The sequence below is a fragment of the Salmo salar genome, chromosome ssa01 (genome assembly GCF_905237065.1).
Source record: "Salmo salar chromosome ssa01, Ssal_v3.1, whole genome shotgun sequence".
NCBI classification, from domain to species: domain Eukaryota; kingdom Metazoa; phylum Chordata; class Actinopteri; order Salmoniformes; family Salmonidae; genus Salmo; species Salmo salar.
The window spans coordinates 94,280,985-94,569,342 of record NC_059442.1 but is presented as its reverse complement, the minus strand read 5'-3'; the positions used below and the strand labels follow the sequence as shown (position 1 = coordinate 94,569,342).

Here is a 288,358-nt window from a genome sequence, read left to right as displayed (position 1 = left end):
GGAAAAAAATGCATTTTCTCGAAATGGCTGTCCCGCGGCCGACGGAGCATTTGGATAACCCTTCAGACGCGCTAACAAGAACAAGCTCTTGGAACATAAAGGAGTAATTTTTTCGAACGAAAATACATTTGTTGTGGACCTGGGATTCCTGGAAGTGCTTTCTGATGAAGACAACCAAAGGTAAGGGATTATTGACAATAGTATACAAGACTAGATGTGATATGCGATTGTTCCAAGATGGCGCTGACCTGTAACGGTAGCCTATTTTTCAGAGTATCGCATCCCCTTTCATCGCAAAGTATGATTACCCAGTAAAGTTAATTTTAAATCTGGCATTACAGGTGCTTTCAAGAGATATTCATCTATAAATCTTAGAATGACAATATTACATTTTAAAAATGTTTTCGAATAGTTATTTAGTAAATTGTAGCTCTGTTTCATCGGATGCATTTGAGGGAAAATAGTTAGTCAACGTTACGCACCGATGTAAAATGCTGTTTTTATATATAAATATGAACTTTATCGAACAAAAGAATGCATGTATTGTGTAACATGATGTCCTAGGTGTGTCATCTGATGAAGATTGTCAAAGGTTAGTGCTGCATTTAGCTGTTTTTTGGTTATTTGTGATGCATGTGGTTGGTCGGAAAATGGCTATGTGGCTACTTTTACGATATACTCCTCTAACATAATCTAATGTTTTGCTTTTGCTGTAAAGCCTTTTTGAAATCGGACAACGTGGTTCGATTCAGGAGAGGTGTATCTATAAAACGATATAATTTGAAGAAAAAAAATGAAAAAAAATTCTAACATTTTGTTATGCTAATGGCGATAGGATTTTTCGCTGGATGTCCGTCCGGCCGCACAGGGGTTAACATCATCCTCAGCTCTGGCATCTTCCCTAATATTTGGAACCAAGGACTGATCACCCCAATCCACAAAAGTGGAGACAAATTTGACCCCAATAACTAACGGGGGATATGCATCAACAACAACCTTTGGAAAATCCTCTGCATTATCATTAACAGCAGACTCGTACATTTCCTCAGCGAAAACAATGTACTGAGCGAATGTGAAATTGGCCTTTTACCAAATTACCGCACAACACACCACGTTTTCACCCTGCATACCCTGAGTGACAAACAAACACACCAAAACAAAGGTAAGTTCTTCTCATGCTTTGTTGATTTCAAAAAAGCTTTAGATTCAATTTGGTATGAGGATCTGCTATACAAATTGATGGAAAGTGGTGTTGAGGGAAAAACATACAACATTATAATATCCATGTACAAAAAAATATCAAAAAACAAACAGATTTCTTTCCACAGGGCGGGGGGTGAGACAGGGATGCAGCTTAAGCTCCACCCCCTCCAACATATATATCAACGAACTGGCGAGGGCATTAGAACAGTCTGCAGCACCCAGCCTCAGCCAACTAGAATCTAAATTAAAATGTCTACTGTTTGCTCATGATCTGCTGCATCTGTCCCCAACCAAGGAGTGCCTACAGCAGCACCTAGATATGTTGAACAGATTCTGTCATACCTGGGCCCTAACAGTAAATACCAGTATGAGAAAAAATAATGGTGTTCCAAAAATTGTCAAAATCAAATGTATTTATAAATCCCATCAGCCGATGTCACAAAGTGCTATACAGAAACCCAGCCTAAAACCCCAAACAGCAAGCAATGCAGATATAGAAGCACGGTGGCTTGGAAAAACTCTCTAGAAAGAAACCTAGAGAGGAACCAGTTTCAGAGGGGTAGCCAGTCCTCTTCTGGCTGTGCCAGGTCGAGATTATAACAGTACATGGCCAAGATGTTCAAACATTCATAGATGACCAGCAGGGTCAAATAATAATAATACCAGTGGTTGTAGAGGGTGCAACAGGTCAGCCCCTCTGGAGTAAATGTCAGTTGGCTTTTCATAGCTGACCAGTTGCCAGGACCACGAAAACAAATTCCATCTAGACACCGTTGCCCTAGAGCACACAAAAAACGATACATACCTTGGCCTAAACATCAGCGCCACATGTAACTACCATAAAGCTGCGAACGATCTGAGAGACAAGGCCAGAAGGGCCTTCTATGCCATCAAAAGGAACATAAAATTCGACATACCAATTAGGATCTGGCTAAAAATACTTGAATCAGTTATAGAACCCACTGCCCTTTATGGTTGTGAGGTCTGGGGTCCGCTCACCTCTCTGAAATGTTTTGCAGTCTAAATTTCCCTTCACAACCCCCCCAACACCCCCTGAGCTTGACTAGACCCCAAAACCAGAAGTTACAGTCATCCATTTTCCACACCCTGACATCTCTCAGTAGCTGCATACCCCTTGTTAATTTAAGTGATTTTTACTATTTGATTATGAATGCATGACGAGAGGTAGGTCTGGTAAGAATAATGGCATAAATCTAGAGCCTCACTGATTTTACGAGACAGGCTGTAAATTTGTTATGAATTATGTCCACTGCTTTTATCCTCTGGCACTCTCTCTTGGCCAGACAACCACACCCTCCCTGAGAGGAAACGTTTTGTGACGAAGCCTTGAACAAACTCCACTAAGTTTCTTAGGACTAGTTTTTATTTCTAAAAAGTAATCAGAGGTTAATAATGCATGCCACACACACACACACACACACACACACACACACACACACACACACACACACACACACACACACACACACACACACACACACACACACACACACACACACACACACACTATGGCCAAACGGAGCATGAAGCCAAATCAGAGGAATCTGAGAGAATCAATACTTTCATAATTTGTGAACAAGTTCCCCTTTCAGCAAGGAGGAAATAGTAGAATAACATGAATTGTGTCTCATTGGCTTGGTCCACCCAAAGTCAACAGGATTAGGGACTGAGAAAGCAGAGAGATTCATAATCTAATTGTTCAGAATAACTGGTGACTGCACAGGGAGAGCATAAATGTATTTTAATCACACTGCTTCCATTGGAGACACGTAAAAGAGAGTATATAGTAGATGTTTTCATGGATCCACATGTACCCGAAAACCTGAAACCCGATCTGGGACCCGAGGGGTTCCGCATCCAGAATTCTAAATAATGTCACGGGTCTGGGTCGGATCTGATTGTCACAGGTCTCGGGTATGTGTAATTTGAACTTTGTCCAGAATATCTGTACAGATCTTAACAGACTACTGCAGTAGAGAGAGAGATGTTAAAATATATGCTGCTGCTCTTGCTTTTCGTGACAGTGGAACATGGCGCGTGTAGCTTGTTGTTGTTGTTGGCCAATCAGAAGACATCAACGAGGCAATAGGTTACAGTCATAGAGCCTCCATGTGGCAAAAGTTAGGGGGTATCTAATCAATGGAAGATGGAATTATAATGACAGAATTAAAAGTTAATTTCTACGGTATTGGTGACCCTAAACTGGACATTTGTTGCTAACATGCGCCAATGTAACTAGAATGACATTGTAACAGCCAACCTTCCAGGACATAGACATGTCTTATATGGGCAGAAAGATTAAATTCTTGAATTCTAAATGCACTGTCCAATTTACAGTAGCTATTACAGTGGAAAAAATTCTATGCTATTGATTGAGGAGAGAGCACAACAACAAAAATGCTTTTATCACTGCAACTGGTTTGATACATTCACCTCTGAAGGTAAATAATGTACTTATGTTCAGTAATCTTGCTCTGATTTGTCATCCTGAGGGTCCCAGAGATAGAAGGTAGCATTGTTTTGTTTGATAAAATCAATTTTTATCTTCAAATGTAGGAACTGGGTTCTACACTTTGAACCCCTGCTGTCTCTCTCTAGGCTACAACGACCAAGACCAGACATTAACACAGGCATGATGACAAACATTAGTGAAAAACCAAAATGTTCAACAAAAAAATCTTGCCTAGAGAAGTACTGAGATTACTGTGTGTTGGTCGTTCGAAGTAAACAACGCCATCATCCAAGTTTGTGGGCACGCTCCATCTACATAGCGGGAGGTATCTGCATTCACTATGAATGCCGGAGTTTGTGGTTCACTATGAGCAGATGAATACACAGGAAGTTGAAACTTCCCGATTGTACCCGTGAAATGACAATGTCTTAATTATAGCTTGTGGTTTGGAAAATGTTGATGTTTATGTTTAAAACGTCAATTTAATATTCTGAAAGGAGTTGTTGTTATTTGTAAATGTAGGATGAGAAAGAGCATGATACACTGCAGCCTCAATTAGCCTAGCTAGCTTAACTAGCTTATCCTGGTTTGATGCAGTCAAGACAGGTAGTACAGAATCATATTTGATTATAAATAACCTAGATATGGCAGCTAGTTATTTGCGGTCTCTCCTCTCTCCCTCCCTCCTCCCTGCTCCCTCTGTCACTCCATCACTATACGGCACCTCCGCTGCCTTCTAGAGCAGCACCTCTCTCCCTCCTCTCACGATTTATCAGCTCTGGTTAATAATGTTTCTTAAAAGATTGGATCCGATCGGGTCTGGATCCGACCAGGTCTATAAGGAACGGGTCTCGTTGTCCTTGGGTCCTTTCAGGAACAGGTGTCTAAATTAAAAAATATATATATGCATATTCGGTCCGGGTGGGAAAGTTCGAGGTCCATTTCGCAATGTGTCCAACTTTTGGACCCATGAAGATCTGTAGTAGGTAGCAATGTCATGGTTATCTTTCTGATCTTAACTTCTTATCCGGTGAAATTGCAGAGTGCGAAATTCAAATTACAGTATTATAAATATTTAACTTTCATAAAATCACAAGTGTAATACATCAAAATAAAGCTGAACTTCTTGTTAATCCAGCCGCTGTGTCAGATTTCAAAAAGGCTTTACGACGAAAGCAAACCATGCGATTATCTGAGGACAGCGCCCTGCATACAAACACATGAAAAACATATTTCAACCAGGCAGGTGCGACACGAAAGTCAGAAATAGCGATATATAAAATGCCTTACCTTTGATGATCTTCTTCTGTTGGCACTCCAAAAGGTCTCAGTTACATCACAAATTGTCCTTTTGTTTGATAATGTCCTTCTTTATATCCATAAAAACTCAGTTTAGCTGGCGCGCTTCAGTCAATAATCCACCTATCAAAATGCATACAAAATGAATCCCAAACATTACAAATAAACTTTTCCAAACATGTCAAACAACGTTTATAATCAAACCTTAGGTACCCTAATATGTAAATAAATAAACGAGACAGAGAATAGTTATTGTCTTTACCGGAGAAAAATACCAAAGAACGCGCACTCTTCCACGTGCTTGGAAACACTATAGCAAAAATGGGAGACACCTAGAAAAACTACAATTTCTGGCTCATTTTTCCAAAAACCAGCCTGAAACTCTTTCTAAAGACTGTTGACGTCTAGTGGAAACCCTAGGAACTGCAATCTGGGAGGACTTGGCCTTATTATAAAAGTGAAAGCCATTGAAAATAGTTGTAGGCTGAATTATTTTTTGGGGGGAGTGGGGGATGGTTTGTCATAGGGGTTTCGCCTGCCATATCAGTTCTGTTATACTCACAGACATATTTTTTAACAGTTTTAGAAACTTTAGACTGTTTTCTATCCAAATATACCAATTATATGCATATCCTAGCTTCTGGGCCTGAGTAACAGGCAGTTTACTTTGGGCACGCTTTTCATCCAGACGTCAAAATACTGCCCCCTACCCAAGAGAGGTTATGCTAGTCTCTTTCAACAGGTGTACAAGCCTGGCATACGAGGCTAGGAACATGCAAATAGCAAAAGTGTTTTCTTATGAGACAGCTATTTTTTTCTCTAACCATGAGATAATCTTCTGAGTTACGCCAAATGCCAGCAGACTTGGTAGACTTCTCCCTTATATTGTAGGTTATCCCATGTTCAGTTGCCCCAACAATGGATGACTGATGATAGGCTACTGTACCAGAGGTGGTGGGGATAGCATTTGTGTTGGCCATCACTGCGGCCTCAGAATCCCTAACGTTGTGCCTGCATGGGATATTTAAGACCACTGTCTACATGTCTAGGTGGGACACCAGGCCGTCTGTGGTTAACCAGGGATGGGATCTCTAATGGTACTTAAATGGACCTAGGGGTCAGGACAGTCCAAGCACAATAATCAGTGTGGTTTGGCCTCATTGGACATGTCTGTCAGTCACACTATGATTCTTGGGGTTGGGTTTGAGGTGATGGGGTATAAATGTCTTGGAGGAGGAAAATGACAATATACAGACAGACATCCCAAAATAATTCCTCTTTAATTCCGCCACTCGTCATGTTCTTCCACTCGACATCTTCCTCCATTTATCTCCTGTTCTTCAGAAAAGTAAAAAGGTATATTAATCATATTCATTCAGAAAGGAATGTTTTTCACAGAGAAATGGAGCTGCATACTGTATGTAATGCCAAACTATGTTGGAGTTGTTGGCCTAGCTGAGATGGAGGTAGAATGTTGCTCTTGATGCACTTGAATTGACTTCTGCCAATACGCTTGAAGTATTGGCAGAAAACAGAGCTGACAGCCATGGTGCTGTGCTCTGGGCGAGAAGTGTTGTTAATGAACGGCTTAACGTTCTCCCTCCATAAAATTGTCCATTCAAAATAATTCCACTTAGTCTCCACAGACAGACAGTCTCTTACCAACACCAAAGACTTCTTCTGAATTGTGCAAATTACAAATTGCACTGTCTGCATCACAGAAGAACCAAAGAATGCGGGCAAAACAACTCCGATTGTAAAATGAAATGTACAGTACCACAGTGTCACGTCCTGGCCAGTATATAAGGTTAATTGTTTTGTAGTTTGGTCAGGGCGTGGCAGGGGGTATTTGTTTTATGTGGTTCGGGGTGGTGTGTTTGTGTAAAGGGTGTTTGATTTAGTAATTCCGGGTTTTGGTTTATGTTTAGTTAATTCTATGGTTAGTCTAGGTTGTGTGTTTCTATGTTTGGTTGATTGGGGTTGGGACTCTCAGTTGAAGGCAGGTGTTGTCAATCTGCCTTTGATTGAGAGTCCCATATATTAGGGTGTGTTTGTATGTGTGATTTGTGGGTGATTATTCTGTGTATAGCCTTGTGCCTTACCAGACTGTTTATTTGTCGAGTGTTCGTTTTTTGTGTTTTGTTATTTTGTATGTTCATTTTTTAGATTAATTAAAAATCAAGATGAGCATTCACGTACCTGCTGCGTTTTGGTCCACATTTTCTGATGACGATTTCGCATTATCGTCAGAAGACGAAGACAATTGTGACAGAATCACCCACCACCAAAGGACCAAGCAGCAGAGGAAGGAGCAGACGGAGTTCGAGTTGGACTGGCGGGAGAAGTGGACTTGGGAGGAAGTTCTGGACGGGGCCGGACCTTGGCACCAGGCTGGGGATTATCGACGCCCGCAGTGGGAAATTGAGGCAGCCAAGGCAGAGAGGCGGTGGTACGAGGCCAAGTACGCGCTGAAGGAGAAGCACGAGAGGCACCCCCAAGAAATTTTTTTGGGGGGGCACACGGGTAGTTTGGCTAGGCGTAAGAAGAGCCGGAAGCCAGCTACTCGTGGTTATATGGAGGAGCGTATGGGGTGGAGAGCGCTATGTTTCGCTGAGGAGCGCACTATCTCACCCATACGCACGCACAGTCCGGTGCGCGTTATTCCAGCCCCTCGCAGGTGCCGTGCTAGAGCGGGCATCCAGCCTGTTAGGAGGATGCCTGCGCAGCGCATCTGGTCGCCGGTACGCCTCCGAGGACCAGGCTACCCAACTCCCGCTCTACGCACGGCTACCATCAGGCCCCTGCACAGCCCAGTCTGCCCTGTACGAGCACCCCGCTCGTACAGGGCTACTAGTTCCATCCAGCCAAGGCGGGTTGTGCAGGAGGAAAGATTTAGACTGGCTGTGCGCCTCCATAGCCCTGGGTTTCCAGCTCCTGTCTCTCGTGCGGACCCGGAAGTGCGTCAACCCAGTCCGACTCGTCCTGTTCCCGCTCCCCGCACTAGCCTGGAGGTGCGTGTACATAATCTGGTAAGCCCAGTACCAGCACCACGCACCAGGCTACAAGTGCGTCAACCCAGCCTCGCCAGTCAACAGTCTTCATCAGAGCTGCCCGCCAGTCAACAGTCTTCATCAGAGCTGCCCGCCAGTCAACAGTCATCATCAGAGCTGCCCGCCAGTCAACAGTCATCGTCAGAGCTGCCCGCCAGTCAACAGTCATCGTCAGAGCTGCCCGCCAGTCAACAGTCATCGTCAGAGCTGCCCGCCAGTCAACAGTCATCGTCAGAGCTGCCCGCCAGTCAACAGTCATCGTCAGAGCTGCCCGCCAGTCAACAGTCGTCAGAGCTGCCCGCCAGTCAACAGTCGTCAGAGCTGCCCGCCAGTCAACAGTCGCCAGAGAGGTCAGACTGCGCTGAACTGCCGGAGTGGTCAGACTGCGCTGAACTGCCGGAGTGGCCAGACTGCGCTGAACTGCCGGAGTGGCCAGACTGCGCTGAACTGCCGGAGTGGCCAGACTGCGCTGAACTGCCGGAGTGGCCAGACTGCGCTGAACTGCCGGAGTGGCCAGACTGCCCTGAACTGCCGGAGTGGCCAGACTGCCCTGAACTGCCGGAGTGGCCAGACTGCCCTGAACTGCCGGAGTGGCCAGACTGCCCTGAACTGCCGGAGTGGCCAGACTGCCCTGAACTGCCGGAGTGGCCAGACTGCCCTGAACTGCCGGAGTGGCCAGACTGCCCTGAACTGCCGGAGTGGCCCGAGTGGCCAGACTGCCCAGACTGTCCCGAAGTGGCCAGACTGCCCAGACTGTCCCGAATTGCCAGACTGCCCAGACTGTCCCGAATTGCCAGACTGCCCAGACTGTCCCGAATTGCCAGACTGCCCAGACTGTCCCGAATTGCCAGACTGCCCAGACTCTCCCGAATTGCCAGACTGCCCAGACTCTCCCGAATTGCCAGACTGCCCCGACTGCCCCCCGGGATGCCAGACTGGTCCGACTGCCCCTCGGCGATGCCAGAGTGGCCCGACAGCCTGGAACGGCCGGAGCCAGAGCCACCTCCAGAAATAGGTGGGTTGGGGAGGGGGGGTGTAGCACAGTGCCGTCGTTGACGGCAGCCACCCTCCCTTCCCTCCCTTTAGAAAAGGGGATTTTTTTTTGGTGTTGCTTGGGGTTATTTGTTAAGGTGCTTCTGGGGTAGCACCTTTAAGGGGGGGGTACTGTCACGTCCTGGCCAGTATATAAGGTTAATTGTTTTGTAGTTTGGTCAGGGCGTGGCAGGGGGTATTTGTTTTATGTGGTTCGGGGTGGTGTGTTTGTGTAAAGGGTGTTTGATTTAGTAATTCCGGGTTTTGGTTTATGTTTAGTTAATTCTATGGTTAGTCTAGGTTGTGTGTTTCTATGTTTGGTTGATTGGGGTTGGGACTCTCAGTTGAAGGCAGGTGTTGTCTATCTGCCTTTGATTGAGAGTCCCATATATTAGGGTGTGTTTGTATGTGTGATTTGTGGGTGATTATTCTGTGTATAGCCTTGTGCCTTACCAGACTGTTTATTTGTCGAGTGTTCGTTTTTTGTGTTTTGTTATTTTGTATGTTCATTTTTGAGATTAATTAAAAATCAAGATGAGCATTCACGTACCTGCTGCGTTTTGGTCCACATTTTCTGATGACGATTTCGCATTATTGTCAGAAGACGAAGACAATTGTGACACACAGGTTCAATTCTGCATGGTAAAATAATTTGCCCTCATCAGAAACATATGTGGCAGATCCCCCCCCCCTTCCCTCCCATGTAATTTTTATTCAGACATTTGGAACAACACAAATAAATAATCACAACATTTAGAACTATATAATTACAAAAATATATACAAAAATAAGACTCTTAAATATCAAAGTCAAATATGAAACAAATTGTAGTATATAAATACAAATAAAAAAGATAATTGAATTATTACACTATTACCCTATTGTTAACCTGTTGGGGCTAGGGGGCAGTATTTTCACGGCCGGATAAAAAACGTACCCGATTTAAACTGGTTACTACTCTTGCCCAGAAATGAGAATATGCATATAATTAGTAGATTTGGATAGAAAACACTCTAAAGTTTCTAAAACTGTTTGAATGGTGTCTGTGAGTATAACAGAACTCATATGGCAGTCAAAAACCTGAGAAGACTCCATGCAGGAAGTGGCCTGTCTGACAATTTGTAGTCCTTCTGTTGCATCTCTATCAAAATTACGACATCTGTGCTGTTACGTGACACTTTCTAAGGCTTCCATTGGCTCTCTAAAGCGTTCAGAAAGGAAAATGACGCGTCTCCTGTCTCTGGGCAAAGTACAGCAGCAGAGTTTGTAAGTGGTCTGCCTGGGGGCAGTGAGAGTGGAGATGCGCGTTCACGAAACCCCACCATTTTTTTCTTTCACTCTTTGAATGAACACAACATTGTCCGGTTGGAATATTATTGTTATTTTACGAGAAAAAATAGCCGAAAAATTGATTTTAAACAGCGTTTGACATGCTTCTAATTACGATAAAGGAATATTTAGAATTTTTTTGTCACGAAATGCGCTCGCGCGTTACCCTTCGGATAGTGACCTGAACGCACGAACAAAACGGAGGTATTTGGATATAACTATGGATTATTTGGAACCAAAACATTTGTTGTTGAAGTAGAAGTCCTGGGAGTGCATTCTGACGAAGAACAGTGTCGTGTCTTTGGCTATGCCGGATTAAGTGATATGACATGCTAACCTATAAAATCCTTTCTCTGTAATTAATATTACCTGATTAAGCTAATCATGTAAATGTAATTAACTAGAAAGTCGGGGCACCACGGAAGAACGTTTATAGAGCCGTTATCTTCCGAATAAACTCTTAAAATACTTAGTCATATTTTACATCGATAGCAGTCAATATTAACCCTTATCTTATTTTCAGTCTCATGATGAAAGTTGTAAATTCTTGGCTATCTTCACGAACCCTGGCTAACAAGTTGAATCAGCAATACAAAATTGGGTTTAATTATTTATTTACTAAATACCTAAACTAATCACACAGAATTACAAATACACCGAATACAAATGATGTCATACATGATGGCTGGTTACACAATGGAAAGGGGGTTGGGCTTGAATGAAAGAGCGGGAAGATTTAGGAACAAAGAAACAGCAGCTATGCTATCGTAAATACATTATCTTATGCATTCTAAATTACCGCCCATTTGGAAAAGGAAAATGCAATAAATATTTACTCTGAGCTGCGCTTCGGTAGATTGGTCGTAGATGCTGGCCGGGTTGGCCAACAGATCTTCCTGTCCTCGGAAGAATGTCTCTGGTGGTAAATTGGATACGTGGTGGTATCTTCGTCTGTCTGTTAGACTGGATCCGTCATCCGTCCTTTCCTAGCCCCCGTCTACAGCGGCCGCTGCTAACTCAACGGCTAGGAAGTATCACTTCTGTAGTGAATAAGCTCAAAGTTCATACCATTCGCCACCAAAGCTCACGCCGAGGTTTTCGTCAAAGGCTTATATAGTGGAGAGGGGGAAGGATGTGTTTCATCGTTTATAACCCCTGTCTCTTCACAGGGGTGGGCCACTGATCAAGCAGGGCACTTTCCTATGAAAACCCAATTCTCTCATTTGGAAGCTTAAATTACATTTAATCTCCTAACAAACAATTTCAATATCAAACATTTCAATTGCATAACAATTTCTTGTTACTCTGATAACTAGAGGGTGTATACTTTCTCAGGTACAGTTTATGTCGTCCTGTCATCAGTCATAATGTCTCAGATGACAACCGAACTGACATCCATACTCATTACGTTCCCAAGCATATTTCCAACTGGTTTTATTACCAAAATATGGTTCCTTTTCCCCATTTGTTTGATGTTCCCAGACTCTCTATATTTAACACAGGCTATTCAAGTCCTTCAGTAGGGTCAGAAAGAGAGGGGAAGGGAGTAAGGTATTTATGGGGGGGTCATAAACCTTACCCACAGGCCAACATCATGACAGTCCCCCCATGTTGGGTTCAATCTTGCGATTAACCTGCATGTTGTAAACCAACATAAAAATGAACGTGGGTTGTCCTGGTTGTGGATCATCGTTGTGGTCCCCATCTGGCGGTCGACCCGGGTAGGGTGTCTGCAAATGAAGAAGTCCGCTCCAAGGCTGGGCAGCAGATGTCCAGTTGGTGGTTGCTATTGCAGTCCCCCCTCTGGTGGTCGACCCGGGTAGGGTCTCTGCAAATTAAGAAGTCCGTTCCATGGCTCGGCAGCGGATGTCCGGATTGGGATCGCCGTTCCGGACCCGTCGTCTGGTCGTCCAGACTGGAATATCTGGGCAGTAATTTAGGCAGATGTTAACAACGCACACACACTCATGAAATATATCATTACATTTCCTCCCAAATGAGCGGCGCTGTGGCACTAACTGATGGTTGTATGGGGGAGTTGTTTATGGCTTTATCACTTTCTATGTGCCGAAGAAAATGAAACAAAATGAATGAAAGCATAAACAAAACAAAATATAGTTATGCCACCTTAATCATCTAATTGGACTGTATTCTATCTACGTCCATGGTCTTGGCAAAATGACCCTATCATGGCATTCTCTAATGTCATATTTAGGGCTTTCCTAATTTGCGGGGTGGCGCTTAGGGTACTATCCTAAGTTGACAACTATATGATAAGTCTACAGCTGTAAGGCACTAGTTTTGGGCAGTCTACAGGGATGACCTATGAACTTCTGGTTATAAAACTGGTGAGTGCTGTAGAGTCAAAGGCCTAGAAGTAAATGTTCAACTTTACTAAGGCTGGTATTTTGCTTGGACCCTTAAGTGATCCTAGCATAAATCCTAATTGGATGTTCCGTTGTGCATGTGCGTTTATGCTTACACAATCGCGCATGTCAAGGGAAGAAAACCAAGTATCCTGGCAGATTACAACTTGTTCAGAATGAGTCTGACATAGTCAGGTAATTTTCAGGTCAATGCCTGGAGGTCAGTCAGAATTGGTGTCAAGGGAGTCTGTAGTAGTTTTTCTACAAGTCACTGTGTCTTCCACTATTGTAGTGGCGGTAGGTATGAAGTCTATTTCATAGCTATGTTATCCACGGAGGAGCTAACCTCACGACGGAAGTACTCTTTAAGTATTGGACCAGTCATACGTGGTGTGATCATGGTTCATGACTTCTAATAATTTTCCTCCTGAATGGAGGGTCCTATTTATTAGTGACATGTGTGTTAACCATTGGAAGAGTGCACTGGAGATTCCCCTCCACGCGTTGCACTCTGAGTGACTCCTATGTCGCTATTATCAATAGCAATTTAACTTGTGAGGTTACTAATCCTCTTACTGAGTGTTGCTGGACTGACTGTGATATTGGTACTGGTATTCAAGGGGTCCAGTTGTCCTACCGATTTATTCTGAAATATTATCTACCGGAACACATGATTGGAGCATATTACTAGTTGTATTGTAGTTGAACCTACACATGGCAAGGAATGATTATTGTTGCCATTTGTTTTGGAGGTGGACCAGTCCATTGGACTTCCTTTACGACCAGTGCGGTACACCTCAGTACTATCTTAGATGTGTTCTAAGATAATCCCCGTCTAGGGGCCTGTCTGCTCCTCACTATTCTCAAAGGGGAGTTTACAACTAGATTTGATTTATGCTCTGGCGGCCTCGTACGGTGTTGTCCGTAGTCTCGACCCCCCCACCGGCCTCGATGAGGCTCATCATGGGTCTGGGCTACTATTCCCCCCCTTTGTGTCTCGGGACCCCCCCACCAGCGGGTGGTGTTGGTGTCTGAGGCGCAAACGAAAAGTTCAGACCCTATGTACGAGTTGTCAGTGACCGCGTTATTATGAGAATGGCTGTAACCTTTCAACCAAATCTCCTGGTGTTTGTGCGTCAACACCCTCAGTGGCTGTCGAGGTCTGTCAGTCACCGCTGCATCCGCGTGTGGCAACCTCTTCAGTACCTGCAAACTGAGACGAGGATATCGGTCTGTGATATCGCAAAGTGTTTCACAAGTGGGAGTCATCGGGTCAGTTGCTGGACTGACGCCATTAGTGTCATTGTAAGGGGTGACAGTCCTCAACAAAGCAGAAGGTGTATCATCGGAAACAGAGTGTACTCTGCGCATCAATATTTTTCTTGCTGAGACGGCCGCAGTGCTTGTGGAAGTGTCCGAAGGGCAAGAGAAGTTCATCTCAACTACCGTATTGCACGACTGCAAGGAGGAGGGAAGTTGCTCATTCACAGAGACAGCTGGCTCGAAATCATGAAAAGAATGGTCAATCAGATTGGCTGATGGAATGTGTCAAGATATCGTAATATCTCCTTGGATCGGATTCTGCACCAAGAGGTTTCTAAACGTCTTTTTCCCAAGGGGTGCTTTCGACAGATACCCCTCGTGAATGACTGCGTTTCAGCTAGCGTTAGGGGAAGACAGTGTGGTCAGTGGAGAAGGCACTGTGGCCTGTGACCATACCTGGTTGGTTTTCCAATCCATCAATGGGAGTAATCGATCCATCAAGTCTGCTCCAAGTAGCAGGGGTACAGTTTCGAGGCTGGTAACATTTACATTTACATTTAAGTCATTTAGCAGACACTCTTATCCAGAGCGACTTACAAATTGGAACATACACAGGGTGAACGAGCGATACGTCCTTGAATTGTAGTTTCAGCATGACTCTCAATTTGAGAGGCGAGGTAGTCTGAGTGACCCCTCGAAGTGTAGTTTCGCATCGTTCCACTTTTAACCAACATTTAGTTGGCTTCAAAGCCCTTTTGAGACCATCAAACAATGTTTGAGAGATGAGTGATATTGTCGCACCCGAATCAATTAGCGCATGACAAGTTAAGCAGTCCCCCAGGACTGTCTCCAGGTATGGCCGTTTAGATTTGTGGTTAGTGGACATATTCCCCACAAAGTGGAGTGGTCGTTCACAACGACGTGATGTGCCATTTCTGTTCAAGGTGGAAGCAGATTGACTTTTCCGATTTTGAGTGGGCTTGGCTTTAACGAAGCGTTTGACCTTTTTCTTCTTAACTTTTGTATCAGAGTCTACAGACAAAGCCCGGGGGCTTGTTTCTTGATCAGGTGGGCCCTGGATAGGGTCTTGAATGAGAGCAGGACAAATTTGAACTTTAACGTCCTTGCTATGGGTGTTAATTTCTGCGGACCTGGTGTCCGGTAATTCCCCTCTAGTCCTTGTGACTTATCTTTTACCCTTTTCTCAAATTGTTCTCGCTTTAGTTCTTCACGTAGTGGAACTTCTGGAGAACATTGGTCTACGTTTTGATCGTCCTTCAACCCTTTGTTACCCTTGTGTTCTGACACTTTGTGTGGGTTGGGTGCAGGAACGTAGCGAACAGGTCGATTGTAGCTGTAGTCGTTTTGAAGGCGACGTACTTTACAGTTATTTCGACCGCGGCGGTTATTGGAATCATGGTTTCGTGGTAGAAACTGTTGTTGTGCGTCAGCTCTCGACGCTCCAATACCTGATAATGCACCCTCTAACTGGAGTGAGTGCTCCTGGTCAAACTTCAAAACCGAGTGGTCAGGGCTCTTAGCGTTGCGAGCTTTTGATGCCTCAAAAGCTGTGCTTGCAAGCTCTCTGAGTTGTAAGATAGGCAAGCCAACGTGGGCTGCAGGGCCCAAGTAGGTAATGAAGGTGGGATACATGTTCGACAGAAACATTTGTTTGAATGGTAACAGCTCTTCCATTCCTGTTTCCGTGAGTAGGCCAAAGTAAGCTGAACGAAGCCTATGATAGAAAGCTTGTGGGTGTTCGTTCCGAGCTTGTTTGACCGTGTTAGCCAGTGAGCTATCGTGTTTGCGAGTCGCAGAACCACTGAATTCTAATTTCAAAGCTGTGGCAAGTTTAGCGTAGTCATTTAGCACGTGTTGCTGTTGTAGGCGAAGGAACCTCGTCACGTGTCTATTCGACGTTCGCTTCAACAGGTAAACCCTGTCAGAACCCGTAGCATTCGGGGTAGCCACCCAACGCGTCCTCTATGTCAGCTAGGAACGTCTCAGTATCGTTTGGCTGACCTGGAACGGGGTCAAAGGTGGGGAAATTCTTGACGAGTTTGTCAAGGTATTCCGCGCCAAGTGGGCGGAGAGGGTTGGCTTCATCCTGTGGAGAAATTGGGGCCGACAGGCCAAGAGGAGAAGCCAAGATTTGGCTTTGTTGGCCAAGAGGCTCCATATTACTCAGTGCCGAATGGCCAAGAGGAGAAGACTGAGGGACACATGATGGAGGCAATGTCTGAAACCTATCGTCTTCACTCCTTTGAGTACCGGACTCCGGTTGCTTGGATGGGTAGTCATGCTGTAGAGCGTGACCATTCTGGACTTCCTCCAGATGGTACCTAAGGGTGGTCTTCTGCTGCATTGCAGAGTCCACTTGAGCGCTTAGAATACCAATTTTGGACACGTGAGTGTCACACCTGCTCCTTTCGGTCTCAAACTTATCTGTCATGGTTTTCAGATAGAGGTCTCGAGTACGGAGCGAGAGATTCAGTGATGAGATTTCCTCTGCTTGCTTAGAAATCAATATTTCCATCCTCATCACCTGAGTTCTCTCATCATTCATTTGGTCAGCAACTTCAATAAGTTCTGCTGATTTGTCATCCAACTTTGTCATTGTGTTCATCAACTGATCGTCTTTGGTCTGCAGAATTTGGAGTAGAACATTGTTACCTTGAGTAACGTTCAACAAAACTGCCTGCATGTTATCAAATTGCGCGTTCCTGTTTGTAGATAACTCGACAGATTTATCTAGTTTGGCGTGGACTACATCGCATTTAGTTTTGGCTAAATCGAGTTGTTCCTGCAGACGATGATTTTGTTGGAGAGTTTGTGCTCGTTCATCGTCATAAGTATTTGCAATTACTTTTAATTCTTCCGATTTCAAACGCAGTTCCTCGACTAGCAGAATGTTTTCATTTCCTGCTTTTGTCAATAGTTGCTCAGTTCTTTCCACCTTTGCCCTCATGTTAGCCATGTCTTGCATGTGCTTCAGCTGTGCACTGTGGTATTGGATCGATGCCAACCTTTGATGGCGATACATAAGTGCTAAAGTGGAGAGAACCGTCACAAAGCCTGTGTTTGATGGTTGATTTTGGAGAGCGTTCGCAATTTCGGCTGTGTTTTCGCTAATGTCATAATTAGGGTTGGTATCCCTGCTGAGGTCAGAGATCGATCCTTTTATGGGTTGAGGTTCACTAATTAGCGGAGGAGTGGTGACCACCTCCTTTGGTAGCTTGCACATTATTAGAAAAATGTAGAGGAAAAATGTTCCTATTTTTTTTTCAATGTTTGGGTTTGGAATTCATTGGAAGCTGCAAAGACAAGTTTAATCTATTCATAGATGTTGACGAACCATCAGTACTGTACCAGTAATGTGGAAGTTGGACGTGAATTAATTTGCAAAAGCAAATTGAATTAATTAATCAATGCCAATGATTAATCCTACCTGGGTAGGCTATCTGGGTATAAAACTTGAATTAACCTGAGAGGTTGCTTCATCCAGGTTAATATGGGAAGTTTAAAAGTGTCTCATTTGATTGCAAGAACATTAAGGTATGTTCAACAATTTAACTTATTAAATCGAATGAGATGATAATCCATACAATCTCCATTGATTGGATATCATAAGTGTAAACAGTAGTTCATATGTTGGGAACACTCCCCACTATGGTACACTTCTTCCTTGGGCCGAAGCCACATGGGATTCCCGCGGGGGCGGGACTTCTGTCAGTACTGGATTACTGAATGGGTTTTGCAAAAACCAAATTTTACTGATTGATCAATTTTACTGATAAATCAAACCTGTATAGGCTATTTGGGATTTAAACTTTAATTAACCTGAGAGGTTTATTCATCTAGGTTAATGTGGAAAAAAGATTACAATGTCTCATTTAGAAAACTCATCAATTTGGATATTATTTAAAAGATCCACTTGAGAATGTAAATCTGGCAATGTCACTTATTAGTTCAATTGAATAAGACATCGATATCCGTCTGGATATCACGAGTAACGACTTGAGTGTCACCTGACTAATTCTTCTTGAAGGAAAGTACTGGTGACTCTTCAGAGGTCCCTGCTGGCACACGCTGAAATCAAGCGGAAGTACCCAGGGCGGGACTTCCGTTCAGCAAGGCGGAGGATTTACAATGTGGCACATAACAAAATGGCTGTTTTCCCTTTTGTTAGCTTAGCATCTCGAGCAAGCTAATGCTACTTTATGCCTGAAAAATGCTCAACATAGGATTCCCTTGGCAAGGGAAAGGTTTTACTTATAACGTATTATGTTCAAACCCTTTTCGGCGATATTTGACGATGTTTTAACCGGAACTCACGGCAAACAACGAAATGCACCGTTGTCTACTCGCATCGAAACGCGAGAGAGACAGAGAGATACTTATCGCTGGTCAAGCTAATCTCTCCTAAATTTCAATCGGCTGGCTCTTTGTCCTCGCTCGAGAAATTAATAATGACCTAGCCAACACGCGTCTGAAACGCGCAAGGCAGAAATAGCCCAGCGTTTGGCCAAACGCTCTATTTCTCAGATAGCTTTATCAGCCCTCATACAGAACTGTATAGTTTAAGCTCCCCACTGACTACGTCAGAGCACAACACGGAGGCGATTCTCCAGAGCACACACGCACCAATAATTCCGGTCTACAATTCCCATAATGTATATAATAAACTTGGTATATTATGTAATCTGCTTTTCAATTTTATATAGGCTGAATCAAAATGAAAGCGTCATCCTATTTTAGATTCCTCGCACGGGGGCTCCAATATGTCTCGAAATTACCCAAACGGGCGGCCTAGTTTTAGAGTCCACACAGGGTGCGCCAAATATGTCTGTTCAGACCATTTTCGGATCATTGAACAATGTTAAATTCTTAGGAAGCAGAGTATACTCTGGGCTAACAAGTTGAATCAGCAATACAAAATTGGGTTTAATTATTTATTTACTAAATACCTAAACTAATCACACAGAATTACAAATACACCGAATACAATTGATGTCATACAGAAAATGTCCTGGTGGACGGAACCTGTATGATGGCTGGTTACACAAAGGAAAGGGGGTTGGGCTTGAATGAAGGAGCGGGAAGACTTAGGAACGAAGAAACAGCAGCTATGCTATCGTAAATACATTATCTTATGCATTACTAAATTACCGCCCATTTGGAAAAGGAAAATGCAATAAATATTTACTCTGAGCTGCGCTTCGGTAGATTGGTTGTAGATGTTGGCCGGGTTGGCCAACAGATCTTCCTGTCCTCGGAAGAATGTCTCTGGTGGGAAATTGGATACGTGGTGGTATCTTCGTCCGTCTGTTAGACTGGATCCGTTGTCCGTCCTTTCCTAGCCCCCGTTTACAGCGGCCGCTGCTAACTCAACGGCTAGGAAGTATCACTTCTGTAGTGAATAAGCTCAAGTTCATACCATTCGCCACCAAAGCTCACGCCGAGGTTGGCCTAGTTCTCTACTTGACATGTGTGTCCTTCTAACGTAGAGGCTGCAGACCTCACGTACTGGAACATATGGTTATCTTTTCGTCAAAGGCTTATATAGTGGAGAGGGGGAAGGATGTGTTTCATCGTTTATAACCCCTGTCTCTTCACAGGGGTGGGCCACTGATCAAGCAGGGCACTTTCCTATGAAAACCCAATTCTCTCATTTGGAAGCTAAAATTACATTTAATCTCCTAACAAACAATTTCAATATCAAACATTTCAATTGCATAACAATTCCATGTTACTCTGATAACTAGAGGGTGTATACTTTCTCAGGTACAGTTTATGTCGTCCTGTCATCAGTCATAATGTCTCAGATGACAACCGAACTGACATCCATACTCATTACGTTCCCAAGCATATTTCCAACTGGTTTTATTACCAAAATATGGTTCCTTTTCCCCATTTGTTTGATGTTCCCAGACTCTCTATATTTAACACAGGCTATTCAAGTCCTTCAGTAGGGTCAGAAAGAGAGGGGAAGGGAGAAAGGTATTTATGGGGGGGTCATAAACCTTACCCACAGGCCAACGTCATGACAACAGCAAAGGTAATCCAATTTTTCTAATAGTAATTCTGAGCTTAGGTTGCCCCAAACTTAGTGGATGTCAAATTAGCTAGCCGTGATGGCTGAGCTATGTACTCAGAATATTGCAAAATGTGCTTTTGCCGAAAAGCTATTTTAAAATCTGACATAGCGTTTGCATAAAGGAGTTCTGTATCTATAATTCTTAAAATAATTGTTATGTATTTTGTCAACGTTTATTTTGAGTAATTTATTAAATTCACCGGAAGTTTTCGATGGTATGCTAGTTCTGAACATCACATGCAAATGTAAAAAGCTGGTTTTTGATATAAATATGAACTTGATTGAACAAAACATGCATGTATTGTATAACATAATGTCCTAGGAGTGTCATCTGATGAAGATCATCAAAGGTTAGTGCTGCATTTAGCTGTGTTTTGGTTTTTGTGACATATGCTTGCTTTGAAAATGGCTGTGTGATTATTTTTGGCAGGGTACTCTCCTGACATAATCTAATGTTTTGCTTTCACTGTAAAGCCTTTTTGAAATCGGACAATGTGGTTAGATTAACGAGAGTCTTGTCTTTAAAATGGTGTAAAATAGTCATATGTTTGAGAAATTGAAGTTATATCATTTTTGAGGTATTTGTATTTCGCGCCATGCGATTCCACTGGCTGTTGACTAGGATGGGACGCAAACGTCCCACCTAGCCCATAGAAGCTAACAAAAAACACACAAATAAAACTAAATGGCACAAGTCCTATATCACACAAATAGAAAAACACACTTATAAAGAAGAGAACCTGATTATTACACTATTGCACTTCAAACAAGAAACACACAAACTAAATTGCGTGCACTGCTCTCAGAATTTGTCTTACTCTTCCAATGACCGTAGCTGAAGCAGAGAGGAGCTTTTCAAAGCTGAAGCTCATCAAATCCTTCCTGAGGTCCATCATGTCACAGGAACATCTTAGTGGCCTTGCTGTCATCAGTATTAACCATGCAATTGCTTGGCAGATTTCTTATGATGATGTAATTGATGACTTCACATCAAGGAAGGCAAAGAAGGTCAGGGTTTCAGAAGGTTGACAGCACTCTAAACTTCTCCCCCACATTTTCCAATGTGGAAAATATTTCCTGAAGGGGTGAGGTTGCAGCATCAACAATGACATTGAAAAATGTCACTTCCAGCTTCTTCAGGGCATCACTCAAAGGCTTATCAAATGATTCATATGAAAAGTGACACTTTGTGGACCTCAGCTTTTTGTTGTTGTAGAACTAGGGATTTTTCAGCACTCACCAAGGTCTTCCTGAAATACTGGTGGTGGCAACTTCTTCCATCACTCTCATTTCTTGGGAAACAAAGTTAGGTGGTACCTCACTTGGTCCTCTGTGAACTAGTTGTGTCCGAATTCTGTCAGTCAGAACTGAAGGCCAGTCAGCAGGGTCTGTAGACAGTGGTTCATCCTCAGCAGCAGGGTCTGTAGACAGTGGTTCATCCTCAGCAGCAGGGTCTGTAGACAGTGGTTCATCCTCAGCAGCAGGGTCTGTAGACAGTGGTTCATCCTCAGCAGCAGGATTTGGTGGGGATGCTGTTACAGGCATTTCTAATAGAGAGCACATGGGCATTAGATGACACACGTTATTCACAGAATTTATAGTGGTGGAAGATCCCACATACATACACCGTAATAATAAAATCATCATTGTTACCTACAATATGGATGGCTCCTCATCCTGAGGCTCCAAGATCATTTCTGAAGAGGCCTGTGTGGCTGAGGAGTTAGATGGCTCCTCATCCTAAGGCTCCAAGATAATTTCTGAAGAGGCCTGTGTGGCTGAGGACTTGGATGGCTCCTCATCCTGAGGCTACAAGATAATTTCTGAAGAGGCCTGTGTGGCTGAGGAGGTGGATGGCTCCTCATCCTGAGGCTCCAAGATCATTTCTGAAGAGGCCTGTGTCGCTGAGGAGGTAGATGGCTCCTCATCCTGGCCAGTACCAGAGGGTGCTCCAAAATATTTCAGAAGTGCCCTGAATTTGCATTGAAATACAGTATATGAGTCTGACACCCCAAATACATTTGTTGCACCTTTAAATATACATGTCATTATGCACAATTTATCAAACTTTCAGAATAGGAACCAAATGAACCATACAACCTCATTGACTAATTCTAGGCATAAGACACCCCAAAATACTCAATATATCACAAAAGATACAAAATATCAACATAATATAGACTTTTAAGTTAGCCTACAGCATTGGAAATTCCTCTTACTGAGCTCAGGACCTAGTCAATACAATCACAGAAAACCTCAATGAAAGTTAACTAAATAAATAATGTGCTAGTTAGGTTGTAATTGTTTTTCTGCAGGCTGCACACATTATCATGATGAAACTGTGTGAAATTATATCCAATGTTATGTAAGCTAGTTGGACAGAAAACGGAATATTGACGCCCTATGTGTAATAGCATAGCAAGCAACATAGCAACATAGGCTAACAAACATAAGTGTTAAACTAGCCTATTTCATTACATGCATAATATTTTAGTCATAAAGAGATGACATAGCTGCATACCTTTATCTGTTGCGCGTTTCTCCTCTTCTTCTTTCCTCTTTTCCCTAAACTGGGCACCTGATGGCTTAGACCTTATCCATTTGTGTTGATTTGGCACGAGAGCATCAATACATTACCCATCCCCCAACACTGTCAAACAAGAATCAAGACTAAACCAATTCACCTTGATGGTGTGCAGACTGGTTTTATATTATTCTTAACAATTTCGCACAAACCAGAAAAAAATGCAACAATATATCTGTGAAATTATATATTCACAGTATTATGAATGAATTGTGCTTTATTTGGTAGCATTTCGTAGTGTGACTGATTTTACTAATTGCATTAGTATTGTACAAAGTTAGAGGTGCGCTATTTGATAGATTCCCCGCTCCCCCTACCTCGGGCTTCCAGTGGGGAGACCTGAGGTCAACCTACCCCCACCCCCCTCCCCATCTCAGTAGCCTGCCTAGCTCACAAACTAGAATCATGGCGCCCACTCCGACAAGGTTAATTGACCCACAGTCCCACATGGTGACATGATATCATTGACGTGACGTGCAAATGCGTGATAGAAAATCGATCGCGCAACTGTCACCATTCCAATTTATTTTGTGTGGGCGCCCCATGCCGCCCCCGGCAAGATGCCGCCCTGGGTGGCTGCCCGTGTAGTGTTTCTGTACGTCCTTCGGTGTGTAGGGTGCTGTTGAATTGTAACCTGACCCTGGCGTTATTATTGGAGTGATGTAGCAGGGGCTGATAGCGCATCTCATTGGCTGGGATCCAGTGTAACTGGTCTGTCTCTGTGGCTCTGTGGCAGCCCTGGGTTCCAACACTACTACTGTCTCTGTGGCTCTGTGGCAGCCCTGGGTTCAAACACTACTACTGCCTCTGTGGCTCTGTGGCAGCCCTGGGTTCAAACACTACTACTGCCTCTGTGGCTCTGTGGCAGCCCTGGGTTCAAACACTACTACTGCCTCTGTGGCTCTGTGGCAGCCCTGGGTTCAAACACTACTACTGCCTCTGTGGCTCTGTGGCAGCCCTGGGTTCCAACACTACTACTGTCTCTGTGGCTCTGTGGCAGCCCTGGGTTCAAACACTACTACTGCCTCTGTGGCTCTGTGGCAGCCCTGGGTTCAAACACTACTACTGCCTCTGTGGCTCTGTGGCAGCCCTGGGTTCCAACACTACTACTGCCTCTGTGGCTCTGTGGCAGCCCTGGGTTCCAACACTACTACTGTCTCTGTGGCTCTGTGGCAGCCCTGGGTTCCAACACTACTACTGTCTCTGTGGCTCTGTGGCAGCCCTGGGTTCCAACACTACTACTGTCTCTGTGGCTCTGTGGCAGCCCTGGGTTCAAACACTACTACTGTCTCTGTGGCAGCCCTGGGTTCCAACACTACTACTGTCTCTGTGGCTCTGTGGCAGCCCTGGGTTCCAACACTACTACTGTCTCTGTGGCTCTGTGGCAGCCCTGGGTTCCAACACTACTACTGTCTCTGTGGCTCTGTGGCGGCCCTGGGTTCCAACACTACTCAACATATTTCAAATACGTTTGATCTAGTCTTCCTGGAGTGCCAGGTGGACGGGGTTTGCACCGCTGGGACTTTTCAATTGGTTCATTAAAGGCAGGCAAGCTCAACTAAGCACATATCAAGTATTTGGTAGGATTTCGAATAGTATTTGAACCCAGGCCTGCTGTGTAGAGCCTCTAAAAGACAGGGGCAGGTGTGTGACAGATTCAGGCATTAGGGGATGGCTGAGACCCCCCAGAGATGACAGCCTCTTGGCCTGTCCTATGGACTAATTAGGGGCCTGGTTGGCAGTCCATGCTGCCTGTTACTCCGTACCCCTCCATCGATTCCCACAAACACCCTCCAACCCCCTTCCTTTCATGTGTGGAACTGGAGACAGGGTCAGCCAGCACTTACACTGCCAATTTAATTTCTCTGCAAGCTTTTTTTACAGGGAGATGCAGAAAATACTATGACTGGACTGGAGAGACGGAGGGGAACCTGGCAGTTGAAAGGCTGAGAGAGGACAGGGTTAGGCTGGGATGAGTGTCAAGTCAAGGGTGGCCAAAGCGTGGAAGGGATGGTGGGGAAAGGTGGTCCTTAAGTCTCAGATTCAGAAACAAGTGCCATCATTGTCATCACCTTGTTGTGATTTCGTCTCATCTCTCGCCGCCACTATAGCAGGCAGTATCTGGCTGTTGGGTTACAGAGGGGCCTACCTCAAATGTTTTTCATGGGAATCCACTGACAGAGGCCTGTGGAGGGCCATTCTAAACCACCAGGCAGGGATGAGTAGTCTGGTTATTTATGAGTAGTGATGAGTGGGTATTTATATGAATCTATTGTGTTCGCAGGGCAGAGGGACATTTAATAGTTATCAATGAATAGAACCAGAGGCTCTCAAACCAACAGGGAAGTTAATATCATGTCTTAATATAGTATAATGTTTATGTGTTTTATATCGGCCCTGCGCCAGCTGGTTCTTCCTCCTGATGAGATGGCTCTGTCATTCTCAGTGTCTACTTTCACTTCTGTAATTATCATTATCTAACCAGAAAAAAATCAACCACACTGCAGATTTAGGAAGAAAAAAACTCACGTATTTGACTTTGATAGTAATGGCTCTTGTCTCAAAGCCATCCCGTTTAGTTATTCTCCAGTCAGCATTTCTAGATGACTGGCAGGCTGCCTGCCTATAGCTATATCCTAAATGGCACACTATTCCCTACATAGTGATCTACTTTTCACCAGAGCCCTATGGTAGTGCACTATTAGGGAATAGGGTGCCATTTAGGACTCAACTGTGATGTGTCTGATCAGTTTAATGGCAGTCCTCTCAGTAGTAACATGTCTAGTCAGGGGGTAATGATGGAGTTCTGAGCAGATCAGAGAGCTGTTAGACCTAATGATGAAGTGTTGGCAGGTTAACAGGGTCTGCCTTCCAAATGGATCCCTATACCCGACATAGCCCCGTTGGGCTCTTGTTAAAAGTAGTGCACTATAATAGGGAATAGGGTACCATTTGGGACACAGTCAGGGTCTACAACCGAGAGACGTGGCTAATTTCACTCCGGGAGGGAAGGGAAGGTCTCGTAAAACACAAGGGTGGAAAGAAACCAGAAACCCCATCAAGATTAGATATACCCATCAACCTTTTACTGTAAACCATTAATGTTATGGACAAATGTGGGGTGACATTCTGCTTCAAACAGACTTCAACTCTCTCTGTGTAACTCAACACCTCTGGCCGGTAGATTCAGTAAGTCATCCAGTCATTTTCCTGTTAACTCTGAGAGCCGACAAGGAGACATGAGATTGTGTTTGATCCAAGTGTCACCTCATTTTAGAGGTTGAGAGTGATGTGACGTGCCAGCAAGCTCACGATGCAGGGGTAATCCTGGGGTTTTGGTTGAAAGCCCCCACACATGTCCATCATCATCCAGATGTTTTACAGGTATGGGATTGTAAATTAGTGGGAAGATGTGAGTTGTCAGTGGGACAATTAGGATATTATTTATTTATATTCCATACTGATTCATCCATTTCAGTTTTCCAGATACAAGAAGTTGGAAAGATTTTGGAGAAACTTACTGAAAATACCTAATATGGATATTGTACTCTAATCATACATTAAATTGCCCATAACGGTTTCAATTCTGTCATTTGAATACAGGTGAAGACTTGACTGAGATGTGGTTGTCCCACCTAGCTATCTTAAAATGAATGCATTAACTATTAGCTGCTCTGGATAAGAGCGTCTGCTAAATTACTCAAATATCAAATGACTCGCACGCAGGTGCTATTAATGTTCAAGAATCCAGACAGGAAGGACCAGAACTAATGCCACAGAGGGCCTGTTACCATGCCGTTACCTAGCCGACCCAAGACAGCTGCCAGCGTACCCTAGCAACCCCTAGCAAGTGGTATCTGACAGCGTCTAACCCACTAAGGTCAGGAGCACCGGTGGGAAAGTGACATCACAGCCCATATTTCCCAGCATGCTTTACCACTATGGTTCCCTTAACCCCGCAACCTGGCGTGATGGTGGAGGGGGAGATCAAAGGGACCATGTGACACCAGCCGCTGTCATCACATACAGCTCCTGCAGTTTTGTGCCCTTTCAGACACAGCCCTCATGGGGAGCCGGCAGACACAGGGCAGCTTGGGCAGAGGAGAGTCATAATAACAGCTCTGTATTGAAGTGGTGTTCTCCATGGGTCTACAAAGAGTCTCTCTGGGCCCCAAAGTGTGACATGCATTGAAATCGTTCACCTCATTAAAATAAGTGTTGTAAACAACATGACTAATATAATGAAGTATTATGTTTCTATGACATGCGTAGTAGGACTCCAAAATGGATGACAATTTAAGACATTGAGAGTGAACAACTAAGCAAAATGCCTCGTGGGGCAGAGGAGCGTTAACTACAGATGTGCCAAATAAATAATCTCCAGTTCATTGCTCCAGCTACAGTGAGGGAAAAAAGTATTTGATCCCCTGCTGATTTTTTTACATTTGCCCACTGACGAAGAAATGATCAGTCTATAATTTTAATGGTAGGTTTATTTGAACAGTGAGAGACAGAATAACAACAAAATAATTCAGAAAACGCATGTCAAAATGTTGTAAAATGATTTGCATTTTAATGAGGGAAATAAGTATTTGACCCCTCTGCAAAACATGACTTAGTACTTGGTGGCAAAACCCTTGTTGGCAATCACAGAGGTCAGACGTTTCTTGTAGTTGGCCACCAGATTTGCACACATCTCAGGAGGGATTTTGTCCCACTCCTCTTTACAGATCTTCTCCAAGTCATTAAGGTTTCGAGGCAGACGTTTGGCAACTCGAACCTTCAGCTCCCTCCACAGATTTTCTATGGGATTAAGGTCTGGAGACTGGCTAGGCCACTCCAGGACCTTAATGTCCTTAAATCCAGAAAAACGCATGTCAAAAATGTTTTAAATTGATTTGCATTTTAATGAGGGAAATAAGCATTTGACCCCCCCTCAATCAGAAAGATTTCTGGCTCCCAGGTGTCTTTTATGCAGGTAACAAGCTGAGATTAGGAGCACACTCTTAAAGGGAGTGCTCCTAATCTCAGTTTGTTACCTGTATAAAAGAAACCTGTCCACAGAAGCAATCAATCAATCAGATTCCAAACTCTCCACCATGGCCAAGACCAAAAAGCTCTCCAAGGATGTCAGGACAGGATTGTAGACCTACACAAGGCTGGAATGGGCTACAAGACCATCGCCAAGCAGCTTGGTGAGAAGGTGATGGTTGGTGCGATTATTCGCAAATGGAAGAAACACAAAAGAACTGTCAATCTCCCTCGGCCTGGGGCTCCATGCAAGATCTCACCTCGTGGAGTTGCAATGATCATGAGAACGGTGAGGAATTAGCCCAGAACTACACAGGAGGATCTTGTCAATGATCTCAAAGCAGCTGGGACCATAGTCACCAAGAAAACAATTGGTAACACACAGCACCGTGAAGGACTGAAATCCTGCAGCGCCCGCAAGGTCCCCCTGCTCAAGAAAGCACCACGCATGAAAGTGTTGTGGTCAGATGAGACCAAAACGGAGCTCTTTGGCATCAACTCAACTCGCCGTGTTTGGAGGAGGAGGAATGCTGCCTATGATCCCAAGAACTCCATCCCCGCCGTCAAACATGGAGGTGGAAACATTATGCTTTGGGGGTGTTTTTCTGCTAAGGGGACAGGACAACTTCACCGCATCAAAGGGACGATGGACGGGGCCATGTACCATCAAATCTTGTGTGAGAACCTCCTTCCTTCAGGCAGGGCATTGGAAATGGGTCGTGGATGGGTATTCCAGCATGACAATGACCCAAAACACATGGCCAAGGCAACAAAGAAGTGGCTCAAGAAGAAGCACATTAAGGTCCTGGAGTGGCCTAGCCAGTCTCCAGACCTTAATCCCATAGAAAATCTGTGGAGGGAGCTGAAGGTTCGAGTTGCCAAACGTCTGCCTCGAAACCTTAATGACTTGGAGAAGATCTGTAAAGAGGAGTGGGACAAAATCCCTCCTGAGATGTGTGCAAATCTGGTGGCCAACTACAAGAAACGTCTGACCTCTGTGATTGCCAACAAGGGTTTTGCCACCAAGTACTAAGTCATGTTTTGCAGAGGGGTCAAATACTTATTTCCCTCATTAAAATGCAAATCATTTTACAACATTTTGACATGCGTTTTCTGAATTATTTTGTTGTTATTCTGTCTCTCACTGTTCAAATAAACCTCCCATTAAAATTATAGACCGATAATTTCTTTGTCAGTGGGCAAATGTACAAAATCAGCAGGGGATCAAATACTTTTTTCCCTCCCTGTATGCATTTGGTTTGCTAACTTGCTAGCTAAGTGGCTAGATGGCAAGATCAAGCTTCTTGGTTACAGCAGAGACAATCCCCTCCTGGATTAAGATCCGTGTTGCTTAATTTGTTCTGTTTATAAATATAATTTTTTTTGATTTTAGATTCTTCAAGGTAGTCACCTTTTGCCTTGATGACAGCTTTGCACACTCTTGGCATCCTCTCAACCAGCTTCACCTAGAATGCTTTTCCAACATTCTTGAAGGAATTCCCACATATGCTGAGCACTTGTTGGCTGCTTTTCCTTCAGTCTGCAGTCCAACTCATCCCAAAACATCTACATTGGGTTGAGTTCGGGTGATTGTGGAGGCCAGGTCATCTGATGCAGCACTCAATCCCTCTCCTTCTTGGTCAAGCCTGGAAGTGTGCTTTGGGTCATTGTCCTGTTGAAAAACAAATTATAGTCCCACTAAGCGCAAACCAGATGGGATGGTGTATCGCTGCAGAATGCTGTGACACCATGCTGGTTAAGTGTGCCTTGAATTCTAAAGAAATCACTGACAAGGTCATCAGCAAAGCATCCCCACACCATCACACCTCCTTCTCTATGCTTCACGGTGGGAACCACACATGCAGAGATCATCCTTTCACCTACTCTGCATCTCACAAAGACACGGTGGTTGGAACCAAAAATCTCAAATTTGGACTCATCAGACCAAATGACAGATTTCCATCGGTCTAATGTCCATTGCTCGTGTTTCTGGGTCCAAGCAAGTCTCTTCTGATTGGTGTCCTTTAGTAGTGGTTTCTTTGCAGCAATTCGACCATGAAGGCCTGATTCACGCAGTCTCCTCTGAACATTTAATGTTGAGATGTGTCTGTTACTTGAACTCTGAAGCATTTATTTGGGCTGCAATTTCTGAGGCTGGTAACTAATAAACTTACAGTATCCTCTGCAGCAAAGGAAACTCTGGGTCTTCCATTCCTGTGGTGGTCCTCATGAAAGCCAGTTTCATCACAGCGCCTGATGGTTTTTGCGACTGCACTTGAAGAAACTTTAAAAGTTCTTGAAATTTTACACATTGACTGACCTTCATGTCTTAAAGTAATGATGGACTGTCGTTTCTATTTGCTTATTTGAGCTGTTCTTGTCATAATATGGACTTGGTCTTTTACCAAATACGTCTATTTTCTGTATACCACCCCTACCTTGTGACAACACAACTGTCTGGCTCAAATGCATTAAGGAAAGAAAATCCACAAATTAACTTTTACCAAGGCACACCTGAAATACATTCCAGGTGACTATCTCATGAAGGTGGTTGAGAGAATGCCAAGAGTGTGCAAAGCTGTCAAGGCAAAGGGTGGCTATTTTGAAGAATTTGTTTAAAACTTGTTTTGCTTTCTGCATAAGTTATTTCATAGTTTTGATGTCTTCACTATTATTCTACAATGTAGAAAATAGTAAAAATTAAGAAAAACCCTGGAATGAGTAGCTGCGTCCAAACTTTTGACTGGTACTGTATATATACATAAAATAGTGCCTCTTGTGAAACGTTAAAGTCTGGATGACGCCCTAATCTGTACACACTCTATAGTGGACTCCCTTATGTTTCTCTCCGAAACTGAGTCAACCCTCTCTCCATCTATAGTTTGATTTAAAACCTTTAAAACAGACACATTTTACATGGATGAGATGAGTTTCCCTCCTTACAATGCAAAGCACTGAGCGTCTGGCAAAAATCTCTATATAAAACCAATCAGTTATTGTCATTAAAATACCCCTGCATTATGTGTGTATATGACTCGCCGTCTACTGTGTGGCTGTCTGTCAGTGAGAGATCTACTGGCTCTCTGCAGGCTTCAGAGGGTGTTCCCGTCACACTACAGGTGGAGGATGCAGTGTGAAATGGCACCATTGCTATTTTGTAGAGCCATCCGTTTCACTTTCTCTCACACACACTGAGTTAAACTCCCATTACCGTCACAATGTCATGGGAATGGAGGACTGATGTCTTACAGTTATTTTTCAATTGTTTAAGCACAATTTTGAAAACAGGGCCCGGTTTGTGAAAACACTACACACAATTAGCACAACCCTACACCAAAGTAGCACAACACTTCAGATCATTTGCAAAATGGAACACTTTTGTCAAAACTACACGACTTCATAAAAACAATATTTTGTTACCATACGAAACACACACATTTCATATGACTTCAATCTTTTTGAACCAGTTACACACTGCTGTTGCTAACCTAAAACACTTTTAGCAAGTCTAATTGTCACTGATTATAGTACTGTAAATGAAGTACACAGAAAGTGCAACTATACAAACACTACACAAGACGAATGCTGCAGACTGAGGAAAATATCATTTATTTCTCTCCATTGTCGTGTCTTTGGGCACCAACTGAAGACATGTTTATCAATTAACTCCCTGTAATTATTATTACGCGATTAACCTGTTATGGCTAGGGGGCAGTATTTTCACGGCTGGATAAAAAATGTACCCGATTTAATCTGGTTACTACTCCTGCCCAGTAACTAGAATATGTATATAATTATTGGCTTTGGATAGAAAACACGCCAAAGTTTCTAAAACTGTTTGAATGGTGTCTGTGAGTATAACAGAACTCAAATGGCAGGTCAAAACCTGAGAGATTCCTTTACAGGAAGTGGCCTGTCTGACCATTTCTTGAACTTCTTTGCCATCTCTATCTTTTACAAAGGATCTCTGCTCTAACGTGACACTTCCTACGTCTTCCATGGGCGCTCAGAGCCCGGGAAAAACCTGAATGTCGTCATCCCAGCCACAGGCTGAAACACATTATCGCCTTTCTCAAGTGGCCGATCAAGGGACTGTGGGATTAGGCGCGTGCCCTGGCCGCCCCCATCTTTGTGATTTTTCCTCTGTTTGCCGAAAAGGAGATTCCCGGTCGGAATATTATCGCTTTTTTACGAGAAAAATGGCATAAAAATTGATTTTAAACAGCGGTTGACATGCTTCGAAGTACGGTAATGGAATATTTAGAATTTTTTTGTCACGAATTGCGCCATGCGCACGACCCTGATTTGCCATTTCGGATAGTTTCTGGAACGCACGAACAAAACGCCGCTATTCGGATATAACGATGGATTATTTGGGACCAAACCAACATTTGTTATTGAAGTAGCAGTCCTGGGAGTGCATTCTGACGAAGACAACAAAAGGTAAAAATAGTAAAACTGATTTTGGTGAAGGCTAAACTTGCCGGGTGTCTAAATAGCTAGCCCGTGATGGCTGGGCTATGTACTTAGAATATTGCAAAATGTGCTTTCACCAAAAAGCTATTTTAAAATCGGACATATCGAGTGCATAGAGGAGTTCTGTATCTATAATTCTTAAAATAATTGTTATGCTTTTTGTGAATGTTTATCGTGAGTAATTTAGTAAATTGTTAGTAAATTCCCCGGAAGTTTGCGGGGGGTATGCTAGTTCTGAACGTCACATGCTAATGTAAAAAGCTGTTTTTTGATATAAATATGAACTTGATTGAACAAAACATGCATGTATTGTATAACATAATGTCCTAGGTGTGTCATCTGATGAAGATCATCAAAGGTTAGTGCTGCATTTAGCTGTCTTCTGGGTTTTTGTGACATTATATGCTAGCTTGAAAAATGGCTGTGTGATTATTTCTGGCTGGGCACTCTGCTGACATAATCTAATGTTTTGCTTTCGCTGTAAAGCCTTTTTTAAATCGGACAGTGTGGTTAGATAAAGGAGAGTCTTGTCTTTAAAATGCTGTGAAATAGTCATATGTTTGAAAAATAGAAGTTTTTGTATTTTTGAGGAATTTGTCATTCGCGCCACGCCTATCATTGGATATTGGAGCAGGTGTTCCGCTAGCGGAACGTCTAGATGTAAGAGGTTAAACTGATTAATTGTTTAACTGTAATTAACTAGGAGATTGGGGCACCAAGGAAAATATTCAGATTACAAAGTTATAATTTTCCTAATATAACTTTCCTATATTATAACATTATATATTATATTATATTATATTATAGTATAGGCCGATTATCTTCTGGTTTAAATTGTGTATTTTACCTCGCATCCAGTCTCATTCCAAACGTCGTAAATTGTTGTATCTGCACGAACCCAACCTTTACTAAGAGTCATCCATACATCAATTTTCTTAAAATCATTTATTTACTTAACTAAGTAATTCACAGAAAGCATACAAACAGTTGGTTATCGTTACAAAGCATTGGTGGAGTAATGTGCCCCAGTGGGCTAAACAGGCATGGCGGCCTGTTAAACAAACAAGGGGGGTGGGGGCAACGGAGAAGACACTACAGAGTTGATAAATATTAACAATTGATATGCTAATCCTTTGCACATGAACGCTCACTCATTCGGGAACAATTGCAATCAATATATATTTACGCTCAGTGTGTCATCGGGATCCTTGTTGGAGAGTTTTTGTCCTGTTGGAGAGTTTTTGTCCACGTTCTCTCTCTCTCTCGGTTAGAATGGCTCTTTCAAAGCGACATTCATTAATGTCGTTATAGAATGGATGTTTCGTTGGTCTTCGCGTTCAATGATATAATTTCTAGCTGCAGACTATTCATTAATATCAAAGACTTGTTATTATTCTGTCGGTATCGATAGTCTAAAAGTTTAATCACGTGGTATGGTTAAAGTTAAGTAGAGGGATGCAGGGTCAAACCTATTGGCCAACTTGTAATGGAGTGGAGACCTGGTCTGAAGAAAGTAACCCTGGGTGGGGGTTTTATTCGGAATGACAGAAAAAGGCTGTCTCATGAAGCCAGGTCTTGTCTGTGTCCCTGGGGGCGTGCCGATGACTGAGTTAAGCTTTGAACAGAAATACAATTCTATCACATTAACATCAGTACATAGCCTCTCAACATATTCCAAATAGCTTTAATCTTATTAAATCATTGTATACAACCATTTAGATGCAAGTCCCATAGCTGAGGCTATTATATAAACCTTAGTATGGTAATATGGTACTATTGTCTCCAATGGGTATCACAAAATTGTACCAAGCGGACCAGTTCGTAGCTGGATTCTTCACCGATCTTTTATACCTTCTCCAGAACATAAATGTCGTTCGGTTCCCCAATTCTGTGAGTTGGAAGAATTTCCTTTGTCTCTCTATGAAACCCCTCTCTGTCTCAACTCGGCCATGCGGCAGGACATTCTCCTTTAGAATTTTACGACCGCCTTCACAGGGCCTGGTTAGGGAGAGGTAGGTAGGGGGATGGTGCAAGGGGGGGGGGGGGGGGTCAACTGTGCTCCCTGTTCCCAGAAAGAGGGCAACGTCATGACACCATATACCCAAATCAGTCAACATGTCAATATGGAGAATCACAAAACATGTCCCAGTTTTCATGCTACTACAGTAGTGTGCATAACTGTGTTAGCTCAGCAAACAGACAAACGTAAAATAATGTATCCAGGTTACAATTACAGTAAATAACAACATAAAAAATGTTCTGAAAAAAACTGACAATATTTTACAGAAAATACTAGAGTAAACATACTATACATTATCTCTTCGCCTCGCTGGATCTGGCCAGAGAATTTCATCAACATCACAAGCAATATCCTCATTAGCAAGACAACGCGGGAAGAACCGTCTTGAATGTCGAATCCATCCTTGCACAGCTGCGGCGTCGACTTGGTCACAGACGTCCTCCATGGCCTGAATGAGGGGTACCTGAGCCTGGGGCTGGAGATCGTAAACCTTCCACCGCCATGCAGAGAAAAACTCTTCGATAGGGTTTAGAAACGGAGAGTATGGTGGAAGGTATAGTACTGTCAACTATGGATGGTGTTGAAACCAGTTCTGGACCAAAGCAGAGCGGTGGAATGACACATTGTCCCAGATGACAGTGTATTGCATCTGGTGCATTTCATTACCTGCTGTGACGATGTGGTGCAATCGGTCCATAAATGCGAGGTGTGTTGTAAGGGCCCATTTTGGCATGACGGAGGAGAACCCCATGCTGTGAAATGGCAGTGCAAAGGGTGATGTTACCCCCACGTTGCCCTGGGACATTGATTATAGCTCTGTGGCCAATGATATTTCTGCCACTTCTTGCTTTTGTGAGGTTGAACCCTGCCTCATCAATATATATGAATTCATGCAGGATTTCCTCAGCATCCATCTGCAAAACTCCCTGAAATACAGTGAAAGACAAGATTGTGTAGTTCAGGATAGGTCTAGTATACAGTCAATGTAAAAAAGTAATGTGTGCAGTATGCAACATCACAGTGCTAAAGTGAACAATACAAACCTCCACATACTCATGCCGCAGCCGTTTGACCCTCTCTGAATTCCACTCAAAAGGCACTCGATAAAGTTGTTTCATTTGAACCTGATGTCTTTTCAGGATGCGTGCCAGTGTTGACTGAGAGACCTGATGGACATTATTGAAAATGGCATGGTCACCGATAATGTTGGCTTGTAGTTCTCTGAGCCTGATAGCATTATTGGCCAAAACCATGTCAATTATCTCTCTCTCTTGTTCTTGCGTGAATATGGGCCCCCTTCCTCCTTGTTGTTCCCAACCCTCTATCCTATGTAGAGAATAATACATGTAACTTACTGCACAATGTCACAGGAAGGGGTATCACAAGTGCTGATATGGTGCATACAATAAGCGGCTGATTATTGTAATAGACAGATCTTTTACCTGTTTTCCTGTCAAAAAGTCCTTATGACAGATGCCACTGTATATCTGCTAAGATTTGGCTGTACTCTCAGTCCAGCGTCCCTCAGCGTCAATCCGTGGTTCACAACATGGTCCACTAGTGTTGCACGAATGTCATTTGATAAGTTTGGTCCTCTTCTTCTTTGTGCACGTTCTCCTCCTGCTTCAGGTCTTCCTCGACCTCTGGCTCGGCCTCTGCCTCTACCTCCTTCTCCTCCTCTGTGTACTCCTCCTCTCACCCTCACTCTTCTTCTGACTCCTTCCATTTTGGTTGAAGGCAGGTGAACCTACCTGTTGCATTTTTATAGTGCTTAAACCTGATTGGTGTGTCTACAACTTAGCAATCATGTGTTTGTGCACCTGATGGCTGTGTTTAACAGATTGGCTCATAGGTGTGGTAATTTGACAGTCAGTGCTTTGGAATTGCAAAGAAGTGACATCATGATATACTTCTGTGTCTGATGTATAAAAGTGTGTTTAGTGTTTGGCAAATCACTGTGTGTAATGTTTTGCAAATAGTGTGAAGCTGACAATGTGCTTACAGTTGTGCAAATCTAGCCTTGTGTTTTGCTCCTTGAGTGTAAGGTTTTGCTAATTGTGGGAAAAGTAAAATTTTAGTGTGTAAGCAATCGTAAAAAACTGTAAGTAAAACCGTTTTGTTGGCTGCTTGCACAGACGGGTTCCTTTCAGTGATTTGGGAAATTTAATGTTTCTGACTTGAGGCCCTGTTTTTGCATCTTAATTTTGAAGGTTTTAAGTGTTTTCTAGCGTTAACTATGTCTGAAGTACCAGCCTTTTGTTGTCTGCACGTACAGATGGGTTTCTTTAGTGTTTGGCTACTTACAGTTTTTCCCAATGGTTAACACACGTTTGCTGAAACTACATCTCAGGTAATCAAAACTCTGAACACAGAACAGTTAGCCAACAGTTAGCCCACAGACAACTTGAAAAATGAAACACAGCAATCAAAATCATGTACTCCCTGCTCAAAATGAAACTGCCTACAAATGAGACACATACATCAAATGACTCTAACTTAGTGACAACCGAGATCACATTTATGTGACACATTCAAAACATTACTATCAGAACCTATTTCAGTGTAAAGACTAAGATTTGTATATTGTTTGTTTGTTCTCAAACAAGAAAGGAACACAAATGCAAAAATGTAAGTTTTATATTTCAACATGACTAAATATATTTTGCATATGCAAAGGAAGAAAAATAGGCCTATTTGTACTATTGTACTGTGCGTTAGATCAATTGTACAGAACAGATAAAGAAACTGTCAAAATACAGTAAAATCAAAATTATGAGTCAAGAAACAAATATACTATTGCGAAAACAAAATCAGTCATATCTGTTGTTCTGGCCTTGGTCAAATAGAGGGGGAAATATCTTCTGGCATGACACATCCACCCCTGACAGACTGGAATGTCATCACAGGCCTCCTCCATTGCCTGGAGAATGGCCAGATGTTCATGGGGTTTGCGATCATACACCTCTCACCACCATGCTGAAAACAACTCCTCATTGGAGTTGAGAAATGGGGAAAATGGTGGGAGGTAAAGAATTGAAAACCTGGGATGGTCTTGGAAGCATTTCCGGACCTGAGCAGCGAAATTGAAACTCACATTGTACCAAATTAGAATATACATTTGCTGCTCAGGATCACCTGGCACTTTCTGCTCTGGCTGAAACATATTGTCATGTAAGGTGTTGAGGAAATTAAGGAGACAGGCTGTGTTGTATGGGCCAAGGGTGGCATGTCAGTGGAGGAGCTCATTGTGGCTCATAGCTGCATACAGTGACATTTCCCCCGTGCTGGCCAGGTACCTCAATGATGGCACGTTGACCAACGTGACCACGTTCCTCTCCTCCTCGTCTTTGCTAAATTGAATCCAGCCTCATCTACAGTTGAAGTCGGAAAGTTTACATACAACTTAGCCAAATTCATTTAAACTCAGTTTTTCACAATTCCTGACATTTTATCCAAGTAAAAATTCCCTGTCTTAGGTCAGTTAGGATCACCACTTTATTTTAAGAATGTGAAATGTCAGAATAATAGTAGAGAGAATGATTTCTTTTGGCTTTTATTTCTTTCATCATATTCCCAGTGGGTCAGAAGTTTACATACACTCAATTAGTATTTGGCAGCATTGCCTTTAAATAGATTAACTTGGGTCAAACGATTCAGGTAGTCTTCCACAAGCTTCCCACAATAAGTTGAGTGAATTTTGGCCCATTCCTCCTTACAGAGCTGGTGTAACTGAATCAGGTTTGTAGGCCTCCTTGCTCGCACATGCTTTTTCAGTTCTGCTCACACATTTTCTATAGGATTGAGGTCAGGGCTTTGCGATGGCCACTCCAATACCTTGACTTTCTTGTCCTTAAGCCACTTTGGAAGTATGCTTGGGGTCATTGTCCATTTGGAAGACCCATTTGCGACCAAGCTTAAACTTCCTGACTGATGTCTTGAGATGTTGCTTCAATATACCCACATAATTTTCCTCCCTCATGATGCCATCTATTTTGTGTAGTGCACCAGTCCCTCCTGTTGCAAAGCACCCCCACAACATGATGCTACCACCCCTATGCTTCAAGGTTGGGATGGTCTCTTCAGCTTGCAAGCCTCCCCCTTTTTCCTCCAAACATAATGATGGTCATTATGGCCAAACAGTTCTATTTTTGTTTCATCAGTCCAGAGGACATTTCTCCAAAAAGTACGATCTTTGTCCCCATGTGCAGTTGCAAACCGTAGTCTGACTTTTTTATGGTGGTTTTGGAGCAGTGGCTTCTTCCTTGCTGAGCGGCCTTTCAGATTATGTTGATATAGGACTCATTTTACTGTGGATATACATACTTTTGTACCTGTTTCCTCCAGCATCTTCACAAGGTCCTTTGCTGTTGTTCTGGGATTGATTTGCACTTTTCGCACAAAAGTACGTTCATTTCTAGGAGATAGAACGCGTCTCCTTCCTCAGCAGTATGATGGCTGCGTGGTCCCAAGGTGTTTCTACTTGTGTTCTATTATTTGTACAGGTGAACGTGGTACCTTCAGGCGTTTGGAAATTGCTCCCAAGGATGAACCAGACTTGTGGAAGTCTACAATGTTTTTTTCTGAAGTCTTGGCTGAGTTCTTTAGATTTTCCCATAAAGTCAAGCAAAGAGGCACTGAGTTTGAAGGTAGGCCTTGAAATACATCCACAGGTACACCTCCAATTGACTCAAATGATGTCAATTAACCTATCAGAAGCTTCTAAAGCCATGACATCATTTTCTGGAATTTTCCAAGCTGTTTAACCTCTATGGGCTAGGTGGGACGCAAGCGTCCCACCCGTGGTGCACTCCATCAACAGCAGGTGCATTTCAAGAGCGGCAAATTTGAATCCAAATAAATGTCAAAATTCAAATTTTTCAAACATACAACTATTTTACACCCTTTGAAAGATAAACACCTCCTTAATCTAACCACGTTTTCCGATTTCAAAAAGGTTTTACGGCGAAAGCATACATTTAGAGTATGTTAGGACAGTACATTTGCAAGAGTTGTGTGTAATGTTGTGCCAATTCAAAGACAGGCGTCACCAAAACCATAAAATCAGCAAAAATTATGCACTAACCTTTTACAATCTCCAACAGATGACACTCCTAGGACATTATGTTAGACAATGCATGCATTTTTAGTTCTATCAAGTTCATATTTATATCCAAAAACAGCGTTTTACTGTGGCGTTGATGTTCAGGAAATCGTTTCCCTCCAATAACCGGCATTCAAGTCAGCACCACAAATTAAATAATTAAAATTAGAAAACATTGGTAAAATATTATATTGTCATTTAAAGAATTATAGATTTACATTTCTTGAACGCAATCAACTTGCCAGATTTAAAAATAACCTTACTGGGAAATCACACTTTGCAATAATCTGAGCACTGCGCCCAGAAAAATACGCGTTGCGATACAGACTAGCCGCCATGTTGGGGAGATCTAAAATCGAAAATACTATGTAAATAATCCATTACCTTTGATTCTCTTCATCAGATGTCACTTCCAGGTATCACAGGTCCATAACGAATGTAGTTTTGTTCAAAAAAGCTCATCATTTATGTCCAAAAATCTCCGTCTTGTTAGCACATGATCTAAGCCCGCCGGACTTCACTTCATGAACGAGGGGAAAAAATATATTTACGTTCGTTCAAACATGTCAAACGTTGTATAGCATAAATCATTAGGGCCTTTTTTAACCTGTTAGGGCTAGGGGGCAGTATTGACATGGCTGGATAAAAAACATACCCGATTTAATCTGGTTACCACTCCTACCCAGTAACTAGAATATGCATATACTTATTACATATGGATAGAAAACACCCTACATTTTCTAAAACTGTTTGAATGGTGTCTGTGAGTATAACAGAACTCAAATGGCAGGTCAAAACCTGAGAGATTCCTTTACAGGAAGTGGCCTGTCTGACCATTTCTTGAACTTCTTTTCCATCTCTATCATTTACTAAGGATCTCTGCTCTAACGTGACACTTCCCACGTCGTCCATAGGCGCTCAGAGCCCGGGAAAAAACAGAATGTCGTCATTCCAGCCCCAGGCTGAAACACATTATCGCCTTTCTCAAGTGGCCGATCAAGGGACACTGGCCTTATGCGCGTGACCCCGACCGCCCCCGCCTTTGGGATTTTTTCCTCTGTTTGCCGAAAAGGAGATTCCCTGTCGGAATATTATCGCTTTTCTACGAGAAAAGTGTCGTAAAAATTGATTTTAAACAGCGGTTGACATGCTTCGAAGTACGGTAATGGAATATTTACAATTTTATTGTCACGAATTGCGCCATGCGCGCGACACTTCTTTACTATTTCGGATAGTGTCTGGAACGCACGAACAAAACGCCGCTATTCGGATATAACGATGGATTATTTTGGACCAAACCAACATTTGTTATTGAAGTAGCAGTCCTGGGTGTGCATTCTGACGAAGACAACAAAAGGTAATCAAACTTTTATAATAGTAAATATGATTATGGTGAGTGCTAAACTTGCCGGGTGTCTAAATAGCGAGCCCGTGATGCCTGGGCTATGTACTTAGAATATTGCAAAATGTGCTTTCACCAAAAACATATCGGACATATCGAGTGCATAGAGGAGGTCTGTATCTATAATTCTGATGAAGATCATGGGTCCCTTGATCCCTTGCGTCCCACCTACGTAACAGCCACTGCCAGCCTGTGGCGCGATTTTCAAAACCTTAAAAATCCTATTACTTCAATTTCTCAAACATATGACTATTTTACAGCCATTTAAAGACAAGACTCTCGTTAATCTAACCACACTGTCCGATTTCAGAAAGGCTTTACAACGAAAGCAAAACATTAGATTATGTCAGCAGAGTACCAAGCCAGAAATAATCAGACACCCATTTTTCAAGCCAGAATATAATGTCACCAAAACCCAGAAGACAGCTAAATGCAGCACTCACCTTTGATGATCTTCATCAGATGACAACCCTAGGACATTATGTTATACAATACATGCATGTTTTGTTCAATCAAGTTCATATTTATATCAAAAACCAGCTTTTTACATTAGCATGTGACGTTCAGAACTAGCATACCCCCCGCAAACTTCCGGGGAATTCGCTAACATTTTACTAAATTACTCACGATAAACGTTCACAAAAAGCGTAACAATTACTTTAAGAATTGTAGATACAGACCTCCTCTATGCACTCGATATGTCCGATTTTAAAATAGCTTTTTGGTGAAAGCACATTTTGCAATATTCTAAGTACATAGCCCAGGCATCACGGGCTCGCTATTTAGACACCCGGCAAGTTTAGCACTCACCATAATCATATTTACTATTATAAAAGTTTGATTACCTTTTGTTGTCTTCGTCAGAATGCACACCCAGGACTGCTACTTCAATAACAAATGTTGGTTTGGTCCAAAATAATCCATCGTTATATCCGAATAGCGGCGTTTTGTTCGTGCGTTCCAGACACTATCCGAAATAGTAAAGAAGTGTCACGCGCATGGCGCAATTCGTGACAATAAAATTCTAAATATTCCATTACCGTACTTCGAAGCATGTCAACCGCTGTTTAAAATCAATTTTTACGACATTTTTCTCGTAGAAAAGCGATAATATTCCGACAGGGAATCTCCTTTTCGGCAAACAGAGGAAAAAATCCCAAAGGCGGGGGCGGTCGGGGTCATGCGCATAAGCCCAGTGTCCCTTGTTCGGCCACTTGAGAAAGGCGATAATGTGTTTCAGCCTGGGGCTGGAATGACGACATTCTGTTTTTTCCCGGGCTCTGAGCGCCTATGGACGACGTGGGAAGTGTCACGTTAGAGCAGAGATCCTTAGTAAATGATAGAGATGGAAAAGAAGTTCAAGAAATGGTCAGACAGGCCACTTCCTGTAAAGGAATCTCTCAGGTTTTGACCTGCCATTTGAGTTCTGTTATACTCACAGACACCATTCAAACAGTTTTAGAAACTTTAGGGTGTTTTCTATCCATATGTAATAAGTATATGCATATTCTAGTTACTGGGTAGGAGTGGTAACCAGATGAAATCGGGTATGTTTTTTATCCAGCCGTGTCAATACTGCCCCCTAGCCCTAACAGGTTAACAGGAAATGTGTGGAGTGGTTGAAAAGCAAGTTTTAATGACTCCAACCTAAGTTTATGTAAACTTCTGACTTCAACTTTATGTATATGAGTTCCTGCGAGAAAGGACATCTCCATAATTATCTGAAATGACAGTAAATACTGTAATTGCTGTATAGTAAAGTTCACTGGCGACATCAATGAGTCTCTAATGTTTCAAGAGTGTAATACTAGTACATGACTTGCACATATTCGTAGAGTATCCTTCACTCTTTGTGAATTCCCTTCAAATTGGACTCTGTAGATTTGCTTCATCCGGGAAATGGTGTTTCTTAAGGCGGGCTAGGATTGATAAGCTCACTATGATTTTATGGAAGTTGGCAGGGTTTTAAATAATCTGTTGTTGGATTTCCCGCAGTCTTATGGCATTAATTTCAACTACAATTTGCACAATAGCAGCCTCCTGTTCGTCTGTAAATAGATGCGTTCTACCACCACGTGGTGGTCGTCTTTCAGTTCTACAAAAACAAAATAGCATACAGTACAGTAAACACTACAGTAATACAGTATACAAGATTAACATGTTACAAAATAGTATAGCTCCCAATTTCATAAATACAGTAATACATGAAACATTTACTGTGATTTCCCTTACAGTATGTATTGGAATCTACAGTCTCTACTGTGTTTTATGCTGTACTACTAGTTTAAGGCCTTGTAAGTAAGCATTTCATGGTAAGGTCTATTACACCTGTTATATTCAGCACATGTGACAAATACAATTTGATTTGATTTGATTTCCTCCATCTCCACCTCCAACTCTACCTCCACCTCTACCTCTACTTCCACCTTTCCCTGCTGTTTGCCTCCTTTCCCTGCTAAGTAGAGTACTCCCCTATAGCCTTTTTATCCACACCAAAAGTCTGATTTCAAAGTGAACATTTACGCAATTAGTGTTTGCACATGTGAAGAGTGAAAGTGATCAGTTGGTAATTGAGCTTAGCTTGTTGAACAGTGTTGCTTTTCATTTGCACACAGTATATTTTAGTTGTGAAGGTTGTGCCAAACGTAGAGAACTGTGTCTTGCCAAATAGTTGTTATGGAATTGCAATCTGAAAGTAAAGCAAAACATGTTCCAGTAGTATTGCAGATTTAGTGTATGGTTCTACAAAATGAGCTAAATGCATTTAGAATCATATACTGCCCATATTTTGAATCATATGATGTTGCATTTTGAATCATATGGTGCTGCATTTTGAATCATATGATGTTGCATTTTGAATCATATTATGCTGCATTTTGGATCATATGATGCTGCATTTTGAATCATATGATGCTGCATTTTAAATCATATGATGCTAAATGCATCACACCAGCTGTATTGCTGTATTTTGAAAGTTATGTACACTACAGGTCACAAGTTTTAGAACACCTACTCATTCAAGGGTTTTTCTATATTTTTACTATTTTCTACAATGTAGAATAATAGTGAAGACATCAAAACTATAACACTTACGGAATCAATTAGTAACCAAAAAATATATTTGAGATTCTTCAAATAGCCACCCTTTGCCTTGATGACAGCTTTGCACACTCTTGGCATTCTCTCAACCAGCTTCATGAGGTAGTCACCTGGAATGCATTTCAATAACAGCTGTGCCTTCTTAACCCTTGTGTTTTGTTAAGGGTTAAAAATGACCCTCCACTATGTTTAACGGCAGAGAAAACCCACTAAATGATCTTTTTTTCAACTTGAAATTTTATGAATTATCCTAGAGTGACCCCAACATTAGAAAAAGTGAAACATTGCCTTTGTTCATATTTCCATGAAAGCTGTACACCACCAGGGTACAAAGATTGACTTAGGGTCATTTTTGACCTGGCATTTATAAAATAATTTACACACCACAAAAACCACAAAGATGCCCCCCCCCCCCCACACACACACACAATTTGAAATTGAGATTGTGTGCTTCTAATTGAATCACCCTGGTTGGCACAGTTAGAAAGAACAAGCCTGAGCTCCCCCTGCACTCCTCACAACAAGGGGAGAGAGGCCTTCTCATCAAAGTTTGCCTTCACCCACACCACCACTCTAGTTTCTTAGCTCCCAAAGAGGAACAAGAATATGGTCCTCCAGAGGACACTGCACAAAACGGCTGAGATCAGTGATTGGGAGGACAGGATGCCAGCCATCATCCTGGAATACAATCACAACAAAGGAGGTGTGGACAACCTGGTGATTGGAACTTACAGCTGCAGGAGGATGACTGCCCGCTGGCCCCTGGTCATCTTCCATAACATCATTGATGTGTATTCATACAATGCCTTCGTGACATGGAAGAAGATCAACCCTACCTAGGTGCCTGATAAGCAGAACAAGAGGAGGGGGATCCTGGAGCAGCCGGGAAAGGCACTTGTAACCCCACACATTCAAAGAAGGGAGAGCCTCCCCTGCACAGCAACCTTTGCAGCACTTGTGAAAGCTGTTCCGGGGGCTGCATCTTGTCCTGATCTACCTGAGGCTGCAGCTGGGGCAGGCAAGAGGGGGAGATTCCAATTCTGCCCCCCCCCCCAAAGAAGGACTGTAAAACAAATACTATGTGCTGCACATGTCAGAAATACATCTGCAAAGTCCACGCACACACACTTGCATACTGTCCTACATGTGCTAGTTAAAGTTGATTGATTTATGTTCTTCATGTTTTTGTTTTGTATCTATTATCTTAGTTTATTCTTATTTATTGTTGTTGTTTATACACCTTGTGGGTGGGTGCAATGGTTAAAAAAGAAGAGAAGACTAGTATTTTGTAGTTCAATTTGTCATTGCAAGTATATAACAATATATCACTATTTTGCCAAAAAAGTTCAAAACTGTTATTGTTTACCTTCAATAAAAATGCATTCCAATCTACTTTCTGCACATTACTGCTACTTTCTTAGGCTGTACAAGCGCTATCGCTTGCAATTTTTTTTTATGTTTACACCCATGCAGTACCCTCAGCAGTAATAATAATAATAAACCTCTACTTTACTAAAGAAAACAATTATGACAGGTGTGTTGTAATAAAAACGAGTGGTATCCTCTGATTAAATGCAGTCATTCTGCATTGTGAAGAGGGAAAACACAGATATTCACAAAGTTTGTGAGGAACGACATGTTGTTTCTTCATGCAATATTGATTTGGGGTTAAAAATTCAATTAAGCTGCTTCTTTTAAGGGTTTAGTGAAGGCGGGTCATTTTATAACCTTAGGACAAGGGGAGTAAACAGAATGCTAAAACAAATATTTTTAACTTCACACACTCTTGCTATTCTCTCAACCAGCTTCATGAAGAAGTCAACTGGAATGCATTTCAATTAACAGTTGTGCCTTGTTAAAAGTTAATTTGTGGAATTTCTTTCCTTCTTAATGCATTTGAGCCAATCAGTTGTGTTGTAATAAGATGGGGGGGGGGGGTATAGAGAACATATCCCTATTTGGTAAAAGAACAAGTCCATACTATGGCAAGAACAGCTCAAATAAGCAAAGAATAGGACTGACCGAATCTTTAATGTATAGGACTGACTGAATCTTTAATGTAGAGGACTGACTGAATCTTTAATGAAAAGGACTGGATGAATATTTAATGTATAGGACTGACTGAATCTTTAATGTATAGGACTGACTGAATCATTAATGTATAATACTGTTTGAAACTTTAATGTGTAGTACTGACTGAATCTTCAATGTGTTTTACTGACTGAATCTTTCATGTTTAGGACTGAGTGAATTTTAATGTATAGGACTGATTGAATCTTTGATGTATACATGTAAGACTGACTGAATCTTTAAAGTGTAAAAGTAACACTGACTGACTCTTTAATGTATAGGACTGACTGAATGTTTAGTGTGTAAGACTGACTGAATCTTTAATATATCGAAATGACTGAATCTTTAATGTATTCCTATAAGACTGACTGAATCTTTAATGTGTTGGACTGACTGAATCTGTAATGTGTTGGACTGACTGAATATTTCATGTCTAGGACTGACTTAATGTGTAGGACTGATTGAATCTTTGATGTATACATGTAACACTGACTGACTCTTTAATGTATAGGACTGACAGAATTTTTAGTTTGTAAGACTGACTGAATCTTTAATATATCGGATTGACTGGATCTTTAATGTATACTTGTAAGACTGACTGAGTCTTTAGTGTGTAGGACTGACTGAGTATTTAATGTATTTGTTTGAATGAATCTTTAATGTATTTGTTTGACTGAATCTTTAATGTGTAGGACTGACTGAATCTTTAATGTGTTGGACTGACTGAATCTTTAACTTATATGACTGACTGAATATTACATTTGTAGGAATGTTTGAATCTTTAATGTATACGACTGACTGAATCTTTAATGTGTATAACTGACTGAATCTTTAATGTATAGGACTGACTGAGTCTTTAATGTATATTGACTGACTGAATCTTTAATGTGTAGGACTGACTGAACCTTTAATGTATACATGTAAGACTGACTGAGTCTTCAATGTAAAGGACTGACTGCATATTTAATGTGCAGGACTTACTGAATCTTTAATGTATACGACTGACTGAATCTTTAATGTGTATAACTGACTGAATCTTTAATGTATAGGACTGACTGAGTCTTTAATGTATATTGACTGACTGAATCTTTAATGTGTAGGACTGACTGAACCTTTAATGTATACATGTAAGACTGACTGAGTCTTCAATGTAAAGGACTGACTGCATATTTAATGTGCAGGACTTACTGAATCTTTAATGTTTCGGATTGCCTTAATTTTTAATGTGTTGGACTGACTGAATCTTTAATGTGTAGGATTGACTGAATCTTTAGTGTGTAAGACTGACTGAATCTTTAAAGTATAATACTGACTGAATCTTAATGTGTAGGACTGACTGAACCTTTGATGTATAGGGCTGATCGAATCTTTGATGTATCCATTTAAGACTGACTGAATCTTTAATGTGTCGGATTGCCTGAATGTTTAATGTATACATGTAAGACTGACTGTATAAAACTGACTGAATCTTTAATGTGTAGGACTGATTGAGTCTATAATGTTTAGGACTGACTGAATCTTTAATGTATAAAACTGACTGAATCTTTAATGTGTAGGACTGATTGAGTCTATAATGTATAGGACTGACTGAATCTTTAATGTGTAGGACTGACTGAATCTTTAATGTGTAGGACTAACTGAATCTTTAATGTGTAGGACTGACTGAATCTTTAATGTGTAGGACTGACTGAATCTTTAATGTGTAGGACTGACTGAATCTTTATTGTGTTGTATCTGTTGGATAATGTTATTTATGTTAAAAGGACATGACAACGCTAGAAAGGGAGATCAGGTACAATTTCTCAATTTGCCTTCGAACATGTAGGCTGCGTTAAAACTGGAAGCCAAATTCTGATCTTTTTTTCTTCACTAATTGGTCTTTTGATCCATCAGATGAACTCTTTCGCCAAATTTAGTGTAAAATATCAGAATTCGGTTGCCTGTGCAAACACAGCCTTAGATGTTCCACATTCAAGTTATATCATGTCACGTGTAAGTAAGAACGTGACACATTTTATGCCATGCCACGTTTGATGTCACAGTTTCAAATTGTCACTCGCTCACGTTTCAATCGAGCACGGCATATGTAAGCAAGCAAGCCTCAATTCAGGATAAAACGGTTGAACTGTAACCCACACTGATAATTATACAATTCTGTTTACATGATGTGTTCAAGTGTTGGAGTCTGCAACTTCTTTTCTGCAATTTCAGCCACTTACAAGACATCCAGAGGCTAGAGTGATTACTCTTTCCTTCCTGCAAATTTCATTAGGCCTTCAGTTTGTAAATTGGACCAACTCAATAGTCGAATTGTGTTTCCTTTTTGAATTACACTCTCTTTGTTCTGTCTCACTAGAATGACCCACCAACACGGTATCATGAAGATCAATAAAATGTAGCTCTGTAATTCTTACAATACAGTATGTCTAAACTTCTCATTAATTCTGTCCACCCCCAGCCCTTACATTTTTTAAATACAAAAAATCCTATCCTCTGAAGTAGATTTCTAAACATATCCTTAAATAGGTTACTCCTGGGGTCGAAACATCCCCAGAGCCCTTAGAAGCCTGTAGATGAAACAACCTTCCATGAGGGCAGCATATGTTAGTGGTGAGGAGGAAAAGAAAAACTCTAAACATCAAGGCAAGGAGAAGTTGTTCTGGAGGAGGAGAAGAGAGCAGGTGGCTGCTGAGTTCAGACTGTCAGGACAAAGCTGCTTTCAGGATGAGGCTGTTTTCTTTTCTCCCTCACTTTTTCTTCCTTCCATCAAGTCTTGTCCTGCTAGGCTTCCAATGTTCTTCCTTCTGTCTGTCTGCCTGCCTGCCTGCCTGCTCTGTCCGTCTGCCTGTCCGTCTGCCTGTCCGTCTGCCTGTCCGTCTGCCTGTCCGTCCGTCCGTCCGTCCGTCCGTCTGTCTGTCTGTCTGTCTGCCTGCTCTGTCCGTCTGCCCGTCTGTCTGTCTGCTCTGTCCGTCTGCCCGTCTGTCTGTCTGCTCTGTCCGTCTGCCCGTCTGTCCGTCCGTCTGTCTACCTCTCTATTTGCCTGCCTGCCTGCCTGCCTGCCTGCCTGCCTGCCTGCCTGCCTGCCTGCCTGCCTGCCTGCCTGCCTGCCTGCCTGCCTGCCTGCCTGTGCCTTCCTGTCTGTCTGTTCTGCTTCAGAGTGGCATTATTATCAGTAAAGTGCTTCTAAATCCTTCTAGCGCTCAACAACAGGATGTCTTCTGCATGGTAATCCCCTAGGATACTGATCCGTCACTCCTCCCTCACTCTCTCTTGCCTTGCATGCCTAAGACAGCTGGGAAAGCAGTCTCTGCCCAATGATCCCCGCACTGCACACAATGGGGATCTCTCAGACAGGGCAGGCCATTGAGGCCACGGACCAGACAGAACACTGACTGGTCTGTACAGTGGTTTTACAGTAGGGTTGTCTGTGTGCTTGAGAAGAATAACATGAACTCTTCACAGAGTCAAGGGAGACTCTGGGGGAATCAAGGCAGGACAGGAGGGGTATCAAAGGACAGACACTGATGTCCAGCCCATCATCCTCAGATCCCTCAGAGAAGATCATGGAGTTCTTGGTCTACGTCCCAAATGGCACCCTGTTCCCTAATAGTGCACTACTTTAACATAGGTTAGTGTAATCCTAGCTCCACCATAATGACCAGAAACTAAGAACAATCACTTCAGCGGTATATACTTTATTCTGCCCGGTAACACCACTATACCTTCCCCTAATACTTTTCAGTCAATGATCTGAATGTCTTCTATTGAGAAGCCTACAGCAGTGTTGTCAAACTCATTACAGGGCTGAGTGTCCGCAGGTTTTAGTTTTTTCCTTTCAGTAAAGACCCAGACAACAAGGTAAGGGGAGTTCCTCTCTAATTAGTGACCTTCAATCAAGTACAAGGGTGGAGCGAAAACCCACAGTTTGACACGTGATATAGAGGATGGCTGTAGAAGAGAAAGTGATAGTCTACTCAGGACTCCTTAGGACTGAAAAACATCCACTGAGATTGAGAGTGAGAGCAGTAGAGAGAGAGAGAGAGGTGGAGAGGGGGAGAGAGAGAGACGGAGAGACAAATTAAAGAGGTATTCATCTGTACTCTAAGCATATTTATACACAGTATTATTAGGAGTAAGGAGATGAGTGGAGTCTACACAGAAAGCCTCTCCTCTGCTCCCCTATCTTGGCATAACGCCCAGCCCTATCATTCTTAAGTACTTAAGCCAGTTTCAAGGTTTTTGCTGATTCAGTCTTTCAGCTGATAAATAGGCCATTGAAAGAGTCACAAATTAAAGATATGATGTGTAAGTAAGAGTTTTATTTCCGCTCCCTTCCCCTCCCTTCCACTCCTTCTACTCTTTTTATTGTCCTGTCTCTCATTTGTTCTGTATTAGTTGAGCTGTCGTTTGCTTATCAGGGACTCTTTGACTTAGTCTGTGAACTCGGTCTTTGAGTTTGTCTTGAAAGCTTTGCTTGTTCATGAAACCTGCATCCTTTCTTGAACATCAATATTCAACCAAAACATAGACACAAACCACACTACCAAGAATGTGACCAAGGACAAACGGATATCTAACTTCATAAAGACAAACTACAGGATCCTGTCTACACAACATGATCCTTGTTGTTTGACTGAGAAGATAATGCCACAATGAATCTGACAGATAGGGGGCAGCGTACTCAAAGGGACTATACTCATCCTTATAGCAGCCAAACGTGGCTTTGATAGAAGAGAGAGCTTCAGAGGGCTACAACAGTCCTTGGAGAACAAACAGAGCATTTTATCCAACTCCATTAACACAACAGTGTGGTTAGGTGGCAACTTAAAGAGTGTATCAGAGACTTTAAAACATACATGGTAAAGACTTCTCAACTGCACTGCACAAAACTGATTCCGTTTTACTAAAATATGCATTGAAATTACCTTGTAATTAATCTGTAATAAAAATGTACATTAACATTATGTGTAAATCATATTAAATGCTTTAATATTGTCCTACTTGTGTCATCTATGAGAGACCCCAATCATATCAGATGTAGTGACTGGTTTATGTGTGTATGAGCTCCCGAGTGGAGCAGCGGTCTATAAGGCACTGCATCTCAGTGCAAGAGGCGTCACCACAGTCCTTGGTTTGAATACAGGCTGCATCACATCCGGCCGTGATCGGGAGTCCCATAGGGCGGCACACAATTTAACCAGCCTCCAGGTTTGGCTGGGGTAGGCTGTCATTGTAAATAAGAATTTGTTCTTAACTGACTTGCCTACTTAAATGAAGGTTACATTTCATTTTTCACTGCAAGCAGTAGGCTGAGAAGAACATCACTGAAAAAAGGGCCAGAGGCAAAACCTTGCTATATCACCACTCACAGGAACGCCTTACCTTCACAATTCTGCTCATGGCTGAAATGAACCATACACATCTAACTTGCTATATTATGTTCATTATATATAATTTTATTATCAGTATGTTTGCATCCCAAATGGCACTCTATTCACCATAGGTATCTGGTCAAAGGTAGTGGACTATTTAGGAAAAAGGGTGCCATTTAGGACACATTCCATAAAACAAACAGGAAAAGGGTGAATTTGCATCAGTGGGCTGGCTTCGCCTTGAAGCTCAGTTGAAATGCATGATTGGAGGATTTAATTATAGAGTATAGAGCAGTGGATGCTGCTGAGGGGAGAATGTCTCATAATAATGTCTGGAACAGAGCTAATGGAATGGCATCAAACACCTGGAAACCATGTCTTTGATGTATTTGATACCATTCCAGAACTGTGAACTGTGTAGGTAGAGATATAATCTCCTATAGCTTACCATCAGAATGGTGTACTGTACTGTAGGTAGATATATCATCTCCTATAGCTTACCATCAGAATGGTGTACTGTACTGTAGGTAGAGCTATCATTTCCTATAGCCTACCTTCAGAACAGTATACTGTAGGTAGAGATATCATCTCTTATAGCCTACCTACCATCAGAATGGTGTACTGTAGGTAGAGATAATATCTCATATAGCCTACCATCAGAACGGTATACTGTAGGCAGAAATATAATCTCTTATAGCCTACCTACCATCAGAATGGTGTACTGTAGGTAGAGATATCATCTCTCTCTCTCTCTCTCTCTCTCTCTGTTTCTCTCTCTTTCTGTGTGACACGGGTCTAGCCTCTCGAGGTCACTCCAAGTCACTGAAGTCATTGGCCACAAATGACTTAGAGCACACTAGTTATAGAACACATTGAGTTCAGCTTGGAAATGTTTCCCTCCTCCTAGATGTGACTAGCCACTGTTATCTCCAACCCTGTGTCTCTCCCCTGTAGCCTACCCCAGGTGTTCCTCTACCACAGCCCCTCATAAGTCCCTCATCCCATCAACCCAATACCTGCTGCTGCTGTGACTGAACACACACACACACACACACACACACACACACACACACACACACACACACACACACACACACACACACACACACACACACACACACACACACACACACACACACACACACACACACACACACACACACAGGGTGCATTGACGTCCCAATAGGCAGTCTCTATTCCCCCTGCTATCAACTTACATGCTATAATCATAGCCAATCATATTGGATCAGGCTTGTCTGCCTGAACAGCCCAGCGCAGCATCTGCTGCCTCCATGTGTGTGCGTTCATTCACCTGCTCCAACAGGCTGCAAGCCAGGGATGCTCTGATAAGTCCCATAATTAATAAACCTGATAATTGTGTTTGTTGAAGGGGGAGGAGAGGTATGTTAACAGGTACGATATGTAGACATATAGCTGTGGTATGTTTTTGTAACAGGTGCTCTGAGGCAGTGCTTATCTTTATCTTTATGCCAGTGTAACGGTATGTTTTAATTACATATGGAAAATGATTTAGGGCATTGAGTAAAAAAAAAAGTATGGAATATTTGAATCACAATAAAAGGAATAGTTACTGCTGTGAAACTGTTCTGAGTTGTTTACCTATGAGAGCGAGGTTACCTAAGGAGTTGTTTACCTAGGGGAGCTAGGTTACCTAAGAAGTTGTTTACCTAGGGTAGCTAGGTTACCTAAGGAGTTGTTTACCTAGGGGAGCTAGGTTATGTTAGGGATAGGGGGAAGTATTTTCACGTTCGGATGAAAAGCGTGCCCAGAGTAAACTGCCTGCTACTCGGGCCCAGAGTCAAATATTTGCGTTAGTAGATTTGGATAGAAAACACTCTGAAGTTTCTAAAACTGTTTGAATTATGTCTGTGAGTATAACAGAACTCATATGGCAGGCAAAAACCTGAGAGAAATCCAACCAGGAAGTGGGAAATCTGAGGCTTGTAGTTTTTCTTTCTTATCCCTATCGGAACTACAGTGTCTGTGAGGTCATATTGCACTTCCTAAGGCTTCCACTAGATGTCAACAGTCTTTAGAACCTTCTTCTACTGTTACTGGGCAGAGAATAGGAGCTCAGTTAATCAGTGGACTGCCTGGGACCAGTGAGTTGTTTACTGCGCGAGCACGCAGGTGCGCCGCTCCTTTTTTCCTCTGTAATGAATACGCTATTGTCCGGTTGGAATATTATCGAAGATTTATGTTAAAAAGACCCTTAGGATTGATTGTAAACATCGTTTGACATGTTTCTACGAATGGTAATGGAACATTTTGACTTTTGGTTTCTGGTTTTACGTTCGCACATTTTGCCTTTGGATAGTGATCTGAACACGCGAACAAAAGGAGGTATTTGGAGTTTTTCGAACAAAAATAACATTTCTTGTGGAAGTGGGAGTCCTGGGAGTGCATTCCGATGAAGATCAGCAAAGGTAAGTGAAGATTTATAATACTAATTCTGATTTTAGTTGACTCCAGAACTTGGCGGGTAACTGTATAGCTTGCTTTGATGGCTGAGCTCTGTACTCAGAATATTGAAAAATGTGCTTTCGCCGTAAAGCTATTTTGAAATCTGACACATCGGTTGCATTAAGGAGAAGTGTATCTATAATTCTTTCAATAACAGTTTTAAAGTTGATCAACGTTTATGATGAGTATTTTTGTAAATTGATGTTCTCATTCACCGGAAGTTTTGGGAGGCAATACATTTTCTGAACATCACACGCCAATGTAAAATGTTTTTTTTTTATATAAATATGAACTTTATCGAACAGAACATGTATGTACTGTATAACATTGAGTCCTGGGAGTGTCATCTGATGAAGATCGTCAAAGGTTAGTGATTCATTTTAGCTGTATTTCTGGTTTTTGTGATGCCTCTCCTTGCTTGGAAAATGGCTGTGTGGTTTTTCTTGTGAAGTTGATGTCCTAACATAATCTAATGTTTTGCTTTCGCCATAAAGCCTTTTTGAAATTGGACAATGTGTTTGGATAAACGAGAAGATTATCTTTAAAACGGTGTATAATAATTGTATTTTGAGAAAATTGAATTATGAGATTTTTGCTGTTTTGTATTTCGCACCCTGCTATTACATTGGCTGTTGGCGAGGGGTTCCGCTAGCGGAACTCCTGTCCATAACTTAAGGAGTTGTTAAAACCTCTTAGGGCTAGGGGGCAGTATTTTCACGGCCGGATGAAAAACGTGCCCATATTAACCTGTTAGGGCTAGGGGGCAGTCTTGACACGGCCGGAAAAAAACGTACCCGATTTAATCTGGTTACTACTCCTGCCCAGTAACTAGAATATGCATATAATTATTGGCTTTGGATAGAAAACACCCTAAAGTTTCTAAAACTGTTTGAATGGTGTCTGTGAGTATAACAGAACTCATATGGCAAGCCAAAACCTGAGAAGATTCCATGCAGGAAGTGGCCTGTCTGACAAGTTGTGTTTCATCTTGGCTCTTTTTATTGAAGACTGAGGATCTTTGCAATAACGTGACACTTCCTACGGCTCCCATAGGCTCTCAGAGCCCGGGAAAAAGCTGAACGATATCGAGGCAGCTTCTGGCTGAAACACTTTATCGCGTTTGGCAAGTGGCCGATCAGAGTACTATGGGCTTAGGCGCGTGCCCGAGTCGACCCCATGCTTTATTTTCTTTCGTCTGTTTACCTAAACGCAGATTCCCGGTCTGAATATTATCGCTTTTTTATGAGAAAAATGGCATAAAAATTGATTTTAAACAGCGGTTGACATGCTTCGAAGTACGGTAATGGAATATTTAGAATTTTTTTGTCACGAATTGCGCCATGCTCATCACCCTTATTTACCCTTTCGGATAGTGTCTTGAACGCACGAACAAAATGCTGCTGTTTGGATATAACTATGGATTATTTTGAACCAAACCAACATTTGTTATTGAAGTAGAAGTCCTGGGAGTGCATTCTGACGAAGACAGCAAAGGTAATAACATTTTTCTTATGGTAAATCTGACTTTGGTGAGTGCTAAACTTGCTGGGTGTCTAAATAGCTAGCCCTGTGATGCCGGGCTATCTACTGAGAATATTGCAAAATGTGCTTTCACCGAAAAGCTATTTTAAAATCGGACATATCGAGTGCATAGAGGAGTTCTGTATCTATAATTCTTAATATAATTGTTATGCTTTTTGTGAACGTTTATCGTGAGTAATTTAGTAAATTCACCGGCAGTGTTCGGTGGGAATGCTAGTCACATGCTAGTCACATGCTAATGTAAAAAGCTGTTTTTTGATATAAATATGAACTTGATTGAACAAAACATGCATGTATTGTATAACATAATGTCCTAGGTGTGTCATCTGATGAAGATCATCAAAGGTTAGTGCTGCATTTAGCTGTGGTTTGGGTTTATGTGACATTATATGCTAGCTTGAAAAATGGGTGTCTGATTATTTCTGGCTGGGTACTCTGCTGACATAATCTAATGTTTTGCTTTCGTTGTAAAGCCTTTTTGAAATCCGACAGTGTGGTTAGATTAACGAGAGTCTTGTCTTTAAAATCGTGTAAAATAGTCATATGTTTGAAAAATTGAAGTTTTAGCATTTTTGAAGTTTTTGAATAACGCGCCACAGGATTACACTGGCTGTTACGTAGGTGGGACGATTTGGTGCCACCTACCCTAGAGAGGTTAAACTGTCTCCTACTCAAACTCAGAAGCTAGGATATGCATATTATAAGTAGATTTGGATAGAAAACACTCTGAAGTTTCTAAAACTGTTTGAATGATGTCTGTGAGTATAACAGAACTCATATGGCAGGCAGAAACCTGAGAAAAGTTGAACCAGGAAGTGGGAGATCTGAGAATTGTAGTTCTTCTTTTGAATCCCTTGAGAAACTACAGTGACATAGGGGTCACGTTGCACTTCCTAAGGCTTCCATTGGCTGTCAACAGTCTTTAGAAACTGGTTTCATCCCTCTCCTGTTACCGGGCAGAAAATAGTAGCTCAGTCAATCAGTGGCCTGTCTGAGGACAGGTGTCGCGTGATGCGCATGCCCGCGAGCTCGCTGTTCATTCTTTTTCTTCTGGGATGAATACCTATTGTCCGGTTGGAAAATTATCGCAATTTTACGTAAAAAAATACCCTAAAGATTGATTGTAAACATTGTTTTACATGTTTCTACAAACGGTAATGGAATTTTTGAACTTTTCGTCAATGGATTTGCGCCCACGACTCATGGCTTTGTAATAGTGTTCTGGATGCGCCAACAAAACGGAGGTATTTGGACATAAATGATGGACTTTGCAGAACAAATGAACATTTCTTGTGGAAGTGGGAGTCCTTCCGAGTGCATTCCGCCGAAGATCAGCAAAGGTAAGAAAATATTTCGAACATATTTCAGAGATTTGTCGACGCCGTGGTTGTAGGCTAACTGTATAGCTTAGCATTGAAGGCTAAGTTCTGTACTCAGAATATTGAACAATGTGCTTTCTCCGTAAAGTTATTTTGAAATCTGACAAAGCGGTTGCATAAAGGAGTAGATTATCTATAATTCTTTAAATAATTGTTATAAATTTTGTCAGCGTTTATGATGAGTATTTCTGTAAATTGATGTGCCCATTCACTGGAAGTTATGGGGAGAATACATTTTCTGAACCTCACGTGCCAATGTAAAATGGGGTTTTTGGATATAAATATGAACTTGATCGAACAAAAAATGCATGTATTGTCTGACATGATATCCTAGGAGTGTCATCTGATGAAGATTGTCAAAGGCTAGTGCTAAATCTTAGCTGTATATCTGGTCCATTGTGACGGCTATCCGTGCTTGGAAAATGGCTGTTTTTTTTTTTTTGCTAAAGTGCTATCCTAAAATAATCTAATGTTTTGCTTTCACCGTAAAGCCTTTTTGAAATCGGACAATGTGGTTGGATTAACGAGAAGATTATCTTTAACCTCTTACATCTAGATGTTCCGCTAGCGGAACACCTGCTCCAATATCCAATGATGGGCGTGGCGCAAAATACAAATTCCTCTAAAATCCGAAAACTTCCATTTTTCAAACATATGACTATTTTACAGCATTTTAAAGACAAGACTCTCGTTAATCTAACCACACTGTCCGATTTCAAAAAGGTTTTACAGCGAAAGCAAAACATTAGATTATGTCAGCAGAGTACCCAGCCAGAAATAATCAGACACCCATTTTTCAAACTAGCATATAATGTCACAAAAACCCAGAAGACAGCTAAATGCAGCACTAACCTTTGATGATCTTCATCAGATGACACACCTAGAACATTATGTTATACAATACATGCATGTTTTGTTCAATCAAGTTCATATTTATATCAAAAACCAGCTTTTTACATTAGCATGTGACGTTCAGAACTAGCATACCCCCCGCAAACTTCCGGGGAATTTACTAACAATTTACTAAATTACTCACGATAAACGTTCACAAAAAGCATAACAATTATTTTAAGAATTATAGATACAGAACTCCTCTATGCACTCGATATGTCCGATTTTAAAATAGCTTTTCGGTGAAAGCACATTTTGCAATATTCTCAGTAGATAGCCCAGCCATCACGGCTAGCCATTTAGACACCGACCAAGTTTAGCCCTGATCAAACTCCGATTTACTATTACAAAAGTTTCATTACCTTTGTTGTCTTCGTCAGAATGCACTCCCAGGACTGCTACTTCAATAACAAATGTTGGTTTGGTCCAAAACAATCCATCGTTATATCCAAATTGCGGCGTTTTGTTCGTGCGTTCCAAGACACTATCCGAAATGGTAAATCAGGGTCGCGAGCATGGCGCAATTCGTGACAAAAGATTTCTAAATATTCCATTACCGTACTTCGAAGCATGTCAACCGCTGTTTAAAATCCATTTTTATGCCATTTTTCTCGTAAAAAAGGGATAATATTCTGACCGGGAATCTTCGTTTAGCTAAACAGACAAAGGAAAACAAAGCTTTCGGTCGACGCGGGCACGAGCCTGAGTCTCACAGTACTGTAACCAGCCACTATCCAAACGCGCTACTTTGTTTCAGCCAGAGCCTGCAAAGCCACGATTCAGCATTTTGCCGCCTTCTGAGAGACCATGTGAGCCGTAGAAAGTGTCACGTAAGAGCAGAGATCCCCTGTAATAGATAGAGATAATCAACAAGGCCAAGAAATGGTCAGACAGGGTACTTCCTGTACAGAATCTTCTCAGGTTTTGGCCTGCCAAATGAGTTCTGTTATACTCACAGACACCATTCAAACAGTTTTAGAAACTTTGGAGTGTTTTCTATCCAAAGCTAATAATTATATGCATATTCTAGTTTCTGGGCAGGAGTACTAATCAGATTAAATCGGGCACATTTTTTATCCGTCCGTGAAAATACTGCCCCCTAGCCATAACAGGTTAAAGATGTGATTGACAGACAATGTCATACAGACAAACACAAACCTCCCGGACCACAGTGCAACACTGGAGAGGGAAACCCCTCTTTCTCTGTCAGGGACGATACACAAACACCTCCCAACTAAAATCTAATATTGTCTGTGAAGCCAGAGGTTTTACCATAGACTGTATTTATGAATGGACGAAGCCATTTATATTTTATTTTTTATTTAACCTTTGTTTAAAAGGTCAAAGAGTTCAATTTTGGTTTCATCAGACCAGAGAATCCGACCATTGAGTTCAGAGAAAATGATGGTTATCATCCCAACACCCCTGAGACATTGACGTTAGCGTTGAGAGTAGAGGATGGACTTGATGATAACCCTGAGTGCTAGCCTAAACTCAGCATTTAGGAAAACTCCATCATATAACCCTCAGGGTGTTGGCTGTGTCTCTGGATTCATATGGTTCTTCTAAAGAACTGGAGATGTGGATTTAGTATATAATGATAATACAATATGCCATTTAGCAGACGCGTTTATCCAGAATGAATTACAGTCATGCGCACAAACATTTTACAAATGGTTAGTCCTTGGAATCGAACCCACTATCCTGGCATCACAGGTGCCATGCTCTACCACCTGAGCTCCATATATACATCTTCACTGGATCAAAAAATGGATTTTCATTCATGGCAGTTGTATGGGGTGTCAGGTGGTTAAGAGTTTTGGACATTTAACTAAAAGGTTGTTGGTTCGAATCCCTGAGCGAACTAGGTGAAAACTCTGTCGATGTACCCTTGAGCAAGGCACTTAACCCTAATTGCTCCTGTAAATCGCTTTGGATAGGAGCGTGTGTAAAACATAGTCATTTGCATACTAGAGAGCATTTTACAACATACACTTTAAATATGCATGGCATCAAAATCCATTCTGTCTCCACGAAATGTGGAATCAGATTAACAATGAGAAAAAGCCTTTCCAGATTTCTGGGGAAATGTGATTAATTTGCTAACTGGGGTAGGGGAATGGGCTACAGTTTAGTAACACACAAACACAGAAAAAGTGTTGGACCCTGAAAAATACAGTTCTCTCAATCGTAACCATCTTTAAGTATTGTAAAGCATGTTGCATGTTAGCCATCTATCTCCCCTTTCCCTTTTTCACTGCACTCATCATTATTCTATGGCTAGTTGTTTTTCCATCATGGTCACTGGCAAGCTGCATGTAACAACAAGGAAGTGTCATTTGCTTTGTCTCAGCTCCTCAATCCTGTGAGGACGCATTCACGCACGCACGCACGCACGCACGCACGCACACACACACAAAACCAACCCCCCCACAAACACACACCCCAACCCTCCATCTCACACAACAAATTAGTCTGTGTTGATTTTTCTTTGTAACATTTCTAGCGTTGATTCAGGAGTTAAATTCACCCTGTAAGAGTGAAATTAACACTCAGTGGTGTAAAAGAACCCGAGAGTTGGCATTAATAACTAGAGCTGGTGTTAATAACCAGAGTTGGTGTTAATAACTAGAGCTGGTGTTAATAACCAGAGTTGGTGTTAATAACTAGAGTTGGTGTTAATAACCAAAGTTGGTGTTAATAACCAGAGCTGGTGTTAATAACTAGAGCTGGTGTTAATAACCAGAGTTGGTGTTAATAACCCGAGTTGGTGTTAATAACTAGAGCTGGTGTTAATAACTAGAGTTGGTGTTAATAACCAGAGTTGGTGTTAATAACCAGAGTTGGTGTTAATAACCAGAGTCACTGTTTAAACAGTCCCATCAAAACCACACCCACATCATTATCATATATCCCAGCATGCACAAAAAAACACCCACATGCTGTAGGAATCTATGGTCTGATGCCCGGTTGAAGTCCTCCTCCCAGCCCAGAGCTTGGACTGAGGCCTGCTCTAATCCCTCTGCTTAAGAGTTGCACCACCCTGGATTTTTCTGCACCACCACAGGTATGTTGCTGGCCACATGGAGCCCCAACCCTGCCCCTACCCCTACCCTTACCCCTACCCCACCCTTACCCCTGCCCCTGCCCCTGCCACTGCCCCTGCCCTGCCCCTACCCTTGCCCCTGCCCCTGCCCCTACCCCTGCCCCTGCCCCTACCTTTACCCATTACACGCTTACACTAGCTCTACTCTATATGGGCTGCCTCTTAACTGGCAACCTTTTCCCTAGTCAAAAGGCTATGTAGGGAATAGGTTGCCATTTGGGTTGTAGTCAAGGATATCCTCTGACACCTGATCTACTCTTGCATCGGCAATGTCCATACCCTTCACTGCATGAGTGCACAACTTGATAGCTATCTGGATAAAACCTTTAGTCACAGCACCTGGGTTGGTGCGGCTCAGGTAACTGCTCCTCTTCCTGGACACTGTTACTACCTCTACACTATTACATTCATTAGGGAAAGGGGATACCAAGTCAGTTGCACAACTGAATGCATTTATCCAAAATGCGTCTTCCACATTTAACCCAACCCCTCTGAATCAGAGAGGTGTGGGGACTGCCTTAATCAAAGTCATCGGCACCCAGGGAGCAATTGTTGTTTGGTGTTAACTGCCTTGCTCAAGGGCAGATTGGCAGATTTTTTCCCACCTTGCCGGCTCGGGGATTCGAACCAGCAACCTTTCGGTTACAGGCCCAACACTCTTGACCGCTTTGCTCCCTGCCATCCCTACTATAACTTGTTACATAATGCTTCAGTGGACTGATTGTCAGCGCTTCATGTTCTCTTCAGCCAGTTCGGAACCTGCCATCTCCTAAAGCCTAACCACAAGTCTCAAACAGAACCAGAGACTGACAGGCGCAGAGGTGGGACGTAAAGTGACAGGAATGCTGGGTAAAAGCTAGGCTAGCTCCAATAGCCACCAAGCAAAGTTAACTGAGTGAGGACCTAGTCTGCTCTAAACAAACAGACCACAGAGGAAAACATACACTGTACAGTCTCCTCCATGCCACTGCTTCCAGCCGCCACCACCACAAAACAAGGCATGAAATACTACTGCCTGCCAACTACACAACACATGAAATACTACTGCCTCCCAACTACACAACACATGAAATACTACTGCCTCCCAACTACACAACACATGAAATACTACTGCCTCCCAACTACACAACACATGAAATACTACTGCCTCCCAACTACACAACACATGAAATACTACTGCCTCCCAACTGCACAACACATGAATCATCTCAGCATGACATCACTCAGCGCCCAGAGCCAGATTCTCATCTTCCGTCCCTTCCTCCCTCCGTCTCGTAAATGAACCAGGGGAGAGAGAAAGCCAGAGCCAGGGCAGGGGGAGAGAGAAAGCCAGGGCAGGGGGAGAGAGAAAGCCAGAGCAGGGGGAGAGAGAAAGCCAGGGCAGGGGGAGAGAGAAAGCAGAGCAGGGGGAGAGAGAAAGCCAGGGCAGGGGGAGAGAGAAAGCCAGGGCGGGGGGAGAGAGAAAGCCAGGGCAGGGGGAGAGAGAAAGCCAGAGCCAGGGCGGGGGGAGAGAGAAAGCCAGAGCCAGGGCATGGGGAGAGAGAAAGCCAGGGCAGGGGGAGAGAGAATGCCAGGGCAGGGTGAGAGAGAAAACCAGAGCCAGGGCAGGGAGCTTCTTTCCACTTCTGTGCTGCAGTGATGAACCAAGGGAGTTGAAGGGTCATACAGGAGTTAGGCAGCACAAAAACAGCCCCCCAAAAGAGGCATCCTGACTCAAGTAGTGTCATATCAAGAGACACAGGCCCATGATGTGATTGTCTCTACACTTTCAGTAGATTACTATGTGGGATGGACGGATGGACTCTCACTTGAAGAGATAGCCAGGGTGTCCTTTCTGTCTGCTGGATGAGTTACACGTCTAAGCACATTTTAAATCCTCCACTTATCACTGGAGCTGTAAAAGACATGGTAAGCTCTCTACGAGGAACACTCAAAATGAGACCGGATATCTCTCCCTCGAAAGATGCTCGAAAGAATTGTAAAGTAAGCAAAACATAAGGATTTGGCTTCTTCTCCTTGCTGAAGAATCAATAGGTTTTGCAGTGTTCTTGACAAAGCGTACTGGACCATGCTCAGGTTAATGGTCCAGAAAGCTCCCATCTGTCTGCAAAAGAGATCCCAGCATGTCCTCTCTCTGCTGTGTGTGTGTGTGTGTGTGTGTGTGTCACAAGATGTGATGACTTTCATTGGATTTCCAAATGCAGGTCAAGCACACGGCCATTAACCTTGAAACCATGAGGCAGAAAGAAACAAAAAACACGTTTATGAGAAGAAAGAAACCAGGATGTTATTATTCATTGTTGTTTTGGTTTGTCTTGTCTTTCTCTCTCATGATGGTGGTGGATCCCAGTTCAAATGTCCCACACCTGTTGTTACTGTTTGACATCCAAAGCAGGATCCACGTCTCTCTCTCTCTCTCTCTCTCTCTCTGTCTCTCTCTCTCTATCTCTCTCTCTCCCTCTCTCTCCTCTCTCTCCTCTCTCTCTCTCTCTCTCTCTCTCTCTCTCCTCTCTCTCTTCTCTCTCTCTCTCTACTTTCTCTCTCTCTCTCCCTCTCTCTCCCCTCTCTCTCTCTCTACTCTCTCTACTTTCTCTCTCTCGTTCTCTCTCTCGATCTCTCTCTCCCTCTCTCTCTCTCTCTCTCTCCCTCTACTCTCTCTCTCTCTCTCCCTACTCTCTCTCTCTCTCTACTTTCTCTCCTCTCTTTCTCCTTCTCTCGCTCTTTCTCTCTCTCCCTCTTTCTCTACTCCCTCTCTCTAGCCCTCTCTCCCTCTCTCTCCTCTCTTTCTCCTTCTCTCTCTCTCTCACTCTTTTTCATCTCTCCCTCTCTCTCTACTCCCTCTCTCTAGCCCTCTCTCTCACTCTCTCTCTCTCTTTATCTCCCTCTCCACTCTTTCTCTCTACTCTCTCTCTCGCTCTCTCTACTCTCTCATCTTTCTTTCTCTCTCTCTACTCTCTCCCTCTCTCTCTCTCCCTCTCTCTCTCGCTCTCCCTCTCTCTCTACTCCTTCTCTTTAGCCCTCTCTCTCTCTATCTCTCCACTTTTTCTCTCTCTTTACTCTCTCATCTCTTTCTCTCTCTCTCTACTCTCTACTCCCTCTACTCTGTCTCTCTGTGCCTCTTGTCATTCGGTCTTCATTCTCATTATGGTATCTATTTGTGGTTCTTTTGTATGATAGATAGAAAAATCATATGTCCATCTGTCCCTGTCCTAACTATCCTTGTCTCTTTCTGTTTCAGCCACAACACATGTTTCCTTTGGCACCTGCTCTTCCTATCCCTTTTCTCCATGGCTTCGGAAAACCTCACGAAAACTCCACAATCACAGGATACAGCATCAATGGGACTATAGCATACTACTTTTAACCTATGTGCCCTGGTCAAAAGTATGCAGTGCCTTAATGAGTTAACAGGGTGCCATTTGGGATGCAGCCCATGTAATGATTACCCTGATGTAATGATGCTGTGCCACAGCCCTGTCACAGGATAGACATGCAAGGCAGAACTCTAATTATTTAACCAAGACACAACACGACCAGACCATCACATCACGGAACATCCCCTCCACCTCTCCTCACCTTAGCCTGGTCCTTCTCCCTTCCCTTTTCAGGGGTTCCATTGAAACATTACACTGCGACATGTTCTAAAAGGAAACTCCAAGCTAAGAGGGAATATCCCTCATTAACCAAGAAACCAGGATGTTATTATTCATTGTTGTTTTGGTTTGTCTTGTCTTTCTCTCTCATGATGGTGGTGGATCCCAGTTCAAATGTCCCACACCTGTTGTTAATGTTTGACATCTAAAGCAGGATCCACCTCTCTCTCTCTCCCCCTCTCCCCTGCTGTGCCCTTCCCTGGGCCTGTAATAGATGGCCTCACCCTGACATGGGGTTTTAACAGTATTGCAAACATTCATCTGAAGGACTGTCCTTTATTCATGAGTCTGAAACTTGGAGCTATCTGCCATTGATGAAAGAGACGGTGAGAGGGAGGGAGAGAGTAGAGAGGAGAAAGACATTGTGGTCTCTCACCAAACAGCAAGTGCGGAGAGACAAACATGTTCCCACTGACTGCATAAGGCTTTGATGGGATATGACTGGATGACCTGATTATCTGATGTAGGAGGCATGGGGAGATAGGAGATACAGTACATGGCATTCCAAAATTCTGGTAACTTTCCCAATATTCACAGGTTTTACCGAAATCCTGGTTGGAAGATTCCTGGAATCAGGAAAGAATCAACCAGGTGTAATGGCTGTCTGGAAGAGGGAACCAAGGTGCAGCAGAGGATGTGTTCATCATTAGAATTTTAATTCAAATAAACAAGAGAACACTACAAAATGAACAAACGACAGCAAACAGTCCTGTTAGGAAAATACTCAAAAACAGAAACAATTACCCACAAAACCCAAAGGAAAAACATGCTCCTTATGTGTGACTCCCAATCAGCAGCAACGAGCTTCAGCTGTGCCTGATTGGGAGCCACACACGGCCCAAAACAAAGAAATACCAAAACATAGAAAAAGGAACATAGAACGCCCACCCAATGTAACACCCTGGCCTAACCAAAATAAAGAACAAAAACCCCTCTCTATGGCCAGGGCGTTACAGTACCCCCCCCCCAAAGGTGCGGACTCCGGCCGCAAAACCTGACTCTGAACGGGAGGGTCCGGGAGGGCCTTCTTACGGCGGCGGCTCAGGTGCGGGACGTGGCCTCTGCTCCACCCTTGACGTCGCCCTCTTAGGTGGCGCACCTGGCCGCGCCGAAGGTCTGGTGGGCGACGCTGACTGCGCCCGGCTGGCGGGCGGCGATGGCTGCGCCCGGCTGGCGGGCGACCCTGGTTGCGCCCGGCTGGCGACCGGCGATGGTTGCGCCCGGCTGGCGGGCGGCGATGGTTGCGCCCGGCTGGCGGGCGACCCTGGCTGCGCCCGGCTGGCGGGCGACCCTGGCTGTGCCCGGCTGGCGACCTTGGCGGCACCCGGCTGGCGGGCGTCCCTGGCGGCGCCCGGCTGGCGGGCGTCCCTGGTGGCTCCGACTGCACTGACCCAGGATTCACCAGGCTGGGGAGACATGATGGATGCCTGGCCCTGGGCACCGGCACAGGACTCACCAGGCTGGGGAGACATGACAGAGGCCTGGCCCTAGGCGTAGGCACAGGACTCACCGGGTCTGGCCACTCCGGCAGTTCAGCGCAGTCTGGCCACTCCGGCAGTTCAGCGCAGTCTGGCCACTCCGGCAGTTCAGCGCAGTCTGGCCACTCCGGCAGTTCAGCGCAGTCTGGCCTCTCTGGCGACTGTTGACTGGCGGGCAGCTCTGACGACTGTTGACTGGCGGGCAGCTCTGACGACTGTTGACTGGCGGGCAGCTCTGGACAGGTGAGACCCACTGGAGGCCTAGTCCTGGGAGGTGGCACAGGATGGACCAGGATGGGGAGACCCACTGGAGGCCTGGTCCTGGGAGGTGGCACAGGATGGACCAGGATGGGGAGACCCACTGGAGGCCTGGTCCTGGGAGGTGGCACAGGATGGACCAGGATGGGGAGACCCACTGGAGGCCTGGTCCGAGGAGGAGGCACAGGATAAACCGGGCTGTGGGGGAGCACTGGAGTTCTGGTACGGACACTCTTTACCGACACTCCAGGCTGAATGCCCACTTTGGCCCGGCACGGGCGGAGAGCAGGTATTGGGCGAACTGGACCCTCCCAGCGCTCTGGAGACACAGTGCGCAACGCCGGCGCAGGATAACCTGGACCGAGGAGGCGCACTGGAGACCAGACGCGCTGAGCTGGCACCATCCGCCCTGGCTCGATGCCTGCACTCGCATGGCACTTGCGGGGGGCTGGTATGTAGCGCACCGGGCTTTGAACGCGCACTGGGGACACCGTGCGCTCCACAGCGTAACACGGTGTCTTACCAGTACCACGCTGCTTCCGGTAAGCACGGGGAGTTGGCTTAGGTCTACCACCTGACTCTGCCAATCTCCCCGTGTGCCCCCCCCAAAAAAATAGTGGGGCTGCCTCCCGTGTCCGTTGCACTCCCTCTCCTCATACCAGCGCCTCTCAGCTCTCGCCGCCTCGATCTCCCACTGTGGGCGGCGATAATCCCCAGCTTGAGTCCATGGTCCTTTCCCGTCCAGGATTTCCTCCCAAGTCCATGACTCCAGATAGCCTTTCTCCTGGTGCCTCTCCTTGTGCTGCTCCTTCCTCTGCTGCTTGGTCCGTTGTTGGTGGGTAATTCTGTAACGGCTGTCTGGAAGAGGGAACCAAGGTGCAGCAGAGGATGTGTTCATCATTAGAATTTTAATTCAAATAAACAAGAGAACACTACAAAATGAACAAACGACAGCAAACAGTCCTGTTAGGAAAATACTAAAAACAGAAACAATTACCCACAAAACCCAAAGGAAAAACATGCTCCTTATGTGTGACTCCCAATCAGCAGCAACGAGCTTCAGCTGTGCCTGATTGGGAGCCACACACACACACACACACACACACGGCCCAAAACAAAGAAATACCAAAACATAGAAAAAGGAACATAGAACGCCCACCCACTTTAACACCCTGGCCTAACCAAAATAAAGAACAAAAAACCCCTCTCTATGGCCAGGGCGTTACACCAGGATTTCTGGAAAACCTGGGAATATTGGGAAAGTTAACAGAATTTTGGATCCCAACTTCCAGAACATTGTGGCCCTAACCCTAAACCCTTTGTATCTATATTTCATGCTCCTCTTAATTAAATGTGAAAGGCTAATCAAAGTGTCTGAGCCAAGGCAAAATGCCTGAGGGTGTAACGCCCTGGCCATAGAGAGGTTTTTTTTGTTCTTTATTTTGGTTAGGCCGGGGTGTTACATTGGGTGGGCGTTTTATGTTATTTTTCTAGGTTTTTTGTATTTCTTTGTTTTGGGCCTTGTGTGGCTCCCAATCAGGCACAGCTGTAGTTCGTTGTTGTTGATTGGGAGTCACACATAAGGAGCATGTTTTTCCTTTGGGTTTTGTGGGTAATTGTATTTTGTTAGTGTGTTTCTGTTTACTTTTGTACCTAGCAGAACTGTAGTCTGTCGTTCATTTTCGTGTTTTGTTTAAAGTGTTTCTATTAATTAAATATTGAATATGAACATTCACTCCGCTGCGTATTGGTCCACCTTTTCCGACGATGACTTCTCTGTTTCATCTGACGACGAAGATAGCCGTTACAGAGGGTCAGGACAGCACAGATTTTCTCGGATATTGACATCTCTTTGTGGAGGGTTCCCCTATGCTGTTGGATCATCTGTAAGAGGCTGCTGTTCTGCTGTTCCTTCCCATCAGTCCCTTCACCTCTTCCTCACCATCTGTGATGTCATCAGCCACTAAGCCTGCCACTAAGCCTGCCTTGTTTATTTGGACAGGCCTTTCCAAACAGGAATGGCTACGATGAATCAGCAAACAGGATAACATGACGCAGATGTGGTGGGTCGATGGTCACGGGCAGGTTTGATGGTCAATTAATTAAGACCCGGTAATAACCTGGTTCCTCTCTGCCCCAGGGTTCCATATGTAGGGAATAGGGGTGCCATTTGGGACAAAAACAGTGTAATGGAATGTCTGTGTCGTGAGGCTGGTTTCCTGGTTTCCTGGTCTGTAACCCCAGCAGGACTAATGGGATCAGCAACACTGTGGTCTATTGACTGGCTTAACTCTGCCTTAATCCATCCTGCATGTTCAGCCCCCCCTAGCTCAGTCCTGCTCGCTCTCTCATATGCACACACACACACACACACACACACACGCACACAAAGCACACACACTACACATACACACACACACACACACGATTGCCTGCCACTGTCACAGCTCTGACGCCCACTCCACTTGCTCCTCACCTCCCCTGTCCAACATGTGGTCCACAACTATACGCACAGGGGACCAGGGTTGCTTTTACACACTCCTACCCACCTTCCCCTTACCCATAAACGCCCACCCGGCTTCCCTCTACTTCCAGCATGCTTCCCTGCCCCGCCAATCTTCACTCCAGGCTAGCACAGAACCGTAGCCTGGATTACTGAGGTAATGCATGCATGTTTTGATGTGTGCAGCGAACAAAATGTTGTTATCTCAGTGCCAAGCCTCTGCCCCACCAGCAGCTCTGCAACTTGTGTGATCCACATTCACCACAACCTGGACCCTCTCTCTATACATAATGTGGCATCCACTTAATTAAGCTCCTCTCAACCCCTCCATGCTCTTGTTCACCTGTCAACCTTTCCTTTATCGTCCTTTCAACATTCATACCGTCATCTCTTCACATAGTTCAGGCATCGCTCAGTGCTCTGATAGAGTCATCAACAGCTCCACCCATGAGACCAGTTGTGTTTCTGTTTTGTCACACAGCCACTCCCTCTGACCATTTGGAAATGGTGCCTTTGTTCTGAGTCTGTGAAAGAAAGGATGAGGGGAACTAGGCCTCAGAGAATATTAAACATCAGTGTTAACGCAGGCAGTAAGCTGTGGAGACTGCGCTGTGCCAAGGTGGCACTGTGTGTCTGTGTGCGTGCATGCATGTCTGTGTGCCTGCGTGCGCATGTGTGCTTGTGCCCATGCCTTTGTTCCTGCATGTGTGTGTGTGGATGAAGAAAGTGAATGAGTGGTTGAACATCAGCACTTCTTCCTCATCTGTCCTCACCTACATGTGTTACATGTAACTAAAGCATCTAGATCAATATGGCAGATGTATTTATATATATATATATATATATATATATATATATATATATATATATATATATATATATATATAAAGAAGAGAGAGAGAGAGAGAGAGAGAGAGAGAGAGAGAGAGAGAGAGAGAGAGAGAGAGAGAGAGAGAGAGAGAGAGAGAGAGAGAGAGAGAGAGAGAGAGAGAGAGAGAGAGAGAGAGAGAGAGAGAGAGAGAGAGAGAGAGAGAGAGAGAGAGAGAGAGAGAGAGAGAGAGAGAGAGAGAGAGAGAGAGAGAGAGAGAGAGAGAGAGAGAGAGAGAGAGAGAGAGAGAGAGATCACCCTGAATAACACTGACTCCATGCTGCAGCTCATCAATTCCCTAACGTAACAATATTCATTGTATTCTCTCCCATTATGCGTGTCACAGCATCATCAGAGAGACAAATAATTCTGCCATTTAGACATAGAAAGTCTAGACTATATCCGGGCCAGAGGCTCATTCTGACATTCAACAGGCCATTCATGGGATATCACCAGTAGGTCCTCTAAACTCATATCAACATCTGTACCTGTAGGACCTCAACATAAACTCATATCAACATCTGTACCTGTAGGACCTCAACATAAAATCATATCAAGCATGTTCAGCAATTATGAAGGGATTAATATTGTAGCTAAGTCAACTATAGGACTTGTTGTCTTGTCTCTCTACATGATTGTCCCTTCCAGTGTCAGGAATCCCTCTTCCTGAGTTTTTTGTTTGGAGTGTTGTCTAAGGTTCCTGAACGCACCCTGTCTGGTTGCTAGGCAACGAAGTTAGGCGGGAGATCTAGTAATTACCTGCATCTCATCAACCTTCTGCACACCTGGTCCTGATCATCACCTCTTCTTAACCTGTTTGGGCTAGGGGGCAGTATTGACACGGCCGGATAAAAAACATACCCGATTTAATCTGGTTACTACTCCTGCCCAGTAACTAGAATATGCATATAATTATTGGCTTTGGATAGAAAACACCCTAAAGTTTCTAAAACTGTTTGAATGGTGTCTGTGAGTATAACAGAACTCAAATGGCAGGCCAAAACCTGAGAAGATTCCATGCAGGAAGTGGCCTGTCTGACAAGTTGTGTTTCATCTTGGCTCTTTTTATTGAAGACTGAGGATCTTTGCTCTAACGTGACACTTCCTACGGCTCCCATAGGCTCTCAGAGCCCGGGAAAAAGCTGAACGATATCGAGGCAGCCTCTGGCTGAAACACATTATCGCTTTTGGCAAGTGGCCGATCAGAGTACTATGGGCTTAGGCGCGTGCCCGAGTCGACCGAATGCTTTATTTTCTTTCGTCTGTTTACCTAAATGCAGATTCCCGGTCGGAATATTATCGCTTTTTTATGAGAAAAATGGCATAAAAATAGATTTTAAACAGCGGTTGACATGCTTCGAAGTACGGTAATGGAATATTTAGACATTTTTTGTCACGAATTGCGCCATGCTCGTCACCCTTATTTACCCTTTCGGATAGTGTCTTGAACGCACAAACAAAACGCCGCTGTTTGGATATAACTATGGATTATTTTGAACCAAACCAACATTAGTTATTGAAGTAGAAGTCCTGGGAGTGCATTCTGACGAAGACAGCAAAGGTAATAACATTTTTCTTATAGTAAATCTGACTTTGGTGAGTGCTAAACTTGCTGGGTGTCTAAATAGCTAGCCCTGTGATGCCGGGCTATCTACTGAGAATATTGCAAAATGTGCTTTCACCGAAAAGCTATTTTAAAATCGGACATATCGAGTGCATAGAGGAGTTCTGTATCTATAATTCTTAAAATAATTGTTATGCTTTTTGTGAACGTTTATCGTGAGTAATTTAGTAAATTCACCGGCAGTGTTCGGTGGGAATGCTAGTCACATGCTAGTCACATGCTAATGTAAAAAGCTGGTTTTTTATATAAATATGAACTTGATTGAACAAAACATGCATGTATTGTATAACATAATGTCCTAGGGTTGTCATCTGATGAAGATCATCAAAGGTTAGTGCTGCATTTAGCTGTGGTTTGGGTTTATGTGACATTATATGCTAGCTTGAAAAATGGGTGTCTGATTATTTCTGGCTGGGTACTCTGCATACATAATCTAATGTTTTGCTTTCGTTGTAAAGCCTTTTTGAAATCGGACAGTGTGGTTAGATTAACGAGAGTCTTGTCTTTAAAATGGTGTAAAATAGTCATATGTTTGAAAAATTGAAGTTTTTGCATTTTTGAGGTTTTTGAATAACGCGCCACGGGATTACACTGGCTGTTACGTAGGTGGGACGATTTGGTGCCACCTACCCTAGAGAGGTTAAGCCCTGACCTGAAATCCATTCCCTGCCGGATCGTTAGCAACGAACAGTATGTTGTGCCAGCGTATCAGCCTCATGTTTCCTGAGCTAGTTTTGTTGTGTTGTGCTTGTTACTGGTTACTCACTCCCGTTTACTCTGTCTACAGTCATTCTCACGGAACATTCAACTCCCTTGCCTGGCCATCGGTGGATACAGTGACTTCATTGGCTCAACCCATTTACTCACATCAACTCACTTCCGCTGCCGCTCCGTCTCCTGGATTACTCAAATTACACATCAAGACTACCAATAAATACTCACCTTCATTTTACTCACCTTGTCCTGGTCTGCTTCTGGGTTCTGTCTTAGAGAATCGTGACATCCAGAGTACTTAACAAAGTCTGGGTTGGAATAACTCCCGCAATAATAATACATGTCATTTAGCAGAGGCTTTTATCCATCAATGAATAAATCAATCAATCAATCATCAGTTTATAAAGCCCTTCTTCCATCAGCTGATGTCACAAAGTGCCGTACAGAAACCCAGCCTAAAACCCCAAACAGCAAGCAATGCAGGTGTAGAAGCAACTTGCGTACATACATTTTATGAATGGGTGACGCTGGAATCAAACCCATTACCATGGTGATTTAAGCACCATGCTCTACCAACTGAGCCGTACAGGACCAATCGATAGTTAGGAAACAACAATCACCAGAGGAAGGGAATTCAATCTGTAACTGGCTTTGACTTCAGGGGTCACTGCTGACAAATTAGTCTGTTGACGGTGGGAAAGGTCGTGACCTACAGGAAGAAGGATCAGGATCCGGTTTCTGTAGACACAGTGACACAGGCTCCACACACGTACATCAGTCACAGTCAGAAACTTTCTTAGACTTCATCTTCGTCAACATCATTACCGTAGTAATATTTATCATCATCCTTAGCATCGTCATCATCATCATCATCATCATCATCATATTCACAGAATAGAAAGGGGTCAGAGGTCAGCTTCAGTTGATTTCATTTGCCATTCAAAAACGAAATAAGGAGAAAAAAAACAAATGAAGCTGCAACATTATTGACAGAATATATTTAGCGGTGGCCTGTTAAATTCCCTAATCCACTGGGGGCCTATAGTCTATAGTCTAGCTATCCAGTCAAGGCTGACAGACAGAGGACTGAGGTATTTAAACTGTGTAGGGCCTAGCTAGCCAGTCAAGGCTGACAGACAGAGGACTGAGGTATTTATACTGTGTGGGGACTACAGTAGCTAACCAGTCTATCACTAGGCTGACAGACAGAGGACTGAGATATTTAAACTGTGTACGGCCTAGCTAGCCAGTCTATCACTACACTGACAAAAAGAGGACTGAGGTATTTCTACTGTGTAGGGCCTAGCTAGCCAGTCTAGGCTGACAAAAAGAGGACTGAGGTTTTTCTACTGTGTAGGGCCTAGCTAGCCAGTCTAGGCTGACAAAAAGAGGACTGAGGTTTTTCTACTGTGTAGGGCCTAGCTAGCCAGTCTAGGCTGACAAAAAGAGGACTGAGGTTTTTCTACTGTGTAGGGCCTAGCTAGCCAGTCCAGGCTGACAAAAAGAGGACTGAGGTTTTTCTACTGTGTAGGGCCTAGCTAGCCAGTCTAGGCTGACAGAAAGAGGACTGAGGTTTTTCTATTGTGTAGGGCCTGGCTAGCCAGTCTAGCCTCTATGGGCTAGGTGGGACGCACAGCCACTGCCAGCCTGTGGCGCGATTTTCAAAACCTTAAAAATCCTATTACTTCAATTTCTCAAACATATGACTATTTTACAGCCATTTAAAGACAAGACTCTCGTTAATCTAACCACACTGTCCGATTTCAAAAAAGCTTTACAACGAAAGCAAAACATTAGATTATGTCAGCAGAGTACCAAGCCAGAAATAATCAGACACCCATTTTTCAAGCCAGCATATAATGTCACCAAAACCCAGAAGACAGCTAAATGCAGCACTCACCTTTGATGATCTTCATCAGATGACAACCCTAGGACATTATGTTATACAATACATGCATGTTTTGTTCAATCAAGTTCATATTTATATCAAAAACCAGCTTTTTACATTAGCATGTGACGTTCAGAACTAGCATACTTCTGGGGAATTCGCTAACATTTTACTAAATTACTCACGATAAACGTTCACAAAAAGCATAACAATTATTTTAAGAATTATAGATACAGACCTCCTCTATGCACTCGATATGTCCGATTTTAAAATAGCTTTTTGGTGAAAGCACATTTTGCAATATCCTAAGTACATAGCCCAGGCATCACGGGCTCGCTATTTAGACACCCGGCAAGTTTAGCACTCACCATAATCATATTTACTATTATAAAAGTTTGATTACCTTTTGTTGTCTTCGTCAGAATGCACACCCAGGACTGCTACTTCAATAACAAATGTTGGTTTGGTCCAAAATAATCCATCGTTATATCCGAATAGCGGCGTTTTGTTCGTATGCGTTCCAGACACTATCCGAAATAGTAAAGAAGTGTCGCGCGCAATTCGTGACAATAAAATTCTAAATATTCCATTACCGTACTTCGAAGCATGTCAACCGCTGTTTAAAATCAATTTTTACGACATTTTTCTCGTAGAAAAGCGATAATATTCCGACAGGGAATCTCCTTTTCGGCAAACAGAGGAAAAAATCCCAAAGGCGGGGGCGGTCGGGGTCACGCGCATAAGCCCAGTGTCCCTTGATCGGCCACTTGAGAAAGGCGATAATGTGTTTCAGCCTGGGGCTGGAATGACGACATTCTGTTTTTTCCCGGGCTCTGAGCGCCTATGGACGACGTAGGAAGTGTCACGTTAGAGCAGAGATCCTTAGTAAATGATAGAGATGGAAAAGAAGTTCAAGAAATGGTCAGACAGGCCACTTCCTGTAAAGGAATCTCTCAGGTTTTGACCTGCCATTTGAGTTCTGTTATACTCACAGACACCATTCAAACAGTTTTAGAAACTTTGGAGTGTTTTCTATCCAAAGCCAATAATTATATGCATATTCTAGTTACTGGGCAGGAGTAGTAACCAGATTAAATCGGGTACGTTTTTTATCCAGCCGTGAAAATACTGCCCCCTAGCCATAACAGGTTAACACAGTGTCCAAAGAAGGGTCAGAAGTTTACAGAATGGTGTCATCTGCGTAGAGGTGGATCAGAGAATCATCAGCAGCAAGAGCGACAACATTGATGTATACAGAGAAAAGAGTCGGCCCGAGAATTGAACCCTGTGGCACCCCGATAGAGACTGCCAGAGGTCCGGACAACAGGCCCTCCAATTTGACACACTGAACTCTGTCAGAGAAGTAATCGGTGAACCAGGCGAGGCAGTCATTTGAGAAACCAAGGCTGTTGAGTCTGCCGATAAGAATGTGGTGATTGACAGAGTCGAAAGCCTTGGCCAGGTCGATGCATATGACTTATGATATTGTTTATGAACTTGAGCATGGCTGCGGTGCACCCATGACCAGCTCGGAAACCAGATTGCATAGCGGAGAAGGTACGGTGGGATTCGAAATGGTCGGTGATCTGTTTGTTAACTTGGCTTTCGAAGACCTTAGAAAGGCAGATAGGATAGATATAGATCTGTAGCAGTTTGGGTCTAGAGTGTTACCCCCAAGCTAGTAATAGGGGTTGCAACAATTTTGGCTGATAATTTTAGGAAGAGAGGGTCCAGATTGTCTAGCCCTGCTGATTTCTAAGGGTCCAGATGTTGCAGCTCTTTCAAAACATCCGCTATCTGGATTTGGGTGAAGGAGAAATGGGGAGGCTTGGGCAAGTTGCAGTGAGGGGTGCAGGGCTGTTGACCGGGGTAGGGGTAGCCAGGTGGAAAGCATGGCCAGCCGTAGAAAAAAGCTTATTGAAATTCTCAATTATCGCGGATTTATCGGTGGTGACAGTGTTTCCTAGCCTCAGTGCCGTGGGAAGCTGGGAGGAGGTGCTCTTTTTCTCCATGGACTTTACAGTGTCCCAGAACTTTTTTGATTTGTGCTACAGGATGTACATTTCTGTTTGAAAAAGCTAGCCTTAGCCTCTCTGGGCTAGGCGGGACGAATTCGTCCCACCTACGCAACAGCCAGTTGAATCCCGTGGCGCGATTTTCAAATACCTTAGAAATACTATTACTTCAATTTCTCAAACATATGACTATTTTACAGCATTTTAAAGACAAGACTCTCGTTAATCTAACCACACTGTCCGATTTCAAAAACGCTTTACAACGAAAGCAAAACATTAGATTATGTCAGCAGAGTACCCAGCCAGAAATAATCAGACACCCATTTTTCAAGCTAGCATATAATGTCACAAAAACCCAAACCACAGCTAAATGCAGCACTAACCTTTGATGATCTTCATCAGATGACAACCCTAGTACATTATGTTATACAATGCATGCATGTTTTGTTCAATCAAGTTCATATTTATATCAAAAACCAGCTTTTTACATTAGCATGTGACGTTCAGAACTAGCATACTTCCGGGGAATTTACTAACAATTTACTAAATTACTCACGATAAACGTTCACAAAAAGCATAACAATTATTTTAAGAATTATAGATACAGAACTCCTCTATGCACTCGATATGTCCGATTTTAAAATAGCTTTTTGGTGAAAGCACATTTTGCAATATTCTAAGTACATAGCCCAGCCATCACGGGCTAGCTATTTAGACACCCAGCAAGTTTAGCCTTCACCAAAATCAGATTTACTATTACAAAAGTTTGATTACCTTTGTTGTCTTCGTCAGAATGCACTCCCAGGACTGCTACTTCAATAACAAATGTTGGTTTGGTCCAAAATAATCCATCGTTATATCCAAATAGCGGCGTTTTGTTCGTGCGTTCCAGACACTGTCCGAAATGGTAAATCAGGGTCGTGCGCATGGCGCAATTCGTGACAAAAAAAATCTAAATATTCCATTACCGTACTTCGAAGCATGTCAACCGCTGTTTAAAATCAATTTTTATGCCATTTTTCTCGTAAAAAAGCGATAATATTCCGACCGGGAATCTCCGTTTAGGTAAACAGAGGAAAGAAAACAAAGCTTTCGGTCGACGCGGGCACGAGCCTGAGTCTCACAGTACTGTAACAAGCCACTACCCAAACGCGCTACTTTGTTTCAGCCAGAGCCTGCAAAGCCACGATTCAGCGTTTTGCCGCCTTCTGAGAGCCCATGTGAGCCGTAGGAAGTGTCACGTAACAGCAGAGATCCTTTGTAATGGATAGAGATAATCAAGAAGGGGAAGAAATGGTCAGACAGGGTACTTCCTGTACAGAATCTTCTCAGGTTTTGACCTGCCATTTGAGTTCTGTTATACTCACAGACACCATTCAAACAGTTTTAGAAACTTTAGGGTGTTTTCTATCCAAAGCCAATAATTATATGCATATTCTAGTTACTGGGCAGGAGTAGTAACCAGATTAAATTGGGTACGTTTTTTATCCAGCCGTGTCAATACTGCCCCCTAGCCCTAACAGGTTAACTTTCCTAACTGCTTGTGTATATTGGTTCATAACTTCCCTGAAAAGTTGCATATCGCGGGGGGCTATTCGATGCTAATGCAGAACGCAACAGGATGTTTTTGTGCTGGTCGCTTGACCACAGACCCATTACGGACGCAGGCAATGAGGCAGTGATCACTGAGATCCTAGTTGAAGACAGCAGAGGTGTATTTCGAGGGCAAGTTGGTTAGAATGTGTCACGACTTCCGCCAAAGTCGGTCCCTCTCCTTGTTCGGGTGGCGTTCGGCGGTCAACGTCACCGGTCTTCTAGCCATCCCCGATCCACCTTTCATTTTCCATTTGTTTTGTCTTTGTTTTCTACACATCTGGTTTCATTCCCCAATTACATGTTCATGTATTTTACCCTCTGTTTCCCCCATGTTTTTGTGCATGATTGTGTCTATGTTCATTCTGTACGTTATGGCTGGTTTTCGACAGGTGCTGTTTTCACCCTTGCGTAATTGATTACCGTTTATTGTTGGTCAAGTGTATTGTTACCTTGTGCCTTTATTTTGAGTAAAGTACATTGCTCACTCATTCGGCTCTCCTGCGCCTGACTTCATGCACCAGCTACACCCACCTTCTGACAGAATCACGCACCACAATCATATGGAGTCAGCAGGAGCAGACACCCCCGTATTAGGGGTCGAGGAGCGCGTCCAGCAGCATGCGGCCATGCTACAACATCTCGGCACTGACATGGATCACGTCCTGCAGACTATGGATCGCTGGGAGAGAAGAGGAGTTCCTTCAGCGCCTCCACCAGCACCACCAAGGGCACCACTACACACCCCTCCTTCACCCGGTCCCAGTGGGATTCGGCTCACTCTTCTGAGGGAGTATGATGGGCCGGCTTCGGGATGTCAGGGGTTCCTACTCCAGCTGGAGCTCTACCTGGCAACCGTCCACCAGGCTCCTTCGGGCCGTGACAGCGTGTCCGCCCTCGTCTCCTGCCTCTCAGGGAAAGCCCTGGAGTGGGCCAACGCCGTATGGGGGGAAGGAGAAGCGGTGTTGGACCAATTAGAGGATTTCACCCGCCGCTTCCGGGCAGTTTTCGACCATCCGCCTGAGGGTAGAGAGGCGGGTGAACTTCTCGTCCACCTTAGGCAGGGGACGAGGAGTGCACAGGAGTTCGCTTTGGACTTTCGGACTCTGGCTGCCGGCGCGGGATGGAACAACAGGGCCCTGATCAATCACTACCATTGTAGTTTGCATGAGGACGTCCGTCGGGAGTTGGCCAGCAGGGACACCACTCTCACCTTTGACCAGCTGGTGGACCTGTCCATCCGGTTGGATAACCTGCTGGTTACCCGCGGACGTCCAGATCGCTGTCTGGCGATTCCATACCCCAGCACCACCGCTCCTACTCCCATGGAGCTGGGATGTGCTGCACTTAGGGCAACCGGAGGAGGTGCCGGTCCATGCACCATCTGTGGCCGCAGAGGGCACACTGCCGGTCGGTGCTGGGGAGGTTCCTCTGGGAGTCGAGGCAGCAGGCAGGGCACTCTCGTGTCACCCCAGGTGAGTCAGCACCAGGCTCACCCAGAGCCCTCTGTTGCACACATGTTTTTGTATATTAATTTTCCTGAGTTTTCCCCGCATTCCCAGCATAAGGTGCTCGTAGACTCAGGTGCAGCTGGGAACTTTATTGACAGATCATTTGCGCATAGTTTAGGGATCCCTATTGTTCCAGTGGATATGCCCTTCCCAGTTCACGCCCTAGATAGTCGACCATTAGGGTCAGAGCTAATTAGGGAGGCCACCGCTCCACTGGGCATGGTGACGCAGGAGGGTGACAAGGAGAGAATCAGTCTCTTCCTTATTGATTCTCCTGCGTTTCCCGTGGTGCTGGGCCTACCCTGGTTGGCCTGTCATGACCCCACTATTTCGTGGCAACAGAGGGCTCTCACGGGGTGGTCACGAAAGTGCTCGGGGAGGTGTTTAGGGGTTTCCGTTGGTGCGACTACGGTGGAAAGTCCAGACCAGGTCTCCACCGTGCGCATCCCCTCTGAATATGCCGATTTGGCTCTCGCCTTCTGTAAGAAGAGGGCGACTCAATTACCACCCCATTGACGGGGGGATTGTGAGATAAATCTCCTGGTAGACGCAGCACTCCCAGGAGGCACGTGTATCCCCTGTCACAGGAGGAGACGGCAGCTATGGAAACATATGTCTCCGAATCCCTGGGCAGGGGTACATTCGGCCCTCCATTTCACCTGCCTCCTTGAGTTTATTTTTTGTGAAGAAGAAGGATGGTGGTCTGCGCCCGTGCACTGTTAGGTACAGTTACCCGCTACCTCTCATAGCCAGTGCGATCGAGTCAATGCACGGAGCGCGCATCTTCACCAAATTGGATCTCAGGAGCGCTTACAACCTGGTGTGTATCCGGGAGAGAGACGATTGGAAGACGGCTTTCAGTACCACCTCAGGGCACTATGAGTACCTCGTCATGCCGTACGGGTTGATGAATGCTCCATCAGTCTTCCAGGCCTTTGTAGGCAAGATTTTCAGGGACCTGCACCGGCAGGGTGTAGTGGTGTATATAGATTACATCCTGATATATTCCGCTACACGCGCCGAGCATGTGTCCCTGGTGTGCATGGTGCTTAGTCGACTGTTGGTCCATGACCTGTATGCCAAGGCTGAGAAATGTCTGTTCTTCCAACAGTCCGTCTCCTTCCTAGGGTACCTCATTTCCACTTCAGGGGTGGAGATGGAGAGTGACCGCATTTCAGCCGTGCGTAATTGGCCGACTCCCACCACGGTAAAGGAAGTGCAGAGGTTTCTAGGGTTTGCCAACTACTCCCGGAGGTTTATCCGGGGCTTTGGTCAGGTAGCGGCTCCCATTACCTCACTGCTGAAGGGGGGACCGGTGCATTTGCAGTGGTCAGCTGAGGCAGACAGGGCTTTTGGTCACCTGAGGGCTCTGTTTACCTTGGCTCTCGTGTTGGCTCATCCGGATCCCTCTTTGGCATTCGTAGTGGAGGTGGACGCGTCCGAGGCTGGGATAGGAGCCGTGCTCTCTCAGCGCTTGGGTATGCCACCAAAGCCACGCCCAGTGCAAGGCCCCAAGGCACCTGCCCAGAGGGAAGTTACAACCCTTACCCGTTCCACAACGGCCGTGGTCGCACCTGTCGGTGGATTTCCTAACGGATCTTCCTCCCTCACAGGGTAACACCACGATCCTGCTCGTTCGGTTTGGATCGGTTTTCTAAGTCCTGCCGTCTCCTCCCATTGCCCGGTCTCCCTACGGCCCTACAGACTGCGGAGGTCCTGATAACACACGTCTTCCGGCACTACAGGGTGCCTGAGGACATAGTATCTGATCGAGGTCCCCAGTTCACGTCAAGGTTATGGAGGGCATTCATGGAACGTCTGGGGGCTCGGTCAGCCTTTCCTTGGGTTTTCACCCCGAGAGTAACGGGCAGGTGGAGCGAGTAAACCAGGATGTGGGTTGGTTTCTGCAGTCTTATTGCCAGGAGAGTGGGCGGCGTTCGTGCCCTGGGCAGACATGGCCCAGAACTCGCTCTGCCACTCCTCCACTAACCTCTCCCCCTTCCAGTGCGTACTGGGGTACCAGCCGGTTCTGGCGCCTTGGCATCAGAGCCAGATTGAGGCTCCTGCGGTGGACAACTGGATTAGGCGCGCTGAGGAGACATGGGGCGCCGCTCATGTGCACCTTCAGCGGGCCGTGAGGCGCCTGAAAACCAGCGCAGATCCCCACCGCAGAGAGGCCCCGATTACAGCTCCCCTCTGATTGTCGTATTAACCCCTCGTTCCATGTGTCTCTCCTCAGGCCGGTGGAAGCTGGTCCACTCCAGGAGTCTGAGGTGCGGGAGGTTCCTCCGCCCCCTCTGGGGGGGCCCCGGCGTATGCAGGGGGCCCCGGCGTATGCAGTTCGATCCATACTGGATTCGAGGCATCGGGCGAGGGGCCTCCAGTACCTCATGGAGTGGGAGGGGTACGGTCCGGAGGAGAGATGCTGGGTGCCGGTGGAGGTCGTGTTAGACCTGTCGATGCTGCGTGATTTCCACCGTTTCCATCCGGATCGCCCTGCACCTCGCCCTCCAGTTCGTCCCCATGGCCGGTGACGGCGCGCTGCTGGAGCCGCGTGTCAAGGGGGGTACTGTCACGACTTCCGCCGAAGTTGGTCCCTCTCCTTGTTTGGGCGGCATTCGGCGGTCGACGTCACCGGTCTTCTAGCCATCGCCGATCCACCTTTTATTTTCCATGTGTTTTGTCTTTGTTTTCTACACACCTGGTTTCATTCCCCAATTACATGTTCATGTATTTTACCTATCTGTTTCCCCCATGTTTTTGTGCGTGATTGTTTCTATGTTCATTCGGTACGTTATGGCTGGTTTTCGACGGGTGCTGTTTTCACCCGCGTGTAATTGATTACCATTTATTTGTTGGTCAAGTGTATTGTTACCTTGTGCCTTTATTTTGAGTAAAGTACGTTGCTCACTCATTCTGATCTCCTGCGCCTGACTTCATGCAACAGTTACACCCACCTTCTGACTAGGATGATATCTATGAGGTTGCCCGTGTTTACGGATTTGAGGTTGTACCTGGTGGGTTCATTGATCATTTGTGTGAGATTGAGAGCAGATTGTGGGATGACTGGGGTTTTAGGCATGTCCCAGATTAGGTCACCTAACAGCACGAGCTCTGAGGATAGGGGGGCAATCAATTCGCATATGGTGTCCAGGGCACAACTGGGGGCAGAAGGTGGTCTATAGCAAGCGGCAACGGTAAGAGACTTGATCCTGGAGAAGTGGCCACACCCACCACCCTGCCCATGTTTAAATACAATACCCACAATCCTACCCATGTTTAAAGAATACACCCACTACCTTACCCATGTTTAAAGAATACACCCACCAACCTGCCCATGTCTAAAAACAACACCCACCACCCTACCCATGTTTAAAGAATACAACTACCACCCTGCCCATGTGTAAATACCACACCCGCCCACCTACCCACATTTAAAGACCACACCCACCACTCTGCCCATATTTAAATATAACACCCACCACCCTGCCCATGTTTAAATACAACACCCACCACCCTGCCCATGTTTAAAGACTACACCCACCACCCTGCCCATGTTTAAAGACTACACCCACCACCCTGTTCATGTGTAAAGACTAGACTACACCCACCACCCTGCCCATGTTTAAAGACTACACCCACCACCCTGTCCATGTGTAAAGACTAGACTACACCCACCACCCTGCCCATGTTTAAAGACTAGACCAGACCAGACTAGACCAGACTAGATGACATTAGACCAGACTAGACCACACTAGACTAGTCCAGACTAGACCAGACTAGACTAGAACAGACTAGACCAGACCTGACCAGACTAGACCAGACTAGACTAGACTAGACTAGAACAGACTAGACCAGACCAGACCAGAACAGATCAGACCACACTAGATTAGACTAGACCAGATCAGACCACACTAGACCAGACCAGACCACACTTGACCAGACCAGACTAGACTAGACTAGACTAGACTAGACTGGAACGGAACGGAACGGAACACACAAGACTAGACTAGACTAGACTAGACTAGACCAGACTATCTAACATGAAAACACTTTAAAGTAGACAGATGCGAATTATTCAGAGCCTGTTTGAAGACTTTATTAAGTCTCCTCTTCCATCTGTCTTTCAAATGTTCCCTTCTTCTCTCCGTTTTTCCCCAGCAGTCTTTGTTGCTTAGTGCTCACAACACACACATATGTTACCGAGGACTGATGTGGAGTATTTTTCAAAAACAGCTGGTGCTGTTTACATGTCTGATGAGATGGAAAGTAAATAGAAGGGAGAACGATGGGCCGCTGATGGCAAACGTGCATTTGTGTGCCTTTACACTACCTGACTAAACACTTTAGTTTGTTTGTGAACATGTTTCCAAATCCTGTATGTCCCATGATGTTGTGAGTGAAATGAACTGTTGACTAATTCCATAAAAAAATCATACAGACAGGGTGTCTGCACACGTGTGTGTGTGTGTGTGTGTGCCATTGCGCACGTGTGTGCATGTGTGCCTGTGCTCTCATGTTCTGAGGTTTTGAGACATTGTGTGTACGTCTGTGTGAATGCTTGTGTGTCTGTGTGGGCAATGCTTGCATGTGTGTGTGTTGGTTCTGAGAGACTGTTCCATCTAATTTAAAGCTTCTGCACTGGGACCTGTTGTTTTGTTCAGACCCGTCCCACAACCCACCCTACCCTGTGGTGTAGTGGTGAACACTTACAGCCAGGCAGGTGGATTCTCTCTCTCTCGCTCTCTCTCGCTCTCACTCTCTCTCTCGCTCTCACTCTCACGCTCGCTTTCTGTCTCTCTCTCGCTCTCTCTCTCTCTCTCTCGCTCTCACTCTCGCTCTCACTCTGTCTCTGTCTCTCTTGCTCTCACTCTCGCTCTCTGTCTCTCTCTTTCTGTTTGTCTCTCCTCCAACGTGTCACACACCAACACACATTCGTCGCCAAACCCACTGGCTCCAGGTCATCTATAACATTTACATTACATTTAAGTCATTTAGCAGACGCTCTTATCCAGAGCGACTTACAAATTGGTGTCTGGTTAGACTGTAAAGTCTCCTTCCAGACTCACATTAAGCATCTCCAATCCAAAATTAAATCTAGAATCGACTTCCTATTTCGCAACAAAGCATCACCATCTGCTCATCTATCACTCCAGTGTTAATTTGCTAAATTGTAATTACTTCGCTACTATGGTCTATTTATTGCCTTACCTCCTCACGCCATTTGCACACACTGTATATAGACTTAATTTTTTTGTATTTTGTTATTAACTGTACGCTTGTTTATTCCATATGTAGCTCTGTGTTGTTGTTTGTGTCGCACTGCTTTGCTTTATCTTGGCCAGGTCGCAGTTGTAAATTAAAACTTGTTCTCAACTAGGTTAAATAAAGGTGAAATAATTTTTTTTTTAAAACACCAAACGCCAATGATTGACTGTGATTGACATGCATGCTTGTTTGCAAAGGAAAGTGGTTGCAAATCTTGTAACCAGATGCAACCTGTAATATACCTCAGGCCTCCCATGTTGTCAGTTTGATGTGCCTCAGAATGCCGTCTCCTCTCCCTTTGTTTTGACGGGTGCTTCTTCTCCCCAAAATTGTCGATAGACATCAGTGCAAACCCATGCTTCTTATTTCCTACTGTTGACATATTTAGTCCAAAATAGCATAACTTATGTTTAAGTATAATATATTTCTGCTACTGTCAGAGGACTCCCCCTCGATCATTTGCTTGTACAATTCAGTTGCAGTGATGCTGTCAAATGAGCGAGTGCACACACACACTGAAATGGCTGATGCTTTCCAGAGCACCTTATAGATTGACATAAAGCAGCATTCGCACGGAAGCGCCGCCACCCCTCCCCATGAATCAAAGAGTGGACCAGGGAAAGGTTAAAAGCTGCTGAGGCCCACAGATACATCTTGCGTAATAAGATCAGGGCTTCCATAAATCTGGTGAAGAGCAATTCCTCCCTCATTTCTGCCTGTTCAGCCTTCAAAAAGAAAGCCAAGATGGTGTAGCAGTCAGACATTTGTCCTCGTCTTTGTAGTGTCCCATGTATATATCTTTTATATCTTTTTTCTTCGCATATCTTTTTTATATTTTTTTCTAAACCTCAACTTCAAAATACTATACTGCAACCTGCCTCACGCAATGTGGTGTGGATCTGCTTTTTTCTAAAGTATTTTCTTTACTCCTGAATCGGAACCCCAACAGTAGCTAGCCAGCTGACTAGCTACTAGCTAGTAGTCAGCTAACCCCTGCTAGCGGTCATCAGCTAACCTTTAGCTTGGAAAACTCGCCAGTTTGCACAACGCGATTCAAACCAGAGCATACTGGACCTATTTTCTCTCCATATCCCCGGACTCCCACCGCAAGCGCTGAAACTTATCACCTGCATCATCGCAGCTGGCTAGCTGCGATCCGAGTGTCTACTCCTGGCTAACGTCTCTGTTCCGAAGCAAGCACCAACGAGCCTGGAGATAGCCCATGCTAGGCCCATCTCCTGGCTAGCTGAAGAGTTCCATCAGCCACTCCTGGGCTACAATACCTATTTTTCCAATTGGCCTGGACCCATTTTACTGCCGGTGTGGAGCCCCACCGGTACTTCACGACTGGACTACCAACGTAATCTGCCCGAGGGGGTTATTCAACTGGCCCCTCCGTTGCGACGGCCCCTGAATGCCCATCTGCTAGCCTGCTAGCCGCGGCCCGCTAGCTGTCTAGAGCATATCAGCTGTTAGCTTAATAGGTCCATCGGACAATTTCTTGGTCAACTATACCTATTTTGCCAATTGGACTGGTCCCCTTTACCACACGTAACCCTACTAATCCATCACAACTGGTCTACCGATATAAACGCACGAGGAGGCTATAAACAGACTTCCCCGTCGCAACGTCCCTCTGAGACCCTTCTGCTAGCTTGCTAGCCCTGGCCTGCTAGCTGTCTGAATCGCCGTGTCTCCAACCAGCCTCATTACTCACTGGACCCTTATGATCACTCGGCTATGCATGCTTCTCCTTAATGTCAATATGCCTTGTCCATTGCTGTTCTGGTTAGTGATTGTTGTATCATTTCACTGTAGAGCCTCTAGCCCTGCTCAATATACCTTAGCCAACCCTTTAGTTCCACTTCCCACACATGCGATGACATCACCTGGTTTAAATGATGTCTCTAGAGACAATATCGCTCTCATCACCACTCAATGCCTAGGCCTACCTCCACAGTATTCACATCCTACCATACCTCTGTCTGTACATTATGCCATGAATCTATTCTATCGCACCCAGAAACCTATTTTTTTTTACTCTCTGTTCCGGACGTAATAGATGACCAGTTCTTATAGCCTTTAGACGTACCCTTATCCCACTCCTCCTCTGTTCCTCTGGTGATGTAGAGGTGAATCCAGGCCCTGCAGTGCCTATCTCCACTCCTATTCCCCAGGTGCTCTCATTTGTTGACTTCTGTAACTGTAAAAGCCTTGGTTTCATGCATGTTAACATTAGAAGCCTCCTCCCTAAGTTTGTTTTATTCACTGCTTTAGCACACTCTGCCTTCCCGTTTCTGAATCCTGGCTTAGGAAGACCACCAAAAACCCTGAAATTTCCATCCCTAACTATAACATTTTCCGACAAGATAGAACTGCCAAAGGGGGCGGTGTTGCAATCTACTGCAGAGATAGCCTGCAGAGTTCTGTCTTACTATCCAGGTCTGTACCTAAACAATTCGAGCTTCTACTTTTAAAAATCCACCTTTCCAGAAACAAGTCTCTCACTGTTGACGCTTGCTATAGACCACCCTCTGCCCCCAGCTGTGCTCTGGACACCATATGTGAACTGATTGCCCCTCATGTATCTTCAGAGCTCGTGCTGCTAGGTGATCTAAACTGGGACATGCTTAACACCTCGGCCATCCTACAATCTAAGCTTGATGCCCTCAATCTCACACAAATGATCAATGAACCCACCAGGTACAACCCCAAAGCCGTAAAACACGGGCACCCTCATAGATATCATCCTAACCAACTAGCCTGTTCAACTTCTCTTTCTTATCATCTGGGATTCCCAACAATTGGAAAGCAACCACGGTCATCCCCCTCTTCAAAGGGGGTGACACTCTAGACCCAAACTGCTACAGACCTATATCTATCCTACCCTGCCTTTCTACTGTCTTTGAAAGCCAAGTTAACAAACAGATTACCGACAATTTCGAATCCCACCATACCTTCTCCGCTATGCAATCTGGTTTCAGAGCTGGTCATCGGTGCACCTCAGCCACGCTCAAGGTCATAGACGATGTCATAACCGCCATCGATAAGAGACAATACTGTGCAGCCATATGCATCGACCTGGCTAAGGCTTTCGACTCTGTCAATCACCACATTCTTATCGGCGGACTCAACAAACAGCCTTGGTTTCCCAAATGACTGCCTCGCCTGGTTCACCAATTACTTCTCTGACAGATTTCAGTGTGTCAAATCGGAGGGCCTGTTGTCCGGACCTCTGGAAGTCTCTATGGGGGTGCCACAGGGTTCAATTCTCGGGCCGACTCTTCTCTGTATACATCCATGATGTCGCTCTTGCTGCTGGTGATTCTCTGATCCACCTCTATGCAGATGACACCATTCTGTATACTTCTGGTCCTTCTTTGGACACTGTGTTAACTAACCTCCAGACGACCTTCAATGCCATACAACTCTCCTTCCTTGGCCTCCAACTGCTCTTAAATGCAAGTAAAACTAAATGCATGCTCTTCAACCGATTGCTGCCCACACCTACTCGCCCGTCCAGCATCACGACTCTGGACGGTTCTGACTTAGAATATGTGGACAACTACAAATACCTAGGTGTCTGGTTAGACTGTAAACTCTCCTTCCAGACTCACATTAAGCATCTCCAATCCAAAATTAAATCTAGAATCGGCTTCCTATTTCGCAACAAAGCATCCTTCACTCATGCTGCCAAACATACCCTCATAAAATTGACCATCCTACCGGTCCTCGACTTCGGTGATGTCATTTACAAAATGGCCTCCAACACTATACTCAACAAATTGGATGCAGTCTATCACAGTGCTATCCATTTTGTCAACAACGCCCCATATACTACCCACCACTGCAACCTGTACATTCTCGTTGGCTGGCCCTCGCTTCATACTCGTCGCCAAGCCCACTGGCTCCAGGTCATCTACAAGTCTTTGCTAGGTAAAGTCCCGCCTTATCTCAGCTCACTGGTCACCATAGCAGCACCCACCCAAAGCACGCGCTCCAGCAGGTATATCTCACTGGTCACCCCCAAAGCCAATTCCCCCTTTGGCCGCCTTTCCTTCCAGTTCTCTGCTGCCAATGACTGGAACGAATCGTAAAAATCACTGAAGCTGGAGACACATATCTCCCTCACTAGCTTTAAGCACCAGTTGTCAGAGCAGCTCACAGATCACTGCACCTGTACATAGCCCATCTGTAAATAGCCCATCCAACTATCTCATCCCCATACTGTATTTATTTATTTATCTTGCTCCTTTGCTCCCCAATATCTCTACTTGCACATTCATCTTCTGCACATTTGCCGTTCCAGTGTTCTATTGCTATATTGTAATTACTTTGCCATCATGGCCTATTTATTGCCTTACCTCCCTACTCTTACCTCATTTGCACACACTGTATATAGACTTTTTGTACTGTATTATTGACTGTATGTTTGTTTATTCCATGTGTAACTCTGTGTTGTTGTATGTGTCGAACTGCTTTGCTTTATCTTGGCCAGGTCGCAGTTGTAAATGAGAACTTGTTCTCAACTAGTCTACCTGGTTAAATAAAGGTGAAATAAAAAATAAAAAAGAATAAATAAAATTACAAAAAGGTTGGTGTGTCTGTGAAAGGCTTTGTCATGAGGAAAAAAGCGTATTTTTCGGTCGCAAACTCAATTTCCTCGGTACACTGGAGAGACCACACTTTAAAACCCAGGTCATGAAGCTCTTTTAATTTGTCCCATGTTATCCCTACTGAACCTCTCACCCTGGTTTAGGGAGGGTGAGCACAGATTGAAGGATCTTGACAACCCAAATAGATGGAATGGAATCTGTGTGAAGTATATAACCCTGCCTGTCTGTCCTACTGTGGACCCCTTTCAACAATTCCCTGTCAAGTTCTGTCTCATGTTCCTCTGTCAAGTTATCTAGTTACCATTTAAGAGTGAGGGAACTAGTTAGACCACACTGCTTTAGCATCTCAATCATCAATCATCTTCTGCAAATATTATTTAATGACTGACTGATTATGACATGTCAAAAATTGTAGATATCCATAAAAATAACTGGTGTGTATTACAGATGGTCAAGTTCCCTAAGTACTGGAAAGTCCTGAAGCAAAGAGTGAGGGCCTCAGGTTGAGGCCAGGCATTTGTGGAGGTCAAAAAGAAGTCCATACAGGGCCCCATACTGTGCTCTGCACAACAATACTCAAGTCTCCTGAATCCATGGAGCAGACCAATCCCAACACAGACTTTCCCAAGACACCTACTGTGTAGGAATGACACGGGGCTGACCTTGACCTCAGTCTAACACAGGTCTGACCTTGACCTCAGTCTAACACAGTGCTGACCTTGACCTCAGTCTAAACCTCTGGGTTGGCCCTATTTGTTGCCTTTTGGTCTAGGGAAACCCATTGCGGAAGCCTGGTGTTGAAGCCTGTTGTGGAAGCCTAGTGTGGAAGTCCGGTGTGGAAGTCCGGTGTGGAAGCCCGGTGTGGAAGCCCGGTGTGGAAGCCCATTGTGGATGCCCGTTGTGGAAGCCTGGTGGGGAAGCCCAGTGTGGAAGCCTGGTGTGGAAGTCCGGTGTGGAAACCCGGTGTGGAAGCCTGGTGTAGCCTCGGCTCTGCAGCGTCATTTGTCATGGTAGTGAGGGGCCTGTCAGTACTGAGTATGTTAGCTGTATAGAGGTCCAACATCGGGGAGAGAGAGTGATGCTTCAGGCAGGCAGACAGGCCAGGTTAGTCAGACTTTCGCTGTTGAAAGAGACTTCAGCATGTTGTTGGTTATGACAAGCTGGCCCTGTAATATGGCCCAGATAGAGTGGCTAAGTAACCCCAGACTAAGGGGGTCGATGTCTGTGGGACGCTCCAAAAGGAACTACAACTCCTATTCATTCATATTTGGCCCGATCATGGCTTCTATGGCCCAGGTTCTAGATTTCTTAAACACTTCACATTTCATCAACGAAGAAGCCGGTGTGGTAGTTGGTTGTAACTATCTTTGTCTACCAGGTCATTGTTTAACCCAGTCTATCAAATGATCAGTTATCATAGTACCTGAATGGCTGTACTGTAAGTCCTGTGACAGGGACATACACCTCTCCCTCATCCATCTCTCCCTCATCATCACTGGAGCGAGGGAGGCCTTCATCCATTGCCCGCTAATTAAAAGAGCTCCACTGTCACGTGGACAAACTACTGCTCTCCTCTGTGTGGCAGCTCAGATCAGATGACTGTGATGACAGGTGATGGTGGAGTGGAGCTATAGAGCCAGGAGGCAGTGGGGTGACCTCGGGAGGGAGGGGGGGGGGGGGTCGGGGTTGCTACGCTCAACACCTGTTTTCTGAAACGAGAAACCCTTACGATCCACCTGGATCACCTGGACTCACCTGCACACATACACAGCACCGCCCATCCTGACTACAAAGTTCATGTCCTAAACAGACATTTTACAGTGTCTTGAAAAATGTTTTAGTTAAAGAATGCGATAAATTCATTGGATTCACATTCTCATACTGCATATACTAGCAACATAGTCTAGCAATACACTCTTACTGATTACTACTTCAGTCACTTTCAGAAAAATATTAATCGCTGGTCACATACTAAGAGCTAAAGAAACACACTCCTTTGGAAAGAAATAACAAAGTGCCGTACCTGTGGTATTTCTGAGTCTGAGGCCTGAGCTTAAAACAGTCACAGCTAGTACATGCTTCCCAGAAAGACCCCTCGGGACACTCATCTGTCATTATAACAAGCCCTAGCTTAACATAGAACAGGGGAGTGGGGGAACGGAAGAATGAAAGAGTGGAGAACCCCCACAGGGTGAGTGTAGTGGGTGATCTGAAAGTGATGTTGGATAAACAGACAGATATGTTACGATGTGTGTGTGTGTGTACGTCGTTGGATAAAAACACACAGAGCTACATGTTACGGCTGTATCAGATTGCCTGACATATTCAGTATTAAACCCCAACAGGTTGACACACACACACACACACACACACACACACACACACACACACACACACACACACACACACACACAACTTCAGAAGGCACAAAGATAGAAGTCAGGGCTAGCTTCAACCACACCTGCATTCCCCCCATTTGGCTTAGTTCAGATTTATCATGGCATTGACTCCAGCCATACATACAGTGCTTTCGGAAAGTATTCAGACCCATTGACTTTTTCCACATTTTGATAGTTTACAGCCGTATTCTAAAATGGATAACAAAAGATACACTTCAGCAATCTAAACACAATACACCATAATGACAAAGCGAAAACAGGTTGGTAGAATATTTTAGCAAATGTACTACAAATAAACAACATAAATACCTTATTTACATAAGTATTCAGACCCTTTGCTATGAGAAATTGAGCGGAGGTGCATCCTGTTTCCATTGATCATCCTTGAGATGTTTCTACAACTTGATTGGAGTCCAGCTGTGGTAATTTCAATTGATTTGTCATGATTTGGAAAAGCACACGCCTTTCTATATAAGATCCCACAGTTGATAGTGCATGTCAGAACGAAAACCAAGCCATGAGGTCGAAGGAATTGTCCGTAGAGATCCAAGACAGGATTGTACCTCGGCACAGATCTGGGGAAGGCTACCAAAAATTTTTTTTGAAATTATTATAAGACTCTTCCTAGAGCTGGCCGCCCGGCCAAGCTGAGCAATCGGGGGAGAAGGGCCTTAGTCAGGGAGGTGACCAAGAACCCGATGGTTACTCTGACAGAGCTCTAAAGTTCCTCTGTGGAGATGGGAGAACCTTCCATAAGGACAACCATCTCTGAAGTACTCCACCAATCAGGCCTTTATGGTAGAGTGGCCAGAGGGAAGCCACTCCTCAGTAAAAGGCACATGACAGCCCGCTTGGAGTTTGCCAAAAGGCACCTAAAGATGAGAGGAAATAATGATTTAATACATTTTGGAATAAGGCTGTGACCTAACATCGCATTGTACCATGTCTTTTTGAAACATGCATTCATCATTCCATATGGTATGTAGGGTTATGTAATGTTGCCTCCTTCTTGAGCCGCTTTATAAGTATTTCTGTTTATCAAATAAATTGATTAATTTCATATTGATTCATTTTATTTATGCTCCAACTCCACCAATGTCCAGCGTACATGTCTGGAGTCATGTATTGAGGCCACCTTACAGTAAACAACTTATAGTATTCCTAATAACCCTACTCTGCCATGTCGACTCTGTAACATATTACCTCGACCCACCTGCCACACTTCTAAACTAACACATTACCCCGACCCACCTGCCCCCAAGGCCCACCTGCCCCCACAGCCAGCTCAGCTAATGAATAATTACTAATTGAGGCACTGACTTTTCTTCTGGCCTGTTTTTATGTTGCCCCTTTGTGCAGCACTTTGGCGTTCTGATGGCAGTAAATATTGATAACCTCCAATGCCTTGGGGAACTTTCTGTGTGTTTGGAGTTTAGCTGTGTACAGAGTGGAAGTTGGTGGTTTGTTTGGAGTCTAGCTGTGTACAGAGTGGAAGTCGGGGGTATGTTTGGAGTCTCGATGTGTACAGAGTGGGAGTCTGGGCTTTGATTGGGGTCTAGCTGTGTACAGAGTGGAGTCTGGGGTTTGTTTGGAGTCTAGCTGTGTACAGAGTGGGAGTCTGGGGTTTGTTTGGGGTCTAGCTGTGTACAGAGTGGGAGTCTGGGGTTTGTTTGGAGTCTAGCTGTGTACAGAGTGGGAGTCTGGGGTTTGTTTGGAGTCTAGCTGTGTACAGAGTGGGAGTCTGGGGTTTGTTTGGGGTCTAGCTGTGTATAGAGTGGGAGTCTGGGGTTTGTTTGGAGTCTAGCTGTGTATAGAGTGGGAGTCTGGGGTTTGTTTGGGGTCTAGCTGTGTACAGAGTGGGAGTATGGGGTTTGTTTGGAGTCTAGCTGTGTATAGAGTGGGAGTCTGGGGTTTGGTGGTAGTCTAACTGTGTGCAGAGTGGGAGTCTGGGGTTTGTTTGGAGTCTAGCTGTGTACAGAGTGGGAGTACAGAGTGGGAGTGCAGCTGTGAGTGCAGATGTACATGTGAGGACAGCTGTGAGTGAGTGTTTGAGATAGAGAGAGTGGGTAAGAGAAGGGCTGGATATAAGGCACAGTGGTTGGTGAAATAGTGTGTGTGTGTGTGTGTGTGTGTGTGTGTGTGTGTGTGTGTGTGTGTGTGTGTGTGTGTGTGTGTGTGTGTGTGTACCTCATTACACAGTCTGTAATGAGGGGGAGGGGCAAATATAAACTGCTCACTGAATAGGAAAAAGTGTTGTTGATTTCTTTACAGCTATTAGTTTCAGACCACCAAGGATGACTTTTTCCGGAGAAATAATACAACTGTAATGTTTCTATCTGTGGATCTCTATCACCTCGTCGTTCTCTGTTGTCATACTTTCAATACATCAAACAAAACTAGGGTACAGTCAAATAACATATATTTTCAGTCTATGTTTGTCCTGAGCTATGGTATTGTATTGTACTTTCACTCTAATAGAAATACACAAGAAATCAACTAAGATGACAGTCAACAATTTGAAAAACTGTCTAGTCAAAGGTAACTTATGAGAAAAGGAGAAAGAATAACATTAGCAGCCCCTTACTGTGCTGTCACCAGGGCCAGTGGGATGTCATGTCAGTCAGGACCACAGAGGATTCAGGGAGAGAGTGGCAGGGCTACACAAGGCCTGACAGAGCCTTCAGCTGACTGAGCAGGGCCCCTCTGTCTCTGGGGAGCCTTCCACTACCCCAGGCCCCTCCAGCCTACCTGTTTAGACTACTGTCCCCCTGGTTTTCATCCCAGGGAAGGAACATGTCAGTTTAACATGAATACGGCTTTCATCAAGTGTCAGGACAAATTAAGCCTCTTCTGAAGAGGAGTTGTTTCTTCTCCTTAGGAAGGATGCGTGAAAACTACTGCAGAAGTCGAAACGCATATGTTTGGAAAGTGTCCTGCTCTCCAGATTAATTTAATTGCCCAATGTTTTGGTGTGCTGTCTAGTAGGCACAGAAGTGCCCATTGAAAAGGAGACCAGAGATATTTTTTTCCCCGAGTTGCATGCAAAACATTAGTGAAATGTTCTTTTGATCATACACAAACAATTGGGCATTTCATGAGAACCACCAATGCATCTTTAAATGCTAAACCAACAATTATTTTGACAGGGAGAGAGACACATATTTCCAATGTATTTCACAGCAGGCCACTGTCCTTCTCTTCTGTCACGATAGGGAACATATGCATGTGGTGGTGTTTGCTGCTCCGGTCCTTCAGACAGAGGCTGCATCCCAAATGGCAGCCTGTTCCCTTTATAGTGAACTACTTTTGACCAGGGCAGTGCGCTATATAGGTAATAGGCTGCTATTTGGGACAGGAGAAACACCAAAGAGAACAGAACAGAGAAAACAGAACCCTGTAGGTAGTGTAGGGCCCTCAGTCTCTTCCTGTTTTATTAATGCAGGGTCTGGAGCATGCCTCACACAGATATTTTCTCAGATGATTAAAGGGATTAACCCTTAAGAGTCTAAGCCCTGTCTAAGGTCATACCAAGGATAATTTTTCAATTTGATTTAGAATTGTAAGACCAATTTAAGTAAAATAAAATGTGTATATACATTTAATTAAGCATTTTATTTGGGCTTAGTGCTATCAGCCCATACAAATGCATTGAATAACAGATTCACTACATGGAACAACAGATTGTCCTCCAAAGAAAAATGTAAAGGAAGTTTGCTCTGAAGTGTCTATCCTACATCTGAGAGATCTAAGAAAGATTAGGAAACGTTTGTTATTTCTTTCTAAATGTATTTAACCTCTTCAGATGAGTCTTGTGAGGCCTGTGGGCATCCTAGAGCTACAGACAGAAGTTGGCAGATCGGCTGTACCGACTTCAGACGAGTCCCAAGACATTTGTGGGGATTGTAGAGAAAAACAGAGAACATGATTGTGTTTGTGAGAGTCTCATCGACCTTAGGGGGTTAAAGGGCTCTTTCCTGACATCAAGAGAAAACAGAAGGCTGATCTCCTCCATGTTCCTCTGCGGGGCAGGACCAAGCTGTGTGGTGGTGAGTTTGGCGCTCTGTGTGTGTGTGTGTGTGTGCGTGAGTGAATGCGTGTGTGTCTGTGTGTGAGTGTGTGTGTGTTTCTGTGTGTGTGCGTACATTTCTCTGTGTGCGTCCCTCTCCAACTCAGGCAACCACAACAGTCTCTCCTCCATCCATCAAAAGGGCTGTTCTCTGATCCGCCCGTCTCATCAGATTACTGGTGGCGGAGTGACATATCTGGAGCCCCCGGCAGGCACTTCAATGGAGCGCCACATGCAGGACCCAGTTTTCTGGGGAGCCGCCTGGACTGTTTCTGCTCTGCTGTGTGGAAAACGAAAGGCAGTGTGCGTGTGGAGAGTGGAGGGTCTGTGTGATCAGAGAGGCTGAGAGGGGCTGGTGGCTTACTCAGGGCTCTGGGGGCTCTGGGGAAGAAGGGAGGGTTAATTGTGCACAGGTGACTCTGTGCAGGTGCTTCAGCACACCAGATGCTGCCCTGGCATGCACAGACACAAACAGATGGAGGGGAGAAGAGAGACGATTTGTTTGTGTGTGTGTGTGTGTGTGTGTGTGTGTGTGTGTGTGTGTGTGTGTGTGTGTGTGTGTAAGAGAGAGAGAGAAAATAAAGACAGAGGGATAGAGACCCAGCTGAAAAAACAGCATAGACCTGCATACATTTCAGGCTGGTCCATGCTGGTCCATGCTGGTCTATGCTGGTCCATGCTGGTCCATGCTGATCCATGTTGGTCCATGCTGATCCATGCCGGTCCATGCTGATCCATGCCGGTCCATGCTGATCCATGCTGGTCCATGCTGATCCATGCCGGTCCATGCTGCTCTATGCTGGTCTGTGCTGGTCCATGCTGGTCAGATGCTGGTCAAGCTGATCGGATGCTGGTCAAGCTGGTCGGAAGATGTCAAGGTAGTCCATGCCGGTCCATGCTGCTCTATGCTGGTCTGTGCTGGTCCATGCTGGTCGGATGCTGGTCAAGCTGATCGGATGCTGGTCAAGCTGGTCGGATGCTGGTCAAGGTAGTCCATGCTGGTCCATGCTGGTCAGATGCTGGTCAGATGTCACCCTATTCCCTTATGTTTTTCACTCTCAATTGCCCGTAGACAAACAAAGAAATGTGATATTCTGAGTCCATGTCATGGCATAAATCACATTAGAATAACTTTTTTTTTAAGCCTTGAAGAAAACAATTGTAATTTTTTTGTGTAATTCCCCTTTAACTGCACATCTGGCCCTTTAATTGCGCATCTAGTGAGGAACGTGCCATCTAATGTGCTGTCTAATGTGTCAGTCTAGTGATGGTTCTGTACTGCTGCTACTCATTTCAAGTTAAGGTTTGTAAATAACAAATAATAGATTCACATGATATACTCACTCATGATATACTTCTGCCAGGTAAGCCTACTTGAAGGTAACATTTAATTGAGTAGGTTTTGGGGAAAATATTTCTGTCAGCTCACAAGAAGCTTATCACTTCAACTGGCTACACACAGAGTGATGGACAAACGTGAACACCACATAGACATACAGGGGCAATATTGCTGGGAATTAATTGGCAGATATTGCATTGTTTGGCTTTTTAAGCCAATGGTGGCTAACCAGGGTTGGGACAATGTTACCTTGATTAGATAGTAGCTGGGGGCTTGCTGTATCTGATACTTGTGAGATTTGATTATGACAGTTTACAGTGGAACATGTGAAATGAATGGTCCAGCTGGTTATGCTGGCAGACCAGCCTTCATTGTGTTTTTGCTAGTGACCAGCATTCGAAAGCACAACAAAGGCTGTTCACGAAGGCTGGTCACCAGTGAAAGCACAAAGAAGGCTGGTCACCAGCCTATGCTGGTATGTGCTGTTTTTTTACGCAGGGGAGAAGGATAGCAAAACATAAATGCCTTTCTTTCAGACTGTTTAAAATCAACCACATGCAGTCAAGCTCATTGAACAAACAGTGGTCTTGTTTTCTCTCTGTTCGTGCTGCTGTTGATATTGAGCTGAATATTCTCTGACAGTGGTGGTCTGTCTCTGTCTGTCTGTACAGAACATAGCTATATCCCAAATAGCATCTTATTCCCTACGTAGTGCACTACTTTAAAGCAGGGCCCATAGGTCTTTGGTCAGAATAAGTGCACTATGAAGGGAATAAGGTTTAGGACACAAGCCCATATCACACAGTAGATGTTACGCTTTCATTTCCTCCTTCTTGCTTCGTTAACCTCTCCCTCCTTCAGAGAGTTAGACAAGAACATATAGTATGCATCCCAAATGGCACCCTATTCGCTATATAGTGCACTATGTAGGGAATCGGGTGCTATTTGGGATTCAGTTGCTGTTTATGTCCCTGACAGATTTCTCTGAAGAGGCTCGCTGTCCCAGTCAGAGAGGAATAAGAAACAGCATCCAGAATGCTAATGATCTAACTCAACAAATGAACATACGCCTTTAGGTCTGGCTCGTGTAGTCTCCATCTCCATGATGATCAACACGGTTTAGCTTCACAGCTGTATTCATACGCTTCGATGTTCAACAGACTTCCTTCTGTCTACTAAGGGCTTCCCACAGTGTCAGACAGTGACAGGCTTTTATTATGTATTCAACTCAACCGTAAGTGATTTGAAAGTGCAGGTGTTAAGGGTGTAATTAATGTAACATCTTCTAAATTTGGAGCAGAAGAAGAGGTAGAAATGATATGATGCTGAGATTCCTTGTGCATATGAAAACAAAATTGAGAGAGAGCGAGAGATAGATTCAATCCTCACACTGTATAGCGTGATTGAAATTTAAAGGCAACATTCCTGGGTTCACGGAGACTGCATTCACGGTAAACACTGTGTCCTTTGTGTCCTATGGCCTTTACAAGATGGCGCCAATAGAGACGGCAGCTTCGCTTCAAGTTCTTAGGAAACTGTGCAGTATTTCGTTTTTTTTAATGTATTATTATTTCTTACATTGTTAATGTGAGTGTAGCGAAATGCCAGATTTGCCAGAAGGATGGCAGGGGAGGGCCTTGTATGCATCGCAGAAGTTTGAGTAGCTGTGGTCGAGTGTGTTACTCGCTCGTGTACTGCAATCGATATGCTGATAGCATTTAGGTAGCCTTGTTTTCAGATTAGCATTGTTAAAATGACCATCTACAATCAATGCAGCCTCAGGATATATGGTTTCCAGTTTGTATAAAGTCCAGTGGAGTTCCTTGATGGCCATCTTGGTATCCGCTTGCAGGGGGATTTACACGGCTGTGACGATAACCGAGGAGAGTTCTCTTGGGAGATAATACGGTCAGCATTTGCTTGTGAGGAATTCTATGTCAGGTGAACAAAAGGAGTTGAGTTATTGTATGTTGTTACAATTACACCATGAGTCGTTAATCATGAAACATACACCCCCGCCCTTCTTCTTACCAGAGAGATGTTTGTTCCTGTCGGCACGAAGCACTGAAAATCCCGTTGGCAGTACGGACTCTGACAGCATGTCCCCAGCTAGCCATGTCTCCGTGAAATAGAGTATATTACAATCCCGGATATATCTTTGGACAGCAACTCTGGCCCTAATTTCGTCGACTTTGTTAACTAGTGACTGTACATTATTGAGTAATATACTCGGAAGCGGTGGGTGGTGTGTGCGCATCCGAAGCCTCACTAGAAGACTGCTCCGGCACCCTCTCATCCGACGCCATTGTTTTGGGTCGGCCTCTGGAATCAGTTAAAATGCCCTCGGAGGACAAAGGATTCGCTTTGGGAAAGTCGTACTCCTGATCGTAGTTCTGGTTGTGCTGTTAATTAAGGTAACGTCTCTCTGATATCCAATTGTTCTTCAAGGCGATATGTAATAAGACTTAAGGTTTTCTGGGTTAACCTCTTACATCTAGACGTTCCGCTAGTGGAACAGTTGCTCCAATATCCAATGATAGGCGTGGCGCGAATTACAAATTCCTCAAAAATACAAAAACGTCAATTTTTGAAACATATGACTATTTCACAGCATTTTAAAGACAAGACTCTCCTTTATCTAACCACACTGTCCGATTTCAAAAAGGCTTTACAGCGAAAGCAAAACATTAGATTATGTCAGCAGAGTACCAAGCCAGAAATAATCAGATACCCATTTTTCAAGCTAGCATATAATGTCACAAAAACCCAGAAGACAGCTAAATGCAGCACTAACCTTTGATGATCTTCATCAGATGACACACCTAGGACATTATGTTATACAATACATGCATGTTTTGTTCAATCAAGTTCATATTTATATCAAAAAACTGCTTTTTACATTAGCATGTGACGTTCAGAACTAGCATACCCCCCGCAAACTTCCGGGGTATTTGCTAACAATTTACTAAATTACTCACGATAAACGTTCTCAAAAAGCATAACAATTATTTTAAGAATTATAGATACAGAACTCCTCTATGCACTCGATATGTCCGATTTTAAAATAGCTTTTTAGTGAAAGCACATTTTGCAATATTCTAAGTACATAGCCCAGCCATCACGGGCTAGCTATTTAGACACCCGGCAAGTTTAGCACTCACCAATATCAGATTTACTATTATAAAAGTTTGATTACCTTTTGTTGTCTTCGTCAGAATGCACTCCCAGGACTGCTACTTCAATAACAAATGTTGGTTTGGTCCAAAATAATCCATCGTTATATCCGAATAGCGGCGTTTTGTTCGTGCGTCCCAGACACTATCCGAAATGGTAAATCAGGGTCGCGCGCATGGCGCAATTCGTGACAAAAAAATTCTAAATATTCCATTGCCGTACTTCGAAGCATGTCAACCGCTGTTTAAAATCCATTTTTATGCCATTTTTCTCGTAAAAAAGCGATAATATTCCGACCGGGAATGTCCATTTAGCTAAACAGAGGAAAGAAAACAAAGCTTTCGGTCGACGCGGGCACGAGCCTGAGTCTCACAGTACTGTAACCAGCCACTACCCAAACGCGCTACTTTGTTTCAGCCAGAGCCTGCAAAGCCACGATTCAGCATTTTGCCGCCTTCTGAGAGCCTATGGCAGCCGTGGGAAGTGTCACGGGACAGCTAAGATCCTCACTCTTCAATAAACAGAGATAAGAAGAACGACACCTTGTCAGACAGGCCACTTCCTGCATGAAATCTTCTCAGGTTTTTGCCTGCCATATGAGTTCTGTTATACTCACAGACACCATTCAAACAGTTTTGGAAACTTTAGGGTGTTTTCTATCCAAAGCCAATAATTATATGCATATTCTAGTTACTGGGCAGGAGTAGTAACCAGATTAAATCGGGTACGTTTTTTATCCAGCCGTGAAAATACTGCCCCCTAGCCATAACAGGTTAACCTCTTACATCTAGACGTTCCACTAGCGGAACACCTGCTCCAATATCCAATGATAGGCGTGGCGCGAATTACAAATTCCTCAAAAATCCCAAAACTTCAATTTTTCAAACATATGACTATTTTACACCATTTTAAAGACAAGACTCTCCTTTATCTAACCACACTGTCCGATTTCAAAAAGGCTTTACAGCGAAAGCAAAACATTAGATTATGTCAGCAGAGTACCAAGCCAGAAATAATCAGACACCCATTTTTCAAGCTAGCATATAATGTCACAAAAAACAAAACCACAGCTAAATGCAGCACTAACCTTTGATAATCTTCATCAGATGACACTCCTAGGACATTATGTTATACAATACATGCATGTTTTGTTCAATCAAGTTCATATTTATATCAAAAACCAGCTTTTTACATTAGCATGTGACGTTCAGAACTAGCATTCCCACCGAACACTTCCGGTGAAATTACTAAATTACTCACGATAAACGTTCACAAAAAACATAACAATTATTTTAAGAATTATAGATACAGAACTCCTTTATGCAATTGCTATGTCCGATTTTAAAATAGCTTTTCGGTGAAAGCACATTTTGCAATATTCTGAGTAGATAGCCTGGCCATCATGGCTAGCTATTTTGACACCCACCAAGTGTGGTACTCACCAAACTCAGATTTACTATAAGAAAAATTGGATTACCTTTGCTGTTCTTCATCAGAATGCACTCCCAGGACTTCTACTTCAATAACAAATGTTGGTTTGGTTCCAAATAATCCATAGTTATATCCAAATAGCGACGTTTTGTTCGTGCGTTCAAGACACTATCCGAAAGGGTAAAGAAGGGTGACGCGCCCGGCGCGTTTCGTGACAAAAAAATTCAAAATATTCCATTACCGTACTTTGAAGAATGTCAAACGCTGTTTAAAATCAATTTTTATGCGATTTTTCTCGTATAAAAGCGATAATATTCCGACCGGGATACCCTGTTTTCGTTCAAAGACGAAAAAATTAAAACATGGAGTCGTCTCGTGCACGCGCCCCCAGTCTCATTGTTCTCAGATCGACCACTATCTAAATGCGCTACTGTTTTTCAGCCATTGCCTGCAAAGTCATCATCCAATGTTCTGCCGCCTTCTGAGAGCCTATGGGAGCGTTAGAAAATGTCACGTTACAGCAGAGATCCCCTGTTTTGGATAGAGATGATCAAGAAGGCCAAGAAATAGTCAGAGAGGGTGCTTCCTGTTTGGAATCTTCTCAGGTTTTGGCCTGCCAAATGAGTTCTGTTATACTCACAGACACCATTCAAACAGTTTTAGAAACGTTGGAGTGTTTTCTATTCAAAGCTAATAATTATATGCATATTCTAGTTTCTGGGCAGGAGTAATAATCAGATTAAATCGGGTACGTTTTTTATCCGGCCGTGAAAATACTGCCCCCTATCCATAACAAGATAACATCTGCTAACTGTGTCTTTGTTGATTTGATTTGATGTCAGCTTAATCAAAAATGTCCTTCACATTTCAATAGGGTCTCTGCGATAAGTGTTGAATCTAGCCCAAGGTCTAAACACTAGCAGAATAAGCGAAGGTACCAAGCGGTGTTGTAGAGTGGTGAGGTGTCTCTCTTGAAAGAAGACAAACCTTTCTTCCCCTGGAGCATCCCCTGGAGTGTCATCTGTGTTTGCCAGTGCAACCTCTTAACCATACACATTAGCAACCAGTTCCACACAGTGTTTCAGAGCCAGGGGACATGAGGAGTGCTGTTACCAACTTCCTAATCAAATCAAATCAAATCAAATGTATTTATATTGCCCTTCTTACATCAGCTGATATCTCAAAGTGCTGTACAGAAACCCAGCCTAAAACCCTCTTAAGGCTGTGCTCTACAAGCCTCCTGGACTAGGTCCTCACCCCACAAGGGATAGCAGCAGTCCAAAAATAAGCCTTTTAGATAGAAAGCATATTTTAGCATGGTTGGAGCCTCCCAGGGGCGAAAATCTGATATCAACTTTGGAGGGAACAATTACATGAAATTTTCTCAAGAGCAATTCCTGAGGGGGACACCAAAAGTAGTGCTGTAACACATAGCCTACATTGTAATATGGTAAATGTATATTGAGGAACCAAAGAAATAAGGTGTTTGCCGTACTCCTAACTACCGGTACCCAAAACTACACAACTAATCACCACAGCAATACCATTGCCTTTAACACATCTTAGTTCAGTCACCAGTTTAAGTTGAGAGTGGGGGTATCCATGGCATTGTCCAATTATGCTCCTATTTTACAAGTCAAAAAACTGAGAACCTTTCATAATGTTGTCAAACAAAGACTCAACAAACTTACCTGAGACTCCCTGTCTCTGCTAGTCTGTCCCTGCATATCTGTCCCCAACTCTGCTGTCTGTGTGCCATCTGTAGCCTGCTCTGCCTAATGACATCATTGTGAAACATTTCCATTAGAATTTCATTTCTTTCTTATGAACATTTTATCAACTTGTCTTTGAGATATTAGGCTACTAGGGTTCTTACTATGCGTTTTGGTGTATTGAAAAATACTCTGATGTCCGTCTTTTATTTTTCTGCCATTTTTCTACCTGGCTGGCTGGCTGGCTACACACACAGTGTGTAGGTTATTTACAGTAGGAGATGGGCTTCTATCATCTTCAATCATTCTATTTGGGCTTCGATCTAAAAGGTAGCTAGCAAATGTGAAATGGATTAAAATGACAAGAGTTGACAGCTGTATGAGTTCACCATTTACACAACATTTGCTGCAACCTTTTGTAATTTTAATAGTTTGTTTCATATTGGCTGGCTTCCAACAATAGCTGAATTTGCAAAGCTAGCGAGCACCAATTCAGTTTCAGTGGTGTTTGCTATAATCTTTGCTACCCGGGTTAAATAAAGGTGAAATAAAATAAATAAATAAAAGTTCCCTTGCGACAATTTAGCTTTTGCAACGAGACCATTAAATATATTTAAGACAATGGTAGAAGAGAGTGTAGTTCTGTTCAGTTTGGATTTCAGTTTATCGCTAACCTTATCACAGGGACTTTGAAGCACTAACTTACATCATCTGCATGCTGATCTTGGAATAAATTGATGATAGCAAAGATTCCATCTTTGACGACGCCACATAAATGGAATAGGTACTAGCTAGCTTAATAGTTAATATTTGCGCGCTAGCTCTGCATATTCAGCTAGTGTGTGTGCGCGATTGACTGGATTAACCTCACGTCAGTTACGTGCATTGAGTGCCTTTCAGACAGTAGATACGACCTCTCTGTTACCTAGCAAGCTAAGGAACTGGCAGTGGATCAAACCATTGTGAGGCAAAGGGTGGGGGGGTAGCAATCTTTTGAAACTTAAAAATGCGCTATTAACCTCTATGGGCTAGGTGGGACACTAGCGTGCCTCCCGTGGTGTTCTCCATCTACAGCTGGTGCATTTCAAGAGCGGCAAATTTGAATCCAAATAAATGTCAAAATTCAAATTTTTCAAACATACAACTATTTTACACCCTTTGAAAGATAAACATCTCTTTAATCTAACCACGTTTTACGATTTCAAAAAGGTTTTACGGCGAAAGCATAAATTTAGAGTATGTTAGGACAGTACATTTACAAGAGTTGTGTGTAATGTTTTGTCAATTCAAAGACAGGGTCACCAAAACCATAAAACCAGCTAAAATGATGCACTAACCTTTTACAATCTCCATCAGATGACACTCCTAGGACATTATGTTAGACAATGCATGCATTTTTTAGTTCTATCAAGTTCATATTTATATCCAAAAACAGCGTTTTACTATGGCATTGATGTTGAGGAAATCGTTTCCCTCCAATAACCGGCAGTCAAGTCAGCGTCACAAATTAAATAATAAAAATTAGAAAACATTGGTAAAATATTATATTGTCATTTAAAGAATTATAGATTTACATCTCTTGAACGCAATCAACTTGCCAGATTTAAAAATAACCTTACTGGGAAATCACACTTTGCAATAATCTGAGCACTGCGCCCAGAAAAATACGCGTTGCGATACAGACTAGACGTCATGTTGGGGAGATCTAAAATCGAAAATACTATGTAAATAATCCATTACCTTTGATTCTCTTCATCAGATGTCACTTCCAGGTATCACAGGTCCATAACGAATGTAGTTTTGTTCAAAAAAGCTCATCATTTATGTCCAAAAATCTCCGTCTTGTTAGCACATGATCTAAGCCAGCCGGACTTCTCGTCATGAACGAGGGGAAAAAATATATTTACGTTCGTTCAAACATGTCAAACGTTGTATAGCATAAATCATTAGGGCCTTTTTTAACCAGAACATGAATAATATTCAAGGTGGACGAATGCATACTCTTTTATAACGTATTGGAACGAGGGTACCCAACATGAACTCGCGCGCCAGGTGTCTAATGGGACATCATCGTTCCATGGCTCTTGTTCGGTCAGATCTCCCTCCAGAAGACTCAAAAAACTTTGTAAAGGCTGGTGACATCTAGTGGAAGCAATAGGAAGTGCCAAAATATTCCTCAGCCCCTGTGTTTTTCAATGGGATAGGTTTAAAGGTAATACAACACATCAGGTATCCACTTCCTGTCAGAAAATGTCTCAGGGTTTTGCCTGCCAAATGAGTTCTGTTATACTCACAGACACCATTCAAACAGTTTTAGAAACTTTAGAGTGTTTTCTATCCATATATAATAAGTATATGCATATTCTAGTTACTGGGTAGGATTAGTAACCAGATTAAATCGGGTACATTTTTTTTATCCAGACGTGCAAATGCTGCCCCCTAGCCCTAACAGGTTAAGTGTCTATAATCAGCACAATTGCTTTCATTGTGTATTATTAATATTATTTAAATTACATAGTTATGTTTCAGTGATATATTCGGGGGGGACAAATCATATTTTTCCCAGGAAGGGGGGGTCGTGTCCCCCCCGTCCCCCCCGGGATTTCCGCCCCTGGAGCCTCCTTTGACATCCTGTAAGCTTGGTAGAGATGAGCAGAGACAACTAGAGAAGGTGTAGTGGGGAGATGGGAGAGGGTTTATAATTGAGGGGCTGCACACAGATCTTTGCTACGCAGGATCACCATTTCGCCTAGCTAGTTGTAGTTCTTTGCTGTGTAAATAAGCCTTTACTCAAAATAACTTTGACGCAACAGTACCTTAACACTGTAACCTCATAGGAATACATCTGCTGTACTGTGGTCCATTGAGTGACTGTTCTGAAGCATACCAACAGGCCCACTGGTGAGGATGATAAGGCAGGATCAGGACTTCACAAATGTCACTCACCATATGTTTATAGAACTGTTTATAAAGTGTGATTAGAAATCCAACATGACTTCAAATGAAATAGACAAAATTATAACGTACGTATGATAAAGAGTGATGGCAAATTGATATGTTTCCCCCTGAACTCATATTGAAAACACTGAGCATGATGAAGTTTCCCTTTGAGGAACATTTGAAAGGGGAGAGGCTCTTTGGAAGCTCACAACCAGGCAGATACAAATCAAAAACACAACTTCACAATTGTTCTCTGGCTCCTTTATAAAGACACAGAGAGACACCTCCATCCACGGATGCCTCCTAGGCAAGGAAAGGCTGGATGACAGCAACTGTTTTCAGTTCACAAGGAGGCATGATAAAGAGGAAATCTGAGAAATCGTTTGGTTAGGCCCACTAGAGGTCTCATTATAACATTAGTTGAGGAGTTGCTGTTACTGATACAACAGTTGATTCACTATGCATCCCAAATAGCACCCTATTCCCTATGGGCCCTAGTCAAATGTCACCCTATTCCCTATGGATGCTGGTCAAATGGCACCCTATTCCCATGGGCCCTGGTCAAAAGTAGTGCATTCTATAGAGAATAGGCTGCCACTGGACACTTCCATTGAGTGCTATCTTTACTCTGTCTCGCTCTCTACACTGTAATTCAATCAACTCCATTAACTCAGCGTGGGGAAACTGCCCTCAGAATAACAAACCTTCGCAGGGTTATAATTAGAAGCTCAGCAGGAAAATAGTGCGGGAATCGCATATACAGATTAAAATGAATAACCTAAATAAACATGATAAAGAAAAACAATGTGTACAGTATAAAACAACATTCTATAAGCACAGAAAACATAAAGCATATCAACATGTATATTATATACTGCATGTGTACACCATCTTAAATAAATTACATGTATTTTTAACTTTTCAAAATGTTTCTAGAAAATGCAAATCTTTGAATAGCATCTGGGTTTGCTTTAAAATATGGTATAGAATCACTCAGACTTTTTATCCAAAGTCTCTGTGTGATTTCATATAACCTCCTATACAGTAACAACATATTTGTCTTTTGCAACACTGAAAGGTTCCAAAACAGAAAGCCCTCTGACAGGAACTACAGGGAGAGGTAGAGATGCAGTATCTCTCTGTATTAGAACCACCACATGCACTATAAGGGATAATCCGGCTCCATTTCCTTCAACCAGCCTCAGCTGATATTGGTTCTGAGACACAGTAAACACGTTAAGTATCTGGATTGCCAGTAAGAGCAGATAAGGCTTTTTCCCCGCTCTCACAGACACATAATGCCTCTAGGCTTAGTGTTGTTGCTGTCCCACGGTTATACTACAGTGTCAACAGTCATCTGTGTTCTCTGGTCATCTGTATTCTGGGGCGGCAGGTAGCTTAGCGGTTAAGAGTGTTGGACCAGTAACTGAAAGATCGCTGGTTTGAATCCCTGAGCCGACTAGGTGGACAATCTGTTGACCAAGGCACTTAACTATAATTGCTCCTGTAAGTCACTCAATATGAGTATCTGCTAAATGACTAAAATGTAAATCCACCAATGCAAAATCAGTCGTCCCAACCAAACATACGTCCCGTCATCTGGTAGAACTTCATGTTGAAAGGCCTGTAGAAGTCCCGTAGCCTCTGCACCACCTCTGGGTGGATGTTGGGGTGGATCCGCCCTTTGGTTTTTCCCAGGCAGTGGGGCTTGCTGCTGCCCTCAGCCTTCTTGAGGCAGGAGAAGCCCTTGGTCTGGTTGAAGTAGAAGTGTTTGTCTGTGATGATCCTCTTGAGTCCCAGGAAGTCCTGCACCCGGCCCAGCTCTCCGGCCGGGTCGCTGATCAGACGCTCCCCGCTCACAAACAGGATCTGGCCCATGGGGAAGTACTGCAGCCAGTTGTCTAGGTGCTTGGCATAGATGCCGATCTGGATGGCGCTCCAGGATGTGTCGATGAGCCGCGTAGTCCTGTTTTTGAAGGTCAAGCTCTCGAAGGTGGGAATATTTGGGTTCTTGGACAGCGTCTGTGTGTAGTCAGAGATGGCCCTGGTGATGGGGTCCCTCACAACCACGATCAGCTTGGTGTCCCGGGACATGGCGGAGATCCGGGCCGGGGCCTCTCTGGTCACAAAGTAGCTGGGGGTCTTCTCCATGGTGATCTGGCCCTCCAGGGTCTTGGGCATCAACTCCCTGAAGAGAGGAGAGGGATACGTTGAGAAGACCATGATTGACTGACTGTCAGACCTACGTATAAACTTTGACAAGAACAACAAGTACAACACACATGTGAGACTGAGAAAACCCAAAACAAACACATCTAACACTTTATTTTCATTGGATTTGACTTGAATTTTCTTTATCATGCAGCTACAGAGTCTGCAAGCTTTAAAACCAGCCAGAAAAGCAGGGCCAAATGTACAGTATCACATCTACACTTGTTGATAGTTGTGTAGTGCATCTGAGAGTATTGATAGATGTGTAGTGTGTCAGAGTATTGATAGCTGTGTAGTGCATCAGAGCATTGACAGTTGTAAAGTGAGTCAGAGTTTTGATAGTTGTGTAGTGCATCAGAGTATTGATAGTTGTGTAGGGCGTCAGATTATTGATAGTTGTGTAGTGCGTCTGAGAGCATTGATAGATGTGTAGTTCATTGCGACTGCACTACGACGACCACGACTGGACTACGACGTAATCTGCTCGAGGGGGTACTTAACTGGCTTCTACATCGCGTCGTCCCTCTAAGGCCCTTCTGCTAGCTTGCTAACGCCGGTCTGCTAGCTTGCTAGCCCCGGTCTGCTAGCTTGCTTGCCCCGGTCTGCTAGCTTGCTAGCGACGGCCTGCTAGCTGTCTGAATCGCTGTGTCTCCTGCCAGCCCAACCACTCACTGGACCCCTATTGATCACTCGACTACGCATGCCTCTCCCTAATATCAATATGCCTTGTCCATTACCGTCCTGGTTAGTGATTATTGTCTTATTTCACTGGAGAGACTCTAGCCCTGCTCAATATGCCTTAACCTGTTAGGGCTAAGGGGCAGTATTTTCACGGCCGGATAAAAAACGTACCCGATTTAATGTGATTATTACTCCTGCCCAGAAACTAGAATATGCATATAATTATTAGCTTTGGATAGAAAACACTCCAAAGTTTCTAAAACTGTTTGAATGGTGTCTGTGAGTATAACAGAACTCATTTGGCAGGTCAAAACCTGAGAAGATTCTGTACAGGAAGTACCCTGTCTGACCCTTTCTTGGCCTTCTTGATTATCTCTATCCAATACAGGGGATCTCTGCTGTTACGTGACACTTCCTATGGCTCCCATGGGCTCTCAGAAGGGGGCAAAAAGCTGAATCGTGGCTTTGCAGGCCCTGGCTGAAAAACATTAGCGCATTTGGATAGTGGCCGGTCAGAGTACTATGAGACTGAGGCTCGTGCACGAGTCGACTCCATGTTTTTATTCTTTCGTCTTTGAACGAAAACCACCACTCCCGGTCGGAATATTATCACTTTTTTACGAGAAAAAAATTGCATAAAAATTGATTTTAAACAGCGGTTGACATGCTTCGAAGTACGGTAATGGAATATTTAGAATTTTTTTGTCATGAAATGCGTCGTGCGCGTGACCCTTCGTTACCCTTGGATAGTGTCTTGAACGCACGAACAAAACGCCGCTATTTGGATATAACTATGGATTATTTTGAACCAAACCAACATTTGTTATTGAAGTAGAAGTCCTGGGAGTGCATTCTGACGAAGAACACCAAAGGTAATCAAACTTTTCTAATAGTAAATCGGAGTTTGGTCAGGGCTAAACTTGGTGGGTGTCAAAATAGCTAGGCGTGATGGCTGGGCTATCTACTCAGAATATTGCAAAATGTGCTTTCACCGAAAAGCTATTTTAAAATCGGACACCTCAATTGCACAAAGGAGTTCTGTATCTATAATTCTTAAAATAATTGTTATGTTTTTTGTGAATGTTTATCGTGAGTAATTTAGTAAATTCACCGGAAGTGTTCGGTGGGAATGCTAGTTGTGAACGTCACATGCTAATGTAAAAAGCAGTTTTTTGATATAAATATGAACTTGATTGAACAAAACATGCATGTATTGTATAACATAATGTCCTAGGCGTGTCATCTGATGAAGATCATCAAAGGTTAGTGCTGCATTTAGCTGTGGTTTTGTTTTTTGTGACATTATATGCTAGCTTGAAAAATGGGTGTCTGATTATTTCTGGCTGGGTACTCTGCTGACATAATCTAATGTTTTGCTTTCACTGTAAAGCCTTTTTGAAATCGGACAGTGTGGTTAGATAAAGGAGAGTCTTGTCTTTAAAATGCTGTAAAATAGTCATATGTTTGAAAAATTGAAGTTTTTGTATTTTTGAGGAATTTGTAATTCGCGCCACGCCTATCATTGGATATTGGAGCAGGTGTTCCGCTAGCGGAACGTCTAGATGTAAGATTAACCTACCACTTAGTTCCACCTCCCACATATGCAGTGACATCACCTGGTTTAAACGTCTCTAGAGACAATATCGCTCTCATCATTACTCAATGCCTAGGGTTACCTCCAATGTACCCACAGCCTACCATACCTCTGTCTGTGCAATATGCCTTTAATCTATTCTCTCACACCCAGAAACCTGCTCCTTATACTCTCTGCTCTGAACGCACTAAACGACCAGTCCTGATAGCCTTTAGCCGTACCCTCATCCTAGTCCTCCTCTGTTCCTCTGGTGATGTAGAGGTTAATCCAGGCACTACAGTGCCTAGCTCCACTCCTACTCCCCAGGTGCATGTTAACCTGTTAGGGCTAGGGGGCAGTATTGACACGGCTGGATAAAAAACATACCCGATTTAATCTGGTTACCACTCCTACCCAGTAACTAGAATATGCATATACTTATTACATATGGATAGAAAACACCCTAAATTTTCTAAAACTGTTTGAATGGTGTCTGTGAGTATAACAGAACTCAAATGGCAGGTCAAAACCTGAGAGATTCCTTTACAGGAAGTGGCCTGTCTGACCATTTCTTGAACTTCTTTTCCATCTCTATCATTTACTAAGGATCTCTGCTCTAACGTGACATTTCCCACGTCGTCCATAGGCGCTCAGAGCCCGGGAAAAAACAGAATGTCGTCATTCCAGCCCCAGGCTGAAACACATTATCGCCTTTCTCAAGTGGCCAATCAAGGGACACTGGGCTTATGCGCGTGACCCCGACCGCCCCCGCCTTTGGGATTTTTTCCTCTGTTTGCCGAAAAGGAGATTCCCTGTCGGAATATTATCGCTTTTCTACGAGAAAAATGTCGTAAAAATTGATTTTAAACAGCGGTTGACATGCTTCGAAGTACGGTAATGGAATATTTCGAATTTTATTGTCACGAATTGCGCCATGCGCGCGACACTTCTTTACTATTTCGGATAGTGTCTCGAACGCACGAACAAAACGCCGCTATTCGGATATAACGATGGATTATTTTGGACCAAACCAACATTTGTTATTGAAGTAGCAGTCCTGGGTGTGCATTCTGACGAAGACAACAAAAGGTAATCAAACTTCTATAATAGTAAATATGATTATGGTGAGTGCTAAACTTGCTGGGTGTCTAAATAGCGAGCCCGTGATGCCTGGGCTATGTACTTAGAATATTACAAAATGTGCTTTCACCAAAAAGCTATTTTAAAATCGGACATATCGAGTGCATAGAGGAGGTCTGTATCTATAATTCTTAAAATAATTGTTATGCTTTTTGTGAACGTTTATCGTGAGTAATTTAGTAAAATGTTAGCGAATTCCCCGGAAGTTTGCGGGGGTATGCTAGTTCTGAACGTCACATGCTAATGTAAAAAGCTGTTTTTTATATAAATATGAACTTGATTGAACAAAACATGCATGTATTGTATAACATAATGTCCTAGGGTTGTCATCTGATGAAGATCATCAAAGGTGAGTGCTGCATTTAGCTGTCTTCTGGGTTTTGGTGACATTATATGCTGGCTTGAAAAATGGGTGTCTGATTATTTCTGGCTTGGTACTCTGCTGACATAATCTAATGTTTTGCTTTCGTTGTAAAGCCTTTTTGAAATCGGACAGTGTGGTTAGATTAACGAGAGTCTTGTCTTTAAATGGCTGTAAAATAGTCATATGTTTGAGAAATTGAAGTAATAGGATTTTTAAGGTTTTGAAAATCGCGCCACAGGCTGGCAGTGGCTGTTACGTAGGTGGGACGCAAGCGTCCCACCTAGCCCATAGAGGTTAACATTAGAAGCCTCCTCCCTCAGGTTGATTTATTCACTGCTTTAGCAAACTCTGCCAACCCGGATGTCCTGGCTTAGGAAGACCACCAAAAACCCGGAAATTTCCATCCCTAACTATAACATTTTCCGACAAGATAGAACTGCCAAAGGGGGCGGTGTTGCAATCTACTGCAGAGATAGCCTGCAGAGTTCTGTCTTACTATCCAGGTCTGTTCCCAAACAATTTGAACTACTACTTTTAAAAACCCATCTTTCCAGAAACAAGTCTCTGTCTACTGTTGCCGCAAGTCTACTGTTGCCGCTTGCTATAGACCACCCTCTGCCCCCAGCTGTGACCTAGACATCATATGTGAATTGATTGCCCCCCATCTATCTTCAGAGCTCGTGCTACTAGGTGACCTAAACTGTGACATGCTTAACACCCCGGCCATCCCACAATCTAAGCTTGATGCCCTCAATTTCACACAAATTATCAATGAACCACCAGGTACAACCCCAAATCCGTAAACACGGGCACACTCATAGATATCATCCTAATCAACTAGCCCTCCAAATACACCTCTGCTGTCTTCAACAAAGATCTCAGAGATCACTGCCTCATTGCCTGCGTTCGTATTGGGTCTGTGGTCAAATGACCACCCCTCATCACTGTCAAACGGTCCCTAAAACACTTCAGCGAGCAGGCCTTTCTAAACGACCTGATCCGGGTATCCTGGAAGGATATTGACCTCATCCAGTCAGTAGAGGATGCCTGGAAATTCTTTAAAAGTGCCTTCCTCACCATCTTAAATAAGCATGCCCCATTCAAAAAATGTAGGACCAGGAACAGAGATAGCCCTTGGTTCTCTCCAGACCTGACTGCCGTTGACTAGCACAAAAACATCCTTTGGCGTTCTGCATTAGCATCGAACAGCCCCCATGATATGCAACTTTTCAAGGAAGTTAGGAGTAAATAGATACAGGCAGTTAGGAAAGCTAAGGCTAGCTTTTTCAAACAGAAATGTGCATCTTGTAGCACAAACTCAAAACAATTCTGGGACACTGTAAAGTCCATGGAGAATAAGAGCACCTCCTCCCAGCTGCCCACTGCACCGAGGTTAGGAAACACTGTCACCACCGATAAATCCACTATAATTGAGTATTTCAATAAGCATTTTTCTACGGCTGGCCATGCTTTCCACCTGGCTACCCCTACCCCGGTCAACAGCCCTGCGCTCCCCACAGCAACTCGCCCAAACCTCATCCACTTCTCCTGCACCCAAATCCAGATAGCTGATGTTCTGAAAGAGCTGCAAAATCTGGACCCCAACAAATAAGCCAGGCTAGACAATCTGGACCCTCTCTTTCTAAAATTATCTTCCGAAATTGTTGCAAGCCCTATTACTAGCCTGTTCAACCTCTCTTTCGTATCGTCTGAGATTCCCATAGATTCGAAAGCTGTCGCGGTCATCCCCCTCTTCAAAGGGGGAGACAGTCTAGACCCAAACTGCTACAGACCAATATCTATTCTACCCTGCCTTTCTAAGTTTTTCGAAAGCCAAGATAACAAACAGATTACTGACCATTTTGAATCCCACCGTACCCTCTCCGCTATGCAATCTGGTTTCAGAGCTGGTCATCGGTGCACCTCAGCCATGCTCAAGGTCCTAAACGATATCATAACCGCAATCGATAAGAGACATTACTGTGCAGCCGTATTCATCGACCTGGCTAAGGCTTTCGACTCTGTCAATCACAACATTCTTATTGGCAGACTCAACAGCCTTGGTTTCTCAAATTATTGCCTCACCTATTTCACCAATTACTTCTCTGATAGAGTTCAGTGTGTGAAATTGGAGGGCCTGTTGTCTGGACCTCTGGTAGTCTCTATGGGGGTGCCACAGGGTTCAATTCTCGGGCCGACTCTCTTCTCTGAATACATCATTGATGTAGCTCTTGCCGCTGGTGATTCTTTGATCCAGCTCTACGCAGACGACAACATTCTGTATACCTCTAGCCCTTCTTTGGACACTGTGTTAACCTCTCTAGGGTCGGTGGGACGAAATCGTCTCACCTACGTAACAGTCAGTGGAATCCTGTGGCGCGTTATTCAAATACCTTAGAAATGCTAATATTTCAATTTCTCAAACATATGACTATTTTACACCATTTTAAAGACAAGACTCTCGTTAATCTAACCACACTGTCCGATTTCAAAAAGGCTTTACAACGAAAGCAAAACATTAGATTATGTCAGCAGAGTACCCAGCCAGAAATAATCAGACACCCATTTTTCAAGCTAGCATATAATGTCACATAAACCCAAACCACAGCTAAATGCAGCACTAACCTTTGATGATCTTCATCAGATGACACACCTAGGACATTATGTTAAACAATACATGCATGTTTTGTTCAATCAAGTTCATATTTATATCAAAAACCAGCTTTTTACATTAGCATGTGACGTTCAGAACTAGCATACCCCCCGCAAACTTCCGGTGAATTTACTAAATTACTCACGATAAACGTTCACAAAAAACATAACAATTATTTTAAGAATTGTAGATACAGAACTCCTCTATGCACTCGCTATGTCCGATTTTAAAATAGCTTTTCGGTGAAAGCACATTTTGCAATATTCTAAGTAGATAGCCCGGCATCACAGGGCTAGCTATTTAGACACCCACCAAGTTTAGCCCTCACCAAAGTCAGATTTACTATAAGAAAAATGTTATTACCTTTGCTGTTCTTCGTCAGAATGCACTCCCAGGACTTCTACTTCAATAACAAATGTTGGTTTGGTTCAAAATAATCCATAGTTATGTTCAAATATCCTCTGTTTTGTTTGTGCGTTCAAGACACTATCCGAAGTGTAAAGAAGGGTGATGCGCACGACGCGTTTCGTGACAAAAGAATTCTAAATATTCCATTACCGTACTTCGAAGCATGTCAACCGCTGTTTAAAATCAATTTTTATGCCATTTTTCTCGTAAAAAAGCGATAATATTCCGACCGGGAATCTGTGTTTTAGTACAAAGAGAGAGAAAATAAAAACATGGGGTCGCCTCGTGCACACGCCTCAGTCTCATAGTACTCTGACCGACCACTATCCAAACGCGCTAATGTTTTTCAGCCAGGGCCTGCCTCGACATCATTCAGCTTTTTCCCGGGTTCTGAGAGCCTATGGGAGCTGTAGGAAGTGTCATGTTACAGCAAAGATCCTAAGTTTTCAATAAAAAGAGTCAAGAAGCTCAAGGAATGGTCAGAGAGGGCACTTCCTGTACAGAATCTTCTCAGGTTTTTGCCTGCCATATGAGTTCTGTTATACTCACAGACACCATTCAAACAGTTTTAGAAACTTTAGGGTGTTTTCTATCCAAAGCCAATAATTATATGCATATTCTAGTTTCTGGGCAGTAGTAATAACTAGATTAAATCGGGTACGTTTTTTATCCGGCCGTGTAAATACTGCCCCCTAGCCCTAACAGGTTAACTAACCTCCAGATGAGCTTCAATGCCATACAACTCTACTTCCGTGGCCTCCAACTGCTCTTAAATGCAAGTAAAACTAAATGCTCTTCAACCGATTGCTGCCCGCACCCGCCCGCCGATCCAGCATCACTACTCTGGACGGTTCTGACTGAGAATATGTGGACAACTACAAATACCTAGGTGTCTGGTTAGACTGTAAACTCTCCTTCCAGACTCACTTTAAAAATCTCCAATCCAAAATTAAATCTAGAATCGGCTTCCTACGTCACAACAAAGCATCCTTCACTCATGCTGCCAAACATACCCTCGTAAAACTGACCATCCTACCGATCCTCGACTTCGGAGATTTCATTTACAAAATAGCCTCCAACACTCTACTCAACAAATTGGATGCAGTCTATCACAGTGCCATCCTTTCTGTCACCAAAGCTCCATATACTACCCACCACTGCGACCTGTACGTTCTCGTTGGCTGGCCCTCGCTTCATACTCGTCGCCAAACCCACTGGCTCCAGGTCATCTACAAATCTCTGCTAGGTAAAGCCCTGCCTTATCTCAGCTCACTGGTCACCATAGCAGCACCCACCCGTAGCACGCGCTCCAGCAGGTATATCTCACTGGTCACCCCCAAAGCCAATTACTCCTTTGGCCGCCTCTCCTTTCAGTTCTCTGCTGCCAATGACTGGAACGAACTGAAAAATCACTAAAGCTGGAGACACTTACCTCCCTCACTAGCTTTAAGCACTAGCTGTCAGAGCAGCTCACAGATCACTGAACCTGTACATAGCTCATCTGTAAATAGCCCATCCAATCTACCTCATCCCCATACTGTATTTATTTATTTATCTTGCTCCTTTGCACCCCAATACCTCTACTTGCACATTCATCTTCTGCACATTCTACCATTCTTGTGTTTAATTGCTATATTGTAATTACTTCACCACCATGGCCTATGTATTGCCTTACCTCTCTTATCCTACCTCATTTGCACATGCTGTATATAGATTTTCCTACTGTATTATTGATTGTATGTTTGTTTATTCCATGTGTAATTCTGTGTTGTTGTATGTGTCTAACTGCTTTGCTTTATCTTGGCCAGGTTGCAGTTGCAAATGAGAACTTGCTCTCAACCAGCCAACCTGGTTAAATAAAGGTGAAATAAAAAATAAAAATAAAATCAGAGTATTGATAGTTGTGTAGTGCATCAGAGTATTGATAGTTGTGCAGTGTGTCAGAGTATTGATAGCTGTGTAGTGTGTGGGAGTATTGATAGGGGTGTAGTGCATCAGCGTATTGATAGTTGTGTAGCATGTCAGAGTATTGATAGTTGTGTAGTGTGTCAGAGTATTGAGAGTTGTGTAGTGCGTGGGAGCGATATCTGTTCTACGGTAGTGTTTCCTAATGCAGCCTATTCCCTGATTATATAGTGCACTACTTTTGACCAGGGCGCATCACAAGTAAAATATTGCAGTTTTCAGCTAAATTCCTTCAGTTCTACACATTTAGGCATGATTTTTGTTATGTTAATCTGATATCTGAGTGAGAATGACTAACAAAATCAATGGGGGCCCACTGGAGGTCAGGGCCCAGGGGACGTGCCTGGTCAGCATTTGGTCATGATTACAACAAGTTTAGATACCTGGCTAGACTAACTACCATTGTTAGCTGACATGTTTAATAATACAATATGGCATCTAACAAATCATAGGTAGTCAGTGAGTGACTGTCTGTGACTGACATAACAAGAGAAAACCTGCCGAATGATGAACAACCACATTTCTAAATTGCATCTGATGTATTCTACTATTCTTACTCTCTACAGTAGTTGAGACCCCGACTGAGTTCCCCAAAAAGCTTTTGTCTCTTATGCTTGGAGCCGGCCCTGAATGCCCTGTACCACTATAAAAATACAACAGCGTTAACAACCTTTCCAAAGCAGAAAAAAACTCATCCTTCGTTCGTGACACGCAGCAGTGGAAGAACATGTTTCTAAGCTTATCTGAATCTGGATCTGGAACGTCATCAAATAGACTATTTTAGAACCACAATTTGATTAATTGCTGCATGGACATATTCGCTGTTTCTTATTCAGTAGATATTAAAAATGAAAAGTGTTCGTATCAGGCCGCATAATATTGTGATTAGAGATTTTTTTTCTTCTCAGTTTTAATATCACATTTATTGGACACTTGATTTGGAAAAGAGAAACCCTATGTTTCGGGGCGCCTTCTAAACAGCTGCAGATGAGTGAACAGACCATAGCAGAGACATGGTAGTCACAGCAAAAGCCCTTGAGTCCTGTTGGACTCAAGGGCTGTTTCCACAATGGCATCACATTCCCTATATTGTGCACTACTTTAGACTTCTGGTCAAAACCAGTGTACTATGTAGGGAATAGGGTGCCATTTGGGACAAAGCCTAGGAAATGAAATCCTGGTGATGAAAGAATACCCATAAATCCCACCTCAAATATTTACAGCAAAAAAGTTAAAGTGGGAAGGCCGCTCAGCCTTAATATTTGCTTTAACATTTTCTTTGGCAATATTTCTTAATCTGTGCGGGCCCATTTTTCACAAAATCTATTCGGCCATGACACCCCACCTTTCCAGCTTCTCTCCCCTGTCTCCCCTTCCTTCTCCACCCTCGCCTCTCCTCCGCTGCCCCGAGTGCCTTCAGGACAGTGACCTGAACCAAAGCAGATAAAAGCAGCCCATGAATCATTAACGTCTCCTTCTCCCAGCCATTTAGAGCCTCTGCAGAATGCACACTTCAATTATTCATCCTAGCTCTCTCTATCACTCTGCTGGTGTGGCTCTGCTTAAAACGTCTTACATCTAGACGTTCCGCTAGCGGAACACCTGCTCCAATATCCAATGATAGGTGTGGCGCGAATTACAAATTCCTCAAAAATACAAAAACTTCAATTTTTCAAACATATGACTATTTCACAGCATTTTAAAGACAAGACTCTCCTTTATCTAACCACACTGTCCGATTTCAAAAAGGCTTTACAGCGAAAGCAAAACATTAGATTATGTCAGCAGAGTACCAAGCCAGAAATAATCAGACACCCATTTTTCAAGCTAGCATATAATGTCACAAAAAACAAAACCACAGCTAAATGCAGCACTAACCTTTGATGATCTTCATCAGATGACAACCCTAGGACATTATGTTATACAATGCATGCATGTTTTGTTCAATCGAGTTCATATTTATATAAAAAACCAGCTTTTTACATTAGCATGTGACGTTCAGAACTAGCATACCCCCGCAAACATCCGGTGAATTTACTAAATTACTCACGATAAACGTTCACAAAAAACATAACAATTATTTTAAGAATTATAGATACAGAACTCCTCTATGCACTCGATATGTCCGATTTTAAAATAGCTTTTCGGTGAAAGCACATTTTGCAATATTCTCAGTAGATAGCCCAGCCATCACGGCTAGCCATTTAGACACCGACCAAGTTTAGCCCTGATCAAACTCCGATTTACTATTACAAAAGTTTCATTACCTTTGTTGTCTTCGTCAGAATGCACTCCCAGGACTGCTACTTCAATAACAAATGTTGGTTTGGTCCAAAATAATCCATCGTTATATCCGAATAGCGGCATTTTGTTCGTGCGTTCCAGACACTATCCGAAATGGTAAAGAAGGGTCGTGCGCATGGCGCAATTCGTGACAAAAAAATTCAAACTATTCCATTACCGTACTTCAAAGCATGTCAACCGCTGTTTAAAATCAATTTTTATGCAATTTTTCTCGTAGAAAAGCGATAATATTCCGACCGGGAATCTCCTTTTCGGCAAACAGAGGAAAAAAATCACAAAGACGGGGGCGGCCAGGTCACGCGCCTAAGCCCACAGTCCCTTGATCGGCCACTTGAGAAAGGCGATAATGTGTTTCAGCCTGGGGCTGGGATGACGACATTCTGTTTTTTCCCGGGCTCTGAGCGCCTATGGACGACGTAGGAAGTGTCACGTTAGAGCAGAGATCATTAGTAAAAGATAGAGATGGCAAAGAGGTTCCAGAAATGGTCAGACAGGCCACTTCCTGTAAAGGAATCTCTCAGGTTTTGACCTGCCATTTGAGTTCTGTTATACTCACAGACACCATTCAAACAGTTTTAGAAACTTTAGGGTGTTTTCTATCCATATATAATAAGTATATGCATATTCTAGTTACTGGGTAGGATTAGTAACCAGACTAAATCGGGTACGTTTTTTATCCAGCCGTGAAAATACTGCCCCCTAGCCATAAGAGGTTAAAGCCCAGGGTGTGTGTGTGTGTGTGTGTGCTGACAAAGTGGCCTGCCTGCGCTGCTCCCATGGCAGATGCATTTTACTGTCCATGACGGAACTACTGAGCTGTGCTAGGGGAAGGAGGCGGGCCCAGCCTCTGTCAGGTCCCCTGGCTGGTCAAAATGGGGAGGAAGAAAAGATGAGAGGAGAGGAGGGTGAGGCCTACTCATCTTTTCAATCTCAGGGCCTTTATAAAGCGACACACAGTAGCAGATAGGCCTCGGCTCCCCACAGCCATCCTCCGCCACCAAACTTGCTACTTTCCTAATGTGATGGCAGCACCGTTTTTCTGTCTCACAAACAGGCAGGTAAAAGATTATGCTCAGTTTAACCTCCATGCAGCTAAAGAAAACGAGGCATCTGAGATGCCACTAAAGAGATGTGTTTATCAGAGTGAGAGTGCTTCTGAGAGATGCCAGCTGTCAGACTGTGAAGTGGATGACTTCACCACGCCCTTAAGCTTCTCTCCAAGATTTTCCTCTTGCTCTGATGCTGGGAAAGTCAAGATATTTGAATAAATGTCAATATCCAGCCTGAAAACAGAGGATTTGGTTTCACCCAAAAAATGACCACGTTCAATTTGGCCAGTGTCTTTTTGGTTCCACTATGACACCTAAATGTGTTTAAAATCGTTTATGTTTTGCCAAGATTTATCCACCACAGGAGGCTACTGAGGGGAGGACTGGAAGTCAAGAATGGAGTGAATGTAACTGTATCAAACACATGGACACCATGTGTTTGATATATGTGAGACCCGTCCTCCCCAATTAAGGTGCCACCAACCACCTGTGTGATACACAGAGAGCTTTCACTTTGAAGTGTCCCTCCATGGTTTATGTGCCTTTCCTGCCCTTCAGGGTGCAGATGCTTCCAAGGTATAAAAGGCTTAGCATCCTGAGTGACTCTAACCGGGCAGCCTCATGTCACAAGATCAGGGTGAGGCAGCACACCTACACACAGTTAGTTCTCCAGTTTTAAAATATATATTTACACTAAGAGTGTTAAATCAACACTGAAGGTTTTGAGTCTGTGGACCCATTTTGACACCGGAACAGTGTTAAATTAACACTCTGCCTTATTCAAATATTTCACAGAGTGTCTTGCCTTTCGAGTTTATTGTAACAGTTACCGCCCATGACTGTACTTGTTAGTGACAGAGACATGGTTGTTGCACTAATTTTCAGTCTTATGGACTTCACCAAGTGAGATCCTAAGCGAATATGTTATTGTAAAAAATATATTTACTGTATTTAACATAATACCATACATATTTTGTGAGGACTTATTTTGAGGGCCTAGTTTTACCATAATACTGGGGCCTAAAACTAATACACATCACTTTGAATCAAAACCACACCCATCATCATACCCATCACTATCATATTTCCCAGCATGCTCTATTGCATGCTGTATTGCAGAGAGATTTTTGAAATAGTTTGTTTCAATATCTATGTTTCTGCCTGGAATTCTTTGCCCCATCACCTCCGTGGCCTGGCTATCACCCTGGTCCGTGGTCTGCTCTCCTATGTGCAGTGCAGAGTTACAACATTCTGGTAACTTTCAAAAAATTCCAGGGTTTTTCAGATATCCTGTTTGGATGAATTCAGATTTCCTGCTTATTCCCTCCTGATTCCAAGAATATTCCAATCAAGATCTCTGGAAAAACTGGGAGTTTTGGGAAAGGGGGGTACTGAAGGAGGTGCAGAGTACAGGAATGGGACTGTGGTTCTTTGAGGCTATCCACCAGCCCCTGAACATAAGCATCAGATATAAGGTGTGTTGCAAATGGCACACTGAGCCCTATGGGCCCTGGTCAAGTGTAGTGCACAGTGCACAATAAAGGAAATAGGGTGCAGTTTGGAATCCAACCACTGAGGTTAATGCAACCTGATTACAGTAAGAACAGAATCAGAATAGAATCAGTACAGTATCAGGACAGTATCAGGACAGTATCAGGACAGTATCAGGATTGTATCAGGACACTATCAGGATAGTATCAAGATAGTATCAGGATAGTATCAGAATAGTACGAGGATAGTATCAGGACAGTATCGGAACAGTATCATGATAGTATCAGGATAGTATCGGGTTAGTAACAGAATAGTATGGGTATAGTATCATGAGAGTATCTAGATAGTTTTAGGAGAGTATCAGGACAGTATCAGGACTGAATCAGATCAGTATCAGGATAGAATTAGGATAGTTTCATGAACATATCAGGAATGTATGAGAATAGTATGAGAAAAGTATCAGAATAGTGTCAGGATAGTATCAGAATAGTATCAGGATAGCATCAGAATAGTATGAGGATAATATCATGATAGTATCGGGATACTATCAGGATAGTATAAGGATAGTAGCAGGACAATAATAGAATAGTATCAGGAAAGTATCAGGATTGAATCAGAAGAGTATCTGGATAGTATCGGGTAAGTACCAGAATGGTATGAGGATAGTATCATGATAGTAACATGATACTATCTGGAGAGTATCAGGACATAATCAGAACAGTATCAGGATAGTATTAGGATAGTATCATGATAGTATCAGGATAGTATCAGGATACCATGAGAATAGTATCAGGATAGTAACATGATGGCATCAGGATAGTATCAGAATATTACGAGGATAGTATTATGATAGTATTGGGATACTATCAGGATAGTATAAGGATAGTATCAGGACAGTATCAGAAAAGTATGAGGATAGTATCAGGATAGAATCAGAAGAGTATCAGGATAGTATCGGGTTAGTATCAGAATGGTATGAGGATAGTATCATGATAGTATCATGTATCATGATCATGATAGTATCGGGATAGTATAAGGATAGTAATAGAAAAGTATCAAGATAGTTTCAGAATAGTATCAGGATATAATCAAAATAGTTTTAGAAAAGTATCAAGATAGTATCAGGATAGTGTCAGAAGAGAATCAGGATTGTTTCTGAATAGTATCAGGATAGTATCAGGATACTATCAGAATAGTATCAAGATAGTATCAAGATAGTATCAGAATAGAATCAGAAGAGTATCAGGATAGCATCAGGTTAGTATCAGAATGGTTAGAGGATAGTATCATGATGGTATCATGTATCATGATCATGATAGTATCGAGATAGTATCAGGATAGTGTCAGAAGAGAATCAGGATTGTTTCTGAATAGTATCAGGATAGTATCAGGATCAGTATTATATCAGTATCAGGATAGTATCAGATAAGTTTCAAGATAGTATCATAATCGTATCAGGATAGAATCAGAAGAGTTTGAGGATAGTATCATGATAGTGTCATGATACTATCAGGAGAGTATCAGGATAGAATCAGAACAATATCCGGATAGTATAAGGATAGTATCATGATAGTATCAGGATAGTAACAGGATAGATAGTATGATAATATTATCAGGATAGTATGAGAAAGGTATCAGGATAGTATCAGGATACTATCAGAATAGTGTTAAGATAGTATCAGGATAAAATCAGAAGAGCATTAGGATAGTATCGGGTTAGTATCAGAATGGTATGAGGATAGTACCATGATACAATCAGGAGAGTATCAAGACAGAGTCAGAACAGTATCAGGATAGTATTAGGATAGTATCATGATAGTATTAGGATAGTATCAGGATAGTATGAGAATATTATCAGGATAGTATGAGAATAGTATCAGGATAGCATCAAGATAGTATCCATAAACTATCCCAATACTATCAGAAAAGTATCAAGTTAGTTTCAGAATAGTATCAGGATATAGTCAAAATAGTTTTAGGATAGTATCAAGATAGTATCAGGATCGTGTCAGAATAGTATCAGGATATAAGCAGAAGAGTATCAGGATAGTATCGGGTAAGTATCAGAATGGTATAGGATAGTATCATGATAGTATCATGATACCATCAGGAGAGTGTCAGGACAGAATCAGAACAGTATGAGAATAGTATCAGGATAGTATGAGAATAGTATCAGGATACTATCAGGATACTATCAGGATACTATCAAGATACTATCAAGATACTATCAAGATAGTATCAAGATAGTATCAAGATAGTATCAAGATAGTATCAAGATAGTATCAAGATAGTATCAGGGTGGTATAAGGACAGTTTCAGAAAAGTATCAAGATAGTTTTAGAATAGTATCAGGATATTATCAAAATAGTTTTAGGATAATATCGAGATAGTATCATGATACTATCAGGAGAGTATCAGGACGGAATCAGAACAGTATCAGGATAGTATTAGGATAGTATCATGATAGTATCAGGATAGTATGAGAATTGTATCAGGATAGTATGAGAATAGTATCAGGATAGTGTCAGGACAGTATCAGGATACTATCAGAATAGTATCAAGATAGTATCAAGATAGTATCAGGGTAGTATCAGGATGTATCAGAATAGAAACAGGATAGTATTGGGATAGTTTAAGGATAGTATCAGAAAAGTATCAAGATAGTTTTAGAATAGTATCAGGATATAATCAAAACAGTTTTAGGATAGTATCAAGATAGTGTCAGGATAGTGTCAGAAGAGTATCAGGATTGTATCTGAATAATATCAGGATAGTATCAGGATCAGTATCAGGATAGTATCAGGATAGTATCAGAAATGTATCAAGATAGTATCAGATTAGTATCAGGATATTATCAAAATAGTTTTAGGATAGTTTCAAGATAGTGTCAGAATAGTATCAGGATGGTATCTGAATAGTATCAGGATAGTATTAGGATAGTATCAGGATAGTATCAGGATAACATCAGGATAATATCAGGGTACTCTCAGGATAGTATCAGGATAGTATCAGGACAGTATCAGAAGAGTGTCAGGACAGTATCGGGTTAGTATCAGAATAGTATGAGGACAGCATCATGATAGTATCAGGATATTATCAGGATAGTATCAAGACAGTATCAGAACAGAATCAGAACAGAATCAGAATAGTGTTAGGATAGTATCAGGATAGTATCAGAATAGTATATTAATAAACATAATACTATTCATAGCCATTAAAGTAATAAAATAAAAAACGTAATAATAACCATAACCATTACAGTAATATAATAATAAACATAGTAATAACCATAACCATTATAGTAATATAATAACAAACATGATAATTACCATAATTGTTATTTAATACACATAATAATAATAACCATAACCATTATAGTAATATATGAATATTCGTAACCATTATAGTAATATAATAATAAACATAATAATAAACATAACCAGTATAGTAATATAATAATACACATAATAATAACCATAACCATTATAGTAATATAATAATACACATAATAATAACCATAACCAGTATAGTAATATAATAATACACATAATTATAACCATAACCATTAGTTATAATTAACAGCCATAACAATTATAGTAGTATAATAATACACATAATAATAATCATAACCATTATTGTAACCATAACCAGTATAGTAATATAATAATGCACATACTAATAACCATAGCCATTACAGTAACACATTAATAACCATAATAATAACCATCACCTTTATGGTAATATATTAATAACCATAACCATTATTGTAATATAATAATAACCATAACCATTATAGTAATATAATAATAACTATACCCATGGTCTTCTTCTACAAAGCAGAACTTTCCAGATGTTTGGCTCCCATGCATATTTCAGTATATGGAGGATTTGTAGTTTGAATAAACTCTGCAATGCTAAAGAAAGACAATCATCTCTAAATGTCTTCCCAAGGAATAAAGACTGGGGATTGAGTGGGGATAGAGTTTGAAGTTGATCCATGATAGATTCATTCACAGGTCTGGGATGACTATACATGGAAGAGAAAAGAGAGTGGCTGTTGTTCATGTAGGCTACACAAGAGCATTTATTTCAATTCCAACAGGAACCGCATGCAGTCTAATTAAACTTTATTGGCAGCGTAGGTGATGTAACGAACGAGGTACCTTCCAAGTGCCTAAGATTTACTGCATCTCCAAAGAGCTGCTTTGATGTCTTCTTTGCACTGCTAAAATATGACTCCCCATACACACTGATGCATGAAATACAGACAGCAGGCATCAACTCATGAAACAACGTGACTACAGAGCAGAATGGAGTAAGGATATACAGTATGTAAGTCTAAGCAGTTTTTATATTAACATTTTGATGCTGAAACTCACTTAAAGATATGGCGGAAAGTGGAAAGTGAATTGATGATTTATGGTGTCAGATTTTCATTAGAAAATGAACATGACAGGTTGAGTGGGAAATTTATGAGAGCACAAACAAATAACCAACATCATTTTTATGGAGAAAGTATGTGCGACAGAACATGGCATAAATTGTACTCTGTGAGAATACCCTCATATGGTTCTACTAACGTAGCCTGCCAAAACTCATTGGGGGTTACTCTATTCCCTGTTTGAACACATTCTGAAGGACAAGGTAATGCTAGAGGAGATCAGTCAATGAGTCCTTTGTAAGGTTGTCTATAAAAAGAGTACTTTGGCACAAGTGGTCTGATGCATCACGGCTTTTGTTTCCCCTGCCTCCCTCCATCCATGTTACTTCGCTTACAAAACCCATGCAGCCGATATATATGTAGTGGTAAAAATGAGGAGGAAGAGTGGGTAGTGGTACTGTATGATGGGGGATCCCTAATAAATACAAATATATACAGTACCAATACCCATTCCTCCTCCTTCTACTCCTCATCTTCCTCTTCATTCTCCCTCCCTCCCTCCCTCCCTCCCTCCCTCCCTCCCTCCCTCCCTCCCTCCCTCCCTCCCACTACATACAATTTTTCAGGCTGCATAGAGTACATATTGAGGTATAGCACAAATTATGAACAGAAACAAATATATAACTAAAAAACTAAACTAGCAAGTAAGCAAATCCCTCCTGCTTTACTCACAGATCAATCAGAAAGGGTCTGGGGTTTGACTGGGGCTGGGTTTGGATTGGGTCTCTGGTTATACTGGGTCTGGTGTTGGACTGGGTCTGTGGTTGGACTGGGTCTGGGTTGGACTGGGGCTGGAGTTGGACTGGGGTGGAGTTGGACTGGGTCTGGGGCTGGAGTTGGACTGGGTCTGGAGTTGGACTGGGGCTGGGGTTGGCTTGGGTCTGGGGTTGGACTGGGGCTGGAGGGTGACTGGGGCTGGGGTTGGATTGGGTCTGGGGTTGGACTGGGTCTGGGGTTGGACTGGATCTGGGGTTGGACTGGGGCTGGAGTTAGACTGGGGCTGGAGTTAGACTGGGGCTGGGGTTCATGGGGTTCATCTGGCTGCGTCTGGGTCTGGGGTTGGATTGGGTCTGGGGTTGGACTGGGGCTGGGGTTGGATTGGATTGGGGCTGGGGTTGGACTGGGGCTGGGTTTGGATGGTGGCTGCGTCTGGGTCTGGGTCTTGGGCTGGGTCTGGGGTTGGACTGGGTCTAATGTCTGGTCCAATTAATGTGTGTCTGGTGACCTGCAGAGAAGGGGGTCCCTCATTTACGTCTACAGATGTAGGATCTTAATTTGATCGTTAAATGAAAAACTGCACTAACACACGGTTAAATTAACAGTACTCCACTTTTAATTTAGCCTCATTTGACCAGCTAATAGCCTAACCACCAATCCCGCAACATTATGAACTAAACGTTAAAATCCTGTAGGATTATTTTTGTTGTAACAATACAGGTCATATTAAAGACCTCTCTAGGCTAGGTGGGACAGTAGCGTCCCACCTGACCAACATCCAGTGAAAGTGCAGGGCGCCAAATTCAAACTACAGAAATGTAAATATTTAACATTCTTGAAAATACACATGCAATATGTCAAAATAAAGCTTACCTTCTTGTTAATCCAGCCGCGGTGTCAGATTTCAAAAAAGGCATTATGGCAAAAGCAAACCATGTGATTATCTGAGGACAGCACCCCACCATACAAATGCATAACAATAATTTTCAACCAGGCAGGTGGCAACACAAAAGTCAGAAATAACGATATAATTAATTCCTTACCTTTGAAGATCTTCTTCTGTTGGCACTCCAATATGTCCCAGAAACATCACAAATGGTCCTTTTGTTCGATAAACTCCTTTTTTTATATCCCCAAAATGTCCATTTATTTGGCGAGTTTGATTCAGAAAAACGCCGGTTCCAACTCGCCCAACATGACTACAAATTATCAAATAAGTTACCTGTAAACTTTGTCCAAACATTTCAAACAACTTTCCTAATCCATCCTTAGGTATCCTAAAACGTAAATAATCGATACAATTTAAGACGGAATATACTGTGTTCAATAGCGGATAAAATCAAAGTGGAGCGAGCTACAGGTCGTGCGCCCCAAACAAAAGAGTTAACTTGGCTTGACTCTCATTCTGAATAGCCATACTTTTTCATTTCTCAAAGGAAAAACATCAACCAATTTCTAAAGACTGTTGACATCTAGTGGAAGCCATAGGAACTGCAACCAGGTGCCTCATAAATCTAGTTTACCATAGAAACCCAATTGAAAACACAGTGAACTAAAAACAAAAGATATTGGATGGTTTGTCCTCTGGGTTTTGCCTGCCAAATAAGTTTTGTTATACTCACGGACATAATTGTAACAGTTTTAGAAACTTTTGACTGTTTTCTATCCAAATCTACCAATTATATGCATATCCTAGCTTCTGGGCCTGAGTAGCAGGCAGTTTACTTTGGGCATGCTTTTCATCCGGACGTCAAAATGCCGCCCACTATCCCAAAGAAGTTTTAAGATCCTACATCTGTACATGTCTGTCAATGGAGGTATAGAGGGGCACTAAGAACCATCCCGGTCCACTTGTCCCCATGTAGAAGCCTTTGATTCTTTCTTCTATTCCAGTGTGAAGCATACTGTACATCCACTCATCCACTCCCAGAGTGTTTTCCACATGGCCGCCATGGCCGGTGTTGTGACCAGATAATCATCTGGTAAGTGTCTCAGTATTTCTGCTGTTTGCAGGGGAGGGAAGGGGAGGGAGAGAATAGCTCTGCTTAGCAGACATTTTCCAGGTCACTGGTTTCTAGCTGAAGTCATGAGGAGGATGGAGCTGGGGAGAGGAGGGTCAGTCAGTGATTTAGAGTAATGACTGCTGTGTGTGGTGGTATGTCTGTCTGCCTGCGTCTGTTCTGTTGGTTCTGTTGGGCGTGCTGCTTTACTGCTCTGTCAACCTCTCTGGTAACAGTGTAGCACCTCAACTGACCCTGGAGGCAGCAAATGCCCCAGGCACTGGAACTGGGCCGGGCTGGCATAGGAGCTGTGATGTGAGAGGGGAGTATGCTATGGTGGGAGAAACACCTGTTTTCTCTAACCTCTTATGTATGTTACTAAACATCAGGGATTCCAACTGTAAAATCCAACGAATGACAAAATAAAAGGACAGGTGAGCTAGCTATAAAATTAAATGTATCTTCTTTTCATTCCAGCCCACGGTTATTTAGATATAGCTGTGCTAGTAGTTGGTGTATAAGCTATGGTACTGGGCAATGGTAGTCCAACAGCTCCGGTGGTGAGAGATCCATCCGTTTATCATGCTGGTAGGGGTCAGAGATTACAGGTGTGAGCTTAACCCCAAATCCTACACTCCATTTGGGTTTAGTGTCGCTCCTTGTGCCCCTGTCAGCTGTGACACACCTTGAAGGGGCTTCATTGCCAAAATCCCAAAGTATCCCTTTAATATATTGTTGAACATAATATACTCTATGGGTATATCAAAGTTCAGGAGTGGGATCTCTGCTACTTTTAGAGTTCTGATCCAATGTCTAAGCATTATGGTTTGCTCAGCTATACCAGATACGGTCCTTATATTGCCAATTTGAAATGTCTTTCTCATGCAATTATTTTTATTTATTTATTTTTTATTTAACTTTTATTTAACTAGGCAAGTCAGTTAAGAACAAATTGTTATTTACAACGACGGCCTAGGAACAGTGGGTTAACTGCCTTATTCAGGGGCAGAGCGACATATTTTTACCTTGTCAGCTCGGGGATTCAATCTAGCAACCTTTCAGTTACTGGCCCAACACTCTAACCGCTAGGCTACCTGCCACCCCTAGACTGAGTCTAGTTGACTGGCACTTTGAAGAAAACAACATTTGACAAAAAAATGACCTACAAACACATGAGTGATTCCATTTCTAACGAGTACGAAAAAAAAGATCCATAAAATGGCCTTTAGATTGACATACTAAATGGCATACTGTATATCTAAAAGCATAAAAGCATAATTGAGAAATAATGTTCCAAAGTTGGCATATTTGTGACATTTTGGCCTTACCCAAGCCTACTTTAATACACCATAGTGTTTCATCTGTAGCTACTTTAATACTCCATAGTGTTTCATCTGTACCTACTTTAATACACCATAGTGTTTCATCTGTAGCTACTTTAATACTCCATAGTGTTTCATCTGTAGCTACTTTAATACTCCGTAGTGTTTCATCTGTAGCTACTTTAATACTCCGTAGTGTTTCATCTGTAGCTACTTTAATACTCCATATTGTTTCATCTGTAGCTACTTTGATACTCCATATTGTTTCATCTGTAGCTACTTTAATACGCCAAAGTGTTTCATCTGTAGCTACTTTAAAACTCCATATTGTTTCATCTGTAGCTACTTTAATACTCCATAGTGTTTAATCTGTAGCTACTTTAATACTCTGTAGTGTTTCATCTGTACCTACTTTAATACACCATAGTGTTTCATCTGTAGCTACTTTAATACTCCATAGTGTTTCATCTGTAGCTACTTTAACACTCCATAGTGTTTAATCTGTAGCTACTTTAATACTCCGTAGTGTTTCATCTGTAGCTACTTTAATACTCCGTAGTGTTTCATCTGTAGCTACTTTAATACACAATAATGTTTCACCTGTAGGTGATGTCATATGAAGCTTTACCACTGGCTCTGTAATTTCAGTAGTATTTTGAGTTCAATAAAATTATTTTCTTTTGATGGATGAATATTGAAAAATATAATCAGTAATATTATCCTGAGGCATATCAAAGCTCCGCTAGTTGTAAAGTTTTACACATAGAAATTGGCACAGTAGGCAATGTAACCGATCACAGCCCTCCTTTTAGTTCTAGCGTTGCACATCCTGCAAATCACCAGGGCGATCATTTTGAATCCATTTTCACAAATTGTTCATACATGTCACGTCCTGACCATAGTAAGTGGTTATTTTCTATGGTAGAGTAGGTCAGGGCGTGACAGGGCGTGTTTGTCTATGTTTTGTATTTCTATGTTCAGTTTCTAGTTTTGTATTTCTATGTTGGTTTTGTTTGGTATGATCTCCAATTAGAGGCAGCTGGTCATCGTTGTCTCTAATTGGAGGTCATATTTAAGGTGATGTTTGTCCCACCTGTTTTTGTGGGTGATTATTTGTGAGTAGTGTTTGTTTCTCCTCTGCGTCACGGTTTGTTATTTTGTAGATTTCAGTTATTTGATGTATTGCATAGTTTTCACAGATTAAATAAATATGTGGAACGAAACACACGCTGCACTTTGGTCCGATCCTTTCGACAACCGTGACAGAATCACCCACCACCAAAGGACCAAGCAGCGTAGTATGGATCAGCAGGACAAATGGACTTGGGAGGAGATATTGGACGGGAAAGGACCCTGGAGGCAGGCTGGGGAGTATCGCCATCCTAAGGAGGAGATCGAGGCAGCAAGAGCGGAGCGGCGATACTACGAGGCGCTATATCCACCAAGAGGCAAGTGCAAGAGGCACCCTCAAAAATTGTTTTGGGGGGGGCACACGGAGAGATTGGCAGAGTCAGGTTGGTGACCTGAGCCAACTCCCCGTGCTTACCGTGGGGAGCGAGTGACCGAGCAAGCACAGTGTTATGCGGTGATGCGCACTGTGTCGCCAGTGCGCACTCACAGCCTGGTGCGCTCGGTGCAAGCTCCTCACCGTTGCCGTGCTAGAGTTGGCCGTCAGCCAGGAAGAAGTGTGCTGGCTTAGCGTATTTGGTCTCCAGTGCGTCTCTTCGGCCCAGGTTATCCTGCGCCTGCTCTACGCACGGTACCCCCCGTTCACCAGCACAGCCCAGTTCGTCCTGTACCAGCGCTCCTCCCTTGCTGGGCTCAAATAACCATCCAGCCAGGATGGGGTGTGCTTCAGACCTCCAGGGCGCCTCCACGGCCCAGTATACCCTGTGCCTGCTCTGCGCACCCAGTCTCCTGTGCGTCTCCCCAGTCCGGTGAGACCGGTTCCAGCTCCACGTAGGAAGCCTCCAGTGATGATCAATGGTCCGAAGCCTCCAGTGATAATCCATGGCACGAAGCCTCCAGTGATGATCTATGGCCCGGAGCTTGTAGTGATAATCCATGGCACGAAGCCTCCTGGCAGATCTCCAAGGCATTCGTAGTCAATCACCAAACATTTCTGAAAAAACCCAAAGATAATGCCTTGCGTTCCTATTTTTTTATTCATTTCGCGTTATTGGCGGTAGGTGCACTTGATTCAGCTGCCCTGCGCGCCGGGTAGGTGAAGTGTTCCCATTTTGAACGGCATAACAAAAAGCTAAAGCAAAGTTGATACTGTGAGATTTCACAACTTTTAAAATATGACTAGAGAGACTGTCTGTCATGCCTACTCCCGCTCCAGCGCTTGATGTCGCCGGTCTACTTACCACCTGTCACGCCTGACCTTGGAGATCCTTTAGTCTCTATTTTGGTTAGGTCGGGGTGTGACTAGGGTGGTTTCTTTATTTCTATTTTGGCCTGGTATGGTTCCCAATCAGAGGCAGCTGTTTATCGTTCTCTCTGATTGGGGATCATATTTAAGTAGCCATTTCCCCACTGGTTTTTGTGGGATCTTATTTTGAGTAAGTGCATGCAGCACCTCTGTCATCACGGTTTGTTGTTTGTTTATTTTGGTTGTTTCTAAAGTTTCACTAAATAAATATGTGGAACTCAGAGCACGCTGCGCCTTGGTCCGTCTCTACACACAAACGTGACACCACCGGTCCTGGCAACCATTATTACCCCCACCTGCTCCCCATCGTTACACACACCTGGACCTCATCATCACCTTGATTACTCTCCATTTATTTAGCCCTCAGTAGCCTCAGTGATCAGGCAGTCTTGGTTTTGGTCACGTTCAGTACGCTTCCCCTGTTTTGTTAATCTGCCCTTTTCATTAAACTCTCCTTCTGCACCTCCTTCCTGACTCTCAGCGTATACGTTACATTGTCAAAAAATACAACAAAGAGCTGCTATTTTTATGTGTGTTTAAGTTTTTACTCAGCACTGTCCACACTTTTTATTCAACACTTTTACGAACCATAAAACGCACATTCTATTTCCACTCATGCTACAACCAGCACTGCAGCTGTAATGAATGAGTAGGAAAGTGTATCTACTGTATAGGCTTCTGTTGTTATTATTACTGGCTTGGGTCTTTTTTTATTATCAAGGAATATTTCACTTTCTCAACATGAATTTGTGCATGAAGCAGAAATAATGCGGTGCGACTCTCGTTTCACCATCAGCTGGAAGACGGTGTCCATTTTTGATCACTGTCAGCGGAGGAAAGGTAGGGCTGAGGGATGTTGAGAGGCGGACCCTTAGTCTGCTGCTCTCTCCCTCCGCTGAGACTGTCCATCAGAGGCAGGCACCATCAGCCCAGTAAAATAAAAATAAAAATAAAATGATTTAAATGTATGCTCATTCAGCTGTGCCTCACAAGTAATACAACATTAATATATTATCGGTGTGATCATATAGCCAACCTCATATACTGAAATATAATAAAAAATGGCCCGAACAATAATGCATTGGCAGGGCAATTCAAGCAAAGCCAATATTCGGTGGTAAAAGGAGCACACACCCATTTTCATGGACGGTGCTGTAGTGGACCAGGTTGAGAGCTTCAAGTTCCTTGGTGTCAACATCACCAACAAACTATCATGGTCCAAACACACCAAGAAAGTCAAGAAGAGGGCACGACAAAGCCTATTCCCCCTCAGGAGAGTGAAAAGATTTGGCATGGTTCCTCAGATCCTACAACTGCACCATCGAGAGCATCCTGACTGGTTGCATCACTGCCTGGTATGGCAACTGCTCGGCCTCTGACTGCAAGCACTACAGAGGGTACTGCGTACGGCCTAGTACATCACTGGGGCCAAGCTTTGCAATACACCAGTCTTAACGTCAACAGTGAAGAGGCGACTCCGGGATGCTGGACTTCTAGGCTGAGTTCCTCTGTCCTGTGTCTGTGTTATTTTTCCCATCTTAATCATTTATTTTTAATTGCCAGTCTGAGATATGGCTTTTTCTTTGCATGCCGGAGTCACCTCTTCAATGTTGATGTTGAGACGGGTGGTTTTTTTGCGGGTACTATTTAATGAAGCTGCCAGTTGAGGACTTGTGAGGCATCTGTTTCTCAAACTAGACACTCTAATGTACTTGTCCTCTTGCTCAGTTGTGCACCTGGGCCTCCTACTACTCTTTCTATTCTGGTTAGAGCCAGCTTGCGCTGTTCTGTGGGGGAAGTAGTACACAGCATTGTATGTGATCTTCGGTTTCTTGGCAATTTCTTGCATGGAATAGCCTTCATTTCTCAGAACAAGAATAGACTAATGAGTTTCAGAAGAAAGTTCAATGTTTCTAGCCATTTTGAACCTGTAATCGAACTCACAAATGCTGATGCTCCAGATACACAACTAGTCTAAAGAAGGCCAGTTTTATTGCTTCAGAACAACAGTTTTCAGCTGTGCTAACATAATTGCAAAAGGGTTTTCTAATGATCAATTAGCCATTTAAAATTATAAACTTGGATTAGCTAACACATTGTGCCATTGGAACACAGGAGTGATGGTTGCTGATAATGGGCCTCTGTACGTCTATGTATGTCACGTCCTGACCAGTGTAGGGGTTATTTGTGATTGTAGTTTGGTCAGGACGTGGCAGAGGGTATTTGTTTTATGTGGTTCGGGGTGGTGGTTTGTTTAGAAGGGTGTTTGATTTATTATTTCCGGGTTTTGGGTTATGTTCTATGTTTTTGTATTTCTATGTTCTTTCTAGTTTAGTAATTTCTATATTAGGTAATTGGGTGTTGGACTCTCAATTGAAGGCAGGTGTTTGTAGTTGCCTTTGATTGAGAGTCCTATATATAGGGATGTGTTTTGTTTGTTAATTGTGGGTAGTTGTCTTTAGCACTGCTGTTAAGTGTATAGCATGCTAAACTGTTTCCTGTCGTCGTTTCTTTGTTTGTTGTTTTTCCGTGTTCACAGTCTTTATTTAAAATATAAATTAAGATGAGCACGCAACCCACTGCGCCTTGGTCCTCTCTACCCGAAGACAGCCGTTACAATGTAGATATTCCATAAAAAATATGTTGTTTCCAGCTTCAATGTCTACATTGTATTTCTGATCAATTTGATGTTATTTTAATGGACAAAAAGTTATTTTCTTTCAAAAACAAGGACATTTCTAAGAGACCCCAAACTTTTGAACTATAGTGTAGTTGTTGCATTTTTTTGAAACTTCCAATTATCCAGCAAATGCAGCAAGCTAGATTAGCCTACTCAAACACCCAGCTCAAACAGAGAGAGAGGCTATGTTAGCTAGCTGGCTATGGCTATCCAACACTGGAACTCTTCCAAGTCAAGGTAAGCTTTTGGTTTTATTAATTTATTGCCACAGGGGTCCGCCGGTGAAACTGCTTTCTGAATGAACACTGTACTGCATGCTAGTAGTGGGTTTACTAACACATTAGTTCTTGTAGTTCTAGTTGACTAAGACATGACGATGTAGGCTGTGTGTAGCGGTTATCGTCATGATATGAAGGTTTGGCTTGGAAAGGTTTTTTTGCCTGGTCACAGACAGCTGATGTGTTGTGCACTGAATAAAAAAGATGAGAGGAGGAGAGCATCAAGGTAAGCTTGCGAGATGGAATTATATATATATATATATATATATATATATATATATATATATATACAACAAGCAAAGTGATCATGCTATTTGTATGTTTATGCTATGAAAGTGAACTGTTTGCGCGTGATCAGGGGTGTATTCATTTCACCGATTCTGTTAAATCGGTTCTTACAACGGAAGCAAACGGAACAAAATGGGGATAAACATACCTGAATTGGTCCAATATAATACAATAGGTAATGCGTACAAAGCAGAAAGGCGACCGTTGCCAAATAGTCTGCAGGACAACAAAAACATATTCATCCCAAAGTTGTCTGACCTGACCGCCCACTTCCAACCGCAACATGAAACATGACGACCATGCAGCAATGATCTCTTTCGGGACCTGCAGGTCCTGCGGGAATGCAGCCCTCTACACCATTAGACAATCGACATTGACAAATGGATTCATGATTTTCTGCACCAGTTTAGTGAAACCTTTTTGAGTTGGGTTTAGTCTGGCAACACCCTGAAAAAGAACAGAGGAAAAATAATGTATCCCCTCCACACAAACTCATAATATGAGAAAATGAATCAATTTTGAACAGAGATGGAGGAAAAAATAGAACCCTATCTGGTCTTTTAAGGTTAATATTGGGCATACATTGACGAGAGGGTGGTGTAATAATACCCTGCCTTAAAATAAAAAAATACCCAACACATACAGTAGATGTACATTTCCCTGTTAGACACTCTCTGTTAGACACTCTCTGTTAGACACTCTCTGTGAGACACGCTCTGCTAGACACTATGTTTTAGACACTCTCTGCTGGACACTCTCTGCTGGACACTCTCTGCTGGACACTGTTTTAGACACGCTCTGCTAGACACGCTCTGCTAGACACGCTCTGCTAGACACGCTCTGCTAGACACGCTCTGCTAGACACTGTTTTAGACACTCTCTGCTAGACACTCTCTGCTAGACATTTTCGGCTAGACACCCTCTGCAAGACTCTCTCTGCTAGACACCCTCCGCTCTGCTGAGAGCTGAGTGGTTTTTGTCTCCTTTTTATTCTTCCATATTAACTACTGCCATGCAATTCAGTCATTTTTTTATAGAGTTAGCTTTCCAGCATGTTCTTGTAAATTCATCAGTGTTTTAAGTAGACCAGTTTTTCCTGAGGGAATGTAAGTCCCCAGTTTATTAAGGGAATAATAACTAAGGCTTATCTTTGCGGTAACCCAGCCTGGTCTCATAGAAGTAACCTGCTAGTGATTTATTCAGCCATTAACTGTGAAGCAGGAAGAAGAGAGATGGACTGAGAAGACAGAGAGGCTACCTTATACACTCGATCCATCCCAGAACTCAACAACCCTTTAGACATTGAATAACAGCAGAGATGAGATGCTTAGTTCCAAACGGCACCCTTATTCCGTTTATAGTGCACTTATTTTGATCAGGGCTCTTGATAAGGTTTTAGATAGGGCTCTGGTCAAAAGTAGTGCACTACATAGGGATAGGGTACCATTTGGGACTAGACCGAGTGGAGGATAGATGAGTCCCCACACTTTTAGTTCCTTACTGGAGTTCAGCATCCACTGTAGAGAGTAAACTTTCCTAATTCACTATCCAACTCAAACAAGGTCTCACTCTGTGACCGTTCTCTCCTCTCTCTCAAGGGAACGCTGAACTAGGAGCTGAACTAGGAGCTGAACTAGGAGCTGAACTAGGCTACAGTATAGGACCTGAAAGGTCATTTACCTGAGTTGAGTGTGACTGAGGACAGAAGATCAATCCATGTTTCGTTCCTTTAAACTGTGACCCCACAGAGTCTCAAATGTGACCCCACGGGGTCTCTGAAACAAACATAACAGAAAAAGGTATTGTTTGAACAGTTGTGTGTATGTCTGTGTCTGTGTCAGAGGAGACTGGTGGGAGGAGCTATAGCAGGACAGGCTCATTGTAATGGCTGGAATGGAATTAATGGAATGCTATCAAACACATCAAACATATAGAAACAAAATGTTTGACTCTCTTCCATTAATCTCATTCCAGCCACTACAATGAGCCTGTCCTCCTAGCTCCTCCCACCAGCCTCTTTGTTTTGTGTGTAGTGTATGTTATGTGCAGGTTTTAAGACATGGCGCGCACACACACACACACACACACACACACACACACACACACACACACACACACACACAGTTGTAGGAGGTTTTAAATGGGGTTGAGTGGAGGAAGGATTCAGTACAGAGCTACGGGAATCAGCTTCAGTAACAGGAGGGCCACAGTACAGATCTATGGGAATCAGCTTCAGTAGCAGGAGGAAGGCCACAGCACAGATCTATGGGAATCATCTTCAGTAACAGGAGGAAGGCTGCAGTACAGAGCTATGGGAATCAGCTTCAGCAATAGGAGGAGGACCACAGTACAGAGCTATGGGAATCAGCTTCAGTAACAGGAGGAAGGCTGCAGTACAGAGCTATGGGAATCAGCTTCAGTAACAGGAGGGAGGCTGCAGTACAGAGCTATGGGAATCAGCTTCAGTAACAGGAGGGAGGCTGCAGTACAGAGCTATGGGAACAGCTTCAGTAACAGGAGGGAGGCTGCAGTACAGAGCTATGGGAATCAGCTGTAAATTGAGCCTGTTACAGAGAGTGATCGTTTGAATTTCACGGGATTTTAAAGTGTGATTTTCAACTAAAGTGTCATACGCATGGGAGCATAATTAAGTGGGAATTAGTAGAAGGCTGTTAGTAGAAGGCTGTTCCTCTGTAATTACCCATGATAAAAGGAAACCGCTTCTGTCTTCGGGAACATTACCATGGTATTTCCACCCCACTCAAATATTGCATCTAAATATTCCATTCCAGTCTTTGGTGAATGTATCTAACTGCCACTACAAGCTATCACTGAAAGACATCTGTTTCAAGACATTTTTTGGCCAGCACAGATCCTCAATACCATCCTCGACCCCATCCTCCATGATGTTTAGAATTACAAGACAGAGGAAGAAATAGAAGCAGTTAAGCTTCAGGAAGATCCCACAAAAAGCTTGTGATTTATTAATATTAGTGCTAACTGAGTCTGATAGCAGATTACCCCTCTGTGAGTCAAGATGTGTTTTCTCTGAGTGAATTTCTAGAATATATCCGTAAAAATATGCGCTGCCAGAAAGATAATCCAATCCTCCTTATCTGGGTACAGTGTGATGCAGTCTATTACTTCTACATCCACAGTAGAGCTTTATATTGAGAGAATATAAGTCGTATCCACTGTATGTATGCTGTTTACTTTTCTGCTGCTGAATGTTCTGGGGGGGGGGGCGTTCCAATCATCTCTCATAGCTTCCTGTCTGATTGTGGTGGGGTTCTGGTTCATCCTCTTTGATCGTCTGTGTTTTAGGAGGTTCACTAAATACATGACTGAAGAGGAGGAGAGTATAAAGGCTTGTTTAGAAGTTTAATCTCAGCCCATTCTGTTTCCTTTCAATGGTTCAGTAGAGGGGTGTCTACCCCGGCCACTGCTTCATGGTTCCTCTCTCCCAACCCCTTCCTCTATGATCTTAAAGGTATTCCAGCGTGCAGAGGCCCTATTGGTCTGGGTAACATTCCACCCCTTGCCACTGTTTGTCATATGACAAGGAGTGGGAAGGAGCGGAAAGTCAGCACAAACATGTCTGGTACCCAGGCTAGGACATTATGCCAAGTATCATTCAGTATAAAATGCCTCAATCAATGGTACAAAAAGGGCACCTTCTTCAATGATTTGTTCCTTCCTCAATTATTCAATCACTCCAGTAGCCCTGCACATTGTAATAATGGGATTGATATTATTTTCTTATTTGTCCTTCTTTTTTCATTCACCTGCTTTTTATCTGTATCATTACCTTTACTGTGCATTGTTAGGAAAGAACTTTCAAGATAAGCATTGTAATGTTTTACACCTGCTGTATCCTGTGCATGTGACAATAAAACTTGAAATTGATTGCAAATGTATCCAATAAGAGTTTACTTCATAGAACCCAAGTAAATATATCTAAATTTACTTTCCTGGTTAAATAAACACAACATTTTGTTAATTTAATCATATGTGTATGCTATTCCCACTACATTACATGATTTATTCACGACATTATTAACCAACCATTATGTTAGCCTACTGTGGTCGCTATCAAACCTTGTGCACTCTCCCCATCCCCTTCTAAACAGCAAACATAATGTAAAATAATACACTGCGTAACATTCAAACCCTGGCTTACCTACATTCAACAGTACTTTCTAACCATCATTGGTTTCAGTTTTCACCTGCATCTTTTTGACATTCGAACAGGGACATAACAATAGAACACGAATAGCTTTTCGGCGTATCAAATGGCACCTTATTCCCCACAGGGCTCTGGTCAAAAGTAGTGCACTACTGTACTGTAGATGGAATAGGGAGCCATTTGGGATGCATATCATAAACTCAGCAACAACAAAAAAGTCCCTTTTTCAGGACCCTGTCTTTCAAAGATAATTTGTAAAAATCCAAGTAACTTCACAGAACTTCATTGTAAAGGGTTTAAATACGGTTTCCCATGCTTGTTCAATGAACCATCAACAATTAATGAACATGCACCTGTGGAACGGTCATTAAGACACTAACAGCTTACACACATCAGGCAATTAAGGTCACTGTTATGAAAACTTAGGAGACTAAAGAGGCCTTTCTACTGACTCTAAAAAACACCAAAAGATGCCCAGGGTCCCTGCTCATTTGTGTGAACATGCCTTAGGCATGCTGCAAGGATGCACAAGGACTGCAGATGTGACCAGGGCAATAAATTGCAATGTCCGTACTGTGAGACGCCTAAGACAGCACTACAGGGAGACAGGACGGACAGCCGATCACCCTCACAGTGGCAGACCACGTGTAACAACACCTGTACAGGATCGGTACATCTGAACATCAAACCTCTCGGACAGGTACAGGATGGTAACAACAACTGCCCGAGTTACTCCAGAATCGCACAATCCCTCCATCAGTGCTCAGACTGTCCGCAATAGGCTGAGAGAGGCTGGATTGAGGGCTTGTAGGCCTGTTGTAAGGCAGGTCCTCACCAGACATCACCGGCAACAACATTGCCTATGGGCACAAACCCACCATCACTGGACTATACAGGACTGGCACAAAGTGCTCTTCACTGATGAGTAGTGGTTTTGTCTCACCAGGGGTGATGGTCGGATTCACGTTTATCGTCGAAGGAATGAGCTTTACACCGAGGCCTGTACTCTGGAGCGGGATCGATTTGGAGGTGGAGGTTCCGTCATGGTCTGGGCTGGTGTGTCACAGCATCATCGAACTGAGCTTGTTGTCATTGCAGACAATCTCAATGCTGTGCGTTACACGGAAGACATCCTCTTCCCTCATGTGGTACCCTTCCTGCAGGCTCATCCTGACATGACCCTCCAGCATGGCAATGCCACCAGCTATACTGCTCGTTCTGTGTGTGATTTCCTGCAAGACAGGAATGTAAGTGTTCTGCCATGGCCTGCGAAGAGCCCGGATCTCAATCGAATTGAGCAAGTCTGGGACCTGTTGGATCGGAGGGTGAGGGCTAGGGCCCCCAGAAATGTCTGGGATCTTGCATGTGCCTTGGTGGAAGAGTGGGGTAACATCTCACAGCAAGAACTGGCAAATCTGGTGCAGTCCATGAAGAGGAGACGCACTGCAGTACTTAATGCAGCTGCTGGCCACACCAGATACTGACTGTTACTTTTGATTTTGACCCCCCCCCCCTTTGTTTAGGGACACATTATTCCATTTCTATTAGTCACATGTCTTTGGAACTTGTTCAGTTTATGTCTCAGTTGATGAATCTTGTTATGTTCATGCAAATATTTACACATGTTAAGTTTGCTGAAAATAAACACAGTCGACAGTGAGAGGATTTTCCATTTTTTGCTGAGTTCATGTCTTTATCACACTGGAGTTATATTCCATGAAGGTGGAGCTCCAGCAAATATGAAGGAATTACTGTCGCTGGAGTTATATTCCATGAAGGTGTAGCTCTAGTAAATATGATGGAATTACTGTTACAGTTTCCTACTGTCACATCCTGACCCTTGTAAGAGGTCATTTTCCATAGTAGCGCGGTCAGGGCATGACAGGTGGGTGTTTTGGGTGGTTTTGGTTTTCTGTTTCTATGTGGGGTTTTCTAGATTTCTATTTCTATGTTTTTGTTTTCTATGTTTTGGTCAGGTATGGTTTCCAATCAGAGGCAGCTGTCTATCGTTGTCTCTGATTGGAAGCCATACTCAGGCAGCCTGTTTTTCATGTGTGGGTAGTTGTTTTCCGTTTTGTCAAAGTGTACCTTACAGAATTGTTGTCGGTCGTTTTGTTGTTTTGTTCAAGTGTCTTCATTAAAAGTCAAATATGAGCACTATACACGCTGCGCCTTGGTCTCCTTTAGACGACCCTTGTTACAGAACTACCCACCATGACTGGATCAAGCGGCGTGCCCAGGCAGAAATAGACACCTGGTCACATACGGAATGGATGGAGAGGAGGAACTGGACTTGGGGCCAGGTAATCGATAGATATCGGAGCCTACCTGGGAAAAACGAGAGGCAGCCCCCCCCCCCCACACGGGTAGTTTGGCTGGGCCGGGGGTGAGGCCTGAGTCAACTACCCGTGCTTTTTGTGGTGAGCATGTGCCTGCCTCTCGCACTCTCTCTCCAGTGCGCCTCCATAGCACAGTACGTCCTGTGCCTGATCCTCGCGCTCTCCCTTCAGCGCGCCTCCAGAATCCAGTACATCCTGTGCCTGTTCTTTGCACTCTCCCTCCAGTGTGCATCCAAACCCAATACGGACGGACGGTGCCTGCTTTGAGCACATGGCCCTCAGTGTGTCTCCCCAGTCCGGTGAGACCGGTTTCCTGCTCCACGTACAAAGCCTCCAGTGATAATCAATGGTCCGACGCTTGTAGAGATGATCCATGGCACTAAGCCTCTAGTGATGATCCATGGCCCGGAGCCTGTAGGGATATTCCATGGCACAAAGCCTGAAGAGGTAATCCATGGCCTGGAACCTGAAGAAATAATCCTTGGCAAAAAGCCTGGTGGGATTATAAATGGTCCGGAGCCTGTAGGGATAAAACATGGCATGAAGCCTGTAGCAATAATCCATGGCCCAGCACCTATAGAGATAATCCATGGTAAGAAGCCTCCAGTGATGATCCTTGGCGCGGAACCTGTAGAGATGATCCATGGCATGGAGCCAGCAGCAACGGTCACTAGTCCGGAACCTGTTACAACGCCTCCCAGTCCGGAGCATCCGGCGACGCTTTTCCGTCCGGAGCCTCCAGCGACACTCCTCAGTTCGGAGCCTCCAGCGGCGCTCCTCAGTCCGGAGCCTCCAGCGGCGCTCCTCAGTCCGGAGCCTCCAGCGGCGCTCTTCAGTCCGGAGCCTCCAGCGGCGCTCTTCAGTCCGGAGCCTCCAGCGGCGCTCTTCAGTCCGGAGCCTCCAGCGGCGCTCTTCAGTCCGGAGCCTCCAGCGGCGCTCCCCAGGTCAGAGCCTTCAGCGGCGGCCCGCAGCCCAGAACCTTCAGCGGCGGTCTACAGCACAGAGCTTCCGGTAATGATCTACAGTCCGATTCCTCCGATAATGATCCACAGGCCAGTGTTACAGAAGCGGAGGGATCTGCGGGCGGAATGGGGGGGGGGGGGGTACTGTCATGTCCTGACCCTTGTAAGAGGTCATTTTCCATAGTAGAGTGGTCAGGGTGTGACAGGTGGGTGTTTTGGGTGGTTTTGGTTTTGTGTTTCTATGTGGGGTTCTCTAGATTTCTATTTCTATGTTTTGGCCAGGTATGGTTTCCAGTCAGAGGCAGCTGTCTATCGTTGTCTCTGATAGGAAGCCATACTTTGGCAGCCTGTTTTTCATGTGTGGGTGTGGGTAGTTGTTTTCCGTTTTGTCAAAGTGTACCTTACGGAACTGTTGTCGGTCGTTTTGTTGTTTTGTTCAAGTGTCTTCATTAAAAGTCAAATATGAGCACTATACACGCTGCACCTTGGTCTCCTTTAGACGACCCTTGTTACACCTACGGAAAAACATGTGAGAAGGTGTTTCTGTCATTGCCGATTCACATCAACAAAGTGAATAAAGTCTAAGGTTTTCTCTCACAGAGAATATATATAAACTGAGGAGACGTGGAAACCATGGGGGATATATTCAAACTTTGTTCTATGAGGAATGAGAAAGAGAGACAAACCGAGAGAGAGAAAAAAAAGAGCGTGTGTGTGCATGTGTGCGTGAATGTACGCAGCTGCAGGTAATACGATTACATAGTGCTTTAGATTGCACTTTATCTGTCAATTACAGAAGGCTTTAGAACCTGACTCTTGTCTGTTAGTTGCATTACAGAAAGCTTTAGGACCTGACTCTTATCTGTTAGTTACAGAGAGCTTTAGGACTTCACTTTTCTCTGTTAGTTACACTACAGAAAGCTTTAGGACCTGACTCGTATCTGTTAGTTACATTACAGAAAGCATTAGGACCTGACTCTTATCTGTTAGTTAAATAAATCTTTAGGACCTGACACATATCTGTTAGTTACAAAAAGCTTTAGGACCTGATTCTTATCTGTTAGTTACATTACAGAAAGCTTTAGGGCCTGACACTTGTCTGTTAGTTACATTACAGAAAGATTTAGGACCTGACTCTTGTCTGTTAGTTACATTACAGAAAGCTTTAGGATCTGACTCTTATCTGTTAGTTACATTACAGAAAGCATTAGGACCTGACTCTTATCTATTAGTTACAGAAAGCTTTAGGACCTGAAACGTATCTGTTAGTTACACTACAGAAAGCTTTAGGACCTGATTATTTTCCGTTAGTTAAATTACAAAAAGCTTTAGGACCTGACACTTACCTATTAGTTACACTACAGAAACCTTTAGGACCTGACTCTTATCTGTTAGTTACATTACAGAAAGTTTTAGGACCTGACACTTATCTGTTTGTTACAGAAAGCTTTATGACCTGAAACATATCTGTTAGTTAGACTACAGAAAGCTTTAGGACCTGACTCTTATCATTTAGTTAAATTACAGAAAGTTTTAGGACCTGACACTTCTCTGTTAGTTACCCTCAAGCTTTATGACCTGTCGTGTCTTTGGCTATGCCGGATTAAGTGACATGACATGCTATTCTATTAAATCCTTTCTCTGTAATTAATATTACTTGATTGACTAATCATGTAAATGTAATTAATTAACTAGAAAGTCGGGACACCACGGAAGAGTGTTTATAGAGCCGTTATCTTACGAATAAACTCTTAAAGACCTAGTAATATTTTACATCAATAGCAGTCATTATTAATCGTCACCTTATTTTCAGTCTCATATGAAAGTTGTAAAATCTTGGTTCTCTTCACGAACCCTTGCTAACAAGTTGAATCAGTAATACAAAATTGGGTTTAATTATTTACTTACCAAATACCTAACTAATCACACAGAATTACATATACACAGAATACAAACTATGTCATACAGAAAATGTCCCTGGTGGACGTTACCTGTATGAGGCTTGTTTCACAAAGAAAGGGGGTTGGGCTTGAATGAAAGAGCGGGAAGACTGAGGAACAAAGGAAGCAGCTATGCTATCGTAAATAAATCTCATGCATTATAAATTACCGCCCATTTGTAAAAGGAAAATGCAATAAATATTTACTCTGAGCTGCGCTTCGGTAGGTTGGTCGTACACTTCCTGTCCTCGGAAGAATGTCACTGGTGGTAAATTGGATACGTCCTTTCCTAGCCCACGTTTACAGCGGCCGCTGCTAACTCAACGGCTAGGAAGTATCACTTCTGTAGTGAATAAGAGTTCAAAGTTCATACCATTCACAACCAAAGCTCACGCTGAGGTTGGCTTAGTTCTGTACTTGACATGTTAGTCCTTTTAACGCAGAGGCTGCAGACCTCACGTACCCGGAACAGGCTGGTTACATTTTCGTCAAAGGCTTATATAGTGGAGAGGGGAGGAGGGTGTGTTTCATCGTTTATAACCCATGTCTTTTCACAGGGGCGGGCCACTGATTGAGTAGGGCTCTTTCCTTATGAAAACCCAATTCTCTCAATTGGAAGCTAAAATTACATTTAATCTCCTAACAAACAGTTTCAATATCAAACACTTAAATTGCACAACAATTCCATGTGAATCTGATAACTAGAATGTGTAGACTTTCCCAGGTACAGTTTGTCGTCCTGTCATCAGTCATAATGTCTCAGATGTCAACCGAACTGACATCCATACTCATTAAGTACCTGGTATATTTCCAACTGGTTCTATTACCGAAATATGGTTCCTTTCCCCCCACTTGTTTGATGTTCCCAGACTCTCTATGTTTAACAAAGGCTATTCGAGAGTCCTTCAGTAGGGTCAGAGAGAGAGGGGAAGGGAGAAAGGTATTTATGGGTGGTCATAAACCTTACCCACAGGCCAACGTCATGACAGACCTGACTCTTATCTGTTATTTACATTACAGAAAGATTTTAGGACCTGACTCTTATCTGTTAGTTACATTACAGAAAGCTTTAGGACCTGACACTTATCTTTTGGATACAGAAAGCTTTAGGACCTGAAACTTCTGTTAGTTACACTACAGAAAGCTTTTAGGACCTGACTCTTATCTGTTAGTTAACCTGTTAGGGCTAGGGGGCAGTATTTACATGGCCGGATAAAAAACGTACCCGATTTAATCTGGTTATTACTACTGCCCAGAAACTAGAATATGCATATAATTATTGGCTTTGGATATAAAACACCTTAAAGTTTCTAAAACTGTTTGAATGGTGTCTGTGAGTATAACAGAACTCATATGGCAGGCAAAAACCTGAGAAGATTCTGTACAGGAAGTGCCCTCTCTGACCATTCCTTGAGCTTCTTGACAAATTTTTATTGAAAACGTAGGATCTTTGCTGTAACGTGACACTTCCTACGGCTCCCATAGGCTCTCAGAACCCGGGAAAAAGCTGAATGATGTCGAGGCAGCCCCTGGCTGAAAAACATTAGCGCGTTTGGATAGTGGTCGGTCAGAGTACTATGAGACTGAGGCGCGTGCACGAGGCGAACCCATGTTTTTATTTTCTCTCTCTTTGTACTAAAACACAGATTCCCGGTCGGAATATTATCGCTTTTTTACGAGAAAAATGGCATAAAAATTGATTTTAAACAGCGGTTGACATGCTTCGAAGTACGGTAATGGAATATTTCGATTTTTTTGTCACGAAACGCGTCGTGCGCGTCACCCTTCTTTACACTTCGGATAGTGTCTTGAACGCACGAACAAAACAGAGGATATTTTAACATAACTATGGATTATTTTGAACCAAACCAACATTTGTTATTGAAGTAGAAGTCCTGGGAGTGCATTCTGACGAAGAACAGCAAAGGTAATAACATTTTTCTTATAGTAAATCTGACTTTGGTGAGGGCTAAACTTGGTGGGTGTCTAAATAGCTAGCCCTGTGATGCCGGGCTATCTACTTAGAATATTGCAAAATGTGCTTTCACTGAAAAGCTATTTTAAAATCGGACATAGCGAGTGCATAGAGGAGTTCTGGATCTATAATTCTTAAAATAATTGTTATGTTTTTTGTGAACGTTTATCATGAGTAATTTAGTAAATTCACCGGAAGTTTGCGGGGGGTATGCTAGTTCTGAACGTCACATGCTAATGTAAAAAGCTGGTTTTTGATATAAATATGAAGTTGATTGAACAACATGCATGTATTGTATAACATAATGTCCTAAAATTGTCATCTGATGAAGATCATCAAAGGTTAGTGCTGCATTTAGCTGTGGTTTGTGTTTATGTGACATTATATGCTAGCTTGAAAAATGGGTGTCTGATTATTTCTGACTGGGTACTCTGCTGACATAATCTAATGTTTTGCTTTCGTTGTAAAGCCTTTTTGAAATCGGACAGTGTGGTTAGATTAACGAGAGTCTTGTCTTTAAAATGGTGTAAAATAGTCATATGTTTGAGAAATTGAAGTAATAGCATTTCTAAGGTATTTGAATAACGCGCCACGGGATTCCACTGGCTGTTACGTAGGTGGGACGAAATCGTCCCACTGGCCCTAGAGAAGTTAAAGAAATCTTTAACACCTGACACATATCTGTTAGTTACATTACAGAAAGCTTTAGGATCTGACTCTTATCTGTTAGTTAGAGAAAGCTTTAGGACCTGATTATTTTCTGTTAGTTCAATTACAGAAAGCTTTAGGGCCTGACTCTTATCTGTTAGTTACAGAAAGCTGTAGGACTTCACTCTTATCTGTTAGTTACATTACAGAAAGCAACAGGACCTGACTCCTGTCTGTTAGTTACATTGCAGAAAGCTTCAGGACCTGATTCTTGTCTGTTACTTACATTATTTAAAGCTTCATGACCTGACTCTTATCTGTTAGTTACAGAAAGCTGTAGGACCTGACTCATATCTGTTATCTACATTACCGAAAGCTTTTGGACCTGAGTCTTATCTGTTAGTTACAGAACACTTTAGGACTGACTCTTATCTGTTAGTTACAGAAAGCTTTAGGAACTGACACTTACCTGTTAGTTACTGTCATAATCTGTGTATGTAGGTGGCAGAGAAGTCAGGCACAGGAGATACCAAAGTGGTTAAAAAATAGTATTAAAAAAAATTAAACAACTCCAAAACCAAGGTTGAAAATAATCCGGGTAAACAATAACCCGTCGCACACCGATACATAAACAACAGGTACATAACATAACAAACAATCACCGACAAGGATATGAGGGGAAACAGAGGGTTAAATACACAACATGTAATTACTGGGAAAGGAAACAGGTGTGTAAAGGAGACCAGACAAAACCAATGGAAAATGAAAAACTGATCAATGGTGGCTAGAAGACCGGTGACGTCGATCGCCGAGCACCACCCGAACAAGGAGGGGCATCGACTTCGGCAGAAGTCGTGAAAGTTACAGAAAGCTTGAGGACCAGACTATTCTCTGTAAGTTACATTACAGAAAAGATCAAGACCTGACTCTTATCTGTTAGTTACATACATGAAGGGCACTTTTTGGCATTTGCTGTATGATCGATGAGAAACTCTATTGCAAATGTACGGTCTAGATGTCCGCGAATGTTTGTAAAATTCGCGGACGGCGGCGAGCCATGCACCGGGGCCAGATCTTCCGGGATGTCATCGAACGAAGTCTCTCGGACATTCGGTTTCCGTTTTATAAAATGTTCAAATATTGGTTATTTTTCTGCTGTCCCGGTAAATTCCAGCAGATGGCGAATGGAATCTTATTGCAAATGTACAAAACATCACCAATCACGACATGGCCATTTCTCCTAAACGGAAAAGACTTTGAAGACGAAACTTGGTGAGCATAGGTTTGGCATAATGGGCAGTTAGCCCAAAACAAGATGGCATTGAGGCCTCAACGCTTTTTGAGTTAAGGCCATTCTTCTAGGATTAAAGGTCAAAAACTAAAATAGAGCGCTAATTTGACCGCTTCACGTCAAAGTACATGAACCAACGGTGTCAGGAAAAAAAGAACCAGCATTTATCTATCGTAATTTAAGAGAATTCGTACAATGTACAATTGGTGATGATCAAATAAATGTGTTTTTTTCCCCAAAAGTTTACTGATCCAGTTGCGGCATGTTCAGATGAATCCGTTAAGGTGGGTTTCGGAACTCTACGTGATTTCTTTGATTTTCTGTGATTTTCTGAAATAACACTGAATCATTCAACCCTCTGTAAATAAGTCAGTTCTTAATAACGTAAAGACTTAAAACTCACAATTCTGTAAGAGCCTACCCCAAGGAGGATATGTGCCTTAAAACCTGTTGGGGCTCGGGGGCAGTATTGAGACATTTTGATAAAAATATGTGCCCATTTTTAACTGCCTCCTACACCAACTCAGAAGCTAGGATATGCATATTATTAACACATTCGGATAGAAAACACTCTGAATTTTCTAAAACAGTTTGAATGGTGTCTAAGTATAACAAAACTCATATTGCAGGCAAAAACCTGTGAAAAATAGATGAAAAAAAATGTGAATTTTGTGACTGTACTATTTAGTGTCATTGTTTTATAGATACCATAGTGAGAAAGGATTCATTTCGCAACACCTACGGCTTCCACTAGATGTCAACGATCTTTATAAAGTTGTTTGAAGCGTCTATGATAAACAGAGAGAAAATTAGAATGCAAGGAAGTTGACATGTCATCACTTCATTTTTTTGCGCCTGCGCATAAATCTGAGAAGCGTGAGTTTGTCATCATTGTTTATCTAGACATAGGATAGGTTGTGTGAAAATATTACTGATGTTTAACGTTAAAAATGGACCAAAAGATTAATGCTAAACAACATTTGACATGTTTGAACGAACGTAAATAGATTATTTACTAGTTTTTTTTAGCTTTTCGGCGTGATTTTACACCCCCCCACCACGTTTTGTGGGAGCATAATGAACGCTAAGTACTTGGTGTTATTTGGACATAAATTATGAACTTTGTCAAAAGAAACCACATTTGTTCCGGACCTGGGAAATCCTGGCAGTGCCTTCTGATGGAGATAATCAAAGGTAAGGGGATATTTACAATGTTATTATCGATATTAGATGATGCTAACTGTATAGCATAGCTTATTGTTCTTAGCATAGCACCCCGTTTATTGCAAAATGTGATTTCCTAGTAAAGTTATTTTGAGATCTGGCCATTCAGTAGCAATTACGAGATGATAATATATTATTCTTTGAATGACAATATTATAATTTACCAATGTTTTCGAATAGTAATTTTGTTATGTTCACCGGAAGCATTTCAGAGAAGAAAAAAATCTGAATTTCACGCTACTGTAAAATGCTGTTTTTGGATATAAATATGAACTTGATGGAACAAAAAATGCATGTATTGTATAACATAATGTCCTAGGAGTGTCATCTGATGGAGATTGACAAAGGTTAGTGCATAATTCTAGCTGGTTTCTGCTTTTGGTGACGCCTGACCTTGAATTGAAAATGGATGTTTGTACTTTTGTGGCTATGTACTGTCCTAACATAATCTAACTTTATGCTTTTGCCGTAAAGCCTCTTTGAAAATCGAACAATGTGGTTAGATTAAGGAGATGTTTATCTTTTAAATTGTGTAAAATAGTTGATTGTTTGAGAAATTGAAATTATTAGATTTTTGATGTTTTGAATTTCCAGCCTTGTTAGCAATCCCGACTCGGGGTTCATTGCTAACCTGTAGCCCCAACAGGTTAAACATATTGCAAATGTACAAAAGTCAGCCAGCAAGTCACCATCCATCAGTCAATTAGATATCATTCTGACACCAAACTGATACCATCTGACACCAAACCCACTTTTTCCAACTTGTTTAGAAGCCAACTATCACATATTTCAGAGCAGGCCCATAATTCACAGCTCCTTCAGTTTAAACCATGATAAAAACATAAAGTACGTAGTTACATTCTAACTGCCAGTCCAGTTCTGACATTATGTGTAGGCCTATGTGAGGCGACCCCGAATCCTGAGTTTCAGCTCGATAGGTCATTCGGTGCCCGAGCAACGACCTTAATTGGTGCTGAAAATCCACTTTTTCCGGGCGTTGCTATGGGGTCCTTGAATGAGCTATAGGACAGAAACGTTGAGGTCCGTCTCTATGGGCCGAGGCGGTTTCAATGCACCTAGTCTTGCGACTCTGGGACTTTTCTAAATGTTGTTGTTTTCGTAATGGTCAAAATGAATTGAAGTTAAAGCAAATGTACGAGGCTGTTTCTCAGTCTGACAACCTTCTAGAGCAACATAACTCACCACACACTATCGATGTGAGCTCTAGAACAGGTTTCTAAAGTTTCAGAGCTCTAGGTCTGACGGTTCTTTGATAGTTCGAACGAAGGTAACTGTTGCAGGCGCTGTGTGTCTGTAAGCCCCACACTGTCACTCCGTCCTTGCTGTGTGTGTGTGTGTGAGTTTTTCTTGGAAATCTGATGGGAGACATGACTGATTTACAGTTCATGAGGGTTGCCTAATCACACATATGAAGTTTTGGGAAGGTGACTTTTTTAACCCTTCGAAACAGCCCCTGTGCCCCCAATTTAAGGCATTTCCGGTTGGCACAGGAAGCTAAAATTAAACACATATCCTCATTGGGTTAGGCATTTACAGAATGCTGAGTTTAAAGTTTTTATGTTAAGAAGCACATAAAATTAGTGTCTTTTGTCACGAATTAAGCCACACAAAAACGCACGAAATTTGCTGTGATGAATTATGTGCATATATGCACGAATTGATTGTGAGACTGTGTTGGTTATTTCATAGTTTTGATGTCTTCACTTTTATTCTACACTATAAAATATTACAAATAAATAAAAAACCTAGAACGAGTTAGGTGTGTCCAAACATTTTGCTGGTAGTGTATATATTATTATTATTATTATTATTATTATTATTATATCCATTATTATATCCAGAAGCTGAGGTTAGTACAGGTGCATCAAAGCTGGGAACAAGAGATTGAAAAACAGCTTCTATCTCATGGCCAACAGACTGCTTAACAGCAATCACTAACTCAGAGGCTGCTGCCTACATTGAGACCCAATCACTGGACACTTTAAGTGGATCACTAGTCACTATAAACAATGCCACTTTAGATAATGCAACTTTAATCATGTTTACATATCTTACATTACTCATATCACATGTTTATATACTGTATTTTATACCATCTATTGCACCTTGCCTATGCCGCTCGGCCATCGCTCATCCATATACTTACATGTACATATTCTCATTCAACCCTTTAGATATGTGTGTATTAGGTAGTTGTTGGGGAATAGTTAGATTACTTGTTAGATATTACTGCACTGTCAGAACTAGAAGCACTGTCATGTATACTCCCTCTCCGGCCTCTTGGTCATCAGGCTGCTGATTATCCCGCACAACTGTCACCATCGTCAAGCGCACCAGCGCCTCATGACACTCCCCTGGACTCCATCACCTCCTTGATTATCTTCCCTATATCTGTCACTCCCCTTGGTTCTTTCCTCAGGTGTTATTGACTCTGTTTCATGTCTTTGCGTTGTTTGTGTTTCGTGTTTATTGTTTTGTTTATTTATTTAAAACACTCACTCCCTGTACTTGCCTCCCGATTCTCAGCGCACTCGTTACAAGCACAAGCATTTTGCTACACTCGCATTAACATCTGCTAACCATATGTATGTGACCAATAAAACGTGATTTGATATATTAGGGTGCCATTTGGGACACAGCCTGTCTCTTCCTTACAGTCAATGTGTGCCCTCTGCCTTAAGATGCGTCCGAACACAACTAATTATCATATGTCACAGAGCAGAGCGCCATAACACAGCAAAGGATTGAAACGAAATAATATCACAATGCAATGATACATGATAGATTTAAAGACAACTGCTCAGCATTCATTATTTGATATGGATAAGTGAGCTTTGTAAATTAAGATGCTAATATGTATCTAGCTCAACGAAAAACTGTTAAGATAACATATTGCACATGAGCCCTTTGCCCATCTGGGGGGGGGAGAGCTCCCTCACATCACCCTCCTCATCCATATGCCAGCCCTTACCATCCCTCACAAGCCTCTCTTTCCATCCCCCCTCTCCTCACCCTCCATCCCCTCTTAGCAAACTGTTGGAGAAAATCTATTAAAATGGCTACCCCCCCCTTCTACGTTGTTACTACTCTCTGTTATTATCTATGCATAGTCACTTTAATAACTCTACATACATGTACATATTAGCTCAATTACCTCAACATCGGTGCCCCCGCACATTGACTCTGTACCGCTGCCTGTGGTATATAGCCCAGCTATTGTTATTTACTGCTGATCTTTAATTACACTGCGTGCACAATTATTAGGCAAATTGTATTCCTCTGGATTCATTTTATTGTTGAACAAACACAATGCTCTCAGTCATTCCAAAATATTATTGAATCTCAAACCTGAATGTTTAACAAAGGAAAGGTGAGTTTTGTCTTTCTCAGGGAAATATATAAGTGTGCACAATTATTAGGCAACTATTAGTGTGCAGAATTATTAGGCAACTAAATTATAAAAATAATTTCTCTCAACTCACTTGTTTATTCTCAATTTTTAGAGTAAGTGTAACAGATAAGTAACACAAAATGACAATTATATTACATTTTTGGCCTTTAAAAAATATTCAGTGACCAATATAGCCACCTTTATTTTCAATAACTGCCATGAGCCTTCCATCCATGGAGTTTGTCAGTTTCTTGATCTGTTCACGATCAATTTTCGCTGAAGCAGCAACCACAGCCTCCCAAATGCTGTTCAAAAAGGTGTATTGTCTTCCATCACTGTAAATCTCACGTTTGAGAAGGGCCCACAAGTTCTCAATAGGAATTAAGTCAGGTGAGGAAGGGGGCCAGGTCATTATTTAGGCATCTTTGAGGCCCTTGCTGGCTAGCCAAGCAGTGGAGTACTTGGATGCATGTGATGGAGCATTGTCCTGCATAAAGATCATGGCCTTCTAGAATGCTGAGGACTTCTTCCTGTACCACTGTTTGACGAAAGAATCTTCCAGAAACTGGCAGTAGGTTTGGGAGTTGAGTTTCAGTCCATCTTTAACCCGAAAAGGTCCAACTACCTCACCCTCAATGATAGCAGCCCATACCAGTACCCCTCCTTCACCTTGCTGGCACCTGACTCAAAGTGGTGCCTGTGTCCATTACTGATCCAGCCATAGGTCCATCTATTTGGTCCATCAAGAGTCACTTTCATTTCATCTGTCCATAAAACCTTTGAAAAATCTGTCTTCAGGTATTTCTTTGCCCAATCTTGACGCTTCAACTTGTGAATCTTATTCAGTGGTGGTCTTGTTTCAGTCTTCTTGACCTTGGCCATGTCTCTGAGCACTTGACCCCTTGTACTTCTGAACACTCCAGGTAGGTTGCAGTTCTGGAATACGGTGGCACTGGAGGATAATGGGTTCCTGGTAGTTTGACGTTTAATTCTTCTCAAGTCTTTTGCAGTTAATTTGCGCCTTTTCTTCCCCATGCGTTTTTGCGCCCCAGTTGACTATTCGCAACAAAACGTTTGAATGTCCGGTGGTCACACCTCAATAGTTTAGCTATTTAAAGAGTGTCGCATCAGTCTGAAAGGCATTTTACATTTTTGGCTTTTCAGTGTCAGTTAAATTTCTTTTTTGGCCCATTTTACCTGAGGTAATGAGGCTGCCTAATAATTATGCACACCTTGATATAAGGTGTTATTCACTTTCACCACACCCTCCCTCATTACACAAAGACATATCACCTGAAAATTATTCAATCCAATAAGCATTCAAGTTTATATGGTTTGGAGTTCGGAAATGTGAATAGAAACAATGATAAGATCAGAATACTCACTTGACTAATAATTGTGCACGCAGTGTATTTTGTATTTTTATCTCTTACTTTTTTTATAGGTATTTTCTTAAAACTGGGCTTGTAAGTAAGCATTTAAGGTAAAATGTATTTGTACCTGTTTGTATTTGGAGCATGTGACAAATACCATTTGATTTGATTTGATTTATAGAGAAGGGGACTGATGACTGGTTGAAAGAAATGGATAATAAGAATATTGTGGGAGCTGTACTGTTAGATTTCAGTGCTGCCTTTGACATTATTGACCATAACCTGTTGTTGAGAAAACTTTTAAGGCTTTTCAACCTCTGCCATATCGTGGATTCAGCACTGTCTATCTAATAAAACTCAAATGGTTTTCTTCAATGGAAGCTTCTCTAATATCAAACATGTAAAGTGTGGTGTACCGCAGGGCAGGTCTCTAGGCCCTCTGCTCTTTTCTATTTTTACCAATAATCTGCAACTGGCATTAAACAAAGCATGTGTGTCCATGTATGCCGATGATTCAACCAAATCAACTCAGCAAAAAAAGAAAAGTCCTCTCACTGTAAACTGTGTTTATTTTCAGCAAACTTAACATGTGTAAATATTTGTATGAACATAACAAGATTCAATAACTGAGACATAAACTGAACAAGTTCCACAGACATGTCACTAACAGAAATTGAAAACGTGTCCATGAACAAAGGGGGGTCAAAATCAAAAGCAACTGTCAGTATCTGGTGTGGCCACCAGCTGCATTAAGTTGCATTAAGCTGCATTAAGTACCACAGTGCATCTCCTCCTCATGGACTGCACCAAATTTGCCAGTTCTTGCTGTGCGATGTTACCCCACTCTTCCACCAAGGCACCTGCAAGTTCTCAGACATTTCTGGCAGGAATGGCCCTAGCCCTCACCCTCCAATCCAACAGGTCCCAGACGTGCTCAATGGGATTGAGATCCGAGTTCTTCGCTGGCCATGGCTGAACACTGACATTCCTGTCTTGCAGGAAATCATGCACAGAACGAGCAGTATGGCTGGAGGCATTGTCATGCTGGAGGGTCATGTCAGGATGAGCCTGCAGGAAGGGTACCACATGTGGGAGTAGGATGTCTTCCCTGCAATGCAGAGCGTTGAGATTGCCTGCAATGACAACAAGCTCAGTCCGATGATGCAATGACACACCGCCCCAGACCATGACGGACCCTCTACCTTCAAATCAATCCTGCTCCAGAGTAGAAGCCTCGGTGTAACACTCATTACTTCGACGATAAACTGAATCTGACCATCACCCCTGGTGAGACAAATCCTCACCTCGTCGCTGAAGAGCACTTTTTGCCAGTCCTGTCTGGTCCAGCGACGGTGGGTTTGTGCCCATAGGCGACACTGTTGCCAGTGATGTCTGTTGAGGATCTGCCTTACAACAGGCCTACAAGCCCTCAGTCCAGCCTCTCTCAGCCTATTGCAGTCTGAGCACTGATGGAGGGATTATGCACTCCTAGTGTGACTTAGGCGGTTATTGTTGCCATCCTGTACCTGTCCCACAGGTGTTATGTTCGAATGTATCGATTCTGTGCAGGTGTTGTTACACATGGTCTGCCACTGCGAGGATAATCAGCTGTCTGTCCTGTCTCCCTGTAGCGCTGTCTTAGGCGTCTAACAGTACGGACATTGCAATTTATTTCCCTGGCCACATCTGTAGTTCTCATGCCTCTTAGCAGCATGCCTAAGGCACATTCACGCAGATGAGCAGAGACCCTGGGCATCTTTTTTTCGTGTTTTTCAGAGTCAGTAGAAAGGCCTCTTTAGTGTACTAGGTTTTCATAACTGTGACCTTAATTGCCTACCGTCTGTAAGCTGTTAGTGTTTGAACGACCGTTCCACAGGTGCATGTTCATTAATTGTTTATGGTTCATTGAACAAGCATGGGAAACAGTGATTGAAGATCTGTGAAGTTATTTGGATTTTTACAAATTATCTTTGGTGTCCTGAAAGTTTGTGTTTATGTGACCCGTTTTAGGAAACTAGGCGTATGTCGCAGGTCACTACTTCATAGGAGAGCTGTTTGAACATACATTTCTTTTTTATAAAAATGTGATTTTGTTTGACAGAAATGCCTTTTCGAACACATTAACTTTCATGTGCCTTAATAACAAACGTGTATGCCATCTGTAAATACGAATACAATTGTTAACCTGTTGGGGATAGGGGGCAGTATTTGCACGGCCGTATAAAAAACTTACCCGATTTAATCTGGTTACCACTCCTGCCCAGTAACTAGAATATGCATATAATTGTTTGATTTGGATAGAAAACACCCTAACGTTTCTAAAACTGTTTGAATGGTGTCTGTGAGTATAACATAACTCATATGGCAGGCCAAAACCTGAGAAGATTCCAAACAGGAAGTGCCCTCTCTGACCATTTCTTGGCCTTCTTTGTCATCTCTATCCAAAACAGAGGATCTCTGCTGTAACGTGACACTTTCTAAGGCTCCCATAGGCTCTCAGAAGGCGCCAGAACGTTGAATGATGACTCTGCAGTTACTGGCTGAAAACCAGTTGCTCATTTGGTAAGTGGTCGATCAGAGAACAATGAGACGGGCGCGCGCGTGCACATGAAGAGTCAAAATGTCACGTTACGTGTACTGTTACCTAGCTACCGTTAGCTGGCTGGCTCGCTAGCTAATGTTACGTGTATGATCTTATTATTCGTATCTCAGAGCCATTTGCTTAAAACCTTTTTGGGCTAGGGGGCAGTATTGAGAATTTTGGAAAAAATATGTGCCCATTTTTAACTGCCTCCTACACCAACTCAGAAGCTAGAATATGCATATTATTGTTCAGGTTTGGATAGAAAACACTCTAAAGTTTCTAAAACTGTTTGAATGGTGTCTGTGAGTATAACAGAACTCCTATGGCAGGCAAAAACCTGACAAGGTTTCATGCAGGAAGTGGCCTGTTTGACAAGGAGTCGTGCGTCTTGCATCTGTTTATTGAAGAGTAAGGATCTTAGCTGTAACGTGACAATTCCCAGGGCTCCAATAGGCTCTCAGGACCCGGGAAAATCATGAAGGTTGACGAGGCAGCCTCAGGCTGAAACAGATTATCACCTTATCCAAGTGTCCCATTAGGTGACAATGGAATGAGGCGCGTGCGCGATTAGCCCCCGTGGAGTATTTTAATTCGGCTGTTTAGTTTATTGCAGATTCTGCAGAAATTGAAGTAATAGTATTTCAAACGATTCAAAAATCGCGCCACTGGATTAGACTGGCTGTTACGTAGGTGGGACGAATTCGTCCCGCCTAGCCCATAGAGGTTAAACCTCTTACATCTAGACGTTCCGCTAGCGGAACACCTGCTCCAATATCCAATGACAGGCGTGGCGCGAATTACAAATTCCTCCAAAATACAAAAACTTCAATTTTTCAAACATATGACTATTTCACAGCATTTTAAAGACAAGACTCTCCTTTATCTAACCACACTGTCCGATTTCAAAAAGGCTTTACAGCGAAAGCAAAACATTAGATTATGTCAGCAGAGTACCAAGCCAGAAATAATCAGACACCCATTTTTCAAGCTAGCATATAATGTCACAAAAACCCAGAAGACAGCTAAATGCAGCACTAACCTTTGATGATCTTCATCAGATGACACACCTAGGACATTATGTTATACAATACATGCATGTTTTGTTCAATCAAGTTCATATTTATATCAAAAAACAGCTTTTTACATTAGCATGTGACGTTCAGAACTAGCATACCCCCCGCAAACTTCCGGGGAATTTGCTAACAATTTACTAAATTACTCACGATAAACGTTCACAAAAAGCATAACAATTATTTTAAGAATTATAGATACAGAACTCCTCTATGCACTCGATATGTCCGATTTTAAAATAGCTTTTTGGTGAAAGCACATTTTGCAATATTCTAAGTACATAGCCCAGCCATCACGGGCTAGCTATTTAGACACCCGGCAAGTTTAGCACTCACCAATATCAGATTTACTATTATAAAAGTTTGATTACCTTTTGTTGTCTTCGTCAGAATGCACTCCCAGGACTGCTACTTCAATAACAAATGTTGGTTTGGTCCAAAATAATCCATCGTTATATCCGAATAGACACTATCCGAATGGTAAAGAAGGGTCGCGCGCATGGCGCAATTCGTGACAGAAAAATTCTAAATATTCCATTACCGTACTTCGAAGCATGTCAACCGCTGTTTAAAATCAATTTTTATGCAATTTATCTCGTAAAAAAGCGATAATATTCCAACCGGGAATCTCCTTTTCGGCAAACAGAGGAAAAATCACAAAGACAGGGCACGCGCCTAAGCCCACAGTCCCTTGATCGGCCACTTGAGAAAGGCGATAATGTGTTTCAGCCTGGGGCTGGGATGACGACATTCTGTTTTTTCCCGGGCTCTGAGCGCCCATGGTAGACGTAGGAAGTGTCACGTTAGAGCAGAGATCCTTTGTAAAAGATAGAGATGGCAAAGAAGTTCAAGAAATGGTCAGACAGGCCACTTCCTGTAAAGGAATCTCTCAGGTTTTGACCTGCCCTTTGAGTTCTGTTATACTCACAGACACCATTCAAACTGTTTTAGAAACTTTGGAGTGTTTTCTATCCAAAGCCAAAAATTATATGCATATTCTAGTTACTGGGCAGGAGTAGTGACCAGATTAAATCGGGTATGTTTTTTATCCAGCCGTGAAAATACTGCCCCCTAGCCATAACAGGTTAACTAGTTATAGCCTAATGGGTAGTAAATGGGTAATAAGTTAACATCATGAGTTGGGATTATGGTTCATTGCTTAGCCAGCTAGCTACATGTCTTAACAAATACACCACTATGCAAGTATCCATTTCAATAGAATGTCTCTGCAACAACTGTTGATAGACATACTTGGCTGTCTATTCCGATTTCAGACCACGGGTAAGACAGTCTAGCAAACTACATTTTCAGATATTACATGTTTCTAATTTTGACATCCAGTCTTTTCATTTCATTTTAAGAGTTCTGTTAACTAGCTAGCTACCATTAGCTTGCTGGCTCGCTTGCTAATGTTATGTGCATGATTCAGATTCATGCAGGGTAGTAACGTCATGAGTTGGGATTATGGTTCATTGTTTACCTAGCTAGCTAAGTTACATGTCTTAACAAAAGACTCTCGTCTGGGTGTGCCAGAGCGCAGAATAACTGATGAATTTACGAACGCTCAACAACCGTTGAATATGGCCGGTGCCAGTAAACATCTCTCAAAAAGCGCAATTAAATTGTTGCCAGCAGCACAGTTACAGTCATCAAAGCTCTGGATAACATGAAACAGCCTAACCAGCTCTGCTAGGGCAAGTAAAATAGTTAGAGTGGGGTGTTCTCTCATTATGTGTCTGGAAGTAGCTAGCAAGCTTGCCAATGTTAGCCAGTTAGCTTGGGTGCTTGACTGCCATTGTGAGGTCAGAACGCTCTGATCAACCCTACTCCTCGGCCAGAGCGTCCAGTGTGCGCTTGAATGCTCCGAGAGAAAAATGCTCTGAATTTATGAATGGACAGCACAGTTGCAGTCACCTATGCTTTGGATAACATAACAACCTAACCAGCTCTGCTAGGGCAAGTAATGTTCAGTGAGCTGTTCTCTCATTTGTGTCTGGAAGTAGCAAGCAAGTTAGCTTGGGTGCCTGACTGCTTTTAATTTAATTTTTATAATTATTATTATGAACAAAACAAATACAAAAACAGAAATATACAAACAAGAGTACATAAACCTAACAGACTTATTACAAATCAAGATACTTTTTCAATTTGTCAAAAAGTTTTATGGTATGTATTGTTTTTTTGTTTGTACACTTACTAATTTCAAAATAATATTTATATTTTATCTTAAACAATGTGAAAAGGGGTTTGTTATTCACCCACATCATTTTATGGTTAAAGAATCTGCCATGAAAAATAAACGAACAACGAAAGTTAAGTCAAGGTCCATATCATTTGGATCAAAATAAAACATAATATCAATCTTTCAAATTAACAGTAATAATAGTTTATTTTAAAATAAAATCTTCTAACTCACTCCAAAATCTTCTGACATAAGAACAGTCCAAAAAATAAATGGTCAAGAGTCTCCCACAAAAATACACGTTTGTTATCAATAGCTATTTTGAATCTGTGTATAATAAAGGTCTTTACAGGTGTGTTTGACTGCTGTCGTTAGTACAGAATGCTCAGATCAACCCTTAAAGAGATGGGTGGGGCTAAAGCTTGTGAGGGTGTGAATGATGCTGAATGAGTGTAGACAAAGAAGGGCTCTCCAGTAATAGTACCAGAACATTCAAAGGCCATTTTCTCAAAAGTGAGTTTACCATTTTATCAACTTTCAAAGCAAAATTACTTCCCCATTGTTCCTCAACTGTAGTGTATGATATACCATTTTGTATCTCTGAATCTCTCCTTTTATCCAATGTAAAAAAACACAATTTCAAATCTTAACATAAGACAGATTTGAGCCGGTCGGTCACATATGCATCAGCAACCAGAGCTAATGAAGTCACTGAAACCCTCAACAAAGAGTTGCTGTCACTTTTAGAATGGGTGGCCAGTAATAAATTGGTCCTGAACATCTCTAAAACTAAGAGCATTGTATTTGGTACAAATCATTCCCTAAGTTCTAGACCTCAGCTGATTCTGGTAATGTGGCTGTTGAAGAAGTTGAGGAGACAAAATTACTTGGTGTTACCTTAAATTGTAAACTGTCATGGTCAAAACATAGAAATTCAATGGTTGTAAAGATGGGGAGAGGTATGTCTGTAAAAAAGACATACTCTGCTTTTTTGACACTACACTCCAAAAAGCAAGTCCTGCAGGCTCTAGTTTCGTCTTATCTTGATTATTGTCCAGTTGTGAGGTCGAGTGCTGCAAGCAAATACCTTCTTAACCTGCAGCTGGCCCAGAACAGAGCGGTACTTCTTGCTCTTCATTGTAATCGGAGTGCTAATATAAATACTATGTATGCCAGTCTGTCTTGTCTAAGAGTTGAGGAGAAACTGACTGCATGACTTCTTATTTTTATAAGAAACATTAATGTGTTGAAAATCCCAAATTGTTCACATAGACAACTTACACACAGCACTGACACACACACTTACCCCACCAGACATGCCACCAGGGGTCTTTTCACAGTCCCCACATCCAGAACAAATTCAAGAAAGCGTACACTATTATATAGAGCCATTGTTGCATGGAACTCCGTTCCATCTCATATTGCGCAAATTAACAGCAAACCTGGTTTAAAAAAACAGACAAAGCAACACCTCACAGCACAAAGCCTCTCCCCAATTTGACCTAGACAGTTTGGATATAGATATATATTGATATGTAGGCTACATGTGTCTTTTTTAAATTGATGTAGTTCTGTCCTCTATTATTGTTCGGTATTATGTCATGTTTCCTGCTTTGTGTGGACCCCAGGAACAGCTAATGGACATCCTAGTAAAATAGCAAATACCAAAAAATGCCCTCACCCTCCATCCCCCCACTCTTCCCCCCCCTCCCCCCACTCCTCATCCTCCATCCCCCCACTCCTCACCCCCCACTCCTCATCCTCTATCCCCCACTCCTCATCCTCCATCCCCCACTCCTCATACCCCACTCCTCATCCTCTATCCCCCACTCCTCACCCTCCATCCCTCACTCCTCACCCTCCCTCCCCCACTCTTTATCCTCCATTCCCCCACTCCTTACCCTCCATCCCCCCACTCCCCACCCTCCATCCCCCCCACTCCCCACCCTCCATACCCCACTTCTCATCCCACATCCCCCACTCGTCACCCTCCATCCCCCCACTCCTCACCCTCCATCCCCACTCCTCACCCACCATCCCTCCACCTTCCCCACCATCCTGGCATCACTCCCTCTGGAAGCAGCTCTGGAGAGGGGTTCAGATTAGCATGTCTAAAACTGGCTTCTTATCGCTTCTCTCGACATTACACTCACGCCAGGCTTCTCATTATACCCACGCCAGGCTTCTCATTACACCCACGCCAGGCTTTTATCCTCTCTCTAGGCGAGAGAGAGCGGCTGAGGCAGAGCGGAGCGATAGAGGGACAGAGAGAGACGGACGGAAAGGGACGGACGGAGAGAGACAGACAGAGATGGATGGAGACAGATGTATGGAGAGGTGGAGAGAGAGACAGAGAGAGAGACAGAGAGAGAAAGAGGGATGGAAGGAAGGAGAGGAACAGATAGGCTCTTTACTGGATCCAGACAAAGAGCGAGAGAGAGAGAGAGACAGAGAGGCTCGTTGCTGGATCCAGACAAACAGAGAGACTCTCTCTACTGGATCCAGACAGTCACAAACATTCTTTTCAGCTTTAACATCTGAAACGTGTTTCCGTTTAACATTGGGAGGAATAAATCAAGAGATGCGGTAATAATAATTACTAAATTAATGTATTCTTAAATGTAAATGTAGCACTGCATGGAGGGTTGGCAGTGGTGGGGGAGGCAAGCAGGGTTAACAACATGGTTGGATGCACGATTTCCATTCTGAGCCCCCTGCATTATCCATTCAGTTAATAGCCCGGGAAAAAAAGGAACTTAAAGCACCTCTTTTGTTTCTGTCGAGGCAGCTAACAGTGGTGCTGGCACTGTGCATAACGAACAGGTGATTATGAGGTATGAGAAGGGGGGGCCCATGCTATCATGATAACAGTAAGTAATGCCAATAGAGGGACAAGGAGGAGAAGGGATGAGAGGATGGAGTGAAGGAGGGAGGAAAGGAAGGAGAGGGTGTCCACTGCAGAACAAGTCTACTGTAGAATGTCACAGTTGGTAAAATGACACAAATGGCTAAAGCAGAACCAGGCTGGGCAGCAGTTGACTGGGCTCCAGCCCAACTCAATAGACCCTGGTAAGAACCTGAAAGCCACAGCACCCTATCGGCAGGCTAAACTGACCATGTATGCATCCCAAATGGCACCCTATTCCTATGTAGTGCACTACCTTTGACCAAGGACCATATGGCTCTGGTCAAAAGTAGTGCCCAATATAGGTAATAGGATGCAATCTGGGGTGTAGCCTATACCATCTGGGATGCAGCCTATGCAAACAACAGATAGACAGGATTGTGAGTTTCTTTGCAGAGCTACCCCATACAGAAGAAAACACATGCAAAGCAATGTGGACAAAGAAATGAATAAAAACATTATCTTTAGCTCTCATGCTCTGCATCAGCATCTAATGGGTTAACCCTCACAACACAAATGGTACGCAAAATTGACAAGGTCCTTTAACATGAACTACTAGGCTATAGATGAACAGTTATCTGCATGAGGGATGTTTCCCTTCATTCATTTACCAGCAGGTCTCTGTATTTATGTATGGCCTTATAATATTCAGTCCCTTGTAACTGTCTGCCTGTATTATCTGGCTAGTAACTAATTCTGACCAACCCAGCCCACACACACCCTGATCTCTGGTGAGAAGGTGATCATATGCACACACACACACACACACACACACGCACACGCACACGCACACGCACACGCACAGGCACAGGCATGGATGTACACACACACATACACACACTGCTCCCTATATGTTGACAGCACGATGCTAAATGAGGTGTTCAAGAAGCATCGGACAGCTTCTTGATGATTCATATGATCAATCAGGGTGTCATTTATTTATTTTTTCACATTGATGTAATGGTCCTAAAACATATTAACATTGAGGGAGTATTCTGGAGAGGGATAATGTGTGAATATTTTAAGTGTTATTGAGTCATACTCTGCCAGCCTTGAATGACGTCTTCCATACCACACAGTATACCCCCATTAATAAATATACTCCATCAAAACTGTGATTAGAAAATGTTTTAAGTAGTGTGGAAAGAAAAAAATAATGGGCTATGGTACAAAATAATATGAGTGTCACGACTTCCGCCGAAGTTGGTGCCTCTCCTTGTTCGGGCGGCGTTCGGCGGTCATCGTCACCGGCTTTCTAGCTGCCACCGATCCATGTTTCTTTGTCGATTGGTTATGTCTTGATTGTTCACACCTGGTTCCCATTTGGTTATGATTACTTCCCTATTTAAACCCTCTGGTCATCATGATGTTTTGTGCGTTATTGTTTTACTGTTGGTATTGTTCGTTGTGTTTGTAGTTCTTGTTTTCCCTGCGTGGATTTTGTATACTGAATTTTTATTTGAGTAAATTACTTAATTTTTACTCAGTTCGGTGTCCTGCAATTGACTCCTTTCCTCATCACCTATACACGGACACTGACAATGAGTACAAGAACAGAATGCATAGTACCATTAATATTCATCATAAATGAATCACATTGGCATTTACATTAGTGTTCCAACATGTAAATACTAAACATTCAGTATTGGAAGAAGGAATTTGTGCATCAGGACAGTACCTTGGGGCTAGAGACTATACGTGTGGAAATGTCATGTGAAATCATGTGATTTTGCACATGTGAAATCAGATTGTTTTTCCATTAGGGACGTTTCCATAAGTGACTCAATGCATTATTTAAAGATACTTTCTGCTGTAATGCGCATGGAGGTGATCACTAGGAGAGTTAGACATGAACAGGACTACCACATGGCAGATCCAAAAAGGTTTGTGGGATAGGGAAAGTCTGGTGGGTTTAAGCCTTGGCAGAGCAGAGCAGACCTCGGTTAAAGTAGAAGCCAGTTGGACAGAAGAGAAAAGGAGAAAGAGAAAGAGAGGAGAAACATAAGAGATAAACAGGGCAGTAAAAGGAATGATTCACTGGTGCTGGCTAAGTGGAAAATAATATGATGTAATGAATGGTATGTCAGAAACAGCCCGGCCCATGGCCTCCTGAGTGGCGCAGTGATCTAAGTCACTGCATCGCAGTGCTAGCTGTGCCACTAGAGATCCTGGTTTGAATCCAGGCTCTGTCGCAGCCTGCTGCAACCGGGAGACCAACGGGGCGGCACACAATTGGCCCAGTGTCGTCCAGGTTAGGGGAGGGTTTGGCCGGCAGGGATGTCCTTGTCCCATCGTACTCTAGGGACTCCTGTGGCGGGCCGGGCGCATGCACGCTTACAAGGTCGCAGGTGTACGGTGTTTCCTCTGACGCATTGGTGTGGCTGGCTCCCAGGTTAAGTGGGTATTGTGTCAAGAAGCAGTGTGGCTCGGTTGGGTTGTGTTTCGGAGGACGCAGGGCTCTTGACCTTCGCCTCTCCCGAGTCCGTACGGGAGTTGCAGCGATGAGACAAGACTGTAACTACAAATTGGATACTATGAAATTGGGGAGAAAAAGGATTAAAAAATAACTGCCAGGCCCAATGCCCAATGAAGCAGGAGGTGTAGGGTGGTGTGTCCGTGCTTGTGAATGTGTGTGTGAGAGGAGGTTCCCCCACATTAGCCCGCCCATTACCGCTGGCCGGGAGGAGGGTGAAGTGAAAACCCAATGGCAGGCATCATGCTTTGGGGGACACTACTCCTGAGACATCACAGTGACCATCTAAAATAACGATAATTTCAACTGTCTCTTTCTCAGCAGGCAAACTAATCATTGGTTGGGAAGGATCTCTACAACCTAATCAATACTAAGCTTCTCAAGGAGGACCGCCCATAATAAGAATGTAGTTCATGGTGAAAGTTCTCAATCACCCACTGATTGGTTCATCAAAGCTGACTTACAACTCAATAAGGTGTGAAATTAATACAAACACACTATCAAGCATACACACAGAGTAACTGCTAACTGGTATTAGTTAACGCTAGAATCCTTCATTGAAACATAACAAAGCAGCCGCCATCAAGCCTCTGTTTGGGCAAAAAGCTGAAGGACGGGCCTGGAGAAATGTAACAACTATCAAATTCATAAACAGAGCTATGGATGCAAGGACTGACCATCCATGATATCAACATTCTATTTTTAACCATGTTTTGAAGCTATAAATTGTTTGTTTAAATTTACATTGTTTACAAACATTGGAGCAAAGCAAGCTTATATTTTGGATTCTGATGGGGTACAACGGTTAAACTACCTGGTTTTAGTTTAAGCTAAAAGCATACATTTTTAGGTCCAGAAATGTATGTAGCAACAAAGGATTTTAGCTTTAAGGAGGTCCAACTAGAAGCACATTTTTATATAGAAATATAAAAAATTACATTTCCAAGACCCTCAGTGGTGATATGCAATTAAAAATAATCTTTCTCTCTCTCCAAACACTGTAATGTAAATGTAATAACCAGCTATGAAAAATATCTGCTTCATGACTTAAGATAATAATGTGAAAAAAACTATTTGATTAAATGGATTCCATTTGTTATTGCTAAATAATTGGATTTAGAAACTTTTTTCACTGTAAGAAAATGTTTCCTCAGTTACCAAAGTGAGATAAATACATCTGACCTCGGCCAAGTGATTTCTTGGCTTTTATTCAGTTACTCACTTTTCATTTGACTTATTTCCCAACATATTATACATTCATAGATTTGGAACGAAACATCATATTGTGTTTTTACACAGTGTAACGCTATGCTGTTTGGCACACGGAAATCTTTTGTAGCACTCTTTCACCATTTCCACCCTCATTCATTGAAATCCCCCAGAAAGGGATATGTTATGTTTACTGTCAGAGACAAATATTTATCTAAGAGATAAATAGACAGACAAATAATGAGATTCCTTCCCTCCTTACATTCTGCCCTCTGTGTTAGAGAGTTGGTTATTAATGACCCTAGGCCAAGGCCTTGCTTGGCTCAGACAGAGATAATGTAAGAAACAGTGAAGAATGTGTCGACGTGAGAAACAGTGAGGATCAACTAAGGCCGTCAATGTGTGGGAACAACATGGGATACGCAGTGGGGAGCCTTGAACTCTCATTTGTGTTAATAAAACTTATCTAAATTGTTTGTGTAATGAAATGAACGTTGTCAGGGCCAGGGGGGCCTGGGGGACATCAATTAAGCAGATAAGGAAATTAAAATAAATCCCTTCTGATGGTGACTTGCCGGCTGGTCGCTGTGCCGACTGCACATCCAGTAAACAACAGGGAGGAAACAGGAAGCAGGAAGTAATTTTGCTGAGCGATTTGATCTTTAAGACATCGAGCAGCAGCCTAGATACTAGTCTGTCTACTAGTCTGTCTATAGTCTGTCCTCTCTTCAGGACAGCTTTTACTACTTACTCATCAGAGATCAACAGTGTGGTCATACTGTGTCTGTCTCTAAAAATGACTTGATCCTTGAGGCCATGACACCATACATGAGTTTACATAATATAATGATGATAATGAGTGAGGTAATAGTCTATAGATGTAAATGTGTGGGGACACAGATTGACAGAGTGAAACGGGTTATCCTAGTAGAGACCAAGAGGACAGGATCAGCTTTTCCTCTCCCAACCATAACCTTAACCATTAGTGGGCAAAATGCCAAACTGACCCAAGATCAGTGTCTAGGGGTAACTTCACCGTAGTGTGTCCCCTGAGTGGGGATTTCTGGGATGTGTAGAAGTGGGTGGTGGAGATGATTACAGCATCTGCTGAATGGGCCGCGATCCACAGTTAAGGCGAGGCAATGCAACAACCAATGGTTGAGTGCCACGTCATCGACTGTGTTATCAACTGACAGATTTTTATAACATGTGACGTGGTAAGCTGATACTTAAAATACCTATCCAGGCATTGTAACATCAGCAACTTCTAAGCTCTGGAATGCTGCCAATAATGCAGGTCACCTAATTGGCAAAATTAATAATGTATGGCGGTGTGTTTGGGGAGGAGGTGGTGGTGAGAGCCAACATAGTTCAGAAAGAGGAACTACCACTGCTGCTGAACTTGTTCTAGGTACTGTCGTAGGAGAGAACTGGAGTTGATAGGCAGAGTTGATAGGTGTGACGAAGGAATGAATGGGACACAAGAGGGTAAGAACATTTTTATTTTACTGCAAACGTGAATTAATTGCCATTCTCAAGGTGTCCATTGTCAAGACGATGCATAAAAACCAGCTAATAAAAACGCCCTCTCTTCCTGTCTCTAGGAGTCAGCACCTTAGATCCATTGTTTTACCCTCCATTCAAAATGTCACGTGCGCTCCCTCTCCGGCCTCTAGGTCACCAGGCTGCTCGTTATGGCGCACACCTGTCACCATTGTTACGCCCATCTGCGCATAATGACACTCACCTGGACTCCATCACCTCCTTGATTACCTGCCCTTTATGTCACTCCCTTTGGTTTCTTCCCCAGTGGTCATTGTTTCTGTATCTGTGTCATGTTGGTGCGCTGTTCGTGTTTCTTGTTGTGTTTGTTTATTTATTAAATGTATTCACTCCCTGAACATGCTTCCCGGCTCTCAACGTACATCATAAAAAAAAAAAAAGGATCAACATTATTCAAAGGATTTTCAGGGGTGGTTTAAAGCATTTGTTGTCAAGACACAAAGGGACCGAAAATGATGGATGTTAAAACCTGTTAGGGCTAGGGGGCAGTATTGACACGGACGGATAAAAAACGTACCCGGTTTAATCTGGTTACTACTCCTGCCCAGTAACTAGAATATGCATATAATTATTGGCTTTGGACAGAAAACACCCTAAAGTTTCTAAAACTGTTTGAATGGTGTCTGTGAGTATAATAGAACTCATATGGCAGGCCAAAACCTGAGAAGATTCCATGCAGGAAGTGGCCTGTCTGACAAATTGTGTTTCATCTTGGCTCTTTTTATTGAAGACTGAGGATCTTTGCAATAACGTGACACTTCCTACGGCTCCCATAGGCTCTCAGAGCCCGGGAAAAAGCTGAACGATATCGAGGCAGGCTCTGGCTGAAACACATTATCGCTTTTGGCAAGTGACCGATCAAAGTACTATGGGCTTAGGCGCGTGCCCGAGTCGACCGAATGCTTTATTTTCTTTCGTCTGTTTACCTAAACGCAGATTCCCGGTCGGAATATTATCGCTTTTTTTATGAGAAAAAATGGCATAAAAATTGATTTTAAACAGCGGTTGACATGCTTCGAAGTACAGTAATGGAATATTTACAATTTTTTTGTCACGAATTGCGCCATGCTCGTCACCCTTATTTACCCTTTCGGATAGTGTCTTGAACGCACGAACAAAACGCCGCTGTTTGGATATAACTATGGATTATTTTGAACCAAACCAACATTTGTTATTGAAGTAGAAGTCCTGGGAGTGCATTCTGACGAAGACAGCAAAGGTAATAACATTTTTCTTATAGTAAATCTGACTTTGATGAGTACTAAACTTGCTGGGTGTCTAAATAGCTAGCCCTGTGATGCCGGGCTATCTACTGAGAATATTGCAAAATGTGCTTTCACTGAAAAGCTATTTTAAAATCGATCATATCGAGTGCATAGAGGAGTTCTGTATCTATAATTCTTAAAATAATTGTTATGCTTTTTGTGAACGTTTATCGTGAGTAATTTAGTAAATTCACCGGCAGTGTTCGGTGGGAATGCTAGTCACATGCTAGTCACATGCTAATGTAAAAAGCTGTTTTTTGATATAAATATGAACTTGATTGAACAAAACATGCATGTATTGTATAACATAATGTCCTAGGTGTGTCATCTGATGAAGATCATCAAAGGTTAGTGCTGCATTTAGCTGTCTTCTGGGTTTTTGTGACATTATATGCTAGCTTGAAAAATGGGTGTCTGATTATTTCTGGCTGGGTACTCTGCTGACATAATCTAATGTTTTGCTTTCGTTGTAAAGCCTTTTTGAAATTGGACAGTGTGCTTAAAATAACGAGAGTCTTATCAATAAAATGGTGTAAAATAGTCATATGTTTGAAAAATTGAAGTTTTTGCATTTTTGAGGAATTTGAATAACGCGCCACCGGATTACACTGGCTGTTGAGTAGGTGCTAGCCCATAGAGGTTAAACACAAAAGAAAAAGAAAAGAATAATAAAACATTTCATAAGTTGGCATGTGTTCTAAATGACAAAATTCAAAAAACGATAATAGATATTAACAGAAATTATCCAATATAATTTCTTGCAATAGCTCTTTGTGATTGAAAAAAAATATTTCTCTCAAAATTGTGATTCCTAAAAGATGTGTCTAGAGATTTTGATCAAATCTTTAAGATTTGTCTAAAATGTATCAGGAATGAGCAGGGTCAGCTATACCAAGCCTACCAGCGTTTTTCCCCTTGCTCCTGTCTTTTTCTATTTCCTGTTTTCTAGTTTTCCCGGTTTTGACCATTCTGCCTGCCCTGACCCCTGCTGTTCTCTACCTTATGGACTCTGATCTGGATTACTGACCTCTACCTGTCCTTGTCCCCAGATGAACGGCTATACTTCACACGAAAAGTTACCTGTATTGCGAGGTTCCTGATAATTTTGTGGCCACCTGTCCACTAAAAGACCAGGCTCACCAGTTGGAGCAAGCACTCTGGTGGGCCATATGGAGAACTTTTCCTCTCCCCTTACTCGCACCCTTTTTCAAGCCATCTTGCTGTGGGGGAACCACTCAAAATCACTCCGGGTACTCATCGACTCTGGGACCGATGAGAGCTTTATCGATGCTACCCTGGTGTCCGAGCTGGGCATCCCCACTCAGCCCCTCTCCATTCCCATGGATGTTAGAGCACTGGACGGGCGCTCTATAGGCCAAGTCACCCACAATACCACCCCCATCAACCTACGTGTGTCAGGGAACCATAGCGAGACGATCAAATTCCTGCTTATTAAGTCTTCTCAGGTTCCCGTGGTATTGGTATTATCTTGGCTCGAGCGACACAATCCCCTTATTGACTGGTCTGCTGGTGCCATCATGGGCTGGAGCCCTATCTGCCACGCTCATTGCCTGAAGTTAGCGCAGCCTGCCCTGGGACGTCTTCCTGGGTACTCGGAAATTGCTCCGGACCTCTCCACCATTCCCGCAGAGTACCAGGAACTCCGGGAGGTGTTCAGGAAAGGCCCAGGTCACTTCGTTTCCACCGCACCGACCATATGACTGCGGGATCAACCTTCTCCTAGTCACCACTCTGCCCCGGGACGACTGTACTCTCTGTCGGCTCCGGAGACCAAGGCTATAGAGACCTACATTGTGGAATCCCTAGCTGCAGGGTTCATCCGTCCTTCTGCCTCCCCTGTCAGCGCAGGGTACTTCTTTGTGGAGAAGAAGGACAAAACCCTGTGATCGTGCATCGACTACTGGGGCTCCGCGTTTGTCACATGCACGATCTGTGTGCAGAACAAGACTCCCCGGCAAGCTCCGGCTGGTCTCCTTCAACCTCTGGTTGTTCCTCACCGTCTCTGGTCTCACATATCACTGGACTTTGTCACGGGTATCCTCCCGTCTGATGGCAGCACCACTATCCTGACAGTAGTGGACCGGTTATCTGAAGCCGCCCACTCTCCCCAAGCTACCTTCTGCTAAAGACTCTCCATGGACTCCAATACCGTTGGCCTGGATATTTGTCCGCCGCTGTCGTCGTACCTGCAAGAGACCTCGGTCGGCTCTTCTCAAGAACACCTCCAGGTATCGATGACAAGCGGATCGCCACTGGACCCCAGTATCGTCTCGGGCAGAGGGTATGGCCGTCCACCCAAGATCTGCCCCTCCGGGTGGAGTCCTGCAAACTTCCCCCCGGTTTTTCTGCCCTTTCCCCATCTCCAAGATCATTAGCCCCTCTGCTGTTCGTCTTCTGTTACCTCGTACCCTCTGTATACAAACCACTTTTCATGTGTCTATGATCAAACCTATGTCTCACAGCCCTTTGTGTCCTGTTTCCTGTTTCAATTCTGTCTGCCCTGACCCTGAGCCTGTCTGCCGTTCTATACCTTGTCACACCAACCTGGATTATTGACCTCTGCCTGCCCTGACCCCGAGACTGCCTGCTGTTCTGTACCTTATGAACTCTGATCTGGATTACTGACCTCTGCCTGTCCTTGACCTGTTGTTTTGCCTGCCTCCTGTTCTTGTAATAAACTTTGGTACTTCGACACTGTCTGCATCTGGGTCTTCTCCTGAAATGTGATAATATTTAAATGATCAAATGTTATAATTAAACAATCAAGGCCTTTAAACAGTAGTTGGACAATTATTGGAAAAATGAAATACCTTTTATGGGGTCTGACGGAGTTTAGATACCCCATTTTTATAATTATCCCTCATATTTTCTTCTCTTCATTTCTCTGCAGTATCACAGCCTATCCAAGCCTCTTGCTCTGATCCAAGCTTCATTTATTAGTATGCAATAGCTCATATTTAGGAGAAAGGAGAGACAGAGCCCTATGACACCAGGACCAAGAAGTCAGACCACATCACCCTCACACTTTAAATGTATGTTCTTTCTTTTTTCTCAGTAGAGCTCTGAGATAACTCTAATGAAAAGTGCTATGCAAATTCAATGTATAATAATAATTATTATTATTACTACATTGCAGAAAGAACCTATTTTGTTCAGGAACTGGATCTCTGGAACATTGAAGATGTTCCTTGTCTCTATCACCATCCGGGTACAGCGACATGCTTTTGTGGCAGCAGCAATCTCCCCCTGCCTCAGCCTCATGTATAGTCAGGGCTAGTTACATTAGCAATTACAAGTGTTCAGGTTAAAATTCACTGAATTACTGGGTGACTTCCCCCATGCCCCACTGTGGCCATATCAATCACATCCTGGGAGCCAGAGAGACCCTGAATCACCACACACACACACGCATGCGCATACGCAATCACACAAAACACACACACACAAAACACACACACACACACACACACACACACACACACACACACACACACACACACACACACACACACACACACACACACACACACACACACAACAGCGCCTCTTCAACCTCAGAAGGCTGAAGAAGTGTGGCTTATCACCCAAAACCCTGACTAACTTTTACAGATCTACACTTACAGAGCATCCTGTCTTGCTGTATCACAGCCTGGTATGGCAACTGCTACACCCTCAACCGCAAGGCTCTCCAGACGGTGGTGCGGTGTGCACAACAGCTCACCAGTGGCAAACTTCCTACCCTCCATGACACTTATAGCACCCGATGTCACAGGAATGCAAAAAAGATCATCAAAGACAACAACCACCCGAGCCACTGCCTGTTCACACCGCTATCATCCAGAAGGTGAGGTCGATACAGATGCATCAAAGCTGGGACCGAGAGACTGAAGAACAGCTTCTATCTCAAGGCCATCAGACTGCTAAATAGCAATCACTAACTCAGAGAGGCTGCTGCCTACATGGAGACCCAATCACTGGCCACTTTAACAAATGGATCACTACTCACTTTAACAATGACACTTTAAATAATGCCACTTTAATAATGTTTACACATCTTCTGTTACTCACATGACATGTATATACTGTATTTTATACATCTATTGCACCTTGCCTATGCAGGTTGGCCATCGCTCATCCATATATTTATATGTACATATTCTCATTCACCCCTTATATATTTGTGTGTATTAGGTAGTTGTTGGGGAATTGTTAGATGACTTGTTAGATATTATTGCACTGTCGGAACCAGAAGCACAAGAATTTCGCTGCACTCGCATTAACATCTGCTAACCATGTGTATGTGACCAATAAAATTTGATTTGATTTGACACACTCTCCCTCCAACTTTATGGAAAATGGCTGAGCTGCTGCTCTCTATCTGTCAATAAACAACCCCTTTCTAACACATTTTTCTCTTTAATCAAGCCACTGTATGGCACAGGGGGAGTCAGCAAGGATCTTCTATCCTTTTTCTTTCAAAGGATTAAAATAAGGCAACGAATGAAGAAGAAACAGAGCAGTTGTGGCTCTGTGTATAAATGTATGAGAGATCAAGGGTAAACATAGGCCTGTACACAAACCTCTAACATTCACCGACACAGCTCTGTTTACCAATATACTAACAATCTTTCCATAGTTAATCTTGTAAACCCGACCCTAGGCAAAGTGACGTAGCATTGATACACTGTGGGATGCAACAAGTCTGCCTATGGAGGTTATAATATGACTGACTGTCTCTTAAAACATGTAGATTTATTTTATTTCAGTCCAATACAATACATATTGTGAACAGCTGGGTTTCTACTTGAGAGAAACCCAGGTATGTCTTTCAGAAACCACAAATGTAATGAATCTATGGTGCTTCTGTTTTATAAAATGCCTTGCAGGCCAGATAAAAACGCAATCCGTCTTTCTCTCCTTGTTCTCTCGCTCCATTGCACCATATTCCCTACATAGGGCATTACGTTTGACAAGAGTGCTGGCCTAAAGTAGTGCACTATATATGGATTAGGGTGCCATTTGGGACACACACCATTTTAGAAAATATGCAGGCTTTCTGGCCAAACACACAGCTATGATAGCACTGCCAAACCCTAATCTCCTGCATGTTCTCTTTCTTACACAGCAGTCCACTCTACCGTTATTTACTTGGCTTCTGCACATTGGACGATTGTGAACGAGACATCACTCAGTAAAACAAGGAGGATCAAAAGCACACTTGATTCTAAAAGTAGTGCAGGGTTAACTGAATTTCAGAGATACCACCATTAGCTAGAGTTGAATATGAAAGTACAGCAACTCAACTATTAGCTAGTCATGTGTTTCAATTCCAAACTTTAATCAATCCCTTATCAGTGGTTCCCAAACTGTGGGTCGGAGGGGGTGAGGGGTCCCCCCAAAAATGTAAAAAAAAATATATATATATAAATATATATATATATATATATATATATATATATATATATATACTGCTCAAAAAATAAAGGGAACACTTAAACAACACAATGTAACTCCAAGTCAATCACACTTCTGTGAAATCAAACTGTCCACTTAGGAAGCAACACTGATTGACAATAAATTTCACATGCTGTTGTGCAAATGGTATAGACAACAGGTGGAAATTATAGGCAATTAGCAAGACACCCCCAATAAAGGAGTGGTTCTGCAGGTGGTAACCACAGACCACTTCTCAGTTCCTATGCTTCCTGGCTGATGTTTTGGTCACTTTTGAATGCTGGCGGTGCTTTCACTCTAGTGGTAGTATGAGACGGAGTCTACAACCCACACAAGTGGCTCAGGTAGTGCAGCTCATCCAGGATGGCACATCAATGCGAGCTGTGGCAAGAAGGTTTGCTGTGTCTGTCAGCGTAGTGTCCAGAGCATGGAGGCGCTACCAGGAGACAGGCCAGTACATCAGGAGATGTGGAGGAGGCCGTAGGAGGGCAACAACCCAGCAGCAGGACCGCTACCTCCGCCTTTGTGCAAGGAGGAGCAGGAGGAGCACTGCCAGAGCCCTGCAAAATGACCTCCAGCAGGCCACAAATGTGGCCACAAAAGCAGGTTCACACTCCAAATCCAGACCTCTATGGGTTGATAAATTGGATTTCCATTGATTATTTTTGTGTGATTTTGTTGTCAGCACATTCAACTATGTAAAGAAAAAAGTATTTAATAAGGTTATTTCATTCATTCAGATCTAGGATGTGTTATTTTAGTGTTCCCTTAATTTTTTTGAGCAGTGTATATATATATCACCCCATAAAAGTCACACTCAAAATTAAAGTGGAAAACCACACTACAGGCTGATCCAACTTTGATGTAATGTCCTTAAAACAAGTCAAAATGATGCTCAGTAGTGTGTGTGGCCTCCATGTGCCTGTATGACCTCCCTACAACGCCTGGGCATGCTCCTGATGAGGTGGCGGATGGTCTCCTGAGGGATCTCCTCCCAGACCTGGACTAAAGCATCCGCCAACTCCTGGACAGTCTGTGGTGCAACGTGGCGTTGGTGGATGGAGCGAGACATGATGTCCCAGATGTGCTCAAATGGATTCAGGTCTGGGGAACGGGCGGACCAGTCCATAGCAGCAATGCCTTCCTCTTGCAGGAACTGCTGACACACTCCAGCCACATGAGGTCTAGCATTGTCTTGCATTAGGAGGAACCCAGGGCCAACCGCACCAGCATATGGTCTCACAAGGAGTCTGAGGATCTCATCTCGGTACCTAATGGCAGTCAGGCTACCTCTGGCGAGCACATGGAGGGCTGTGCGGCCCCCCAAAGAAATGCCACCCCACACCATGACAGACCCACCGCCAAACCGGTCATGCTGGAGGATGTTGCAGGCAGCAAAATGTTCTCCACGGCGTCTCCAGACTCTGTCACGTCTGTCACATGTGCTCAGTGTGAACCTGCTTTCATCTGTGAAGAGCACAGGGCGCCAGTGGTGAATTTGCCAATCTTGGTGTTCTCTGGCAAATGCCAAACGTCCTGCACAGTGTTGGGCTGTAAGCACAACCCCCACCTGTGGACGTCGGGCCCTCATACCACTCTCATGGAGTCTGTTTCAGACCATTTGAGCAGACACATGCACATTTGTGGCCTGCTGGAGGTCATTTTGCAGGGCTCTGGCAGTGCTCCTCCTGCTCCTCCTTGCACAAAGGTGGAGGTAGCGGTCCTGCTGCTGGGTTGTTGCCCTCCTACGGCCTCCTCCACGTCTCCTGATGTACTGGCCTGTCTCCTGGTAGTGCCTCCATGCTTTGGACACTACGCTGACAGACACAGCAAACCTTCATGCCACAGCTCGTATTGATGTGCCATCCTGGATGAGCTGCACTACCTGAGCTACTTGTGTGGGTTGTAGACTCCGTCTCATGCTACCACTAGAGTGAAAGCACCGCCAGCATTCAAAAGTGACCAAAACATCAGCCAGGAAGCATAGGAACTGAGAAGTGGTCAGTGGTCACCACCTGCAGAACCACTCCTTTATTGGGGGTGTCTTGCTAATTGCCTATAATTTCCACCTGTTGTCTATTCCATTTGCACAACAGCATGTGAAATTTATTGTCAATCAGTGTTGCTTCCTAAGTGGACAGTTTGATTTCACAGAAGTGTGATTGACTTGGAGTTACATTGTGTTGTTTAAGTGTTCCCTTAATTTTTTGAGCAGTGTATATACAGTACCATTCAACATTTTGGACACACCTACTCATTCAAGGGTTTTTCTATATTTTACTATGTTTTACATTGTAGAATAATAGCGAAGACATCAAAACCATGAAATAGCACATATGGAAACATGTAGCAACCAAAAAGTATTTTTTATTTATATATTTTATATGTGTGATTCTTCAAAGTAGCCACCCTTTGCCCATCTTAATTGGGTTGAAGTCGGATGATTGTGGAGGCCAGGTCATCTGACTCCATCACTCTCCTTCTTGGTCATATAGCCCTTACACAGCCTGTAGGTGTGTTTTGGGTCACATGATTCCATATGTGCTATTTCAGACTTTTGATGTCTTCACTATAATTCTACAATGTAGAAAATAGTAAAAATAAAGAAAAACCCTGGAATAAGTACTCCATACTTTTATACTGTATATATACAGTTGAAGTTGGAAGTTGTCACAACGTCGACTGAAGGTGGCGCCTCTCCTCGTTCGGCGGTCGTCGTCGCCGGCCTACTAGCTGCCACCGATCCTCTTTTCATTTTCTTTTGGTTAGATCTGGTTAATGTGTGTAGCTGTATCGTGTTAGATCATTAGTGGGGGGGGGGGTATTTAGTCTTTCTGTTTATGTTTGGGTATTGTTCGTGATTGTTTTTTGTCTGGTTCGGTTAGGTTGAGTTTAAGGCATTTTCCTCTGCCTTTTGTGTATGTAAGGCTGTGTGTTTTGGGATGCGACCCTACGCAGTTTTCGGGCTATTCTGTGTTTGTATTTTTGCCCTGCCTACATGTTGTTGGCAGTTTTTGGACTATTGCCTATTAAACGTGTGTTCACGGACCTTGGTCTCCTGCACCTGACTTCACCCCTCCTGCTGCTTTGAGTCCCCTGACTGAAGTTTACATACACTTAGGTTGGAGCCATTAAAACTTGTTTTTCAACCACTCCACAAATGTCTTGTTAACAAACTATAGTTTTGGCAAGTCGGTTAGGACATCTACTTTGTGCTTGACACAAGTGATTTTTCCAACAATTGTTTATACAGACAGATTATTTCACATATAATTCACTGTATCACAATTCCAGTGGGTCAAAGGTTTACATACACTAAGTTGACTGTGCCTTTAAACAGCCTGGGAAATTCCAGAAAATGATGTCATGGCTTTAGAAGCTTCTGATAGACTAAATTACATAATTTGAGTCAATCGGAGGTGTACCTGTGGATGTATTTCAAAGCCTACCTTCAAATTCAGTGCCTCTTTGCTTGACATCATGGGAAAATCTAAAGAAATCAGCCAATATCTCAAAAAAATATTGTAGACCTCCACAAGTCTGGTTCATCCTTGGGAGCAATTTCCAAACACCTGAAAGTACCACGTTCATCTGTACAAACAATAGTACGCAAGTATAAACATCATGGACTACGCAGCCATCATACCACTCAGGAAGGAGACACGTTCTGTCTTCTAGAGATAAACGTACTTTGGTGCGAAAATTGCAAATCAATCCCAGAACAACAGCAAAGGACCTTGTGAAGATGCTGGAGGAAACAGGTACAAAGTATCTATATCCACAGTAAAACAAGTCCTATATCAACATAACCTGAAAGGCCGCTCAGCAAGGAAGAAGCCACTGCTCCAAAACGCCATAAAAAAGCCAGACAAAGATCATACTTTCTGGAGAAATGTCCTCTGGTCTGATGAAACAAAAATATAACTGTTTGGCCATAATGACCATCGTTATGTTTGGAAGAAAAAAAGAGGAGGCTTGCAAGCCAAAGTACACCATCACAACCGTGAAGCACAGGGGTGGCAGCATCATGTTGTGGGGGTGCTTTGCTGCTGGAGGGACTGGTGCACTTCACAAAATAGATGGCATCAGGAGGATGGAAAATCGCATGGATATACTGAAGCAACATCTCAAGACATCAGTCAGGAAGTTAAAGCTTGGTCGCAAATGGGTCTTCCAAATGGACAGTTACCCCAAGAACACTTCCAAAGTTGTGGCAAAATGGCTTAAGGACAACAACGTCATGGTATTGGAGTGGCCATCACAAAGCCCTGACCTCAATCCTATAGAAAATGTGTTGGCAGAACTCAAAAAGCGTGTGCAAGCAAGGAGGCCTATAAACGTAACTCAGTTACACCAGCTCTGTCATGAAGAATGGGCCAAAATTCACCCAACTTATTGTGGGAAGCTCATGGAAAGCTACCCGAAACGTTTGACCCAAGTTAAATAATTTAAAGGCAATGCTACCAAATACTAATTGAGTGTATGTAAACTTCTGACCCACTGGGAATGTGATGAAAGAAATACAAACTGGAATAAATCATTCTCTCTACTACTATTCTGATATTTCACATTCTTAAAATAAAGCGGTGATCCTAACTGACCTAAGACAGGGATTTTTTACTAGGATTAAATGTCAGGAATTGTGAAAAACTGAGTTTAAATGTATTTGGCTGAAGTGTATGTAAACTTCCCACTTCAACTATGTATTTTTTTAACTGCCAAGTTTTCTTTGCACCCCATGACAATGTGTAGAATTGCAGGAAAATAGCATTAAACCTGCAATTTTCTCTCCACCAACAAGAGGGGTGTGAACAGTTTGTGTCATGAACAGTGCTTGTGCCCACAGAAATATACCCACAGTGAAGAGGATGACTGTTTGTCCCTACAGGTTCTGCGACAGGACTTACTGCTAGACTCTATCAGATACGCTCTAGCCGACACCTGCATGGTGGCTGTTTTGGCAGTGTTTGGGGTGGAACTGCGTTAGAGCTGTCAAATCCACAAGCGGCTCCCAGCATTATACCTAAAGCGGACATTGCCATTGGTTGCACCGAGTCGCATTATGAGAAATCCCATGCAGCCTTGTTTACAAGTTTGAACACTGGAATGTGAAATAATCTACACATTGATTAAGCTGATACAAATCCTAATTATCTTGTTTGTGATTTTGTATTTGAGGGTCATCATTTCAATATGGCCCACACTTTCTTGTTCTGAACTTCTAACGTGATGGGTGTGGCTTCCTGACAATGATCACTAGAGCAGCTGCTCGCTGATTTGACGGATCTAAAGCAGTTACACCTCCAACACAAAAATAAGCAATGCAGGTGTTGGCTTTCGCCGGTTAACGATTGATCTGATTGAATCTAGGCCTTACTCAAAGACAGTCTGACTGTATGGTACATCCCTAGTGTGCTCGTACAGTAGATAGAGGTTGTGCAGTGGGTGTATGTCTGAGGAATAGAGGGTTTTCTCTCCATGTTCTAGCAGAGTCTGGCCTGCAGAAAGGAGCAGGGGAGGTTCAGACTCTGCCAGAGCATCTGGCTGGCTCTCCACATGCCCCTCTGGAGCAGGAGGGGAAAAGGAAGTATGGTTTGAAGGTTTGGAGGCATTCTATTGCAACACGGACGGCTGCAGATAACACACACATGACAAATATGTCAGCATCCAAGCCTCCAGGGAGGCAGGGAGGCGGGCAAGCACTAAAAGCAGAGTGTGTTGTTTTCATGTTTGAACAGATGAATAGGACCAGTGGAGGAGAAGAGAGCAACAACTTCACTGTAGAGGTAATTAAGGAGCTGTGGACTTGTAACCTCTTGAGAAGTCATTATTTATCTGACCAAAACTGCTGTTAATTTTTACAGGCACTCCAAAAACTGTGCCAAATAGCTGGACACATTGGAAGAGTGGCAAAGTCATTATGGTCAAAACTGAAAACAGAACACTCAAAAGTTGAGGGCTTCCTTCTTTTTATTAGTTGCCAGGCTTTCCAAAGCTCCGGGTTCTCTCTTTCTCTCTCTCTCTTCTCCCCCCACCTCTTTTTTTTCTATTTCATGGAAAACACGGTGGACGGCTCCCTGTCCTGTGATAAAGCTGTTGCCTGTGTGATGGGAGAGAGAGATCCATCATACCGAGGCGGAGAGTTTATTCCATAACACGTATGTATCACGCATCATTTACCCGGCCTTCTCTCTGACTAAATAACACGGTTTTGGCTCACCTCTATGTGCAAAAATATTGTAGCTTTCTGGCTAAAGAAATTCTCCGTTTGCATAAATGTTTTTGTTACTTTAGCGGTTTGTTTAGTGGAGAGACCATAGAGACCATGCATGTAGCCTCAAGCGCTCTCAGAGGCTGTGGTCCAAACACTTAAAAGACACACCCTATCCCCTCAGCCCTTAAATTAAATGGACACTTCTGATGACGTATCATGAGCATCACTGACGAGTAAACACTTGCAGAGTAAGGGGCGAGGGAGGAAGGAATGATTTTTAAATGGACCACCCTTGGCCTGAAATCTGTCACTCGTTTATCCCACAATGATTGTGATTTCAGCCACCGGTGACTTGCTTTATATGCGCTACATTCAGTTATGAGTGCATGTCAACTTATATTAAATATATAATTATTAATATACGACTACTGTATGATAGCTACCAAATTAATTTGCTAACTAACGTTAGCCTGCCTAGCTGGATAACCAAACAAAAACATATTTACTTTTTCCATAGTAGCAAAATGTCAAACTTATTTTGCATTTGTTTTTACTTACACTTGTATGTTGACTTCTCCATTGATGTTGTTTTTAAGTTTTCGCTGACTTTTCTTAGCAGATGTACAGTAGTTGTAAATTGAATTATGGGGAGTTTCAGGCCCCGGAGTGAACACAATTGTACACTCGCAAAGCGGACTTAAAACGAGTGACGAGGGGCTTACGTTGCAAACTTCCCTTGCTTGACTAATCATTTGGACCACCCTCCATGATGGTGACGGGGATTCCCCCAAGGGCATAAGGCGAGGGTAAGTGGACGAGGGTGTGTCTTTTAAGTGTTTGGACCACAGCCAGAGACTTGAACGCAACTATTCTCCCATGCCAAATGATAGGTTTAAGATTTCACTTTACTCCCATCCTTCTCGGGTTGCCAGAAAAACTGAAATACCAGAGGAGGGAAGTATTAATGGCAGTGAGTGAAATTACTGACATGGGTCCTTTTCATTCAGACTCATATCAAGTGGATACACTGATTTATAAGAGAAGTGCCACAGACGGAGCTCAAGAAGAATAAATAACTTTGACATTTACGGACATGCCCTGAAAAAGTAACGCTATGACTATAACTGATGTTCCCTGAAGGAGGGAAACAAGGTACAGCATACTATGGGGAGTCACACTCTCGCGACTTCTGTTGAAGGAACTATAATCATGCCTGACAAGGCCAATGAAATCCACGCCTTGCTGGAAGCCCAGCCTTCCATAGGTAATAAGAATGAGGCACGGATTCATTCCTTCAATTTAATAATGTTCTCCACTGAGCCCAGGAACAGACGGCGCAGGCCCAAACCGGTCTACAACTACTGTTCCCTCCTTCAGGGAACAGTAGTTGTAGTCATAACATTACGTTCCCTTTCAGTCAGTCAACTTTGGTAAAACATTCTACGGGGAAATATAATCACGCCCCAAGCCAACCCCAACGGATACTAAATGAAAGGGCTATCTGACCCCGCCAGATATGGCAGAATGGGTATTGCGGGAAACGGCACTGCCTAGTGACTTTCCCCTTTCCCAGTCGTAGGCACACTGTGTGCTATACTGGGAGAAGTGACATCCAAATGATCAAATTTCACACGATTGTGTGGTGACGCCCAACTTGCAACGGCACAAATATCTCCTCCAGTTAACCCTTTAAGCAAAGCCCAAGATGCTGCCAGACCCCTGATGGAATGGGCGCAAACACCTCTAGGTAACCCTTGCCCCTTGATGCTATATTCCAGGGAGGTCCAGTGGGAGAGATGCTGCATAGAGAGCACCTTGCTGCGAGCTGGATTAGCAAAACAGACCAAAAAATTGGGCACATAACCAGGGTCCTTCAATGTTTTTTTTTAACTAGGCAAGTCAGTTAAGGACAAATTCTTATTTAGAATGGCGGCCTAGGAACAGAGGGTTAACTGCCATATTCAGGGGCAAAATGACAGATTTCTACCTTGTCAGCTCTGGGATTTGCACTAGCAAGCTTTCGGTTACTGGCCCAACACTCTAACCACTAGGCTACCTGTATGCCTGTAAAGCTCCCACTGGACACAGAGCATGTAACCTCTGTTGCTCTTCAGAAGCAAAAGGAGGAGGTGAAAAGGGAAATAGCTTAAATCTAAGGACCTGTAGGACATTGCCACGACTTTCAGAGCACGGGCCACATTTGGATTCAACGTCACCTTAAGAGTCACCCGGTGCGAACTGAGTACAGGACGGGTGTACGGATAACGTGTGGAGGTCCCCAATACATTTAGCCGAGGCCAAAGCCATGAGCAGGGAGGTTTTGTAGTAGAGGATCTTCAGATTCACCGACTCCAGAGGCTCAAAGGGGGCTGCACACAGTGCTTCCAAATCCAGCGCCAAGTCCCATGTGGGCACAATAGGTTTAGATACCGGTCTGAGAGGACGTACACCTTTCAGTAACCGCACAACCAAGTGGTGGGCCCCCGGTGTGGCTCTGTCAATTTCCACACGGCACGCTGGGATAGAGGTCATGTAAACTTTGAACATGAAGAATGCCTGCCCCTGCTCGAAAAGCTCCAGTAGGAACATAAGGATGTCCCTCACAGAGCACTGAAAAGGAACCAGTCCTTTATCTTGGCACCAGAGCTCAAAGCTTGCCACTTATACCCATACAGCCCTATCATGTAGGGAGCCCTTGCGGACTGAATGGTAGATATAGCATTTGGAGGTACAACTCTAGGCATCAGATTGACCCTCTCAGGGGCCATGCCCATAGGAACTAAACCACCGGCCTCGCATGCCAAGCCTACTCCTAGGAGTTGGAGTTGCCATGGGTCCCCACCTAAAAAGGGAATGATCTCCATGAACCAAGGCTCCCTGGGCCAACAGAGAGCCACAATAATCAATGGTAAGCCCTCCGGGTGCACCCTCTCCAACATGGGCTGAATCAGAATCACTGGCAGAAACACATAAAGGAAGGTTTGAGGCCACTGGTGCATCAGAGCGTCCGTTCCCAAAGGGGAACTCTGGTCCCTCATTCGATAAAAATAGACGACGCTCTGCATTTTCTCGTGTTGCGGAAATATCTGCGTCGGCCCTGTCACACCTCTTCCATATCTGTACAAACACCCAGGGGTGAAGTCTCCACTCCTGAGGAAGAGGGCCCCACCTCCAAGACATACAAGACAACAACGTGACTATCATTGGGGCATGGTCACGAACCCGAACCCAGCTTGTTAGCCTTCGTCGTTTTGGTCGCATTATAGTCTTCTTACTTTTTAATATAGCCAGACCAAGCAATTCCAAGGAAAACTATTTCTTAATGATTAGGAAACTTATGAGAATTATAGAAACTTCAGCACCCAACATCCAAGGAGTGAGCACACTCAACCACTTTAGTTGGCACAACATAAGACAGTCTCGTGTTACAGTTGTTTGTTTTAGTAGCTTGATTTTATCCTGTTCACAATGAGGTGAAGAGCGGAATAATTGAAGGAATGAATCCGAGCCTCACTCTTATCACCTGTGGAAAATGGGGCTTCCAATCAGGCATGATTGTAGGGCCTTCAACCGGGCCTTCAACCGAGAGTGTGACTTCCCATAGTATGTTGTACCGAAGTTGACAGAAATGTTGATGAAACATGGTGAAGCTCCAAAATTGCCTACCCTGGAAGCCTGTGTTTCAGACATAAGGAAGTGGATGGTGGCAAATGTTCTAATTTTAAACTCGGACAAAACAGAGATGCTAGTTCTAGGTCCCAAAAAACAAAGGGATCTGCTGTTTGATCTGACAATTCATCTTGTTGCTTATACAGTCGTCTCAAATAAAACAGTGTTGGAGCGTTACTCTGGTCCCTGATCTCTCTTTTGTTGAACTAATCAAGAATATTTCAAGGGCAGCTTTTTTCCTTCTTCGTAACATTGCAAAAGTCTGAATCTTTTTGTCAAAACATTATGCAGAAAAGCTAATCCATGCTTGTCACTTTTAGATTAGACTACTGCAATGGTCTATGATAAATAAACTTAAGTTATAGCTAAATACAGCTGCTAGAATCTTGAGTAGAACCAAAACATTTGATCATATTACTCCAGTGCTAGCTTCTCTGCACTGGCTTCCTGTTAATGCTGGGGATGATCTCAAGGTTACCTGCTAACCTACAAAGCAATACATGGACTTTCTCCTACTCCTATCTCTTCGATTCGGTCCTGCTGTACATACCTACATATATGCTACAGTCACAAGACGCAGGCCTCCTTATTGTCCTTAGAATTTCTAAGCAAACAGCTGAAGGGAGGGCTTCCTCCTATAGAGCAACATGTTTATGGAATGGTCTGCCTATTCAATGTGAGAGATGGAGACTCTGTCTCGACCTTTAACCTGTTATGGCTAGGGGGCAGTATTTTCACGGCTGGATAAAAAACGTACCCGATTTAATCTGGTTACTACTCCTGCCCAGTAACTAGAATATGCATATAAGTATTGGCTTTGGATAGAAAACACCCTAAAGTTTCTAAAACTGTTTGAATGGTGTCTGTGAGTATAACAGAATTCATTTGGCAGGCAAAAACCTGAGAAGATTTCATGCAGGAAGTGGCCTGTCTGACAAGGTGTCGTTCTTCTTGTCTCTGTTTATTGAAGAGTGAGGATCTTAGCTGTCCCGTGACACTTCCTACAGCTGCCATAGGCTCTCAGAAGGCGGCAAAATACTGAATCGTGGCTTTGCAGGCTCTGGCTGAAACAAAGTAGCGCGTTTGGGTAGTGGCTGGTTACAGTACTGTGAGACTCAGGCTCGTGCCCGCGTCGACCGAAAGCTTTGTTTTCTTTCCTCTGTTTAGCTAAATGGACATTCCCGGTCGGAATATTATCGCTTTTTTACGAGAAAAATGGCATAAAAATGGATTTTAAACAGCGGTTGACATGCTTCGAAGTACGGTAATGGAATATTTAGATTTTTTTTTGTCACGAATTGCGCCATGCGCACGACCCTGATTTACCATTTCGGATAGTGTCTGGGACGCACGAACAAAACGCCGCTATTCGGATATAACGATGGATTATTTTGGACCAAACCAACATTTGTTATTGAAGTAGCAGTCCTGGGAGTGCATTCTGACGAAGACAACAAAAGGTAATCAAACTTTTATAATAGTAAATCTGATATTGGTGAGTGCTAAACTTGCCGGGTGTCTAAATAGCTAGCCCGTGATGGCTGGGCTATGTACTTAGAATATTGCAAAATGTGCTTTCACCAAAAAGCTATTTTAAAATCGGACATATCGAGTGCATAGAGGAGTTCTGTATCTATAATTCATAAAATAATTGTTATGCTTTTTGTGAACGTTTATCGTGAGTAATTTAGTAAATTGTTAGCAAATTCCCCGGAAGTTTGCGGGGGGTATGCTAGTTCTGAACGTCACATGCTAATGTAAAAAGCTGTTTTTTGATATAAATATGAACTTGATTGAACAAAACATGCATGTATTGTATAACATAATGTCCTAGGTGTGTCATCTGATGAAGATCATCAAAGGTTAGTGCTGCATTTAGCTGTCTTCTGGGTTTTTTTGACATTATATGCTAGCTTGAAAAATGGGTGTCTGATTATTTCTGGCTTGGTACTCTGCTGACATAATCTAACGTTTTGCTTTCGCTGTAAAGCCTTTTTGAAATCGGACAGTGTGGTTAGATAAAGGAGAGTATTGTCTTTAAAATGCTGTGAAATAGTCATATGTTTGAAAAATTGAAGTTTTTGTATTTTTGAGGAATTTGTCATTCGCGCCACTCCTATCATTGGATATTGGAGCAGGTGTTCCGCTAGCGGAACGTCTAGATGTAAGACTGAAGACTAATCTCTTTAGTAGTGTCACATCCTGATCTGTTTCACCTGTCCTCGTTATTGTCTCCACCCCCTCCAGGTGTATTTATCCCTGTGTTTCCTGTCTCTCTGTGCCAGTTCGTCTAGTATGTCTAAGCCTACCAGCGTTTTTCCCGTTTTCCTTCTTTGCCTTTTCTCCTTTTTCTAGTCCTCCCGGTTTTGACCCTTGCCTGTTCTGGACTCTGTACCCGCCTGTCTGACCATTCTGCCTGCCTGACCTCGAGCCTGCCTGCCACTCTGTACCTCCTGGACTCTGATCTGGTTATGACCTTTTGCCTGTACACGACCATTCTCTTGCCTATTCCCTTTGGATTTATTAAACATCTTAAACTCCAAACATCTGCCTCCTGTGTCTGCATTTGGGTCTCGCCTAGTGTCATGATAAGTAGGTCCTATGATTGAGCGCAGTCTGGACCAGGGTTGCGAAGGTGAACGACACGGCCCTGGAGTGACAAACTGCCGTTACTGTCTCTGCCTAGCCGGAGGAGATCTCCATGGTCTATACTCAGCCTTGTCTCAGGGTAGTAAATTGTTGGTCTGCTGATATCCATTTAGTCGTGTGGGTGCTGTGCTTTGGCAAAGTGGGTGGGGTTATATCCTTCCTGGATGGCCCTGTCTGGGGGTATTGTCGTACACTTAGTCTATGTGTAGGGGGATAAGGTCAGTCTGTCCTATCTGGTGAAATTCTCCTGCCTTATCTGGTGTCCTGAGTGAACTTAAGTGCTCTCTCGCTCTCTCTCTCGCTCTCTCTCTCTCTCTCTCTCTCTCTCTCTCTACCTCTCTCTCTCTACCGCTCTCTCTCTACCTCTGAATGCTCAACTATGAAAAGCCAACAGACATTTACTCCTGAGGTGCTGACCTTTTGCACTCTCTACAACCACGGTGATTAATATTTGACCCTGCTGGTCATCTGTGAACGTTAGAACATCTTGAAGAACGATCTGTCCTTAATGGCCAGGTACTCTTATAATCTCTACCCGGCACAGCCAGAAGAGGACTGGCCACCCCTTAGAGCGTGATTACTCTCTAGGTTTCTTCCTATGTTCCTGCCTTGCTGGGGAGTTTTTCCTAGCCACTGTGCTTCTACATCTGCATTGCTTGCTGTTTCTGGTTTTAGGCTGGGTTTCTGTACAGCACTTTGTGACATCTGCTGATGTAAAAAGGGCTTTACAAATACATTTGATTGATTGATTGATTTGATTGATTGATTGATTGATTGATTGATTGATTGATTAATTGATTGATTGACTGATTGACTGAAAGGGAACCGGTAAATCACTATCGTTCTATTTAGGAGTTACACATATTGCCTTACAGTGGAACAGAGTTGCAGACTTGTAGGCAAAGGCTAGAGAGGTCTAATGTTGGGACTATTGCTTCAGTAAATTGCTTCAGCTCTATAACATTTCAAACAGTCAGATTAGAGTTGCAGGTCTTGTACTTTTGTTGGCCTAAAAAAAAATGTTCCTTTTGTAATCTGAGTCCTAGCACAGATAATGCTAAGTACTGTAACTCATACCCCATAAAACAAGAACAACAGCTGTTTAACTGAAGTGGTCTAAAGTTCAGAAAGGGACAAACAGGTTTCTGCCTGACTAGTGTACGCAAATCTCCAAAGCAAATAAACAATAAGCAGAATGCAGCAAGAAGTGTAACTCTATTCCCAAGATGACCATCTGCTGTCTGCTATAGTGACGTCTGAACTCTGTGAGGTGGCACATTCTGTTGGTAGACATCTAGGTGGCCCTCGCTGACCTAACCCTGATCAATTATACTTTCTCTCATCAAAGCCTCTCAGCGGTCCCAGGCTTCGGACATTTGTACCAAAGTTACCATTAGACCCCCACGGGGACGAACGACAGATTGATGGAGAGACAACAAACAGGTTGTTATTTTGGTTGCCTTGGTCCGTCAGACCGTCAGTCAGGTGAAAACATCAGGTGTGAGTGTCGGGGGATTCTGAGGGTGTCTGAGGAACACCCTGTACCTCCTGCCTGTCCTCACCCTCCCATTCCCTACATGCCAGAGAGCAGCTGCTGACAGCCAGGACTGTGGCCCAACCTACACTGCCTCCTCTATATGGGGGCCGCCTAGGGGTGTGCAGGGGTGGTGGTGTGGGTTCGAAGTGTGTGTGTGTGTGTGTGTGTGTGTGTGTGTGTGTGTGTGTGTGTGTGTGTGTGTGTGTGTGTGTGTGTGTGTGTGTGCGTGCGTGCGTGGTGTTGGTGGGTTACATTCCTCCAGCGGGAGATGAGGGGCCTTCTGTCCCATTGTAGAATTATACTCCATAATAATCACTTTACAACCCTGACGTGGGCAGGGGCTCATGCTCAGGAGGTCTCTCTATCTCTCACTCTTTCTCTCTCTCTCAATTCAATTCAATTTCAATTTAATGGCTTTATTGGCATGGGAAACATATATTTACATTGACAAAGCAAGTAAAGTAGATAATAAACAAAAGTGAAATAAACTATAAAACTTTACATTAAACATTACACTCACAAAAGTTCCAAAAGAATAAAAACATTTCAAATGTCATTATGTGCAAATATTTAAAGTACAAAAAGAAATAAACATAAATATAGGTTGCATTTACAACCTATATTTACCTGCCACCCCTGAAGTTTTAAATGTACAACATTTAAAACTTCAGGGGTGGCAGGTAGCCTAATGGTTAGAGTGTTGGACTTGTAACTGAAATGTTGCAAGATCAAATCTCTGAGATGACAAGGTAAAAATCTGTTGTTCTGCCCCTGAACAAGGCAGTTAACCCACTGTTCCTAGGCTGTCATTGAAAATAATAATTTGTTCTTAAGTGACTTGCCTAGTTAAATGAAGGTAAACAAAAATAACTGGTTGCCCTTTTCTTGTGGCAACAGGTCAATAATCTTGCAGCTGTAATGGCACACTGTGGTATTTCACCCAGTAGATAGAGTTGATCAAAATTGGGTTTGTTTTCAAATTCTTTGTGGATCTGTGTAATCTGAGGGAAATATGTGTCTCTAATATGGTAATATATTTGGCAGGAGATTAGGAAGTGCAGCTCAGTTTCCACCTCATTTTGTGGGCAGTGTGCACATAGCCTGTCTTCTCTTGAGAGCCAGGTCTGCCTACGGTGGCCTTCTTCAATAGCAAGGCTATGCTCACTGAGTCTGTACATAGTCAAAGCTTTCCTTAATTTTGGGTCAGTCACAGTGGTCAGGTATTCTGCCACTGTGTACTCTCTGTTTAGGGTCAAATAGCATTCTAGCTTGCTCTGTATTTTTTGTTAATTCTTTCCAATGTGTCAAGTAATTATCTTTTTGTTTCTCATGATTTGGTTGGGTCTAATTGTTTTGCAGTCCTGGGGCTCTATGGGGCCTGTTTGTGTTTGTGAACAGAGCCCCAGGACCAGCTTGCTTAGGGGACTCTTCTCCAGGTTCATCTATCTGTAGGCTTTTTATGGAAGGTTTGGGAATCGCTTCTCTCTCTCTCTCTCTCGCTCTCTCTCTCTCCCTCTGGGGATCTGTTACCACCCTGTCCAGCACTGTTCTGGGTACCTCAATGCAGCTTTGTGTTTCCCAGTAAACCAGTAGACCAGCACCTTCATGCCAAGGAAAATCAGATAAATCAACTGAGCCATAGTATTGAATCTATACCAAACACCCAGAGAGACTGTACCGTATGTGAGTGAGAGAGAAAGCCGTAGTATTGCATCTATATCAAACACCCAGTGAGATAATACTGTACGTGAGTGAGTGAGAGAAATACAGAAAAAGAAAGGGAGGAGAGAGACGGTGGACATTGAGCCCATTTTCAACTCAATGGCTCTGTTTAAAACTGGAAGGAATATGTCATAGTTGCACTCTTGACCAAGCCAGATCAAAGACCAACGTCGACTGCCAGCTGTACACTGCGGATGCATACAGCACATATGTAGCAAGTACACACACGCATGCACACATACACACACACACACACGCAAACACACACACACGCGCGCACACACACGCGCATGCATGCACACGCGCAAAAACACATACACACACGCACACACACATACACACATGCACACACACATACACACACGCACACAAACACACATAAACAAACGGGTAGGACTCCATGTTTCAGCTGGTGTCCTGCATTCACATGACTATCTGCAGCAAGCAGGGACTCTCAGTCAGCCAGGTACAGAGCCACTGGAGGAGGGGGGTGGGGGGATGCACACCATATCTCATTTCTGGAGGACGTCAAGTAGTCAAGACATTACTTGAGTACAGAGATAACTGCCTGCCTGCTTTATCATGATTTGTGACAAAGTACAAGGGTAGACCTACTATTACTGAACCTTACAGTCTGTTTCAGACTACCACAATAAAGGCTAACTAATTCATTTTTGGACTATAGATAATTGCAAAGTCCCATAAATGCATTGTTTCTGTGGGCCTGTATAAACTTTGCTATAATGGAAAACTCTAGAAATTCCTCCCACCACTCAAGGCATCCACAGTAATGGAGCTAACTACTGAGATGCTTCTCCTCCCGACCAATAAGCTGCCAGCATTTCCTTTCCACAGATCCTCCAGACCTCTTCACAGGCCCAATGACAAGTGAGATGTCTGACAGCAACAAACAAGGCTACACTCTCAACTCTGCCACCCATTTAATTTATACCTAACCTTGACAAAATATGAACAACTTGGAAGTGGAGCTCAAAGCAAATGCTGGGAATTTAAACCACTTTTCACCAACAGCTCTGACGACTGAGTGAATGTATTTTCTTGGTGCAACTTTTCATACATGGAACAGCATCAGTGAAGCTCTTTGGCTTGACGAGTAGACCGATCTAGGAAAGAATGATAATCACAAAAAAGTTATACAAATTAATGTTTCAAAAATTCATACATGGGAGGAGACAAAGTAATATTCCACATATTTACATCTGGATCTTGTAATGTATGCCTGGCATTTGGAGCACAAACCAGCATTACATACTTTGATATTTGCACCGTCTACCTCCACATCTGACGGCATCTCACCACAGGCCACTACAGAGACAGGGCCAGCCAGAAGAACAGAGAGTAGCACTACAGAAAATCCACAAAGAACCATTCAATACGGGTCCCGACTGGGTCACTGTTTTTATTACCAAGAATACTTTTAGTGCCATTAATGAATTTACTACAAAATACAGCCAGTTCAGTTAATAGGGAAAGGCCAGTTCAGTTAACAGGGAAAGGCCCGTTCGATTAACAGGGAAAGGCCTGTTCGATTAACAGGGAAAGGCCAGTTCAGTTAACAGGGAAAGGCCAGTTCGATTAACAGGGAAAGGCCAGTTTGATTAACAGGGAAAGGCCAGTTCGATTAACAGGGAAAGGCCAGTTCGATTAACAGGGAAAGGCCAGTTCGATTAACAGGGAAAGGCCAGTTCAGTTAACAGGGAAAGGCCAGTTCGATTAACAGGGAAAGGCCAGTTCAAGTAACAGGGAAAGGCCAGTTCAAGTAACAGGGAAAGGCCAGTTCAGTTAACAGGGAAAGGCCCGTTCGATTAACAGGGAAAGGCCAGTTCGGTTAACAGGGAAAGGCCCGTTCGATTAACAGGGAAAGGCCCGTTCGATTAACAGGGAAAGGCCCATTCGATTAACAGGGAAAGGCCGTTCGATTAACAGGGAAAGGCCAGTTCAGTTAACAGGGAAAGGCCAGCTCGATTAACAGGGAAAGGCCCGTTCGATTAACAGGGAAAGGCCAGTTCAGTTAACAGGGAAAGGCCAGTTCGATAAACAGGGAAAGGCCAGTTCAGTTAACAGGGAAAGGCCAGTTCGATTAACAGGGAAAGGCCAGTTCAAGTAACAGGGAAAGGCCAGTTCAGTTAACAGGGAAAGGCCAGTTCAAGTAACAGGGAAAGGCCCATTCGATTAACAGGGAAAGGCCAGTTCAGTTAACAGGGAAAGGCCAGTTCAAGTAACAGGGAAAGGCCAGTTCAGTTAACAGGGAAAGGCCCGTTCAATTAACAGGGAAAGTCCATTTCAGTAAACAGGGAAAGGCCAGTTCAGTTAACAGGGAAAGGCCAGTTCAGTTAACAGGGAAAGGCCCGTTCGATTAACAGGGAAAGTCCATTTCAGTAAACAGGGAAAGGCCAGTTCAAGTAACAGGGAAAGTCCATTTCAGTAAACAGGGAAAGGCCAGTTCAGTTAACAGGGAAAGGCCAGTTCAAGTAACAGGGAAAGGCCAGTTCAGTTAACAGGAAAAGGCCAGTTCAAGTAACAGAGAAAGGCCAGTTCAGTTAACAGGGAAAGGCCCGTTCAGTTAACAGGGAAAGGCCAGTTCAAGTAACAGGGAAAGGTCAGTTCGATTAACAGGGAAAGGTCAGTTCAATTAATTTTACTCCATTTAAATTTTTGGGAGATTAGCTTTTTCATTGATACTACAGTCCTTCATTCCTTGTTTTTGGTACAACAAACTTTCCATCCAAACAACTGAATCCAAAACAATACTAGCAAAACGTGGAAAGACAAAAACATGGGTTTCTGGAAGTATACTATGCATGGGATGGAGTATGCAATGTATGGGATGGAGTATACCATGGGATGGAGTATGCTATGTATTGGAGGGAGAACACTCTGGGATGGAATATACTATTGGATGGAATATACTAAACTCAGCAAAAAAAGAAACGCTGAGCCTGCAGGAAGGGTACCACATGAGGGAGGAGGATGTCGTCCCTGTAACGCACAGCGTTGAGATTGCCTGCAATGACAACAAGCTCAGTCCGATGATGCTGTGACACACCGCCCCAGACCATGACAGATCCTCCACCTCCAAATCGATCCTGCTCCAGAGTACAGGCCTCGGTGTAACGCTCATTCCTTCGACGATAAACGAGAATCCGACCATCACACCTGGTGAGACAAAACCACGACTCGTCTGGTCCAGCGACGGTGGGTTTGTGCCCATAGGCAACCTTTTTGTCAGTGATGTCTGGTGAGGACCTGCCTTACAACAGGCCTACAAGCCCTCAGTCCAGCCTCTCTCAGCCTATTGTGGACAGTCTGAGCACTGATGGAGGGATTGTGCATTCCTGGTGTAACTCGGGCAGTTGTTGTTGCCATCCTGTACCTGTCCCACAGGTGTGATGTTCGGATGTACCGATCCTGTGCAGGTGTTGTTACACGTGGTCTGCCACTGCGAGGACGATCAGCTGTCTGTCCTTTCTCCCTGTAGCGCTGTCTTAGGCGTCTCACAGTACGGACATTGCAATTTATTGCCTTGGCCACATTTGCAGTCCTCATGCCTTCTTGCAGGATGCCTAAGACACGTTCACACAGATGAGCAGGGACCCTGGGCATCTTTCTTTTGGTGTTTTTCAGAGTCAGAAGAAAGGCCTCTTTGGTGTCCTAAGTTTTCATAACTGTGACCTTAATTGCCTACCGTCTGTAAACTGTTAGTGTCTTAACGACCGTTCCACAGGTGCATGTTCATTAATTGTTTATGGTTCATTGAACAAGCATGGGAAACAGTGTTTAAACCCTTTACATTGAAGATCTGTGACGTTATTTGGATTTTTATGAATTATCTTTGGTGTCCTGAAAAAGAGACGTTTCTTTTTTTGCTGAGTTTATATGACCCGTTTTAGGAAACTAGGCGTATGTCGCATGTCACTAATTCATAGGAGAGCTGTTTGAACATACATTTCTTTCTTTTTTTAAATGTTATTTTGTTTGAAATGAATGCCTTTTCGAACACAGAGTTATCTTTGAAAGACAGGGTCCTGAAAAAGGGACATTTCTTTTTTTGCTGAGTTTATGTATGGGATGGAGTGCAATACGGGATGGAGTAAACTATGCATGGGATATAGTATACTATGGGATGGAGTATAATATGGGATGGAGTATAATATGGGATGGAGTATACTATGAATGTGATGGAGTATACTATCGGATGGAGTATACTATGTATGTGATGGAGTATAGTATGGGATGGAGTATAGTATGTATGGGAAGAAGTGTAGTATGGGATGGAGTACACTATATATGGGGTGGAGTATACAATGGGATGGGGTATTCTATTGGATGAAGTAAACTATTGGATGTAGAATATTGTGGGATGGAGTAAACTATGGGATGGAGTAAACTATGGGATGGAGAACACTATGTTTCAGTTGGAGTATACTATATATGTGATGGAGTATTCTATGGAATGAGCATACTACATATTGGTTGGCGTATACTAAGTAAGGGCTGGAGTATACTATGTATTAAATATACTATATTACGGGATGGAGTATACAATGTATGGGGTGAAGTGTACTATGTGATGGAGTACACTAAGTGTGAGTTGGAGTATAGCATGTATGTGATGGAGTATACTATCGGATGGAGTATACTATGTATGTGATGGAGTATACATTGGGATGGAGAAAACTATGTATGGGATGAAGTGTAGTATGGGATGGAGTTATACTATATATGGGATGGAGTATAAAATGGGATGGATTATTCTATGGGATGAAGTAAACTATTGAATGTAGAATACTGTGGGATGGAGTAAACTATGGGATGGAGTAAACTATGGGATGAAGTATACTATGTATGACTTGGAGTATACTATGTATGTAATGGAGTATGCTATGGGATGGAGCATACTACATATGGGATGGAATCAGAATCAGAATTTCACATTGAGCTAGCTAAATAAGGCAGGTCGTAGCTAGTGTTTCTATATGGATATAGAAAAGGTCTAACGTTTTAGATATGACTTGTCCGTGGCTCAATTCATACCTGCATGCTACCGATTGTATACTCCTAAGTAAGGGCTGGAGTATACTATGTATTAAATAGAGCATATTACGGGATGGAAAATACAATGTATGGGATGAAGTGTACTATGGGATGGAGTATACTATATATGGAATGGAGAACACTATGGGATGGACTATAATATGTATGTGACAGAGCACACTATATATGGGATGGCTCATACTAAGTACTGGATGGAGAATACTATGTACGGGATGGAGTATACTATTTATAGGATGGAGTATACTAGTTTATAATCCATCCAATACATAGTATACTCCAATCTATAGTATTCTCCATCTCATGTATATTATACTCCATCCGATATTATACTTAAACCAACACAAAGTATACTATATACCATATATAGTAAACTCCCTCCCGAAGTATACTCCATCCCATATGTTGTATACTCCTTCCCACACATACTATACTCCATCATATGGTTCACTCCATACCATACACAGTATACTCCATACCATACTTAGCATACTCCATGAACATAAATAGTATACTACATCCTATACATAGTAAACTACATAATACACATAGTATACTCCATCCCATACGTAGTATACTCCATCCCATACTTTGTATACTCAATCCCATACATACTATAAGCATATTATGGGATGGAGTCTACTATGCATTACCGGAGTGTATTATGGGATGTAGTACAGAATGTATGGGATGGAATATACTATGGGATGACGTATAGTATATATGAGATGTAGTATAATATGGGATGGAGTATACAATGTATGGGATGAAGTATACAACAGGATGGAGTATCCCATGGGATGGAGTGTTCTATGGGATGAAGAAAACTATTGGATGTAGAATACTGTGGGATGGAGCAAACTATGGGATGGAGTATACCATGTTTGAGTTGGAGAATACTATGAATGTGATGGAGTATACTATGGGATGGAGCATACTATGTATGTGATAAAGTGTATTAAGTAAGGGCCGGAGTAAACTTTGTATTAAATATAGTATATTATGGGATGGAGTATACCATGTATGGGATGAAGTGTACAATGGGATGGAGTATACTATATATGGGATGGAGAACACTATGGGATGGAGAATAGTATGTGATGGAGTATACTATATCTGGGATGGCGTATATTAAGTATTGGATGGAGCATACTTTGTATGGGACGGAGAACAATATTTATAGGATGGAGTATAACACTTTATAATCCATCCAATACATAGTATACTCCATTCTGTAGTATACTCTAACCCGTACATAGTATACTCCATCCCTAAGTATACTCCATCCCATATGTTGTATACTACTTCCCATACATACTATACTCCATCACACACATAGTATATTCCATCCCACAAATAGTATACTACATCCCGTAAATAGCACGCTACATCATATACGTAGTATACTCCAAAACCTAAATAGTATACTCTATCCCATGGTATACACCATCCCATACATTGTATACTCCATCCCATACATACTATACACCATCCCATACATAGTATACTACATCACATACATACAGTAATATACTCCATCCCACACTCTGTAAACTAATTCCCATTAATAGTATACTCCATCTCATACACAGCATACTCCATCCCATGGTATAATCCATCCCATACATAGTTTACTCCAACCCATACTTAGCATACCCCATTTACATAAATAGTATACTACATCCCTTTAAAAGTATACTACATCATATACTTAGTAAACTCCATCTCATATGTAGTATACTCCATCCTATACGTAATATACTCCATCACATAAATAGTATAATCCAAATATAATACATCACATAAATAGTATAATCCATCTCATACATTGTATACTCCACCCCCTAGTATACTCCATCCCATACATTGTATACTCTATCCCATACATAATATACTACATCCCATACTAAGCATATTATGGGATGGGGTATACAATGTGTTAATGGGGTATACTATGGTATGGAGTATACTATGGGATGAAGTATTCTATGTATGAGATGGAATATAATATGGGATGGAGTATAACATGGGATGGAGTGTACTACTATGTATGGGATGTAGTATACTATGTATGGGATGGAGTATACCACATATGGGATGGAGTGTACAGTGTGATATACTACACTATGGGATGGAGTACACTATGGGATGGAGTATACTATGCGATGGAATATACTATGGGATGGAGTATAATATGGGATGTAGTACATTATGTGATGGAGTATACTACGGGATGGAGTATACTATGTGATGGAGTTTACTACGGGACAGAGTATACTATGGGATGGATTTTAATATGAATGGGATGGACAATACTATGGGATGGAGTATAATATGTGATGGACTATACTATGGTATGGAGTATATTATGGGACGGATTTTAATATGTATGGGATGGAGTATACTATGTGATGGACAATAACATGGATGGAGTATAATCTGGATGGAGTATACTATGGGATGTAGTATACTATGTATGGGATATAGTGTACTATGGGATGGATTATACTATGTATGGGTTAGAGTATACTATGTGATGGAGTATATCATGGGTTAGAAAATACTATGGGGTGGAGTATACTATGGAATGCAGTGTATTATGTGATGGAGTACATTATGGAATGGAGTACACTATGGGATGGCGAATATTACGGGATGGTGAATAATATGTATGGGATGGAATAAACTATGGGATGGAGTATATTACGTGAAAGAATATGCTATGTGATAGAGTATACTACGGGATGGAGTATACTATGGGATGGATGATACTATGGAATGGATTATAATATGCATGGGATGGAGTATACTATGCATGGGATGGAGTATACTATGGGATGGAGTATACTATGGAAAGGATGGAGTATACAATAGGATGGAGTTTTCTATGTATGGGATGGCGTATTATATGTATGGGATTGAGAATAACATGGGATGGAGTATACTATGGGATAGAGTATACTATGGGATATAGTATACTAAAGGATGGACCGCTAGTGGAATTCCTGCGATAGAGTAACGGTTAATGTGAATGGATGTTAATTATTTGACTCCTCTACCTGTATTTGACATTGTGTGGATATTTCAATGAACAGTAGATGGTTTAATTTTATTTTTGGCAGTGAAACGAGGCTACTCAGGCAGGAAAAAAACTCACACAGGAAAATATAAATGGACTGTTTGAAAATCTGAAAAAATAAATAAATATATACACTGCTCAAAAAAATAAAGGGAACACTTAAACAACACAATGTAACTCCAAGTCAATCACACTTCTGTGAAATCAAACTGTCCACTTAGGAAGCAACACTGATTGACAATAAATTTCACATGCTGTTGTGCAAATGGAATAGGCAACAGGTGGAAATTATAGGCAATTAGCAAGACACCCCCAATAAAGGAGTGGTTCTGCAGGTGGTGACCACTGACCACTTCTCAGTTCCTATGCTTCCTGGCTGATGTTTTGGTCACTTTTGAATGCTGGCGGTGCTTTCACTCTAGTGGTAGCATGAGACGGAGTCTACAACCCACACAAGTGGCTCAGGTAGTGCAGCTCATCCAGGATGGCACATCAATGCGAGCTGTGGCAAGAAGGTTTGCTGTGTCTGTCAGCGTAGTGTCCAAAGCATGGAGACACTACCAGGAGACAGGCCAGTACATCAGGAGACGTGGAGGAGGCCGTAGGAGGGCAACAACCCAATTAGCAAGAAACCCACAATAAAGGAGTGGTTCTGCAGGTGGGGCCCACAGACCACTTCTCAGTTCCTATGCTTCCTGGCTGATGTTTTGGTCACTTTTGAATGCTTTCACACATATATATATATATATGTGTGTATTTTTTTTATTTTTATGTGAATCACATTTTTATTTGGCAAATCCCCGAGAACACCCCCAGTTTGGGAATAACTGGAGGATAATATTGGATGGAATATAATATGTATGGGATGGAGAATACTATGTATGGGATAGGGTGTACTATGGGATAGAGTATGCTATGGAATGGAGTATACTATGGGATGGATTATAATATATATGGGATGGAGTATATTATGTATAGTATGGAGTATAATATGTGATGGAATATACTATAGGATGGGAATACTATTTATTGGATGGAGTATACTTTGGGATGGAGTATACTATGTATGGGATTGAGTATACTATGGGATGGAGTATACTAAGTACGAGATGGAGCATACTATGTGATTGAGAATACTATAGGATGGAGTATAGTATCTATGGGATGGAGTATACTATGGGATGGAGTATACTATGTATGGGATAGAGAATACTATGGGATGGAGTATACTGTGTATGGGATGGAGTATACTATGTATGGGGTGGAGTGTACTATGTATAGGATGGAGAATACTATGGGGTGGAGTATAATATGTATGGGATGGAGTATACTATGGGATGGAGTATACTATGTATGGGATGGGATATACTATGGGATGCAGTATACTATGTATGGGATGGAGTATACTATGGGGTGGAGTATACCGTACATGGGATGGAGTATACAGTGTATGGGATGGAGTATACTATGGGATGGAGTTTACTATGTATGGGATGGAGTATACTATGGGATGGAGTATACTATGTATGGGCTGGAGTATACTATGTACGGGATGGAGTATACAATGGGATGGATTATAATATACATGGGATGGAGTATATTATGTATAGTATGGAGTATAATATGTGATGGAATATACTATAGGATGGGTATACTATTTATGGGATGGAGTAAACTATGGGATGGAGTATACTATATATGAGATGGAGTATACTATGTGATTGAGAATACTATAGGATGGAGAATAGTATCTATGGGATGGAGTATAATATGGGATGGAGTATACTATGTATGGGATAGAGAATACTATGGGATGGAGTATACCGTGTATGGGATGGAAAATACTGTGTACGGGATGGAGTATACTGTGTACGGGATGGAGTATACTATGGGATGGGGTATACTATGTGGTGGAGTATACTATGTATGGGATGGCGTATAATATGTATAGGATGGAGCATACTATGGGGTGGAGTATACTATGTAGTGGAGTATACTATGTATGGGATGGAGTATACAGTGGGTGGAGTATACTATGGGATGGAGTATACTATGTATGGAGAGGAGTATACTATGGGATGGAATATACTGTGTATGGGATGGAGTATACTATGTATGGGGTGGAGTATACTATGTATGGGATGGAGTATACTATTGGATGGAGTATACTATGGGATGCACTATACTATGTATGGGAAGGAGTATACCGTTCATGGGATGGAGTATACAGTGTATGGGATGGAGTAAACTATGGGATGGAGTATACTATGTATGGGATGGAGTATACTATGTATGGGATGGAGAATACTATGGGATGGAGTTTACCGTGTATGGGATGGAGTATACTGTGTATGGGATGGAGTATACTATGGGATGGAGTATACTATGGGGTGGGGTATACTATGTGGTGGAGTATACTATGTATGGGATGGAGTATACCATGGGGTGGAGTATACTATGGGATGGAGTATACAATGTATGGAGAGGAGTATACTATGGGATCGAGTATACGATGTATGGGATGGAGAATACTGTGGGATGGAGTATACTGTGTATGGGATGGAGTATACTATGTATGGGGTGGAGTATACTATGTATGGGATGGAGTATACTATTGGATGGAGTATACTATGGGATGCACTATACTATGTATGGGAAGGAGTATACCGTTGATGGGATGGAGTATACAGTGTATGGGATGGAGTAAACTATGGGATGGAGTATACTATGTATGGGATGGAGTATACTATGGGATGGAGTATACTATGTATGTGATGGAGAATACTATGGGATGGAGTATACTGTGTATGGGATGGAGTATACTATGTATGGGGTGGAGTATACTATGTATGGGATGGAGTATACTATTGATGGAGTATACTATGTATGGGATGGAGTATACTATGGGATGCACTATACTATGTATGGGAAGGAGTATACCGTACATGGGATGGAGTATACAGTGTATGGGATGGAGTAAACTATGGGATGGAGTATATTATGTATGGGATGGAGTATACTATGGGATGGAGTATACTATGTATGGGCTGGAGTATACTATACACGGGATGGAGTATAAAATGGGATGGATTATAATATATATGGGATGGAGTACATTATGTATAGTATGGAGTATAAAATGTGATGGAATATACTATAGGATGGGTATACTATTTATGGGATGGAGTAAACTATGGGATGGAGTATACTATATATGAGATGGAGTATACTATGTGATTGAGAATACTATAGGATGGAGAATAGTATCTATGGGATGGAGTATAATATGGGATGGAGTATACTATGTATGGGATAGAGAATACTATGGGATGGAGTATACCGTGTATGGGATGGAGTATACTGTGTACAGGATGGAGTATACTATGGGATGGGGTATACTATGTGGTGGAGTATACTATGAATGGGATGGAGTATAATATGCATAGGATGGAGCATACTATGGGGTGGAGTATACTATGTAGTGGAGTATACTATGTATGGGATGGAGTGTACAGTGGGGTGGGGTATACTATGGGGTGGAGTATTCTATGGGATAGAGTATACTATGTATGGGATGGAGTATACTATGGGGTGGAGTATACTATGGGATGGTGTATACTATGTATGGAGAGTAGTATACTATGGGATGGAGTATACGATGTATAGGATGGAGAATACTATGGGATGGAGTATACTGTGTATGGGATGGAGTATACTATGTATGGGGTGGAGTATACTATGTATGGGATGGAGTATACTATTGGATGGAGTATACTATGGGATGCACTATACTATGTATGGGAAGGAGTATACCGTTCATGGGATGGAGTATACAGTGTATGGGATGGAGTAAACTATGGGATGGAGTATACTATGTATGGGATGGAGTATACTATGGGATGGAGTATACTACGTATGGGAAGGAGAATACTATGGGATGGAGTTTACCGTGTATGGGATGGAGTATACTGTGTATGGGATGGAGTATACTATGGGATGCACTATACGATGTATGGGAAGGAGTATACCGTACATGGGATGGAGTATACAGTGTATGGGATGGAGTAAACTATGGGATGGAGTATATTATGTATGTGATGGAGTATACTATGGGATGGAGTATACTATGTATGGGCTGGAGTATACTATGCACGGGATGGAGTATTAAATGGGATGGATTATAATATATATGGGATGGAGTACATTATGTATAGTATGGAGTATAATATGTGATGGAATATACTATAGGATGGGTATATTATTTATGGGATGGAGTATACTTTTGGATGGAGTATACTATCTGTGGGATTGAATATACTATGTGATTGAGAATACTATAGGATGGGGTATAGTATGCTTGGGATGGAGAATACTATGGGAAGGAGTATACTATGTATGGGATGGAGAATACTATGGGATGGAGAATACTATAGGATGGAGAATAGTATCTATGGGATGGAGTATAATATGGGATGGAGTATACTATGTATGGGATAGAGAATACTATGGGATGGAGTATACCGTGTATAGGACGGAGTATACCGTGTACGGGATGGAGTATACTATGGGATGGGCTATACTATGTGGTGGAGTGTACTATGTATGGGATGGAGTATAATATGTATAGGATGGAGCATACTATGGGGTGAAGTATACTATGTAGTGGAGTATACTATGTATGGGATGGAGTATACAGTGGGGTGGGGTATACTATGGGGTGGAGTATACTATGGGATAGAGTATACTATGTATGGGATGGAGTATACTATGGGGTTGAGTATACTATGGGATGGAGTATACTATGTATGGAGAGGAGTATACTATGGGATGGAGTATACGATGTATAGGATGGAGAATACTATGGGATGGAGTATACTGTGTATGGGATGGAGTATACTATGTATGGGATGGAGTATACTATTGGATGGAGTATACTATGTATGGGATGGAGTATACTATGGGATGGAGTATACTATGTATGGGATGGAGAATACTATGGGATGGAGTTTACCGTGTATGGGATGGAGTATACTGTGTATGGGATGGAGTATACTATGGGATGCACTATACTATGTATGGGAAGGAGTATACCGTTCATGGGATGGAGTATACAGTGTATGGGATGGAGTAAACTATGGGATGGAGTATACTATGTATGGGATGGAGTATACTATGTATGATATGGAGAATACTATGGGATGGAGTTTACCGTGTATGGGATGGAGTATACTGTGTATGGGATGGAGTATACTACGGGATGGAGTATACTATGGGGTGGGGTATACTATGTGGTGGAGTATACTATGTATGGGATGGAGTATACTATGGGGTGGAGTATACTATGGGATGGAGTATACTATGTATGGAGAGGAGTATACTATGGGATGGAGTATACGATGTATGGGATGGAGAATACTATGGGATGGAGTGTACTGTGTATGGGATGGAGTATACTATGTATGGGGTGGAGTATACTATGTATGGGATGGAGTATACTATTGGATGGAGTATACTATGTATGGGATGGAGTATACTATGGGATGCACTATACTATGTATGGGAAGGAGTATACCGTACATGGGATGGAGTATACAGTGTATGGGATGGAGTAAACTATGGGATGGAGTATACTATGTATGGGATGGAGTATACTATGGGATGGAGTATACTATGTATGGGATGGAGAATACTATGGGATGGAGTTTACCGTGTATGGGATGGAGTATACTATGTATGGGATGGAGTATACTATGGGATGGAGTATACTATGGGGTGGGGTATACTATGTGGTGGAGTATACTATGTATGGGATGGAGTATACTATGGGGTGGAGTATACTATGGGATGGAGTATACTATGTATGGAGAGGAGTATACTATGGGATGGAGTATACGATGTATGGGATGGAGAATACTATGGGATGGAGTATACTGTGTATGGGATGGAGTATACTATGTATGGGGTGGAGTATACTATGTATGGGATGGAGTATACTATTGGATGGAGTATACTATGTATGGGATGGAGTATACTATGGGATGCACTATACTATGTATGGGAAGGAGTATACCGTACATGGGATGGAGTATACAGTGTATGGGATGGAGTATACTATGGGATGGAGTATACTATGTATGGGCTGGATTATACTATGCACGGGATGGAGTATAAAATGGGATGGATTATAATATATATGGGATGGAGTACATTATGTATAGTATGGAGTACAATATGTGATGGAATATACTATAGGATTGGTATACTATTTATGGGATGGAGTAAACTATGGGATGGAGTATACTATATATGAGATGGAGTATACTATGTCATTGAGAATACTATAGGATGGAGAATAGTATCTATGGGATGGAGTATAATATGGGATGGAGTATACTATGTATGGGATAGAGAATACTATGGGATGGAGTATACCGTGTATGGGATGGAGTATACTGTGTACAGGATGGAGTATACTATGGGATGGGGTATACTATGTGGTGGAGTATACTATGTATGGGATGGAGTATAATATGCATAGGATGGAGCATACTATGGGGTGGAGTATACTATGTAGTGGAGTATACTATGTATGGGATGGAGTTACAGTGGGGTGGGGTATACTATGGGGTGGAGTATTCTATGGGATAGAGTATACTATGTATGGGATGGAGTATACTATGGGGTGGAGTATACTATGGGATGGAGTATACTATGTATGGAGAGGAGTATACTATGGGATGGAGTATACGATGTATAGGATGGAGAATACTATGGGATGGAGTATACTGTGTATGGGATGGAGTATACTATGTATGGGGTGGAGTTTACTATCTATGGGATGGAGTATACTATTGGATGGAGTATACTATGGGATGCACTATACTATGTATGGGAAGGAGTATACCGTTCATGGGATGGAGTATACAGTGTATGGGATGGAGTAAACTATGGGATGGAGTATACTATGTATGGGATGGAGTATACTATGGGATGGAGTATACTATGTATGGGCTGGAGTATACTATGCACGGGATGGAGTATTAAATGGGATGGATTATAATATATATGGGATGGAGTACATTATGTATAGTATGGAGTATAATATGTGATGGAATATACTATAGGATGGGTATATTATTTATGGGATGGAGTATACTTTTGGATGGAGTATACTATCTGTGGGATTGAATATACTATGTGATTGAGAATACTATAGGATGGGGTATAGTATGCTTGGGATGGAGAATACTATGGGAAGGAGTATACTATGTATGGGATGGAGAATACTATGGGATGGAGAATACTATAGGATGGAGAATAGTATCTATGGGATGGAGTATAATATGGGATGGAGTATACTATGTATGGGATAGAGAATACTATGGGATGGAGTATACTATGTATGGGATGGAGTATACTATGGGATGGAGTATACTACGTATGGGAAGGAGAATACTATGGGATGGAGTTTACCGTGTATGGGATGGAGTATACTGTGTATGGGATGGAGTATACTATGGGATGCACTATACGATGTATGGGAAGGAGTATACCGTACATGGGATGGAGTATACAGTGTATGGGATGGAGTAAACTATGGGATGGAGTATATTATGTATGTGATGGAGTATACTATGGGATGGAGTATACTATGTATGGGCTGGAGTATACTATGCACGGGATGGAGTATTAAATGGGATGGATTATAATATATATGGGATGGAGTACATTATGTATAGTATGGAGTATAATATGTGATGGAATATACTATAGGATGGGTATATTATTTATGGGATGGAGTATACTTTTGGATGGAGTATACTATCTGTGGGATTGAATATACTATGTGATTGAGAATACTATAGGATGGGGTATAGTATGCTTGGGATGGAGAATACTATGGGAAGGAGTATACTATGTATGGGATGGAGAATACTATGGGATGGAGAATACTATAGGATGGAGAATAGTATCTATGGGATGGAGTATAATATGGGATGGAGTATACTATGTATGGGATAGAGAATACTATGGGATGGAGTATACCGTGTATAGGACGGAGTATACCGTGTACGGGATGGAGTATACTATGGGATGGGCTATACTATGTGGTGGAGTGTACTATGTATGGGATGGAGTATAATATGTATAGGATGGAGCATACTATGGGGTGAAGTATACTATGTAGTGGAGTATACTATGTATGGGATGGAGTATACAGTGGGGTGGGGTATACTATGGGGTGGAGTATACTATGGGATAGAGTATACTATGTATGGGATGGAGTATACTATGGGGTTGAGTATACTATGGGATGGAGTATACTATGTATGGAGAGGAGTATACTATGGGATGGAGTATACGATGTATAGGATGGAGAATACTATGGGATGGAGTATACTGTGTATGGGATGGAGTATACTATGTATGGGATGGAGTATACTATTGGATGGAGTATACTATGTATGGGATGGAGTATACTATGGGATGGAGTATACTATGTATGGGATGGAGAATACTATGGGATGGAGTTTACCGTGTATGGGATGGAGTATACTGTGTATGGGATGGAGTATACTATGGGATGCACTATACTATGTATGGGAAGGAGTATACCGTTCATGGGATGGAGTATACAGTGTATGGGATGGAGTAAACTATGGGATGGAGTATACTATGTATGGGATGGAGTATACTATGTATGATATGGAGAATACTATGGGATGGAGTTTACCGTGTATGGGATGGAGTATACTGTGTATGGGATGGAGTATACTACGGGATGGAGTATACTATGGGGTGGGGTATACTATGTGGTGGAGTATACTATGTATGGGATGGAGTATACTATGGGGTGGAGTATACTATGGGATGGAGTATACTATGTATGGAGAGGAGTATACTATGGGATGGAGTATACGATGTATGGGATGGAGAATACTATGGGATGGAGTGTACTGTGTATGGGATGGAGTATACTATGTATGGGGTGGAGTATACTATGTATGGGATGGAGTATACTATTGGATGGAGTATACTATGTATGGGATGGAGTATACTATGGGATGCACTATACTATGTATGGGAAGGAGTATACCGTACATGGGATGGAGTATACAGTGTATGGGATGGAGTAAACTATGGGATGGAGTATACTATGTATGGGATGGAGTATACTATGGGATGGAGTATACTATGTATGGGATGGAGAATACTATGGGATGGAGTTTACCGTGTATGGGATGGAGTATACTATGTATGGGATGGAGTATACTATGGGATGGAGTATACTATGGGGTGGGGTATACTATGTGGTGGAGTATACTATGTATGGGATGGAGTATACTATGGGGTGGAGTATACTATGGGATGGAGTATACTATGTATGGAGAGGAGTATACTATGGGATGGAGTATACGATGTATGGGATGGAGAATACTATGGGATGGAGTATACTGTGTATGGGATGGAGTATACTATGTATGGGGTGGAGTATACTATGTATGGGATGGAGTATACTATTGGATGGAGTATACTATGTATGGGATGGAGTATACTATGGGATGCACTATACTATGTATGGGAAGGAGTATACCGTACATGGGATGGAGTATACAGTGTATGGGATGGAGTATACTATGGGATGGAGTATACTATGTATGGGCTGGAGTATACTATGCACGGGATGGAGTATAAAATGGGATGGATTATAATATATATGGGATGGAGTACATTATGTATAGTATGGAGTACAATATGTGATGGAATATACTATAGGATTGGTATACTATTTATGGGATGGAGTAAACTATGGGATGGAGTATACTATATATGAGATGGAGTATACTATGTCATTGAGAATACTATAGGATGGAGAATAGTATCTATGGGATGGAGTATAATATGGGATGGAGTATACTATGTATGGGATAGAGAATACTATGGGATGGAGTATACCGTGTATGGGATGGAGTATACTGTGTACAGGATGGAGTATACTATGGGATGGGGTATACTATGTGGTGGAGTATACTATGTATGGGATGGAGTATAATATGCATAGGATGGAGCATACTATGGGGTGGAGTATACTATGTAGTGGAGTATACTATGTATGGGATGGAGTTTACAGTGGGGTGGGGTATACTATGGGGTGGAGTATTCTATGGGATAGAGTATACTATGTATGGGATGGAGTATACTATGGGGTGGAGTATACTATGGGATGGAGTATACTATGTATGGAGAGGAGTATACTATGGGATGGAGTATACGATGTATAGGATGGAGAATACTATGGGATGGAGTATACTGTGTATGGGATGGAGTATACTATGTATGGGGTGGAGTATACTATCTATGGGATGGAGTATACTATTGGATGGAGTATACTATGGGATGCACTATACTATGTATGGGAAGGAGTATACCGTTCATGGGATGGAGTATACAGTGTATGGGATGGAGTAAACTATGGGATGGAGTATACTATGTATGGGATGGAGTATACTATGGGATGGAGTATACTATGTATGGGAAGGAGAATACTATGGGATGGAGTTTACCGTGTATGGGATGGAGTATACTGTGTATGGGATGGAGTATACTATGGGATGCACTATACTATGTATGGGAAGGAGTATACCGTACATGGGATGGAGTATACAGTGTATGGGATGGAGTAAACTATGGGATGGAGTATATTATGTATTGGATGGAGTATACTATGGGATGGAGTATACTATGTATGGGCTGGAGTATACTATACACGGGATGGAGTATAAAATGGGTTGGATTATAATATATATTGGATGGAGTACATTATGTATAGTATGGAGTATAATATGTGATGGAATATACTATAGGATGGGTATATTATTTTTGGGATGGAGTATACTTTTGGATGGAGTATACTATCTGTGGGATTGAATATACTATGTGATTGAGAATACTATAGGATGGGGTATAGTATGCTTGGGATGGAGTATACTATGGGAAGGAGTATACTATGTATGGGATAGAGAATACTATGGGATGGAGTATACCGTGTATAGGACAGAGTATACCGTGTACGGGATGGAGTATACTATGGGATGGGCTATACTATGTGGTGGAGTATACTATGTATGGGATGGAGTATAATATGTATAGGATGGAGCATACTATGGGGTGGAGTATACTATGTAGTGGAGTATACTATGTATGGGATGGAGTATACAGTGGGGTGGGGTATACTATGGGGTGGAGTATACTATGGGATAGAGTATACTATGTATGGGATGGAGTATACTATGGGGTGGAGTATACTATGGGATGGAGTATACTATGTATGGAGAGGAGTATACTATGGGATGGAGTATACGATGTATAGGATGGAGAATACTATGGGATGGAGTATACTGTGTATGGGATGGAGTATACTATGTATGGGATGGAGTATACTATTGGATGGAGTATACTATGTATGGGATGGAGTATACTATGGGATGCACTATACTATGTATGGGAAGGAGTATACCGTACATGGGATGGAGTATACAGTGTATGGGATGGAGTAAACTATGGGATGGAGTATATTATGTATGGGATGGAGTATACTATGTATGGGCTGGAGTATACTATGCACGGGATGGAGTATAAAATGGGATGGATTATAATATATATTGGATGGAGTACATTATGTATAGTATGGAGTATAATATGTGATGGAATATACTATAGGATGGGTATATTATTTATGGGATAGAGTATACTTTTGGATGGAGTATACTATCTGTGGGATTGAATATACTATGTGATTGAGAATACTATAGGATGGGGTATAGTATGCTTGGGATGGAGAATACTATGGGAAGGAGTATACTATGTATGGGATGGAGAATACTATGGGATGGAGTTTACCGTGTATGGGCTGGAGTATACTATGCACTGGATGGAGTATAAAATGGGATGGATTATAATATATATGGGATGGAGTACATTATGTATAGTATGGAGTATAATATGTGATGGAATATACTATAGGATGGGTATATTATTTATGGAATGGAGTATACTTTTGGATGGAGTATACTATCTGTGGGATTGAATATACTATGTGATTGAGAATACTATAGGATGGGGTATAGTATGCATGGGATGGAGAATACTATGGGAAGGAGTATACTATGTATGGGATGGAGAATACTATGGGATGGAGTTTACCGTGTATGGGATGGAGTATACTGTGTATGGGATGGAGTATACTATGGGATGGAGTATACTATGGGATGGGGTATACTATGTGGTGGAGTATACTATGTACGGGATGGAGTATACTAAGTATAGGATGGAGTATACTATGGGGTGGAGTATACTATGTAGTGGAGTATACTATGTATGGGATGGAGTATACTGTGGGGTGGGGTATACTATGGGGTGGAGTATACTATGGGATGGAGTATACTAGGTATGGGATGGAGTATACTATGGGGTGGAGTATACTATGGGATGGAGTATACTATGTAAGGAGAGGAGTATACTATGGGATGGAGTATACAATGTATGGGATGGAGTATACTATGGGATGGAATACTATGAATGGGGTGGAGTATACTATGTATAGGATGGAGTATACTATGGGGTGGAGTATACTATCTATGGGATGGAGTATACTATGGGATGGAGTATACTATGTATGGGATGGAGTATACTATGGGATGCAGTATACTATGTATGGGATAGAGTATACTATGGGGTGGAGTATACAGTACATGGGAAGGAGTATACAGTGTATGGGATGGAGTATACTATATATGGGATGGAGTATACTATGTATGGACTGGAGTATACTACGTACGGGATGGAGTATACAATGGGATGGATTATAATATATATGGGATGGAGTATATTATGTATAGTTTGGAGTATAATATGTGATGGAATATACTATAGGATGGGTATACTATTTATGGATTGGAGTATACTTTGGGATGGAGTATACTATCTATGGGATTGAGTATACAAGAGATGGAGTATACTATGTGATTGAGAATACTATAGGATGGAGTATAGTATGCATGGGATGGAGTATACTAATGGAAGGAGTATACTATGTGTGGGATGGAGAATACTATGGGATGGAGTTTACCGTGTATGGGATGGAGTATACTGTGTATGGGATTGAGTATACTATGGGATGGAGTATACTATTGGATGGGGTATACTATGTGGTGGAGTATACTATGTATGGGATGGAGTATACTATGTATAGGATGGAGTATACTGTGGGGTGGAGTATACTATGGGGTGGAGTATACTATGGGATGGAGTATACTATTTCTGGGATGGAGTATACTATGGAGTGGAGTATACTATGGGATGGAGTATACTATGTATAGGATGGAGTATACTTTGTATGGGATGGAGTATACTACGTATGGGGTGGAGTATACTATGTATAGGATGGAGTATACTATGTTGTGGAGTATACTATGTATGGGATGGAGTATACTATGGGATGGAGTATACTATGGGATGCAGTATACTATGTATGGGATGGAGTATACTATGGGGTGGAGTATGCGTACATGGGATGGAGTATACTGTGTATGGGATGGAGTATACTATGTATGGGATGGAGTATACTATGTATGGGATGGAGTATACTATGGGATGGAGTATACTATGTATGGGATGGAGTTTCCTATGTATGGGATGGGGTGTACTATGGGATAGAGTATGCTATGGGATGGAGTATACTATGGGATGGATTATGATATATATAGTATGGAGTATACTATGTGATGGAGTATACTATAGAATGGGTATACTGTTTATGGGATGGAGTATACTATGGGATGGAGTATACTTTATATGAGATGGAGTATACTATGCGATTGTCAGGTGCATCGTAGAAAGTGGACCAAGGCGCAGCAGGTATTGTGCTGATCATCTTTTATTTATATAAGTGAACACTTAAACAAAATAAAATCTATATACTATGTATACTATGTAGTGGACTATACTATGTATACGATGGAGTATACTGTGGGGTGGGGTATACTATGGGGTGGAGTATACTATGGGGTGGAGTATACTATGTATGGAGAGGAGTGTACTATGGGATGGAGTATACGATGTATGGGATGTAGAATACTATGGGATGGAGTATACTGTGTATGGGATGGAGTATACTATGTATGGGGTGGAGTATACTATGTATGGGATGGAGTAGACTATTGGATGGAGTATACTATGTATGGGATGGAGTATACTATGGGATGATCTATACTATGTATGGGAAGGAGTATACCGTTCATGGGATGGAGTATACAGTGTATGGGATGGAGTAAACTATGGGATGGAGTATACTATGTATGGGATGGAGTATACTATGGGATGGAGTATACTATGTATGGGCTGGAGTATACTATGCACGGGATTGAGTATAAAATGGGATGGATTATAATATATATGGGATGGAGTACATTATGTATAGTATGGAGTATAATATGTGATGGAATATACTATAGGATGGGTCTACTATTTATGGGATGGAGTATACTTTTGGATGGAGTATACTATCTGTGGGATTGAATATAATATGTGATTGAGAATACTATAGGATGGAGTATAGTATGCATGGGATGGAGTATACTATGGGAAGGAGTATACTATGTATGGGATGGAGTTTACCGTGTATGGGATGGAGTATACTGTGTATGGGATGGAGTATACTATGGGATGGAGTATACTATGGGGTGGGGTATACTATGTGGTGGAGTATACTATGTATGGGATGGAGTATACTATGGGGTGGAGTATACTATGGGATGGAGTATACTATGTATGGAGAGGAGTATACTATGGGATGGAGTATACGATGTATGGGATGGAGAATACTATGGGATGGAGTATACTGTGAATGGGATGGAGTATACTATGTATGGGGTGGAGTATACTATGTATGGGATGGAGTATACTATTGGATGGAGTATACTATGTATGGGATGGAGTATACTATGGGATGCACTATACTATGTATGGGAAGGAGTATACCGTACATGGGATGGAGTATACAGTGTATGGGATGGAGTAAAGTATGGGATGGAGTATATTATGTATGGGATGGAGTATACTATGGGATGGAGTATACTATGTATGGGCTGGAGTATACTATGCACGGGATGGAGTATAAAATGGGATGGATTATAATATATATGGGATGGAGTACATTATGTATAGTATGGAGTATAATATGTGATGGAATATACTATAGGATGGGTATATTATTTATGGGATGGAGTATACTTTTGGATGGAGTATACTATCTGTGGGATTGAATATACTATGTGATTGAGAATACTATAGGATGGGGTATAGTATGCATGGGATGGAGAATACTATGGGAAGGAGTATACTATGTATGGGATGGAGAATACTATGGGATGGAGTTTAACGTGTATGGGATGGAGTATACTGTGTATGGGATGGAGTATACTATGGCATGGAGTATACTATGGGATGGGGTATACTATGTGGTGGAGTATACATGAAATGTATGCATTCACTACTGTAAGTCGCTCTGGATAAGAGCGTCTGCTAAATGACTAAAATGTAAAATGTATACTATGTATGGGATGGAGTATACTATGTATAGGATGGAGTATACTATGGGGTGGAGTATACTATGTAGTGGAGTATACTATGTATGGGATGGAGTATACTGTGGGGTGGTGTATACTATGGGGTGGAGTATACTATGGGATGGAGTATACTATGTATGGGATGGAGTATACTATGGGGGTGGAGTATACTATGGGATGGAGTATACTATGTAAGGAGAGGAGTATACAATTTGGATGGAGTATACAATGTATGGGATGGAGTATACTATGGGATGGAGTATACTGTGTATGGGATGGAGTATACTATGAATGGGGTGGAGTATACTATGTATAGGATGGAGTATACTATGGGGTGGAGTATAATATCTATGGGATGGAGTATACTATGGGATGGAGTATACTATGTATGGGATGGAGTATACTATGGGATGCAGTATACTATGTATGGGATAGAGTATACTATGGGGTGGAGTATACTGTACATGGGATGGAGTATACAGTGTATGGGATGGAGTATACTATGGGATGGAGTATACTATATATGGGATGGAGTATACTATGTATGGACTGGAGTATACTATGTACGGGATGGAGTATACAATGGGATGGATTATAATATATATGGGATGGAGTATATTATGTATAGTTTGGAGTATAATATGTGATGGAATATACTATAGGATGGGTATACTATTTATGGATTGGAGTATACTTTGGGATGGAGTATACTATCTATGGGATTGAGTATACAAGAGATGGAGTATACTATGTGATTGAGAATACTATAGGATGGAGTATAGTATGCATGGGATGGAGTATACTAATGGAAGGAGTATACTATGTGTGGGATGGAGAATACTATGGGATGGAGTTTACCGTGTACGGAATGGAGTATACTGTGTATGGGATTGAGTATACTATGGGATGGAGTATACTATTGGATGGGGTATACTATGTGGTGGAGTATACTATGTATGGGATGGAGTATACTATGTATAGGATGGAGTCTACTGTGGGGTGGAGTATACTATGGGGTGGAGTATACTATGGGATGGAGTATACTATTTCTGGGATGGAGTATACTATGGAGTGGAGTATACTATGGGATGGAGTATACTATGGGATGGAGTATACTTTGTATGGGATGGAGTATACTATGTATGGTGTGGAGTATACTATGTATAGGATGGAGTATACTATGGGATGGAGTATACTATGGGATGCAGTATACTATGTATGGGATGGAGTATACTATGGGGTGGAGTATGCGTACATGGGATGGAGTATACTATGTAAGGGATGGAGTATACTATGTATGGGATGGAGTATACTATGTATGGGATGGAGTATACTATGTATGGGATGGAGTATACTATGGGATGGATTATACTATGGGATGCAGTATACTATGTATGGGATGGAGTATACTATGGGGTGGAGTATGCGTACATGGGATGGAGTATACTGTGTATTGGATGGAGTATACTATGTATGGGATGGAGTATACTATGTATGGGATGGAGTATACTATGGGATGGAGTATACTATGTATGGGATGGAGTTTCCTATGTATGGGATGGGGTGTACTATGGGATAGAGTATGCTATGGGATGGAGTATACTATGGGATGGATTATAATATATATGGGATGGAGTATATTATATATAGTATGGAGTATACTATGTGATGGAGTATACTATAGAATGGATATACTGTTTATGGGATGGAGTATACTATGGGATGGAGTATACTTTATATGAGATGGAGTATACTATGCGATTGTCAGGTGCATCGTAGAAAGTGGACCAAGGCGCAGCAGGTATTGTGCTCATCTTCTTTTATTTATATAAGTGAACACTTAAACAAAATAAAATCGACGTCAACCAACAGTTCCGTAAGGACACAAGGACTATACGAAAAACAACTACCCACAAAACCCATGAAGAAAAAAACCCTACTTAAATATGATCTCTAGATTTGGATAGAAAACAGTCTAAAGTTTCTAAAACTGTTTGAATGGTGTCTGTGAGTAAAACAGTACTCAAATGGCAGGCCAAAACCTGAGAAGATTCCATACAGGAATTGCCTTGTCTGACAATTTTTTGTCCTTCTGTTGCATCTCTATCGACATTACAGCATCTGTGCTGTAACGTGACACTTTCTAAGGCTTCCATTGGGTCTCTGAAGCCTCCAGAAAGTGGAATGGGGTGTCTGCTGTTTCTGGGCAAAGAACAGCAGCAGAGATTGTAAGTGGTCAGCCCGGGGACAGTGACACTAGAGATGCGCATGCACGAGAATTCTCCATTTTTTTCTTTCAGCCTTTGAATGAATACAACGTTGCCCGGTTGGAATATTAACGCTATTTGACGAGAAAAATAGCATAAAAATTGATTTTAAACAGCGTTTGACATGCTTCTAAGTACGGTAATGGAATATTTTGACATTTTTTGTCACGAAATGCGCTCACGCGTCACCCTTCGGATAGTGACCTGAACACACAAACAAAACGGAGGTGTTTGGATATAACTATGGATTATTTGGAACCAAAACATTTGTTGTTGAAGTAGAAGTCCTGGGAGTGCATTCTGACGAAGAACAGCAAAGGTAATCAAATTTTTCTAATAGTAATTCTGAGTTTAGGTTGTCCCAAACTTGGTGGGTGTCAAATTAGCTAGCCTGTGATGGCCGAGCTATGTACTCAGAATATTGCAAAATGTGCATTCGCCGAAAAGCTATTTTAAAACTGGACATAGCGATTGCATAAAGGAGTTCAGTATCTATAATTCTTAAAATAATTGTTATGTATTTTGTCAACGTTTATCATGAGTAATTTAGTAAATTCACCGGAAGTTTTCGGTGGGTATGCTAGTTCTGAACATCACATGCTAATGTAAAAAGCTGGTTTTTGATATAAATATGAACTTGATTGAACAAAACATGCATGTATTGTATAACATAATGTCCTAGGAGTGTCATCTGATGAAGATCATCAAAGGTTAGTGCTGCATTTAGCTGTGGTTTTGGTTTTTGTGACATTATATGCTAGCTTGAAAAATGGGTTTGTGATTATTTCTGGCTGGGTACTCTCCTGACATAATCTAATATTTTACTTTCGTTGTAAAGCCTTTTTAAAATCGGACAATGTGGTTAGATAAAGGAGAGTCTTGTCTTTAAAATGGTGTAAAATAGTCATATGTTTGAAAAATGGAATAGTCTGTCCTCAACAGGTTAAACAAAATAAATCGACGTCAACCAACAGTTCCGTAAGGACACAAGGACTATACGAAAAACAACTACCCACAAAACCCATGAGGAAAAAAACCCTACTTAAATATGATCTCTAATCAGAGGCAACGAGATTCAGCTGCCTCCAATTAGAGATCAACCCAAAATACACAACATAGAAATATAAGAACTAGTATAAACACATAGAAACAGATAACATAGAACATAAACCAAAAACCCCGAAACACACAAAAGAAACCTTCCCTGCCACGCCCTGACCAAACTACAATAACAAATAACCCTTTTTACTGGTCAGGACGTGACAGTGATGAGAATACTATAGGATGGAGTATAGAATGTATGGGATGGAGTATACTATGGGATGGAGTATACTATGTATGGGATGGAGAATACTATCGCTCTGGATAAGAGCGTCTGCTAAATGACCTGAAAAAAAAAATGTGAAAATGGATGGAGTATAATATGGGATGGAGTATACTGTGTATGGAATGGGGTATACTATGGGATGGAGGATACTATGTATGGGATGGAGTATACTATGGGGTGGAGTATACTATGGGATGGAGTATACTATGTATGGGATGTAGTATACTTTGGGGTGGAGTATACCGTACATGGCATGGAGTATCCTGTGTATGGGATGGAGTATACGATGTATGGGATGGAGGATACCATGGGATGGAGTATACTGTGTATGGGATGGAGTATACTATGAGATGGAGTATACTATGGATGGGATGGAGTATACTATGGGGTGGAGTATACTATGTATGGGATGGAGAATACTATGGGATGGAGTATACCGTGTATGGGATGGGGTATACTATGGGATGGAGTATAATATGGGATGGAGTATAATGTGTATGGAATGGGGTATACTATGGGATGGAGGATACTATGTATGGGATGGAGTTTACTATGTGGTGGGGTATACTATGGGGTGGAGTATACTATAGGATGGAGTATACTATGTATGGGACGGAGTATACTATGGGGTGGAGAATACTATGGGATGGAGTATACTATGTATGGGATGGAGTATACTATGAGATGGAGTATACTATGGATGGAGTATACTATGGATGGGATGGAGTATACTATGGGGTGGAGTATACTATGTATGGAATGGAGTATACTGTGGGGTGGGGTATACTGTTTGGTGGAGTATACTATGGGATGGAGTACACTATGTATGGGATGGAGTATACTATGGGATGGAGTATACTATGGGATGGACTATACTATGGGGTGGAGTATACTATGGGATTGAGTATACTATGTATGGGATGGAGTGTAGTATGGGGTGGAGTATACTGTGTATGGGATGGAGTATACTGTGGGGTGGGGTATACTGTTTGGTGGAGTATACTATGGGATGGAGTACACTATGTATGGGATGGAGTATACTATGGGATGGAGTATACTATGGGATGGAGTATACTATGGGGTGGAGTATACAATGCGATTGAGTATACTATGTATGGGATGGAGTGTTGTATGGGGTGGAGTATACTGTGTATGGGATGGAGTATACTGTGGGGTGGGGTATACTGTTTGGTGGAGTATACTATGGGATGGAGTACACTATGTATGGGATGGAGTATACTATGGGATGGAGTATACTATGGGATGGAGTATACTATGGGGTGGAGTATACTATTGGATTGAGTATACTATGTATGGGATGGAGTGTAGTATGGGGTGGAGTATACTGTGTATGGGATGGAGTATACTATGGGATGGAGTATACTATGGGATGGAGTATACTATGTCTGGGATGGAGTATACATTGTATGGGATGGAGTATACTATGAATGGAGTATACTATGGGATGGATATACTATGTATGGGATGGAGTATACTATGGGATGGAGTATACAATGTATGGGATGGAGTATACAGTGTATGGGATGGAGTATACTATGGGATGGGGTGTACTGTGTATGGGATGGAGTATACTATGGATGCAGTATACTATGTATGGGATGGAGTATACTATAGGATGGAGTATTCTATGTATGGGATGGAGTATACTATGGGATGGGGTATACTGTGTATGGGATGGGGTATGCTATGGATGGAGTATACTATGTATGGGATGTAGTATACTATGGGGTGGAGTATACTATGTATTTTCTATTAAATATGATGGAAATAATGACAATGTATCTTGGGAACTCCTACACAAACAATGACAACGTTACTTGTGGATTTGGGGGCTTCAATATGTCTGTCTATGTTTCCACTGGGGAAGCAGGATGAACACAGACGGCTAGATGTTGTTGTAACCACGTCACATTAGGGCTGAGAAGTCTTGACAAGTAGATTTATTTAACAGTGTCGTGACAAGTAGAATGAATTAACAGTGTCTTGACAAGTAGAATGAATTAACAGTGCCTTGAAAAGTAGAATGAATAAAAAGTGTCTTGACGAGTAATGTGAATTAATAGTGTTTTGACAGGTAGCATGAATTAACAGTGTCAATACAAGTAGATTGAATTAAAAGTATTGGCAAGTACACTGAATTAACAGTGCGTTGACAAGTAGAATTATTTAACAGTGTCGTGACAAGTAGAATGAATTAACAGTGTCTTGACAAGTAGAATTATTTAACACTGCCTTGACAAGTAGAATGAAATAATAGTGCCTTGACAAGTAGATTTATTTAACAGTGTCTTGACAAGTAGATTTATTTAACAGTGTCTTGACAAGTAGAATGAATTAACAGTGTCTTGACAAGTAGATTTATTTAACAGTGTCTTGACAAGTAGAATGAATTAACAGTCTTGACAAGTAGTATGAATTAACAGTGCCTTGACAAGTAGATTTATTTAACAGTGTCTTGACAAGTAGAATGAATTAACAGTGTCTTGACAAGTAGATTTATTTAACAGTGTCTTGACAAGTAGAATGCATTAACAGTGTCTTGACAAGTAGATTTATTTAACAGTGTCTTGACAAGTAGAATGCATTAACAGTGTCTTGACAAGTAGAATGAATTAACAGTGTCTTGACAAGTAGAATGAATTTACAATGGCTTGACAAGTAGAATGAACCTACAGTGTCTTCACAATTACTAAGAATTAACAGTGTCTTGACAATTATTATGAATTAACTGTGTCTGGACAAATCAAATGAATTAACAGTGTCTTGACAAGTATAACTAATTTACTATGTCTTGATAAGTAGTATGAATTAACAGTGTCTTGACAAGTACATTTAATTAACAGTGTCTTGACAAGTATAATTAATTGACTGTGTCTTGATAATTATTATGAATTAACAATGTCTTGACAAGTATAATGAATTAACAGTGTGTTGACAATAAGCATGGATAAATTAACAGTGTCTTGACAAGTAGAATAAATTAACAATGGCTTGACAAGTTTCAGGAATTAACAATGTCTGAACAAGTAGCAAGAATGAATAGTGTCTTGACAAGTAGGATGAAGTAACAGTGTCTTGACAAGTGGTGTGAATTAACCTCTATGGGCTAGGTGGGACGATTGCGTCCCACCTACTCAACAGCCAGTGTAATCCCGTGGCGCGTTATTCAAATTCCTCAAAAATGCAAAAACTTCAATTTTTCAAACATATGACTATTTTACACCATTTTAAAGACAAGACTCTCGTTAATCTAACCACACTGTCCGATTTCAAAAAGGCTTTACAACGAAAGCAAAACATTAGATTATGTCAGCAGAGTACCAAGCCAGAAATAATCAGACACCCATTTTTCAAGCTAGCATATAATGTCACATAAACCCAAACCACAGCTAAATGTAGCACTAACCTTTGATGATCTTCATCAGATGACAACCCTAGGACATTATGTTATACAATACATGCATGTTTTGTTCAATCAAGTTCATATTTATATCAAAAACCAGCTTTTTACATTAGCATGTGACTAGCATGTGACTAGCATTCCCACCGAACACTGCCGGTGAATTTACTAAATTACTCACGATAAACGTTCACAAAAAGCATAACAATTATTTTAAGAATTATAGATACAGAACTCCTCTATGCACTCAATATGTCCGATTTTAAAATAGCTTTTCGGTGAAAGCACATTTTGCAATATTCTCAGTAGATAGCCCGGCATCACAGGGCTAGCTGTTTAGACACCCAGCAAGTTTAGCACTCACCAAAGTCAGATTTACTATAAGAAAAATGTTATTACCTTTGCTGTCTTCGTCAGAATGCACTCCCAGAACTTCTACTTCAATTACAAATGTTGGTTTGGTTCAAAATAATCCATAGTTATATCCAAACAGCGGCGTTTTGTTCGTGCGTTCAAGACACTATCCGAAAGGGTAAATAAGGGTGACGAGCATGGCGCAATTCGTGACAAAAAAATTCTAAATATTTCATTACCGTACTTTGAAGCATGTCAACCGCTGTTTAAAATCAATTTTTATGCCATTTTTCTCATAAAAAAGCGATAATATTCTGACCGGGAATCTGCGTTTAGGTAAACAGACGAAAGAAAATAAAGCATTCGGTCGACTCGGGCACGCGCCTAAGCCCATACTACTCTGATCGGCCACTTGCCAAACGCGATAAAGTGTTTCAGCCAGAGGCTGCCTCGATATCGTTCAGCTTTTTCCCGGGCTCTGAGAGCCTATGGGAGCCGTAGGAAGTGTCACGTTATTGCAAAGATCCTCAGTCTTCAATAAAAAGAGCCAAGATGAAACACAACTTGTCAGACAGGGCACTTCCTGCATGGAATCTTCTCAGGTTTTGGCCTGCCATATGAGTTCTGTTATACTCACAGACACCATTCAAACAGTTTTAGAAACTTTAGGGTGTTTTCTATCCAAAGCCAATAATTATATGCATATTCTAGTTACTGGGCAGGAGTAGTAACCAGATTAAATCGGGTACGTTTTTTATCCGGCCGTGTCAATACTGCCCCCTAGCCCTAACAGGTTAACAGTGTCTTGACAAGTATAATGAATTAACAGTATCTTGACAAGTAGTATGAATTAACAGCAGAGATGGGACCAAGTCATTGTTTTACAAGTCACAAGTAAGTCTCAAGTCTTAGTACTCAAGTCCCAAGTCAAGTACAAAGTCAAGACAGGCAAGTCCAAGTCAAGTCTCAAGTCAAGACCAACAAGTCTCGAGTCAAGTCTCAAGTCCTAAACTTTGAGTTTCGAGTCCTAAACAAGTCATAATGTGCTTTTCACAAAATGTAATACCATTTCATAGTTTTAACACGAGTAATAGTTAGTATATTACATTTACGCAAATCACGAATGCTTTTAAAAATATATTTATTACTTTCCAAATAAACGTTATATTTCCAAGGAAATACATGGGTAGCCATAAGAAAGATCCCCTCCCCCCATAGAGATCGACTATCGAGGATCGCTATGGGGCGCAATCGGGCGATGTAGGCTTGTACACAATCGCCCAAGCTTAACACACACACACACACACACAATGGCTTTAGGAACAGCAGTAACATCAGGCAGGATTTAGGCTACCAACAGCCTAGCCAGTTGTAGCTCAATCTTGGGTGCAATGATCATGTTCCCACACTGACTGACTGTGTGGAGGCTCATTGATTTAACATTACTTTAGCCAACATGCTACACTAGCAAAGTTATGAACTTACCGTTCTTTGTGCAGCTTCACATGTCGAACAAAGTTGGAAGTTGATGTGCCTCCTTCTGTCATTTTCTTCCCGCATGTTTTGCAAGTTACAATCCGTTTTTTGTTGATACAACGTAGTCTTTATATCCGCAAATAATAATTTGGGGTATCATCTTTCCAAGGGCTCCATCTGAATTCACTCGCCGACGTTCCTCTGCACTGCCACGCACAACTTTTTCTCAGCTGGCACAATTTGATTGGCTGCTGTCCGATTCAAACTGTAATCCGTTAAATTAAGAGTTGATGCGCTGCACACTTTTTTTAATAGCATAATTTTTTATATTTGGTCTTGGGGAGGGTATCAAGTCAGTTCGAGTCAAAAGGCTCAAGTCCAAGTTAAGTCACGAGTCATTGGTGTTAAAATCAAAGTCGAGTTGCAAGTCATCATATTTGTGACTCGAGTCTGACTCGAGTCCAAGTCATGTGACTCGAGTCCACACCTCTGATTAACAGTGTCTTGACAAGTAGGTTGAATTAACAGTGTCTTGACAAGCGGAATGAATTAACAGTTTCTTGACAAGTAGGATGAATTAATAGCGCTGGACCGTTTGTTTGCGTATTTCTTATTCATTTGCACACATCCATCAAATTGTTGTCTGTTGTACAATCTGTGGAACATTGTTTTTGCCATTCCATTCAGCAGTTCAAAAGACAAAAAAAGAGAAGTAAAACATTTCCAGAGCTTTTTGGTTCTTCCTATCAAAAGCGTCCACACACAGACTATTAATAAAGGGTCTCTCTCTCAGACTCCCTGAAACAGAGTTGACAGGAGTGTTCCTCCACACAGCAGATCCACTCCCTCAGGTTGACTAGTCAGTCACGTTGTTGTAGCTCTTCTTTATGTCTTCTGCTCCGGCCATTTTAATACAAGGGCACGTTCCCCATTTTAATGGAAGGCACTAAGCGTAACTGGCCCTGACGTTGAGTTTGTTCAGTTTCTCCTTGGAGCCCATGGACCCAATTCCATGCAATAGCATCTTGGCACCTCCTTGGAAAAGATGGAACCTTCATGTATATACACTCCCACAATGAATGAATAGGTAAACAGAAGGGTGTGAAAGAGTGATGGCCAAAAGATATAGTATTCACTCTCAGAGAGGCACAAAGAGGGATGTATCTGTGTGTGGGGAGAGGGTAGGTGTGCTAATGTATGAGAGGGGGCTAAGGCTGGATGGGGAGTTTGGGGGAGTTAGAGGGAGGGGCCCGGGTGAGAGCAGAAGTTTCTCCAGGCTTTTAAAGTGAGCTGCTTGGTGTTAACTCAATCAAAAGGTGAATTATAACTCTGGAGACACTCAGCTAACCCTTCATTATAACCCTAATCCTTCTTACAACCCTTAGCCTTCTTACTAACAGAGCTGCAGTGTGGGCAATGCCCCGTTACACACAGACACAGTGAGAGGGGAGAGACATTATTCCCTGGAGAGAAAACACACACACACACACACACAGACACACACACACGAAAATGAAGCTACTGATAAAAATCAATCACAAATCCATTTAACACAGAGAGAGAAAAGTGAGATAAAATACGCTAACTCTCAAAGAAGAGAGGGGATTGAGGGGGAGCGAGTGTCTGTGTGTATTTATGTGTATCTAGAGTTTGTTCAGAATATTTATTTCAGGTCAGACATTGACCCTACTCTATCAGCACTTTAATAAAGTGCTACTCACTTTGGAAGCGGTATTTTGCTTGTTACTTAAATCTGGGCCTTTTCCATATAATCCTTGAAATTGAAAATGATTACTTTTAGCTCCCAATTCAACTGTTGATGTTGAATAGGCCTATGAAAAACAGTTGTTCTATTGTATTTAAAAAAAATATTATTTCATATTAAATTCTTTACAAGTCAGCAGTTAGGTAAAACATTTTACATTGAATGTATTTACTTTATTTCATATCGAAAGTGTCCTGATTTATGTTAATAGTCATATATTTCTGTAGGAAACTTTTTTCGATACATTGTATAAGGTGATATTATAGCAGAGCTCTGCCATTAAGCCTAGACAGTAGATTACTTTAACGAAATTCACCAAGATAAGTTTTGATAAATTAATAAAATATTTACTTATTGCTTAGGTTGGCTACTTAGGCATGTACACTACTGTTACAAATGAACATGTAAACAATATGTAATTGGGTAGGACAACCATCTCATTAGTCTATAGGTCATAATTATGCAGTGTTCATTTTAGGCTACAGAAAATATCGAATGAATCCGTAGTGAATTACAAGTTATATGTTGGCGTGATTAGAGCTTTCCCACAACTTTGACACTGGTTGAACAGCTGAATAAAGTAGAACTATAGAGCACCAGGTTGTCCATGATTTCCAAGTAAATATCTTTATATATATATATATATATATATATATATATATATATATATAGTAATCAAAAGATGATCATATACTGTAATAAAAGGCAATTCAAACAGAAAATGCAACAAAGTAATAGCAAAGAAGCGTGCTATAAAACCTGGGCCATTTGAATTATTCCAATGGTGAACAAGTGTTGCCAGTGAGAGGCACTGGCGTTGCGTTTAACAGCACAACTTTGAAAACTTTTCAGCAAACACTATTTAACTCAGCAGTTAGTTTTGGAAAAGTATACATAAGGCACAGGCTGCACATAATCGTATAATATTACTACTAATACTACTACTACTACTACTCATAATAATAATAACAATAAAAGTATTATTATTTCACCTATATTTTTTTAATTTTTTTTTTACATTTACCTGTACCACTCCAGTCCATTCTCGTAGTTACGGTCGAAGAAGTGCGGTTCGGCTCCCACGGCTCTGAGGTCTGGGTGTACACGGAGGAACTCGAGTAGCGCGCGCGTCCCTCCTTTCTTTACCCCGATGATTAGCGCCTGGGGCAGCTCCTTTCTCCCCTCTCCAAGCGGACTGAGTTTACCGGTACTTCCAGTCTTCACTGTAAACTGATGTGACAATCTCTTCGAAGAAACGATGTCATCCAAAGAAAGCTGTATATCACGCGACAATTCCCGGTTCTCGCTATCGCTGTCTACCTGAGGTCCCGATTTGTACAAAACCTGTCCCTTATCAGTATCGTCGAACCGGGAGTCCTCAGAGATCAATTTAGTGTCGTCAGCGCTCTCGTAGCTCAAGCGCGCCTTGGACTCCGTGGTCCATTTCTTTAACAGTCTTTTCCTCCTCAGCGACTTCAAGTCTTGTAGTTCCGATGTGAAGAAGCCCACGACTTGGCTGGAGGCTTTCACCAGCGTGGGCATGCTGCTACAGCGGTCCGTGAGGCAGTGGAGGAGGTACAGGGAGGTGAGGAGAGAACACAGCATAACCACGAATTTCTTGAAAATGCTTCGGGACAGGGGGTCCGAATAGACTCTTCTAAAAGCCATAACGGTCCTTGGGTCGCCGGTTCAGGAGCCACAGCCATGCTAAGCAGACATTCTTGGGTCTTGCCATTAAGAAATAGAGAGGACAGCTCTTAGGCTACCGGAGCTCGCTCCGCATCCAGCAGTGGATTAGACCTTGCACGCGCATCACACCAAAATAACCCTCACATGTGTCCCAGAGCTCGAGCTGTTATTCTCCTTATAATGAATAATATTGTAAGTCTATGTCAACATTAAAAAAAAAATGTTGAATATGCAGTGCAATTCTAAATGTCAAATTCTGTTTATATAGGCTAGCAATCCCGCATAAAACGAATCCTTTATTAAGAAAACAGAATTATAAGTAGCCTAGCCACGACTAAAATATGACATGTAGGCTATGTTTGTTTATTGTTTAAATGAAATGACCATGCATAATGCCAGGTCAAAAAGACAAGGCAATGGTAACTTCAGCACCTCTGTCTACTCCACATTGCGGTTGTTGTATCAAACTTCTGCAAAACATCAGAGGTAGAATGTCATGTCTTCTGCCATGTCTTCTGCCACACACACACACAGTTACATATTGCTATGCTTGTGGGGACCAAATAATTGATTCCCATCCAAAATCATATTTTCCCTAACCTTAACACTTAACCTAACCCTGACCTTAACCCTAAGCCTAACATTAACTCCAAATCCCTAACCCTAAAATGATACCTAACCCTATACCTAACCTGAACCACAACCTTAATTCTAATCTTAACCCTAATTGTAACCCTAAACCTAACCCCTAAGCATAAAATAGCATTTTACCTCATGGGGACCGACAAAATGTCCCCACTTATCCGAATGTTACATGTTTTACTATCCTTGTGAGGACTTTTAATACCCACAAGGATAGTTCAACAAAAACACACACAGACACACACACACACACACACACACACACACACAGTTGTATTAAGTCATTGTTAACATTTTCCTTATAGTATAATTAAATGACTGTGGTTTACCCTTGTTCTGGAGCTAAATGTTTTTGTTTTTTTCACTGAGTCAACCTAAGAACGATTGGGACTGTCTCTCCATCACTCTCCTTAGATTTTCCATTTCCCAACAGTCACAGTCACACGTAAACTCAAATCTCTCTCTGCGTCAGGCCACCTAAGAAGATGGCCTCCATTGTAAACTTTCTGTCTCTCTGTTTTATAATACAGAGCGGAACAGCAGAAAGTAAAATAATGATAACAGGCACATTATTACTTTACAAGTGAACAAGAACCAAATGTTTCCCATCTGCTGTCAGCCATTTGTGTATTAGCATGAGAATGCCTGGGCAGTGCTTCAAGGCTGCACAGCTCACTGGTCGAGAAAGAGGACAGATACCACAGAGACCATTACACAGGGCTGTATTACTAATGCCAGATGCCCCCACAATACAGGCAGTGCCGCCTGCCTTATTTACCTTCCTAAAGAAGGAGGGTGCTTCCCGGCCCCCATGCCGCCCCGCGGATGCCCGTGGGTCAAATCACATCGTTACCATCAGGATGGAGGAATGCAAAAGAGAAAGATAATCAAATCAAATGTTATTTGTCACATGCGCCAAATACAACAGTTGAGGTTATCGTGAAATGCTTACTTACGACACCTTAACCAACAATGCAGAGTTTTAAAAAGGTAAGTAAGAAAAATGTGCTATATAAACTAAAGGAAAATAACAATAACTATAATGAAGATACAGTGCAATTGGAAAGTATTCAGACTCCTTGACTTTTTCAAATTGTTGTTACTTAACAGCCTTATTCTAAAATGTAATGAATTGTTTTGTTCCATCATCAAAGGAAATATCACATTTACATAAGTATTCAGACCTTTTACTCAGTACTTTGTTGAAGCACCTTTTGAAGCCATTACAACCTCAAGTGTTCTTGGGTATGACACTACAAGCTTGGCACACTTGTATTTGCGGAGTTTCTCCCATTGTTTTCTGCAGATCCTCTCGAGCTCTGTCAGGTTGGATGGGGAGCGTTGCTAAACAGCTATTTTCAGGTCTCTCCAGAGATGTTCGATCGGGTTCAAGTCCGTGCTCTGGCTGGGATACTCAAAGACATTCAGAGACTTGTCCCAAAGCCACTCCTGCGTTGTCTTGGCTGTGTGCTTAGGGTTGTTGTCCTGTTGGAAGGTGAACCTTCACCCCAGTCTGAGGTCCTGAGCGCTCTGGAGCAGGTTTTCATCAAGGATCTCTCTGTACTTTGCTCCATTTATCTTTTCCCTCAATGACTAGTCTCCCAGTCTCTGCCGCTGAAAAACATCCCCACAACATGATACTTCCACCACCATGCTTCACCGTAGAGATGGAGCCAGGTTTCCTCCAGACGTGATGCTTGGCATTCAGGACAAATAGTTCAATCTTGGTTTCATCAGACCAGAGAATCTTGTTTCTCATGGTCTGAGAGTCTTTAGGTGACTTTTGGCAAACTCCAAGAGGGCTGTCATGTGCCTTCTACTGAGGAGTGCCTTCCGTCTGGCCAATCTGGGTGTGAGAAGAGTGTGAAGGAATGTGAATGCATGTGTGTTTGTGTTTTGTGTGTTTGTCCATGTTTGTGTGTGTGTTGGAGTGTCAGTGTATTATGTGTGGGTGTGTGGTTATAGTCCACTGAGTGTACATTGAGCCTGTGCAACAAAGTCAGTGCATTTTTTTTTTATAGATAATAAGAAAATAAGGGGGGGGGTCAATGCAAATAGTCTGGGTAGCCATTTGATTAACTGTTCAGCAGTCTTATGGCTTGGGGGTAGAAGTTGTTAAGGTTCCTTTTTGTCCCAGACTTGCCATGCGGTAGCAGAAAGAACAGTCTATGACTTGGGTGGCTGGAGTCTTTGACAATTTTTAGGGCCTTCCTCTGACAGGGTCTGGACGGCAGGGAGCTCGGACCCAGTGATGTACTGGGTCATACGCACTACCCTCTGGAGCGCCATTGCGGTCGGATGCTGAGCAGTTGCCAAACCAAGAGGTGAGGCAAACCAGTTAGGATGCTCTCGGTGGTGCAGCTGTATACATTTTTTGAGGATCTGGGTGAACAGAGTACAGGAGGGGACTAAGCACGCAGCCCTGAGGGGCCCCTGTGTTGAGGGTCAGCATGGTGGATGGGTTGTTGCCTACCCTTACCACCTGGGGCAGCCCATCAGGAAGTTCCAGGAGGGAGGTGTTCAGTCCCTGGGTCCTTAGCTTACTGATTAGCTTGGCGGAGTAAAAGAGCTTGATGGCGCTGGAGAAGAAGGTGCATGTTTTACGTGCCCCCAGCTGATTGTGTTTTTTTGTTAGTTTATTTGCCACCCACTAATGCTGATGCTCCAGACACTCAGTTGTATTGCTTCTTTAATCAGGACAACCGTTTTCAGCTGTGCTAACATAATTGCAAAAGGGTTTTCTAATGATCAATTAGCCTTTTTAAATGATAAACCTGGATTAGCTATCACAATGTGCCATTGGAACACAAGAGTGATTGTTGCTGATAATGGGCCTATGTACGCCTAAGTAGATATTCCATAAAAAATCAGCTGTTTCCAGCTACAATAGTCATTTACAACATTAACAATGTGTACACTGTATTTCTGATCAATTTGATGTTATTTTAATGGAGAAAATTTAGCTTTTCTTTCAAAAACAAGGACATTTCTAAGTGGCCCCAAACTTTTGAACGGTAGAATGTATTCACCCCCTTAGCATTTCTCCTATGTTGTTGCCTTACAGTGGTTCCTCCTTTAAAAGTTGCGAGCTTACACCGTGAGACTTAGCGGTACCCAGCATCACGGTTTCATTGCTCCAGACTACCACAAGGGGGATTTAGACCACTTATAATGCATTTGGGTCTCAAGGTTTTTACATGACCAATCATATCCCATGGTTCCAATGATGAATTTGATGCGAGCCACCCGTCCCTGGTGACTTTCTTCAGCAACAATGGCTGACAAAACATTATACGGGGGAAACAAATGTAAGTAGTTATAACGTCATAATGAGTCAATCAAAATATGTACAATTGATAAGAATGTGTTATTTAATGTAGAGATACACGATTGTGCATATTCTTTTGTCATAAAGTTAATTTACGAAAATCGCTATTTAGCAAGTTTTTTTTCAGTCATATCCAATACCAGGTGTATCAAACTCCATTATTTGAATGATGCTGAGTTTGCATGTATGCAATTATACACTTCAACAGTGTTTACCACACCTGCTCCTGGGACATCAAGGATTACACATTGTAACTATACAATAGACTAGAACAATGATTTAAGTAAAGGCTGATTTGTAATTCATATATTCAGAAGAAAAAACACAGTACATCCTGCCAGCACACCCACAGTGTGCTGAATGACGCGTGGAAGAGAGCGAGGGACGAGATGGGAGTAACAATCCAGGCTATTTGCTCTGAGACCGGCATAATAATGTAAAGAAACAAGCAGGGAGCAGGTTTCGAACCCTCAACATTCAAGCCCGAAGTCCAGCACGCTATCGACTGTGCCTAAATGTATTAGCCCTGCTCAATATGCCTTAACCAACCATGTTGTTCCACCTCCTTCATATGCGATGACATCACCTGGTTTCAACGTCTCTAGAGACTATATCTCTCTCATCATTACTCAATGCCTAGGTTTACCTCCAATGTACTCACATCCTACTACACTATGCCTTGAATCTATGCTATCGTGCCCAGAAACCTGCTCCTTTTACTCTCTGTTCCGAACGTGCTGGCCTGCCAGTTCGTATAGCCTTTAGCCGTACCCTTATCCTACTCCTCCTCTGTTCCTCTGGTGATGTGGAGGTTAATCCAGGTCCTGCAGTGCCTAGCTCCACTCCCACTCCCCAGGTGCTCTCATTTGTTGACTTCTTTAACCGTAAAAGCCTTGGTTTCATGCACGTTAACATTAGAAGCCTACTCCCTAAGTTTGTTTTACTCACTGCTTTAGCACAACCCGGATGTCTTAGCCGTGTCTGAATCCTGGCTTAGGAAGACCACCAAAAACCCTGAAATCTCCATCCCTAACTATAACATTTTCCGACAAGATAGAATTGCCAAAGGGGGCGGTGTTGCAATCTACTGCAAAGATAGCCTGCAGAGTTCTGTATTACAATCCAAGTCTGTGCCCAAACAATTCGAGCTTCTACTTTTAAAAATCCACCTTTCCAGAAACAAGTCTCTCACTGTTGCCGCTTGCTATAGACCACCCTCTGCCCCCAGCTCCGCCCTCGACACCATATGTGAATTGATTGCCCCCCATCTATCTTCTGAGCTCGTTCTACTAGGTAACCTAAACTGGGACATGCTTAACACCCCGGCCATCCTACAATCTACCGTAATTTCTGGACTATAAGCTGCAACTTTTTCCCCACGCTTTGAACCTCGCGGCTTAAACAATGACGTGGCTAATATATGGATTTTTCCAACTTTCACATTTCTTTTCTCCAAAAAAACACATTCTGTGACGTGCTCAGTTTTTTGGCGGCATGAAGCTTTCATTAGACCAATGAAATTGCCGAACGGGTTAAGGTCAAACAACTTTTTTGTTTACTGTTTAGATTAAATTGAGTGCTCTCAAACTTCCCATCATTCTGATTACGGTAGTCATTTTGTCACCCTCATCATGGCAAAGACACAGAGAAATGCATATGATGCAGCTTTCAAGTTGAAGGCGATTGATCTGGCTGTTGGAAAAGGAAATAGAGCTGCTGCACGGGAGCTTGGTCTTAAGGGTGAGAAATGGACAGAGGACAACTGAACTGCACATGACCTGGTTATTACTCTGAAAACTGATAACAGGAAAGAGGGCCCTTCCTAGGCCTCTCTAATCTGGGGAGGAGAGGAACGGCGAGAAACTGCCAAGAATGGAAGAAAAGTGTGTGTGTGCGTGTGTGCGTATGTGTGTGTGTGTGTGTGTGTGCGTAGGTGGGGATGAGAGTTATAAAATGACTGTGTATGCATTTTTGACGGGAGAACGTTCTCTGAATAAAGAGTTTACCTTTTGCAGTATGAGACTTTGCCTAATTCTTATTTTGAACCCGGGACTTACAACCCCGGGTGAATTGGTCAATGCTATAAAATAGTTCGATTAGAACATTGAGGTAAAATTCTCGTGACACTAACCTCCAGACGAGCTTCAATGCCATACAACTCTCCTTCCGTGGCCTCCAACTGCTCTTAAATGCAAGTAAAACTAAATGTATGCTATTCAACCGATCACTGCCCGCACCTGCCTGGCCGTCCAGCATCACCACTCTGGACGGCTCTGTCTTAGAATACGTGGACAACTACAAATACCTAGGTGTCTGGTTAGACTGTAAACTCTCCTTCCAGACTCACATTAAGCATCTCCAATCCAAAATTAAATCTAGAATCGGCTTCCTATATCGCAACAAAGCATCTTTCACTCATGCTGCCAAACATACCCTCGTAAAACTGACCATCCTACCGATCCTCGACTTCGGCGATGTCATCTATAAAATAGCCTCCGACACTCTACTCAACAAATTGGATGCAGTCTATCACATTGCCATTCGTTTTGTCACCAAAGCCCCATACACTACCCACCACTGCGACCTGTACGCTCTCGTTGGTTGGCCCTCGCTTCATACTCGTCGCCAAACCCATTGGCTACAGGTTATCTACAAGTCTCTGCTAGGTAAAGCCCCGCCTTATCTCAGCTCACTGGTCACCATAGCAGCACCCACTTGTAGCACGCGCTCCAGCAGGTATATCTCACTGGTCACCCCCAAAGCCAATTCCTCCTTTGGTTGCCTTTCCTTCCAGTTCTCTGCTGCCAATGACTGGAACAAACTGCAAAAATCACTGAAGCTGGAGACTCATATCTCCCTCACTAGCTTTAAGCACCAGCTGTCAGAGCAGCTCACAGATCACTGCACCTGTACTTAGCCCATCTGTAAATAGCCCATCTATCTACCTCATCCCCATACTGTATTTATTTTATTTATCTTGCTCCTTTGCACCCCAGTATCTCTACTTGCACATTCATCTTCTGCACATCTACCATTCCAGTGTTTAATTGCTATATTGTAATTACTTTGCCACCATGGCCTATTTATTGCCTTAACTCCCTTATCTTACCTCATTTGCACTCAATGTATATATACTTTTTGTTTTCTTTTTTCTGCTGTATTATTGACTACATGTTTTGTTTATTCCATGTGTAACTCTGTGTTGTTGTATGTGTCGAATTGCTATGCTTTATCTTGGCAAGGTTGCAGTTGCAAAGGAGAACTTGTTCTCAACATGCCTACCTGGTTAAATAAAGGTGAAATAAAAAAATTAATACAAAAATTAATTGGGATTGGGGCCGATTGTGGCTAAAAACACTTTATCAATTGGAATCTTTAACATGTGGAAAGGGGGAAAAGTATTATGATTCATTTTTCACAAGCGTAGCAGGATGGGCTATTAGCTGAACAATAGACTATTCAACCTTTACTAAAGAATTGTCTAATAACCAAGCTAGGTGTGAACTAGGTGTCAACCCCCCCCCCAACAAATCGTTTTTATCTATTTTACATTTACATTTAAGTCATTTAGCAGACGCTCTTATCCAGAGCGACTTATCTTTCCACATCAACATACCTACAAACATTTTTTTTGCTAAGTTTCTGAGAGAGAGAGAGAGAGACAGAGAGAGAGAGAGAGAGAGAGAGAGAGAGAGAGAGCGAGAGAGAGAGAGAGAGAGAGAGAGAGAGATGGGGCTCTTCCTCCTTCATGGCTGCATATCTTACCCCATAGAGTTGCTGCTTCCTTATGCAGGAGTACAGTCGAGTAAGACACACAGATTTTGTAGTGATTCAGGAGAACTATCCATCTAGCAGCTTTTCTATATTTTTCGAGACTTAGCCTGTGTGATCTGGGGTTTGTCTTTGTAACATAGTCATTTGGAGAATGTAAAATGTTTGTTCAAGGAGTGCAAGGATACACATTTTCTTAAAAAACAAAAAACAGCATTTAGAGTGTAATTATACACCCAGACTTTGGTGCTTAAGCAAAAATGTGCAAACAGTCTAGAAGGCATGTTAGAACGAAATCCCACTTTCATCTTTGCTATTTATCCAAATTACTGTACTATGGTTACATCGACGGAGCCTTGTTGGAATCTTGGATGCAGAGTTGAGTTTTAAGTTTAAAGGGAGTGCAAAACACAAAGCTGTTTATTATCCTCAGAATAAAGACTTACACTTTACTTTGCATACTGAATAAATTCAAAGGGCCACGGCGAGGCAAAGTCAACACTGTCCACAAAGAAGACAAATACCAACATCATTAAATAATCTGTCCCTGATTGTTGTTTTAAGTTATAGTTCTACAGATTTTTATGTTTTCCTGTTAATAATACTATGTATTAATAATAATGAAACCGTGGTTGCGCCAACATTATTGCATTGGCCCAGTAGTCTTGGTACAGCAAAATGGCACCCAATTCCTTATATAGTGCACTACTTTTGATCAGGGTTCATAGGGCTCTGGCCAAAAGTAGTACACTAAAGCCTAATGGGCCTTGGTCAAAAGTAGTGCCCTGTACACTGAGTGTATAAAACATTAGGACACCTTCCTAATATAGAATTGCCACCCCTTTTGCCCTCAGAACAGCCTCAATTCGTCAGGGCATAGACTCTACAAGCGTTCCACAGGGATGCCGGCCCATGTTGACTACAATGCTTCCCACAGTTGTGTCAAGTTGGCTGGATGTACTTTGGGTGGTGGACCATTCTTGATACACATAAGAAACTGTTGAGCGTGAAAAACCCAGCAACGTTGCAGTTCTTGACAAATACTGATGCACCTGGTACCTACTACCATACCCCGTTCAAAGGCACTTAAATCTTTTGTCTTGTCCATTCACCCTCTGAATGGCACACATACACAATCCATGTCTCAATTGTGTCAAATCTTAAACATCCTTCTTTAACCTGTCTCCTCCCCTTCATCTACGCTGATTGAAATGGATTTAACAAGTGACATCAATAAGGGATCATAGCTTTCACCTGGATTCACCTGGTCAGTCTGTGTCATGGAAAAAGTGGTGTTCTTAATGTTTTGTATAATTGTGTATAATGTCAGTGTATAGTGAACAGGGTGACATTTGAGATGCGGACTGTGCATCTCAGGCCTGCATATCATTGTCAGCTTTATGAGATTTGGGACCTGTCTGTCACAAGAGACATCTTTACTGCCACATACTGCTGGAGGTTTCTGGAAATTCAAGGCTGTAAAACAGAAATACTAATTTCATCAGAAATGTGGACAACAACACAACTCCCTGGTGGGATTTGGACGTGGTCAGACGTTTCCTACTGTTAGAAGACGCTGAACAGCTTCCACCCCCAAGCCATAAAACTGCTAAATAGTTAGTTAAATAGTTAACCAAATAGCTGCCCAGACTATCTGCATTGGCACTTTTTAAAAACTTTTTTGACTAATCACATAAACTGCTGCTACTGTTTATTATCTATCCTGTTTGTTGCCTAGTCACTTTATTCCTAGTTATATGGACATATCTACCACAATTACCTTGTACCCCTGCACATTAAGTTGGTACTGGTACCCTGTGTATGAAGCCAAGTTAACATTACTCATTGTGTATTTATTATTACTTTTATTATAAAGCATTTTACTTTTCTATTAGTTCTCTATTTTCTTTCTCTGCATTGTTAGTCTACCTGTTATTTACAAAGCATGTGACAAATACAAATTGATTTGATTGGATTTGAGGATGACACAGGATAAATAAGTCTGAGGCCTACACAGTGTAAACATTGTTATACGAATATACTACCATTAAACTTTGGATGAATGGATGAATTTAAATTATGATTCACAATATGTTCCCTGGGGTGAGTTATGAGCAACATTAAACACTTTCCAAACAAGCTCAGTATTTGTTCTTTGGCTGAAACAGAGCAACTCAGCAATAAAAAAAAGGAAAACGTGAATTGAAGTGCCATCGTACACTTAAGAGTTCAATTAAGACAGTAAGAGCTAAGTAAAAGACAGAGCTTAAAATGTCACCCAGTGTGATATCATACCCTCTTCAGCACCCAGTAATGAACTACTTTATATTATGTGAGTGGTGATTAAAGCAGACCTGACTTCAAATAGTATTTGAAATCTGTTGTTATAGTCTGTCTGGAATGCCAGATTGTTTTGCCCTTTTGTAACTATTCTTTTGGTTCCAATGGTCCAGGCAAGCTCAATCAAGCCCAGCTAAAGTACTTAAAATGATTTCAAATAGTATTTGAACCCAGGTCTGGATTAAAGTAACAGGCTTCAGGGAATAATGAAATCCATCTTTCCTGATACACAACATATTTATCACATGATATAATACCAACATATCATTCACTGTATATCCTGGTGGGCAGACCTAAAGTGTTGCATAGCTGCGTATTGCAGGCTTTTTTTCTGTGGAGACAGGGAGGAAATCTATTGGGTTGTATATACACAGCTGTGGGCCAGTCACTGGGGTGGTGTTTTCACTGTCATCATCTTGGCCTGAATAGGAGGAAGGGTTCCTATTAAGTAACCACAGAAACACAAATAAATCAAACTCTAAATCAGATTACTGCTCAAGTGAAGTTGATTGTTTTGCCATGGATTTACAATACAATTTACAATGTCTTTACTATACGTCAAAAACAATATAATTAATCTGTGACTTATCTTGAAAGTTTGTAACTGTGTGTGTGAGCGGTAGGCACCCGGCAGGGGATTAAAGATGCTACTTGATCAGGAAGATTCTTTTTTTAGAATGGGAGGATATGATGGAGGTCCGTTCACTACTTCCCATGGACTCTAAAGGTCTATAGCTCATCAATTTAAAGAGGTCTTCAAAAAGATCTAGATTGTTTTATTTATTTGTGTTTGCATGACCTGTATCACAGTGTCACAAATATATATTTTATGAAGCAAGGTACCCTGCAATTTTTGTCAGTTGAATTGGGTTAAAAGGATCGGACTCTTTTTTTAAATTTTTGCCTAAAATGACATAACCAAATCTAACTGCCTGTAGCTCAGGACCTGAAGCAAGGATATGCGTATTCTTGATATAATTTGAAAGGAAACACTTTGAAGTTTGTGGAAATGTGAAATTAATGTAGAAGAATAGAACACATTAGATCTGGTAAAAGATAATACAAACAAGAAAATATGCTTTTTATATATATTGTTTTGTTCCAACATCTTTGAAATGCAAAGAGAAAGACCATAATGTAAATAGGAGTTTAGGCGCAATATAGATTTTGGCCACTAGATGGTAGCAGTGTGTATGCAAAGTTTCAGATTGATCCAGCGAAGCATTGCAATACTGCACAATTTCTTTTTAATCAAGTCTGCCCAAATGTGCAGAATTGATCAATTAATACATTTTCAATTACATAACTATAGAGAACATAGAAAAATGATAAGGGAATACAAAATTGCAGTTTACACACTCCCAGGAATGTCATACATGATGGATCATTAACTTACGCACTAACTTTCACACATCTAGATGGCCAGGCAAGGTGGGTGTGGAGACAGAGACAGTAGGGGTTCAAACTGTAGAACCCAGTTCCTACATTTGAATATAAAAATGGATTTTATCAAACAAAACTATGCTACATTTTATCTCTGAGACCCTCAGGATGACAAATCAGAGCAAGATTACTGAATATAAGTGCATTATTTACCTTCAGAGGTGAATGTATCAAACAGGTTGCTGTGATAATTTGTTTGTTGTTGTTATGCATTCTCTTCAAACAATAGCATGGTATTTTTTCACTGTAATAGCTACTGTAAATTGGACAATGCAGTTAGATTGAAAAAATAGTTAAGCTTTCTGCCCATATAAGACATGTCTAAGTCCTGGAAAGTTTTCTGTTACTTACAACGTCATGCTAGTCACATTAGCGCACATTAGCAACAACAATCCCGTTATAGGGACACCAATCCCGTAGAGGTTAATTAATTATTCCCAGTGTTTCGATTGGATAATATCTTAAAATGACAAGACCTCATTGGTTCACTCATGCTTTTACAACAAAGACCTAATAACATGAATTGTTGACAGTATTATTGCAGAACAGAAAATAACATTCACCACATCATTAACATTCAAATCTAAGACTGTTTGTTCAGTGTGTGTGTGCGTGCATGTTTGTGGGTGTGTGTGGGTGGGTGTGTGTGGGTGTGTGTCCCATTCCGTAACTTAAGATGAAGCGGGATGCAGAGAAAGAGAGAGAGAGAGAAAGAGAGAGGGTGGGTGGAGGTTAGGGAGTCCTTCCAGCACGGAAGGCCCCCATATTCAAGTAAGCAGCACAAGGTTAAAAGACAAGCTGGTTTGAGTCACAGAAGGCTAACAACACATATGGTATATTATATCAAAACAGGAGAACAATCTCCAAATGCACTCTGCAAATCACGGTTCAAACGTCACGGTGACATTAACTTTACTGTCTCTGCATAACAACGTAACCTTAAAATGTTCCATGTGGGTGGTGGGTGGTGGTTGGTGGTGGTGGGTGGTAATGGTGGGTGGTGTTGGGTTGTGGTGGTGGGTTTTGGAGGTTGATGCTGGAGTGTTTTCATGGTGGGTGGTAGTGGATGGGTGGTGGTGGTGATGGGTTTTGGGTGTGTGTAGTGGGTGGTGTTAACAGATGGATCCTGATGCCTAAATGGCGGTCATTTGATGGCGATAAATGATGATGCGTCACATGCTAGTCCATTATTGTGCAGCTGGACAGAGCTGGTGATCCATTATAGTGCAGCTGGACAGAGCTGGTGGTCCATTATAGCGCAGCTGAACAGAGCTGATGGTCCATTATAGTGCAGCTGGAAAGAGCTGGTGGTCCGTTACAGTTTAGCTGGACAGAGCTGGTGGTCCATTATTGTGCAGCTGGACAGAGCTGGTGGTTCATTATAGTATAGCTGGACATAGCTGGTGGTCCATTATAGTGCAGCTGGACAGAGCTGGTGGTCCATTATAGTGCAGCTGGACAGAGCTGGTGATCCATTATAGTGCAGCTGGACAGAGCTGGTGGTCCATTGTAGTGCAGCTGGAAAGAGCTGGTGGTCCGTTACAGTTTAGCTGGAAAGAGCTGGAGGTCCTTTATAGTTTAGCTGAGAAGAGCTGGCGGACCATTATAGTGCCGCTGGAAAGAGCTGGTGGTTCATTACAGTGCAGATGGAGAGAGCTGGTGGTCTAATATAGTTCAGCTGGACAGAGCTGGTATTTCATTATAGTGCAGCTGGACAGAGCTGGTGGTCCATTATAGTGCAGCTGAACAGAGCTGGTGGTCCATTACAGTTTAGCTGGAAAGAGCTGGAGGTCCTTTATAGTTTAGCTGAGAAGAGCTGGCGGTCCATTATAGTGCCGCTGGAAAGAGCTGGTGGTTCATTACAGTGCAGATGGAGAGAGCTGGTGGTCTAATATAGTTCAGCTGGACAGAGCTGTTGGTCCATTATAGTGCAGCTGGGAAGAGCTAGTAGTCCATTATAGTGCAGCTGGACAGAGCTGGTGGTCCATTATAGTGCAGCTGGTGGTTCATTATAGTTCAGATGGACAGAGCTGTTGGTTAATTGTAGTGCAGCTGGATCGCACTGGTTGTTCATGATAGAGCACGTGGACAGCTCTGGTGGATTTTTATTGTGCAACTGGAAAGCACTGGTTGTTTATTAAAGAGCAGCTGGACAGTGCTGTAGGTCCATTATAGTGCAGCTGGACAGAGCTGGTGGTCCATTATAGTGCATCTCGAAAGCGCTGGTGGGTCATTATAGTGCAGCTGGAAAGCGCTGGTGGGTCATTATAGTGCAGCTGGACAGAGCTTTTGGTCCATTACAGTTTAGTCGGACAGTACCGGTGGTCCATTATAGTGCAGCTGGACAGAGCTGGTGGTCCATTGTAGTGCAGCTGGACAGAGCTTTTGGTCCATTACAGTTTAGTCGGACAGAGCTGGTGGTCCATTGTAGTGCAGCTGGACAGAGCTTTTGGTCCATTACAGTTTAGTCGGACAGTACCGGTGGTCCATTATAGAGCATCTGGACAGTGCTGGTGGTCCATTATAGTACAGCTGGACAGAGCTTTTGGTCTATTATAGTACAGCTGGACAGAGATTTTGGTCCATTATAGTACAGCTGGACAGAGCTGGTGGTTCATTATAGTATAGCTGTACAGAGATGTTGGTCCATTATAGTGCAGCTGGGCAGAGCTGGTGGTCCATTATTGTGCAGCTGGAAAGAGCTGGTGGTTATTACAGTGCAGATGGAGAGAGCTGGTGGTTCATTATTGTGCAGATGGAAGAGCTGGTGGTATAATATAGTTCAGTTGGACAGAGCTGGTGGTCCATTATGGTGCAGCTGGACAGCACTGGTGGATTATTATAGTGCAGCTGGACAGCACTGGTGGATTATTATAGTGCAGCTGGACAGCAATGGTGGATTATTATAGTGCAGCTTGACAGCACTGGTGGATTATTATAGTGCAGCTGGATAGCACTGATGGATTATTATTGTGCAGCTGGACAGCACTGGTTGTTCATTATAGTGCACCTGGACAGTGCTGGTGGTCCATTATAGTGCAGCTGGACAGAGCTGGTGGTCCATTATTGTGCAGCTGGACAGAGCTGGTGGTCCATTATAGTGCATCTGGACAGAGCTGGTGGTCCATTACAGTGCAGCTGGACAGAGCTGGTGGTCCATTACAGTGCAGCTGGACAGAGCTGGTGGTCTGTTATAGTGCAGCTGGAAAGAGCTGGTGGTCCGTTATAGTGCAGCTGGACAGAGCTGGTGGTCCATTATAGTGCAGCTGGACAGTGCTGGTGGTCCATTATAGTGCAGCTGGACAGAGCTGGTGGTCCATTATAATGCAGCCCGACAGAGCTGGTGGTCCATTATAGTGCAGCTGGACAGAGCTGGTGGTCCATTATAGTGCAGCTGGACAGATCTGATGGTCCATTATAGTGCAGCTGGACAGAGCTGGTGGTCCATTATAGTGCAGCTGGACAGAGCTGGTGGTCCATTATAGTGCAGCCCGACAGAGCTGGTGGTCCATTATAGTGCAGCTGGACAGAGCTGGTGGTCCATTATAGTGCAGCTGGACAGAGCTGGTGGTCCATTATAGTGCAGCTGGACAGAGCTGGTGGTCCATTATGGTGCAGCTGGACAGCACTGGTGGATTATTATAGTGCAGCTGGACAGCACTGGTGGATTATTATAGTGCAGCTGGACAGCAATGGCGGATTATTTTAGTGCAGCTGGACAGCACTTGTGGATTATTATAGTGCAGCTGGATAGCACTGATGGATTATTATTGTGCAGCTGGACAGCACTGGTTGTTCATTATAGTGCACCTGGACAGTGCTGGTGGTCCATTATAGTGCAGCTGGACAGAGCTGGTGGTCCATTATAGTGCAGCTGTACAGTGCTGGTGGTCCATTATAGTGCAGCTGGACAGAGCTGGTGGTCCATTATTGTGCAGCTGGACAGAGCTGGTGGTCCATTATAATGCACCTGGACAGAGCTGGTGGTCCGTTATAGTGCAGCTGGACAGAGCTGGTGGTCCATTACAGTGCAGCTGGACAGAGCTGGTGGTCCATTACAGTGCAGCTGGACAGAGCTGGTGGTCCATTATAGTGCAGCTGGACAGAGCTGGTGGTCCATTATAGTGCAGCTGGAAAGAGCTGGTGGTCCGTTATAGTGCAGCTGGACAGAGCTGGTGGTCCATTATAGTGCAGCTGGACAGTGCTGGTGATCCATTATAGTGCAGCTGGACAGAGCTGGCGTCCATTATAGTGCTGCCCGACAGAGCTGGTGGTCCATTATAGTGCAGCTGGACAGAGCTGGTGGTCCATTATAGTGCAGCCCGACAGAGCTGGTGGTCCATTATAGTGCAGCTGGACAGAGCTGATGGTCCATTATAGTGCAGCTGGACAGAGCTGGTGGTCCATTATAGTGCAGCTGGACAGAGCTGGTGGTCCATTATGGTGCAGCTGGACAGCACTGGTGGATTATTATAGTGCAGCTGGACAGCACTGGTGGATTATTATAGTGCAGCTGGACAGCAATGGCGGATTATTTTAGTGCAGCTGGACAGCACTTGTGGATTATTATAGTGCAGCTGGATAGCACTGATGGATTATTATTGTGCAGCTGGACAGCACTGGTTGTTCATTATAGTGCACCTGGACAGTGCTGGTGGTCCATTATAGTGCAGCTGGACAGAGCTGGTGGTCCATTATAGTGCAGCTGTACAGTGCTGGTGGTCCATTATAGTGCAGCTGGACAGAGCTGGTGGTCCATTATTGTGCAGCTGGACAGAGCTGGTGGTCCATTATAATGCACCTGGACAGAGCTGGTGGTCCGTTATAGTGCAGCTGGACAGAGCTGGTGGTCCAGTACAGTGCAGCTGGACAGTGCTGGTGATCCATTATAGTGCAGCTGGACAGAGCTGGTGGTCCATTATAGTGCAGCTGGACAGAGCTGGTGGTCCATTATGGTGCAGCTGGACAGCACTGGTGGATTATTATAGTGCAGCTGGACAGCACTGGTGGATTATTATAGTGCAGCTGGACAGCAATGGCGGATTATTTTAGTGCAGCTGGACAGCACTTGTGGATTATTATAGTGCAGCTGGACAGAGCTGGTGGTCCATTATAGTGCAGCTGGAAAGAGCTGGTGGTCCGTTATAGTGCAGCTGGACAGAGCTGGTGGTCCATTATAGTGCAGCTGGACAGTGCTGGTGATCCATTATAGTGCAGCTGGACAGAGCTGGTGGTCCATTATAGTGCAGCTGGACAGAGCTGGTGGTCCATTATGGTGCAGCTGGACAGCACTGGTGGATTATTATAGTGCAGCTGGACAGCACTGGTGGATTATTATAGTGCAGCTGGACAGCAATGGCGGATTATTTTAGTGCAGCTGGACAGCACTTGTGGATTATTATAGTGCAGCTGGATAGCACTGATGGATTATTATTGTGCAGCTGGACAGCACTGGTTGTTCATTATAGTGCACCTGGACAGTGCTGGTGGTCCATTATAGTGCAGCTGGACAGAGCTGGTGGTCCATTATAGTGCAGCTGTACAGTGCTGGTGGTCCATTATAGTGCAGCTGGACAGAGCTGGTGGTCCATTATTGTGCAGCTGGACAGAGCTGGTGGTCCATTATAATGCACCTGGACAGAGCTGGTGGTCCGTTATAGTGCAGCTGGACAGAGCTGGTGGTCCATTACAGTGCAGCTGGACAGAGCTGGTGGTCCATTACAGTGCAGCTGGACAGAGCTGGTGGTCCATTATAGTGCAGCTGGACAGAGCTGGTGGTCCATTATAGTGCAGCTGGAAAGAGCTGGTGGTCCGTTATAGTGCAGCTGGACAGAGCTGGTGGTCCATTATAGTGCAGCTGGACAGTGCTGGTGATCCATTATAGTGCAGCTGGACAGAGCTGGTGGTCCATTATAGTGCTGCCCGACAGAGCTGGTGGTCCATTATAGTGCAGCTGGACAGAGCTGGTGGTCGATTATAGTGCAGCTGGAAAGAGTTGGTGGTCCATTATAGTTCAGCTGGACAGAGCTGGTGGTCCATTATAGTGCAGCCCGACAGAGCTGGTGGTCCATTATAGTGCAGCTGGACAGAGCTTGTGGTCCATTATAGTGCAGCTGGACAGAGCTGGTGGTCCATTATAGTGCAGCTGGACAGAGCTGGTGGTCCATTATGGTGCAGCTGGACAGCACTGGTGGATTATTATAGTGCAGCTGGACAGCACTGGTGGATTATTATAGTGCAGCTGGACAGCAATGGCGGATTATTTTAGTGCAGCTGGACAGCACTTGTGGATTATTATAGTGCAGCTGGATAGCACTGATGGATTATTATTGTGCAGCTGGACAGCACTGGTTGTTCATTATAGTGCACCTGGACAGTGCTGGTGGTCCATTATAGTGCAGCTGGACAGAGCTGGTGGTCCATTATTGTGCAGCTGGACAGAGCTGATGGTCCATTATAATGCACCTGGACAGAGCTGGTGGTCCGTTATAGTGCAGCTGGACAGAGCTGGTGGTCCATTACAGTGCAGCTGGACAGTGCTGGTGATCCATTATAGTGCAGCTGGACAGAGCTGGTGGTCCATTATAGTGCAGCTGGACAGAGCTGGTGGTCCATTATGGTGCAGCTGGACAGCACTGGTGGATTATTATAGTGCAGCTGGACAGCACTGGTGGATTATTATAGTGCAGCTGGACAGCAATGGCGGATTATTTTAGTGCAGCTGGACAGCACTTGTGGATTATTATAGTGCAGCTGGACAGAGCTGGTGGTCCATTATAGTGAAGCTGGAAAGAGCTGGTGGTCCGTTATAGTGCAGCTGGACAGAGCTGGTGGTCCATTATAGTGCAGCTGGACAGTGCTGGTGATCCATTATAGTGCAGCTGGACAGAGCTGGTGGTCCATTATAGTGCAGCTGGACAGAGCTGGTGGTCCATTATGGTGCAGCTGGACAGCACTGGTGGATTATTATAGTGCAGCTGGACAGCACTGGTGGATTATTATAGTGCAGCTGGACAGCAATGGCGGATTATTTTAGTGCAGCTGGACAGCACTTTTGGATTATTATAGTGCAGCTGGATAGCACTGATGGATTATTATTGTGCAGCTGGACAGCACTGGTTGTTCATTATAGTGCACCTGGACAGTGCTGGTGGTCCATTATAGTGCAGCTGGACAGAGCTGGTGGTCCATTATAGTGCAGCTGTACAGTGCTGGTGGTCCATTATAGTGCAGCTGGACAGAGCTGGTGGTCCATTATTGTGCAGCTGGACAGAGCTGGTGGTCCATTATAATGCACCTGGACAGAGCTGGTGGTCCGTTATAGTGCAGCTGGACAGTCCTGGTGGTCCATTACAGTGCAGCTGGACAGAGCTGGTGGTCCATTACAGTGCAGCTGGACAGAGCTGGTGGTCCATTATAGTGCAGCTGGACAGAGCTGGTGGTCCATTATAGTGCAGCTGGAAAGAGCTGGTTGTCCGTTATAGTGCAGCTGGACAGAGCTGGTGGTCCATTATAGTGCAGCTGGACAGTGCTGGTGATCCATTATAGTGCAGCTGGACAGAGCTGGTGGTGCATTATAGTGCTGCCCGACAGAGCTGGTGGTCCATTATAGTGCAGCTGGACAGAGCTGGTGGTCGATTATAGTGCAGCTGGAAAGACTTGGTGGTCCATTATAGTGCAGCTGGACAGAGCTGGTGGTCCATTATAGTGCAGCCCGACAGAGCTGGTGGTCCATTATAGTGCAGCTGGACAGAGCTTGTGGTCCATTATAGTGCAGCTGGACAGAGCTGGTGGTCCATTATAGTGCAGCTGGACAGAGCTGGTGGTCCATTATGATGCAGCTGGACGGCACTGGTGGATTATTATAGTGCAGCTGGACAGCACTGGTGGATTATTATAGTGCAGCTGGACAGCAATGGCGGATTATTTTAGTGCAGCTGGACAGCACTTGTGGATTATTATAGTGCAGCTGGATAGCACTGATGGATTATTATTGTGCAGCTGGACAGCACTGGTTGTTCATTATAGTGCACCTGGACAGTGCTGGTGGTCCATTATAGTGCAGCTGGACAGAGCTGGTGGTCCATTATAGTGCAGCTGTACAGTGCTGGTGGTCCATTATAGTGCAGCTGGACAGAGCTGGTGGTCCATTATTGTGCAGCTGGACAGAGCTGGTGGTCCATTATAATGCACCTGGACAGAGCTGGTGGTCCGTTATAGTGCAGCTGGACAGAGCTGGTGGTCCATTACAGTGCAGCTGGACAGAGCTGGTGGTCCATTACAGTGCAGCTGGACAGAGCTGGTGGTCCATTATAGTGCAGCTGGACAGAGCTGGTGGTCCATTATAGTGCAGCTGGAAAGAGCTGGTGGTCCGTTATAGTGCAGCTGGACAGAGCTGGTGGTCCATTATAGTGCAGCTGGACAGTGCTGGTGATCCATTATAGTGCAGCTGGACAGAGCTGGTGGTCCATTATAGTGCTGCCCGACAGAGCTGGTGGTCCATTATAGTGCAGCTGGACAGATCTGGTGGTCCATTATAGTGCAGCTGGACAGAGCTGGTGGTCCATTATAGTGCAGCTGGACAGAGCTGGTGGTCCATTACAGTGCAGCTGGACAGAGCTGGTGGTCCATTATAGTGCAGCTGGACAGAGCTGGTGGTCGATTATAGTGCAGCTGGACAGAGTTGGTGGTCCATTATAGCGCAGCTGAACAGAGCTGGTGGTCCATTATAGCGCAGCTGGAAAGAGCTGGTGGTCCGTTACAGTTTAGCTGGACAGAGCTGGTGGTCCATTATTGTGCAGCTGGACAGAGCTGGTGGTTCATTATAGTATAGCTGGTCAGAGCTGGTGGTCCATTATTGTGCAGCTGGACAGAGCTGGTGGTTCATTATAGTATAGCTGGACAGAGCTGGTGGTCCATTGTAGTGCAGCTGGACAGAGCTTTTGGTCCATTACGGTTTAGTCGGACAGTACCGGTGGTCCATTATAGAGTATCTGGACAGTGCTGGTGGTCCATTATAGTACAGCTGGACAGAGCATTTGGTCCATTATAGTACAGCTGGACAGAGCTTTTGGTCCATTATAGTACAGCTGGACAGAGCTTTTGGTCCATTATAGTACAGCTGGACAGAGCTTTTGGTCCATTATAGTACAGCTGTACAGAGCTGGTGGTCCATTATAGTGCTCTGGAAAGAGCTGGTGGTCCGTTACAGTTTAGCTGGAAAGAGCTGGAGGTCCTTTATAGTTTAGCTGAGAAGAGCTGGCGGTCCATTATAGTGCTGCTGGAAAGAGCTGGTGGTTCATTAGATTGCAGATGGAGAGAGCTGGTGGTCTAATACAGTTCAGCTGGACAGAGCTGGTATTTTATTATAGTGCAGCTGGACAGAGCTGGTGGTCCATTATAGTGCACCTGGATAGTGCTGGTGGTCCATTATAGTGCAGCTGGACAGAGCTGGTGGTCCATTATAGTGCAGCTGTACAGTGCTGGTGGTCCATTATAGTGCAGCTGGACAGAGCTGGTGGTCCATTATTGTGCAGCTGGACAGAGCTGGTGGTCCATTATAATGCACCTGGACAGAGCTGGTGGTCCGTTATAGTGCAGCTGGACAGAGCTGGTGGTCCATTACAGTGCAGCTGGACAGAGCTGGTGGTCCATTACAGTGCAGCTGGACAGAGCTGGTGGTCCATTATAGTGCAGCTGGACAGAGCTGGTGGTACTGTCCATTATAGTGCAGCTGGACAGAGCTGGTGGTCCATTATAGTGCACTATAGTTGGTGTCCGTTATAGTGCAGCTGGACAGAGCTGGTGGTCCATTATAGTGCAGCTGTACAGTGCTGGTGGTCCATTATAGTGCAGCTGGACAGAGCTGGTGGTCCATTATAGTGCAGCTGGACAGAGCTGGTGGTCCATTATAATGCACCTGGACAGAGCTGGTGGTCCGTTATAGTGCAGCTGGACAGAGCTGGTGGTCCAGTACAGTGCAGCTGGACAGAGCTGGTGGTCCATTACAGTGCAGCTGGACAGAGCTGGTGGTCCATTATAGTCTAGCTGGACAGAGCTGGTGGTCCATTATAGTGCAGCTGGAAAGAGCTGGTGGTCCGTTATAGTGCAGCTGGACAGAGATGGTGGTCCATTATAGTGCAGCTGGACAGTGCTGGTGATCCATTATAGTGCAGCTGGACAGAGCTGGTGGTCCATTATAGTGCTGCCCGACAGAGCGGGTGGTCCATTATAGTGCAGCTGGACAGAGCTGGTGGTCGATTATAGTGCAGCTGGAAAGAGTTGGTGGTCCATTATAGTGCAGCTGGACAGAGCTGGTGGTCCATTATAGTGCAGCCCGACAGAGCTGGTGGTCCATTATAGTGCAGCTGGACAGAGCTGGTGGTCCATTATAGTGCAGCTGGACAGAGCTGGTGGTCCATTATAGTGCAGCTGGACAGAGCTGGTGGTCCATTATGGTGCAGCTGGACAGCACTGGTGGATTATTATAGTGCAGCTGGACAGCACTGGTGGATTATTATAGTGCAGCTGGACAGCAATGGCGGATTATTTTAGTGCAGCTGGACAGCACTTGTGGATAATTATAGTGCAGCTGGATAGCACTGATGGATTATTATTGTGCAGCTGGACAGCACTGGTTGTTCATTATAGTGCACCTGGACAGTGCTGGTGGTCCATTATAGTGCAGCTGGACAGAGCTGGTGGTCCATTATAGTGCAGCTGGACAGAGCTGGTGGTCCATTATTGTGCAGCTGGACAGAGCTGGTGGTCCATTATAATGCACCTGGACAGAGCTGGTGGTCCGTTATAGTGCAGCTGGACAGAGCTGGTGGTCCATTACAGTGCAGCTGGACAGAGCTGGTGGTCCATTACAGTGCAGCTGGACAGAACTGGTGGTCCATTAAAGTGCAGCTGGACAGAGCTGGTGGTCCATTATAGTGCAGCTGGAAAGAGCTGGTGGTCCGTTATAGTGCAGCTGGACAGAGCTGGTGGTCCATTATAGTGCAGCTGGACAGTGCTGGTGATCCATTATAGTGCAGCTGGACAGAGCTGGTGGTCCATTATAGTGCTGCCCGACAGAGCTGGTGGTCCATTATAGTGCAGCTGGACAGATCTGGTGGTCCATTATAGTGCAGCTGGACAGAGCTGGTGGTCCATTATAGTGCAGCTGGACAGAGCTGGTGGTCCATTACAGTGCAGCTGGACAGAGCTGGTGGTCCATTATAGTGCAGCTGGACAGAGCTGGTGGTCGATTATAGTGCAGCTGGACAGAGTTGGTGGTCCATTATAGCGCAGCTGAACAGAGCTGGTGGTCCATTATAGCGCAGCTGGAAAGAGCTGGTGGTCCGTTACAGTTTAGCTGGACAGAGCTGGTGGTCCATTATTGTGCAGCTGGACAGAGCTGGTGGTTCATTATAGTATAGCTGGACAGAGCTGGTGGTCCATTATTGTGCAGCTGGACAGAGCTGGTGGTTCATTATAGTATAGCTGGACAGAGCTGGTGGTCCATTGTAGTGCAGCTGGACAGAGCTTTTGGTCCATTACAGTTTAGTCGGACAGTACCGGTGGTCCATTATAGAGTATCTGGACAATGCTGGTGGTCCATTATAGTACAGCTGGACAGAGCTTTTGGTCCATTATAGTACAGCTGGACAGAGCTTTTGGTCCATTATAGTACAGCTGGACAGAGCTGGTGGTTCATTATAGTATAGCTGGACAGAGCTTTTGGTCCATTATAGTACAGCTGGACAGAGCTGGTGGTTCATTATAGTACAGCTGGACAGAGCTTTTGGTCCATTATAGTACAGCTGGACAGAGCTTTTGGTCCATTATAGTACAGCTGTACAGAGCTGGTGGTCCATTATAGTGCTCTGGAAAGAGCTGGTGGTCCGTTACAGTTTAGCTGGAAAGAGCTGGAGGTCCTTTATAGTTTAGCTGAGAAGAGCTGGCGGTCCATTATAGTGCTGCTGGAAAGAGCTGGTGGTTCATTAGATTGCAGATGGAGAGAGCTGGTGGTCTAATACAGTTCAGCTGGACAGAGCTGGTATTTCATTATAGTGCAGCTGGACAGAGCTGGTGGTCCATTATATTGCAGCTGGACAGAGCTGGTGGTCCATTATAGCACAGCTGAACAGAGCTGGTGGTCCATTATAGTGCAGCTGGAAAGAGCTGGTGGTCCGTTACAGTTTAGCTGGACAGAGCTGGTGGTCCATTATTGTGCAGCTGGATTGAGCTGGTGTTTCATTATAATGCAGTTTGTCAGCACTGGTGGTCCATTATATTGCAGCTTGACTGTGCTTTTGGGTCAATATAGTGCAGCTGGACAGCGCTGGTGGGTCATTGTTTTGCAGCTGGACGGCGCTGGTGGTCCATTGTAGAGCAATTGAAAAACGCTGGTGGTTCAATATCATGCAGCTGTACAGAGCTTGTGGTCTATTATAGTGCAGCTGGTCTGCACTGGTGGTTCATTATAGTGCAGCTGGACAGAGCAGGTGTTTCATTATAGTTTAGCTGGACAGAGCTGGTGGTCCATTATAGTGCAGCTGGACAGAGCTGGTGGTCCATTATAGTGCAGCTGTACAGTGCTGGTGGTCCATTATAATGAAGGTGAACAGATCTGGTGGTCTATAATATTGCAGCTGGACAGAGATGGTGGTCCATTATAGTGCAGCTGGACAGAGCTGGTGGTCCATTATAGTGCAGCTGGACAGAGCTGGTGGTCCATTATAGTGCAGCTGGACAGAGCTGGTGGTCCATTATAGTGCAGCTGTACAGTGCTGGTGGTCCATTATAATGAAGGTGAACAGATCTGGTGGTCCATAATATTGCAGCTGGACAGAGATGGTGGTCCATTATAGTGCAGCTGGACAGCACTGGTGGATTATTATAGTGCAGCTGGACAGCACTGGCGGATTATTATAGTGCACCTGGACAGCACTGGCGGATTATTATTGTGCAGCTGTACAGCACTGGGTGTTCATTATTGTGCAGCTGGACAGCACTGGTGGATTATTATTGTGCAGCTGGACAGCACTGGTTGTTCATTATAGTGCAGCTGGACAGCACTGGTGGATTATTATTGTGCAGCTGGACAGCACTGGTTGTTCATTATAGTGCAGCTGGACAGCACTGGTGGATTATTATTGTGCAGCTGGACAGCACTGGTCGATTGTTATTGTGTAACTGGAAAGCACTGGTTGTTCATTAAACAGCAGCTGGACAGCACTGGTCGATTATTATAGTGCAGCTGGACAGTGCTGTGGGTCCATTATAGTTTAGCTGGACAGAGCTGGTGGTCCATTATAGTGCATCTGGACAGAGCTGGTGGTCCATTATAGTGCAGCTGGACAGAGCTTGTGGTTCATTATAATGCAGTCTGTCAGCACTGGTGGTCCATTATATTGCAGCTTGACTGTGCTTTTGGGTCAATATAGTGCAGCTGGACAGCGCTGGTGGGTCATTGTTTTGCAGCTGGACAGCACTGGTGGTCCATTGTAGAGCAGCTGAAAAGCGCTGGTGGTTCAATATCATGCAACTGTACAGAGCTGGTGGTCTATTATAGTGCAGCTGGTCTGCACTGGTGGTTCATTATAGTGCAGCTGGAGAAGCTTGTGGTTCATTATAGTGCAGCTGGACAGAGCTGGTGGTCCATTATAGTGCAGATGGACAGAGCTGGTGGTCCATTAAAGTGCAGCTGGACAGCGCTGGTGGTTCATTGTAGTGCAGCTGGAGAAGCTTGTGGTTCATTATAGTGCAGCTGGAGGAGCTGGTGGTCCATTATAGTGCAGCTGGACCGAGCTGGTGGTCCATTGTAGTGCAGCTGAAAAGAGCTGGTGGTCCATTATCGTGCAGCTGGACAGAGCTGGTGGTCCATTGTAGTGCAGCTGGACAGTGCTGGTGGTCCATTGTAGTGCAGCTGTACAGTGCTGGTGGTCCATTATAGTGCAGCTGGACAGTGCTGGTGGTCCATTGTAGTGCAGCTGTACAGTGCTGGTGGTCCATTATAGTGAAGTTGAACAGATCTGGTGGTCCATAATAGTGCAGCTGGACAGAAATGGTGGTCCATTATCGTGCAGCTGGACAGCACTGGTGGTCAATTATAGTGCTGCTGGACAGCACTGGTGGATTATTATTGTGCAGCTGGACAGCACTGGTTGTTAATTAAAGAGCAGCTGGACAGTGCTGTAGGTCCATTATAGTGCAGCTGGACAGAGCTGGTGGTCCATTATAGTGCAGCTGTACAGTGCTGGTGGTCCATTATAATGAAGGTGAACAGATCTGGTGGTCCATAATATTGCAGCTGGACAGAGATGGTGGTCCATTATAGTGCAGCTGGACAGCACTGGTGGATTATTATAGTGCAGCTGGACAGCACTGGCGGATTATTATAGTGCACCTGGACAGCACTGGCGGATTATTATTGTGCAGCTGTACAGCACTGGGTGTTCATTATTGTGCAGCTGGACAGCACTGGTGGATTATTATTGTGCAGCTGGACAGCACTGGTTGTTCATTATAGTGCAGCTGGACAGCACTGGTGGATTATTATTGTGCAGCTGGACAGCACTGGTTGTTCATTATAGTGCAGCTGGACAGCACTGGTGGATTATTATTGTGCAGCTGGACAGCACTGGTCGATTGTTATTGTGTAACTGGAAAGCACTGGTTGTTCATTAAACAGCAGCTGGACAGCACTGGTCGATTATTATAGTGCAGCTGGACAGTGCTGTGGGTCCATTATAGTTTAGCTGGACAGAGCTGGTGGTCCATTATAGTGCATCTGGACAGAGCTGGTGGTCCATTATAGTGCAGCTGGACAGAGCTTGTGGTTCATTATAATGCAGTCTGTCAGCACTGGTGGTCCATTATATTGCAGCTTGACTGTGCTTTTGGGTCAATATAGTGCAGCTGGACAGCGCTGGTGGGTCATTGTTTTGCAGCTGGACAGCACTGGTGGTCCATTGTAGAGCAGCTGAAAAGCGCTGGTGGTTCAATATCATGCAACTGTACAGAGCTGGTGGTCTATTATAGTGCAGCTGGTCTGCACTGGTGGTTCATTATAGTGCAGCTGGAGAAGCTTGTGGTTCATTATAGTGCAGCTGGACAGAGCTGGTGGTCCATTATAGTGCAGATGGACAGAGCTGGTGGTCCATTAAAGTGCAGCTGGACAGCGCTGGTGGTTCATTGTAGTGCAGCTGGAGAAGCTTGTGGTTCATTATAGTGCAGCTGGAGGAGCTGGTGGTCCATTATAGTGCAGCTGGACCGAGCTGGTGGTCCATTGTAGTGCAGCTGAAAAGAGCTGGTGGTCCATTATCGTGCAGCTGGACAGAGCTGGTGGTCCATTGTAGTGCAGCTGGACAGTGCTGGTGGTCCATTGTAGTGCAGCTGTACAGTGCTGGTGGTCCATTATAGTGCAGCTGGACAGTGCTGGTGGTCCATTGTAGTGCAGCTGTACAGTGCTGGTGGTCCATTATAGTGAAGTTGAACAGATCTGGTGGTCCATAATAGTGCAGCTGGACAGAAATGGTGGTCCATTATCGTGCAGCTGGACAGCACTGGTGGTCAATTATAGTGCACCTGCACAGCACTGGCGGATTATTATTGTGCAGCTGGACAGCACTGGTTGTTCATTATAGTGCTGCTGGACAGCACTGGTGGATTATTATTGTGCAGCTGGACAGCACTGGTTGTTAATTAAAGAGCAGCTGGACAGTGCTGTAGGTCCATTATAGTGCAGCTGGACAGTGCTAGTAGTCCATTATAGTGCATCTGGACAGAGCTGGTGGTTCATTATTGTGCAGCTGGACAGAGCTGGTGGTTCGTTATATGCAGCTGAACAGTGCAGGTGGTCCATTATAGTTTAGCTGGACAGTGCAGGTGGTCCATTATAGTACATCTGGAAAGCGCTGGTGGGTCATTATAGTTCAGCTGGACAGTGCTGGTGGTTAATTGTAGTGCAGCTGGACAAAGCTTTTGGTCCATTATAGTTTAGCTGGACAGTGCTAGTGGTCCATTATAGTGCATCTGGACAGAGCTGGTGGTTCATTATTGTGCAGCTGGACAGAGCTGGTGGTTCGTTATAATGCAGTTTGTCAGCACTGGTGGTTCATAATATTGCAGCTGAACTGAGCTGGTGGGTCATTATAGTGCAGCAAAACAGTGCTGGTGGTTCATTATATTGCAGCTGAAAAGCACTGGTGGTTCAATATACTGCAGCTGTACAGAGCTGGTGGTCCATTATAGTGCAGCTGGTATGCACTGGTGGTTCATTATAGCGCAGATGGACAGAGCTGGTGGTCCATTATAGTGCAGATGGACAGAGCTGGTGGTCCATTATAGTGCAGCTGGACAGAGCTGGTGGTCCATTGTAGTGCAGCTGGACTGAGCTGGAGGTCCATTATAGTGCAGATGGACAGAGCTGGTGGTCCATTATAGTGCAGATGGACAGAGCTGGTGGTCCATTATAGTGCAGATGGACATAGCTGGTGGTCCATTATAGTGCAGCTGGACAGCGCTGGTGGTTCATTGTAGTGCAGATGAAGGAGCTGGTGGTTCATTATAGTGCAGCTGGAGAGCTTGTGGTTCATTATAGTGCTTTTGGACAGAGCTGGTGGTCCATTATAGTGCAGATGGACAGAGCTGTTGGTCCATTATAGTGCAGCTGGACAGCGCTGGTGGTTCATTGTAGTGCAGATGGAAGAGCTGGTGGTTCATTACAGTGCAGATGGAAGAGCTGGTGGTTCATTCTAGTGCAGCTGGCGGAGCTGGTGGTTCATTCTAGTGCAGCTGTAGGAGCTGGTGGTTCATTATAGTGCAGCTGGACAGCGCTGGTGGTTCATTGTAGTGCAGATGGAAGAGCTGTTGGTTCATTGTAGTGCAGATGGAGGAGCTGGTGGTTCATTGTAGTGCAGCTGGAGTAGTTGCTGGTTAATTATAGTGCAGTTGGAGGAGCTGGATGTTCATTGTAGTGCAGATGGATTAGCTGATTTTCATTATAGTGCAGCTGTAGGAGCTGGTGGTTCATTGTAGTGCAGATGGATTCGCTGGTTGTTCATTATAGTGCAGATGGACAGAGCTGTTGGTCCATTATAGTGCAGCTGGACAGCACTGGTGGTTCATTGTAGTGCAGATGGAAGAGCTGGTGGTTCATTACAGTGCAGATGGAAGAGCTGGTGGTTCATTCTAGTGCAGCTGGCGGAGCTGGTGGTTCATTCTAGTGCAGCTGTAGGAGCTGGTGGTTCATTATAGTGCAGCTGGACAGCGCTGGTGGTTCATTGTAGAGCAGATGGAAGAGCTGTTGGTTCATTGTAGTGCAGATGGAGGAGCTGGTGGTTCATTGTAGTGCAGCTGGAGTAGTTGCTGGTTAATTATAGTGCAGTTGGAGGAGCTGGATGTTCATTGTAGTGCAGATGGATTAGCTGATTTTCATTATAGTGCAGCTGTAGGAGCTGGTGGTTCATTGTAGTGCAGATGGATTCGCTGGTTGTTCATTATAGTGCAGCTGTAGGATCTGGTGGTTTATTGTAGTGCAGATGGATTAGCTGGTTGTTCATTATAGTGCAGCTGGAGGAGCTGGTGGTTCATTGTAGTGCAGATGGTTTAGCTGGTTGTTCATTATAGTGCAGCTGGAGGAGCTGGTGGTTCATTGTAGTGCAGATGGTTTAGCTGGTTGTTCATTATAGTGCAGCTGGAGAAGCTGGTCGTCCATTCTGGGATTTTTGTTGTATTTCAATTTTAAACAGCTTTGGACTGACTGAAAACTAGCATATTTTCTTGCTGTTTTTCTCATATCTAATGAATGAAGCCAAATATGATCAATTTAGGCAGTCAATTGTTGAATCAGTTGTTTTTCTTCCTGAATTAAATGATTGCGTTGCATCACTGTGACTCAGGAGTAGGGTTGAATAATAATAAGGTAATTGATGAAATATCATGCAACATGTATGAAATTGTATTAATTTTATGTTATGGATGTGGATGTGGAGATGAGGGTTTAAGCCAGCTGTCTTTCGCTAATATAACTAGTGCTGAGGGATTAGGACTTTTTGAGGTCGGCTCGGTTTCAGTTCAGTTATTAACAAATATTCACAGTTTTTTCGATTTCGTTTTCGATTTTTTTAAATTACATTAAATGCATTATGCATTACGTGGATTGAATCCTGTAACACAGAATAAAACAATTAATACAATTCCTATGATGGTAGTGACTGCCCATTACTCCTTATTAACCATAATTTATTCACATTACTTTACATTAATAAAACATTTCAGTTGTTGTGTATTTACATTTGTTTTATATGATGACTTTATTTCATTCCAAGTCATCATCTCATCTCTATAGAGCTGCTCCCTGCTGTATGCTGTCTGACAAAATCACTATTTTAGTAGTTCTTCAAAGTAAATAATACATGCTTTTATGACTGCTGAATACCAACTATCAATCACTTAGATCATGTATTTTCAGGTAGAAGCAATTGCTCTTTATCCTTCTGGATCTAGCTTTCTTCTCTCCATCTCCATGTCTGGTCCACACCACAGATAATCCATTATATTGGCCAGATACTCTAGTCGCCGCTCTAACAATGAAAATAAAATGTCTTCAAAAATGGAAGGAGTAGGGAGGAGCCAAGATCAGGTGGGACCATTCTAGCCAATGAAAGGGCAGATATATGTGTGAACAACAGGCACAACTACAATATAAAGTGTTTTTTCTCAAAGGATGTCACTTGTCCTACTTATATCAGTACACTTGTAACAACCTAAGCAATATGAAAAGTATATTTGATCGAATAAGTCACACAGAAAATAAGCCATTACATTTTTTGTTAACAAAATTCGACACTCTCATTGACATCCATAAAAAAACTCCTCGCTTGGTTAGCGAAAAGAATAAAAAAAATGCCACATGTTGGAGAAGACTAGGTTTGGGTCCAGTTATCCCTCTCTGCCCACACTAATCTAATGTAGCAGATGTAAAAGAAACACACTGACTGGGGAAGTAGGCACGCAATGGATTATGGTCATTGTATATAATGACGACATTTTCTGCACTTAACTATGTAGAATATTGGCCTATTGGAAACTACAACTCCCGACTACATCTCTTCTAAAAAAATAGATGAATGGAATTCAAATAATTGATCTGACGTGGTGTAAAAAATAATTACAACATTTTGGTTAATCGTTCAGCACTAAACAGAACAGAAGTCTTACCCACCATAGATGACATCATATGATTGAGCCCCATTACAATAACAGTCAAGAATTAGCTTGAGCAGTATATATTTTGATAAACATTATCTTTCCTTAGTTGGACATGGTCTCTTACCTATTTCCTTTACATGAGCTCCTATGAGTGTACTTCAAAAGAAGCCTGAGGTGTTCAGGTGAAGTATAGTTTTCACTGGTAGGCCTGGACTGAGGTGCTAGACCAGTCAATCCCAACATTTCTGTTGATGATGGACACTGGAGAGTCCAGACAAGCTCCAAGACAAACACACTTCTCAGTCTGTGTGATTATTTTGCCACAGTAACAATAATTATCTGTGAAAGCAAAGACAGCGGAGACTGGGGAGAGGGGCCAGCTGCAGTCAAACTGAAGGATCTGAAGGTGTCAGGCATGATACAGTATATGGGTAGATGGGAGACCGGGATCTGGTGCTGCTGTGTTTACAGACTCACCCAACAACCCCCATCCTCCCCCGTTCTCCCCCATAATGAACTCCCTCAAGGGTATATGGGCAGGAGAGATGCTGAAGATAGAGAGAGATGGGGCTCTATATCTGGACATGGAGGATTTTGCCTTAACTCTGGTGAGAGGTCTAATCTTAATAAAATTAAAGACAAAAAACGATGGTTTAATTGAGAAGTAGGCATTGGTCTGACGCCAATAAAGAAAGAAAATTCACATGAGCACCACAATACCTACTCCACCCATGCTCTACCAAGGTTTTCCAGCACACTGCTTTGACCTACCACAATAGCTATGTTGGTCTATGGTACTTTAAACAATGTGTATGAAGGTTGCTTAGGATTCAAACCTTCTCAAACAGTCTAATTCATACTCTTAAAGGAGATGCTCCTACATTAATGTGATTTGAACTGCATACAAGTTAATGTATTGGATTCCTGACACACCACAACAATCCCGTTCCACTACCTTTCAAGCTTTTTTTTTATTATATGAAAGCAAGCTTTGCTTTTATACAAGACCCCAGGCTCTGGGTATTGCTTCATAGACATGACTATTTACATTTATGCAAAACTTATGGATTCTCCATTTAAAGAGGGGAGGGGGTGAATATCATCCAGTCAGTGACTTAAAATACTTAAGTTGGCTGAGTGAGCATTTAGAAATAAATATTTTGGAAAAAATCTGGGGGAGTTCCCCCAGACCCCCCTCCATTTTTTTTAAATTTGTTTATTGGCAGTTCCCACAAAGGGGACCTACGCCAATGTCTTTTGAACGTCTTTATTTTTATTTGTTTGGTGCGGTCCAGTCCGGTCTTGATTTCGACGTCCACGGATGGGACTCCCTAAACCAAGGCACTTCAATACAAGTGACATCTCGTAGCAGGTTAGGAGAGCATTTTTGCTAACCCTAACCCTTTTCCTAACCTTAACCCAATTCTCCTAACCTGCTACTTAAAGCATCCCAACCTGCTGCGTTAATCATCCTAACCTGTTGCGTATATTCTTCCAACCTGTTATGAAAAAGTTGTAGCTATATCAATGTGCGGTGTTTTTAGAGAATCTCGTTCACGGATGTTGATTTTTGTTCTGGTCCGGACCCAATCTGAACCAATCGTAGATGTCTATGATTTACAAGTTTGTACAGCTAGCTAGCTATGCTTTATGGAAGAATGTAGCTAGCTAGGCTATATTGTCAACGCTGAGTTGTGGTTGGTGATATACAGCTATTGTACAGTCTCGTTGGCTTGTAGCTACAGTGAGGGGAAAAAGTATTTGATCCCCTGCTGATTTTGTACGTTTGCCCACTGACAAAGAAATTATCAGTCTAGAATTGTAATGGTAGGTTTATTTGAACAGTGAGAGACAGAATAACAACAAAAATATCCAGAAAAACGCATGTCAAAAATGTTATAAATTGATTTGCATTATAATGAGGGAAATACCTGAAAATACATGATCTAAGTGATTGATAGTTGGTATTCAGCAGTCATAAAAGCATGTATTATTTACTTTGAAGAACTACTAAAATAGTGATTTTGTACAACTGGCTCATGGCAAGCTAACTGGCTATAATAGCAGCCAAGGACATTCGCTAGCTTATTTGTTTGTGCTCTGATTTAGTTTACACAGATGACTTTAGCCATATGAAAAACCTTTCATAGCAAAATATACCTAGCAAGCTAGCTTCCTTTGCTTCTCGTCTACTGGTGTTAGCTAATGTTAGCTAGCTACAACTGCTAGCCTGCTACTAGCTAGCTGCTGCTGTTGCACACAAACCACATTTTTTTGTCCATGTTATATAACACATCATTGGTTCTTACGGGACTGAAATGTGCACGAGAGCGAAAAATTTGACATTTAATAAAAAATGTTGCATCTACAAACATATTCAGTCCAAATGGATCCAAGTCTAATTGTCACCTTATAGACTCTGTAGCCTCACTTTAATTCGAATTCTAGAATTTCAGCTAGGTTTGGGAAAAAAATGTGTCTGACGACCCTATTGCTAATGACTTTAAAAATCCGGTATAGTGGTTCTCTGTAACCATTATGACGAGAGACAGGGAGTGTGTTGTGTACCTCCAATCAAGTTGATTTGCTGATTTTCCTCGACATTGGTGTCATATTGGCTTAGACATGATCGTAGGGAGATTTGAATTTAACATTGAGCTTCAATCAATCCCTACTATAGCGTGACGGTAATCAATCAAAATCTTGATTTCCAATGTAAGAAAAAGATAAGAAACAGTTATTGTTCTATAAGTGAGAGTATGAGGATTAGAATTCAGTCATAGGTGTATGGGAAGAGATGACTCTATGGCTCCCCAACTTCTGTTAGCCAGAACTGTATAGAAAGTCTATGAACGTATGTAACAATAGATTATTATAACATAGATTATTGTAACACAGATTATTGTAACATAGATTATTCTCCAGTATTGTTTTTACCTCTACACCTATCTCTCTATCTCTCTCTCTCGCTCCTCAGTCAATCTCAGTCTCTGTTTGAGGGAGACCCTGGAACGCTGGAATTGAAACCCCACACTATGAAAACACCTGAGCTCTCCCCGTCTCTGTGGAAACACACTAAGGTTATGAAAACAGGGTTGATTGGCAGCAGAGTGTGTGTGTGTGTGTGTGTGTTGGTGTATGTGTCTGTGTTTGGGGTGATGTCTGGTGGGGTGATTGGCTGTGTGCGCGTGTTTGAGGTGATGTCTGGTAGGATAGCGTTACAACTGTACTCTATGGGCAACCGCATGTGGACACCTGCTCGTCGAACATCTCATTCCAAAATCATGGGCATTAATATGGAGTTGGTGGTGCTTTTGCTGCTACAACAGATTATACTCTTCTAGGAAGGCTTTACACTAGATGTTGAAACATTGCTGCAGGGACTTGCTTCCATTCAGCCACAAGAGCATTAGTGAGGTAGGGCACTGATGTTGGGTGACTAGGCCTGGCTTGCAGACGGCGTTCCAATTCATCCCAAAAGTGTTCGACAGGGTTGAGGTCAGGGCTCTGTGCAGTCCAGACAACTTTTCCCACACCAAACTCGACAAACCATTTCTGTATGGACCTCGCTTTGTGGTCAGGGGCATTGTTATGCTGAAACAGGAAAAGGCCTTCCCCAAACTGTTGCCACAAAGTTGAAAGCACAGAATCGTCTGGAATGTCATTGTATGCTGTCGCGTTAAGATGTCCCTTCACTGGAACTAAGGGCCCTAGCCTGAATCATGAAAATCAGCCCCAGACCCTAATTCCTCCTCCACCTAACTTCACAGTAATTAATATGCATTCTGGAAGGTAGCATTCTCCTGGCATCCACCAAACCCAGATTCGTCCGTCGGACTGCCAGATGGTGAAGCGTGATTCAACACTCCAGAGAACGTGTTTCCACTGCTTCAGAGTCAAATGGCGGCGAGCTTTACACCACTCCAGCCAACACTTGGCATTGCGCATGGGGATCTTAGGCTTGTGTGCAGCTGCTTGGCCATGGAAACACATTTTATGAAGCTCCCAACAAACAGTTCTTGTGCTGACGTTGCTTCCAGAAGCAGTTTGGGACTCGGTAGTGAGTGTTGCAACTGAGGACAGACAATTTGAGCTGTTGTTGCACCTAGATGTTTCCACTTCACAATAACGGCACTTACAGTTGACCGGGAAAACTCTAGCAGGGCAGAAATTTGTTGGAAAGGTGGCATCCTATTACGGTGCCAGGTTGAATGTCACTGAGCTCTTCAGTAAGGCCATTCTACTGTCAATGTTTGTCTATGGAGATTGCATGGCGGTGTGCTCGATTTTATACACCTGTCAGCAACGTGTGTGGATGAAATAGCCAAATCCACTAATTTGAAGTGGTGTCCACATACTGCTGTGTACGTATATATTGTATCTTCAAGTGTTTTTGAGTATGTTGAAATAGCATGGTTGTGTAACTGCAAAAACCTATAACTCCATTACTTAATGACATTAATGAATGAGGTGGCGCTTGATGTGTTAAAAGCTTATGAGAAGGAAATTATGTTCCAGAGGTTATTTTTCATCATCGTCAATTGGGCAATAAACTCACCATCACTCACTGGCCGATAAGCTTCCGCTCACCATCTTTCACGTTTAAGCGTGAATCCAGCTAACCCCTCGCCTCTCGTCTCACAATATTTACATTCTGGAGAAGCCGGCTTGGTAATTCGGTAAATAGTGAACACTATTTGTTAACGTCAGCATCTGCGGCCTGGAATAAGCTTAGCCTTCCTTTATTTACCTACTTCTAGAGGCCCCACAGGCCTAATTAAATCTCTGCATTCAATGACTTGTTAATATCAGCCAGAGCGTGAGAAACCTTGTTAGCCACACTGCATGGGGCTCCCGAGTGTCGCAATGGTCTAAGGCACTGCATCTCAGTGCTTGAGGCATCACTACAGTCCCTGGTTCAAATCCAAACTGAATCACATCTGGCTGTTCTTAACAGACTTGCCTAGTTAAATAAAGGTTAAATAAAGAAAATAAAAAATAAAAATAGTCAAGGGCAGAGCCAGTTTATTCCAGCTATGTGTCTGAATGGTGGGTGCCAAGTGTAGAACTTCTGTAGTCTTGGAGTTTTCTTTGTGACCAAGATACTGTCCAAGATGTCTTACTCCAGGCTTTGAACAATGACCACATTATCAGTTTATGTCTTACTCTTACCCAGGAGAGTGGATGCTACTTGGAACTCCTGGAGTTTTTATAGGTTTAATGCTCAGACAAATTTTGGGGCCAAATAAAACCACCCGCGAGCCAAATTCAGCCTGCGGGCCGCAAGTTGGGTAACCCTGTTTTATCGCATCCACTCCTGTACGTGTACATCTTACTGGTATATAAAATGTTTATACTACTATCTTTGAAATTTCCTCTGAAATTGCTGGTGGTATACCAACATGGGTTCTATTGAAGAGATAAGTGTAACTGTTGTGTTGGAACCCCTTCTGCCATCAGAATAGCCTCAATTCATCAGGGCATGGACTATAAGGTGTTGAAAGTGTTCCACAGGGATGCTGGCCAATGTTGACTCCAATGCTTCCCACAGTTAAGTCAACTTGGCTGGATGTCCTTTGGGTAGTGGACCATTCTTGATACACACGGGAAACTGCCGAGCGTGATAAATCCAGCAGTTGCAATTTTTGACACAAACTGCTGCTCCTAGCATCTACTACCATACCCCGTTCAAAGGCACTTAAATCTTTTGTCTTGCCCTTTCACCCTCTGAATGGCACACATACACAATCCATGTCTAAATTGCCTCAAGGTTGAAAAAAAAAATTCTTTAACCTGTCTCCTCCCCTTCATCTACACTGATTGAAGTGGATTTAACAAGTGACATCATTAAGGGATCATAGCTTTGACCTGGATTCATCTGGTCAGTGTATGTCATGGAATGTTTTGTACATTCGGTGTATATCGCTGATGAGTCTCCTAGCGACCAGAGAAAATTGTTTGGTACATGCATAAACATTAAGACAGGGCAGACTCCAGTAAACATGTGGTCATTGGCAGCAAGACAAATATAGAAGTCCTTCCTAATAATGTATACTTATTGTTTGCATTAGTTTGGTACTCTGTTAGTTTGCTAATTATAGGATACATGCTGTGTATGTGTGTTTGATTGTTGTAATTTAGTCCTTTATTGGTCTGAATGCTTTTATAAAGACAGTATTTTGAACTCGAAAGGGCTAAAAAGTCTCAATGGCTGACATGAAAACTGTAAATAAATGAATCCATTAAAACCAAGCTTTCATTACAAGGGCACTTGAATTATTTAATTTAAGTGGTAAGATTACTTGTTCTCTTTGTGTCTCTAATGTCTCCCTGTGAAACTGAACAACTTCAACTGGAGAAGTAATCATCATACCAAGTAAGTAATGACAATTGTCTAACCACCAACTAAATTCCATGGGATTCTAACCACCTTCTAACCCCCATGGGATTCTAACCACCTTCTAACCCCCATGGGATTCTAAACACCTTCTAAAGTCCAGGGAATTCTAACCACCTCCAAAACTCCATGGAATTCTAACCACGTAAACTCAATGGAATTCTAACCACCTAAACTCCACGGAATTCTAACCACCTAAACTCCACGGAATTCTAACCACCTAAACTCCATGGAATTCTAACCACCTAAACTCCATGGAGATCTAACCACCGTCTAAACAACATGGAATTCTAACCACCTAAACTCCATGGAATTCTAACCACTTTCTAACCCCATGGAATTCTAACCACCTTCTAAACTCTATAGAATTATAACCACCTTCTAACCCTTCATGGAATTCTATCCACCTTCTAACACCCATATAATGCTACCTAGCTTCGAAACTCCATGGAAATGTAACTTCCTTCTTAACTCTGGAATTCTAACCATCTCTAACCCCTATGGAATTCTAACCACCTTCTAAATGCCATGGGATTCTAACCACCTTCTAAATGCTATGGACTTCTAACCACCTAAACTCCATGGGGTTCTGACCACCTTCTAAACTCCATGGAATTCTAACCACCTTCTAATGACCATGGAATTCTAATCACATTCTAATCACCTTCGAACCCCCATGAGATTCTAACCACCTTCTTACCCCCATGGGATTCTAACCACCTTCTAACCCCCATGGGATTCTAATCACCTTCTAACCCCCATGGGATTCTAATCACCTTCTAACCCCCATGGGATTCTAACCACTTTCTAACCCCCATGGGATTCTAAACACCTTCTAGAGTCCAGGGAATTCTAACCACCTCCAAAACTCCATGGAATTCTAACCACCTAAACTCCACGGAATTCTAACCACCTAAACTCCGTGGAGATCTAACCACCGTCTAAACAACATGGAATTCTAACCACCTTTTAATAACCATGGAATTCTAATCATCTTCTAATCCCACATGGAATTCTAATCACCTTCTAAACTCCATGGAATTCTAACCATCTTCTAACCCCCATGGAATTCTAACTAGCTTCTAAACTCCATGGAATTCTAGCTTCCTTCTAAACTCTATGGAATTCTAACCCACATGGTCATCTAACCACTTTCTGAACTCTAATGAATTCGAACAACCTTCTAAACTCCACAGAATTCCAACCACATAAACTCCATGGAATTCTAACCACCTCCAAAACACCATGGAAATATAACCATGTAAACTGAATGGAATTCTAACCTCCTAAACTCCATGGAAATCAAACCACCTAAACTCCATAGAATTCCAACCGCTAAACTCCATGGAGATCTAACTACCATTTAACCCCCATGTAATTATAACCATCTTCTAAACCCCCCATGGGATTCTAACCAATTTCTAAACTCTGTGGAATTCTAACCACCTTCTAACCCCCATTTAATTATAACCACCTTCTAACTCCCCATGGATTTATAACCACTTTCTAAACTCCATGGAATTCTAACCACCTTCTAAACTCCATGGAATTCTAAACACCTCCAAAACTCCATGGAATTCTAACCACCTAAACTCTACAGAGTTCTAACTACCTCCTAAACTCCATTGAATTCTAACCGCATAAATTCCATTGAATTTTAACCACCTTTTAAACTTCAATGGACTCATACACACACACACACACACACACACACACTCAGGAGTGCCCTGCATTCTCTATTCTCTGCCCTCTAACGTGGTGAACGTGTTACATGCCACACACACACCTCATCATAAAGCTCCTTACTAAACAAGATATCCCTTCTCTCTCTGATGAGCTGCCAGGAGGAGATGCAAATGTGAATACAAATTGGAATCATAGCCCACTCCCTCACATCAGTTCTACCTCCCATGAGATGAGGGTGATAAAATGTGAGTCTGGCCAAGGTGGTTTAACTGTAACTCCCTTCTACATGTAATGAGAATGACGAATGCAGACGTCCTCTACGTGATATACAGAGTTTCTTGTAGAGCACTAATTATTGAAATGATTTAGGCTGAGTCCTAAATGGCACCCTATTCCCTATACAGTGCACTACTTTTCAGTGCACTATATAAGGGATAGAGTGCCATTTAGGATGCGGGCCTACACATTTGTGATGCTTGGATGTGAGGAGTCGGTGAGATGGAAATCAAGACCGTACCTTACTTAATTGACTTCTCTCTTTGGAGTTAAATGTCAACTCCGTGTATCTGTTCTCATCTGCGGCGTCGGTCCTTTCACAGAAATAAGGTTTATTACGCAATGTATTCACAGGCACTCTTTGATAGACGCTTCTCCTTTATTATTATTATTATTATTATTATTATTATTATTATGTCCTGGCTGGGTAGTATTTTCCTGGGTGTCATTAAAGACCAGGTCTACATTAGTTGTGTCAGATTGCAACGGCCGAGATGCAGGGCCCGATCTGAACATCGAAATGTGTTGGCAGTGTCAGGGTGCTGGATTGATGGCAGGCACAATGTTCAACCAACACAGTTACAGACAGCAGCATTAGGGTTCAGCTCAGGGAAAGTGAACATATTTCCCATTAAATTATAGCTTTTTTCAGTCTGTATGTTAACTAGACACGTGCATCCCAAATGAGCCCTTACTGCCTTTATAAGGTACTACTGTCCTAAATTATCCTTTGTAGCTCAGTTTGTAGAGCATGGTGCTTGTAATGCTAGGGTAGTCGGTTTGATTTCCGGGACCACCCATATCTAAAATGTATGCACGCATAACTAATTCACTTTGGATAAAAGTATCTGCTAAATGTTATTTGGCAGTCTCTCTCCCTTCTGGGTTCCTGGGTTGCAATTAACAAGGGCAGAGAAAATGAGTTGTGGATCACATACATATGGACTGATGTAGTTAAGTGGTTAACTAGGAACAGACAAAGAGCAAGACAGGAACAGCGTTAGCACACGGATACACAATGACAAACGTCAATCAATGCAGCAGCCGGGAACAGAGATGGGGAACTGACAAATATAGGAGAAGCAATAAACAGGTGATTGGGTTCAGGTGAGTCCAATAATATGCTGATGCGCGTGACGGGGAAAGGCAGGTGTGCGTACTGATGGTGGCAGGAGTGTGTAATGCTGAGGAGCCTGGCACCAGGGAGGGGGAGCAGGAGCAGGTGTGACACTGCCTGACAGTGTCACACCTGCTCCTGTGACACTGCAGTCTGTGACACTCCTGTGACACTGCAGTCTGGGACTAAGTCAGCCTTCTATGGAAAGGGAGAAGGAAAGGGAGTTTGGCTGAATCCTAAAATGCACCACATTCCTTATATAGTGCACTACTTTTGACCAGAGCCCTATAGTGCACTACATAGAAAATAGGGTGCCATTTGGGATGCAGGTGGAATCTGTGTGCTGTGGAGGCTCTGCTGCCTGCCTGTTATCACAGTGCTGGTTAGCAGAGCATTAATATGCTGTTTAATTACATTTTAATAAGGTAAAGCTGACAGCACAGTCTAGGGCTCTAACACAAACACATAGTTGTTTCAGAAAGACCTTGGCTTCAAAACATAGGAATAATACATGTGTTTTTACTGCAGAATGGTAGTGGAGTTAAGAAAAATGATATTGTTTATGTTTTGAATATGTATGCCCCCTCCAGTGTTCACTACAAACACACAAACACACACACACCTTCTCCGAAATGTTAGCTGAAGACTGCCCCCCATAAATATTTTCCAAATGGCGTTAACTGGGTTCAGCTGCAAAGCTATTTTGGATCTCATCTCCACTTTTTGTTTTTTTAAGATTGAGTACTTCTTGTTGATGTCTGTTTCTGTTCTTGTTTTACTGACTGTTCTCACCAGCCACCAGTCACCAGTCACCTGTCACCTGTCACCAGCCACCTGTCACCAGCCACCAGCCACCAGCCACCAGTCACCAGCCACCAGTCGCCAGCCAGCAGCTATTAGCCACCTGCCACCAGTCACCAGCCACCAACTATCTGTCACCTGTCACCAGCAACCAGCCACCTCTCAAAGTCCCCATTGTACTCCAGAATGGCAGGGTGATGTCATTGGCTCCGGAACACCTGGGAAATCCTTGAACTTATGATGTCAGAGATTGTTTGGACGAGGCTTTTCATGGGTTGCATCCCAAATGGCACCCTATTCCCTATATAGTGCACTACTTTGGACCAGAACCCAATGGATCCTATTTACTATATAGGGAATAGGGTTCCATTTGGGACACACATAGGCTGCTTGGTGGGGAGCCTGGTAGAGGACCAAATAAAATTAAATAAAATACAATTTTATTGGTCACATAAACATGTTTAGCAGATGTTATTGCGGGTGTAGATACATGCTTGAGTTCTTAGCTCCAACAGTTCAGTAGTATCTAAAAATGATTCACAACAATACACACAAATGTAAAAGTAAAATAATGGAATTAAGAAGTATATAAATATTAGATTGAGCAATGTCGGAGTAGCATTGAATAAAATACAGTAGAATAGATTACAGTATTTACATACGAGATGAGTAAAGCAGTATGTAAACCTTATTTAAATGTTATTAAAGTGACTAGTGTCCATTATTAAAGTGGCCAGTGATTCCCAGTCTATGTATATAAGGTGTAAGGTGCAGGGTTGCGTAACTGGGTGGAAGCCGGCTAGTGATGGCTATTTAACAGTCTGATGGCCTTCAGTTAGAAGTTGTTTGTTAGCTGTGATTAATGGAGGCACCGGATGGGCATACTCTATTGTATGGTTAGTGTCACGTGTGCTCCCTCTCCGGCCTCTAGGACACCAGGCTGCTCGTTATGGTGCTCACCTGTCACCATCGTTACGCGCACCGCGCACCTGCGCGTCATCTCACCTGGACTCCATCACTTCCCTGATAACCTTCCCTATAAATGTTTCTGTTTCAGTTTCATGTCTGTGCGTTGTTCGTGTTTCGTTTATTGATTAAATCACTCACTCCCTGAACTTGCTTCCCGACTCTCAGCGCACGTCTTTACAGGTAGTAGTATTAGTCGGCATCCCAAATGGCACCCTATTCCCGAAATAGAGAACTACTTTTGACCAAAGCTACTAGGGTTTTGGTTAAAAGGGTTCTGTGTGGCTCAGTTGGTAGAGCATGGTGTTTGCAATGCCAGGGTTGTGTGTTCAATTCCCACGGGGGACCAGTACGGGAAAAAAATTATAATAATGTATGAAATGTATGCACTCACTACTGTAAGTTGCTCTGGATAAGAGCGTCTGCTAAATGACAAAAATGTAAAGTTAGTGCACTATGTAGGAAATAGGGTGCCATTTGTGACTAAGCCTGAGAAAGAGCAACAGAGGGAGCTGGATGGTTTGCCAGCTCTATATAATGGAACCTTGTGTCATTACAGTAGTGTGTCTGAAATTAAATATCTAGCTGTCACTTCTTGGTGTTGTAGACATTCATCTATTCCAACTCAATCAGTAACACACCAGTTATTATGACTACCATTAAACTGATCATTAGATGAGCTATTCCACTGTGTCTACTCTGCAAATCTGTTTCCACTCCAATTTTGTCAGTCAAATATAATGGCTCCTGTTACTGGGTTGGAGGCAGACAGACGAGAAAGCATATGGCTCCAGTAGGGCTGGAAAAACATCACATTCATTGAACACACAGAGCCCCGTCTAACTTTCAACAACATAACACAACCACAATTCCTCATCAAAACACCCATTGACAGTTACTGTAGTTATCTCTATTTGAGTTCTCCAGAGCCACCGCATCAATAAGGATTTGAATGGGTATTAGGAGTATGTTTGTCTGGGTCCCCTGTACCTTCAGAAATAATGTATGATCCACCTCACAAGCTGAGCCTCACAGACTGAGCCTCACAGACTGAGCCTCAAAGGGAACAAATAGAAGAGCCAGGGCTTCAGGAAGACTACAGTTTTTGTTTTACTCATGCAATACGTCCCAAATGGCACCCTATTCCCCATAGGGCTCTGGTCAAATGTAGTGAACTATATAGGGAATAGGGTGCAATTTGGAAAAACTTCTATTGCATCAGATTTAGGACAGCCTGAGCACTAGCAGCACATGAGCTTATTCAGAAATAAAGAGGAGTACAAATAATTAACAATCACCATTGAGAACACATACCGACTATACCACTGAGCTAAGCTAAGAATGACATATAGTTAATATACTGGCAAGTTCGATTTATTAGTAGCCAACAAATGTTAGGTAGCTAGCTAACATACCGGTACTTACTGCTGTAATGATATACTGCAATTCGTATGGAAAGCACAGAAATAATGTCCACTGCTTGTATACTTTGTATTTTGGCGAATTTAGTACAACATCCGGGAACTTTTGGCATACTAACTATATCCATACCATGACCAATAAGCATACTACATACTCAATTTACATCACAAATAATACAGTTACTGCTGTTAGTATGGCTAGTATAAGTATTCGAACACAGCTCAGGGCTGTTCAATTCCAGTCCTGAAGGGCCAAAACACTTCTGGTTTTGTTCCTACCTAGTAGTTAATTCAAATAAAATGAAATACAATGATATTTCTCACATAAACCGAATACAACAGGTGCAGACCTTACCGTGCTTACTTACAAGACCTTAACCAACAATACAGTTCAAGAAATAGAGTTAAGAAAATATTTGCTAAATAAACTGATGTAAAAAAAATGTAATAAAAAGTAACACAAGAAAATTACATAACAATAACAAGGCTATATACACGGGGCACCAGTACCAAGTCAATGTGCGGGGGTACAGGTTAGACAAGGGAATTTGTACATGCAGGTAGGGGTAAAGTGACTATGCATTGATAATAAACAGCGAGTAGCAGCAGTGTAAAAACAGAGGGAGGGGAGTCAATATAAATAGTCTGGGTGGACATTTGATTAATCATTCAGCAGTCTTGTGGCATGGGGTAGACTTGGTGCTTCAGTACCGCTTGCCGTGCGGTAGCAGAGAGAACGGTCTACGACTTGGGTGACTGGAGTCTTTGATTATTTGTTGGGCCTTCCTCTGACACCGCCTAGTATATATGTCCTGGATGGCAGGAAGCTTGGCCCCGGTGACGTACTGGGCCATACACACGATTGTGCAGCTGTAGAACTTTTTGAGGATATGGGGACATCTTTTCAGTCTCCTGAAAGGGAAAAGGTGTTGTCGTGCCCTCTTCTCGACTGTCTTGGTGTGTTTGGACCATCATAGTTTGTTGGTGATGTGGAAAACAAGGAACTTGAAACTCTCGACCTGCTCCATTACAGCCCCGTCGATGTTAATGGAGGGCCGAACAGCCGATCAGCTCCTTTGTCTTGCTCACATTGAGGGAGAGGTTGTTGTCCTGTCTCTGCACTGTCAGGTCTCTGACCTCCTCCCTATTGGCTGTCTCATCATTGTCAGTGTTCAGGCCCACCACTGTTGTGTCGTCAGCAAACTTAATGATGGTGTTGGAGTCATGCTTGGCCACACGGCCCTGGGTGAACAGGGAGTACAGGAGGGGACTAAGCACACACCCCTGAGGGGCCCCAATGTTGAGGATCAGCATGGCAGATGCGTTGTTGCCTACCCTCACTACCCAGGGGCGGCCCGTCAGGAAGTCCAGGATCCATATGCAGAGGGAGATGTTTAGTCCCAGGGTCCTAAGCTTAGTCATGAGCTTTGTGGGCACTATGGTGTTGAATGCTGAGCTGTAGTCAACGAACAGCATTCTCACATAGGTGTTCCTTTTGTCCAGGTGGGAGAGGACAGTGTGGAGTGCGATTGAGATTGCTTCATCTGTGGATCTGTTGGGGCGGTAAGCGAATTGAAGTGGGACTGGGGTTCCTGGCATGATGGTGTTGATGTGATCCATGACCAGCCTTTCAAAGCACTTCATGGCTACTGACGTGAGTGCTACTGGGCCAATCATTTAGGAAGGTTACCTTCGCTTTCTTGGGCACAGGGACTATGGTGGTCTGTTTGAAACATGTAGGTATTACAGACTCAGTCAGGGAGAGGTTGAAAAAGTCTGTGAAAACACTTTCCAGATGGTCTGCGCATGCTTTGAGTACATGTTCTGGTAATTCGTCTGGCCCCACGGCTTTGTGAATGTTGACCTGTTTAAAGGTCTTGCTCACATCAACTATGGAGAGTGTGATCACACAGTCATCCGGAACAGCTGGTGCTCTCATTGCATGCTTCAGTGTTGCTTTCCTCAAAACCAACAATAAATACATTTAGCTGGTCTGGTATGCTCGCGTCACGTTTCCCTTTGTAGGCCGTAATAGTTTGCAAGTCCTGCCACATCCTATGAGCTTCGGGGCCTGTATTGACGCTTTGCCTGTTTGATGGTTTGTCTGAGGGCATAGCAGGATTTATTTTGAGCATCCAGATTAGTGTCCTGCTCCTTGAAAGTGGCAGCTCTAGCCTTTAGCTTGGTGCGGATGTTGCCTGTAATCCATATCTTCTGGTTGGGATATGTATGTACGGTCGCTGTGGGGACGACGTTGTCGATGCACTTGTTGACAAAGCCGGTGCACTTGTTGACGAAGCCGGTGACTGAGGTGGTATACTCCTCAATGCCATTGGATGAATCCTGGAACATATTCCAGTCTGTGCAAGCAAAACAGTTCTGTAGCGTGGCATCTGCATCATCTGAGCACTTCTGTATTTAGTGAGTCACTGTTATTTCCTGCTTTAGTTTTTGCTTGTAAGCAGGAATCAGGAGTGTAGAACTATAGTCAGATTTGGCAAATGGAAGGCGAGGGAGAGATTTGTATGCATTTTTGTGTGTGGAGTAAAGGTGGTCTTGAGTTTTATTTCCTCTGCTTGCACATGTGACATGCTGGTAGAAATGATGTAAAACAGATTTAAGTTTCCTTGCATTAAAGTCCCAGGCCATTAGGGTCACCCATTCTGGATGAGCATTTTCTTGTGTAATTATGCCTTCTACAGCTCATTGAGTGCTGTCTTAATGCCAGCATTGATTTGTGGTTGTAAATAGATGGCTATGAATATATTAACGGAGAACTCTATTGGTAGATATTGGGGTCTACAGCTTATCATGAGGTATTCTACCTCAGACGAGCAATACCTCGAGACTTCTTTAATATTAGACATCACGCAACAGCAGTTATTGACAAATAGACACACACCCCCACCCCTCGTCTTACCAGACATAGAGTTGAAGTCAGAAGTTTACATACACTTCAGCCAAATACATTGAAACTCAGTTTTTCACAATTCCTGCCATTTAATCCTAGTAAAAATTCCCTGTCTTTAGTCAGTTAGGATCACCACTTTTTTTTTAATTGTGAAATGTCAGTTAAATAGTAGAGAGAATTATTTATTTATTATTTAATTTCTTTCATCACATTCCAAGTGGGACAGAAGTTTACATACACTCAATTAGCATTTGGTAGCATTGCCTTTAAATTGTTTAACTTGGGTCAAACGGTAGCCTTCCCTCAAGCTTCCCTCAATAAGTTGGGTGAATTTTGGCCCATTCCTCCTGACAGAGCTGGTGTAACTGAGTCAGGTTTGTAGGGTTCCTTGCTCGCACACGCTTTTTCAGTTCTGCCCACAAATTTTCTATAGGATTGAGGCCAGAGCTTTGTGATGGCCACTCCAATACCTTGACTTTGTTGTCCTTAAGCCATTTTGCCACAAAGTATGCAAAAAGTACAATCTTTGTCCCCATGTGCAGTTGCAAACCATAGTCTGGCTTTTTTATGGCGGTTTTGGAACAGTGGCTTCTTCTTTGCTGAGCGGCCTTTCAGGTTATGTCGATAATGGACTTGTTTTACTGTGGATATAGATACTTTTGTACCTGTTTCCTCCAGCATCTTCACAAGGTCCTTTGCTGTTGTTCTGGGATTGATTTGCACTTTTCGCACCAAAGTACGTTCATCTCTAGGAGACAGAATGCATCTCCTTCCTGAGCGGTATGATGGCTGTGTGGTCCCAAGGTGTTTATACCTTGTGTACCAGATGAACATGATACCTTCAGGCATTTGTAAATTGCTGCCAAAGATGAACCAGACTTGTGGAGGTCTACAGTTTTTTTTCTGAGTTCTTGACTGATTTCTTTTGATTTTCATGTTGTCATTCCATGATGTCAAGCAAAGAGGCAAGGAGTTTGAAGGTAGGCCTTGAAATACATCCACAGGTACAGCTCCAATTGACTCAAATGATGTCAATTAGCCTATCAGACTCTTATTAAGCCATGACATACATTTTTGGTGTTTTCCAAGCTGTTTAAAGGCACAGCCAACTTAGTGTATGTAAACTTCTGACCCACTGGAATTCTGATACAGTGAATTATAAGTGAAATAATCTGTCTGTAAACAATTGCTGGAAAAATTACTTGTGTCATGTACAAATTAGATGTCCTAACCGACTTGCCAAAACTATAGTTTGTTAACAAGAAATTTGTGGAGTGGTTGAAAAACGAGTTTTAATGACTCCAACCTAAGTCTATGTAAACTTCCGACTTCTGTAGCTGCTCTGTCTTGCCGATGCACGGAAAACCCAGTCAGCTCTATATTATCCGGGTCGGCCACGACTCGGTGAAACATAAGATATTACAGTTTTTAATGTCCCGTTGGTAGGATAGTCTTAATCGTAGATCATCCAGTTTATTTTCCAATGATTGCACGTTGACCAATAGTACGCAGGGTAGTGGTGGTTTACCTACTCAGAAGTGTTTTGTCTCTCCAGGACCGACATTGAACAGCCCTGGGTTAGACCTATACCTGAAATCGCTCATGATATTGGTCCTCCTCTGTGTCTGTAACAGTAAAAGTAACTCTTCCTGGTTTGTAAGTTTGTGATTTCCATATCTCATTATTAGGTGACGGTCAGTCCCCTGGTAAGCCTTGCCTAGACAGGATGAATCCCTGCTTAACACGTCAGCAAGACACCACGCCTAAGCCAGGCCTCCAGTCCACACATCCCCATACACAGCTGTCACCTTTCCTGTAAAACACACTTCCTGTAATACTTGGTTACATAATATATAATAATCATACACATAATCACAGCATATGAGTCATAAATCCAGCGGTGGCAAGCTGTCAAATCAAAACCAATGTGTGAGGAAAATTACTCAGAAGACGAGCTATGATATGGAATTTCTAATAAAATATACCAACAACAATGGTAGACCTCAAGGGTTGCCATGGGTACACACTGCTTCATCATTGTTTCCGGTTGGTTGTGACCCATAGCCTGGTTAAACCAGACTGAATGCTGTGCTCATATGGTCCGGTTTAACCCGCAGCAGCATTCAGTCTGGTTAAACCAGGCTACAAAACCCGGACAGCTTCACATTAAACACACATGACAGCTGACTGCTGCTACAGGCAAATCAAACCCAGATCATTAAAGGGGACTGGGATAATAGGGACTAATGGATGAGGGCGTGGTGTCAGATGTGAAACCCTGAATTACCCCATTGTGGGGTAAACCCTGGCATTCTGAAGCCCTCAATGTCCATTAAAATAGTTTTAAGCGTGGCTGTGTTTAGTAAATACATGTGAGCTAATGACAATGTATACACTGTATTTATGTGTGTTGTAAGGGCATCACCGTGATTTAACGCTGTCTTTCAAGTACAATTTTCCATTGTGATCTCTGTCCCAAACTTGTATTTCTTTTCTGAACCACTTTGAGCACTTATCGAGTCCTATTGATAACAGGCATATAGTACAACAGCACACAGCCGGTCCAGCTATAACTGTAACTGATCTGGCTGCCCTCTAGAGATGTCAGCTCTCCCTTAACAAACGTGAAAGCTTTCCATGAAGACTGCTGCATCGTGTCACGTACAGCTCCCGCTCATCAATCAATGTCATCCTACAGTCTTCTTTTCTGTTCTCTCCTCTTCCACTCTCCTCTTCTCCTCTCCTCTCCCACTCTCCTACTCTCCTTTCCCACTCTCCTCTCCCACTCTCCTCTTCCCCCTCATCTTCTCCTCTCCGCATCTCCTTTTCTCCTCTCCCCATCTCCTTTTCTCCTCTTCCCCTCTCCTCTTCTCTCACCCTCTCCTTTTCTATCCCCTCTCCTCTCCTCTCCTCTCCTCTCCTCTCCTCTCCTCTCCTCTCCTCTCCTCTCCTCTCCTCTCCTCTCCTCTCCTCTCCTCTCCTCTCCTCTCCTCTCCTCTCCTCTTCTCTTCTCTTCTCTTCTCTTCTCTTCTCTTCTCTTCTCTTCTCTTCTCTTCTCTTCTCTTCTCTTCCTCTCCCTCTCCTCTCCTCTCCTCTCCTCTCCTCTCCTCTCCTCTCATCCTTCTCTTCTCTTCCTCTTCTAGTCCCCTCTCCTCTCCTTGCCATACTGTAACAAAGATACACTGGTCCACTTCGCCTCCCATCTATTCAAAATAAGGACTCCGATATTAGTCAAGGGAACATCACAAATGGACTCCTGTTCCCTATATAGTGCCATTCTTTTCACCAAAGCCCCATGTGCCCAGGTCAGAAGTATTACACCATAAAGGGGATAGGGTACTATTTGTGACACAAACAACATCTTTGATCAACAGTAAGCATATTACTTGCCAGCTTTGTGGGTCCAGAGCCAGCTAATCCCTGACATCCTAAATGAGTAACGGGTTTACTAACCTTTGATCTGTTGCGTTAGGACACGCACCAGGCCAATTACACCCCTGGCTTATGAGAGGGGAACAAGGGGCTCATTGAGACACAGAAGGATTTGGGCTTTGTTTTACAATGTGAGGGTCGTTTCGGTAGACTGTCAGCACGTCCTAAACATATGGGAGTTGTGGGATTGGAATGCTAAAGTAAAATTGGGGTTTTGTTCATTAATGTATAAAAGCATGTATATGGCTTCGCTGCACACCATAGTTTAACACTAAAAACTCTGGCCTTGAAGGATGTTAAAAACACACCATCACCACCACCATCACTACCACCACCACCACCACCACCATCACCACTACTACATCACCACTACCTTCAGCACCACCACTACCACTACCATCACCACCACCTCCATCACTTCCACCACTACCATCACCCACTACTACATCACCACCATCACCACTATTACATCACCACCACCACTACCATCACCACCACTACCTTCAGCACCACCACCATCACCACAATCACCATCACCATCACCACCACCACTACCACCACCATCACTATCAACATCACTACTGAGATTTCAGATAAACTGTTTGTGGTTTGGGTTTCTGGCAGTGGGCAACGGTATGGCCCCAGAAAATAGCTGCCCTAGGACAGTACTTTGAGTGCATAATAACGCTTTTTATTGGAGTAAACTCAGATTTATGTAATGGATGGCTGTTAGTGATCTGCTCTGAAATATGCATTGGCTTTGTCTTTGTGCCCTAGGAAAGGCTGCATTTCCACCAGCTGGGCTGCTATGATACCAGGACACCCAGGAGTACATTGAGCTGTAATGGGCAGAGAAGTGACGAACACTCCCTGACAGCCGGCCAGCCCCAATGTTGGGGTAGTGTAGCTGGGGGATGGCTGGAGGGTGGTTGGCGAGTAGATAGGTGTTCACTAGGGGCTCAGTCAGTCAGTCAAAAAACAAGACTGTGATAGGAAACCTCTCCAACCCTCTGTTCAAACATGTCAAACCCCTGTTTATAACTAACCACATTTGCTGGAAGATTAAAAAAGTCACAGAAGATCCAAAGCACTAATTTAGTTTCTAAAACTCAATCCGTCAGCAGATGGATTTGCATAGCTAATTAGAGAAAGTGGTACTCTTTCTCTCTCATCCTCTCCTCGTCCTCCACTGCCTCCACCTTTTCTGCGGGAACTCAGTTTTGTAGTGACAGCAAAGGGAGGTTGAGACTTGTGCAAAGACCTTCTAAACTAATCTTATCTGGTAAAATTAAACACCATGCTTCCAGTGTAAATTATTATTGTAACAGGTCTTTCTCTGTCAATGTCAGTTTATACTTTCCTGGTGTTATGTTATTGTATATGCAAAGACGTTTTTGCTGATCTACTTTTGTGCAGGCCATGTTTGTTTTATTTTGTCCTGGATTGCTTGTTTGGGTTGTGTCGTTGATTCATTTTAATGTCATATTGTGTGGGTTGGAGCAGTGGGATTTGACGATGATGAGGCTTGCATCCCAAATACCATTTGCAACCTAACTAAGATCCCTCTGTCTTCTGGCCAACCATACTGACTGATTAGCCATCTTCTGAGATTAGCATTATGAAGACATATTAAGATGTCTTTAACAGCGTTCCCATATCTCTAACTCCGCTCAGCTCTCTGTCAGTCTGTAGCCCACTCCAGTACTCTCCTCTTGCTCTCTCTCTCTATCTCTCACTCTCTCTCCTCAGCTCTCTCTACCTCTCCCCTCAGTGCTCTCTCCATCTCTCTCTCTCTCTCTCTCTCCTTTCTCTCTCTCTCTTTCTCTCACCCCCTCTCTCTCTTTCTTTCTCTCTCTACTCTCTCCATCTCTCGTTCTCTCTCTCTAAATCTCTCTCTACTCTCTCACAAACAGAGCTCACTTTTATAGAACTACATACAAACATCGTGATCCATTTGTTGGTTGTATAATTCCTTCTCGAATCGACGCGCTCTCCTGATTTCACTTTTTCCCTTCACTTGTGGACTTCAGTGCACAACAAATCATATGTCTGTGACAGGGCAAAAAAATACTTTCCAAACCAAACCTTCATATCATAAACACTAACCGCTATACACAGCCTACATCGTTGTCAACATATTAGCTAACGTCATAGTCAACATAGCTACAAGAACTAACACGTTAGTAAACCCACTACAATCATGAAGTACAGTGTACAGTCAGCAATCAGTTTAGCAGTTACACATGGCAATCCCTGATCCAGAGCAGTGGTGGCAATACATTAATAAACCCAAAAGCATACCTTGACTTGGAAGAGTTCCAGTGTTGGATAGCCATAGCCACCTAGCTAACATAGCATCCCTCTCTGTTTGAGCTAGGTGTTTGAGTAGGCTAAACTAGCTAGCTGCATTCGCTAGCTAAGTGAAAGGGAACACAATACAATGAAATATCTCTCTCTCTCTCTCTCTCTCTCTACTCACCACATTTTATGCACTGCAGTGCTAGCTATCTCTAGCTTATGCTTTCAGTAATAGATCAAATCAAATCAAATCAAATTTATTTTTATATAGCCCTTCGTACATCAGCTGATATTCTCAAAGTGCTGTACAGAAACCCAGCCTAAAACCCCAAACAGCAAGCAAAGCATGTGAAAGAAGCACGGTGGCTAGGAAAAACTCCCTAGGAAAAACTCCCTAGAAAGGCCAAAAACCTAGGAAGAAACCTAGAGAGGAACCAGGCTATGAGGGGTGGCCAGTCCTCTTCTGGCTGTGCAGGGTGGATATTATAACAGAACATGGTCAAAATGTTAAAATGTTCATAAATGACCAGCATGGTCAAATAATAATAATCATAGTAGTTGTCGAGGGTGCAACAAGCACGTCCGGTGAACAGGTCAGGGTTCCATAGCCGCAGGCAGAACAGTTGAAACTGGATCAATAGATCAATTCTCTGATCCTTTGGGTGGATCAACATGTCAGCTCATGCTGCAAGAGCTCTGATAGGTTGGAGGACGTCCTCTGGAAGTTCTCATAAATACAGTGTAAGTCTATGGAGGGGGTGTGAACCATGAGCCTCCTAGGTTTTGTATTGAAGTCAATGTACCCAGAGGTAGATAGAAACTAGCTGTCCTCCAGCTACACCATGGTACTACCCTACAGAGTGCTGTTGAGGCTACTGTAGACATTCATTGCAAAACAGTGTGTCATTCACTTAATTGGTGACATTTGAATATATTTTGTATAATTTTATCAAAAATATATACATTTTTAATGTTGCACTATTTAAAAAAAATATGAAATTCACTGAGGAGGATGGTCCTTCCATTCCTCCTCTGAGGAGCCTCCACTGCTATGAACAATATCTGTTATGGAAGTTATATACTATATTGTACATGCGAGAATGACACAAATATACATTTTCACAAAGTTTGCTGCTTCAGTGTCTTTAGATATTTTTGTCAGATGTTACTATGGAATACTGAAGTATAATTACAAACATTTCATAAGTGTCAAAGGCTTTTATTGACAATTACATGAAGTTGATGCAAAGAGTCAATATTTGCATTTTTTACCCTCCTTTTTCAAGACCTCTGCAATCCGCCCAGGCATGCTGTCAATTAACTTCTGGGCCACATCCTGACTGATGGCAGCCCATTATTGCATAATCAATGCTTGGAGTTTGTCAGAATTTGTGGGGTTTTGTTTGTCCACCTGCCTCTTGAGGATTGACCACAAGTTCTCAATGGGATTAAGGTCTGGGGAGTTTCCTGACCATCGAACCAAAAGATCAATGTTTTGTTACCCGAGCCACTTAGTTTTCACTTTTGCCTTATGGCAAGGTGCTCTATCATGCTGGAAAAGGCATTGTTCATCACCAAACTGTTCCTGGATGGTTGGGAGAAGTTGCTCTCGGAGGATGTGTTGGTACCATTATTTATTTATGGCTGTGTTCTTAGCCAAAAATGTGAGTGAGCCCACTCCCTTGGCTGAGAAGCAACCCCACACATGAATGGTCTCAGGATGCTTTACTGTTGGCATGACACAGGACTGATGGTAGCGCTCACCTTGTCTTCTCCAGACAAGCTTTTTTCCGGATGCCCCAAACAATCGGAAAGGGGATTCATCACAGAAAATGACTTTACCCCAGTCCTCAGCAGTCTAATCCGTGTACCTTTTGCAGAATATCAGTCTGTCCCTGATGTTTTTCCTGGAGAGAAGTGCTTCTTTGCTGCCCTTCTTGACACCAGGCCATCCTGCAAAAATCTTTGCCTCACTGTGCGTGCAGATGCACTCACACCTGCCTGCTGCCATTCCTGAGCAAGCTCTGTACTGGTGGTGCCCCGATCCCGCAGCTGAATCAACTTTAGGAGACGTTCCTGGCGCTTGCTGGACTTTCTTGGGCGCCCTGAAGCCTTCTTCACAACAATTGAACTGCTCTCCTTGAAGTTCTTGATCATCCAATAAATGGTTTATTTAGGTGCAATCTTACTGGCGGCAATATCCTTGCCTCTGAAGCCCTTTTTGTGCAAAGCAATGATGACGGCACGTGTTTCCTTGCAGGTAACCATGATTGACAGAGGAAGAACAATGATTCCAAGCACCACCCTCCTTTTGAAGCTTCCAGTCTGTTATTCGAACTCAATCAGCAAGACAGAGTGATCTCCAGCCTTGTCCTCGTCAATGCTCACACCTGTGTTAACGAGAGAATCACTGACATGATGTCAGCTGGTCCTTTTGTGGCAGGGCTGAAATGCAGTGGAAATGTTTTTTGGGGGGATTCAGTTCATTTGCATGGCAAAGAGGGACTTTGCAATTAATTGCAATTCATCTGATCACTCTTCATAACATTCTGGAGTATATGCAAATTCCCATCATACAAACTGAGGCAGCAGACTTTGTAAAAATTAATATTTGTGTCATTCTCAAAACATTTGGCCACGACTGTACACATACCTTGGGTTCTCGTGGCTGTAAATGTCCTGTCGCCTATTAAGTCACTTACATGACCCATACTGAAACCAATGGCTCCATCCAAGAACTGTTTGTAGTCTGTCTGTAGCCCAAACCAGTACTCTCTCTCTCTCTCTCTCTCTCTCTCTCTCTCTCTCTCTCTCTCCCTCTCTCTCACTCTCTCATCTGAGATGAAGTCTGGATTGTGAAAAAACACTTGATAAACTCAGCCATACCATTTGTTGTTTATTTTCATTGCCAGGGAGAAAGTGTGGTGTCTTTATGCACTGTTAGTGTTTGTGTATGTTAAAGATCCTCAGTGATAGCCTGTACCTCTCTTTCTCAATCTCTCTCTGAGTCTCACTGGCTCTTTTTCCCTTTCTCCATGTCTCTCTCTAACTCTCCCTTTTCTATTTCTCTCTCTCTTTTTCTGTGTCCTTGACTGTGGGACGGACTCCTCCTGTAAACAAGCCAGGAATCACATTCCTGAAACAACTCTGGATTTAATTTTACAACCCAATTAAAGTGTGGCTGTAAATCAGTTGCGCTGCGCTGCTCAGTGTTCCATTTAGTTTCTTTCTCCTCTCTCTTTTTTCCCCTCTTGTTTTCAGCGAGCCCCCATGGGCCACAAACTGAACGGGTCCCTTTAAAACCAATAAGGCAGAGAATGGGAGGTGCCTGACGAGGGTGTTTACAGGCCACCCCGGGTGTCTCCTCTTCTCCCAGCTGGGTATGTCACACACACTTGGTATGCCACACGCACATGCACACTGTTGTGATAGTCATGGTATCCAATTGGTAGTTTCAGACTTGTCCCATCGCTGCAACTCCCATATGGACTTGGGAGAGGCGATGGTCCAGAGCCATGCGTCCCTCGAAACATAACCCTACCAAGCCGCAATGCTTCTTGACACACTGCTCGCTTAACCCAGAAGTCAGCCGCACCAATGTGTCAGAGGGAACACCGAACAACTCAAATCAATTTTTCCAAATACAACAGGTGACTGAATGGTTACAGACCTTTTTATTTTTACTTTATTTAACTAGGCAAGTCAGTTAAGAACAAATTCTTATTTTCAATGACAGCCTAGGAACAGTGGGTTAACTGCCTTGTTCAGGGGCAGAACAACAGATTTATACCTGTATAAAATATCAATACTGAGGCTATATACAGAGGGTACCAGTACATAGTCAATGTGTGGGGGCACCGGTTAGTCGATGTAATTGAGGTAATATGTACATGTAGGTAGTGTATTAAAGTGAGTATGCATAGATAATACCAGAGAGTAGCAGCAGTGTAAAAAAGGGTGGTGGGGAATGCAAATAGTCTGGCTACAAGAGTCAGCATGCATGCACCCGGCCTGCCACAAGGAGTCACTAGAGCGCAATGGGAAAAGGACATCCCAGACGGCCAAACCCTCCCCTAACCCGGACGACTCTGGGCCAATTGTACGCCACCTCATGGGTCTCCCAGACATGACTGGCTGTGACACAGCCTGGGATCGAACACGGGTCTTTAGTGACGCCACTATCACTGCGATGCAGTGCCTTAGACCGATGTGCCACTCAGGAGGGTCAAAAGGAAGCTTTTGATTCATAAGTAAAGTCATTATAGGAATATTATTCCACTCTACCAGCCTCACATTAATCAATAGAGGAATACTCTTTGACTATGCCAGCTTCACATTAGTCATAAGAGGAATTTTCTTCCACTCTGCCAGCCTCACATTAATCAATATAGGAATATTCTTCCACTCTGCCAGCCTCACATTAATCTGAGGGGAGATTAATGTGTCACGCAGAGCAGTGGAGGAGGCGACCGCCCGGCAACCAAGGATTGTTTTTCATACCCGTCGTACGTCCCAGACAGTAATTGTATAAGCTAATCAATCTAAAGGGATGTGCACGATTGTCATTTTTCATTAAAGAGACAACAGGATACTGGAGCCTGTCAAACAAGAGAGAAATGTGTGTTAACATCTTGTCAATAACTGGAGGCTGTATCTATTACTCATGGTGTAACGATGAATGACTGAATGGTTACATCTCAAATGGCACCCTATTCCATATATAGTGCACTACTTTTGTCCAAGGTCCACAGGGTCAAAAATAGTACACAATGTAGGGAATAGGGTGCCATTTGGGATGTACACTTGACTCTGTCACTGAGCAGTTCCAGGCCTATTGCCCTTATAATTTTTCCTCTTTCAAATTAGAGGAAAGACTTCACGTGCCTCTACAGGAAAGCCTGACACAATGCAATTACTGGAATGCATTCAGTTTATTGTAATGTTTAGGCAGAAGTCAGATATCAGCTGAAGGATGTTGGACATCTTTTTAAATGGCAGTAGACAGAGTTCTGACTTGAAAACTAAACTCAACAGAGATGCAACAATTGTAGACTGACAGTGAAAATCATATTCTGTTTCTTAATTTGTTGTTGATGGGCAGCATAAATTGCAGTTGGTAGTTAATGTCGTAGCACACACACACACACACACACACACACACACACACACACACACACACACACACACACACACACACACACACACACACACACACACACACACACACACACACACAGACACACACACACACACACCAGATTTGTGTACATACAGTATCTGGCATTCTGTTATAAGTGATTCATATGCCAGGCACCTTACAAAGACTGGATGACAAAATTAATTTGGCCCTGGTAGACTTGTCAGAGAAATGACATTCCGTGTTGCTGCAGTTGCCTCACAAAGGCTCCATTATAGCTAGCAGTTGTTAGTCCTTCGGGCTGCTAAAACTGAAGGCTCCCAGCTCTCTCTCTCTCACACGCAACACACACATACATACACACACATGCACACGCTCAACACACAACACACACACAATGTATTTCAGGAACTGTTGTCTTAATGTTGGAGGCGTCACCGACAGAGGCATGAGACTAATCAACTTCCATCTCAACTCTGAATGCCAAACAACTGCCAAGGCACTTATAAAGGACACATCCTTCAAAATCAATGGGTGAATTTGTGCTGTATCCATATTATTGCTATGTTTTGGTTTGAATAGTGAGCATTGCATGGATGAAATTAGAAATGGCAATTAGCAAAATGTAGAATGACAAGGTCTGTAATGCATCAGAATTTCAGCACCCCCACAGCAAATGAGCAATTCCCTTAGAAAATGAATTTAGTGTTTCTTTCTCTTTTCGTAGGTGTTACGTGTTAGATTGGAATGTCTCACTATTAGGTAAATTAAAGAGTTTCAGGGACCAGGTTTTTAATTTCAAATAGCTTTTTGTATAGCATCTTTCTCTCACCCAGTGCCCACTCTATGTTTGGCTTTTTAAAGGAGCCCCCTCGACCCACCAACCTCTATGGTAGGAGGACCTCGCTGGTCAGGGGTTGCAAGGAGAGCGAGGCTAGACAGGTATTTCAACATTATGTGGCTTTGTCTCTTCTACACAAGACTGATTTCATATGAATCTCAAGTCAATGTAGGCCAACTTCTTGATGCATGACTGAAATGATGGATAACCATTGGATTCAAAGACTGATTCAACTAGACTGATAGGCCTACTCCCTTGGTTTAATCTACAATCTAACCTAGGCCTACTCCCCTGGGTTAATCTAGAGTCTAACCTAGGCCTACTCCTCTGGGCTAATCTAGAGTCTAACCTAGGCCTACTCCCCTAGGTTAATCTAAAGTGCCATAGTTGAGAACCTACCCATTACACTGTTTTCAATGGAGTGTGAAACACCAGATGAGTTAAGTACGTGACGTGTTGTTACAGCTGTGTCCTTCACAGAAAATAATATTTCTATAGAGCAGCATGTCAGCCGAGCAGAGTCCCAACTGTGTATATAGTCATAGGGAGCGCTGGCTGAATAGTGTTAGATACATAGATATAGAGACTGAGCCACACGGGACCTTATAACAAATAAAGAAGATGAGCATGATACCCGCTGCGCCTTGGTCTAGCTTTTACGACGCACTTGACAGTCAGTCTATTCTTGTTCTGAGAAATGAAGGGTATTACATGTGAGAAATTGCAAGGAAACTGAATGTCTTGTACAACGCTGTGTACAACTCCCTTCACAGAACAGTTCAAATGGGCTCTAACCAGAATAGAAAGAGGAGTGGGAGGCCCCGTTGCACAACTGAGCAAGAGGACAAATACATTAGAGTGTCTAGTTTGAGAACAGACGCCTCATAAGTCCTCAACTGGCAGCTATATTAAATAGTACCCGCAAAACACCAGTCTCAATGTCAACAGTGAAGAGGTGACTCCGGGATGCTGGCCTTCTAGGCAGAGTTCCTATGTCTAGTGTCTGTGTTCTTTTGCCCATCTTAATCTTTTATTTTAATTGTCCAGTCTGAGATATTACTTTTTCTTTGCAACTCTGCCTAGAATGCCAGCATCCCGGATTCGCTTCTTCAGTGTTGACATTGTGTCAAGAATCCCACCGAAGGTGGCTCCCCTGCCTGCTCGGGCGGCGCTCGGCGGTCGTCATCACCGGCCTACTAGCCGCCGCTGATCCCTTTTTCCTTTTCGTTTGGTATGTCTTATTGTTTGCACCTGTTCCTCATTTGGTTCTCTTGATTTATGGTTATTTAAGCCTGTTTAGCCCGCCCAGGTTTGTGCGGGATTATTTTGCGTCAGAGTGTGTTTTTGTTATTGGATGTGCTGGCGATCGACAAGTGTTATTTTATATGCATGCTGTGTACCTGTTGTTCTGGGCACTTTGCATTTTTCACGCCGGTTGTGTTGGCGTCGACCGTTTTGTGTTTTATGGAATAAACACAAATTTCCTTACCTCTGCTCTCTGCGCCTGACTCCTACCACCACTCCTAGCAGTTACTGACACATTGAGACTGGTGTTTTGCGGGTACTATTTACTGAAACTGCCAGTTGAGCATTGTGAGGCATTTGTTTCTCAAACTAGACACTCTAGGGAGCGCTGGCTGTCTTTCAACATGACAAGCCACCAGGGTCTGACAATATGGATGGGAAATTACTGAGGATAATAGCGGATGATATTGCCACTCCTATTTGCCACATCTTCAATTTAAGTCTACTAGTAAGTGTGTGCCCTCCGGTCTGGAGGGAAGCAAAAGTCATTCCGCTACCCAAGAATAGTAAAGCCCCTTTTACTGGCTCAAAAATCCGACCAATCAGCCTGTTACCAACCCTTAGTAAACTTCTAGAAAAAATTGTGTTTGACCAGATACAATGCTATTTCAAAGTAAACAAATTGACAACAGACTCAGCATGCTTATAGGGAAGGACACTCAACAAGCACAGCACACAAATGACTGATGATTGGCTGAGAGAAATGGATGAATAAATGATTGTGGGGGCTGTCTTGTTAGACTTCAGTGCAGCTTTTGACATCATCGATCATACTCTGTTGCTGGAAAAATGTATATGTGTTATGGCTTTACACCCCCTGCTATAATGTGGATTAAGAGTTACTTGTCTAACAGAAGGGTTTTCTGTAATGGAAGCATCTCAAACATAATCCAGGTTGAATCAGGAATTCCCCAGGGTAGCTGTTTATGCACCTTACATTTTTCAATCTTTAGTAAAGCCAGTGTGTCTATGTATGTGGATGACTCAACACTATACATGTCACCTACTACAGCAACTGAAATGACTGCAACACTTAACAAAAAGCTGCAGTTAGTTTCGGAATGGGTAGCAAGGAATAAGTTAGTCCTAAATATTTCACAAACTTAAAGCATTGTATTTGGGACAAATCATTCACTAAACCTCAACTATATCTCGTTATTGTCACGCCCTGACCTGAGAGAGACAGTTTATTTCTCTATTTTGTTAGATCAGGGTGTATTCTATGTTTTATATTTCTATGTTTTGGCCAGGTATGGTTTCCAATCAGAGGCAGCTGCCTATCATTGTCTCTGATTGGGAACCATACTTAGGCAGCCCTTTTTCCCTCCTTGAGTTGTGGGATCTTATTTTTGTACTGCTGTGTAAAGCCTGCAAGACTTGA

The 288,358-nt window shown here is 42.9% G+C and overlaps 1 protein-coding gene across 1 annotated transcript; it reads right to left on the bottom strand.

The window, feature by feature from the left end:
• Positions 1-105,727: 105,727 nt before the first annotated feature.
• Positions 105,728-227,749, bottom strand: LOC106610530 (heparan sulfate glucosamine 3-O-sulfotransferase 3A1). Its single transcript, XM_014209920.2, has 2 exons — positions 226,998-227,749; positions 105,728-107,907 (listed from the first exon to the last, which is right to left on the bottom strand). The coding sequence occupies exons 1-2, from the start codon at positions 227,639-227,641 to the stop codon at positions 107,286-107,288; spliced, it is 1,266 nt and encodes a 421-aa protein (XP_014065395.1). The 5' UTR covers positions 227,642-227,749; the 3' UTR covers positions 105,728-107,285.
• Positions 227,750-288,358: the final 60,609 nt, after the last annotated feature.

Bases quoted from the DNA above. Each gene is read 5' to 3' on its own strand.
- LOC106610530 (XM_014209920.2), bottom strand. From the start codon at position 227,641: ATGGCTTTTAGAAGAGTCTATTCGGACCCCCTGTCCCGAAGCATTTTC. The intron at 107,908-226,997 runs GTAAATGTAAAA...TCCTCTCTTCAG, and splicing joins AATGGACTGGAGTGGTACAG to GGAGTTGATGCCCAAGACCC.